At 40.5% G+C, this 274,920-nt stretch overlaps 11 protein-coding genes and 1 long non-coding RNA gene across 15 annotated transcripts; 7 read left to right on the top strand and 5 right to left on the bottom strand.

Annotated features, from left to right (window-relative positions):
- Positions 1 to 47,413: 47,413 nt before the first annotated feature.
- On the bottom strand, positions 47,414 to 62,914 carry LOC117533777 (transforming growth factor beta-3 proprotein-like). The gene is made up of 7 exons (XM_034197708.1): positions 62,119 to 62,914; positions 57,326 to 57,489; positions 51,112 to 51,241; positions 50,875 to 50,982; positions 50,176 to 50,341; positions 49,795 to 49,948; positions 47,414 to 49,405 (listed from the first exon to the last, which is right to left on the bottom strand). The coding sequence occupies exons 1-7, from the start codon at positions 62,462 to 62,464 to the stop codon at positions 49,247 to 49,249; spliced, it is 1,227 nt and encodes a 408-aa protein (XP_034053599.1). The 5' UTR covers positions 62,465 to 62,914; the 3' UTR covers positions 47,414 to 49,246.
- Positions 61,391 to 142,032, top strand: esrrgb (estrogen-related receptor gamma b). Of its 2 annotated transcripts, XM_034197707.1 has the most exons (8): positions 61,391 to 61,408; positions 67,288 to 67,397; positions 112,608 to 113,014; positions 116,663 to 116,779; positions 128,241 to 128,351; positions 128,723 to 128,884; positions 134,394 to 134,663; positions 137,744 to 142,032. In XM_034197707.1, coding segments are annotated over exons 2-8 (1,311 nt in total). In that variant the 5' UTR covers positions 61,391 to 61,408; positions 67,288 to 67,395; the 3' UTR covers positions 137,986 to 142,032. The 2 variants fall into 2 exon arrangements, with proteins under 2 accessions (XP_034053598.1, XP_034053597.1); XM_034197706.1 differs by lacking the exons at positions 61,391 to 61,408; positions 67,288 to 67,397 and adding an exon at positions 102,977 to 103,453.
- Positions 142,033 to 156,582: 14,550 nt separating this feature from the next.
- Positions 156,583 to 186,429, top strand: ylpm1 (YLP motif containing 1). The gene is given in 22 exon segments (XM_034197685.1): positions 156,583 to 157,062; positions 157,064 to 157,186; positions 158,894 to 159,118; positions 166,314 to 166,502; positions 166,730 to 167,241; positions 167,462 to 170,281; positions 170,563 to 170,686; positions 170,879 to 171,020; positions 173,314 to 173,403; positions 173,488 to 173,668; positions 174,866 to 175,056; positions 175,149 to 175,303; positions 176,707 to 176,769; positions 176,895 to 177,014; positions 177,123 to 177,299; positions 177,386 to 177,469; positions 177,576 to 177,659; positions 177,749 to 177,832; positions 184,109 to 184,160; positions 184,754 to 184,875; positions 185,067 to 185,243; positions 186,142 to 186,429. Coding segments are annotated over 21 exon segments (6,165 nt in total). The 3' UTR covers positions 185,214 to 185,243; positions 186,142 to 186,429.
- A 1,017-nt stretch (positions 186,430 to 187,446) lies between these two features.
- Positions 187,447 to 194,679, bottom strand: LOC117533768 (prospero homeobox protein 1-like). 2 transcript variants are annotated; one of them, XM_034197688.1, is made up of 6 exons: positions 194,661 to 194,679; positions 193,057 to 194,346; positions 192,569 to 192,670; positions 191,802 to 191,996; positions 188,766 to 188,873; positions 187,447 to 188,191 (listed from the first exon to the last, which is right to left on the bottom strand). In XM_034197688.1, exons 2-6 carry the CDS (start codon positions 194,317 to 194,319, stop codon positions 188,180 to 188,182), a joined length of 1,680 nt encoding a protein of 559 aa, XP_034053579.1. In that variant the 5' UTR covers positions 194,320 to 194,346; positions 194,661 to 194,679; the 3' UTR covers positions 187,447 to 188,179. The 2 variants fall into 2 exon arrangements, with proteins under 2 accessions (XP_034053579.1, XP_034053577.1); XM_034197686.1 differs by lacking the exon at positions 187,447 to 188,191 and having other exon boundaries at positions 188,305 to 188,873.
- A 656-nt stretch (positions 194,680 to 195,335) lies between these two features.
- LOC117533813 (dihydrolipoyllysine-residue succinyltransferase component of 2-oxoglutarate dehydrogenase complex, mitochondrial-like) lies at positions 195,336 to 203,396 on the top strand. The gene is made up of 15 exons (XM_034197765.1): positions 195,336 to 195,512; positions 198,225 to 198,258; positions 198,488 to 198,530; positions 198,803 to 198,867; positions 198,952 to 199,026; positions 199,122 to 199,177; positions 199,290 to 199,398; positions 199,954 to 200,079; positions 200,203 to 200,276; positions 200,476 to 200,573; positions 200,703 to 200,833; positions 201,023 to 201,096; positions 201,184 to 201,267; positions 201,385 to 201,552; positions 202,216 to 203,396. The coding sequence occupies exons 1-15, from the start codon at positions 195,450 to 195,452 to the stop codon at positions 202,348 to 202,350; spliced, it is 1,335 nt and encodes a 444-aa protein (XP_034053656.1). The 5' UTR covers positions 195,336 to 195,449; the 3' UTR covers positions 202,351 to 203,396.
- A 3,356-nt stretch (positions 203,397 to 206,752) lies between these two features.
- Positions 206,753 to 210,459, bottom strand: LOC117533749 (leucine-rich repeat-containing protein 74A-like). The gene is made up of 12 exons (XM_034197657.1): positions 210,303 to 210,459; positions 210,030 to 210,205; positions 209,490 to 209,597; positions 209,245 to 209,338; positions 209,071 to 209,120; positions 208,870 to 208,951; positions 208,035 to 208,120; positions 207,754 to 207,948; positions 207,567 to 207,662; positions 207,339 to 207,467; positions 207,073 to 207,177; positions 206,753 to 206,957 (listed from the first exon to the last, which is right to left on the bottom strand). Exons 1-12 carry the CDS (start codon positions 210,457 to 210,459, stop codon positions 206,811 to 206,813), a joined length of 1,425 nt encoding a protein of 474 aa, XP_034053548.1. The 3' UTR covers positions 206,753 to 206,810.
- A 1,285-nt stretch (positions 210,460 to 211,744) lies between these two features.
- LOC117533755 (jun dimerization protein 2-like) lies at positions 211,745 to 222,570 on the bottom strand. Of its 2 annotated transcripts, XM_034197667.1 has the most exons (5): positions 222,325 to 222,570; positions 221,226 to 221,278; positions 214,517 to 214,734; positions 213,387 to 213,491; positions 211,745 to 212,825 (listed from the first exon to the last, which is right to left on the bottom strand). In XM_034197667.1, the coding sequence occupies exons 3-5, from the start codon at positions 214,709 to 214,711 to the stop codon at positions 212,634 to 212,636; spliced, it is 492 nt and encodes a 163-aa protein (XP_034053558.1). In that variant the 5' UTR covers positions 214,712 to 214,734; positions 221,226 to 221,278; positions 222,325 to 222,570; the 3' UTR covers positions 211,745 to 212,633. The 2 variants fall into 2 exon arrangements, with proteins under 2 accessions (XP_034053558.1, XP_034053559.1); XM_034197668.1 differs by lacking the exon at positions 221,226 to 221,278 and having other exon boundaries at positions 222,325 to 222,491.
- Positions 222,571 to 234,457: 11,887 nt separating this feature from the next.
- LOC117533803 (proto-oncogene c-Fos-like) lies at positions 234,458 to 237,766 on the bottom strand. Its single transcript, XM_034197753.1, has 4 exons — positions 237,511 to 237,766; positions 236,750 to 236,968; positions 236,063 to 236,170; positions 234,458 to 235,901 (listed from the first exon to the last, which is right to left on the bottom strand). Exons 1-4 carry the CDS (start codon positions 237,637 to 237,639, stop codon positions 235,197 to 235,199), a joined length of 1,161 nt encoding a protein of 386 aa, XP_034053644.1. The 5' UTR covers positions 237,640 to 237,766; the 3' UTR covers positions 234,458 to 235,196.
- A 4,582-nt stretch (positions 237,767 to 242,348) lies between these two features.
- On the top strand, positions 242,349 to 244,733 carry fosab (v-fos FBJ murine osteosarcoma viral oncogene homolog Ab). Its single transcript, XM_034197741.1, has 4 exons — positions 242,349 to 242,607; positions 242,977 to 243,198; positions 243,309 to 243,416; positions 243,536 to 244,733. The coding sequence occupies exons 1-4, from the start codon at positions 242,473 to 242,475 to the stop codon at positions 244,208 to 244,210; spliced, it is 1,140 nt and encodes a 379-aa protein (XP_034053632.1). The 5' UTR covers positions 242,349 to 242,472; the 3' UTR covers positions 244,211 to 244,733.
- Positions 244,734 to 249,501: 4,768 nt separating this feature from the next.
- On the top strand, positions 249,502 to 255,403 carry tmed10 (transmembrane p24 trafficking protein 10). Its single transcript, XM_034197742.1, has 5 exons — positions 249,502 to 249,779; positions 250,794 to 250,914; positions 251,209 to 251,282; positions 253,377 to 253,503; positions 253,984 to 255,403. Exons 1-5 carry the CDS (start codon positions 249,603 to 249,605, stop codon positions 254,103 to 254,105), a joined length of 621 nt encoding a protein of 206 aa, XP_034053633.1. The 5' UTR covers positions 249,502 to 249,602; the 3' UTR covers positions 254,106 to 255,403.
- A 1,146-nt stretch (positions 255,404 to 256,549) lies between these two features.
- Positions 256,550 to 259,722, top strand: eif2b2 (eukaryotic translation initiation factor 2B, subunit 2 beta). The gene is made up of 8 exons (XM_034197750.1): positions 256,550 to 256,840; positions 257,880 to 258,000; positions 258,372 to 258,523; positions 258,656 to 258,819; positions 258,920 to 259,015; positions 259,093 to 259,230; positions 259,310 to 259,376; positions 259,523 to 259,722. The coding sequence occupies exons 1-8, from the start codon at positions 256,669 to 256,671 to the stop codon at positions 259,678 to 259,680; spliced, it is 1,068 nt and encodes a 355-aa protein (XP_034053641.1). The 5' UTR covers positions 256,550 to 256,668; the 3' UTR covers positions 259,681 to 259,722.
- A 2,233-nt stretch (positions 259,723 to 261,955) lies between these two features.
- LOC117533808 lies at positions 261,956 to 268,051 on the top strand. The gene is made up of 3 exons (XR_004567114.1): positions 261,956 to 262,719; positions 264,531 to 264,629; positions 267,069 to 268,051. It is a non-coding gene; the product is annotated as an uncharacterized LOC117533808 (long non-coding RNA).
- Positions 268,052 to 274,920: the final 6,869 nt, after the last annotated feature.

Here is a 274,920-nt window from a genome sequence, read left to right as displayed (position 1 = left end):
CACATCATTAATCAGAATCTGCAAAGTAACTCAAATAAGCAATGTAATGCACTGTTGAGGAACCTGTGACCCAAGTTTTTCATTAATTGCATAACTACACCATAGTTGTGTATATGATATGTCAATAACCCTTTGAAAATCTTGAAATCTTGAAAGGGATGTGCAAAATAGCCATAATATACAGTCTTTAATTAACTATTAGTAGAGAATAACGAGTAATTAATATACTTTATTACTCGTTTCCATTCATGTCAATTGCAGATACATGTTTAGTCTTCTCAAGCACCAACTATCAAATATCTCTCCTGATTGTTGGCACTTGACAATCACCTTACCTGAATTTTACTCAGGTGTAACTAAAGTCTGATTTAAGGGTTGTTTATATTTCACATCATTAATCAGAATCTGCAAAGTAACTCAAATAAGTGTAGTGGAGTAAAAATACCAGGTTAACCTCTGAATTGTAGTGGAGTAGAATTACAAAGTATCAATGAGCTGTCATGTGGGTATATATTAATGCTGCGCATTATGGACAGCGATTTTCACCCATTTATTAATTATATGTTTTACATTTGATAACACCAATGTGTTTAATACTGGCAACTTCTAATTGTGGGAAAAACGAAAACGTTCAGTAGAGACGTCCCATAGAACATTTTGCGAAACACAATAGTGTAGCATGTAGTTCTGGGGGGGCGTTCGATTCCAGTTTTGGATAGTCTGGCGTGGTTTCGTTCCATTTCAAACAGCTGTTTGACGCTCGGCGTAACCTTGGCCCACTGCCACTCCAACATCCAATCCCAGACCTTGAAGATTAATCACGGGGACTGTAGTCCTAAACGATAGCTGGGGATTATGGGCAGTGTAGTGTCTTCGGCCATCCTAAACTCAAAAATGTTGACAATCGCAATGATGCTCGAAATGTCCCTTATAGGCCTACGTCTGTTTCCGGTTATTTTTATTTTGAAATTCAGTTCCTGACGAACGCCAAAAAAGCCCGAGATTATGGAATTAAACCAATAAATAAAAGCAAGGATACTTGTGTGTTATTGGTGAGTAAATAACAGTGTGCTATTTTGAAAAGAATAATAAATTAGAAGGAAAAAAATATTTAAAAAATACGAGGCTCTGAGCCCCATTTATTTTCCTCACAGACGGCAACACTAAAGGTCTAAAAATAAAGACCGAAATGAATATTCGGGATGTTCTTGCCTTTAGATTCTCCCAATAAATCCAAGTACAGAGGGTGACTTTGCTGTGAAAAAACACATTTCCACCAAAAAAACGTTAGCAACCATGAATGTGTACACATTAATGACGTAATCTTCGTCATAACTAGCAAACTAAACATCATGTACATGTACTGCACAAATAATCAGAAATAAAAACTCATTACTCGCATAACATGACATCAAAACGCATTTTAATGGCCAAATGAACCTTAAAATAGGCATTTTCCACCGAGAATAACACGAAGGTCGGCCATTGTTGTTGATCACGTGGTCTATGAAGGTCTATGGGACGCCCTGCCAGTAGAAGCCTGACGGTCAAGGGGTACCCTGTACGTAATATAGCGACGGGGAGGGGCCCTGACCGTCCGTCAATATGTGACGGGATGGGAGTGAGAACGTGTTGCACACACATGCACGCACACACACACACACACACACACACACACACACACACACACACACACACACACACACAAAAGTAAAAGCCTTGAAAATGACCATGATCTCCTTTCCTGTTACAGTGTAACATACTGAGATATATCAACCCAATTAGGAAGTATTGAATCCCACTTCCCTTCTAAGAAGAGTTAGATGTACATTGTACAATGTTGTATTAACTATTTATAAATTAAAAAAATGCTGAATTATATTGGACATTTAATGCTCAATTTCAGCATATAAAATCCACTGTTATTGTTACTTGAATTCTCTCACTACATCTGCAAGACAAATCTGTGACTTGTTTGTTTCTGCCTTGACAATTTTACCTGTCAGTATTTTAAAAGGTATACACTTGATTGTGTATAGGTTGTATAGGTAAATGTTCTATAAAGAAGTGACTAATTTCATTATTGCATAAACAATTAATCATGTAAATACAGTGTCCAGGTATTCATTAGTGATTTTGATAGAATGTATTTGTGATTAAATAATTCACACAGTCCAAAGTAAGGGATACAATTCATGACAGTTGGGTGATATTATTTGTAAAACCATGCATGTTTACATATTTCATGTAAAATAAAACTATTATATTATAAAAAATTATTTTTTGTCATTTGGTGTCATGCTTTGTGTCACATTGTATACATGTCAAGGTGAGACAACCTGACTGAAAAACACAGAAACACACACAGCAGCATTCTTCTCTAATAGATTCGGTGATTACAAAATGAGTTGTTTAGGAGGAACATTTTACTCTTTAACAGTGTTGATATTACAAAATAAAAGGCTATTATGATAAAGGATAGGTACTGTATCTGTAAAATAACGGTGAATGCTGGTACCAAAGTACATTCACATAAATATTTATTTAAGTACATTGAGGTAATTGACTTGTAGTTATGTTTTAGCAAATACTTCTAATCAACTTCATCTCCAAGGAAAATAATGTTGTCATTAACTTTCTTTGACAGCTGCATTTACCATTCACCATTGAAAATAGGATGTTAAAGTGTAAAAGAACACAGGATTCAATACAACATCCCTTACAATTTAGATGTGTATACGTTCTTGGGAGTTACATTAAAGGCTGAAATGTCCCTCTAAGTGTTTCTTCTTTCTTCCCCCACTTATTATGTTGTGACCCCTCTGAAATGATCTTTTCAACTTGGGAGGGAGGGTCCCAACCCTTATACAGTCTATGGGCCTGACCCAGTTTGGCAACCTCTGACCTACATTTGATACAGTAAAGTATTTATGAGGGTTGAATTAGCACATTTCCTTGACTTAAGTATACAAATATGTTTTTCTAGGAAGGTCGGCTTGTGTTTATTTATGTTTAACTAGGCTATGGTAAGGCAAGCATTGTAGGAGACCTTGTAGAGACTATAGGCAATTGTTTAGCTCATGCAATATATAGCTATTAAAGTGGACCTATTATGCTATATCGGACAAATATATTGTAGGGCCATACCTATGAAGTTTTTTGCTTAAAATACCAAACAGATCACCCAATGTAGCCATGCCTCACACTGCTCATACAGTACCCCTCTTTTGCAGCCCTATTAGAGAAACACGGATTTTGGGTCCTATAGGCGGGTCCTCACCTCCTCTAGGGGGGTCCGGGGGCATGCTCCCCCGAGAAGATTTTTTTTTAAATATTGAAGTTAAAATCAATCTGGTGCACTTTGAGAGCAAAATGAAGAGATATGGATACATCTTTCAACACCCATATGAAACAGAACTGTAAACAGATTTTCTTTTTCTTTATGGATATTTTACAAATTACACCATATTTTTAGAAATCATCACCATCATCATCAACGCTAAAAAACACAATATTTATATTGTATGACAAAGTGTTAATTTAATATCTCTGGCTAGCTATTTGCTAACGGGTTAGCTTACCCGCACGATTCAAAGTAACATCAACAACGTAGCTGTAATTTATGCTTTGCTTACATGTTCGCATAACTTGCAAGTTTACTGACATTTACATACCTTGTTTACCTGGCTCAAGTGGTGGCTCTGGGGTTGTTGTGTGAGCCACCACTTGAGAATTGACGTCTTTTTTAAGAAAATGTTTTCTTATGGACAGTTTAAACAATGTCACAGGATGGTTGGTCTGGTGTCTTGCCTAGGGTGGCCATACGTCCGGTTTTAGGTCGGACAGTCCGGTTTTCAATGTCTGTGTCCGTCTGCCGGCGCAGCCTTGAGCCGGACGCTCATTTGTCCTCCTTTTGAGGTCATCCCTATTTTATACTTTTAAGGTATTAAAAAAAATAGACAATTATACAAAGAAATACAAATAATAAGTTATGTGTAAGTATATACCCCCGTAAGACTTGTGGTCTTACAAATTATTGGCTGAATGCGATGTCAAATACATATCTTGTATTTCATTGGTTCATAAACGTAAACAATTAGCATGTGCTTCTTGACGTCACGTTCACGGCAGGGCACTGTGGCACAGAGTGACGTTAGCGCTAGCCGACTAGCTCATGAGCCAACTCCACCTAGTTAGCGGTAGGGTTACACCGCAGAAATGCCGAAACGAAAGACTTCATTTAATCCTGAATGGTCGAAAGAACATGGATTCCTCACAAAAAGCCGAAAGGACGACTTCCATGCACGTTGTGTCGTTGCGATGTGGACGTAAGCAGCAAAGGAAAAGGTGCTGTCGACAGACATGCTAACACAGATAAGCACAAAAGCAACGATCAAAGCGCTGTGCCTCTTCACTTTGATCGTTTTTCCGTGAAGCTTCATCGCCTCAAGATGACAACATCTCTGCTGCAGAACTTTGTAAAGTGTATCATGCCGTCAAGCATCACCAGTCAGTCATACAGGAGTGTAGACTGTGGAATCAAAGTTGATCGCACAATCTACAACGACTCATCAATAGCAAAAGGGATGACCTGTGGAAAAACAAAGGCCAAAGCTTTGTGCGAAAATGTCCTAGCACCCTACTCTGTCCAGACGCATGTGGATTATATAAAAGAAAATGAACTGCATTATTCAGTGGCAAGTGATGCATCAAACAAAGGTACGATCAAGTGTTTCCCCATTGTACTGAGATATTTTCACTTTGAGGAGGGCGTGCAACATGCACTGTTGGATTTTTACAGTGATAGCAACGAAAAGTCAGAAGCTATAACAAATCAGCTGCTATCTAAACTGGAGATGTCTGGACTAGATGTGAAAAAAATGTCAGCATATGCAGCAGGCAACGCCAGCGTTAACTATGGAAAACACAACAGTGTTTATCAGAAACTGAAACTGGCTCAAAAAGACGTGCTCGCTGCAAACTGTTTAGCCCATATTCTGCACAATGCAACAAGATATGCAGCAAGCAACTTGGATATTGACATTGAAAATGTTGTGCTTAAGGTGTATAGCCATTTTAGCATCTCAGCTAGCAGAACGGCGCAGTTGAAGGAATTCTGCGAGTTTGTGGAAGTGGAGGAATGCAATCTGCTGCGGCACGTTGTCACGAGATGGTTGTCTCTGCTGCCATCTATTGACATAATTCTGAAGTGTTGGAGACCCCTGACCAGCTACTTTCAGAGTCTAGGTGAGGAGGAATGCTCCAAGATGTTGTGGAAATGCTTTGGAGAGGATGGTAACGAAGTATCTGAGATGTATTTTCTCTTCCTCAGTCACATTCTGAAAGTGTTTTCAGACTGCATTGAAGCACTTGAGGCCAAATCATTCAGCATAACCTCTGTGTTTAAGGTAATGACTGAACTGAAAGGGAAACTTGAGAGAAGGTTAAAGGACACATTTTTTGGCTTTGCTGTGAACAACAAACTCAAGCAGCTAACCCCTGATCTCGCAAAGAAATGTGAGGCTGATTTTCTTGTTTTCTATGAAAGAGCCAAGAAATACGTGAGTGAAAGGTATGACTTCTCTGAGAACAGCTTTCATAGTAAAGTGTCAAAGATTGGCCTCACAACCGCTGTGTCCTATGGAGAATACAGTGATGCAGTCCAAGCCTGCAGCCTGAAAGACATTGACATGGATGGACTCTATGAGGAATATGGCATGGTGGAAGCTATTCTCAGCTCTTCAGCAATGGAAGGATGCCACAGTGAGGAGCGGTATCTCAAACTGTTTTCCAAAGCAGAAGTCCCACTTGTGAATCTGAGGAAGGTCAGCGCATATATCTTCTCCATCCCATGTAGCAATGCCCATACAGAACGTGTGTTCTCAATGATGACCTCAGCATGGAGAAATGAGAGAAATCGTCTGGATGTGGACAGCGTCAAGGCAGAGCTGCAAATGTGTGTCAACTAAACATTTGAGTGCACAGACATGTACCAGAGACTCCTTACAAACAAAAAACTCTTGGAAGCAGCCAGGAAAGGGCAAAAGTATCGAAAATAGACATTCAACTTGTGGTTAGTACACTAGTCTCATTGTGTTTTGAGTGTGAAGGATTCTGTGAAGCCAGGATAAAAACTAAAAGATAATCCCAAAGTGTCCTCCTTTTTGGTGTTATGGAAATGGCCACCCTAGTCTTGCCTCTGTTGCATTCACTGAACACGGGAAATTACATTCCTCCCGTCCTCTCTATAGTAGAGTCATGATGAGGTTCAGGTAAAGCACAGTTAATGTATTATATTATTGAGGGAGAATTGTCCGGGGCTAAAGAAATAATATCCGGGGCTTGGCTCCACTAGCACCCTAGTCCCCGTTGACGCTCGCGAAACAGAGGGCCTCATCATATGACTTTGCTTGGGGCCTCATGTTGGCCAGGGACGGCCCTCACAGTACAGGTTAGTTCTGAGTGTTAGCATGCAAGGCTTGCCAATGTAAACGAAGACGAGATTACGTTCAAAACACGTCAGGCATTGTTTCTGATAGCAACTTTCTGTGGGTCCGCCGCCGATGTTACGTCATATCTGCAGCAAATCTGTATCCGCTCGTTGTACCTCCGTTTTTAAAATATTTGGGTACGGAGGAAAAGAGAAAAGGTTTTATTTTCTGACGCTGCGTGAGTTCCCTGACACACCGGTGACACATATTTATGTATAAAAGACATACACAAGTGCATTTTGCATGATAGGTCCCCTTTAAAAGAAATAATTACGGATTAAGGTTAATCATTTTTGTTCCTCCATAGTTTAAAAAGTAAAACAAGTGGCATTTACCTATATTTATCACTTAATGCCCCGCCCGACGAGCACGCTAAGTGACGCAAATCAAACGCACTACGACGTTGTGACAAACAGCATTCTGGGTGTGGTTATATGCTAAAATGCTAATTATCAACGTGATGGGGTCCACAGTTAATCAGGAACTTTTACCTTCAGTGTGTGTCTGCTGTTGCTAAGCCTCATAAACTCAACATATTTTTAAAACTACAGGTGGAACAGAGAGGCCATGTGGACGGATTACATTATTTAAAGATGAATCATCAGAGAAACTCAAATCTGGAGCGGATTGGGGGGGGAGGACGTATTGGTGCATGAAGATCAAGATGCTTTATTACTAGGTGAGGACAATTTTTTAATTTGTTCCTGCTTTAGCTATTGAGGCTATAGTGAGGAAAGCTCTATCCAATAGAGTCTATTGGATAAATAATTACAGGAATTTAAATACCTCTTTTGGCCACAAGGTGGTAGCATTGTTCTACATAACATAATTTACTTCTATTATAATCAATAAGGCACAGCATGAATCAGGAGAGGGGCAAAGGAGGCACAAATCATAATCAAATTCCATTGTTAATATCATTTGTGGTCTCAACCAACCTTAGAATTCAGTACCTGCTAATAAGTGCCGGTTAGAATACATGACTACATTAAGCTTCCTATTGGCACAGAGATACAGTGGCCTCTGAGCAGCCCTGATATGAGATCATCCTGACTTTTGGCCAGTATTCTGAGAGCAGCTCCCATTTGTCTGATTCTCTGATGATCTCATTGTTCTCCACTGATGACCGATCCTTGGCATAGATTGGTTGTTGTAAAGTTCCTGTCATGACTTTTTCTGGTACTACAGCTTCATTTGTACGTGGATCAGTGAAAATACCATCCATTAAAACAAAATCCAGCTGTGATGATGGCATAACTGTAGCACTCTCTGCAATCATATACTGTATAACTCACTTCATTCTAACAAATGAGTTTGCAGTTGTGAATTGAATGCTACTTTTATTATTTTACACTTAAGTTCTGACAAGAAGAAAGATGCAACAGAATAGTTTTTGATTGCATCAGGAAGGCATGAGCTGACATCATACCCATGCACAGGCTTTTACTGTTTCAACACTGTTTAAACAGCATGCCACACTGCAGAGGTTCTTTCTTTTTATGACATTAATTAATGTGGATTATATGAACTGTAAACAGTAAGGTCACAGAAGGACGAGCAGGGGGAGGGGAGCTTGGCCTCACTGGGGAATCTCCTGCCCACCCACATGTAGAGGTGGATATTTGAATAAGACTCCTTGAATGCATTTGGCATTTTAGCACCTGGAATAAGTTATTGTAAAGTGCGACAGTGAGATGACTTGGTTCTTATGTACAATAATAAAGTCTAGCGTGTGTTCGTTGACAGTTCTTTGTCAAGTTCTTTGCTTCATTTGTTTGCTTTGAAACCAGAAGGAAGGTCCCAAAATAGATTTAACTTATTATAGGTCACTTTGAGAAACACTTGTATTTCAAAACCACACATTTTCATCTCTACACTTCTGTTTGTGTACAGATTAAACAGTCTCTATTATAAGTGAGGTTGAGAGCTGTTAGATAGTCTTTATCTGCTATCAGAACCAGGCTAGATGGTTCTCCCTCCAGTTTTTATGCTACGCTAAGCTAATCGCCTCCTGGCTCACGTTACTGACTTAGCGCACAAGCATGAGAGTGGTATCAATCTTCTCATTTTACTCTTGGCAAGAGCTAGACTAGGGGCATATTCAAAAATGATTATTTTTAAAGGATATCTTACGTTTGGCCTTGAAGAAATGGTAATGTAACAGATTACCAGCATCACCACAGGATGGGTGATGGTGTACCTCACTGTCATGGCACGCAATAGTGAATACTGTGAGAACCTGAGGCACGACGCTTCATTCTGCAGTGGTGTTGCATGATGGTAAAATACGTCATTGCCCTGAGGGTGGCTGATCCTATCTGCCTGCTTCTGGCGCTTCACAGATATGATCAATTCTCACCATGATCCATTCTGCACCCGCAAACCCGAGACCTAAAATACACAGAAAATTACAAACACTATTTTAAGTTTGTTTAGAGAAGTAAGAGGAAAACAGCATTGTGCTTCAGTTGGATGTTGTTTATGTCAAGTGAGGTTTGCAGACTAGATTGAAGGCCTTCTCACAACTAGTTAGAAACTAGAATTAAACCATGGCTGCCAACAATGCAGCTAGTTGGTGTGGGAGTGCAGATATAGCCCTCAGACACATAAACCATGAGCTGGAGGGAGGCATGTGGAGGAGGGAGGCTGATGGAGCATGATGCAGTTGCCTGTTTTAAACGGCTACGGAGATGGATGGTGCTGGCTTTGTACAGTACAAGTAGAGGAAGCCTCTTAGTAAGAACAATTAATAATGGGTAAAGCCTTTATTAGCATTATATAGAAATTATAAGATCAGAAACAGTAGGTACTTGTCAAGGATGACATCAAAACAATTGCAAAGATACTTCCAAAATAGGGAGATCAAATTATTCGTAGCTGTGAAGTGAGTGCAGTGAAGACTGTGTCACACACAGATGGCTAAACGAGCACCTCATCCATGCACATTCTGGAGAAATATAACTCACAGATGGACTGCGGAGAAGGGAGGTGCTCAAACTGTAAACTGATTCTTGATATTCGGCGGTGGCGAGGCGCCGGAGCTGTGCTTGGTACCAGTTTTATTTTTTCTTCCTCACTCCACAGAGGATATGAAGGCGTCCCCGCTTCTAAGTGTATAGTCACTCTTTCATTTATGTTTGTGTTTGTGTGTGGCCTCCTTTAGTCACTAGATAATGAATGTTTGAAATGCTAAACAAATCCATTACATTTATGTTTTTTCTAGGGATGCTCCGATCGATATCGGCCGATACTCACTCTCTACCGATCGATCGGTGCTCTCTAAACATGCCGATCGCGAGAGCCGATCGCATGACGTAAAATACACAACACTTTTCTCTGTGAGCGGCATAACAAGCTCGCCAAAATGGCTTCACCGGTCTGGCATTATTTTAAGGTGTCCGAAAAAGACAGTAAAATAGCGGTATGCAACGTGTGTGAAGCAGAAATCCTGCAGCTCCGCCCGCCGGACAGGTAAGCGCAGCGAAACACACACACAGGGAGAACCAGACCGCAGTTCATTTCCTCATATTCCAAACGAGAAATTACGGTAGCAAATCACCCGGTTCTTTACGACCAGAACTATTAACGGGATACAAACCGGAGGAACCAGGCATGGAGGGAGGTGGCAGAGACAGTGGGTGAAACTGGTAAGTTTTCGCCTGTTTGGGGAGTTTATATATATATTGCTCGCATAAAATCACCCGCTTTGCTTTGTATGTCGGGGGCGGGAGATTCATGTGATTGGTTGTTGGTCGCGTTGCTCGCAAAAAATCCCCAAGCTTTCAGACACGCCCAGCTCCAAGATTTTGAAGATTTTTGAAAAGCTGCTGTGTGGACGTACCGTAAGAGTTAGACCTAACACACTTAGCTATTTTATCTACCTCTGGAACAAGCTAAACTAGTTATTATAAATATATGTATTCTTCATTGTCGGGTCACTCAGTCATTACTGGATCAGTGAGCTGCATGAGATACTGACAGGCTGTCAGGAGAGCGAGAGAGGGGGGAGAGAGGAAAAGAGAGCGCTTCCGCTAATTTCTCCCGTGTTATCCAAAGTGAATGTAAACTTGAATAATGTACATCATTTGAATGTAATAATTAAGTTGATTGTTGTTTGTGGAAGCTCCAGTGAATGAGCCCCATTAACTGAGTTTTAAACATCACTTTAAATGGAAGATTTAAAGTGATGTTTAAATCTTCCATTTAGGCCCCGCCCACTCGATCGGATCGGCGATCGGTATCGGCCGATACTGATTCCGGCGATCGGCGATCGGCCCCGAAATTGGCGATCGGAGCATCCCTAGTTTTTTCTTTACATTCTGATAATACAAAAACACAGAATGTATCTGTTGGGTCTTCTTGGTGTTTGTTAATAATGCAGATTCTAGGTAGGGCAGGAAATTAAGACAAACAAAACCCAGTGAACATGAAGAGGCCATATATCTTATGCTTGTTGTAATATTACATCACAGTCTCATACAGATGATCTTATTCAGACTTCCCTTGTCAAAACTACTTTGAAATTCATTAAATCAGTACTTTTTCGGTAGTATTCAAACAATGTCATTAAACATCCCTCCTCTTTAATGATCTAAAAGTAAAAATAACTTGATGTCATGTAGAGTGTGGTTTACCATGATTACATCACAAAAACTTTGGGTGCCACACACTCAACACGGTCACACAGAAAGGCGTCGTGGTGTGTGTTGTGGCTGTGTTAATTAGCTACTGAAGTTGGGGACTAATTTCTTCCAGTGTTCCCCAAGTCTTATGTGTTGTTGTCATTTTATTGTTCATGGGAAAAATGTGTCAGCTGGTAAAAATGGAACAATCCCTTAGTTTTCCCTCCACTGCCCAGCTACTGTTTTGGCTTTATAGCAAACTACTCCGCCTACGCAGCTGTTCAGAGACTGGGTCTCCATTAAATGGTTTATATGGGCATGTAGAGGTAAAGGTGCCACCAAATCCTGTCCGGGACACTTTACGATTACCAACAGTACTCTAGGAAAATGTTTATACTGTAAAAACACTTAATGTCAAGCAAGGTAGTCATGCAATAATTCTGCAGGAAAAATTTACCTTGATTTACCTTTTTTAAATGTTTCTTCTAAAGGCATGAAAGTCCACTCCAGGGCTGTAGATTTTGGAGGAGGTTTCTCTGGCCGCTTCAGGTTACAAAGCTGGCACGCTGATCAGAGCGCAGAGGGTTTGTGAGCCTTGGCACCCGTACAGCACCAGGCTTTGAGGGCCAGATTAACCTGCACAGTAGTAAAATAAACACACATCCATGCGTGGCCGCATGAATGGACGTTTCATCACCGCTTGCTACATTTCCGTGATCGTACTGGTGTCACACCCTACTGCACTCCATGATGCAATTAAAAATAACAGTCGAAACACTAAAACATATGTGGAGTTTGACTGGCAGAGAAGTGTTAGTATAGTGGGCACTCCAGTGAAAACTCCCTAAATGAACCCCTTGACTTTTGCAGCATTTCTCCATGATTTTTATCGCAGGATTTTGTTTAGGTGTTTGTCAGTTGTAAGCTGATTCCTGTGTTCGCTGATCAAGCCTTGCATTGTGCACATTGGTCCTAGTAAAATTACCTCAAGACCAAATTGAGTCTGTGGCAGAGTGGGGGCTGACTTGCAGACAACTGAAGGACGGGAGCTTAGTGGGGTGTGAGGTAACCCCCATGGCGACGGCTCGTGTTAAAACAGCAGAGGCCGGAGGGGAGGCAGGGCTTGTGTTTGTACACAGGGAACCCCGGGCTGCTTAGTAAAAAGAGCTTTATTATTTAGGCGTCTGCCAAGCAGAGATCAGGGTGGAAAATACACAGGATCCCCGGCGCCAAGTCCCCTGCTCTCGGAAAATCCGCCCCAGAAGCGTCCAAGCTAAGGGCCTGGATTTAATCACCCACTGCGGCATTTACCCTCAGTCTGTAGAAAGAAAAGCTACAATCAATCTACATTAATGTGGCTCTCAATCCTTCTACCAGCAATCATATCAAAAAGACACGTTTCGATTAAGTGAGTATTCCTCCATTTAGATTCTGGACATAGCTTCATAAATCACTCTCTCTCAGTAGAAACGGGAAAATGATTACTTGTTTTTACAAAAATGTTGTATTTCATACTATTGATACACATTCACATTGCGTCATAATGATTTTTAGAATACCTAATATGACGAATTGTATCTTGCAAAAATATGTCATGCCGCGTGAAGTTCATTCATTATCTTAAGTGTCTTCTGCCCAACAATATTGATTTTGATTACTTTGATCTCCTTTTTTTCTTTGGAAATATAATAGCAGCATTTTGACATTGTTGTGAACTTTTATGAACAAGAAGGACACGTAATGTTGAAATGTCTCTCAGGCTCACTGGATCTGTCCCTTTTCCCATTTGCTTTTAGAAAAATCCAATAAGAGAACATTCACTTAGTGCCAAATTACTCATATGTACACAGAAACCTTTAGGCATTTAAAAAAAAAAAAGAATTCAATACACTATAGTGACGTACAGTACATATACAAATGATCAATCGATTGATCTGTGGCAACAAGCCATATCAGAAGTGTTTGTTTGGGGTTATGGGTTTGTTTTTGTTTGGCCATGGACATTTCCACACCATCCGACTGACACTGCTATCAGTTTTCATCTGACAACTCTTATCCATAGACCTCCAAAGTCCAACAATAAAATGAAAAAGTGCGGGAAATAAAATCCAAGAAGTGTCAAATGTAGAGTTGATGGTTTGGTCATTTTTACCAACCATTGAGCTCTACCTGGGTTGACAACTACTTAATCAGACTCTGACTTTCCTTCTTAATAGCATCATCACTTAAGTATTAAGATTTCTAAAGAGAAAAACATGGGGACAAATTTGAGGCCTTACAGAGGAAATCCATAAAGTCCACTCTGCTGTTGTAGTTGTTTTCCTGCTTCCTCTCACACCCTGCCCACAGGCAAAGTCCTATCTGTTTCAAATCATCCAACTTCAGTCTTCTGCCCAGAAAAGTCAAGGTTGCCTGCGTCCCTGACTGAAAGCCAGAGATGATGACCTCAGACCTAATGAAGACCAGCAAGTTCCTGGGTTTATCCATGGCCAAATCTATCACACACCCAACACAACTTGATTTCTTTCACTTTGCCTGCACGTAGAGTCATAATGTGTCCTGGAACATCTGTACACCTTGGTTAAAAAGACTATGGTTATTGCTCTTTTTTCACAGTTGACTTTGACAGATGCTCTTTAATGCAAAGCTGTTAATATGCCAAGGCAAAAGAATAATAACGTTGGAAACATAGGAAAGATCACAGTTTGGTTTTTAGGATTTCCTAAAGGATTTCCTGTCTTAAAGGACAGTTCCTTGCACCTCCTTACCAAAGACATCACATGCGTCATGATGGAGGGCAAGATTGAATGGTCAGATACCATCTTGTCGTTTGTCATGACTCTCAGCAAAGGGATGGCAAGTAACTCTGTAATAGCCTTATCTGACACAGTGACCATTTTAACAGACAAAACATTTGGTGGTCTGAACCCGTCTGAACCAGGCATTAGTGTCGATAGTCAGTAACTCAACAAGAGACACAGTACAGCAAACAGAGTTTCAGCCAAACCGGTTGAAAATTATAGTGCTTTTAGACTGGAAGACTTTTTTTCAAGTATCTGTGCTTTTTGCTTTGTGGCTGAAATTGTGAAAATTGTCATCTTGGCAGGTCAAGAAAGAGGAGGATAAAAGCTGTATAGTTCACAGTAAAGTGGCTCGTGTCGTAGGTGGTGGACATACTGAGTACCTAACCTGTGTGAAAAACCAACATGATTGATAATACAAAAATTAGATTATGGTTGTTGTAAGGGAAACTTCTGTGTAGCAGCAATGCAGTGGGAGTCACCGACTCAGGAAAGAGACACGGGAAGAGCAGGAGCTTTGATGTCAAACACTGATGGTTTATTTGGAGCTTCGGCCGGAGAATTCACATCACAAGTCACAGCAGCCACGATCTGACTGCACGGTAGAGTTGCCACGTCAATTCTGAAGAACTCTACCCCGGACCCATGTATTTAGCTAGTTCCGAGAGCATCATCAACATGCTGCATAACAAGATAAAATCATAACACCTCTATCAGCTGACGTCAACAGGCAGGAACATAGAATCATAACACCTCTATCAGCTGACGCCAACAGGCAGGAACAGGGAGACAGAACACTGAGAGCACAGCAGCCAAGGTTACGAGGTGCGTGTGCTCAGTCAGGACAGTTTGAACTGATAAACTGGGTCAATGTTATGGGCCTTGGAAAATATTCCCCAACAGTTGTAATAAACTAGAAATCTCCTAAAGCTGACATACCTGTTTAAGAGATGTTGGATCATGGGCAGTCAACTCTCTGTGTATTATTGTATTAGTCCTTAAGCAGCATATCTCCAACCTCTTCGCCAAATTAGCTTCTAAACACATCTCTACAAGCTATAATAACCCAATCCCATATTTATTTAATAATCAGTACAACTACATCATACTTTACCGTTCCAAAGCACTGGTGGACACGAATGTCCACCAACATGTGTTTAAAGAGTTACTCTTCTAAGTCAAATGCTGAGATCAATCATCTGCCATAAAAAGGGAAAATCTTGCTACATCATTTCCACATCCACTTTGATCCATCAAACATGTTCTGAGATCACAAGGAAAGTGAATTCTTGAACTGACAATCATCTGGATAAAGATGTTAGGAAGTGAAGGCAGAGAGTTAAGCACACCCTGTTTGTGATTCACCAAACAAACACAGCTGCTGTTGGCCGCTAGTGTCCAGGCGTCCGTCCAGCTTAACACTGTAGCAAGTACAGTATGTTCCCCATTGACAATGCACAATATATTTTCTTATCTCAACTTTTCCTATGTAATTTCAAAGCCAATAAACCATGATATTAATAACGGATCACAATTAAGTATATTGCCGTGTGGGGTTTTCAATGATATCATACTTGAAATAAGTTGTTTAACTGGCTTACATTTAGTGCTTTAGAGACTCTCATAGTATCAAAAACAATGCAGAAACACTTCTCCAGATTTCTGCTTTGTGTTTGCTGTGAAAATAGTTTGCTAATATGTGCTCTTTAAAAACGTTATACAGTCATAATATATCAGTGTTAGGTTTTAAAGTTCGTAACGCTGCCCTGAAGCGGCTGAATGCATATTCTGACGTGTCACTGTAGGTAAGGTGTACATTAAATCATGAAATTAATGATGGCTGCTTCATTTTTAGGGTCCTGCTGTAGTTCAAGATGGGACACGATCACACAGTGGCTTATCGTGACTCTTGAATAAAACAGATCTGTTGTTAATCTTATTAGTAACATCTGTGCTTTTCCTACTCCATTCAAAATGTTAAAATAACAGGTTATGGTGAAACCGAAAAAGATGACATCATCCCAACATATGAATCAAAATAGGGCAGCAGCTTGAAGTGGAGATCAATCACTGCGTTAACTGTTACCTATTTATCGGACTGTCTGCTTACTTATTGTATTTGTCGGTAACAAGTATGTAAATCAAGAAGAACAAGGAAGATTCACTGAAATACATTTTAGGGCACCTGCTTTTATAGACCACGGTGCATAATCGTTGTCCTCTTTGATTTACTCAGCGTCAAAAACCTGCTGTTGAGTCATTGTTTGGCCCCCTTAGAATAAACTTGCTCCAGGCAAGCCCGCCTTAACCTGCCATCAGGCCCTGGGGCCTTTTGTAGGCCCCCTATTTAAACAACAAATCAAAGTCATTTATAGCCTCGGCAGGCTCTGTGATCGCACTTCTCCACTCTGCTCTACGCGCGCCTGGTCCTCTCCTCCAGATGAGTGACGTATCGGGCCTCCCTCATGTATTTGTCCGGTTGCCGTTGGCTCCCCTCCACGTAGCAAGTCCTCGTCGTCCTCTCCATCTCCTCCAACAGATAATGTCCCTCCTGTCTGTTTTTCCTCTCCCGCTACTCCAGCTATACTCCATCGCTATCAGAACCAGGCGGCCTACTTGGCTCCGAGGCCCCGTGGCCGGCACCGCTACCGCTCGGTACAGAACTCATCTGTCCTTCCTCCTCATCCTGGCCTACAGGTTTAAAATAACCTGTAAGCTTCGGCATTTTTTGTAATAGCTGCTTGTCTCGAAACTACTTTTCCCTCAACAATTTCCTTTTCCGCCACTCTCAAACTTTTTCTTCTCAAACTTTTTCTCCTAAACAACCTTCATCTGTCAGTCAATCACTCGCAATTTGAATACGTCACATGTGAAACATATTCTCATTCTGATTGGCTGTTAAGTGGTGCCCACTGACTATTTCGTAGTCATCATGTTTGAGAAAAATCTCTGGAAACCATCGATCTGATTGATTAGCGGAGCAAATGATCAAAATACTACGGAGGGAAGATATTTTCGTTTGGATTACTGGTCTGGGGGAAGCTCACGAGTGTGTGTGTGTTTGTGTATTTTTGCGTTTGTGTGTATTGTGTTTTTTTCCCGGGGAAAACACTCACGAGAAACACTGGCTGTTGTTATGCCTGCTGTGACGTCAAGTTACTCCATTCTCTGCTTGTAATTATGCCGTCACAAGCTTCAAAGTTGTATTTATCATCTGAATTTGCCGAAAACAAGTTTAATATTCTGAAAGCCAAGACTTTGTTTATTTAAAACCAGATGAAAACAAACTGTAACGGACCCTGCCGTGTTATCTATGATTACTATACGCCTTACATTTATAATTTCAGCGGAGGGAGGGGAACAGCAGAACAGCAGAGTGGCGAAGGAGAGCTGTCTTCTTCCCTTTACAAGCTTCAAAAATGTATTTATCGTGTGATTTTGGAAATAAAAGTTTCATATTCTGAAAGCCAAGACTTTGTTTATTTAAAACATTTTTTAAAACATCCGAAATACATTTTTTGAATTTTTTTGAATTTTTTTTATTGGCAAAATAATAAATAGGCCCCCGATCTCCGTAGGCCCCTGGGCTTCAGCCCAGGTCAGCCCGTGCATTAAGGCGGCCCTGGCTCCAGGGTCCTTTGGCCGACTCTCATTTGTTCATCTCACTGTTGGACAAAGCAGGTGTGTGAATCACCAAACACATCTCTGATTTGCTGCATCAGCTGTCTGTCTGTTTGCCTTTTTACCCTTCTGGCTTAAAATCTTTGGTTTTTAGCGAGGTAAAAAACCGCCATTCCTCTGGAGTTGGTCCCTTGGCAAGAAAAAGGTCAACTGTGAATGTGATCACAGAGTGAAAGGGAAAGTTAGCCCTCCACTAAGCCAGGTCAGTGAATTATGATCAGTCACAGTCAAAGACTTCCGCAAAGCCCAATGAATGTGTGGCAACAGCGAAAGCTGGTTTTGGCTTGTGTAGGTCAACTACTGAACCCACTGCATCAACAGCCTTGAATTTACTCAAAGAATTGATCAAGAAAGACATATTTCAAACACATCCAGTGCACAGAGGGATCTATGTTTCACTTCACTACACTTTGGTTGAGTGAATATCTTCTTATTGTGGGTTGGTACATCTGTCTGCATCATTCTTGTGTTTGTTAAATCTACCAATAAATACAGAATAGGAGCTTACAGGGTCAAACAGACTCCTGGCAGCTAAAATACTCTTGAATTTCCCCTTTATCCCAATTCACTGCCTCACCATAAGGGAAGTTACTGAAGTTATTTTTCTTAATCCCACGCAGCAATTAGCCCTTTCTCTTGTGTTGGCCTTCTGTATTCCCTTCAAAACATCAGTCATCACACACAAATGAAAAGTGATGCAACAGATATCCTTTTTAAAGAAATACAGGCTGATGACAAATCCGCTGGAAGCTTAAGTGAAGTTAATCACAAGCCAAGATGAAGCTTTAATGATCCATGAGGGGAACTTTGGTTGCTCTATCAGCAAGTAGCAAAAGGATATGAAAGACAAATAAGTTAATGTGAATGGTCTGCACTTATTTCTAGCAGGACAAAGAAACTAATATCTAAGAGGTTGGATGTATCGTATCAAATATTAACTATAGTGAAACCATGTGATTCTATGAAAATGTACCCCCCAAACAAAAGAGGGATAGGGAAGCAAGCAATACATGTTAAAGGTCCCCTATTATGCTGTTTTTCATCAATATAGGTCTCAGATATATACAAAACATGTCTCTGAAGTGTTTGGCTCTAAATACCAAACAGATCATTGTAGCATCCCATAATCCCCTCTGTTTCAGCCCTGTTTCAAAAGTGCTGATTCTCTGTCTTTACTTTAGATGAAAATAAGAAGCCACTACCCACTGCAAGATATTTAGTTAAAAAGAACACAATGGTGCTCGAGGAGGACATTCAGGTGATATGGTGGAGGGGGGGTGTCAGGATTCTCATGTTATGTCACGGTTGTAGTTTTGTATGTCTGGTTATGGGTGTTTTCCTCTTGGTATATTGTCTGGTCCTTTTCCCTGTGTTTTTCCTCCCTGACGTTAGTTTCCCTGGTGTGTCTAATTGTCTGATTGTGTTCACCTGTGGCCCTTGTGTTTCTCCTCCCCTGCCCGGCTGTTTCTCGTCTTGTGATTACCCCTCCCTGTATTTAGTCTTGTCTCTTCCTGTGTTTAGTGTTGGTTCGTCTTTTGTTAGTGACTGAGTTCACCGGTGAGTGTTCTGTTTTGTCCAAGTTATTATTTTATCCTTGAAATAAAGGCAATATCAGTGTAATCTGCATTTGGGTCCTGCTTGTAGTGATGGCAAAATGAAGCTTTGAATGAAGCGTCGAACCACTTGGACAATTGTGTCTGAAATAGGTTCATTTCTCGAAGCTTCAGTTACAGCGACCTCTCCTGGCGAAGTGCAAGGTTGCAGTGGGTTTAACGTATCTTTGCCTTGAAAAATATTCGATCCACACACACACTAAGACTGAATATCATGTTCTATTTGCAATTAAAGATTGATAATTGTGTGTATTGGGTTATTGAGAAGAGACTAGAGAGTGCTAGACATGTTTTTGGGCGGAGAGGGCCTTTTATCAGTCATTAAAGTATTAAACTTGAAAAGCAATGTTTAAAAGTTGAACTATTCTGGGCTTTGAACCAGCTGCGCGGAGGACATCGCCGCATCCTGGCCGCCGGCTCTATCCACTGGGCTATCTATTCCTTAGATCATTGAAGTGTTTTTATATTACTAATTTTCTTTTTGTTCACAACTTCTCCACATTTAGAAGTGTTTCCCAAGCCAGAACGACCTATTTTTCTTCCTGGCTTGCTCTATAATGATCCAATTCAAATGCAATGCCAACAACAACTCAACAGCAACAACGCAAACTACGACAACAACCCACGACAACAACCCACACATTGCGCATTGTTTAGAGCGGTTATAAAGTGAAGCGCTCAAATTTGAAACTGTTTCAACCTATCACCTGTCAGAATTGAGACGAGGCAGTGCATTGAATCGCGTGATTGGACGGCGAACCAGTGAGTTGATTCATTCAGGAAATGAAGCAGTTGCTGGTTCGGACGTCACATGTCACGTGATTTGAAGCAGTTGCTGCTTCGGACGTCACATGTCACGTGATTTGAAGCAAGCTTCGAAGCACTGCTTCTATGGAATAGGAAGTCCAGGGTTGAAGCTCCGTTCGAAGCTTCAATGTCAAACTGCCATCACTACCTGCTTGCTTCACTCACCGTAACAGTACGAACCAACCAACAATGGACCCAGCAGACAGTTTGTACGAGGTGAGGTACAATTTAACATGCTTGAGGAATGACTTTAGATATGCCTCCAGTAGTGAAGAGAGGCAGTCAGTTATTTCTGCAGCACGCCAGGAGGTAACCTCAAGGCCCTGGTTGAGGGAGTTGCTACCCGAGTGGGTGGAGGACTTTTTGTGCAGCTTTGAGGTCAAACCTGTTTCCCTGCCTGCTAGCCCCAGGCATGCTAGCTCCCTGCCTCCCAATTCCCAACCTGGCACCATACGCCTCGGTGGGTTCCGTCTGGAGTCAACCCGTGCTTCTGCCCCAGTTCCTGCTCCTATCTAGGAGTTGTTTTCTGGAACTCGTCTGGCTTTTGGAGGTCCACGGAGCCTTCAGGCGACTTCTAAGAGAAGGAGTCCCAAGTCCAGGCTAGCAGCCCGAGCCCCAAGAGCCATGATTCCGGTCCCAGTTCTGGCCCCAGCGGCCATGGTTCCGGCCCACACAGCCATGGTTCCATGCTCCAGTGCCGGCCCACATAGCCATGGTTCCGTGCTCCAGTACCATCCCACACAGCCATGGTTCCGTGTTCCGTGCCCAGCAGCCATGGTTCCGGCTACAGAACCGGCTCACACAGCCATGGTCCCAGCCCCAGTCCTGGCCCCAGCAACCATGGTCGTTGGGGGTCCCGCCGACTACTCTTCTGCCGGGGGTCCGGCCAACCCTATGTCCTGTCCCGTTGGAGGTCCCGCTGACTGCTCTTCTGCCGGGGGTCCTGCCAACCCTGTGTCCTGTGCCGTTGGAGGCCCCGCCGTCTACTCTTCTGCCGGGGGTCCTGCCAACCCTATGTCCTGTGCCGTTGGAGGTTCCGCTGGGGGTCCTGCCAACTCTATGTCCTGTCCCGTTGGGGGTCCCGCCGACTAATCTTCTGCCGGGGGACCTGCCAACCCTATGTCCTGTGCCGTTGGAGGTCCCGCCGACTACTCTCCTGCCGGGGGTCCTACCAACCCTGTGTCCTGTCCCGTTGGGGGTCCCGCCGACTACTCTTCTGCCGGGGGTCCTGCCAACCCTGTGTCCTGTCCCGTTGGGGGTCCCGCCGACTACTCTCCTGCCGGGGGTCCTGCCAACCCTGTGTCCTGTCCTGTTGGGGGTCCCGCCGCCGACTCTTCTGCCGGGGGTCCTGCCAACCCTATGTCCTGTGCCGTTGGAGGTTCCGCTGGGGTTCCTACCAGCTCCATGTCCTGTCCCGTTGGGGGTCCCGCCGACTACTCTTCTGCCGGGGGTCCTGCCAACCCTATGTCCTGTTCCGTTGGAGGACCCGCTGAGAGTCCTGCCAATCCCATGTCTTGTTCCGTTGGAGGTCCCGCCGTCACCTGTCTCACCGGGGGTCCTGCCAACTCCTGGTCCTCTTCTGTGGGGGATCCTGTCGAAGCCCGTCCCACCGGCTCCGGTTCCTGTCCGGCCGACACCGGGGCCTGCCCGGCCTCCAGAGCTGTCCAGTCAGCGCATTCCTGCCCGGCCTCCGGAGCTGTCTGGTCTTCGCCCCCGAGCCCGGCCCCCTGACTTTCCCGGCCGCGGTCCTCGCCCTCGGGCCCGGCCCCCTGACTCTTCCTGCCGCTGCCTTCGCCCTCATGCTCGGCCCCCTGAGTTTGCCCGCTGTGGCCTTCGCCCCTCCATGGTCACTGCCTTGCCCCCGGGCCGTCCGCCCGAGACCCCCACCATGGACTCTGCCTTGCCCCCGGGCCATCCGCCCGAGTTCCCCACCATGGACTCTGCCTTGCCCCCGGGCCGTTCGCCCGAGTTCCCCACCTTGGACTCTGCCTTGCCCCCGGGCCGTCCGCCCGAGTCCCCCTTCTCGGCTTCTGCCTTGCCCCCGGGCCGTCCGCCCGAGTTCCCCACCTTGGACTCTGCCTTGCCCCCGGGCCGTCCGCCCGAGTCCCCCTTCTCGGCTTCTGCCTTGCCCCCGGGCCGTCCTCCAGACCCCCTCCACCCACCCTGGTGGCCCTAGTTTTGTGTCTCTCCTCCGGACCCTCTCCTGGAGGTTTTGGACTTTTGTGTTTTTTTTTTTTTTAGGGACGTCTGGAATCCGTCCCTTGAGGGGGGGGGTTCTGTCAGGATTCTCATGTTATGTCACGGTTGTAGTTTTGTATGTCTGGTTATGGGTGTTTTCCTCTTGGTATATTGTCTGGTCCTTTTCCCTGTGTTTTTCCTCCCGTCGTTAGTTTCCCTGGTGTGTCTAGTTGTCTGATTGTTTTCACCTGTGGCCCTTGTGTTTCTCCTCCCCTGCCCGGCTGTTTCTCGTCTTGTGATTACCCCTCCCTGTATTTAGTCTTGTCTCTTCCTGTGTTCAGTGTTGTTGGTTCGTCTTTTGTTTGTGACTGAGTTCACTGAGACTGAGTGTTCTGTTTTGTCCAAGTTATTATTTTATCCTTGAAAAATCTTGAATCTTTTTTCCTGAAACTTCCAGAATCTCTTTACACAGAGGGGACACATGTTTATGTATAAAATACGTGAAAAAGTGGATTTTGCACAATAGGTGACCTTTAATTTTCAAGTCCACTTTCAGTCACTTTGATTCAACTTGAACTAGAGACCATATTGCAAAGTGATCCCACTCTTCACAACGCCAAATCAGGCCAGGGCCGTAAATTGCATTTACTTCATGCCACCGTTCTTCCCTCCCCTGTGCTTAGACCACACCATCTTGGTACTCTGGGTGTTTCTTAATGTTGAGTACGCTTGCTTGGTAGCACATGTCTTCCGAGCGTCTTGCTTTAGAAGCGAGGCAAGAATACTTCCTGGCATTCGGAAAACGAAGAGTGGAACATACGAGCAAGTGTGCAGGTGTGCGTCATGAGAGGCCCCGCCTTATATTTTCTGCCACAGATTTGGGGAAATTGGTCCGTGCGCAAAGCATTGTGGGGATTTTAAGACCGCGGAGTCTACACATGTGCAGCCTCGAAATTTCTCCAAACGAAGTACGCCGGGCTCGGTAGAATTCCAAGTATGCTGGACATTGGAACAGTACTTCGGTGGCACTCGATGACGTAGTATGCTTGAAATAGTGGCTCTGGAGCAGCTTTACTCGACATTGAGAAACACCCTGTGTGTTCATTTTGATTGCAACAACACACAAGTTTTGTGGCTGCTCAAAAGAATCGCAATGATAAAATCTGTCCCCCACAGACAGAAAGATAAACACCTGGTGTAGTACTCAAAACAGCTTCTGTGGTTGTTCCCGCTACAGTAGGTGTCTCCAGGAATACATTTAGCTATGATGACACACACAGACTAGCAGGGTGAAAACCATTCCGCTGTCCCTGTACACAAAGCGCCTATGTGAAATCACAATGTTATAAACTACAGCTATTTATATTGGGTTGGTGTTATACTGAGTTTATGTTCATTTAATTGCTTTTCCAACTATAAAAAAGACAGTGTTGAAGAAATACGATTTTCTACGGAGTATAATCAATAACATAGTATAGTTATTAAGCATAACACAATTTAAAGCTCCCTCGGACAGTTTTTCCTGAGCCTCTAATATAATAAATTCACATTTATATGGTTATTTTGGCACACGTATTAAATCCTTCCTGTGACTCCATTTCCTACAGTCGGCCACCATTGCTCTCTTGAGATGACGTCGTTTGAAATGCTTTGCTGGTTAAAAACTAATATTGTTGTATGGGATTTGCAAGGAAATTAGGGTTTTGCTTGAAGCCTAAAGGGCCCTTTGGCAAGCTGTACCCAGTGAATAGTGCTCCAATCAGCTTTACGATGAACTCTAGTTTGCTTTCCATAAAAAAGAGATTGTTAGTTTTTAGTGATACATTTAAGGTAAGTAAGTAAATGTCCAGATAATCAGATTATGATTGATGCTAAAACTACATTTATTTGCTGAGTATATCGACAAATGAGATGTGAGTCACAGTGCAGATTGCTGGGATTTTCTGCTGATATACGGAGTCAGCGTGGAGTCACTCGTGGTTATATTGCTCATTTGCTTCCAAAACCAGGCATTATGGAGTGGCTGCTACTTGCACCGATTCCTAGTGTCTGTTTTTGCAACAGCACAGAAAAAAAACCCAGTCCTGCCACGATCTCTCACTCTACTCTCCACATCAATCCCTAGTGTGGACTGCAGATGCCTTTTACTCCCCATATGACTCGTATTAGCTTGATATGAAACCCGGCTTCTTCTTTATTCTCAAGGTTCGAGAGCCTTTCTCACACTCTGATTTTCATCTTCCCATCTGCTGCCTCAAATCAGTCCCTGACCAGCAGGCCACTAAAAGACTTATTTGTTTTGGATTTACAGTAGAGCGCTTTTTTGCACAACCCTGAAGATTAAATGACGCCTGTTTCAGAATTACACTGTGACTCCTGGATTTGATTTATGCTACCATTGCAATAGGAAATGGACATGTTAGAAGTTATTTACATTCAAGCCGGTGTCCTTTTTGTTCTGGGTCAATATTAACATTTTATTACAGCTATGTATCAATGAAAGAATTGCATCATATGGTTTATACTCGAACTCTTTTGAAGAATTTGTTGAATTAGGAGCTGCTCAAGGAGCCATTGGTGAGGAGGTTTTTGTATAAGGTGTCTTTGCACCGTCAACACTTACGAGAAATAAAAGCCTCCTCATCCTTTCCTGTGTGAAAGGAAATGTTTTTCAATTTCCCAGCAACTGGTGGACTTTTGACTCTTTTTCACAATACTTTTCACACTTAAAAAAAAAAAGCCCCTAATGTAGGAGTCTCGGGCGGTGTGTAAAAGCCTGCAGAACTGCTGACATGTGCCTCAGCTTAACGTCATCCCGCTATGGCTAGTACTTTCTCTAGCAGCAGGGGTGAAACACCACTGTGGGAGCATCTCTGCAGTGTGTTATCTGCCGGTAATTAGAGGCTGGTGGTGTTTTTTTAAGTATCAAATGGTTGAGGACGGCTAAACTTTTTTTTCCTGTATACATAGTTATTGTCGAGTAACCAAACAGAGTGGTTTTGATTTAAATGGTGGATCTGAATGTGGAGTTCTCTTTGTAAAGAATGTTTTCCACTTTTCATAAATGATAATATAATGTTGCCAAATGGACTGGAATGGACCAAAATGTCACTTTGGGGTGTTTTTAAAAAGAAAAGCCCACACTATAATTTACTTGCATTCATTTGTGTGCAAATTCCTCCCGAAGTACCCAGTAATATTAGCTAGTCCTAAACCAGTGATTTACATTGCACCATGAAGATCAGTTGCAAAGAAACTTCTGTTGTGCCGTCCAATCAGGACCAACTAGCTCAAACGAAACCTGACTTGGCAGAAAGTCTACCTTAACCATTCTTTTGTAAATGTAGTTATGCCTTTGTTTAATTTATGGATGAGTAATCCGGTAGAAAATGCCTGAATATAAACACATACAGACTGCATCGGTCCAGCTGCAGATGACTTAAGTCAACAGGGGGCGTAGTTTCATCCTCTCTCTGAGCTATGTGCTTGCAAAGAGGTCAAGGGGCGCCTCGAAAATGACAGAAAGTTAAACATAATGTGCTGTTTTGCTAAGGATTGCTGCTGGCTGTTGGCACGGGTAGGAATATTGATTGATAATCGTCTGTCGTTTGGGAAATATTTACGACAAGATGTTGGTTAAATGTTAAATATATTTTTTTGCTGAGTTTTTCTGTGGTGCAATTTATTTGAGTGGGGCATACATTTCCATGATCAATAAACTAGGCTAAGTTAGAACATATGAACAGCTGGAGCGACTCCTGATGCAAATTGCATTGCATTGTGGTCTATTAATGCTACCGTCAGAGAATAAATCAGTATTTTCTTCTGATAATTAAGGATTGGCGCCAACTGGTGAATCTCTTGCCCATTCTTTCAAAAGAAAAGTGGTTAATGATGTTTTGTAAAGGAATATTCAAAATTCTACCTCCATTCAATTTACTTTGGAAATGTTTGAGCATGCCATCCTGCCATCCGGATTTGTCCAACAATCAGCAGGAATACGAACACAATATGTTTTACACTTTATCAGGGAAGAATAATAAATTCCGTGCTTGTGGCATGCTTTATTTTGTGTCTCTTGTGCAAACACATGCAAACGCACACACCAAGAGCCAACGAAACGTCTTCATCTTGTGGTTTTGCCTCATGCAGACTCGACTTATTAGCTGCACGTTGCTCCCTCCTTAGCATGAATGGTGTCATCCACCCACTTCTACTCCACACTTCAATATGTAATCTGTACAGCTTCTCAGCTTCACAAGGACCACATGGCGGCTGCTGTGTGATATGTGTGTTGCAACTGACCATATGAAGATTCCTCTATATCTGAACCAGATGGGACTGAGCCAGGCGATGCCGACTTCATGGCTGTCAACTTCACTTGCATGTGATTTGCTAGTGAGACATTTCAAAATGAAAAATGATGGATGTCTTTTCCCTGCTGATGCTTCATGTGACACTAAAACAGTCAGGCAGAATCTCTGGTGGTTACTTCACTACATGGAGTTACAGAAGATACTGTAGAGAGAAGAATGTAGTCTTTAGGCTGATGCTGTCACCTCCCACGTGGTTGATATCTAATTTAAGAAAACTTAGTCAAAGAGGGCAGAGGAGGACGTAGGGAGCATGCAAATTAGGAAAAAGGTGATGCTGAAAGGTGACTGTGTGTGTGTGGTCTTCCCGTATCAGATGCCCTACAGAGAGACATGCACGCACCATGTTGATATTCAAAAGCCTTGGATGTTTGTTTTAAGTGAGTAATTGATACTTGCCACTGGAAGAATTCCCCCCAATTTGGCACAGAGTGTGAGAACAAGGGGAGTCCAGTGTGCCATGTCTGCCTGCTGTCGGCCTGTGTTATGCTACGGGAAATACTCTGGCCCTGGTCCTCCTGCTTCTTTGGAGTTCACAGCAATGGCAGCACCAGACCACACATGCTGCCACTTTTATGGTTTTTTCGGCGGAGGATTCCTACTTTCGCTGCCAAATTGCCTATCATTGAAACTTTCAATAAACAAGCAAAGAAATGTAATGCCATTGTTTGGTTTGGAGCTACAGTTGAAACACTGTAGGAGCTGTTTAAAGAACACTAAAGAATGAACTATTTGAGAAGGAAGACCTCTCAAATTGAACATATGAGCTCTTTCTGGAAGGCCCTGGAAGATTATAGCATTCCCATGAAAAGCTCCCTAACTGAATTACATTCTGCTGCCGCTGCTCTGCAGACGCCAAGTGTCTTTCCTGGCCATTGAGAATTTGTTGATCATTGCTCCATTTAAAGAAAAGTTAAAGTGGCCACAGCTTCTTTCATCGGAGCCTCTTTGACACCTTAAAACATGGCATGAAAAAGTGCACAAAGAGGCTTAGCGGCGGCAGGATTCCACCTCAGCTGTTATCTTTGCAGGCATGGCATAGTCTCTGAAATAGGAGGATCTTTGCATTTTGTTTTGATTGCCGCTACTTACACCGCCCGCATCTCCTCTCATGCGCAAAATGGTGCTTGAATTTCATTTTGATCATTTCATTCTTCTCCTTTCAGCTGCCCTCATTCTTGTGTCAGTACAAAGTGTGGGCCCTAATCCTTTAATGAATGTCTTCTTCTGGAGCCGAGCTTCACATGGAAGCACATTCCAACCTCAGCACGGTGAACATCTGGATGAGCGCTGCACACCGTGTTTTATTTAGCCCCGCATTGTCAGGTGTTCATGTCTTGCAAAGCACAGCTTATGTGCGTACATAACAGAGATGAGTCGAAACCGGGATGAATGGAGAGGCAAACTAAAGCCTCACATACAAAATCAAATTAAAGACGGACAGTTTAGCAACTCACTCGTTTCTGATCATTAAACCTACGCTGGAAACTGCCTTTTAGAGTTTTTTTGCAGTTCGGGTGTGACTTAAAAGATATTTGACAGTTTAATGTGAGTGAATGGGCCTTTAAGTGAATATTTGGTTCTATTAATGCAGGCATTGATGGAAAAAAAAGCACCATCATATTTTACTCAACTTGAATAATTGCTTCCCCTGTTATATGGACACAAGTCAGGGTAAAAGTAATTGCCTAGAACAGTGCTGCAATAAATGTAAATCTTTTCTGTAAAATGTTTATTTTCTTCTAATGGAAGCCTCACTAGCTGACACTTCAGCAGCCACAAATCGTATTGGGGTCAACATGACCGTTTTTTGACATTTGAGCATAACATTTCTATTTTCAAATGACCATGATGACCCATAAAAGGGCTTTACTTAATATGTCAAATCTCACTGTAATAACTGTTGGAAAATGCAAGAATATAATTTAATGTTCTGAGAAAAACAAAAGTACATAGTTTAATTTATATTCATAACACCCTTTAAACTGAGCTACAGGTATGTCTGTGTATACATGGAGGAATTTCCTCTCAAATCATGAAGCAGTGATTTACTGAGAGCTTTCCCGAATCCTGATGCGATCGTATCTCAGAGTCTCCGACGTGGCATCCAACCAACATTTTATGTCCGTTCTCGGCACACAGGTGCAAAAACAAACAATGGTTGCTGGAGGATGTTTTTTCCACATTTTTCTCATTCTTATGCACACTGCAACCCTATAATTAGTGGTCCTCAAGGTCATTTCATCTGTGAAAACCAGCTATTACCTTTTCATGACCTTCCCAACCGTCTTCTGTATTTATTGCCCATTCATACAATATGTGTCCATGACCTAAATATGCTTCAGCTTGCCTCTGCAGAGGCAGGCTGATACAGGGATAAAACGGCAATTAATGACATCATCCTCACAGGCTAAAGAGGCCAGATAATTGTCCCCTCACTGCTGAATTTCAGCGCAATAATAACTCCCAAGGTAGTGTTAGTGATGCCAAATAACACAAACACAGACTCTCACAGTCCTGAAGGCCACGCGATTCTTGTTTGTTCAGTTTCGGCTGTAGATAAGACGGTGGGAAAGTAATTGTTCATGGACGTTGTTCGAATTAGAGCAGATTGATTATGGCAGACCCTAGTGTTTAATAAAGACTCATCTGAAAGACAATAGCCTGACACACACTGAAGACTTTCTGCTGGTCATTTCTGCAACACACAACATGTCAAACATATAGAGCACATTTCTAATAAAGGCTTCAGTATCCTTGAAATGTCACCATGGTGTCAGCCGACGTCTAAAAAGGTGATGGCAACACTTCTTCTTCTTCACGTCTTTGTAGTCTCAATACAATTAATCGTACAATTTGGGACAATGGCCGATACTTTTGGGCAATATCTTTATGAGGGTTCTGATTGTGCGCAGTAAAAGTGGGAGTCATTTCCTGTGTTGGAAAATTGCAAAAGCTGAAGTCTAATGTCAGGAAAGTGAGGGGGGAGGACCGGGAGGTGCGGTTCAGACGGTGTCAGACATCTTTAATTAAGCGTACTCAGGACCTTAAATGATTATGATATTATTATAATTACATATTTTACACCACTTCACTTGCTGTTTTATCTACCTCGGAAAGTTCCCTGAAACTGCCATATAACAACCAGCTGGCTTTAATGTTTTCTACAGTTACAACTTTAAAGGTTTTTTTGAGGGACTGGAAATCTCACTCCCCTCATTGTAAGCGGATCAAGTGTCTTTCATTTGTTTTAGGAACTCCTCATCTGACTCGTATTGTACATTTGTTAGATTGTAGGTCTCTTGACTGTAGTGTAGGTTTTATGGGCCCCTCGAGTGTGGCTTAATGTACTACCTTTTTAATAATACTCGTTGGTATTTATTCAGCCTTTAATGATGTACAATTAAAGCCAGTCTCCTTGGACATCTCCGTACACTATATTGACAAAAATGGACAATGTGCCACTTTTTTGTATTTTATGTCGATGAGTGCATAAGGTTTAGGTAAATACTTGTTCTAAAAGATCTAAATCAATTAATCTGCACCTAAAATCACTATCCCTTTGCTACCTAATGCACTATATTGACATTACAACATTTTCTTTGAGTGCCTACATTCTAAATGTATGCACACTTTTAAAGACATGTATAGCATTTACTCTACATTTAGATACAATTAGGATAATAGGTTTCTTTCTCAATCCCACAAAGTAATTGGAGGCGCGAATGATCATTTTTCTTAGGTGTCCAGAAGCTCAATTTACCTCTAACTAAAGAAGAAAACTGTTTTATGTTTATTATGTAGGAAGTCAGTTTTAGGTCATTTTCAACCCATTCACAAAGAGGCATTTTATTTAAATGTCAAAGCATTTGGCAGGGATTATCTGGATTATCTGGATTGTTGTTGGATATTATGGGGCTAATCCACGTTAACTTGGAAAAAGAAAATAAACGGCAACAGCTGAGTTGTTGCCAATAAAAATCTTAAGTCTTAAGTACATTTTAATATAGTTAATGTGGTGAAAACTGCAGCAATATTCACTGTCATACTGGCTTTGTTTAAATGCTTGATATATACTGTAAAAACAACTGTTCACCATTTTCACAGGTATATCTGCACAAACTATGACGTTGTATGTGTTCAACCTGCACTATTGGCTCTATAAAAATGTAAATGTTGGACAAGGGAGTAGTGAATAGGCTTTAATTTAAACCTTTGATCCTCAGAAGCACAATGAATCCATACCGGCTAGACACTAAACTCCTACAGCTTCTGTTAAAGTCTGTGGTTCAAATGTGCTCTATCAAAATATATATGGCTTCAGAAATACAAAGCATTTATTTGCAGTAAAACGATAATGGAGAAAACAGAAGTACATGCTCCATCTCTTCCGTTATCAATCTGTCATCCACCTTTCATTGTCCTCCAGCAACCGTGTCTTTACCAGTTATCCACGGAGTCATTTTTCCCCCTGTGAATTATTGCTTCACATTTACTGTGTGGTATCTTGGAGGCTCTTGAGAGCGAGGAAGGCATTGCGATCTCATGGAAACTTTCTTCTGAAGCCAACAGGGAAGAAAGGGTTAGAGAGAGGGAGACAATTTTACGGCTGGTCAGAGAAGATTGCCTTTACTAAGACATTTTAAGAAGCATGTCTCCTAATCTTATATGCACAAGTCTACTATGGCAAGCCATTCCCAGAGTGCTGTATCCTCTTTGGATTAGCTAAAAGATATTTCCTAAATCCAAAAGCCAGCGATGAGAAATGCAGACTCGTAGCAGCAGAATTGCAATGCCGAAGTATTATAATCCATTTGTCTGATTATGCTGATAGTAAGGGCAGTAGTGGTAAAGGCAAACTCTCCTCTGCTCTGATGTGAAATGAAAAAGTACGTTGGGCTGACATCCATGATAAGATATGATTCATCAACACACGGGCACAAAGCTCTTATTGATGTCATGTTACTGAAAATATATCTTCTCTGCGCTTTAAGCCAAGCACGGATCATCACTTGGGCCAATGTTTTCTTTGCTTTTCAGGCTGGCAGCCAACATCATGTAGTCTGATGCCAGTGAGTTGCTAGGCAGGCATCTTAATGACCTTGTATAATGGGATTCATTCTTGAGGAAAGACAGACTGAGCATCAAAGCAAAAAAGGCCCTCTCTCTTGTATCCTCTCCATGTGGAATAAAGTTGAAAGCGGTGTGTTTTTCGGTGTGTTTGTGGTTATGGCCACAACCCTGCAGCTTCCTGACTGAAATTGTATCTTTACAGAGTTAGCCACAATAATGACCTCTCCCTGTGAGCCTGTTCAGAGATCTCTATACCCCAGTAGGGACGCCAACATTTAACTGGCAAATTAACAATGGGAAGATCAACTTTCCTTGTAATTAATTTCTGTGGCATTTTTATGGGCACTTACCTTGGGGTATTGGGTCACATTAGTAAAACTTAAAAGTAAGTGTAATTGTCTCAGAGGGGTCTTTAGTGAGGGGAAAAACTGATATAATCATTGGAAATGGAAAGTATTTTAAATGTTGCATAGCTTCTTGGTTCTGTTTGTTTCTTTCATGAGCTTTTCCTCAACAGAGCTTTCCAAAACGTGGACTCTGAACCCCTATTTACACTTGCATTTCAGGTATTTATCTGGTGATTCGATCTACCACAACTTGCAACCAGCAGAATAAGCTTCAAATTGCAGATTGTAAAGTATTACAGGCAGTAAATGGCATGCAGTGCAGAGAGCCCATAATAGATGTAAAACATATTACGTGGTTCTAGGAATGAATATTAGATTGTAAGGAATAACAATCAGAGCAAAAGAACAGAAAAAACTGAAAATGTGGGATGTGACTTTGGCATGTATTTGTGGGTAATATTATGACGGTACAAACATTGTAATAGATAAAAAAGTGCAGTAAATCCAGTATAAGATGTCGGATTGAAGTTCGCCCAGTGTAATGAAACCCATAAATAAATGCAATATCAGTTTTTTCTCCAACCCAACCTGTGTATTTAAAAACGTTGTCGTTAACATTTTTAAACCACTTTTCTCTCAGTGCCTTTATTGAATTTATAACCTTCACTTTTACCGAGTAGTAGGAAAAGGTATGACTCAAACTGAGTTCAGGTGGAACTTACAAAATTGTTACACCCATAACAAATCTGCCGTTTTGGCAACATTCCTGCTATTCATTTACTGTACAGCGATGAGTGCTTTTGCAGACCAAGCTCTCCAATGAACCTGTAGATACTTAAGACCAGTCCCTTCAAGTAAAAGGCTTATACCACAGAAAACAAATAAGTTAGGCAGCAGGTAAGTCTTTAAATAATAGTATGACTGTTTCTTGATATGCACTTAGTTATTAGCTTTCTTGCTGAGGGTTTGGTGAACAAAATGGCTCTTGTGTTTGTACTCTATGAAGATAGCCAAGCTAGCTTCGAAGACAAGAGAAACGGCTAGCCTGGCTACGTCCAAAGTTCAAACTCCTGCCAGCAAGTCTTATACTATTGTTTTTACATTTTTGTTTCACACATTCGTTTTCTTTTAACTATTGAGAGACAATTGAGGGTCAGGCTAGGTGTATCCCCTGCTTCCAGTCTTTATGCTAAGCTAACTGACTCTTCTAGCAATGCTTCAGTTACTGCACAAACATGGTTCGCCCCAATATGGTAAAGTCTGTATGTATTATTGCATCTCTTTCTTCCAGTGTTAAGATTAACATCTAATCTGATTTGAGCCAAAGAATCCCAACACAAGTCTGTTCTCCATATCTGTAGATACTTGATCATAATATGAGGCTTCAATGGATTTGCCATATGAAGCTATAACCAACAACATACCTGCTCAAACTCCACATTTCCCTGCTGTCTATTTTTAACTCGCACCGCTTGCTGGATGTGCTTCTGCAAAAAAGTAATTTTTGCAACATATGGTACATTTTAGAAGGGGAATCATAATCAGTTCAGAAATCAGAGCGCAATCACAAAATCTTGTCTGTAGCATAACATACTTTTAATGCTGTTTTTTGTATCAATCAAAGGTTCATATGTGTAAAGAACATTAAAAATGAAGATACTGAGTGAGGGGCCCGGCTCAGATATTAATAAAATAAGAACATTGGATAATATCTCATAAGGTTATTTTGAGTACTTTAAAGCAATATATTCATCATGTCATCATCTTGTACAGTTGACTCTAATATACAGTAATAGATCTTTCAGAAGGTGAAAGCCGGACTTGTAATTTAATTCCTTTTCCTTTTCCTTTGTTGTAAATGATTGGCTTTAAGTGGTGATTCAATTGGCAATCGCATGGTTGAGTTCATGCAACCTCCGTTTATGTAAAAGCGTCCAAAACGCTGACAATCCAAGAAAGCAAATTTAGAACAAAAATGAGAAGCTTTCTTCCCCCCCCCCCCCCCCCCCCCCCCCCCCTTTTAAAAAAGGGGTCAAGAAAAAACTCTTTAACCTTCATACGTGTAAATCAGAGCCATATGAGGGGCCATGCAAACCTGATCCCCTGAGGTAAGACTGCTCTGCTCGGGGTTAGCAGCTACATGCTAATGAGCGTCCAGTGACACTGCTAGTTGGCCTCCAGGGGCCATTATTCCAGGCGGACATAAACCTGCACATTCACTGTCTTTCGGGCTTGAAAACAACTTTTGCCAGAATATATTCCTTACTACATTTTCTTCCCAGCAGCTCTGGCGCTGTGCTCCGTAATTGTCAATGTTTCAGTCTGAATTTTCAATCTTTGTGTGGGATTCACTCCCAGTCACATTTTGAATAGCTGTGATTGATCAATGCTGAGGGGCTGTGATTATGTAAGACCGTGGTTTTCTTGTCTTTGATACTTTAGATCGTATTAGCGTGATGACACATTTTTGACTCGAACATATCAGTAAAACCACAACATGTTTGCTTTTGATTGCCTCCAAGCATAGCACTCTCTGTGGGAGGCCGAGCTTTTGGAAGGGGTGTCGCGCTTTGGGATCAATTTATCAAATACATCTGATAAAAGTTGTTTAGTAGCAACAGTAAGCAAACTATCAGTTACCCAGCAGACGCCTGAATGTCACTGCCACCCAGAACGTACGGGACACCAACCACTGCTGGGAACTTCATCACGGATATTGTTTACTTTCTGACTCATGCTTTTTAATGTGGGGTGGGGTGCACTCTGAATTTGTTTGACTTTGGGGCTATAGATTATAGAGTTAAAATAAACTGGTTTTCTTTAAGACGGGGCCTGGGTCTATCTTTCATGAAATAACAGATTGATTTAAGGTTGCCAGTCAGCTTGAAAAATCTATTTTATTTTATTTTCTTGGACTGTACATTAAGACGATCATTTTCTTGCTGTTTGATGGTTGACCTGCTGGCTCAATTGTTCATTTAAAAAGGCTCAGCACAGTGTGTGTTGGGAGCTATTTGTGGAGCCCTGAAACCCACATTAAAACATTATGTCATTAAAAGTAAAAAATGATAACAGATGTTCTTGAAAACCCCCAAAGACAACGGCACCGAACACTGTACATCTTACAATAATACAGGCTGGTGAAATAGTTCAAACGGAGAAATCAATTTAGCTATAAAGTCCCAACACTTATTCTAAGGAATAGCAGACTTCAGTGGCAAGATGTGATAATCTTATCTTAAAGCATTTCTTGGCAAAGAACAGAGAATTGTAGGATAAGCTAAAGGGGAAGGCGGATTCTTGTCTGGAAATTCCCTAATACGTTTCACAGTCAACCCAAGGGTCTCTGGACAGTTTTACTTCCTGAAAAGAGGGAGGATTGCTCTTAGATCTCAATCTTTTGTTTAGTAGCCCTGATTTCTTATCAGATTGTAATGGATCGAGGGAAATCTAAGCCAGAAGTAGAGATGATGGCCGTCTTGGGAATTGCAAATAGACCGACCCTGTAGTTTCTGCCTTCCTTTAAAGCATGATGAAAGAGCTGAGCCCATTATGACCAATTGCACGTAATCAAGGGAGACGAGGTGTAATTGTCGAGGCTGAAAAGAAAACCAAATCCTCGTCAAGCATATATTTGTTACTGAAATGTTGCTAGAGAATGAAAAGTAGAGTTGTCCTTAAAATGTATTCATGGATATAATTACCCGAACTGAAAGAAAAGCCAAGAAATGGAAGCTTTGGGCAACGTTAATTGAAAGTGTACAGTAAACCATGTATAATGCTGGATTAACAAAAACAGAGGCCATGTAAAACCGTGCTGTGTAATGGCAGGTTTTAAGATGTTTGGAGATTACAGAGGTTAAAGTGTCACCCTGAACTACCGTGAACTCCCATCATTACTGACTGAATGCAGCATATTTGGAAATGTTTTGCAGAGGGTGCTGAGGAAGTTTGAAGAAAATATTTTCAGAATTCCCATTCATATTTTAATCAGTAATTACCAAAATAATTCAACTCAGATTTGTGCCGTCTGTGTTTCTATGCCCTCCAAAGTGATTTATTTTATAGTGTGATTTATACCGAGTTGGCAAATATACAGTTTTTAAAAAGATACCTAATGCTTCTTTACATAAGCATGCTGACAACAAACTACCAGTGGTTACAATGGAGTTTTTCCAACCTAAATTCATTGAAGTTCACTCTACTGTTTGACTTTCTGTGACAAAGTGTTGCTTATCTTCAGCTGTGTATGTGATGGCATATATTTTCTCTTTGACGCCTCTCGTACAAACAAAAATTAGCACTGCTGATACCATAAATATACTGTAGAGGAGGAGAGGGAGAAAGCAGAGTGACTACTGTAGTTCAACTGAATGTACTCTGGAGCCTTGTGAGCCAGTTCGGTGAATCATTCTGGAAATGTGGATAAACCAAACTAATATACATACAAATTCTAAATGCTAAAGTGACGGCAGCCCACTAACGGGCCGTCTACAGTACACTACAGGCATCAAAACATCTTGAAGCTGGGCGTGTCTGAGGCTTGGCGATTTCTCGCGACCAACAACCAATCACATGAATCTCCCGCCCCCGACATACAAAGCAATAGCAATGTTAAAACGAAGTAAACTGGATATAAAATCCCCAAACAAGCAAAAACCTACCAGTTTCACCCACTGTCTCTGCCACCTCCCTCCATGCCTGGTTCCTCCGGTTTTTATCCCGGTAAATAGTTCTGGTCGTAAAGTACCGGGTGATTTGCTACCGTAATTTCTCGTTTGGAATATGAGGAAATGAACTGCGGTCTGGCTCTCCCAGCTTGCACGCGGTTTGATTGGCTAGTGCTTGTACTGGCGGGATTTGCATAAACGGGATTTGATTGGCTGATGCCAAGCATCGAGCCTCAAAAGTTGAACATTGCTCAACTTTTGATGCTCACGATGCTTGCAAAGCCACGCTCCGCTCCCCACAATACAGTTCGGCGAAGATTCAAAATCTTCTACGTCACCCCATTCAAGTGAATGGGCGAAGCGGTGAAAGCATTTTTCGATGCCTGTAGTGTAGACGGGGCGTAATACTGTGCCTGCCTGGCTTGGCAAGATATACTGCTTTGGATATTAGTTAGGAGTTTTAAATATTGTTTCTGATTCACAATTATTTTATAAATTAGCAATCTGTCATTGGGGTACTAAAGGGACATGGAAAAAAGTCGGGATAACGGGTTAGTATCTCGTGCTCACGAGAAACTTTCTCGTTTTAGAAAGTTACCGGTGCGCCAAGGAGGAAGTGCAGCACACAGGAGACAACAATTTCATTGCAGACTGTTATGTTTATGTGGGGAAATGACAGTGCATACATTATTTGAGATATATTTCGTACTCGGAGTGTGGTTAAAACGTAGCAGCCTGCGGTCACTCCAGGAGGCAGCGGGACGTGTAACTCAGACTCTGAGAAGAGCAGCACCAGCGCGCAAAGAGCTTTTACGCACACTACACTGTGTTTACCTTCATTCGAACAGCTAAAGAGTGACCGCAGGCTGCTACGTTTTAACTACACACACACACACACACACACACACACACACACACACACACACACACACACACACACACACACACACACACACACACACACACACACACACACACACACACACACACACACACACACACACACACACACACACACACACACCTCTACACACATCGAACTGCTCGATTACTCCCCCTTTCATTAGTTTTATGAGGGAGATGTCCGGTCACAAAGGCGCATGATGTGTGTGTGTGTGCTCTGCTCAGCTCCGCTCTGTGTGTATGTGTTCTGAGTGTTTGTTTCCCTATAAAATAGCTGCGGGCAGCAGGTACTCTGAGAGTCATGGACATTAATTCATAGATCAGAGCAGACTGGTTTACAGGCTCTCCTGTTTTGCCAATCCGGTGCTTAAACAAATAGCTCTACACCCCTGGCCGAAATGTCCTTAAAATTGAGTCTGAGTTAGAAACATATCTCAAATAATGTATGCACTGTCATTTCCCCACGTAAACATAACAGTCTACAATGAAATGGTTGTCTCCTGTGGGCTCCACTTCCTCCTTGGCGCACCAGTAACTTTCTACAAAAAAGAAAAAAAAGTCGGGATAACGGGTTAGTTTCTCATGCGCACTAGATACTAACCCGTTATCCCGACTTTTTTTTCTCTCTCTCTTTTTTTTTTCTTTCCATGTCCCTTAGGGGCTCCGTCATACGGTGGATTCGTGACATTTGAATAAAAAAGACAGTGATAGGAAAAATGAACTAGAACCTTGAAAACCTTCCACTATTAAATGACCTCCTTACATTTTACAAGTTTGAATAAGATAAATCATGTTCAACCAAATATATATTTACTTCTCAAAGTGCTGACATTAGCGTTCCCTGCTGTCTTCATGCATATTTAAGTACAGATTCATTACCGTGGTCACACTGATGAGGCAGTTTAAAAGTCAAAACAAGAACAACCTGGAAAATATGTATCGATTTGGAGGGACCCACTCAGTTGGTGCCTATCAAAAATGGATTAAAATTAGAGTTGAATCCTTTGCAACACTGGGTCTTTGTTGCAGCAATAATTATCTCAGTGATTTCCTGATGTGCAGGCCCCCCAAGTGTCTTTACGTGAAGGGACAGAGAGGAGGAGAAAGGAGTTTTGGGTAATCATAGAGTAGGTTAGCTCACAGATTTGCACCAACATTTTCTTGTATAATACACTCTAAAAACAAATGCCTCAACAAAGAAAATCAACGCAACAGTTTGCATATTGAATTAAGACAACTTCTAATGAAATTGTCTGAAAGCAACAAAGTTATTTGAGTTAGGGGAGAAGGATTTTTCTCAACAATCAGAGGTGTTTTTAATTACCTCTTACTGGTAGCATAAACACAGGTTTTGAAGTTGATTACTCAAAAGATCAAGTTGTTCCAACTTGTTTTACCGCATGATTTAAAAGGAATTTTAAGTTCTATGTACTTAATTACCATCATTGTGAACACACGTTTTTAAGTTGACAACCATTTATAAATGAAGTTGCTCCAAATATATTGTATTCAATCGTTTTTTTTGTTGCTTTTTCATGTTTTGCCTTTAAAGAAATAAATTAATTGATTCCACAACAAAAAATTAAAATTAAAACATTTTGAACTGCAGTTGTTTATTTCAACACATGATGTTTCAATCAGGAGAGACTTCATTTAGTTTGAACATTTATTGACACATGCCATATGATAAGGTGCATGAACACCTGAAATCACAGCTGACTGCAGGAGAGAGGAGAACCATTTTAAAGTTTGGCTGCAGCACGTTGATTGGCTGCTGGAGAATGAGGTGAAATGTAATAGGTTAAAGAGAACGCCTGTGATGAGCTGATTATATGCAGCTGCGGAGTGAATGTATATACACCCAGTCTTCCTGAAAGAACTTGCACTGAGCTTCATTTAAATCTTGAAAAAAAAGATAAATAACACAAATTTAAATTGCCCCACAAATAATAAATAAACACATTAGCCATATTACCATGGGACATGGGGACACAGCAAATACATGCTGCCATCACATCGAAGTTAGAGGCCTTTGCATATTTAAAACCAGTGCCAAATATGTAAAATATGTAAAGTCTTTGTAAAACTACAGAAACAAACTCTCAATGGCCACCAATCTGCAGATCACACACATCCATTTTACAAAAGATATAACAAAGATGTTTACACTGCCGACAGTCATTATTTCAAACAGTATGAACACATTTAACGCAGAATGCTCATTCATTTGTTTCCCTCGACCACGATGGTTGCCATCGTATGGTCAGATCCTGGGGTGGACCGGTCACTGATGAAGGCGATATTCATGTCCTTTTGAAGCACATTAAATAATAGGTTGGCGCATAAGAGATAATGAATTAGGTAATTGCATACTTTTTAAACTCTTAGCGAATTCAGAGCCATTATTACCAGCTGCTAAAGCAACGCTGGTATTGTTTTCACCTATTGAGTCTGCATGTGTGTGTCGTCATGGCAATGTGGTCCTGAAGACACACAGAGGTGCTTTTGAGTACTTTGCCTAGTGTTTAAATGCATGTGGACAGATTTTGTCAATCACAACTGTGCAAGTTTTAGTGTATCTTCTCATCTTTTTTGCAGGTTCCATATAATACTTGAACTGGTTAAGTGAAGAGCAGAAGCCACTTTTCAAATGTTACACTTACTTATATATAAAAAATACTTATTTATCAATTTGCGAAGCAGGTTTGCAGTGTTTCTGTGGCTGACTCTCGAGGTTAATGGATACTATTTAAATATGCCAAAGAGTAAGTGAAAACATTATGCTGCAAAAATAGAATTACTGAATTGTGAAATCAATTAAAATAGCTGAATAATTCAATATGTTTCTCAAATGAAAACATTATTTGTTATTCCATATTTAGAAATGTTAATAGTTAAATGATTTTTTATAATGCAGGGTGGGTTTCTGTTTTCCATTATACTGATTATGTTTGCGGTGCTGAATAGATAAAAATAAATTCAAAAGTAATCCGTGTAATATGTTCGTCACTGTGCTGCAGAAGCGGACCGTTGGACGGACCGCAGCTTGACTACGTGGATGTTTGTTGTTTGCCATTTTGCAAACATAACAGAACACAGCTGATCAGCTCCGTTTACAGCCACAAGGAAACCGCTATTTTATTTGGAAGGAAGAACAAAGAGGAATGGCATTGGGGTCTGGGGTGAAGAGAAGTGACAGAGGAAGAAGACATCTTATTTTGTATGTTTACAGATTCCATTTGGCCATCTGGACAAATCAGATTATCTGTGCATTAGAGAACAGAGGAAGTTTGTTTAGAGGCATTACATTTCACAGGGCACACCTTCATAGGACATAGAATCACTCCTTGTGAGGCCATCAGGACATCAGTGACTGCATTTAAGAGGGCAACCTGCCAAGTCCACATCTTATTGTGGTGTGTTGGAGCATGTAGTGGGAATGTGAGAGGGGGCTGCCCATATTAGTTTATGTTTACAGTGACGACAGGATGTGGCTTGAAAACTATGCAATGTTTGTTTAAATATCATTGTAAGTTACAGATTATAAATCCTACAGGAGTAAGTCAGAAGGTCCCTCACACTCTGGCGATTTTATCTGATTTTGCTCCCACATGATGTACAAACACCTCCAGTGGGCCTACTGTTCTGGTGGCAAGGTGTAAATGATAGTCTAAAGCAGGTTATAGGCAGAAGTAGACAAGCGGATACTGCCATGCCTCCGTAAACCTGGTTATAACACTTTTATATATGTTAAGTATTTCATTTTTTGAGGACCTTTGCTAGAAATACTATCCAGCTAAAAATATATAGAGCAAATGCCATTAGAAGAAATGCCGTTAACTAAAAAACCTAAATGCTTTATTCCATTTACAGACAACCAGAGGTACTTTCTGACAGCAGGTTGTTACAATAAACATTTTGGAAAACACACCTAATAAAAAAGCCAAGTGTTGGTAGCCATGGTGACCTGCCATGGTAGTTTGGTAATATGTTTCTCTTCTGAAATTCAACATTTACAGAATCATATGTTTACAATTTCTTTATTAAATGAGGCTTTTCTTCTGATTATAATGCAAGGAATCATGGATTTCGATGATTAGCGTAAATCACAGGCTAGCAAGTAATTCCTGCTACTTTAGGTTTAATTAGCTTCTCCACATCAGACTGTTGAGGTCGGACGGAAGCGGTATGTTAATGTTTTCCCAAAGCATGTGCCATAATTCATTTCAGACCAGCGTTTTGAAACATGTATGTTACCAATACAAGTAGCTTTTGACATGAAGAATAGAGTTATTGTAGCAAAGAGGTCTGCCTTAGTTTGGGATGTGGGTCCTATAAATGAAACCGAAGCTTTTTATTTATGAAGGCCTAAACCCTAATATAGCCTACAAACCTCCATGGAGAGTTTTAGGCCTGCTGTACATTACAACACACAAACACGCACACACATTGTGTGAGACAGCCTGTCGCCTATGGAGCATTGCCAGCCAAAGGAGTCATGAGGTCTTGTGCAGATTAATGGGGAGGCACAAACCAAACATGTTTCTCATTGACTTTGTGGACGAACAGCATGTCTTTGCTTCTGCTGGTTACTCGGCAACACCAAGGCTGAAATATCTTGTTACTAATAGGAGAGTAATTACAGCGCTATTAGAGATGTAAAAATGTGGCTTTTTCCACATTTATTGAGTAATGTTGGCATTAAGTTGAGCATTTTAATGGACACAACCCCAACAGTGTAGTGTTCTGTATCCACAATCTGTTTGAACAGTTAAGTTATTGTTCAAACTGAAAAACTTTTAATGCTTTATTTTGTCAAAGTGTAAAAAAATAGAAACACTTTCTGATGGCTCGCATCACTGGCAGGCTGATGCCTAAACAACCTGTTATTGTTCACTGGTTTGTTAAAGGCCATGTCCTTAGTCGATGTAAAACTCTAACTGTGACATAGTCCTACTGCAGCCCGTGTTGTTAAATGCACAAGGTCCACATTTAAATACAGTTCGCCTGGAAAAAGCATTTTATACCAATTTAAACTGCAGCTGGATAATATAATGCATGTTATATTATTTATTTCATTACTAAGGCGTATAACATAAAGTGGTAAAAAAAAAGTCTGCTATGGACACCTGTTTAAAGATGATTGTTTTTTTAGAAAATGCCTAGTTTTCATTTGTTCGCTTATATCCAAACTCTACAGTTTATGAAACACCTGCATGGAACCAAGTCCATTTTAATGACCTACACAAAGTGCACTGTGTTTGGCTTGTTGATATTTTCATTATTTTGGAGGGAAGTTAGCATGAAGAAAGTATATCTGCTGAGGCCTCATATAGCTCATTGACTTGATGACCTTTGCTCTTTATATTCGTTAACGTTTAACCAAGTGGTTTGAATCTGGGGTTGACCTTGAATTCAGACATTTAGTCCACTATCAGTCATATGATTTAGTGAACTTGTTGGTTTCATCAACAAATCTGTAAAACTGAAACATGAGCAAAAGCACAGCTCTAAATATTGTGTTTACCAGATATGTGCTCATTAGTTTCTTGGAAACAGTCATTTTGAATGAGAAAAAGCAAGAAATATCACCAGTTTGATTCCTATTATCTGTAAGAACAAACTGTACAGTATGCCCAGACAGGCAGCAGAGAGATAATAAACGTATTGAACCCTCTCATACAGGTTTTGGAGCAGTAGAAAGCGCCCTGCTGGCTCGGTCTCCATTACCTGTCTGAGTGGGGGCAGCTGTATAAGAGGCTGTTAAGGATATGACTTCCCTCATCAATCTGATTTGCACTTCTGGGATGAAGATGGAGCAGAAAGCCGGTGTTATCATTACCTGGAGGGTAATCTGACGACAACCAACGCCCAGGTGTCCATGTGATTTAAGGTTCTGTCCTTCTCACAACCTATAGGCCATATGTGTGTGTATGAGCACAGAGACACAGCCGCCCAGTTGAACACACACACACTGGATGCTTTATCGTCGCTCCTCATGTTTCTCTGAGGGTTTATAAAGCAGTAGGTAAAGCATCAGGGCCTATAACTTGATGTAAATGGAGAAGGTGTTTACAGCTACAGAGAGACAAAATAAAGGAGTGAGAGGAAACTTAAGCTCTACTGCTGGCAGAGTTACACAGATTCTTTGAACAAAGGAATCCTTTTTATTGTTTTATTGTGCAGTTTGACTGTTTGTATATGTTACTGTCTTCCTGTGTGTCACATGAGTGAATACCGACATTCTTTTAAGATCTTTCTTTTGATATTAAAGCTGTTTATGTTTTATGTAATGTCATAGATCAAACTTGAAGAAAGATCACTTTATGTTCCTTATGTTGAGAGGTCACACAACCCTGCCTCCCAGAAACTACATTTATATAATACTAAACTTACAAAATACAGGCTATGTATCACATATGTGGTTAGGTTGGGGCCACAAAAAGTATTTGCAACGGTTAGAAAATGATGGTGTTTTTATTAAAATATTGAAAAAGTGAACATTGTTTCATTCAGTCAGTCTTGACCTATTTCTATTATTTAATCAAAATCACAACGTGTCTCTCACCTTAACGAAGCGCTGACTGTCTCAACATCACCCTAACCATCACCATCACCATAAGCAGCTGTTTAAACCAGAGTAAGGATAAACAAAATATGAGAAAAAAACACTTAGTGACAGATTAATATATTTAATTAAATGTTTCAATTAAAGGCATATCGGACGGCAAAAAAGGAAAACAGAACAAGCTTGTAGGTAAATCTGGGTTTGCGTGTGTTTGATTGAACAATGTTCAACTTTTGGGTGGACAGTCCTGCGTTTCTCTGGGCGGAGCCCCCTGTGTTGGCAGCCCCACTCTGTCACTGGACTTTCTCAATTCAAATTAAAGTTTTTTCAAACGGGGCTTAAGTCAGACCTAACATGACCAAAGCACCGTCACTTGAATTGAGCAAAACTACTGTTGCCAAAACATTTTGAGATGACTTTTCATTTCTTGGATTGTATTTATATTTTTTTCAAAAGCTTCTGGCATTTATGAAGGGTGCAAATAAAACGTTCTGTCCACAGGCCAAATGGATAGTGAATGGCAGCCTCTCAATAGATAACTATTGTTACATAATTCTGGTAAATGGTGCCAGTGTTGTGCCCTGATTGTATGTCATTAAAACTTGCAAGCTTGACTTGTTTCCTTCCAATTTAATACATTTTACACAATGGCCTATTCCGATTTAAAGGGTGCACCAATCTCACACTGTCTCTATCTCTTTCCCTTTCTCACTGAGGGTCTCTTCTCTCCCCCTCTCTCATCGCGCGCACACCATCCTCTGTCACGGAAACACACACTCTGCTGTAATATAATGCTGTAGTTTGATCCAGACCTCCCATTCATTTGTTTAGCGAAAGGTCTATGAAGTTGATATATGTTTACATATTTGTTCACCCCTCCACTCTTTTCCAGTAACTATGGCTGCCGGCTTGACTTGTATATGTACAGTGTGTGTGTGTGAGTGTGTTTGTACGTGCTCTCCCTATTGCTAAATTACACAAATCTTTCCACCCTGGGGCCTGAGAACTGGTCTTATGTGACCTGATGATTTTATTGCAGCAACAGTCCCTCTCTCTCGTGTACACACACACACACACACACACACACACACACACACACACACACACACACACACACACACACACACACACACACACACACACACACACACACACACACACACACACACACACACACACACACACACACACACACACACACACACACACACACACACACACACACACACACACACACACACACACACACACACTTTCCCAGTCTGTGTCTGTCTCTCACTTCCCCCTCTAAATTTTTGTTCCCCCCTCCACATCTGTTAATCTGCTCAGGGAATAGCAGCAGACGCAGTTTTCCAAACCTCTGTGCATTTACGTGTCATGCAATTCATCATTGGTAAGTCTTGGAAGAGCACAAGTTCTGAGAAAGTCAGACTCCAACCCAGAAACGGACCCTGAACTCAGATCAGATTATGGCTCTTCCAGTAGCCCGGAGCTAGAAATAGCTTTGTAGCAGGTTAGAGGTTGAGGTGGTCAACTTGCCCCCAGAAGGAGCAAACAGTGTCTGCATCTTCAAACAATCCTTGAGTGTCTTTTTGCTCTCAATCAAAGCCAAGACAAGTGTGCAATTAAAGAAGAGCGGCAGGAGGAGATCAAATTACTTGGATTAAGGTTTCGCAAGAGATTCAAGAACCACCTTCTTGTCATATTGCGAAGTGTCCCTCCTTGATGAAAGCAAATCATAAATATTAAGACAACACCTCCGTCTCACATTTAATGAGCACATCCCATCAGCTTGACTGTGTGTCCCTCACTGTGAGCGTTGCACTGACTGTGTTGTGTTTTACTGAACAATGTGGCTAGCCACTACGTGAGCGAAAATGACTCCTTGCAAGAAAGACCAAAGCCAAGCTGCTGCCTGTGTTGGGAAAGGCCTTTCCATGGCTAACCCCTCAGCCTGCTATCATTTCAGACATCAGAAAAAGATATTCTGGAAGTATTTGATTTATTATTTTACTCTTACTGCGATTCCACCCACTGAAACCGAGTTGTGGTTGCCGTTACTGACATAATGAAGTATTAGGTCAGTAAAAGCTACCAGTGAAATTTAACTCAGAGCAGTTATGTAATCTTGAGAGATCGTTCCTTGGTTTATTACTGGATATTTGAGGACTTAGGTAAGTGGCATGACTTTTTCTGAAGGTTAAAAGTAAATCACGCATGAGCTACGGCTGCTCTTTACCAGTAATGTGTTTGTTTGTACAGGGCAGTCTGCAAAGCCATTAAAGCCCGACCCCTGTTTTTAGACCTCGTCATGCCCTCTGGTCTTTGTATCTTCATCATGGTTCATCTCTGATTGATTGTGACAGGGAACAATAACGGGCACACAGAGAAAGGGAATTCTCTCTGGCTATGTGTCAGTCCATATTAGCTCAAACCAGCGCCACCCAAAAATCTGTGCACTGATTGCCAGTCCACTAGAGAAGATGATATTAAAATGTGTTCTGTCAGCCACCCTTAGTAATCCTTTATTAATGCTAAATAGACCCATAATTAACTATTATTAAGAGCAATATTTGGGTTACGGTTTGGCAGGGCCAGACAATTTTTCACCATCATAAAAAAAACTAATGCCTCTAACATTCAACATCAATTCTGCAGTCACAAGTATGAATTCAATCACAAAGGGTCATGAGTTTCTAACTTTCAAAATAGGAGTAAGTTTTGAGTTTAGATGCATTGAGTTTAACTAATACTTTTAATTGGTCCAGATGCTCAGCAGCTCTTTTGCAAAGGTCAAAGGGTTAATTGGAATGGTCTTCCTGATGAATTATAGTGTGTCAGTGAAGTGGTGCCAAATTAAAAATATATTTGTCAGGTTTATTTAAGATTTATAGTAATAACCATTTAATGAACAATAAGGAACGAAAGAGACTTCTGCGCATTAATATGCACTGTAAATAAGAGTAATTGCTTTTTGCCTGGGAAAGCAGTTAAGTAACAATCCCATAGAAAGATAAATTGTAATTTATTGCTCTGGAATGCGCCTGCAGGAAACAGGTGGGACTAGTGAGATTCAAGTGAGAAGAATTATGTTCGTTGGAACCAAAACATTATGAGAAAATAGCATTTTAAATGGCATTTAAACATGGCAGACAGGACCAGTGGGTAAATTCATCAGTTCCCAAGTTGTTAAATGTTTGAACAGATCCATTACATTTGATTATATCATTAATGGGATGCAAAGCTGGAGAGATTCCTACGATTTAAAAATGGCTCATACAGATTATGCATGGTGTGTTTTTAATAACAATCACGATCAACAAGTCAATCAAACAACATTACTGTCAAAAACGTCACTTAAATGTCATCTAAAGGTAAGATGGCTCTGAGTGGGCAAACAGAACAGGGATTTAGGATCGTTCTCCTGCCTCTGAGAAAAATCAACTGTACATCAAGCCATGTAAAGACTTGTTTTCCCCTCCCTCTTCATGTTTTGTTCCATTAGGGCTTTACACTGTTAAAGAGCACCAAAACAAACAGAGACGGAGCAGAGGGAATGAAAGACTGCAGTGTTTCTGGTCCTGACTTCACATGTGATTCCTTGACGCTGGCTGGAGTGACAGGTGAGTTGATAGTTGAGTATCATTTTTTTTTAAATGGCTGCATGCCATTTCCTATTATTGCCAGAGAAAAAGGGCTCCTATTAAACTTTCTGGCAATAGTCATAGAGACTTTGGGCAGATATATACTGGATCACAGACAAACATAGACAAAAAGCGTCTAAATCACAAGGAAATTAAACGATACCCTATTATATAAGTATTTCCACCAATGGAGATACACGTGAATTGTTGCCCCAGTTAGTGAAACAATCAGTATATGACAAGTGAAATAACAGACCAAATCTGCTATTAATGTAAAATAAATCCCATAAAAACCTGTTGCATAACACATGTTCTTTTCCAGTATATTCTTTGATGTCCCATAAATAATTTGAACCTGTTAGAGATGAGAACTTCCAGTGAATGGCAGAGTGCTCATGGCTTGTTTCCATCACAGTTCTTCTCTTCCTCACAGGTCTCCTCCTCCTTCTCTTCTGCTTCCATCCATTCTAATACTGTAGATGCACCGCAAAAAAAAAAAATAGGCCATTGCTGCTGGCTGGCCAAAATAAGAAAAGCTTGGCTCAACTTCTTTGTTCATTCACTTTCCATTGCAAATCCAGCAGGCATTCTCTCAGCTCTCCTTTTCCCTGACCACAGCTATGGCTTTGGATACAGCAGCAAGTCTGTCCTTTCTCCTTTTGTGTTTGAAGATAATGTTCACTGTTTGAAGGGAAGGGAACTCAAGGCAAAGTCAAGGTAAAATCCAGCCTGAAGGGACTTTTCAACCGTTCAGTAGAGCACAATCTTTATTTGTGACTATAAACTGTATAATCCGAAGACTAAAGGCATGAAAACTGCTTTAATGTAGAGACTAAAGCTGTTTGCAATACTTGCTCGAACTCTGAAGCAGAGAATATATCACAAAATGAGTCTTGTTCATCCATTATCCAGGAAGCAGCTCCCTTTAGGATTATGTTGTCCACCCTCAAAAATCTAGAAGAAAATATTTGACGTTTTAATTTGAAAGATTTAGACAACTATCAATGCCAAATGAGGTAACCAATGGTGATCGAGCCCTTGCATTCGCAGTATTAGAATCTGGGTTTTATGGCTACATTTCTGGGGAAAATAATTACTGGCAATTTCTGTAAGTGATCAAAAAAAATACCACTACATTTCATAGGTGCGGCCAGAAGAAACAAAAAGATGTTTGTTATTCTGACTTAAAAAAAATGAAAGTCTTAATTGCAAGATGGCATTTGTTTTGGAGTTCTTAAGATAAAAATATCTACTTATTATCACCTCCCAAAAAAAAGGAAAGAAGTGATTACCTCAAGTTTTTAGGAATATCTGCATCCTGTGTGACCTCCAGTGGTGTTCAGATCTAAGCCATGATGCCACAGGGTCAGTTTAAGTATTTGTCACAGCTAAGAGTCCAAAAGTCAACGAGCATGGGTTTCTTTCGTCAGTTCCTGGTAAAATCCTGCCACACTACCTCGCCTTTGCACGTCTTCTCAGCTACACTTGCAAGACTTGACAATCATGTTGGAAAGCTGCTCCACTTTGGGGGTCCGTCCAGAGTAGTAGAGTATTGTGAGGGGCTCCAGGTCCTGAGGGACACAGCATGGGGAGGCCGATGCCTCGGGGTTTAGAGTGTTGTACAGGCTCAGCATCTATTGTAAAGACCACAGGAGAGATTGCATTATATGAACTATCTCATGAGTAATGGAGTCTTCAAAATATGTTGGCTAGTTAAACTCAACTCTCAACATCTGTAAATACTGAGATACATTCACTGCGAATTCATCAAGAAGACTTAATAAGGACCAAATAAATAATTTAGCAGATTTTAATATCAATTATTTTTTACATTTTCTGGGAGATTGCGTCTTCAAACTGCAATCTACTTGTCTAAAAGTGCTTGTTTGAAATATAGGAACTATTTATTTAGTCCCCATAAGACCTATAGATGGAGGCAGATAAATTAGAACTATCTGCATGGATATTCATAGCTATAATGAAGTGTTTCCTATTTACTTCATCCCATATCGATGTTTCATACCGAGCTGTGTGTTGTATCTGAGCTCCTCAGGTATGGGCAGGGCCCGGAGCAGTAGTTGGCATCGTAACCACTCGGCTCATGGATCCACTTCCAGTCCAAGTCACGCCGGAAATCAATGTAGAGCTTACGTACACAACAGTTCTCCTCCGTGTTTCTGTGAAAAGGTTGCACAATAATAGCGTAGTTAGTCACCAAATGTATTGTCGTAATGCTGCTCATCATATCTTATCCAGTTACAGTATGTCTCAGCATATATAGCAGCATATATTTGGGATATAAAGTGTTTAAGTTCAAAAATCATTATCACAAGCTATTCCTATAAACTATTTCACAGGAAGTTACATAAACTGGCTTCAGACTAAATGATGTACGTATCCTTACGAGAAACAGTAGTTTGTGTCCAGCGCTCTCTTGCGTCGGCGTGTGGTCTGAGTTTCCAGGCGGTGGGGGGGGATCATCATGAGGATCAGGTGAGGCAGGTACCGGTCCTTTTTCTTCTTCAGGTGATCCAGATCTAAGCGACTCTGCTCGTCATCTCCATCCACGCCTTAATAATAGATATCATGTACTTAAAATAACACATGTACTGTAGTGGCTTTTTTTCTTTCGTAATTTCCCTGAATCCAAGCATACAATTTTGCGAAATTATTGACTATAAAGCTGTCATTCTTTTACACAATCTAGAAATGAAAACATTGAGATAAAAACTGCCTTTTTTGCAATATATTTTCATTGCAAGTTTATTCTAAAGCCACTGAGGGGAAAGTTGACCAAGGCAACAACATAAAGACAATCATCAACCTTACCTCTAATTATACCATACTGTACCAAGCTCCCCAAAGTGAGAAAAATACAAATGATCTGGGATTATGTACCAGAATAAGTGCATATTAAAAATAAAAAAAAACAACTAAAGAAAAAAAAAACTTGTAAATCGTAAGGCTAAGGACCACATAAATATCCATTGCTTCTTTAGGATGGTATGATAGCAAGAACACATTAACATTTACAGACATTGGATCAAAAGACAGACAAACACAACGCATACAAATAATGACATGAACAGTTGTTCAAGCTCACCTTTGAACTTCACCTCCAGCACCTCGTTCTCGTTGTCAATGATGTCACCATTTGGGTTGAAGGTGTGGCAGGGACAGTGCACACTGATTTCCAAACCAAGATTGCTTCCTGATGGCAAACAAAGGAAAGTCAAGTCTCCCTTTTTAAAACTCAAAACCCACAATTCAAAACATGGGTTAGTAATTAGGATTACTGATAGCTTTAAGAAACAACACATGACAGTGACCTCAGTCTCACCTCTGTTTGTCAACCACTCCCGCACGGATTCAGTCACATCAAAGGAGACCCACTCTGGAGTTCCTTTGGTCAGCACGTTCTTGGCTGCAATGTACCGTTGTTTCCTAATGTGTTCGTTTGGCCTCACGATCTGTAAAGCAATTATAATAATATATTAACTTTGCTTTTCGGTAGATGCAAACATCAGCCTGCTAATATGCTGATAATTATTATGCTATCATACTGTGTGCATGTTGGAACCTGACCGACAGAAAATACATCCCTTAAGGTAAGAACTTGGATAATGAGACAATTTTTTTAATCAAGAATATAGCCTATAGAGCTTTTTAGCGATGCATAATAAGGGTTTGTAGATACATTCTTTGGTTGTCTCAGACAGAGCTTGATTGATATATCCCTTACTCAACCAGAGTTGGGTGTAACGCATTACAAAGTAACGCGTTACTGTAATAATATTACTTTTGTCGGTAACGGAGTAGTGTAACGCGCTACTTTTATAATTCAGTAATCACACGACAGTTACTAACATTGCCCCGACACGCGTTACTTTTTATTTGTTGTTTGTTTATATCAGGTAGTCTGTTCTTCTTCTCTATCTTTCGGTTGTTGCCTGTTTTGAATGACAAATACACACTACCGCCGACTGCTGGTAAGGAGAGTTATTGCCACTCACGCATGCACAGTTCGTACGTGCTCAGCGAGTAAAGTAACGAGTAAAGTAACGAGTTACTTTATGTAGATAGTAACGAAGTAGTGTAATATATTACTTTTTTTAAAGTAATATGTAATATGTAATATATTACATTTGTTTAGTAACGACCCCATCTCTGTACTCAACTGCTAGCTTTGTTGCACCTGTTTGGGTGGGACAGGTTACAGTTTTTCTCGATTGCTAACACACTAAAATTATACATGAAGCACAATTATTTTAACTGACACTCAAAGAGCAAAACATCGGCTCAAATCTCCAAAACTCTAAACATGTTTTCAGCTTTTCACACAATTTGCAAATCAACATGGCACTTTTTGCAAACCGCTGCACACGTTTCTCCACGTAAGACACAGGAATCTGACATAAAGTCACGTGTTAGCAGGTTTAAAACACTGATATTCAAAATGCCTCACACATGGACCAATGATCAAGAAACACGTTCCACCTGACCAAACACCTGATAGCATAATTGTTGGCACATCAATCAGGATGTTAGCACTATAAAAAGACCACAGGTGATACTTTCTTACAGCAACAATGGAAGCCAACATGGAAGCAAGAGCAAGAGGAAGGGCTGGTCTGAGAGTGAGAGGAGGAGGAAGAGGTGGGGTGAGAGTGAGAGGAGGAAGAATGAGAGGTAGAGGTAGAGGTAGAGCTGGAGGGAGAGGACGTGGACAAAGAAGAATACTCTCATGATATATCAGTGCTTATATCTGTTGTGTGAAACGTATTTACTTCATTACTGTAATTGAATTGTTGGCATGTTGCATACTATAACTGTACAAAAATCCTGCACAATGTACTGTGGTAAACTTACTTGTATGCAACACAGACACTGACCGACCACTATGTCTTTGTTGTTTATCTGAAGGACTGAGAAACAAAGAGGTGCAGGTGGAAGGATAAGGATTATCAATGAGGCACAGGAAGCAGCACAAACTGGGTTTTGGCAAACAATGCATCACACTTAGAGAGATCCCAAGCATAGTAACTATGTGCTGAGATGCATGTTGCACAATGTTATCTTTGAATAAAATATGATTTTTTTCAACAACTCATTTGTATTTCTTCATTTACTGTGTTTCTGTATACTCAAGCATCTTTCTCTGCAGAAACCTCTATGTACAGAGCATAGCCCATAAAAGATGAAAGTGCTTTAGATGATGCTCAGCAGTGTGTAGCTGGGTGGTCAAACCATCTAGTGTTATGAATGAAGTGTGTTATATTTGGTGCAAAAGTTTGCATTTGGTAAGTGTTTATGTAGTTTTGAGTGCAGTTCTTCATTTAGCAGGAGAAATTAGGTGTTTTGCACTTTGGGTGTGTGGTTTTGTGAATTGTGTTTAGTGTTCTGAGAAACTGAGCAATTAAAAATAAATGTGTGTTAGCAATCGAGAAAAACTGTAAACCCTTATCCTTCTGATTGGTTAATGGAATCAGGTGATCATACTCCACCCACCTTCAACCTAGCAGAGGACTGATTAGCAAAAGTAATTCAAAACACCCAAGAGATAGGCTGAGCTTTTAAATCTGGCAGGTTTTTTCCTGCTTGCGCACAGACTGCCTGACTTACATGTTAGCATGCAGGGGCGGACTGGCCATCGGGACGAATCCCGATGGGCCGGTACCAGTGGCGGCGCTAGGGGGTGGCTACTTGGGCTCAAGCCCCGGATGTTTTCTGAAAAGCCCCGGATGTTTCACTTAAACATTTTTTTTAAAAAACGTCTCGGGAGTAATGTGCAGTACCGGAGTCCACCAGAGAGGCAGCCACTGTGGGACATTAGCCTGCGTACTGCGTAGCCTGCTCTGAAGAAGAAGTGATCCTTCCTAGTGCCTGACGAGTTTTAAGCTAATAGCCTATACAGTTATGGATATTAGAAAGTTATTGTCATCGAAGCAGGCCACAAGCTGCAGCAGCAGCAGTATCAGCAGCTGACAACAATGTCATCACCAGCAGTGAAGAAATGGATGATGTTTCAGGTTTGTTAATCTAATGGTGATATCTGCACTCTGGCTGACTGAGTAAGAAGTGAAAAAGAGTGATGTGACGTTAATGTTATAGCTAGTAAACATGGAGTAACCACACTAAGTATACCCTTATATGTTAGTATGTATACAGAACATGACTAAAAGTTATCCTAAGATGTAACGTTAACCATTCATACCTCAGTCTACTTTTAAGACACTAAAATAACGTATTCCAATTTTTATTTTGTTTTCACGCGTGGAATTATACCGGCTCTCGTTTCAGTACACATAACAACAGAACTGACAGGCAACCCTCTGAATCAGACTCCGATTGGCTGTGACTGCATCCACTCAGTGTCCGATTCAGAAACGTGACTCTTACGGCCCGTCCACACAGCGGCGTGCGTCGAAGCTTCCAACTCTTCTGCCCATTCACTTTGAATGGGGTGACGTCACTTTTAGCCGAACTGCATCGTGGGAAGTGGCGCGGAGCGTTGCTGGCGTGGCTCGCTGCAAAAGTTGAGCAATGCTCAACTTTTGACGCCTCGGCAAAAGCGTCAGCCAATTGAATCATATGCCAGTACAAGCTCTAGCCAATCAAACCGCTGCTTGTGTGTCAGGGGCGGGAGATTCATGTGATTGGTTGTTGGTCGAGTGTCAGACACGCCCGCCAGCAAGCGTCAACGCACGCCGCTGTGTGGACGGGCCGTTACACTCTTTAGGTCACAAACAAAGATGGTGGATGAGAATAGATCTATAAAACGATAAGCAATGCGCCAGAATCAAGGTGAGACTATCCGCATCCTTTAAAACTCTACGCACATTCGTTTCACCTTAATAAGTAAACGACTATTTGAGTGAGTTAAGGCATTAGTTTGCTTCATTAAAGGGTGTTAATGAGTGTTCTCCAGTGCCTTTTGTCCGCTTTAAGGTGTTATTAAGGTAGGGTTAATGTTGCTCTCAAAGTGCACCAGATTGATGCTATCAACTTCAATATTTAAAAAAAAATCCCCCAACCCAACGACTCCTGGGCTAAGCCCCGGATCTCCTACAATCCTAAATCCGCCTCTGGCCGGTACTGAAGTGGGCCGGTCGGACGATGTGGGCCGGCCGGTAACCGGCAGGGCTCGACATTAAATGGCCCGCTGGCCCGTACTTTCCACTTGCCCGCTCGGGCCACTAAAAATATTGCTTTAAAAAAATTGTCCTGTGGTATTGGTATTTTGACTAGCAATTTAGTTAAATTGTTTCGTTTATCAACGCTACAACATAGCGTTCCGTGAGTCGGTTGTCGTTGTTGGGTGAAAAGCAAACAGCTGTTTGCTGCGGAGCGCAGCGGGAGCAGGCTCCCGTGAGCGGGAGCGCGCTCCTTCACTACAGACTATCGCGCCACCTAACCATTCGCCAAATGTTTTTAATACCAGCGGTAACCGGCCAAGCGCCGGGCAAAAAACAATCTTCAAATAAATGAGAGTCACCGGAGGAGTTAAATGAGAGTGACAGGGAGTATGAGAAGAAGAGGGAGAGCAAGTTTCAGCCAGCTTGATCGATGGAGTTGGCTGCAGTGACGCGTCCTAAAACCCTTTTATAATCTATCGATTAGATTTATGATTAGAAAATTATAAAAGTAGGGTAGACATGTGGAGATTAACCGGCTGAACAAAACGTGCATTTATCAAACAGGTTTGTTTTCCACAGACCTTATTTCCAGCTATTTTCTAAAACCCTTGTCGAGGGAACCAGCAGCTTACTTCCTGGTTTTATGACGCGTCACTGGCTGCACCTCTCAATATGATGCCAATATAAACAAGGCCTTCTGTCGGCTCTGTACATCAATGCCGACCTATGCTGACAAGTAAGTGAAGAGTAGACAATATAAAGGTATTGGCAAAATGTCCCAGCAGTTTAGGATAATGAAGGTTCTAATCAAATCAATTACATAGCCATTACATGTCTAACTCCTAATGACAGGAAGGCAGAAAGTGCATTATACAAATAATAATAGGCTACTCATAATAATAGCAGACATTTTTTAACAATGACCACAATATCATTATTTTAATAAACCAAATATGAACAATTGAGGAAAATGAGGAAGAACTGATGATTAAAATGTTGTAGTACAAGTAGTAATGTAGTTAGTACATAAATTACTATTGCAACAAATGTGTTAATTTTCTTCATTATTAGTCGATTTTTTTTGGACGAATGCTCCGGGCCAGTGTTTACAATGGTGGGGCCAGTGATAATACAAGTCCACCGGCCCGGAGGTAGACATTATTTACCCTTAATGTCTACCGCTAATAAATTGTCTACCCCCCGTCGACAATTCACTAGCGGTATTTACTTGCGGTACCGCGGTGGGCCGGCGGTACCGCGGTGGGCCGACGGTACCGAAGTGGGCCGGTCGAGAGTCCCGGGCTGATTTGTAGTCGCAGTCCGCCCCTGTTGGCATGTTTGGAAGCCACTGCCTACGTACACATTCTGCAGAAAAAAGCTTCACTAGCATTGAACTGGAGTCATGTTTGTATCCACCTGATGAATGTAAGTCCAATGTTCAGTCTTCTTTTTGCTCTGTTTGTCTTTCCTTGGGGGAGAATACTGTATCTGACTCTAGCTTACTAGCAACTTTCTTCTCTAGCTAGCAAACTAAATGCTAGCCTTGTCTCTATTTAATGTTGTTTATTTGCCAGGTAGGGCATTGTTAGTTTTTCAAAGCTTGTTTGCTAAACAAATAGCTGCCTTCTGTTGGTTAAACCAGGTTTGTCAAAAAACAGCTATATTTAATCATACAGTCAATTTCACATAAGAACAGACGATTAGTTAAAAGCATTACAAAATCACATTACAAAAAAAGATCATAGATATCATAATGGTGGTTGTTCTGTGTGTTTTCTGAAATGTGATTTAGTATTTAGCTTGGTCCAAATATTGCTGTTAATGTTGGCAGTTGCCTTTGGCATAATTCTGTGTTTGGCATTATCTTGACATCACTCCTGACCAGAGTGTCTGTAAGTGGTGCCTGGTTGTATTTTATCTCAGTATTTTTCTTTGAATTGGCTACTTAATGCCGGGGATATTACTACTAAAGAACAGGGATGTGACGACATTGACTACAACTTGTAGAGAGTGTATCATTTTATCACTCGGCAGACCAGGGCCTTTTTTTAATAGCTTAATGAACGTTTCGAACGGTTTTGTGGTTTGATGGTAAAGACCTCTACATAACCAAAATGAGAACTGGATTAGATCTGGGCAGCCAGCGCTGAGTTAAGAGTACCCCTGTCTCGGTTCTACTAACATTGTGCAGGCCTGTTGAGCATTTTGGCTTTTGGTCTGTTGGCTCTGTTTGTTTATAAGGGCCTGAAATCGTGGTTAACAACTAACCTTGCGTAATATATGTAACAGACAACATATGAACTAGTTAGTAACAAAGATCACATTTCAGGAAAAATAGATTTTGAAGCTCCTTGTTGCCTGTACTGAGCTTGGCCTTTTATCTTGGTAGAAGGACAAGGAAACGGTACCTTTACGCACCTGGTAGAGCTCGATCCGCTGTTCGTTCCTCTTGGAGCTTGAGTTTGGCACCCTCAGAGCTCGAAACTCCGCTCTGAAGAGGTTGGTAGAGTTCCTTTCCATGGCAGAGACGTTGAAGCGGAAAACCTTGGAGGTGATGCCTTTTGGGCAGTAAAGAAGATCGTCTGGAACAAAGAGAACTAATTATAAGGTGTGTGTGAGAGATTAGGCTTGTAAATTCTCGTCAAGGCCTGTGCAATAAAAAGCAGTTGATGTCCTAAACACAGACCCCAAATGCTACATGACCTCTGGACAGCATAATCACATATTTGCGTTATGAGTAACAGCTTGAATGAAAAGTTTTCATGTAGGAGAAAAGCATAGCAGACATTTTGAGAGGCAGATTTGACAAAAACATTCACAATGGATTAGAGTGTTCCAGTAAACTGTAACAGTGAGCCAGCATGCACTAAACTAGAACCCTGAAACCTAAGCAATTCAGCCATCCTTCATTTTTTGGTTTAAATCATAGACTGTATAAAGGTTTAAATATGTAATTTCTTCTCCATACAATAATTACTTATCCTTAGGGAGAATGTGCCAGCATAAAACAAAAAGTTGTATTATTAATCTGCCAGCTATTTTCTCTATTAAATTACTTTTTCATTTTGTCTATTATATATTAGTATATGTCAGAAAGTAGAGACAATATGCCTTTCCAAATGTACTAAAGCCTGGGATGAAATACATTATTTTCATCAACACTCCAAAGCCGAAACATATCAATAGCAAACATACATAGCAACATAGAGCATTCCTCAAAATTAAGGAGCTCAAACTTGAACAATTATTTGGTTATTTGTTGATCAGCTTATTTATTAATTCACCACTAGTTATAGCTTAATTGAATAACTCTCACTGTAAAGCCTTTCTCCATCCAGAACGCACAATTGAAGAACACTTAAGTGGCTGAGTAATGTTTTTTTATTCCCTTCTTGACTAGATCAAATTGCTTCAGAAATAAGCCAGTCTTTAGTATGAAAATAATGACATGGATTCTCAATTAAAAATGTAATGTATCAAGGATATACTTCTTCACACCTAAAATATGATATTGGGACTCTTTAATGGCTGGCACAAAGTTTATCAGCCCACAATGAATGCCTGCCTTATCAAAATTCCTCAGCGTTTCTCTAAAACATTTTGTCTATTTTTGGTGGAAATATAAATGTTGTAATTGAAAAAGCTATATTTTTGAGCTGAGTATAACTTCACGTCTTTGCGTATCAAAAACCCTGCTATCCTCTGGGCCACTGACAACTTGTTGGCCCCAAACCCCTTTCTGACCATGATGACTTCTCCACAACCCAACCTCCGTCATTGACATATGCCAGATTCTGTATGCGTGCCATGCTATAAAAGGAAATCTTTCCGATGATTGCAGTCCAGCTTCTCAATGTAGTAATTTGCCAGTCTTCCAACAGCTTTCTGCTTCATTTGCACCTGTCACGGATTTATGTTGGTCCACAGACCGGCCTCAGATCCACTACAGGTCAACAGTTTACGATTTAAAAACCATCAAAAGTGAGTGTGTGTTAGCCCACAATAACAAAGGGAAAGAGACTGATGTCACTGGCTCAAAGTCAAACTTTATCCCACAGAGCTAGACTTCAGGTCCTGTCATACCACAAGGGACAACAGACTAAATTGTCTGTGTCTTTATAACACTTCCAGACTACTGTTTCTACCGGATCTTAAAGGAAAAGTTCAAAACGTTCTTGTGGAGTTAGAGGAGAACATTGATAGCACTAATGTCTGTACAATACATATAAAGCTAGAGCCACCAGCCTGTTAGCATAAGCTCAGTGCAAAGAATAACCCTTGACCTAACGCTAAAGTGGCCAGTGCTTCTCAAAGTGTGGTCCGCGGACCACTGGTGGTCCGTGAGCGCCCCCTAGTGGTTTGTGAATATATTGGTAACATTTGAAATAAATAAATACATTTAAGTTTTCCGCACTCTCGCGGGAATATCTCCGCAATGGAGCGAGCTTAAGTTTCAGCTTTCGATTGCATGATATAGCCCAGCGCAACACCTTCACACATTTTGCCACTTGTTTCTACCATTTTCAGGCGATTTGTAATCTGTTCTAGAAAAACGATGTGATTTTGGATATCTGTGGAGTTAGGTGGTCCGCGAGTGTTTTTTTATTGGTTTTATTGGTTGGTATGAAAACGTTTGAGAAACACTAAACCCATCAGCCATGTTAATTATGATGGGGGCAAAATGGGAGGAGAAATGGTTTGTGTGGAAGGATGTGTCAATAAATCATCTATTTCTAACACGGGAGACAATTAAAGAGTGCCATGATTGTAAAGACAATGTTTCTTCTAAGGCATGACATTGATCAATCTCTTGACCAATGTGTTTATTATTGTCACTGTGACAAACAAGCTTTACTAACGTAAATGAAGTAGGTATTATTGATCAAGTCAAAATTCACACATAATCAAAAAAGTCAATATTTAAATCCAAACCATGATATTTCTCTACTTCCACCAAACTGATTTTTTAATTTTTAATTTGAATACAGTAAATGATATCTGAACATTATTTGACATGGGGCTGTTGATGCGAACAAAAGTTCTGAAAGGAGCATTTAAAAAGAATGTTGTGTAAGGAAGAAAAAACACCAGGGTAAAATAGGAGTTTAACACAACAACGAAAAACTCTTGAACTCTAAACTGTTCCTCTTTCCTGCTCCTACACATGAAAATCACATTAACCAGCATCAGTGAGTAGTTTATGCATGTAGATACAGTACAGGGTATTGACAACATGCATATTTCCAAGTATGAGATCATATAAGACACGTACAAAATACACACTGCCATGCCAATTTAGGATTAAGTAAAAATTGGAGAATATTAATAGCTGGTCTACATTTTAAGTATCTGAGAAGTATATAGTGAGTAATGCACACACATTCAGACACGTATGTCAGCTCAGCACTTACGCAGATATATTGACGATTTTGCCTTTTTTTCTATTTGTTTTTCTGCAAGCATGAAGGACTTAATATTAATGTAAAAGAAAACTACAATCTTTACCCAACTGCTAGAACAAAGTAGTTGAATGCAGATATTTCTTGCGTTATAAACCCATCTGAATCCAGAAATGAAACCACCACATCAACTCTGGGCACCTACTGCCAGCCATTTTTGTCAGCACTATTTTGTGAGATTCAAAACAGAACATTGCTGAGGGAAAAGAGGTCTTTTGAGAAGCACCTGTTGATTTCAAAGGGACTGTGATGCAATGGTCTTGGCTTTGCTCTGAACCAAGAGGCCCTCTTTGGCTTTTACTCACGCACAGAATTTATCCTATTCTACTTTCTCCGTAATCCAAACTCAGTCGGACCACATGCTGTATGAATCTGCTTCAAGTGCTGACACATGTCCCCCTCGGCAAAGGTTTTCCAGTTCCAGTTCCTGGCTTTTATTTCTATAGGAGGAAATAGTTGTGCCAAATAAAGTTTAGCACAAATCACAAGAATGTGAATCTCACAGGCCTTTACTGAATAGTTCATAAACAAAAATATCACATTATTAACCAAGCAGTGAAATTCAGCACAGTGGAATTATTCAGGTTCAAGTGGATGGATGCCAGTCAGTTTCACACTCAATTTAGCGTTAGACCTGAGCAGGGTAAGTGATCTCATGCTCATGGGCCACCCATGTGGGTTATTCACTGGCCAAGACAGGAAGTGGGGTCACTTTAATCTCCATCTCGATTGGGAGGTAGGTGGTAGTGACGTGTCAGAGTAGGGGACCCCTTTCCTCCCGTACAGAGACTCCAGACTAATGGGGAGGTCCTTCCATCATCTCAATTTTCTTTCCTGTCCACCTCTGTTCACTTTTCCTACTCATTCTCCTACAGGCATCCCCATCAGCCTGGGCAGATGTCCCTCTCATTTGGGACTGACTGGAAAGGAAGTGGGAACATATGGGGAGAAGGACAGAGTCCACGGAGGGAAAAAAATAGAGGAGGAAGAGGGGAGTGAGGAGGAGGAGAGCCACTTTCCTGGAACAGTAGAGTTAAAACAGGTTGGTGAGCACTGCAGTAACAATGCACATCCTCCAACAAGTTCAACTTTCAGTATCAAAAACCGTCTTCTGTTTTGTTAAAGAGAATGTAGGTTCATTATTCATATTTATATCAGGTCCCTATTGTTTCCTCACCTGGATGCCTGAGCTGCAGGATGATTTATGTACAGAGTTTGACGATAACATTCAACTTCACATTCATCAAGTCTGAGTTGAACACGTGTAACTACAAGATGTGTGACATCACAACTAGTCTGGAAAGGTCTACTCTGCAACTCCCACGCCTGTGATGTGGAACTTTGAAGGCTTGATTATATTGAAAATAAACGGAACATTTAGTAGAAAACATCTCCTCTCGAAGAGTTAAACTTTTGAAATGAACACTGTTTGCACCTTTTGTAAATCTGGATAGTTTATATACTTTTATGATTTTAAATGGATAATTTAACTTTATGTGGGAAAAGATAAACACACAAATAATTAAATTATTTGTGTTATTATTTATTATTTTGTTTTTTTTGGACCTTATTTAATAGGGGGTCTTTAGGGTGCAGCATTAAACTCAGCCATTCATATTTATGCTTGGCAGCAACTTTTTGAGATGGCTTTAATTTGGCGCGTAATTACGCACTACATTCACGTTGATTACTGTCATTAAAAAAGAAAGTGATACAATCATAACTTCCTCATACTTATATCGTCGTACTTACTGCTTTCTGGCGGTCCGTAGACCATGTTGAATTTGTATATCTCCTTGGCATAGTACTCTGTCTCTGTGTTGTCCTGACCGCAGCTCTGCTGCCTGTCCCTCCGCAGCTCCTCCAGAAGCTCCTTGGTGCTGTTATACAACGCTTGGATCTGATAAGGGACTTCACTCGGTCCGAGGGAGTGTGGAGGACTTGTCAGTCGGAGTTTGCTCAAAATCTGACCTCGTATCGCCTCGACCCTCTTCCTTTTTACGTGGTCGATATCCACAGTGGCACAAGTTGAAAGAGATGAGCTCAAAGTCGCGCAGTTGAGGAGGAGGACAAACAGCAAAGCCTTTCCCAAATGCATCTTTCTCTCTGCATTTGGTTCGCCCGGTAATGAAAATATGCAGATACACAAACTGCCAATGTCAGTGTAAATAAGTCGTAAAGTTAAACTCAAATGTCCGTTTGATGTTAGTTTCAACTTTCTTTGGAACTAATGATGTGAAAAATCCTCACTTAATTCGTTTTCTTGCGGCAGTTCCCTTTGTTATAAGCAGAAATCCAAGTGTGTGTTTGCCCATTAGGCATTACTCAATTCAAAGTCCCGAACAACAGAAACTATCCCGCATATATGAATGTATCCGGCACAAATGTATGTGTAGAAACACACACCGTTTTATTTGCATTCTATTGCTCAATCGACTAGATTTAAGTCGTCCCACGGCTTGGCATATTTCTCCTCGTTTCTGTCTCATTAAAATGTAGTGCCGCGTTATTGTGTGTGCGTGCGGAGGCAGACCGCAGGCTGTCAGGTTCACGGGGTAAAGCGACTCTGAGCGCTTGCTGTGGCCTCACGTGTTTTATACCGCTACTTTCTGACGTTTGATGGAGGAGGGACCGCAGGGGGAGCCCAGATCACAACTGCGCTCAGTGGGATGCACCACACATCAGCTGTGAAACTATAAACATGTATAGGCTACTAGTGTTTCCTGATCGCGTCAATCATATGAGCACTTCTCATATGATGTTGGAAAGACTTGCCTTTAATATTATCGCCAGTTGTTCCTTCATTAAGGCATCTAAAGTGGAGACATAGCTGGTATGGTGTCTTCGTTGGTGTTTGTTGTTGAAAAACGTGTTTTATATATCAGATGGGATTATTAGTGATTTTAGAGATCTCAAATCAGTTGGTCTTTCTGGTTACTTCAGCCTGGGTCGTGCACCCTCTAGTGGGGAAGTGTAGTAATAGCAGGTGTCTACATTCACTGACCTTATCTAAGAAATTCACCTTATTAAATAGTTGTCTAATAGTATCATATTTTGTAAACGTTTGAATCCCCTTAGCATCTGAAAAACAGAAAGGTTTTATATACAGTATACTTTTGATTGTCCTCCCACAGGCTGACTGATTCAAAGACAATTGTCTTATAAAGTCATATACTGTAAAGACCAACACAATAGTCAAATGTAGGACATGAAGTGTATACATAATTGCTTTGTTTATCAATCCGGAAATTGTGCCTTGCCTGGGGAAAAAATAAAAGTATCTGTGTGTAAGCAACCATAACACTTGAAAAATAACGTTGTTTTGTAGACAATACAAATATACATACCATACAAAATAAAATAAAAACGTTTTGGCTGCTGTTGCTGCTTACCTGGACTCATCTTGAAAAGACCCGCACATTACCGGACATTTTGTCAAATTACAGAACCCCTTTCAGATTCATTCTGCTAACAAGATTGCATTACCATTCAGAATAACTGTAAACCTGTCAGTGCATATTTTCCCATGCCCTCTGCAAACCGCACACCATTCATTTTCATGCTCTGAAGGTTTATTTGCAGACCCTTAAGTTATTTTATCTTCTTGATTTGTCCCCCCCTCCGTAGTCTGTTTTATCTCTATTCATGGAGCATATCCACATTCTCAGACCTATTTTAGGTCAAAGCTCACTCAACCGCTGGAGGCCCCGTACCCAAACATGGGGTCTGGTATTTCACTATGTTTCTTTTGCCCACCAGTTTGCATAGCAAGAATAATGTTGTACAATGTCCAAACTTGGTAAATATTTGGCTTTAAGTCAGACGCCCAGGTGACTGTGTTTACTTATGCAAACTTTCTCGATTCATTATGCTGGAGATGAATATGAAGTTTTTTACACATTGAGTTAGAATAACGTCGTCCCTGCCTAAACTCAATTCATTTTAACGTCACTTTATCTGTGAAAGAGGGAATTATTTAGGTTTTACATAAAAGTGGGCTTGATTCAGCAATATTTAAGCCCTTGTTGTAAATATTAGTTTCAATAAAGCTCCATAGTGCTGTTCAAGCAGATGTACCGTAAAAGGCCCATGTATGTTAATGATAAAGCTCCTCAGTATCTGTTGTCCAAGCAGAACCAAGCTCGGACTGCAATGTCTTCATTCATACTTTGATTTGTCACAGTGATGTTTGAGCGATCCAAACCCTAAATGGCTGGTTGGGCTTCTCCATGATCCAATAAGGCAATGAGATGTCTTTATAGCTATTGTGAAACTATTTTAGGACAAGGGCTAGTCGCTGAGCCGTCACACACTTTCCCACAGTCCTTCATGGTGACTCTGTTGCATTGCATTCTAGCTTATCTCAAAAGTCAAGGAAAACTGAGATAAAACAGTCATTTGTAATAGTTTTTTTTACCAAGTGTCTCGTCACCTCTTTAAAGAAATGTCCAGTGTGTGTGTGACACAACTTAGTGATTACAACTTTAACTTAATTTGGTATATTTAAGTTTACTTTCTACCTTTCAAGTGAAGATTTGGTTGTTCTCATGTCATTAAGGATCTGTTCTGTTTTTATATTGCTACCGCTTTACTCTTATCTTTTGGTAATTACTGTAATATTGGCAGTTCTCCATTAAGCCAGCAGGTGATGCTGCATAACAAACAATGTCTGCTCCCCATTGACTGAATATCAACACAAGCAGCAACACTCAACATCTTATACATTTCCAGAGGATCATGGTAAATAAAAATGTACTCTCAGTGGCCACATTATAAGAGACTCATGTGCAATCCAATAAGAAAGTGTGTTTAGTTTGGATTCAAATGGTTAAATAGATGTATAATTAACTATGTAGCTGTGGTGTTGAACTGGATTTATGGTCGTACAAATAAAGCGACCAGGCCGTGTATATTTAATGCTCAAGCAAAGTCCAGGAAGTCTTGAGTTTAGATTTCTAATTGTCAATTCATCATTCCTCAGATTTCTTTTTTTTTTGGATTACTATTTTTTCAAAATGAATGAATGACTTTTTGGGGGTTGAGCATCTATTTCCATTTATCCTATCAAGGTTGTGTGGAGAGACTCTGTAATGGGTTGTGGGTCTTTATGAGGAGGCCGAACACAAACCACCACATGGACTGGACTGGTGAACAGGAATTATGTCATCCCACGCATACTTATCGCACTATTCCACACTGTCTGAGGATTCCTAGACATGATCCCAACCATCACCATCAAAGTTCACTTTTACTCCAAGCGTCCTTCAGTGGTTAGCTCACTGCTGGGTCAGGTTTTAGTGAGTCATTCTCCGGCAATCTCTCCGTCTCGCACATCACACGGGAAAGGAATGCAGCTACAGACCAAAGGATGAAAACAAAAACACATGCTGGTAGCAATCCGGAGGAATATGTCCTCTTTGTCCGGTAATGTGAGTTACATTCCTGCCTGCTGTTTCTGTCACAGTCGAATGTGCAATTGTAGTGGTAAACCTCTTCTAGACGAGCAGGGATCGGGAGACTGTTGTTTTTACCAAACATAATTTCTGTTGATTTAAGATGTTATCATGGTTCCTCTGAGTTGACAGAGTTGACCATTTGACCACATACTCATACACTCAGAATCCCACTGCTTAGGACTAGCTAGACGAGTCGGACAAACCCCAGATACCAAGCAGCATCGCACCAGATTTCCCTGCTACAGCATAAAGACAAGCCAGCGCACTAAAGTCTGTGTTTTTTGGGGGTAACAAGCCTGTGAGTCATACTTGGGGAGTCAGTGGGATGGTAATGCCAACAGGAGACCCCTTAAACACACACCAGCGGAGACAATGATGTGTATATGTCATAGCTTTACAACTCGAATGACTCATTTGATTGGTCCACCATCTGTTAGTCATCGGTTTTCTCAATACATGTACATAGGAAAGGAATACCACACCGGCTAGACGATGACTTACGGTGAGGTCAGCCAAAGCTTGTCCGTCGATGTTGTGGCTGAGTTTTATAACTTTATCTTGTGGCAGTCTTCCATCCAATAAGTACAACGCTTAAATTGATGACACTGAAATTGTCTTTTGAGTAAAAAGCTTATCTCTGTGTTGTGCTTATGGTTGAGGCAGTGGGCAACATTTGGACGTTAGTCTGCTCAAAGGTGTGCTCAGGTTTTTTATTGCACCACTCCTGCTCCTGGTAGAGAGACTCTGGTGCTCCCTTCATGCTCTGTTCAAACCCTGAGCCCCAGCATGACCTTTGTGCTCTCTGGCCAAATGGTCTTTCCTTTAGTTTGTTTACTACCAATACCGTAATAACTTGGTAAACCACAGTACAGCAAGGCTATGTAACTGTTGAAAAGAAAAAGCACAGTAAAATGTTTAATGTATTATCAATACATTAAAATCACATACACCACATCTCAATTATTGAACAGGTATGCTTGGTCTTGTATGACCTGTATCAAATGTTGGCATTTTTAGCTTGATATCGCTCTATAAGGGATAAGGTGGTTTAGTGACTTTATGATACTGCAAGTTGTAGCATGAACCATTATCCTGTACTTATCACTTTATGGCAACTGTATTTACTGTAAAAAAAAAGTGACATAGTCCTATTTTAAATCATTGTACTGAATCATCGAAGCATTTCAAACTTTAACTTCTTATGTTTACAAAAGCTTTTTTTTGTATTCTACGTTGTGCAGCTGTCCCAAACCTAATATCCCCTTGGGGAAATCAAAAGTATTCTGCTATTAAAGATTCTGAAAACCTTTTTGTTTAAGCTCTTGTTTTATGGTAGAAGTTTATTGCACTTATTGAAAGTCACTCTTGACAAAAGCATCTGCTATATTAACCATAGTAATTGCTTTTATTTGACATATCCATATCCTTCCAGTGTTGACAAATCAATTTTAACGTATTTTACCAGGGGGCTGAAGACCTTCAAAACCAGCCGAGAGGAACATCAACATGGCGGCTTGCGTGTTCGAGACATGAAGGAACGCCAACATCCAATTTGAGTCGTGGTTCCCGATGAATGTAAGTCCAATATTATATCAGGATCTAAGCAGTTTTTTTTAACTCTCTTCACCAGCTGCTAACTTTGTCTGTATGCTTTTTGATGCTGCTCATAATCAGAGTTGTTTGCTTATTAAAGCAAATAGGAGGTTGAGCAAAGAATATAGACCAAATGAGTTGGCTGTATGACAATCATAATAAAGCTATGTAGAGCTACAAGATAATTCCCAATTCTACATGAGACCCTTTCACATTTCATATCATTAGATTATATAAAACAAACTTTTAACAGAGTTTTTAAGAAAAGTGCTGCAAAAATACTTTATGCCCCAAATACTTGCATTTAGTTATTGCCATTTCTTCCTTAAAAACCTCACCTTTTGTAATTTGTGTGTTTTTTTTTTTGTGGCGTTTTGGCTGCAATAGTCGTAGTCGGGGACTTTGGCAGGCCTCAGCGACGGCTTGCTCCCATAAGACGGCGTATTGTGACGGTCTGATGTCACAGAGGTGAAGACTGTTCACTTTGCATCTGGGTCTACGAGGGAGGTGATCTGCTGAGTTAAGGCCTTTTGGAAAGCAGAGGACAAGGTGTCATTGGGCCTCTGCATGAATATGAAATAGCGACGGTCATGATGTTGATTCACACTCCAGACAAATACTGTCAAAGCTAAGGCTAAACACACTTAGCATTTTTTGATTAGCACTCAGTGTGAGTCAGACGGCAGAAAGTTGCTGTGCTCAGTGTCGGTTGTTGTGATTACTAATGGCAGGGTTTGTGGAAATGATTGATGGCAAGAATCTGTCAGCAATTCCAGTTGTAATTCAGCTCAGTTCAATCGTGTTACCAAACTGAGGGATTATTTTTCAGTGACCACACTTTTTTCATCGTCAGTGTTGTGTTTATGCTGTTTTGGCTAAAGCATACAGCAACCATATGTGCTGTTATTACGCCGATCAGCTGTTTTAGGAAGGACCGAGAAAAAGGAAAAGAAACGAGAACCTTTCAGTTGTTCTCTTGCTCATCTTTGCTCTCTGCATGGAATTTCAGAGAGAAAAACATCAGGCCTTTTTCCTTTTCTCTCCAACTTTAACCCTCCACTCCCCCACCTCTCTATTCCCGTAAGTTGTATAATGAGAAAAATGACTTTTGGAATCCCAGTAGCATTGGCACATGTGGCAAATAAATTGTCAAAAGAAAAGAAAAGAGAGCTCTACTGGAAGCACTCCATTTAAAAAAACAAGTATTGGACAGTAGATATAGGAGGGCAAAGCTTAATGTCTGTTGTATATTTCGGACATGCACAGTGATGGTGTGCAAACTCTCTTTCTCTGTAAGACAAAGGCATAATGTAGGTTCACGCTCGCACATTATTTGGTAGCATGCACACAATGGTAATGCTCATGTGTTCACTCTCATACACACACTCACTGCACCGGCCAGTGTAGCGCTGGCCTCCTCATGCAGAGTCTAGACAGGAAGCTGGTCCATGCCAGATTAGGGATTTTCTCCCTCACACCAATACACACACACATGCACACACACACACTGTTACAGTGCTTCTTTCAATATGTCCGTGTTTATTGTGTGTTTGAGTGAAAAAGAAAGAAAGAGAGGGAGGGAAAAACAGCGACTTGGTGACAGAGCCATGTGTGTATGTAGTTGTGTGTGTGTTTGTCAATCTTTGAACAATTCTCAATTTAAAAAAACACTTAGCTAAAGAGAAACAGATTCTGTGTCAATGGCTTTATTATTGTCTACTCTCATTTTTCCTCAACTTTCCACCCATTGAATGAGTGTGAGGCACAGTGTGAAAAGTTGAACTTGTCCTTCCCAGGTACAGCGGCGCTCTGCATCCTGTAGTGCTTAGCTAAATTAAACCGAGCCCCTACTGTTCTCATCTGCTCACCTGTAGCCCCTGCCAGGCCCGGCCATGACCTCTGAACCCACACAGATGGGTCTGCATAATAAGACACGGGCACACACGGCTAAGTGCCATCTCGGACATGTTTGATGGGTAGCTATATACAACCAGGACAGTCTGAATACTGTCCGTACTGGAATGCTAATGTGATGACCTTACCGGGCAGGTGAGGGCGTGTGTGTGTTTGTTTCTATATTTCTCTGTGTGAGTTCCACTGAGCTTTTAAGTGTAAATACAGATACTTGAAAAGTGTGTGCCTAGTGCCTACTATTCACTATCTGTGTCCCTCTGTGCGTTGTTGGCCTGAGGCCAATGGCCCCTGTGCCCTGTGTATGGCAGACTGAGCTGTACTTTTCACTCTCACTGTATGAATATGCATGGCCTCCTGGCTTGTGAGACGTGGCAGTATATACATAGATTATTAAGAGCTATCTTAAAATGCTACATAAAGCGGAAAAAGTTTTGAGAAAAATACACCTATCCTCAACATTTTTGGGAAAATACACTTTTCAAATGAAAAATACTTGTATTTCTCTCTAAGGAGCAGTTCAGTTTGAGGTGATTTTGATTTGTTTCTACCTGATACCTTTTCATGACCTAGTGCTCAGTTTATATGAACTAAGTTTGATCCCATAGATGTCTATGAATTCAAATGAGCAAATTTACACAGACATTGTAAAATTATATTAGAACGAAACAAAACAGAAAAAAAAAAGTAACTCTAACCCTTCAGTCTCTCAATTCGGAAGATCTTTGCTGTAAAGAAAAAATAAATAAGTATAGTTTATTATATTTTCTTATTCACTTTCATTCCACCTAGCACATGACCTATTTGATGTTGACGAAAAGCCATCCAAATACTTCATTTTTATCTAAGGTTCAAAGTGCTATTTTTAGAAAGTAGTCCTCTCCACCTAAGTCCTTCTGTTGGACACCTCCTTAATATATGAGCATATTTACACCTTGTCTTGGGGAATATATGACATATGTGCACTGGCCACTGCTGCACTACGTTATATTTCATCCACTGCTTGGTTCCGTCTGTGAAATGGTCCTCTTCATTTCCCACATGAGTGGTTTTCTTATCATCCAGGCCCCCTCTCGCCTGCCCCAGGGGCTGAGTTAAAGTCGATAAAACACCCAAATATTCTGTTAAACATGGACGGCCTCTGCCTTGTGGCCGCTCCCTGTAATGCCTCCTGGGTAATTATGGTAATAACTCAACCGTCGGAGGCGAGGCTAGAGGCCCCCGGGATGACGAGGTCAGACCGGAGAGCCTGGGACGAGGAGCGGTGGCGGCTGAAGGGGGGCGGCGGGGTCAAGGTGAAGCGGGCCGGGCTCTCGCGTTGCTATCCCATAAACCCTTGCTGTCACATCAGAGGCGGCTGGATGTATGTGGACATTCCCACTAATCTGTCCTCCTCAACAATCAAGATGCTGATGAGCGATGATGACAAGTGTTTTAGTAGCTCCGTTATTTGTGCGGCCTTGACTGACAGACGCCTGGTTGCCGGTCGGTAGGAAGGTCACATGTTCCTGTTCTGTTTGGGCTTTTGAAATTAGAGATAGCTAATTGTTGTGAGGCATTCTACTGCAAGGAAAAATGGTGATGTTTTGAAAAGCAGATTGGGAGCTCCACTATATAACTGTATTTCTTTTTCTTTATTGAGACGGTCAGAAAATCGAGAAAGGCAAAGGACAAAATGTTCTGACGGAATCTGATCCATTATGGGTACATGTGCTCCCAGACGGAGGTGTACCATCACTTTCCCAAATTACAATCGACTTCTTTGTATTCTCTGTATCGTCTGACTGCGTGCCGGCTGACGACAGTCTCTCGTATGATGAATAACTGAGAAAGAAACAGAACTACTCAACTTCTGGACATTCTTGCAGAAGATTGATTTGTTTCAATAGAATAATCTGGTCATGTTTTTTTACACACGTATCTTCATTGAGTCATTTATATTTAATTGACCTTTTAGTTTTATATTCAGACATTGAACTGTTATCATTATTGAAGGTAAATACAAGTTACAGTAAAGCAGTGCACGTGTTACGGTAATTCTCAGTTTCTTTAATGTATTTATTACATTTAAATATTACATAACAGAACATACAAACACAATAGTTATGTCACTGCAATAATTTAGCATTTTAAGATATTTTCAAATCTATCTATCTATCTATATGTAATATCAGAAGACATTTTTTTAAATGTAGAAAAGGCAGGCAATGTGTTTCGGTGCGTGTACACCCGAGCCTCTCTTGCATGACCTATATTTAGACTGAAAGTTATGCTCGACGAACAACGACAGAAACAACATATTCCCCCATATTCTGTCCAGATTCTGGTCAGGGGAGACACCATAGGAAAGTTTTACCATTCAAATCACCATTTTGGCTTCCTCAGCATTTCTTCGTTTCCTTGAACCTTAAAGTTTCCCTTCTGGTGCTACTCCTTCCTGGTCCGAGCCAAGCTTCGTGTAGGTCATTCCAGTCTCTTAGCATAGAAATATCCTTTCTTAAGTATAAATTTGAAAGGAAGTGAAGTGAATTGACAAGTGTAATCATTTCCAGTGACACACATCTCCATTCAGACTGAAGTTTAATGTAGAAGTGATCAGCGCCAGAGCTATTATCACAGGCATCCAGATGTCAGGGGAAATGAGAAAGCTGCATTTAGGGAAAGTGTGAGTAAAAACCTAACACCACATGCAATGAATAACCCCATAATGCATCAGGGAGCTCTCCACTTAAGTTATTGTGAAGCTTAACCATTATTAGCATTGATAGATATGGGCTTGGCCTTAATTTTGCTTCATAGATTAAAATTCTCCTTTTTTCAAGTATGAGCAAGTGCCAAGCCATAAATATCTCCCTGCAGTTTATTTCTGCCCTGCTGTGTTGAACCTTTATTCCTGCTTACATAGTTACATATTGTAGTTTATTCACTGCCATCCACCCTGCGGTTCATTGAGACCCCTGACCTGCACACAACTATAAATATTTATTTGCGTCGGCTTGTCTAAAAATAACTGTATTACAATAGAGTGTCCTGGAAGAGGTCCAGGAGCGTTGTGCAGCGAGCGGTAGTCAGCATTCAGAGTCCGGCCTCCGTGTCCAGAGAGGGATAGGGCGGTGTCAAGAGGCAGACATATTGATAGCTTTGTGGTCAACAGGAAAAAAAGTCACTTAGCGAGGGATCCTTTGGGTCCAAGGATGTATTTCTGGAACACGCAGACGGAAACAAGGAGCAGTTTGGAGTGATGCACAGTGCTTCTCCTGTGACATCTATAAACACTATCCCCATCCTTTAACAGCATCACAGTGCTGAACCCTAAAGACAGCAGTGATTCCAAGGTAGGACATATCAACTGAAACAGCCAGAATGTGGACAAAAAATACTTTTATTAATAATAATATAATAATTATAAACTTTATTTGTGTTTCATGCACAAAGCAGCCCAAAGTGCTTTACAGAAAACACAACAACAATATTAAAATAATATTAAAATTAATACAGAACAAGATAAAACATCTACAGTGATAATATGTTAAAATAAAACAATTTAAAAAATAAAATAAAAAATGTCAAATAAAAGTAAAACAGAAAAGAATTACAGTAAAACATGGACAATGATACTAGTGACAATTAAAAGTTAACCCAAATTAAAAATATAGGTTTTTAATTTGCTTTTAAACATTTCAAGGGAGTTTGCTGTTCTAAGATCCACGAAGTAAGTAGATCTGTAACCAAAAATCGATCAATGAAAAACCCCAGAGAACCAACAAGTCGTCCAGTCATTCTTCATGCTGAAATGTTGAAGCAGGATACAAGCTGATGGAAATGTGGGGAAATAATACTTTTTGGCTACTACACTGATTCATCAAGCTTCACTATAAAGAAACCCGGATCCAAGATCCATTTTGGACCAATCAGGAGAGCTAATCACTGATTGTTCCTACTTCAAATATAAACATGATTATGTAGGATCCAAAACTTGGACACCTTAAATTGACTTTGGGTTTAAATCACATGGAGGAATTAAGTAATCCACTGTCCCTCATCACAAAAGTAAACTTGATTTAAAAATGGAAAAAGAAAAAAGTGATTGTTAATGCATCATTTCTAAGTGCAACAAACAAATATAAATTTTTGAGGATAAATATGATATCTGAAGAATAGAAACTAATAGGGTGAAAACATAAACTATAATCCACTGTAAAACTTTTCTTTGGCTTCTTTAGAGTCCAGAGAGTTGGCGTGTGCGGCTCAGGTCAGCTTGGACGTGTCCCAGCACAGACAGCTAACATATGTGCAATGCTGGAAACATTGACATGTGAAGAGTTGGATGATGTCAGAGCGGCAGATTAGACTGAAGCGCGGTCGGCTTGGAGACAAACAGATTCAAACTCAGCTTTGTGGTGGATAATTGCACAGACTTTGTGTGTGTTCGTTCTTCGTGCCAGCGCTGTATGCCAGTCAATATCAAAGTGTCTGCCAGTCTGCCTCACTACGAGACACAAGTTTCACTCCGCAACTTGTGCCTCCCCAATCCCTCCTTCACCCCCAGAATGCAATAAATGTCCGGCCATCATTTATTTTAATTCACTCCCCTCTCGCACAGATGAAATGGATTCGTAACCTTGTAGGACAAGGACGTGCATGCCGTCTGCCGTCAGTTGCTGAGTTATTCTCTATTCTTCTAGCATAGAGAGGGGAGAGAGAGAGGGAGCGAGAAAGAGGCCCAATGATGAAGAGAAATAGTCTGGCATGCAAATTGCCGGCTGCCATGTCCAATGAGGAGGCCTGCCGGAGATTGTCGCCGTAGAAACTCAGGACAGGGTTAACGAGGCTGAGGGAGAGACGGAGCTTAAGAAAATAGTCTGAAAAAACTCGGTGTGATTTATTTGCCAAATCAAGGCACGATGAGTGGATTATGGCTAGCCTAATGACAAAGAGTGTTTAGGAGACAGCTAATTGGACGTGACCAAGGAGGAGAATGCTAAGAGCAGGCCATGGGGATTGGGTAGCGTATGTCATTCAGCTGATGGTAGTTTAACTCAGTGTGGAAGTAAAACAGTGAGGTGAGCAGTGGGAGTGAAGGACAGATCAGGTGTGTATTAGCTGCAACTAATAATACTTTACATTATTGAAATTATAATCTATGGGGTGTTTTTCTTGATAAATTGAAGAAGTATATGAGAAGTAAATAGTTTAAAAATGACTATAGGCCATGGTAATGTCGTTAATTAGCTTGTTTTGACTGAATAACTTGAGGATGACTACAATTCTGTCGTATACAAAATAGACAATTCATCACAACTAGGAAGCTGGAGCCTGGAAATGTGTGGCATTTTTTCCCTAAAATAAAAGAAACAAGCAAACAATTATCTGGTTATCAAAATAGTTCACAAGTTAAATAATTGTGTCGTTTTTAGGTCTACAGGTGTTTGTTTGCCGGAACTCAGACCTGGCACCCTCCTGTTCAGTATAATGTCCTTTTTGTGGCGTATGTATTTATAGAAAAAAAACAGCTGATCAGCATAATTTGCTTGTCTGCTCTCCTGGAGATGGAGAACATTCTGATTAAAAACTGACTCAGAAACTTCAACAATGATCAGATATCAGTTTGTTTTGCATAATCTTTGGGAATTAAGATCAGGAAGAAGTCGAGCAAAGACCCGTCCTCCATCGGGTCATGAAGCTGCCTCTGCTTCCAGGAGCTCCGTCAGGATGAGACATGCAGCAGTGCTGTAACACCCACTAGAGGGTAGTATTTAACTACAGGCAGCATTTAGTATGTATTCATGCATCTGCTAAGCAAGCTGTATCCATTGCTCGCAATTCTTAAGGGTTTTGTTTTGTATCCATAAATCACCTAAAGCATTCACACCTGGATTTAAACTCATAACCAGTTGATTGGAAGTACAGTATATGATTAACAGAAGAACTTGTACTTTTTTCTCATGTCTAATGTTTAGATCATAGTGACTTTTAGCATTCAAAGCTCAAAATCATGTCCCGTACACAACGATGGAGCTTAAAGTATTTATTTTATTCCTCAAAAGCCAAAGGATGTGGATGTTTTCTTCTCCTGATAGTGACGATTGTTGTTTATCTCCAAACCATATTATTTAACTAAATTACACAAAAAAACTCCTACATAAACTTACCAATTAAAACAATTTGTGATACTGAATTTCAGTCGATTGCTGTCATTTCAAATTATCTGCATGGATTTGGAAAGATCCTTTTAATCAGGATGAGAAATGTATTTTGAGTGTTTGGAGAAGCATTAAACAACGATTAGTGTCACCACCTGCTACTGTTTAATTGTAAGATTCATTTGTCATGATCTGGTTACACTTATCTTATTCTGATTTTATGTTTCTTATTTCTTAATATTCTTAGTATTTTCCACAAAACATGACCTACTTTGATTCATTTTAAATACATTATTTCTGTCTTCTTACACAAGCCTTTTTTGAATTTCATCCAACATTTTATCTCTGCATGTATAGTTTATTAAATCAACCGCTCATTGCTCAACATTTAGAAGCACTGGCGTCCTTCCTGTTGTTGAATGCAGATCCTCTTAGTGATGACATTTCCTTTGTGTGTCCACTGAAGTCCTTGGAAATGTTTAGTGTTGCATCCATTTGATCGCCGTAGCATCTCTCTCATTTCATGAGTGCAGCGGCATGCACATTTGAAATGGGTTAGGACACAAATGGGATTAATGCTTTGCAAGACATCTCCTAAAGCGTTTCCACCTGTAATGTTGTTTGCAGATGCACTAAATGAGATGTCTCAGCGGGAGTGAGCGTCTCTGTATGTAGAGCTAACGGGTGGAGGCCGGCACCGGGCGGCACTGTGACCCGCTCCTCCTCTCTGGCTCCTATTTCCACAGGCGTAGCATATAGGGTAAGACAACATGGGAAATGTGATTACACGGTTGCCTAATGTAAGGAAATCTCATTTGTTTTGTTGGCCATTTGATTGTTCCTTTCTGCGCTGGTAAAATTCAGGAAAATACAATGCCGATGTGGACAAGGGCGACCAGTCGCTGTTACCACCCAATCTGAGGAAGAGTGTCGTGACTTTGAAAACCTCAAACTTAAAGTGGACCTATCATGCTATTTTTGAAACATATATTGTAGGGCCATACCTATACAAAACATGTCTGTGAAGTTTTTTTTTCAAAATACCAAACAGTTCACTCATTGTAGCCATCCCTCATACTGCTCAAACCCCTCTTTTGAAGCCCTGTTATGCCCCTTTCACACCAGCGCTTTTTCAGCTCCGGCTCGGAGCTGGAGCCTGAAAAGCGCCGGTTTTTCCTGTTCACACCGCAGCGGCGCCGGCTCTTAGCTCCGGAATCCGGTTCACTTCCAGCTCCAAAAAATTGTCGGTCTAGAGGCAAGAGCTTCGGAGCTAAGAGGTGGCGTCGCTTACGTCTCTCTTACGTCGAGGCGTGCAGGAAACTAAACCCACCTCCCCTGAACATGGGTCGACTGTCATGCCTGCCTACAAGCAGTAGTGCTTATAAACACACTTTATAAAGTCAGGCAACACTAACCAGGCTTCGTGTGATTCTGTTTATTTGTACCTTACTTTGACCATCCGTTCACTGTTATGATCATTGTGGAGAGAGGCAGACGTTTTGTTTTGTATTATAGCAGCTATCGGATGGAATCAATACATGGGCTGCACAGGTTGTCGTGTCCGACTATCACAAGTAGAATCATAATACAAATACGCCGGTCAAATGTGCCTGTAGAAAACGGTTTATGCCACAATAGGATAGCAATAGCAAGTAGTCAGTTTAGCTTCGGTTGCTATGCTAACATCACTCATTTTATACCAGAGAAACTTTCATAACAGCGTTGTGATACCAAACAGCGTCAATTCAGACTGACACACATTCACTTAGGCTAAGGGGAACTGGAGATATGTATCAGCTGCTTGTGTGAGTCGGACAGTGAATACTTTAGAGCGGCCGCTGCAGTGTGAGCTAACCGGGAGCTAACGGAGGAGAATAAACTCCCGTGGAAGAGCAGCCAACACTGCAGCGGTCGGTAAATGCTGCAGAAACACATTAATAAACAATGAACCACGGCACTCTGGAACAAAGTATAAGGTTGGAGAAGTCGTTATTCAATTTATTATGGCTTCGTGTGATTAAAAGCAACACGATCATCGACCCGACGCAGTTCCCCGTTGTTGTGAGCGCCGTAATGCCGTTGGGGAGCAAATCAGCGATGTAAACGGTGACGTCATGACGCAGCAGCGGCAGCACCAGTCGGGTGCTGGGCGGTGTGAACAGAGCGGGAGCAGAAAAGGGAAACCGGAGCTGAACCAGAAAAGCTCTAGCTCGGAGCTAGAAAGGGAAAAGCGCTGGTGTGAAAGCCGCATTAGAGAAACGCGGATTTTGGGTCCTTAGCTTGAAAAAAAAGAAAGAAGAGGAGGCGGAGCTAATGCCTGATCAGAATTCTACCGGAGATAAAGTTAAATTATGCTGTGATAATACGCCATCCTGTTTAAACCACGTCAAGGATTATTTCTGAAATAGTTTGGAGCTCAAATGCTTTTTCTCTTGCAGGTTTATCGCAAGGTGAGTTCCTTTTTTTATTTCCTGCTTTTTAAACACATGTGCTCTACACAGTACAGGTTAGCTGAGTGTTAGTGAGGCTTGCTAATGTAAACAAAGACGAGATTACGTCCAAAACACGTCAAGCATTGTTTCTGATGACAACTTTCTGTGGATCCGCTGCCGATTTGACGTCAGTTCGGATGGAATCTGTATCCGCTCGTTGTACACCCGTTTTTAAAAGATTTGGGTACGGAGGAAACGAGAGAGGGTTTTATTTTCTGACGCTGCGTGAGTTCCCCGACGCACCGGGGACACATATTTATGTATAAAAGACATCACAAAGTGCATTTAGCATGATAGGGCCCCTTTAAGTTCATGTCAGACACGGAGGAAGAAAAGCGATTTTTAATAAAGCTTCTGTACAGGACACAAAAACATATTTAAACACCTTTTACTGTGGTCAGGGAGTTTTTTAAAGATACTCTATAAGGCTCTGAATAACTGTCAAAAATAATATCTAAAAATAATTGGTCTTAAATAGCACCGACCATCCCACCAATGCAGGGTTATGACGTAAGATGTCTATTTAAGGGAAAGACTTTCCTAACCAAGATGAATGAGTGATATCGTGCTCTGGCATGACAAATGAGGGCTGAAGTGTCGCAAGTGTTTTATGACAGTCCCTGGGGTCCTTATCTCCCATAACCCCTGACCCCTCGACCTTTTAAACCACAAGGGTGATTACAAGTGGCCGGCCAATGAAATGACTATTGGCTACTGTTTCACACAACCTCTCCCAGTGATGGAGCCAGTAACTACTTCATGCAGAATGATGGTATTTGTTTTATAGGAACATAAACCAGAAAGAAAATGAAAATATCCAAAAATCAAACTAGTGCATCATGTTGCAATGCATCAAATAAATCCATGAAAATATTGATGAAAAGAGACACTTTGTCATTTTCTGCTGACCTCCTCCTCAAATGTTCACACATAACAAGACATGATTTCTAATATCTGTGTGCCTGAGGTGTTTAAGCGTAGCATACATCGTCTTCACCGGTCAGCAGAGCGATGGGCAAAGATCTCTCACTGCTCATCTGTCCTACCTGTCATGTAACAGACTATGATATCTGTCCCCCATGGGATGCATAACTGTGTGACACTGGCATTTTTTTTTTTTCACCTCAGGCTCTGACACTGACTGCTAAAGCCTGGGGCAGGTAGCAGTTTATCGAACGCCATTTAGGTGAAAGAGCAGCTGGGTAAAAGAGGAGAAGAGGTTTTTCCAGGCTCTGCTTAATTGGATAGTTCTACACAGGTGGTAAAAGTGCAACCATGTGGGGCCTCATTGTAAAGGAGATGAATAGCTTTAGTTGACTTTTGCCCTGCTGCAGCATTTGATTAGTTGTTTGTTTACTGCCGGGATGAATTTTGGGCGAGGACAGCCAATTGATGTACACATGTGCTCCCGGCTGCTGGAGATGTACATCATTTTCCGTAACATTGCAGTCTGAGATTAGTGCGGGGTCCCAGGGGTCCCGCTCGTCACTCCATTTCCTAAATTGACAGCTGGAGAAACTCTATTCCACCGGATGTGATAAACGACACGGGGTGTCGGAGGAGTGCGTGGCAGAAGAGAGAAAGGAGTGATAAATGGGGGAGGTTGGGAGGAATCAGGGCAGATGAAAGTTGTTGGGCACTGAGAAATGACTGACAGCTCATTATGAAAAACCGAGGAGGGAGTCTGACTTGTTCAGCCGCACCGTCTGTGTTTTCTTTTCTTTTTATCTACCCCAAATACATTGAATAGACACAACTGTCCACTCGTATTGAGGCCTTTAATTGACTGTGGGTGGTTCCTTTCAGTTGTTGAGACTGAGAGAATAAAGTGCTAATGAGGAAAAATCTACAAGCAGATTCAAGAGGATAATAGCAAAAAGAAATGCAAAAAATTGCTGATACAAGTCTTTTAAAGCTGTCATCCCTATGTATGCATTCTCTGCATTGTCTTCAGTATCATCTGCTATTTAGAAACATTGATTCTATATATCACTGGAGACACCGGCTGTTTTTCAGCTTGTTCTCTACCACAAATAATAAGGTGATATATACTGTATTACATTTGTTAATAATATCAAACATTCCTGTTATGGACAGCCCACATAATGTACTCCGAATATCAGTAGAGCTGAGTAGATACATTTGAAAATGATGTTATGCAGCAGAGTTTTGTAATTGTACCCAGAACAGCTGTAGTTTGTTTAGTTGTTTTGATGCCAGGAGAAATTGTACCTACCCCAGCTGTGCCACAGACCTTCACTATAGTTTTGACCACAGGCACCTTTACACTGGACATGGTTGCTCTTTTGGTATGGAAACAACTATTTCTGTTCATGTTTTTGTTATTCTCTCCAGTATAACCTTCTTATTTACATTTATAGAGTATTCAAAGCCATAAGTCACCCATCATGATATTAGAAAGCTCCCGTTGGCATTGCTTTATTGGGTATTTTCCCTCAGTAGTCTTACTAGCTTTTTGCAACCTCACTCAATTTAGTTGTTTTAGCCCCCTATGGCCGTGTTGCTGATTTTGAATAAGTGCTCAGGGCACGAGGGGTCAGCTGCAATTTCAGCCGTAGCTAAACTGGTCTATTCTAATGTGAGATCTGAGGTGACTTTGACTTTTGATTAATGACAGTTCTCCAAAGGACATATCACCAGGAAAACTTTCCACAGCATAAAAATCACTTCCAGTTAAAGCAAAAAAACATCTATATCTTTATGCATACAGAATTCAGCACCGGCTGACGGCACTCAATGTGAAATAATACCCAGGTGCCAGTACAGGAGGCAAACACTGAAAGTGTTTGTTATTAAAATATTTGTACTTCTTGGGCCCCAAAGGCCCACTATGCCTTTTTTTCACTTATGCATATTTCCATTATAGTGACATCAAGCAAACAGAGAAATGCTGCTGCCGCCTTTCTGCTGTTCTCTCTCCTTCTCTCTCCTTCTCTCTCTCTCTCTCTCCTCTCTCTCTCTCTCTCTCTCTCTCTCTACTCTCTCTGCTCTCTCTCCTCTCTCTCCTCTCTCTGCTCTCTCTGCTCTCTCTCTCTCTCTACTCTCTCTCTCATCTCTCATCTCCTCGTATCTCTCTCTCTCTCTCTCTCTCTCTCTCGAGCTTCTCTCTCAGGCTGTGAAAACAGCAACCCCAGAGAGTACTCGTATCCCATGAGCCCTTGGGGCAGAAGGCCCGAGGACATGCTATGGGGATGTATTGAGGGGTGTTGTGGGGAAGAGAAGTGTTGCACATCTCAATATGAATACTATAGATAAATGTAAAGCAGATAGCAGTTGAATTGAATCGCCCCAATTGGGATTTTAGCAAAGAGATTTAGAGATGAGTAAAGGCATCCAGTATAAATACACAAACAGATGAGCTGCTGTAAGAGTTTCACTAATGCAGACACAAAATTATGTTTTTCCACACTGAATAGCATTTCAAGACAAAATAGTTTTGTCCTTTCAATTAATTTTTTTGGATGGCATATAATTGAAAGCTTGAACGTAAAGCTTTATACATTTCATTTGTGCTATGTGTCATATTCACCACCATGTGGTAAAAACATTTAAACATTTCGAAACCTGATATAAATGAAGTTGTATTAGTCAAAAGGATTACATTTTGTGCTGCACTAACATTGTACACTATACCAGGGAGGACACTCACATCAATCAATGGCTTTTAGTTCAGTTGCTGCTTTTTTCTGTGTGTGTGTGTGTGTGTGTGTGTGTGTGTGTGTGTGTGTGTGTGTGTGTGTGTGTGTGTGTGTGTGTGTGTGTGTGTGTGTGTGGTGTGTGTGTGTGTGTGGTGTGTGTGGTGTGTGTGTGTGTGTGTGTGTGTGTGTGTGTGTGTGTGTGTGTGTGTGTGTGTGTGTGTGTGTGTGGCCTAGAATTACTATACTTGTGGGGACCTAAATCTGTTTACACAGTCACGTGTGGGGACTCGCCTCCCTTATGGGGACAAATTGAAGGTCCCCATGAGGGGAATCATTCATTTTAGGGTGAAGACTTGGTTAGGTTTAGGGTAAGGTTAAGGGTTAGGGTTAGGCGTGTGTTGGTAATGGTTAAGGTTAGGATAAGTCTCCAGGAAATGCATGTAAGTCAATGTAATGTCCCCTGAAGTGATGTATACATGGTGTGTGTGTGTGTGGTGGAGACCCTTCTTTGTTGTTTACTGTAGTTGAAGCAAAATACAACTCAACAAACCAGTCTTGATTGGTCTGATTTATATAATGTGTCTGAAATAAACCCTTTATTCTCCTAGATCCCTCCCTAAATGATGTTGTTCTCTCTCTCTGTGTATCTGCTCTCAAAGCAGCATGGAAAGGGGAGGTGTATTTCCAAGAATGATACAAAAGTTCCGAGTGATTATCAAATAGTGTTTTTGCTTGAAAAGCCTATTCCTAATTAAATAGATATCTGATATGATACATGGACGATTATTAATATAACAATTGATTACTTTTTAAATAAATTGTAATAGTCTGGTTATTTATTTTTAGCTGAGGGAGTTATTTTGTTAGTTTAAAAGAAAAACAGTTATTTTCTATTGTTGAGCGCATTGTTGTGGGACAAAGGTCTCTGTGTCTGTACTCTCCTGTATGATCTTATTATCTGTCAGCCAATTTAACAGAGAGGCCTTTGGGGAGTGACAATGAGGATGTAGGGGGAGGAGGAGGGGATGCCCTCATACACACACACACACACACAAACATACACACACCTGCTCTAATTCACACTGACCTCTGCGGCCTCTCCACAATGCCTGTTTTCGTATTTGATAGAAAAATCGATAGCCTTGCTGGCAGAGAACAACCTCCATGAAGAATTAAAACAGGAAAGTGTTGGTAGCGGTCAATCATTTTTCTGTTCCACCAACACTACACTTACCGATGATGCCATGAATAAATGCTGTTCACCTCTCAGACACTCGCTGTCATCGTGAAGCATAACGAGAGATGAAACATAATGTTCAGATGATGCTGGTCAATTTCAGAAACTCTCTGCAAAATATGAGGGTTTCAAATCTTTAAAGAACACCGTTTGTGGCAGGTTTTAGTATTTGTTGTATTTGTATCCCTTTTGTAATTTTGGCATAAACTAAATAAATACTTTTTATTATAGCCTTTTAATAACTTCCATTCTCAAGCTGTGAATTATCATTATCAAACCTTGAAAAATGTTCTAAGATTATAAAAACAAACACTTCCCTGATTTCAGTTGTGTGGTTTATATTTTCTCACTTTACAGTTACAGTTGCTAATGATACTGACCTGCACTCTGACATTAACTCTGGATGTTACAGATCTTTTCATTTGTACTACTTTCTGAGTCTCCTCCTCAGAGAGTACTCTTTCTTCCTTAATGGGAAACCACACCCATCCGATTTTGAAATCTTTTTATTTAGGCTTTAGTGCACGACACAATTGTTGATTTTGTTCCACATCTGGAAAATGATATGCTTTTATTCATGAATGTATTGATCTATCAGTTGTACATTTAGCTTATTTTGCCTTGCCCAGTTTAATTTAACTCGCATTTTTACCACTTTGCTCTTTAAATGATCGCCCATGCTACTGTATTCGAGGCTTATACTGATATTGTTATTGAATTTCTTTTAATTCAGAAATATCTCATTTCATTATGTAGGAAGTGCTTTTTGGTGGACAAAATAAGTATGGCAGTCCTTTTTCAAAATCACCTCAAACCTTTTGTCCATATCTGAAGTTGTTACTTATCAGCCAGTAAACAGTAAACACTGATACAGACAGTCCATGTATCAGCCGGTCAGATTTATCAAACATGAAGAAGGCTTTTTTGCCATGTATGAACGTAGGCAGCAGTCAATGCTGTAACGTTTATTTTTCCAAATGTGTCTGTTGATCCAAGGTCAAGCAGCGTCGGCCGGCCTCTCTCATGCCAGTCTTGAGGCCATTCTGAACAGATGTTGGCACAGCCAGCTGGACATGGCGACCTTGAGTAAATCTCAGAGGGGTCTTCTTTGGCAGCATGGGCACCCAACTCTCCCCCCTGGCAATGGAGACCCAGTGCAGTAGCGTATAAGCAAGCGATATGCATGTGTGTGTGTGTGCGTGTGTTTGAGAGCATCTACTACAAACCAGCATTGTGTGTCATTCAAGCTTCAGTGAAAAGGTACCAGTGAATCAATCACATGCCCTGTGTAACACCGCACTAAATGAAATTCAATGGACTGATTGAGTGAGTGATGGATGATTCACATACATACAGCCAGAATTAAGTGATGGAGAAACACTCAGAAGGCGGGTGGAGGAGGTGAGGGTTGGTTAGACCTCTGAGAACTGCGTGTGCTGTTGTGTGTGTGTGCACGTGTTGCGCTGTGAGTGTGTGGGTGGAAAAAAGATGTAGTGTATAGGCTCTGAAGGCTGGGCGCCCTGAGGAGTGGCTGTGTTCGTACCCCACATCTGCCATCCCAGGATGCAGCAGCATGTGTGTATGTATTTACTTGTGTGTGTTCAAGAGTGTGTGTGGTTACCATCTGGGCAGAACATCAGGGACACGCCTGGACTGCACGGTGAGCCAGTCCACTTTTAATCTGCCCAGCGCCCTCTCCCCACCGAGGAAGGTCACCGCCTCGGCAAGGACAGCACTGTCACCCCGGTAACACCAACAGTGGGGGTCGGCACCGGCTATCCATAATAGATGGCAGCTGGCTTTAGTGTACGTCTTCACTTTGCCTGGGGCAGCGGTGTTAGCCCATCTTTCATTCCCACTACTCTGCAGAGCTAATGTGCTGTGTTAATGCTTCTGTGAGTCAGGAGGAGTGCTCAGTCGTGTGTCGCCCCTGTAGCTACCGAGCGCTCGTGTCATTGCCAAAATAGGACAGAAGGTGCTTCAACAAAGGAAACATTCATCTGGAGGTATCACAGCACAACAACAAAATCAACCTTCATACATTAAGAGTTCACAGCACAAGTTAGCAAGAGAAATGGGATGGGATGAACTTTGGAGACAACATGCGTATTGGTAAACACATTCATACAGGTTGTGTTAACAGAACTTCATATTAGTCTTTGTGTTGTTTTGATGCTGAAATCAGCCAGACGGTTTTGGCTTTTTTATGTCAAAACCACAAGTTTGTGGCTCAGGGAAGTGGGGAATGTGCTTCATATGTGCGGCTTTCACACCAGCGCTTTTCCCTTTCTAGCTCCGAGCGGGAGCTTTTCTGGTTCAGCTCCGGTTTCCCTTCTCTGCTCCCGCTCTGTTCACACCGCCCAGAGCTGCCGCTGCTGCGTCATGACGTCACCGTTTACGTGCCTGCTTCATAAAATCCAAACCAGGCTGAGTCGGGCTGAGTATGCTAAACTAGAGAGTGAATCGCTGGTAAGGGGGCTACAACTACAACAAGATGAACATATTTGACCGTGATTTAATTGCAATACACGTTTCAAAATGATGCCGAAGTAACAACATACTGATACCGGTTAGTAAAAACCATGAATTAATGCTTTGACAAGTCTGCAGACAGACGGCAGGCGAATAACCCTTTTAAAATGCGTGCTTTCTAAATGGAGCTTGGCTAAGCTAACGTTATATATGCTCCGACCGTCCAAACTCACAACAACGGCCTATACAGACATGAATAAACCAGCGACTGTATTCGCCATGACACAGGCAGTCTGTGGTTTGTACTTGTTTAACTTTTGTCTAGTTTCTGAACAGATATGAGGAGCTGAGTGCTAAGAGCTAACGGCTGTGTTGTTTTTTGGGGCGCTCATTGAAGATGACGTCACGGCTCCGCCTACACTGCGTTACTATAGTAACTACCCCAGTTCCTAAACTGTAATGGAAGCGCAGCATTAAAGTGAGCCGGGCCTAATAAGGCCTAACCAAACCGAGCGAGGCCTGCAGTGGAAACGCGCCATAAGAGGCAGCGCCTCTGCGGTGTGAACAGGAAAAAACGGTACTTTTCAGGCTCCAGCTCCGAGCCGGAGCCTGAAAACGCGTTGGTGTGAAAGGGGCAATGGAGAGACTTTGCTGGAAGTTTCCTAACAGAGATTAGAGTGGCAGTTAATGCACTTCAAAGTATAATAATATACATTATTTATGATTTAATCCAATGGATATTGCTATTGAATACTGCTTATTGTTTTGTCAAATGAATGGAAGGAAGAACTGTATGTTTTGCATACATTTAAATAAGATATATATAAGAGAGAAATTCAATTAAATCATATACTGTACGTAGAACATTGTTCAGAAAGTACAGTTTCGGACTACGACATCTCACACAGATTGCATCAACCCCAATTTCACAGGCTCTCATGTTAAGTGGCTGTTCAGTCCGGCTCGCAAATCAAGCATGATCTCCAAGAGCCTTTTTCTTTTTTTTTATACAACTTGCCAGAGAGACCAAAACCATTTTAAATGCAAATGACCTAAATAAGATTAGCGAGGTAGGCAGTCCGCTCCCTGTTAATTATCACACGCAGTAGTCAATTAACAACGCTAACGATGGGACACTTAGTGAGCGTTAACCCAATTTGCCACAGCTAAGAGCTGGGTGGACACAGTTGCAAGGGGTAACTTAAGGGGGATCTGGAGGAAGGGGGGGGGGTCACGTCTTTATTGATCTCCAACACCGTTACAGAAGCATAGAGTTTAGATACGTTGACTATAGCTCAAGAGGAGAGTTAAACATCGTCATTTTGAATTAATAAGAATTCAAATCTGTTCAGTGATAGTGTGGGGTCCTGTCTTATTATCCCCACGTTTTCCTGGTGTTGGGCACCATGTGGGCAGAAGGAGGAGCGAGACTCATTCGGGGTAATTAGAGGAACCCAGGATGTGTTAGCCGAGATGCTACTCTACGGTTAACAGCATTAGCTATGGCAGGGATGAAGGCATGCACTGATTTAACACTTGTCACTAAACCTTGGCTTTGAGAGGCATGGGTGACTGACAGGTCGAAACGAGGACCGTGTGTGTGTGTGTGTGTGTGTGTGTGTGTGTGTGTGTGTGTGTGTGTGTGTGTGTGTGTGTGTGTGTGTGTGTGTGTGTGTGTGTGGTGTGTGTGTGTGTGTGTGTGTGTGTGTGGTGTGTGTGTGTGTGTGTGTGTGTGTGTGTGTGTGTGTGTGTGTGTGTGTGTGTGTGTGTGTGTGTGGGTGTGTGTGTGTTGTGTGTGTGTGTGTGTGTGGTGTGTGTGTGTGTACCCATGTAATACATGTTCACCTTCTATGCGTTGGTTACGACTGCTAAAAAATAAGTGTTGTTGGGAAATGTTGTCCTTCTTGCTTCTTCCTTTCTGCTTCCTAAAGCTAGTAAACTAGGAAACAAAGTGTTTTATTGGGAAGTTAAATAACCATTTGGTTTGAAAGGATATGTTCGTTGATGGCTCATTATGACAAAACATTTTTAAATTTAAGGCCACCTTATCTGACTGTACTTCTTTCTGTCAACATTTAATTTGTAAATATAATTTGATATGGGGGTTCGGACTGTACTGAGATAAGTGCCTTAAGCTGAGGTTAGAATGGGCCCTTTGTTATAGTTTGACATGTGTAAAATGACTTCATAAGATAAGATCCATCTTAAATCTTGTCCAATACAGCCACATGTTCACTTCTTCCAAGACAAAAGCCTCTTCTGTGTGGAAATTCGATAACAAACTGTGCAGACAGTATTTTTGTAATCTATAATGATAAAATATCACCCATATTACTTCAGGGAATTTTTTTTGTTGCTTTTTCTTGGTTGCCCAACCAGTTCGATATTGATTTTTATATTTTTGCCATTTCCCCATTTCAGTTACTGCGTACTGGTTTCCTTTAGAGGAGACATTTTACTCTGCAACTAGCTTAAATATGAAAAATGATGTGCCATTACGTTAAATATACCAAACTAAGCCTTTAAATATTTCTTCTTCTTCCTTTTGTCAGACTTTCAACCTCTCTATTGCCCACTTCCACACTTAGGGTAAGTGATGAATTGTTGGACTCCGGATGGCAAGTTTCCTATATTTCATTTCGGCATCGAGTTTAAAGTAAACAATACTTATGCAGCTGCACTGAAGTCTCTCGTGTTTTTTTCCCTCTTGTTCCTAGTTGTTCACTATTCTAAAAGAGTTTGATTCATTTCCTGGAAGTCAGGATTTTTACAAGTGGGTTTTTATCATCTTCTGCCGACCAGCACCAGTCCATTGGTATAAACATTAAAATACTCACTCACTGTCCAGGCGGTGACATTCAGGCATCTCTATCAGACAGTCTCTCTCCAAAATGAAACATCTGCCCCGCTCACATAAATCATCATCACACTCTGGCCCTGCCCACCCATTTTCATCTGTGTAACCAGAGCTGAGCGTCAGCAGGAAGTGTATTGGTGAGAGCGGCCTATTGATCATTGATCTGGCGCCATCGATCCAAACCTTCCCTCTTTCCCTCCCACACTAACTCCCTCCCTCACTCCTGGTCATCTTTTCACTTGTATCTCCCTATGGAATATACGCATGACCATAGATAATGAGAATAAATTGCAGTTCTGAGTGGTATATCTCCATTTTGTGTTTGATTTATCACCTTTTTAATCAATATTTTGGGTATTAGGAGCATATTTCACCTTGTGATGCTGGAACGAAATCCCTTTTTTGAGTACGGTTTCAAATTGGTAATATTAAGAGAAAACCAATTATCAAACATTGGTACGAAAAGGCTTAAATTCACATTATCACAAGAAACAATCTTGTGCTTTTAAATGTTTTTCTTGTAAATAATAGTTTACTAGTAATAGTTTTCTGCAATCTGTTAGCCCCAGTTAGGCTTCTCACAAAAACAATCTAAGGTGCTGTTAGAAATATTCAACGCAATATCAATCAATCAATCAATGTTTATTTATATAGCCCAATATCACAAATGTTACATTTGTCTCAGTGGACTTTACAGTTTGTACAAAATATCAGTATGACAATACGACACCCTCTGTCCTTAGACCCTCACATCGTACAAGGAAAAACTTCCGGAGAAAACCCACAGTTTAAAGGGAAAAATGGGAGAAACCTCAGGGAGAGCAACAGAGGAGGGATCCCTCTCCCAGGACGGACAGACGTGCAATAGATGCCGTGTGTAAATTGAAAAGATAATACATTTGCAACATAGGTAGTCCAAATGTTTGGAAATGCATGTGTGTATAATAGGAAGATGAATCCACGAGGATATCCATCCAGGACCTATGATCCAGGACCACAGCCACGACTCAAGATCCAGGACAGAGGAGCGCAGGATCATCCATGACTCCGGATCCCGGCGTATACAGACACCAAAAAGAAAGACATTTGGGGAAGCTGGGTTAATCGGAACATGAGAGTACACAGGTATAGACAGAGAGAGAAGGAAGAAGTAAGATGTCCCCCCGACAAACTAAGCCTATATCAGCAAAACTAGGGGCTGAATCTAATCAGCCCTAACTATAAGCTTTATCAAAAAGGAAGGTCTTAAGCGCACTCTTAAAAACGGATAGGGTGTCTGCCGCCCGAACACAAACTGGCAATACACTCCAATATAACTTTATATACTGTACAGTGTACACATTTCTTATTCAACCTGATATTACCTGATATTGGAAGAAAATGGCTCAAGATTTATATTACAGAGTTCAATCCTGATCTCTTTATCAGTGGCACAAATGGCCGACAGTAAAAGCCACAACTGTATGATGAGCGGATCCATATACACGTAATTTACAAACTACAGGGCAGGTAATCAATGAGCATAAAAGTGTATGAAATATACATTACAGGAATCCCGCTATAGCGCTGACCACAGACTTTGATAAATAGTCAAGCCATTTATTTTTGTCAGTATTGATTATTCAATCGGGAGAGTTCACCGGAATCGTCCGTCTTCTCTTCTCCTTTTCACTCGATCTTCTCCTGAAAGCTGATTTATGATCCATCGGGTCAGATGAGCAGCTGTTGGTTAAAACACCTCAGAGATGAATAAAAGGTGATTTGAAGTAGAGAGCCTTTAATGTGATTTTAAAAAGGGGCTAGCATTGATTGAAATATGGCTTTATCTAGATTATATTTTAAATGTTAGCACTCAAAGAGATTGCTTTTGTGTATTACTTGTGTAGATTAGAGTAGAATTGTTTTCCAGCACGGTACATGGGCTCTTATTTGTCATCCTTTCCCTTTTTAGTTCACTTTGGAAATACTTTTAAGTAAAGAAAACTCCTATACTCTAAACAACATTCAGTATAGGCTAAAATATTAAGTATCAGTCTCCCAAGTAATATATAATAAATATACTTGCTGCTAATGTTAATTTGTATTTGTATTACATTTGTATCTTTTAAATATTTTAAACTTGTGTAATGCTTGACAACACTGCTGCTGTGAATGTCTTTTTTCCCGATTTGGGATGAATTAAGTATCTATCAATCTATCTATCCATCTGATTCCTCCTAAAGACCTAGCCTTGGTTTTACTTTTATTTTCAATTTTATTAGAGCTCTCTCACAGTTAAGAATTTCCCGATTCCACACAGTCCGAACGTGAATATTGCTTGTCATTAGAATAACAAATGCATTGGAGCTCCTGATTTAGTGTGGTGCTCTGGCCCATGATGTATATTAATACCACAACACTGCACCTCTTACCCAGGGTTCATCATTCATCCGGGTAAAAGAGGTGGAATTGAAAAGCAGTCCTTGTTTTTGCTGGAACCCGGATCACAGTCATTTATTGTGTCATGAGACAGGGCGGCCCCTCTGCACGTCCTTCACCTCCACGTACACTGCCAGCTCCTATTAGAAAGTGTGTTGTGTGTTATTTTGAGAAACAACCGGGTGTGACTGCGGGATGAAAAACGTAGAAAATACAGCTATGTGTGGAAAAAGGTAGAGTAAGAGTCATGTGTAGTTTAACCTCTTGAATATTCCTTGTTCTAATTTTGCTCTCCAGGGATTCCTTTTTGGTCCAATTGTTTCCCACATTCATATTTTTGAGTTCAATACTAAAGTAAAAAGGTGAAGGATTTGCATTTCATTTCATTTTCATGCATATTTTTAATCATGTCTCTTTTCTGGCTCTGCCCAGCGCTCCCATTTAAGTCTGGTGAGGTTCTCATTGAGTGAGTGGTGCAGCTCTGGGCGCAGTTAAGTGATGACTGCTGGTGACAGATTGTCCTCCACCACACTGCTAGCACTTCTCCCAGACAGACCGTCCGTCCCTCTTTCATCTCTTCCTGAGTGGACTTGAGGGCTCGCCCAGCAATACAAGACAAATAACACTTCTGCCAGGCCATCAGTCTTTCCAGCAACGAGGCAGCAGCTTACCTTTCAGTTGACTGTGGTCCGTGTAGAACCAGACTCAGCATCGCCTCCCCCTTCACTCCCTGACTGTCCCCACCGGACTGCCATGAGGCTGGATACCTGATGTGTAACAAACATATTTTAGAAAGTGATGCAAGGCTTAACATTCTGCCTGTTTCCGGTCATTTCTACCTGCTATATTTACAAAGGCACTCATATCGAAAATGTGTCATATTCACTATTTACAATAATGCAATGCAGTGTTCATTTAATCTACAGAAACTACTATTAAAATATTAGCTTTTTTAAATGACAAAAAGGAGATTAAAACGATATAAAGTAACCTGAAAAAATTAACTAAATGTAATATATTTTTGGCAAGGAATAAGAATGAATCAATAATCTTCATTAATGTTTTTCTCCAACGTCTGCGGATTCGTACTGCGGTTTCCTCCTTGGTCCAAAATGTCTCTTGTTCAGAAGTCGATTTAGCTGCTTGACCTGTTGCACTTCCGTTAATAAGAAACGTCTTGTATTCTCTGAGGATTAAGAGAAAACTGGTTAACAGAGTTTTGATGGATTAAATTGATTTCTTGGCTTGGCTTTGATGAAAAGGGAAGAACATTGCGTACATTGTCGCTGTTTCTGGAATAATTACTAATGAAGTACAACAAAAAACATATGAGTCTGTATCTGGGGCTGTTAGATCGCTGCTACAACCCGTTGCTGCAGATACACGCTTTACAACATCAGGAAGATACGTCCCCAGCTGACACAGAAAGCGACTCAGGTTCTGGTCCAGGCTCTCGTCATCTCACGCCTAGACTACTGCAACTCCCTCCTGGCTGGTCTACCTGCATGTGCCATCTGTCCTCTGCAGCTCATCCAGAATGCAGCGGCTCGTCTGGTCTTCAACCTTCCTAAATTTTCCCACACCACTCCGCTCCTCCGCTTCCGGTAACTGCTAGAATCCACTTCAAGACACTGGTACTTGCTTACCATGCTGCGAATGGATCTGGCCCTTCCTACATCCAGGACATGGTTAAACCGTACACCCCAGCACGTGCACTACGCTCTGCATCAGCCAAACGACTCGCTGCACCCTCGCTGCGAGGGGGACCCAAGTTCCCATCGGCAAAAACACGTGGGTTTGCTATCCTGGCTCCAAGATGGTGGAATGAGCTCCCCATTGACATCAGGACGGCAAATAGCTTGCACATCTTCCGGCGCAAACTGAAAACTCATCTCTTTCGACTCCACTTCGAGCGTTAGAACTATTAACGAAGCACTTTTATACTAATAAAGGACTGGATTACCTAAAGCTAGTTGAGTAGCACTTGAAATGTTTGGCTCTATGAAACCTGATGTACTTATATGATTCTGTTTTCTTCAAGGTTGTGTCTTCCTGGTCGAATGTACTTATTGTAAGTCGCTTTGGACAAAAGCGTCAGCTAAATGCAATGTCATGTAATGTAATGTAATGTTAGACGGAAAATTCTGAATTCATACAAACTTGTCATCATTATTGGGCCAAAGCCTTCCTTAAAACATTCTTCTTTTTTTTCTAATTGTGATGACAGATGGATTTCAAGATCTGATCATTAACCAATTGCATGTAACCGTGTGCTTCAGCGTATGTCAACGCCTCAACCTAATGTATTAGCTTTTTGTTATAGTGTTGGTCAGCTTTAAAGTAAAGTGACTAATGCGTGAGCATATTAAACAATTTAAAACTATCCTTGAACAAGCTAAACCTAAACTGAAGGAGTAAACGGGTTGTATGTGTGACGGTGTGTGACTACTCTACCTGCCTATTACTCAGGAGGATGTTGGTGTGAATATGCTTGTATGAAAGAGGAGCTGTGGTTGAGTCTAGACTCGTGATTCGTTAACTTCACAGGCGCTCTTGGGGAATCCTGGGGCCACACTCCCCCTGCCACCGCCCTGGGCAATTATGCTCTTTTGAAATGCAAATAGATGGCATGTACATGTGTCAGAGAGTGTGTGTGTGTGTGTGTGTGTGTGTGGTGTGTGTGTGTGTGTGTGTGTGTGTGTGTGTGTGTGTGTGTGTGTGTGTGTGTGTGTGTGTGTGTGTGTGTGTTGCCGTGCGGTGGGTGTGTATACATGCAGGTTTGAGTGTGTTTCTACGCACGTCTGTGGGTGTGTGTGCATGTCCCCATAACTTATCTTAAAAGCACCTAAATCCACAGGCACCCCGGTGCAGCAGCAGTCAAATACAATAACATCTGAGCGCTCTGCTACCTTAGGTCCATAGAAGAGACCCTCCAAAACGCAGAGCCGACAAAGAACATACCTTCAATTAGCCAAACGATTAACATTTTAGAGGAAGTCTGTGTTTGGGTCCCTTGGGCTCCCAGCACTCCCCACCAGCCTCCTTTTCATATTCAAATCCACAACATAAAAGTGAGCTATATCTAATCCCAAAAATGGGTCTTTTACTATTTTTTAAGGAGAGAATGCCTGAAGTTTTTGCAGGCGGTATAATTGCCAGGTTATGGAAGAAGGTGTACTATTATGTTTAACAATCATCATGGGCAATAGGTGCTCCCGTGAGTCAGAGCAGACAGAGCTGTTAGAAGAAGCACAAAGCCGTATGATATTGTCTTTTCTAATTTAGTAAGCGATTAGTCAATCACACTAACCTACATTGGTTTAAAGAAGCGCCTCTCTGGGGGTAGCCTCAACGCTTCAGTGGACTTGTGGTCATTATCATGTTGTGCTGTGGTTGAGTCTTCTCCATAAGAGACGCTGCTATTGATTTGTTTCATTTTTTGCGTCTGGCTGCTGTCACTTACCCATGGCATCGTGGTGTGGGGTACACAGGGGTTGCCCATCTGCCCGCCTCCATGATTGGGAGGTACTGTGTGGAAGCCTTCAACTTTGTGTGAACTTACACCACACTCCTGTGCCATTCGGACGAGAGGGAATTCCCCTCAGACACTTAACCCCGGGGATAATGGCACTCACAGGATGCACAGAGGTGTCTGCATAACCTTTTTTTGTGAATTTAGAATCAACTTTTTCAGCCTCAGAATTCATGGCAGTCAATTCTTATTAATGCTATGCCTCACATTCAGTACATTCAAAATCCAACTGCATTTGCATTCATCCACTCCTAAATAACCCAGTATAGGTAAGGATAAGTAAAGTATTATCCATTAACATTTTGGCACAATATGAAATATAAAAAGGAGATTAACTCAAAAGGCAACTCACACCAGTAAATTGAGACATTGACTCAGTTGAAGGGAACACCGTCTGAAAAGCTGAAATTATGTATTGATTTTCCTCCTGTCTTTCGCCCCGATGCCTCTGGGTAATTGCCTCTCTGCTGCTGCTGAACTGAACCATCGGGGTGTCTCTGTCCGGTTATTTAGACTCTTACACCAGGAAGACAACACTGACTTCTGTTGAGTCACGTGTCTCCACCATGAGCTGGAACTCTGCAGGGACACACTGTACGCTAACTTCTTTAGGATCCAGCAATGGACACTGTAAAGGCTCTTTTCTGTGTCACTGGAATAAAAAGGATAATTAATAAACATATGAATTCCCTTTACTCTATATTCTCATTTATATTCATTAAACCATTGATACAGATAGGTTGAGCTAAAGCGGCAAAATAATCACAAATCAGGGTCCACTCTCAAAGCTGCCTCATTCAGTATGTTTTTTTTCTGATTCTGTTTTAAAGTGCAAAAATGTAAGCCAACCAATAGAAAAAATAACTTGCTGACAGGTGTGAATACAAAGCACTAGCGATAAACATGTACTGGCATTTGCCCTGTTATTGGTTGGAGATTGTGCGGTGTAAAATGTAAACCCTGAAATCATAAAGCAATAGAAAACACTTTGTGAGCAAAATTTGCAGCAGATACCGAATGTCCTTCAAAAAAGTCCTGTGTTTCAAATACATTATACTGCATATTAAACATTTGACATTTTACTGATAAGTTTAATGTCAACATACAATATCCTGCCTGTTACGTTTACTAACAAAAGTCCTTAATATGTGTACAGAAATGTTTCCTGCAAAACTTATTTCATTTGGCAAACTTGTAATTAATGGATGAAGTGTTAAGAATCTGAATCAAAATCAGAAACATCAATAAAGCGACTTGACGGTGAGTAAGAGCTGCTGTAACAGGCTGCTCCTCGAGCCACGACTAAAGAAAACAAGTGTTACTTATACAGGGTTTACAATCTCAACCAAAAGTCTTGTAATTGTTTACCGAATCTAATTCAAACTACCTCTCTGCTCCTGTTTGAGAGGTGTCATCTTATAGGTGCCACAGAGGGCTTTAATAGGCAGGACCTTTGGCTGGGAGTTGATATCTCTACCTTTTGTGTGACAGATTCTGATGAGAGCTTCTGACAGTTAGAACATCAGTTTTAAACTTGGCAGAATAAATGATGATGTCCATACTGGAGGTCTCCCTGCCCTTTAATTCCAGTCAGGATGCTTCACTGCCTTCTGAAAATGGAGGACAACGAACACTGCATGGAATGTCTTTTTTAGGACAATGAGCCTTGTGGGCTTAAGAGAGAGTCATGAAGACAAACTGTTGATGACAGTCCCCAATTCCCAAGATCAAGAATAAATGTTTTCCTCTTACTTGGTTCAAAATAACTCGATCCATCACGTTTTAGGAGCACTCTTGGCATCCAGGTGTAGATGAAAGGCACCTAGATTAGTTGTTTTAAGGTTAAACTGTATTTAATGTCACAGCAGCATCCTTAAGGTTCATAACGCTTTTCTAAAGTGACTGAATCATTGAGCGAAGCAAACTTCAGACACGAAAAAGGGGTAAAAATTGATTGAAATTCTTTTGATGTGGCATTGTCTCACTCACTTGAAAAATGCGATGCAGAAAGAGCTGTGGTAAATTGCTCTGTGAATGCGGCTGCTGAAACCAATACTGTTTTCTTTGCTTTGCTAATTATTAATTACCCATCTCCATGCATATGTGTTTATTCCTAATTGTATTTGATGGATGAGTGGCAGCTTTGACACCTCATTAGACCAGATTAATTGAACGACACAATATTTATGTCTCGGCAATGACCAGTTATCCTACCATCTATCATCGAGATGATCTCACTGATTGAAAACCACTGGTCCGTGTAATCCTAATTATTTGGAATTAGAAAAGAATTTATAGCTTCTTGTGGCGTTTTTCTGTGATGACGGCAAATTGGAAACATTAAATGCATAACGAGGGAGAAAATGAGAGGAAGACACAATCATGGAATTAATGGGGGTGAATGTCGGAGAAGGGGGGAAGGGCGCATAAAACAAACGAGGTGCATGCCTTATAGACTCACAGTTGTTCACTGCACAGCACAGTCGTAGACACAGTCATGTTTTCTCTGGATTCTACCATAACATTAGTCTCTTTCTGGTAACCCTGAAAGGATGCCTATTTAGAAGATTGGATACTTTTTTCCCATTTAACTAAACCTATATATTCTCCAACTCCCCATCCACTCACTTCCAAACATGCTTCTGCAGAACATCCCGATCCATATTCTTGCCTTTTATTAAAAAGTTGGCTGAGTAGTGTAAAAAAAACATTTCCACTGAACTTCATATAACCCTCCTCCAACTTCTGCAAAAGCTTTTTTCCCCTCATGGGAGGAGCACAAACTAAAATCCAGCATTTGAGCTCACAGAGAAGCAACAAGGCCCAGAAGAGTGGAGCTTTTACTATCATACAGTATAGGAAAGCCTCAAGGAACAGACTTCTTTCCCAGGTAGTGAGAACTTCCTCAAGCTTATTTTTTCCCCTACTTTTCAAGTTTCTAACACCATTAGCTGGCTCCCTTGTGGTCTTGAAAGCAGCAGCGCTGATTGAATTAAGCTGTTTCCTTCTTTGAGACATTTTGACAAGCTTTTTTTATACACAAGTCAGTCACTGCTATAACTACGCACAGCCACACCAATACAGCGTTAACACACATACACAATTCTTGTATATATGCACACATACAGTACATATCAAGGCTTGCAAACACAAACTGCATCTGACAAACTATCTGTAGAAATCTGCTGACCATAATCGCTCAATGGGATATAGACCAAAGACATTCTTAGAAGCTGCCCTATAATGCCATTTACACCATACTGTAGTATTTTAATCAATTTAACTGGCCATTCTAGATTTACTTGGCTCGTAACACTCTTTCTAGTTTTAAAAATAGGACAAATGGTCTTTTGGAATCAACTGGGGAGGAGTTTAATCTCATTGAATGGAGCCAAAGCCAGACGTTTAGCTCCACACAGTATAGAATACAAGATTATACCGGCCTGATATAGCCCTTCCACCACCCGTTTATTTTTATCCTCTATTAAGGCAGCGATATCCTTAAAGGCTGCCAAAATTATCCTGTAAAAATGCTGACAGGGAAATATGAAAGGTTCCAGGCGGTTCTAGTAAGCAATCTGCGCGCATGGTGGAGCAATGTGACTGCTGTGCTTGCTATACCAACAGGGGTGACCCCGGGTGGATGGAGAGGTGAGACTAAATGAAAGTCATCCCTGGATCTTAGGGGAGCCAAGTCTGAAATACCAAGCCTCTCTTCAAAATGAGATTTAATGCCAACCGAGGCTGCTTTACATAAATGTTTGTTTTTAGTATTATATTCATCAGCACTGTGTAAACAGGCTGCAACTCCAGCAGTTTAAAATCCACTGGACGCTTTTCGTATAACACTATGCATGATGCTTTCAAGTGTTAGCGTGTCGAAATAATTTGATTTCTCAGCAGCTGAAATCATGCTCAGATGATTATTGCTTCACAGGAAACTCTTAAGTATTTGGACAATCCTCCCGATGGTGGTAATTTATACAGAAAACAGCCTCTTTTGTCGTGGGATTGGAACAAGCAAAGAGGATAATTTCCTTATCAAACACACTATAAGTCATTTGAAACAGAAAGTTTTGTACTTAAGTTAACCGTTCCTCAGAGTAAAGCTGGGAACTGAAGAGTTACTAGTGCCCTGTGGGTGTTCGTTGAAGTCGGTAGGAGCCCAACCGGCAGCTCCGTGACACGAATTCAATCAACACACCATTTTGTTTCCTTCTTTCAGACAGTTTTGGTTAGACTGCTCACAACTGTTATTCTACAGAACAGTGTTCGTACACATACATCTACGACAATCTAAACACTTTACAGGCATTTTCAAACACAAGCTAACTGTCAAATATATGCTCCTTTTAATTAATATAAGGTGTTTTATATGTATTTGTCAGTTAAAAAAGTCTTATATGTAGTTTAATCTGTATTTTTGTTAAACAGAACTCAAATCAAGAAGTTCCCCACTTCTAGCTGCTTTATCTGCATGGTCTAAACACAGCAAGCTTGCTTCGTACGCACAAGCGTCATAAAGCTGTAAAAAGCTGACGCCACGAGGGCCGTTTTTTGCCAGCTGCCTTATTGAAATGAACTTGAGAGGAAAGTATTGATCCCGTTTCTGCATGGCAATGACACAACCGGGCTTCTTTAGAGGTGACTCCATCCAGACCCTCTTGTGTTATGCAGGTGACGTAGACAAGTCGCAGAGGATTCGACTGGTGTCAAGGAGCTATTTAAAATTAGAGCATGGCGGCACAATTGATTTTGTTTATATTTAATGTGATTAAACACAGTGGAGAACATTTGCTGTTGCTGGAATCCCAATCACGGCTTTCACTGACGCACAGATGCATCGCAGGTTAGAGAAATGTCCTCAAGATAATATATGCCATTTGGCGATTGCATTTAACCAAAGGGTCTTACCAAGATTGAAGACATTTTAATAATGGGTTTTGCCGTGAGACCAACTGGGATAGTGTTAGTGCCTTGAGACAAAACAGCTTTAAAGTTATAAAAACTGATTTTTCTTAAAAATCATAGTATTGTCAAATATTTCAGGCACCCTTAAGTAATATAAGGACTCCTCATATTTAATATAACTATAGTACATGAACCCACAATCCAAGCGGCTGCAATGCGAGGGCAAACAGTGTTCAGGAGGAAGGGACATTTAAATATCGTCACAAAAATAAGCAAACAAGCAGAATTTTACTCAACACCTGTGGACAAACTCTTCCTGCTGCTTACTCTGTGTTATCAGATTATAACATGCCTATAATTAATGATGGACTTTGAATTGCCTGCATGGATATTTAATGAAGCATTGTCACAGAAAAAACTATACCAGAGATTCCACAATTATTTCCTCCTCGTGTGAGTCCAGCTCTCTGAATCAAGATATCTGAGTGCTGCTACGAGTCCCTGATTAACACCACTGCTCGTGTAGTTTTGTTTTAACTGTCCCCAGTTAAATGAGAAATTAAGAGGCAAGAGATAGAGGCTAATAGCATTTATTAACCCAGCGTGAAGCGGGCAGCGGGGCGACGCTGCTCCTCCCCAGCTCTGTGTAGTCCTGGTGGCTCGGGGAGCGTTGCCCAGAGAGGGGAGTGGAACATAATAAAAAGCAACCATTGCACCCAGCTGATTAATGCAGCCCTGTGGCTATAGTAATTATCCCTCTCCACACTCCTCCAGCACACGAGCCAAACAAGTGTGTGGCAGCGACAGGGACATGTGCAAATGATGGATCTGTGGGATTCAGATTCTGTGTTCGTTGGATAAAGACACATATTTGTTTGTTCGGTCGAATCTGGAGGATTTAAGAGAGAGTTTAAGCTTTTACACCTTTTTTAGAAGTTTAATCTCTACAGTATTTTGGCCCGGACTTCAATATCTGTGAAGAGTATGTTTGCTTTTTTAGTGAGGGCTCAAACATGTATTAGTAAATGAAAATATCATTTGTTTCTGTTTAAGTTAGAACACTTGTTCCCAATATGTTCATAAACAAACATAAAACATGAACAGCATATTAAAAACCGTATGAATGAACCAAAGAAAATAAGGTACATAAATATAGCAAAACAGATTCATAGGTACAATTTCCTAAATAATAAAACCTCTTGTTTTTGGTCAGATGTATGCTATATTGTTCTATAAGTACAATTCTTCCAAAAAACATGCATCACAGAAACATTAACAGACTCTTAATACATATTAATATATATATTTTACCATGTTTCTACAATATATATTATTTCCAATGAAACTGTGCACCTCATTTACTCAAATAGTGAATACAGAAATACATATAACTGTCCAGAGCTAGTTTCTGGGCTTTCAGATTTAGACATAATTAATATTTCGAAACATATCTGTTAATCTTTTTATTTTTCTCATTCTTTTGAGCAGAAAACGTATAGTTTTAAAACCAACAATTAATTATAGTACAATTATTCTAAATAAAACAACACTGACTAAGTACAGTTTAAAGAATATGACATCTGGGGGTAGATATTTCCCATTTTATTGATTTGTTTATTAGAATTTCTTATTTTTTTGACTATCAGTAATTTTATTAAAGCATTGTGAGGTCATGTGATCACTTACTTAAAACTAATTTTCTTTATTTGTTCTGTTGTAGTGTAGATGACACACACCTTTTGTCATGAGATTATCCACAGTTAGGACGGGGTACACGGCGCTTCCTACTGAGCGCTCGGCTGCACATACAGTGTCTGTTCGGAGAGGTCAGGAGGTCAAACATAAAAGACTAGTTTGCTCATGAATCAGGAATTTAATTACATGCTGCCAGTGTGACAGAGATATTGTCCCTCAACTCACCACAATATGTAATTACTATTTATTGACAGGTAATGATTGGTTCTTCTTCACTTTTTAAAAACAAGCTGCAGATCGCACCCAGACGGTTACATCTCAGCGTCTCTGATCTGCTTCTAGGATTGTTTTGTTGAGATTGAATGTGTTTTGTTCAGAAATGCACACATTTTCAATTGTTCCAGCCTAATATGAATTTAATAATTTAGCCATATTTCAGCATTACGAGGCACTGGAGGTGAGGAATAAATCACTGTTAATGAAAACCGGCAAATAAGCGCTACACTTAGATAGATAAACCTCTTCCTCAAAATGCACATTATTTTCGATCCCAGACTGGCTCTGATCTGCTTAAAGAGACACACTCTTGGTCTCTGGAAGAAGCGGAAAATCTGTTTTGCTTAAATACAGACCTAATGATTGGATTACTGTTTCTTCGTTTGGCGATGGCGTGATAGTGGGATTACAGACTGAGCGCTCAATAGATTACCTGTCAGATGCCATGAAGCCCGGTGTCCCCTCGCTGTGTAAGCTGGCTGAGAGGGAGGGAGGCAGATGAGCCTTGGACTGACAATATGGCCCACCTCAGAGAACTGGCAACACAAGAGTGGAGCTGCAAAAAGACATGCAGGGAATGTTTTAATTAATAGATTAAAAAAGCACAATATTCCTTCGATAGAATGTGCATGAATAACCAAATACGCAGTTTAGCGTTATATAAAAATGTCATATCGCTGATATATTTCCACATGAACTCTTATTTAAATCTGTGTATCGACATTTCCTCATTTATTGTTTTTATTAAATCAACTTCCTCAGTATTCAAACCTTAATGTGAATTCATACATGTCAACTAAACATTAGTGTCTTTCCCTTTCCATCCTCCCTCTCGGCCTCATTAAAAACATAAACATATCTCCTCTATTGATTATGTCTGGATGTCTTAATCGGATCAGTGGGGAAATCCAGGTTTTCCTCCGTAGGAAAGTACATTAAATGCCAAAATATTGATACATAATGTAATTGAGAATGCACAACTCCTTTTATCAAAGCAATCAGCCTTTGCTCCTGTGACTTTGATATGGACTGACATGAAAAGAAAAACGTTCAAAATTATAATTCCTTTTTATTTAAAAGACTGTTGGGAAACAGAGTCTGTCCCGGGGCTTCTGGCGACACAGCAACGCTGTGATCAATAAGAGCGTGTGATGGGTTTTGTATCGATCAGGAAAATGTGGGTTGATGAAGTGGGTTGGAGGGGAAGAAGGGGGAGGGGGCTTTGGGTTTCCTCTGATGGTTGCCACATTACACAGACGTGGTAAAGATCCACTCAAAGTTGTCTGTCGTCGTCATCGTTATTATCATTCCTGCCGAGGTCATTATCACTCTCGGTTTCTTACATCCTGCCTCTTTCAGGAGTGGCAGACCCCCTCTCACCACAGTGTGTGATTGGTGAAATGATGTGGGAAGCAGCTGCCATTACTTCAAAGGGGGGGCCAGGCTGTGGAGAGCCAGATCCACGGTGGAGAGGATGAAAGGGTAAAGGGAACAGTTTAGCTCCGTAAGCTGGCACTGAGCCTTTCTAAAGCACAGTAAACAGACCTGTTCAAACCTTCTTCAGTGAACGTGCTGCTACTTCTGCTGCTTGTCAATTACTGCTGTCCACTTCACTTTACTTCAGAAGCACCAACATCAAAGCACAGCTCATACAAACCTCTCTGTATCTATATATATTCACATCCACTGTTTATCTATATCTATCAGGGGGGGCTCTGCTCGTGTTTTGCAGCGCTCCCTTGTGAATGACTGGACACCTACTGGCCGCTCTTTAGCCCCTCCCGTCTTTAGCCCCTCCCGTCTCAGTAATCTCTCCTCCTCATTGGATGCTCTCAGGACAGCCCTCCCAAAACAGACCAATGGCAGCTGCTCCATATGCTGTGACCACTCCCCCCTGCTCTTAAAGAGCCCCCATGACTTCAATGGAGACTCAATCCCCTCACTGACTTGCTCAGCCTGAGTCGCTCTCTCCACTGCTGCTCTCCATCCATCTGTGTCTGCCTTTTACTCTCTCTTTCTCTCTCCATCACTCCCCTGATCTTCCTTCTTTCTTCTCTTCTCTACACTTATTTCCTCTCTTCCTCTCTTCATCTCTTCCTCAGTGTTTTCCTCCTCTCTATAACCCCACTACTCTTCCTCTCTACTCACGTCCTCCTGAGTGCAGCACCTGTGCAGACTGGAGTTTGTCGGGCCGAAGCAGAAGGCTTTTTTTTTATTTGTGTGAGTCGAAGAGGGGAGGGAGGGGAGACAACACCCAGGAACACCTGACCAACATTTCATCAAGATATGTGGAGACTTAGGAACTGATCTCCTCCTCCAGCTTTTCTTTAGGTGTGTGTTTATCTGTTTTTTAATTGCAACACCTGGAATGCTTAACCTGGACTGATGGATGTTTCCGAACTGTGCATCCCTGACGCTCTCTGCTACCACAACCAGTAGGTGCATCTTTTTATCCCACTTCCTATCCCCTGTTCCATCTCTATTGTTGTTTCCATTTCACAGGACATAATTGAATTCACTTCTTTCTCTCTATTTGTATCAAAAAGGAGAGAAAGATATAATGGGTTGAAATCATTAGTGAAACTGATAAAGTAAACTATTTAAAAACCAGAGTTCTGTATTATCTCAGCGCCTCATGTACGGGACAGCAGAGCTCAGAGTCAGTGAGGCTGCGGTAGTGAAGCCCGCGGGGTGTCCGGCTCGGACCCCTGCCCTACAGCTGTCCAGCTCTGCATCAGGATCCAGGGTTTAACCTCAGCTGCAGGGGAGAGCCAGAGGCTGATTAATGCGGGCGATATCCTCTGGAAGCAGCCGGTGTGCCAGGGAAAGAAAACTGTGACTGTACTGTCGCCCAGTCTGAGAGAGAGTGTGTGTTCCTGAGAGACAGATAAGAGTGTATCTATTGAGGCAAAAAGACAGTGTGGATCACTTTTCTGTTTGTGATTTACTTAATTTTACCATTTATTATTAATTCATAAGAGGAATTTCCTTTTATGTAAATACATTGTATCTAAATATCAGTTCTCAGTTGAACTCAAAGCTCAAATGGAGCCCCAGCTCTCTGTCGTTGCTGAACTCTTCATGCCTGGAAAGACGCTCTTCTATCGAGCAAATCTGACCTGATGGTGTGACCCTTTACTCGGATCCTCTTAATGTTAAGCTGTAGATGGGATTGGAGAGGTTTAACCTGCTTAGCACTTTGTACAGGACTGTGATTAGGATTATTTCAAACTGCTCACAAGACTTTCTACGAATGAAAAAATAGAAGAGAATTCTGTAGTGTTAAACAAACACCTTTAAAAGTGAAATAATATCAGCCTGTAATTGTTGAACAGTATAAATTATTTTTAAAAGTTTTGCATTCAAATGTAAGTCATTTTGCACACGAAATGGAAAGTAATAAAGTGTAGGATTGACAATTCAAACTCTTCAACAGTGAAGATGTTTTGCAGTATACAAAATGTAAAGTGCATTATAGGAAGAACATAAGTTTAATTTATGAATACAATCAAATTAATTGCACTATTTCTCTGTGGACATACAGAGTGTAATGTTTAACCCCAAATAAGTTTGTCAGGTGTTTTGTTATCTCAACTAGTAACAGACGTAGGTTTAATTTATTTTAATGTGTTTAAATATATATTAGTTTTGTTTTTAAAGCCTTTGACATTCACTTTTGTAATTCCTTTGCATATTGCAGTAGCGTTGGGAAAAGAAACACTCCACCTGAGCTTTTCTTTTTTTCTAAATCATCACTTTTCAGAATCTGTAAATTGCATTTAGTTCACAGCCATTCAAAAAACACATGAAAACATTTTAGACTGAAATTTAAATTGTAAAAAAGACAAATGAAATATAACGCTTAAAGTGACCCTGGGACAGGTGTGTGTGTGTGTGTGTGTGTGTGTGTGTGTGTGTGTGTGTGTGTGTGTGTGTGTGTGTGTGTGTGTGTGTGTGTGTGTGTGTGTGTGTGTGTGTGTGTGTGTGTGTGTGTGTGTGTGTGTGTGTGTGTGTGTGTGTGTGAGTGCTGCTGTGTTTGTAGGAATGTACGTCTCTGTGCATCTACACGTATGCATTTTGTCTGAACATGTGAATATTTTAAAGCTTTCAGATTTCCTCCTCTGAAAACTGCAGGATCGTTTGTTCACAATTTATTAATCAGTCACGAATACTGACATTCTACAAACTCTGCTCTCTATGAAAACTGAATTTCTCCTGCAACTAATGCATTTTCTAGATATTCTAAAAGTTAGATTACTTCTATGTTGCCATGTTGGTTAGATTATTTTGAAGAGTAAAACATATTAAAGCATTTAAATAAAAGAGCATTTCTATAAACTGAAGGAATCATCCCTATTCAAGTAGCAGACTCAATAAAGTTCAATATGTGATATAAAGTACAGATTCTAAACATGTCTCTACCTAAGTATTGATAACCTTACTGTCCAACTTTCAAACTTATTGTCGCTCAATTATTTGCAGTAAATCTGCGTTTGGTGTGACATAAAGCTGTGCTTAGTAAGGTCTGTCTTCGGGCAATGCTATTAATAATTTGGCCTGACGACCGAGCTCCTGGCCAGAGGTGACAGGTCCAACGTCTGTTGAGTCTAACTCTCACGACACGTCTCTGCAAACAGGCTCTAACTAACTAACCAACTAACTGATCAGGCATCTCACATTAATATTTAATAAGCGTAAATATAAGCGGCCATACATCTGTATTAATAGTTGTCACCTTTTTCAAGGATTACATTATAATAAAAAATGCAAAAAAATATTTCACAAACTAAATATATTGTTAAGAAGACCATATTGTTATTTCTTGAAAAATAATTGCAAATGTGTATGTAACTAAAATCTAAATAACATTTAGCTTCACAGTCAATTACTAAGGTCCACACAACTGAATAAAATACTCTTAAAATCCCACTCATTATTCCCATCTACACTTTTTCAGGCAGATGACATGATTTGGTGAGAGAAAACATTATTCATTTGATATAATAAATAGCTGTTTTAATGGCACATATGCCTATTCATAAACACATGATATAATATTTAATATGAAACGCATTATTTTACTATTATTTAACACATTTCTGATTGTAAAAGGTAAACCTCTGTGATTAGCTGTGGTTTGAGTAGGATTAACCGTGGCATTGTTCACACTTAAAGTGTTTCTGTTCAGTTTGCTCTAATAAATCAAATCCATTTCTCCCTCTCGTTCCACCTGCTGTCCGCATAGTTGCCCTTCAGAAGCAAACCAACAGGAATGCATAAGCACAAGCGGTCATATGTATGCACACACACACACACACACACACACACACACACACACACACACACACACACACACACACACACACACACACACACACCCACACAATCATAGCGACACACACACATACGAATGAGACCAAAGAATCACACACTGACCTGGGATCTAATTTTAGCGGTGCCATATTGAAAACACCTGACTGTGTCTGTTAAGAGGAACACATCTTATCCTGCGTTGCATCTGGATTTATTACACTAGTTATGCACATGGTCATGTTGCGTTTATAATTTAACGGTTGCATCAATCAGTGTCATTAATATCAACAACAAAAAAAGATTAAAAGTCCATAGACCAATGATTTGTCTTTTCAAAACATGACAACACAATTTCTTCTTCATAAAGAAGAGATAACATGTTCAATATTATGATATGTAATATTTAACAGACTTCTTTATGTATCTATGCGTCATATTAAACATTAAAAAAAGAACATAAATAAAAGAGAAATGTTTGTCCTTATTAAATTAAGGCAGAATATTAGATCCTTAGCAGTTTAAGTACATTTTCTGAATATGATTTCGGACATGTAGTGTACTATGTCTTATTGTGTTACGCCAAGGTTGAGAGTTTTAACTGGGAAATTGTATTAAAAGCATTTAAGTATACATCAGAAATAGTCAACAACAACAAAATATGAATTGATACTTATGTAACTTGTGAGGGCCAGTGTATTACTTGATGCTTCATTGAGTGGACTCTTTTGGCTGTTCCCTGCACTTTTTCTGCAACACATGGAAACAGCCGTCACTGGACTTTGAGTAAGACGTCCAAGGTTGTTTTTCAGTACCAACATTAAAACCTCTCTTTGGCTTTTACTGGCGAATGGAGGGAGCAGGTGGGGCTGTGTTGTGTGTGAGTAAAAATGCTCCAAATATTCTTTACCACGATCTTTGAGTTTCCATGAAGAAGTCCAGGAGAAATGACCAGAGATAAAAACAATACAAAAGTGTTTTAGCCGGGCGTGTGTATTAATGGCTGCTGCATACAAGCCCAGCTCTGTGTGACTGCATGACAGGAGAAATAACTTCATTACATGTCATGACCCCCCTCTTGATATAGATATATCCTTTAGGCAGCCTGTCAAGGACTCTGAATACATCAGGATGTAGATGGCCCTTTTTTTTGCAGCCGCTATTCAATCAAAACATGAAAGTGGCTCTTGTGTCCTCAGGCTAAAGGCAAGCAGCAGCAGAGAGGACTTCTTAGAGTGAGTTTGTTTTATTGATGAAATGAAATTAACACACACACACACCCAGAAGAAGAAGCAGTGCGTCTAATCATGGAGTGTGGGTCAGCCGGCATGTTTAATTTAATGGGCCTCATTGTAGCTTCACGAGGTCTCACATTGTGAACTTAATTCCTCTTCACCACGTTAATTTGCATTGTGTCAATTGACCGGAGCGCTTACTGTATCAGCTTGAGTCTCACTTGAAATTCAGCCCGTGCTCTAATACCATTAGGCAAATGCAAAGTTGTGTCATTTACACATTTGGAAAAAAAAAGAGGGGGAGAGAGAGAGAGAGAGAGAGAGAAAAGCCAATTTGCGCCGGACAAGACTCGCTTGTGATTATCAGTGGATGTTATTACTGTGGAGAAGCAGACGTTTGAAGGTTATGTTTCTGGGCAGTAATTGAAATGCAAAATAACATTAGGATCGATGGCCATCTCTGTTTATTTATGAAATCAATATCGTAACTGTCCCTCATGAGTCCCCCTCTGATTCTCAATGACGGCTTAAGTCTCTGCTCGTTTATTCTTTCTCCCCCACAACCTCCTTCTTCTGTCTCTTTTTAAAAGGCAGTTAGGGGTGTGTTTGACTTTGCAGGGAGAGCAATTTCCTGGAGGTGGTGGACGTGTATGTAGATGGGGGTTGATACTCCAGGTAAGGAGACATCATCCATGTGGGAAATCTATGCAATCTCTCTTCGTGGCAGTGACATTGAAGAGGCCATATGCTGAAAGTTCTGTGTGTGTGTGTGTGTGTGTGTGTGTGTGTGTGTGTGTGTGTGTGTGTGTGTGTGTGTGTGTGTGTGTGTGTGTGTGTGTGTGTGTGTGTGTGTGTGTGTGTGTGTGTGTGTGTGTGTCACAGAGAGAGAGAAACAAAGCATATCTGCCATGCAGTACAAACATCGTAACTAAAGATTTTTTAGATTGAAGTAAAAATGGTCTAATACAATTTTCAAACATTTTATTAAGAGCGATGAGATTTTATTTCCAAACTCGCAACACAAATCTGTTGTAAATAAATCCACTTTCTTTTTCTCTTTCTGACAGTGGTCTTTGTCAGCCATGGTGCTTGATCAGATAGCTAAGTAAGTGCGTAAACAATTGTTACCACAAAAGATTTCGCAACAAACTCATTTTAGCATTAAATTAGAGCTTACGCTATTAGAATGTTCGTCAACAATATATTTAAGCAATGATGTCTGGCATTCACTGGTTCTCTCAATTTGTGTTATATCTTCCTAATTTTCTATAATAATAAATGTGTTATATTTGAGTTTCAGACAAAACAAGCCTTATTAAAACAAACCCATTGTCTCAGAACTTGTGACATTTTATTATTTCTGTCAAAAATAATTGTACTGTATTCAGTGATGAGTGGTATTTGAGTTACCCGCCTTGAACGCATATTAAAACATAATATACATTCAGCCTTACAAAATAATTAAGCATAAATAAACTACAATATATGCTAAAGACACAGCCGTTCACAAAGGGGCGAGATATTAAGACAAATAAAAAAAGGAGAACTTGATATGTATGGACGCAACAAATCAAACGTGCACAGCTTGCAGATTTTAATAAACATGGCTGTTGGGGGTGTAACAACTAACCCTAAATTAATGCTTTAAAAATATATCTTGACAAATGTCTTTGCTCTATAAACTGACATTATTTGCAGCGGCGCATAAATGTATTTACATTTTAGAGCGCACACATTTTTTGATGACCTTCATTTGTGCCAGCGCTATCACGCACATGTTGTTGTTACTACTTAACACTTGGGCGACACGCTACCCCATTTTCCCGCTCCCATGACCATTCATTTCCCAGACACCCCGGCTGCGGACTAACAGTGTAATCTATGTGTCAGGCAGGAAGGGGCACTCAGTTTAAAGCTGATAGAGTTTGCCCCAAACAAGGACAGCCTATCATAGAAAGATTAATGAACTAATTTCATGCATGGCTCCTTGCCTCTGTCCTTCTGCGCTTCCATGTTCGACTGTGTGTTCAGCACCGTGATTTACGCTGTATTCGCTGCTACAAGCTTAACCCCAAGCTTAACAATAATATTTCCCCTCTGTGGGAAAATACATAGTAAAATATGGAGAGTCACAGTTTTAACCCTTCACTAGTCCAGCCAAGGATAGCATGAGGTCATTGTGGAGAATTGCTCTGAATATCATTTTTCTTTGACTGCCTGTAAAATTTAATAGTGCAGAAATTCAGTAGGCTGGAAAAAATATTTCATGGTTTAAAGAAGAGGTGGATGGATTTATGTAGGGAAGAAGGGGATCTGTAATACTGCCAGCACAAAGAGGCATGCCAAAATACACACACACATTCTGATAACATTGAGATTTTAAACTGCTCTGATGGGACATTTTCACACCCACACTTTGATTCTTAAGTAAAATTATTAAAAACAACTGGGCACTGATTCGTGTTCAGACAGAGTCTCAGTCATATCAAACACTATGGACAGCTTTCTAGTTTTTACAGTCGTGTCCAGACGTTTTTACTTTCAGTGTGGTGGACAGACAGAACCTGTGTCTGGCGGCCATTGTGGGTCCGTCTGGGCCTCTAACAGCAGAGCAGAGGAGGCAGGTGACCTTCACGTCTGTCTGATGAGTCCTGCTTGTCTGCTCAGTTTGTACAAATTTTTCTGCGCGGCGGAGCAAACACTACCCCATCAGATATTAGGTGCAATGCGTGTTTGGGTGAGAGTGTGTGTGTGTGAGTTGCCAAGAGAGCGGGGCGGGTTGAGGAGAGCCAGGCTGCGCTTAGGAAACTCTGTCTTGCTTTATAATAAGAGGGAAAAAAACAAATTATGAAACTATGAAGCTATTTCTGTCTGCACGGATTGGTGGTTTGTGCCATTATTTCATTTCGACAGATTTGAAAGGACCCATTAGAAATTTCCATTAAACCTAACAAAAAAACATCTCCCCAGCGTTACTGTGTGCTAAGTGGGGAATGAACTACTTTTTACATATGCCACAATGTACTATTCCATAGGGAATCCCCCTATCGGGCTGCGATGATGTATTAACTGTTACCATGCCGCGCTCTCCAATTCCCTCAGATGGGAGAACATATACCTTCCAATTGACTATAGGTGCATGCTGATTGCTTACAAGATTTAACGGTAGCCCTGTGAATCTTTTATAAACCGCAATAGCCTCAGAATGAAGACTAACATAATATTGCATCGCTCCATCTCGCACTATGTTAACAGTCCTGACTGATTAAAAATGCATAAGGAATGTCTGGGACCCGTAAGAGGAGGGTTTATTTTTTCATGCCTCATCTGGAACAGGAAGGAAGCAGAGGATCGATAGATCTGATCTGGGCCCAGGGGTGGAGGCTATCTCCTCCTCCTCCCTCCAGCCGCTACCCGCTCGCAGTTAAAAGAGAGGTTTCATGTTGTCTGGGCCTGATGACTTCATGGCTTTTTATAAACACTTGTGCAAAGAGGCAACAATTGGGAAAATGCACTCCATACAAAGACACATTTGCCGCCCTGGCAGCACAAAGGCAACAACTTCAGAGGAATCTGGTGAGCATTAGCTTCCTGTTAGTTTCAGACATTCTTAACATGGCTTTTCAATGTTTACAACTCTCAAGCATGTAGGGCTCAAGTTGTGTGAAGTCAGCACCGACTCTGACGGACAGAGCCGGCCGTTCTTAAACACATCCAGGCCTCATGTCACGCTTTGTTTAAGAGGTCGAGGCTACTGTAGTAGCAATGGTGCTTAAAGTACAAAAACATACAGAGGCTATACCGCCTTGAAGAAAAATTATAGTCTGACAAAAACAACAGTAGCCATTTCTGTTATTCATTGTGTCCTGAGCCCAGCGCGCATGTTTATAAGACAACATTTGTCAGATAGTACCTTATTTCTTACACAAGTTTACATGGAAACTAGGAGCGCAGACCTCTGCCAACGCCATGTCCTATCCTTCAATGTTATCAAAGTAAAGAATCATTTGTGTATCCGACCCGTGATTTTAGATTCTCCTCAAAAGCTTTTATTTTAAGACTCATATTAAACAAAAATCTGGCGAGTAGTTTTTCCGTAATCTTGCTGACAATCAAACCAAACTGAAAACCAAAACCCTTGTTCTGAGGTTACTAAACTATTGTCCTCTTTCAGTTCTACAAATAAAATCGGCAATGAAAAAATACACCTCAAGTTTCAGAGCAATACATGCAGCGTTGCAAAAAGCCTGCAGGATCCTTTTGTTTTTGATAATATTTGGTAATTATCAGGCAACAGTTGCTCTTTGTCTGTGATCTGTACAGAAGTATATACGTAAAATGTTCTATTAACTGTGTTTTCCCAAATGTTATAATGAAATGTGGGATCGGGGAACTCAATCCCAGGTCAGAGCCTCTCCAACCTCTCACTTAAATCCACCGTAACCCGGCACCGTCCTTTGGCAAACTAACCGGGACTATTGATTGGGTCATATATTACCCATGATCCTCCATATGCTGAGTGTAACACCTCTCTCTGTCCATTAACAGCCTTCTGAAGTTTCATTCATTCATTTACTTCTGGCAGCCGACCAATTGTGGGCATTGTTTTCAAGATGTATGGGGCATCTGTTGACATGGTCATTAGTTACCATTTTGCCTGAGAGAAATAAGCTGCTGTAGTATATCACTTGGCATTCCAACACATAAATGGTTGTGTCTGTAACACAATCTATCAAACTCAGACAGACCGGCGTGCTCCATCACAGCTGACGAATCGCTCAGTGAATGATCTGGTGATGATGGAAGAAGGCGACTTGTTAGTGGTGATAATGTACATTTACTTTAACATCTCCATATCGCTGATGTTGGTTAACTTAATTAAAACATAATGAGATCATACAGAATTTGATATTTCAAATAATGTTTGATATCATCCAATAACTGTTTGGCCAATTCCTGAATTTGCATCCCAGTTTTGACAAAATTCTCTGTTTATTTAGTTACCAAAACTGACCACAGCTATCGTCTTGTGTGTTTCATCCAGGTTGTTAAACAGAATGCCCTCTGAGGACAGACACCTATCATCCAGCTGTGGGTCTTACGTCAAAACCGAGCCATCCAGTCCTTCCTCTTCGCTCGTAGACACCGGCAGTCACCACAGTCCCAGCGGAAATTCCGACGCCAGTGGCGGCTACATAAACGGCAGACACACGCACGCCCTCGACTCTCCGCCAATGTTCAACCCAGGCATGCTGGGAGGTGGCGCCGCCTGCCTACGCCGCTACGAGGAGTGCGCCGGCGTGGTGGACGACTCGCCGATCAAGTGCGAGTACATGCTCAATACCATCCCCAAGAGGCTGTGCCTGGTGTGTGGTGACATTGGCTCGGGGTACCACTACGGGGTGGCCTCCTGTGAGGCCTGCAAAGCCTTCTTCAAAAGGACGATACAAGGTATTTCCCACTTCTTCTTCTTCTTCTACTGGCTGACCTGGGCTCTTTAATGTCTGTACGCTCCCAGTTTAACCTTAGAATAAGCAGTTTTCTGTAATTTCCCAGGTGGTTGAATAATCTGCAAGAAAGTGTTTGCCTTTCAACCCAGGTGTACTATAACACCTGTGTGCTATTTTTCACAATAGTTCTACATATTAGCTTTATCACAACAGTTGGGATTCAGCAGAGAACATATTGACCCGATGAATCTATTGTTATGTGTTCCACATGTTCCTCTCAGTGCTGCTATCCAACCGTCTGCTCTTATGGGACTAATATGAGGTAGTGATTATGAGAGCCTGCAGCAGGCATTAGACCCAGACTGTAAATCTGCTCGGGGTTGTGATGTTTTGATGCGTTTGCATGTGAAACGTACGTCTGGCATCGACTCTGCCATGTGTGGGAGCTGATCCAGAATAATCACTTGGACAGAGATAATATTCTGCAAACTGAGAGGCAGATTTAGATTTGAGTTTTATCTGCAGGATTTGTTGTCTATTGACATCAAGCTGGACAGGAGGTTAGTGAGGCCACATCAAGAGGTCAAGTTATTCTTTTCAAACCTTTCTAAATTACTTAAGCAAAGGGAAAAAATGGTTTGCGTCCCTTTTCAATTTTATTTGTGATTTTCAACAATCTTTATAGTGAATTTCTGCCGACCCAAGGAAAGCAATGTACAGTAGCATAGCTTGTTACTTTACTCTCTGTGATAACTTTTCGTGTCACACTTGTCCTTCAGATATCTTCCTGTTTCTGCTATTACGCTAAACGACTGACTGTTAAAAAGGTCAAATCTGAAACTAAATGGTTTGTATTTTTGCGGAAAAATATAAAAATGTTGGTGATAAGACAAGATGTGTGACCAGTCGAACTGATTAGTAATCACTTAGAAAAGTGGAGGCGACAAAAACGCTTTTTATTATTTTATTATAAAGGGTTGACAAACAGACTTTTATAAAACATATTGGTAGGACAAACTCATATAAATATTTAAAAAGACAGATAAAAAACATTGTTCTGACCCTAACTCTGGCAGTTTAGCCTTAACTGGTTGAATGTGTCTGATCAGCAACACAGTGGAGGGCTGTAGATAGTGTGTGTGTGTGCCTTTGTGTCTTCTTGCAACGATCCCCCCCTCTTCTTCTTCGCGCTCTCCTTCGTGGAGGACAGGCCCATAATGAACCTAATCTGTCCGTCCTTCGTCCTGAGCCGCGGGAGTTTCAGTCAATAACAATCAGTGTTGGGTGACTGTAATTAAGAGCCAGGCATTTCATTGGGAGAAAGTCGAGGAAAGTGGGTGGGGGGTTTGGATCTGTTATTTGCCCCTAGGCCCCTCCAGCCCACACCCAAAGGGGAGGAGATGGGGGGGGGCAATTAGAAGCGCAGGCACGTGTTATCGGGGGCAATAACAGAGGAAGGGGAGAGGGGAGTGAGACGCTGCCGAGAAGTCCTCCAAATAAAAGGCAGAGGGACAAGGGACAGGGGACGTGGTCATTCACTGAAAGCAGGAGCCTCTTTAATGGAATGGTAATCAGGACGGGGGGTCCCGGCCCCGGTAAAGGAGGAGGACAAGGAGAGGTCCAGCCTGAGTGGAGATGAGTGCGTGGATAATAGCATGGCATAATAATATATCAAAATTTAGAGGGAAAATAAGAGAGGTTAAGGAAGGATATTAGAGTGGCTGAAATGTCCTTTGAGAAATAAAGGTGGACACAAGACCTGATTAACTAAGAGGGTATGCCGACAGTGAGCTTTTAGAGGTAGGCAATTTGAGACTATTTTGGATCCCTAATGCAAAGCCCCCCCCCCTCCTCTCACACACACATAATCATGAACACACACAGGTTATTTTTTGATCCATTTAGGTATAAAATGTTTCCTTTACTAATGGACACTACCTTTTTCTGTCCCATTGTGTTAAACTCTATATAGTAGATGCATGTAACACTCAGTGGACATTAAGTAAACTTCTGTATATATATATTTTTATTTGTTTGCTAAAACCAAAACAAATGCATTAGTTACACCCTAATTATCTTTAAACTAACCCTATACAGTACTTACTCTACATGGATTATCATAGTACTGTTTTGCAGTACATGACATTCACTTATTTAGTATACGAGAAATACTAATTGTCTTTTACTGAAATGTTTAGGCATACTTTTGATTGTAACTCATTTAAATGCTGTCACTCAAACCTGTTAAGAATTAGTCGTAGTACAACATTTAAAACATATCATTTAAACCACAACTTTTAGTACTAAATTGTGAAGTATTCAAATTGTTGTATTCTCACCACACAAACAGTTTACTACGGCAATAAGCATACATGCTGTATAAATGTTTATAGTGTATAATTACACACAGCACTGCACTGTCCACTCTCTATATCTATACTGTATTTTCTCTGTGTCTACGCCTCTCAGTCTAAAAGGCTTTACCCTGAACCAGCCTCTGCCAACGGGCTGGCACGCTGCCCCGGGCCCCTCACTGTGCATGTGACCCTGCTGGCACTCTTGATGCCAGGGATCCTGACAAATGTTGGCACCTTCTCCTTGACCAACCGGGGAGTGTGTGTGAGTCAGTGTGTGTGTGTGAGGGGCAGCTCTGGCAGACCTGCAGCAGATAACACCTGGTTTGCTGTTTTTAGGTACCATTAATACATCTCTGGGTTTAGGGGACATTGTTTAAACACTCAATCAAGGGATTTGGATACTTGGGAAAGAGGATTTGTCATTGGATTCTTGAGGTCACGTTCACTTTTTAGTTGGGTGCGTAATGATCCTGAAAAAAATTGTTAACCGGAACCTGGTGAGAAAAGCAGGCAGCGGTTACATGGCAGCAGGTTCAATATGTCTGCGTTTCTGCCTTTTTTTTGGGCCTGAGTGATTAAATTGCATAGGAAATATTTCCATAGTGAGACAACAAACGTCGAGACAGACTTGAATAATACATCGAGCTTTGCTACATGATATGTAGCAAAGCTAGATTGGCGAGTCTAGCATCTCTTTGCTGGAGAGCATTATGCAGAAGCTGCGTCCATCTCTTAGCCCTTGTGTTGTGGAGGGAGGGCAGCTTTCCCATCATCCTTTGGGTGAAGAGGGATGGGCTGCAAGGGGTCGTGGTGAGCGTTGCGGAGAGGACGCTCTGAATTAATGAAGCTAATTTATCTGAGAATCAAAATGGGGGTGGGACTCCGGGGCGGGGAGGTGCTTTTTACATGTCCCATCAAAATGCCACTAAACCCTCCTCTCCCTCAGGAGTGTCACATGAGGTCACCTTGGGACAGGTGTGTGTGTGTGTGTGTGTGTGTGTGTGTGTGGTGTGTGTGTGTGTGTGTGTGTGTGTGTGTGTGTGTGTGTGTGTGTGTGTGTGTGTGTGTGTGTGTGTGTGTGTGTGTGTGTGTGTGTGTGTGTGTGTGTGTGTGTGTGTGTGTGTGTGTGTGTGTGTGTGTGTGTGTGTGTGTGTGTGTGTTGTTGTGTGTGTGGTGGTGTGGTGTGTTGGTTCTTGATTTTTTTCTATGTAATCATTCTAAAAATGTATCCTTACTGCTGCTGTGTTCTGCTCACATTAAATAACTAAATGTTTTTTTGCATTTTCTTACAGGGAATATTGAGTACAGCTGTCCGGCCACCAACGAATGTGAGATCACCAAAAGGAGACGCAAGTCGTGCCAGGCCTGCCGCTTCATGAAATGTCTTAAAGTTGGCATGTTGAAAGAGGGTGAGTAAAGATATTATTACCTGGTCATTTTGTTTGTTTGTTTGTTTTCTTCACAAGAGATATGGTGCCAAAATATTTAGTTTAATAATGTGTATACAGTAATGCACTCTGCAACCTAAAATGTCAAAACATTGAAAAAATCATCAAGTTCCAGCTTTAAAAAAAGAAAGTGAATCATCTTCGCTTTTCTCTTTGTAATATCATATAATTTAAACAACATTTTTTTACAATTCACTGTGGGTATTAGGTATTTTTTACCATTTTGAGAATTGTTGAAATGAATGAATGAATAACTCAAATAATTGTAGGCCGCAGCCCTGTTGAGACTTAAGCCTTAAACACTTAATACAAAAATAATAATGACTGAAAGTAGCACCTAAAAGGCAAAGAATATTGTTTTCAAGAAGACATTTTAATAACCAATCTTTAGATTTCTATGTTTTAATAATAATTCAGCTCCTTTTATGGAACAAAAAATAACATTTGTGAAAGTGTGCTATGTATTAATTTATTGAGCTGTACTTAAATCAGGTTTTAAAATTGTTTGACTGATAGAGATCATGCAATGTTATTATTTGTTTATTGATTGTTATGAACCTGTCTGAGGACCACAGATGGAAATTAGCTATTAGCTATAATCTGGCATATTGCATCTCTTCTCTTTGCTGAGATGAATGTTTTTGTATGCATGGTCCTTCTATAAATAAATACAAAAAAAAATACAGTTAGATGCTGTGAAGGTTTCATGACCAAGCTTTATAGAAGTGTGTTTTGTGGCTTATAAAGAGTTTATAAATAAATATTTGAACCTAAAAGCTAACAATCAAAGGCATATTGGTGGGTTGATTCTGTGGATTGGAATGACAGCTTTAGGACTAAATATCAACATTTTGGTCAGACCGTTGTCCCGTCCCAGTGAATCTGAAACCCCCCACAGTCTCTCAGGGGTCTAAAATAAGAGTCAGTGATCAGATAAGAAAGATGGCCGCGGCCTCGGGGAGACACCAGTGACATCACCCACAACTCACCTCTCCTCACACCGCAGAGCCTGGCTGTGTTTAATTTCGACGGGCTGAGAAAGCTGCTGAGTTGGATGTTCTTACCGGGACTGAGAAGTGTAACAGTACTCTTGAAAAGCACAGGCTGTTCCCCAAAGACTTCCCTCTCCCCTGGGCTCTGGGTATCTCTCCGCCTCACCCTCTCTCTCCCTCTCTGTCTGTCTCCCTTCCCCTCTCTTGCCTGGCGTATTGATCCACTAAATGCTTTCCGAACATCCCAGCTCACTTCCTGCATGTGTTGTTTCTCCTCCAGAGAGAGACCTTTGGGAGTACAGAGGGAAAATCTAGCCGATAGATTTTTATTTTTTTCTCCAAGAAGAGAGGTTTTTTAGTCTGTTTGTTTTTTGCATATGTGTGTTTAGCTAGAAGGGCTATTCTACACTGATGCATAGAGTCTAGGTGTAGTTTATTTTGAGAGTAGTATAATACCTGGTGCTGAATTGAGACTTCCCGGTACACCTTTTTAGACAGAGTTTTATGGAGGTAATTCTTAAAAATGCAGACGAAAATGCGACCCCTTTTTTATTTCGGATTTGTCTTCCAACAAATATATTAAAAATAAGCTTTCACAGACGGTCAACAATTTTGTTCAAATGTATTGTTTTGCTTTGTTAGAAACACCAGAGACAGAATAGTTGGTTGTACCCACAGAATTACAAAACAAAAAAACATTGTTGATCTTCTGATAGATTATTATTAAATGATCATATGTAATCAGTTTAAATATATATGTCCATTCGCTGTGATGGATTGGTTCTGTGTTACAAGTGAATATAATGTTTTATAACCCATTTATTGCAGAAAAGGTTGTTTGTTTTTTTAAATAAAAGATTGTATGCACACTTTGTGATTATGGCAGTTTTACTATAAAGCACTAATGCCGGTGTTTAGTACAAGCAAGGGAGAATTATAATGTATTTGTTCACTTCCCACAGACTCAGACTTTGTAAATCACTGCTGTGATCCACCTAACCAGCACACAGTTAATAGTGTAATGGACTAATGATGGCATAGTGTGTGTGTTTTTATTACCTAGCATTACATCCCTCAACAACCATCATGGGACCACTTACTTAAAAGTTGTATCCCAGTTTAAACACAGATTAAAGTAGGTTAAGTTCCGGACTTTAGCCCACTGCCATCTGCAATTATAGTATAAGATAAATCCTAATATGAAATGGAGTGTTTAAAGAATGTGTTTATAGACTCATCTTAGAGACATAAGTCGTAAACGTCCTAAAATAAACCTGGGTAACACAGTCTTGTTGTGTTCTGCCACGCACCAAACACAGCTCCTGATAGAAGCCAGCAGCAGTTAACATGGTAACACCAGATTGTATGTCAGGCTTTTGGTTCACTTCCACTAATACAGCTCTGATGTAGCTGTGGTTTCTTCATCTCACAATGAAGGGTCAGCCATTGTATTGCCATAACAACGCTATTTTTACATGCGCCCACTCTTGATGTCTTCATCCCGGTACAAATATCTCACACCGAGGCTTTGACTCTCAGCCAGAATAAACAGCGTTGCTTCAGAAATAAAGCTGAAGCTATTAGCGCATGCTTAGAGGAAAAACGGTGGGGTATTGTCTGTGGCGATCCGAGCTAAGCCTATGATGTGGACTGTGTGGGTGTGTGTGTGTTGTGTGGTGTGTGTGTGTTGTGTGTGTGTGTGTGTGTGTGTGTGTGTGTGTGTGTGTGTGTGTGTGTGTGTGTGTGTGTGTGTGTGTGTGTGTGTGTGTGTGTGTGTGTGTGTGTGTGTGTGTGTGTGTGTGTGTGTGTGTGTGTGTGTGTGTGTGTGTGTGTGTGTGTGTGTGTGTGTGTGTGTGTGTGTGTGTGTGTGTGTGTGCGTGTATCTGTAGCCTCCACCGCCTGCTGGTCCTGAGACACAGCATCACAGCCCCCTCGACATGTGGCACAGTAGGTGATTCTCTGAAAGTGATGGCATTCAATTAAAGGGAAAAAGGAGATTTAATGGTGGCATAGTGCCGTAGCGTGGCCTCTTACAAACGTGGGGGGGCTTTGATCGTGGAATCAGTGGGGGACAGCGGCTTGCCCTACTTCATGTAATGAGATCACCATGTAACAAGTGGCTAAGGGCTGCTCATGGAAAAGGAATAATCACATAGTCTAATATGAATGCAGGTGTCATGTAAGAAGATATGCATTTCATTAGCACCACATATTGCCTTGTAAACGTCGTTCTATTCTAAAATACTTTTACAGCTATAGGCATACAAAAACTGATCAAAATATTTGTATTTTAGTGTAATTCCCTTGTTAATTATTATATATACTGCGCACGTTACCATCGTCCATCGACATTATATAAATGCAATAGTAGTTGCTTGTTACTGTGCGGCGGTTTCATAAGACATGCTTCGTTCTTCAGAAGATGTTGAGAGAACTTATGAGATCAGTCGTTCTAAAAGTGTCTTAATATTTCCACCAGGAGCCTCTAAGCTCCGCTCTAAGCATGCCATCCTGAATTATAAAGTGCCAGCTGCCACAGTTATAGGCCCCCCCATAAGTGGGCAGGGGTAGCCCCTCCTGCCTGCAACACCTGCCGCTCATCAGCTGACTCTCAGAGCTCCGGCCAGCCGGGTGGCGTCATGCGTGTTCGAGTAGATCCAAACCACTCGAGTTTTCGGAAGAAGTAACTCAACATATTTTAGCAAAGATTCGGGGGAAGTAAAATGAGTTTATACTTTCAAGAGATTCAAAATCCTACATATGCCAAGTAGGTTTTGAAATGCAGGGTATGTTCTTGTATTGGTGCATAATATAAACACAGAGGAAATTAAATACAAAGAAAATAAATCAAGATAACATAATGTAAAATAGAGAAACCCAATAGGAAGAGAAAGCTATAACATGTGTACAATACATATACATCAAAATAAATGCTTTATAGAAGAACATTTTAATAAAAAATTGAAGTTTTACTATAGAAATAGTGCATTATATCAGAATATATACATATATATATATATCAGAAGATAGATATTTTTTTAAATATGCAAAATCTTTCAAGTAATAAAGAGATTCTGCAAAAGTAATATATGTGTTTATTAAACTAAAATATACAGATGTGAATGTGAGGAGGGTCTAACTGTTGTATATTACATCTGTATCCTTTCTCACTCTTACATGAGTTTGGAGTAGCCAGAGATATAGGCATTCATTGTATACAGTATGTCCTCTCTGAAAGGGATATCAAAACGATTCTTGGGAAACATATTGTTAGTGACAGGCTTGTTTCCAGAGCGGGCTTTACTGCCGTGCCTCAGCAGGATGATCAGCGGCAGGCGTCTGTTCGAGGGAACCGGCCTCGCTCAGTGACCCCTTAAATGTCCAGCTGAGACTGATAAAAGGTCACAGGTCCAATGGAAAAATTCTCACGTAATTACAACTCGTGGAAGGTATGGTGTCAGTCACTACTGCCAGGATTCAGTGCCTGCAGCTAATAGCAGCGCTAATAACTACATAGCATTACTATACGGTGATAAATGAAGCAAAACTCTCTGGACTGAATGAGAACTTTTTGACGTTGTGATTTGAGTCACTTCTATTTTTGTGCTGAAGATGGAGGGTTTATTTTAGCTTACTGTAGTTTTAGTGCTGTGACAAATTCTGCATAGTATCAGGTAATCACAGCATCATGTTAGCAAATTGGTATGTCTGAAAATATGTCTTATTAAAACACAAGTGTACAAACCCTTTAGGACTACTGACTTTGTGCACATTTTTAACTATAAAAAGACACGTTAGAAGTCGACACTTGCCAGATTTGGTGTTAGCTCAGTGTTTCTGGTGGCTTCTTTGCTTGATTTTCTGACACTGCTGTAATGTGGCGGATAAATACAAGCTGCCAGACTATTTTGGCAACCTACACCGCTGTCTCGTCCTCTCTCCCGACCACAGATAGGGATCAGCAGTCTTTCCTGAGCGAACGTGGCTACCGGGGTAACGTTACAGCCTTATTTTCCTCTGACCACATACACAAAAGATTAGTAAAGCCATATCCAATATCACAGACTGTCAGGTCCCTTTACAATCAATAGCCTTAGATCAGAAACCAATCCATACACTAAGATTACATCATCAAAATAAAGATATAGCAAAAGTCCATACTGTACGGATGCCTTTAAAGTCCCATACATTTGATATGTCTACAAAGCCAGATTCTGAATTGCCCTTTGACCCCTTGTTACTTGATTTTTCTTGTTCCGCAAACTTGTCTATCTAATAGCACATGTACGGGGCAGTGTTTGCTTTTTAGGGTGTCGGGCTTCAGCGGAGCGCCCACCCACAGGCTTTGCACTGGCCTGTCCTCACTGTCTGGCAGGTGATAGATCAGACACGGAGGCTAACACGTGTTCCCCTGAAGAAGGGGATTTAGCGAAGTGCTGACCTCTTTACAACCCTCCCACACACACACACATTCTACTCACAGCACACATTCATGTACACACATGCCAAATGTATATCACCCCTGACAAGTGACGTGGGATCAGACCTTGAGGTCCCTGTTTCCCGCTGGCACTCGTCTCCTTCTATGTATTTTTTTCTCTTTCACCCACCCCGACACGCAACGATTTGTGCAAACACCACAGACCGGGGATCCTGAATCGACCCGGGTCATCTCCAGCCTTGCAGATGTTTTCGATTACAGGCACATTTGTGGTCAGTGCGGCTCTGTAACACACACACAGTAATACCCTTGTGAACACGCCGACTCAGATTTATGAAAAGTGTAAAACATGATAAAGAGAGCGATGCCAATGTTCGCAGCTATGGGAGAACAACTCCTGCTTTGTCTGGGGGATAGAGCAGGTGGGATGCCATCCTGATACACCCCCCCCCCTCCTCCTCCTCACCCCTTACCCTTTTTCCTCTACCCTCCCTCTTTCTCAACCATCAAACAAAAGCTGTCCGATGTCTTCAGCTCTCCAGAAGCGGCTCTATAGGGGCAAGGTCCCTGTGCCGTTTAAAGGGTGAGGGACAGTAGGAGGGGGCGCTCGCTGCATCCCTCTGATTTTTCCCAGCTAAAATAGGGAGCTCCTAATCTCCTTTTGGCAGCGTTAGCCAGCCAGCCAATTCTGACACATTCTCTAGAAAGAAGCGCCGCTGACAGGTGAGCGGCTGAAAATAGTTGCACGGGATACACACACACATGTTCATATAGTAACAGCTCCATACACACTGTATGAGCCACGTGCACGCCGGTGAGATGCTCTCTATAAAGCTTCTACTGCATATTATGAATAGATCTTACATAGATATTCTTTTTATACTTTTTATTTTTCATTATTTTAATACATTTTATTTTGTACTGGACAGCAATTGGTTAGTTTCCAGGCCATTTAGTTTTGTTTTCTATTCTAGTTTCATTTATTTACTGTGCAGGCCCGTAGACATTGTAAAAACTGAAGACATATTGTTTGTGTGGGAATTTGACCACAGTGGGGAATAACATGCTGTAATTTAAAGGGGATCTATTATGCAAAATGCACTTTTGTACGTCTTTTATACATGAATATGTGTCCCCGGTGTGTCAGGGAACTCACCAAGTGTCAGAAAACACAACCCTCTCTCTTTTCCTCCATACCCAAATTTCTAAAAACGGGGCTGCAACAGATCTGATACAGATTTCAAATATCTCTGACGTCAGAAACGAGGTGATCCGCCTATATGGGCAACTAGTGTTGTCACGATACCAACATTTTGGTTTCGATACCGATACCAAGTCAAGAATTGCGATTCCGATTCCTTTTCGATACTTTTCTTTTCTTATTTTCATGATCAATACAATTGTAGTTTATCTGTTAAAGGTGGGGTAGGTACGTTTCAGAAACCGGCTCGAGTGCACTAAAATTTGAAAGTACACAGCCGAAAAGAATCCGCCCCTTTCTTCAGACTTCCTTACAGAGCACCTCCTCCAACACACATGAACGCGCACATGACGTCAGCAGACTGGTGAAAGTGTCATTGAAGTACTGCTGCAATGCACGCCCAATGACGGCACGCCCAATGACGGCACGAGATACATTTGTGCGTGCACGAGATGGAAGGCTGACAGACAGGGCGGCAATCCAATCCGTTTAGCCGAGCCGGCTAAACGGATTGGTCGTGCTTTTTACAGTACTACAGCTTCCACAGATGACATTTTTTTATGGATTTTTTGTCAAAGCACTTAAGATATTCATTGCTATCGGATGTTAAGAGCATTCCATGGAATATAACAAAAAGTGTATCTCGAGCCGGTTTCTCAAACTTAACTACCCCACCTTTAAGTGTTTTCTTACAACATGGTCTCTTCTTTATACTTGAGTTTATGTGATTTCTTTGATAGTTAACTTTATATTTTATTAACATGTAATAGTACAGTAATATAAATAATTATTGACAAAATGTACATTGCAGATGTTAGCCACATTGGTAAGTTAGCTAAAAAGATAGCCATATTAGACAGTTATCATTGCCATTAATTGCCTCGTCAAACTACGAAATAAATTACATTTGTTTGACTTAGATTTGAGGGCATGGGCTTGAGCATTATGTAATTATGTTATCTATCACATTCGCTAACCTGTCTGTCTTTAAATTCTTTAAACAGCTCTGGATGCCGGTCGGCGGGTGCTTAACCAAGTTTGATGTGTTGGCTCCCTTGGTTTGCAGGGATCTAAAACATTTCTTACAGACAGGCCTCGTGGTGTCCGTAGGCTTGCCCTCACTGTCAGAGATATAGCTCAAATACTTCCAAATTTCGCTTCTGTCAACAAGCCGAGGCGCAGCGGCAGTTGCCCTCCCACTTGCAGCCATGCTTCTCATTTTCTCACATGCTCTGGCAGCTAGCGCATGCCGTGCATGAGAGAGGGGAGGCACTTGAGCGTGCTTGAGAGGGGAGGGATTAAAACAACGCTTTCTCACCGGAGTACTTTTCCCCGTCATTCTTAAAGTACCGATACCAATGAAACGGAGAAATCGTAACGTTTTTAACGGCAGGGTATCGCGGTACCTTTCAAGTATCGGTACACCGTGCAACACTATGGGCAACACTCCACCTATCAGGAGGAGGCAGCCACGGCCATTGCCGTTCAAAAGCGCTGGAGACGCTGTAGTACATATGCCAGGCCTGTAGGTGTCGCTGTAGTCTGCCACAAAAGCAGCGAAGTAGACTTCTCACAGATTCAGCCAAAAACAGGGCTAAAAAAGAGCAAATAGAGCGAAATGAGGCATGGCTAAAATGCATGATCTGTTTGGTATTTTGAAAAAAAAACTTCACAGACATGTTTTATATAGGTATGGCCCTACAATATATTATTCAAATATAGCATGATAGGTCCACTTTAAACAAACCCTTACACAAATCAGTTTTTATTGTTTTATAACTTAGTGTTTATATTACTTTCTGTTTCAATATACAAACATATACACATTTTAGTCAACTTTTTGTTACTTTCCCATTTACAGTATACAAGGTGGATAATGTTATTGGGTTATCCCAGTATACAGTATTTAGACTTACTATAACAACCCAAAGATAAAGGATTCATTTTTCCACAGTTAACATAATAAATAAAACATAACAAGTCCAAGTAGTTACAACTATTTAGTGACATTTTCCTCCTGACATTATTTTTGGTGTTTGGCTCGGTGGGAATTAATTTAATACCAAAAACCTGGCTGTATGATTTTATAAATATTTCTTTATGTGGACATTAAAGAAAGGACTAGCAACTGCTGTGTTGAAATTAATAGGAATCCAATAAAAATAAACACAATGAAAGAAATAAATTCACCTGACACGTACATACACACAGCGACCGCCACATAAAGGAAAACAGCCGCTTGAATCGGGAATGTGCTTTAAGGTTGGTCAATAAAGATATTGAATGTGAAAGAGAAGCCGGGGTCAGGTGGCCGTAAAGATTGCTGCTATGCAAACATGCCTCATCGTCTTTCCATACACATATATGCACACACACACACACACACACACACACACACACACACACACACACACACACACACACACACACACACACACACACACACCACACACACACACACACACACACACACACACACACACACACACACACACACACACTCACTCACACAGAGCAAGGATGGACTGTCAGCCAGTATCTTTGTGTCTCAGGCCAGCTAAGTTATGAGCATACTGCACTGTATGATCTTACCGAGCTCATAACATTCAGCACACACACTTCTGGCAGCCTCGCCCCTGCTTCCATACTTCAGCAACCGTAAAAAAATGGATCTGGATGCTTTTAAGATGATCTGTGGCCCCCATGTCACAGGCTCTCTCAGCGCTGAGACACAAGCTCTGGACCCGATTGTCCTGAAGCGTGAAGGCTGCTGCGGTTTTGGGCCCGAGGTGTTGAATGTGCGGCTGACGATGACACGAACCCCCCCATCCCTCCCCTAGCCCTCGACAAGGGGGCCTCATCCAGCTGTCCTGTTGTGGTCAGATTCTCAGTACTCTTCTGTATCACATGGGGAGGAGATAATCCCGCAATGGTCGGATCAAGCTCTGGCTGGGACAGGCAGGGCTGTCAGGGCCCGGAGACGTGAACTCGATGCTGAAAGGGAGAGTGAAAAAAGAGACAGACAGAAGGGAAAGAAAAACAGAGATCTTGCAGAAAACTGATACATTCGGCCAAAAACAGCAGCTTGTTCTGTCTTATTCCTCCCCCCTCCTCCCATTCTTCACATTATCTAACTCTTTTTTTACCCTCTCTGCCCTCCTGCCTTGCTTCTCTGCCGTTTGCAGCGCCGCTAAGCTGTAAACTGAAACTGGTTAGCACTGAGCTCTTAATTCTTGTCAGCGTCTATTAATTATGGGCCAGTTGGATGTTCCAGTTCAAACGGCCCCCGCGGATCTTGGAATTCTAACTCCGGCTGTTTGGTCACTTGTCGCTTGTTGCAGCCACATGACCCTGCAGCAGGAAAACTGTGTGTGTGTGTGCTATTGTGTGAGTGTGTATGTGAGGTCGGTGGTAGATGTCAGGGACAAAGGCAGCAATAATTTGTGTCACTTAGTCTGACAAGTCTACATATATTTAGTGTAGACACCTGCTTATTAAGTTTCTGCATGACACATTCTTATTGTTTTGAAAGCCTTTACTTACTCAATATCTCTTTATTAGGCCTATGTGTGTCATTAAATAGACAGAAGCTTTCGAATTGTAATATCTAGAGTACATGCGCACGGTCTCCCGAAGCACAATTTGTCATTTTAAATTCACCTTAACCCAGAGTAATGGCAGAAACTACTACAAAAGCTCCATCTATCTCAAACCCAGTTCCTAGCTGCCTAACTGACTAATTAAAACACATCCACATGTGTTCAAAGAACAAGAAGTCTATTTGCAAGCCTTATTGATTACTTTAAGGCGTACAAATGGAAAGCTGTGTTAGGAGAGGGGCTCTCGATTTAGCTTCAATCTGCCAGGCATAAAATGATCTCACTGTGTTTGCTGGGAAGAATGAGCTCCCTCTGGGCACGGTGGGTAATTAGGTTAGTGGATAGTCGGTGTCAGGAAATTGAAAGACCATCCTAATCGGATTCTTTTGTTTTCAAGGGAATCAAAGGAATTTATACGAGTCACTGGGAAATCTCACACGGCTCAATTCCACTTGACCATGTAAAATCTGTTTGCTCTCCCTCAATGCTCAAACAACTTGTAATACAAGCGTGTAAATCCAGCACATAAGGTGCATCTGATGTCCTCTGAGATGGCTTTCAAGATAATCCCTGATATGTCAGCTTGTATACTAACTAGATTCTTACACTCTCCATCTGCAACACAGAGGTATTTAACTCTTTCAGTGAAAGGTCAAAAATAAAAGAAAGAAACTCAACATCTATGGAATATGCATAAATAACTACTTATACAGGAATAACTTTCCAAAAAAAAGTCTTAAAGTTATATGACATTGAAGAAATTCTAAGTCTCTCTCCAATTCTCTACGGCTGTAATGTCAAATAACAGGTTGTGTGAATTATGAAAATTCATGACATTTTTTGTGTTTCTTTTGAATTTCTGTTCAAAGTCTAGAAAGTTTTTGGTGTACTAACTATGACCAAAAGGATGACTTATTTAAGTTTACTATATCTGTCTAAATAAATATGCCCTGTAAGCTTGTTTGTGCTGGGCATATTGTGTATGCATGACATAATAATGATCGATCAATCAAGCATGAATGTAAAAATAATAAAAACAAGGGAATCTGAGATTGAGATCTATGGCTCAGCAAAGTATTTGCGTATATTCTTTTATCACGCAAAGTAGTTATAGATGTAGCTGTTATTGAATTCATATAAACTGTTTTTGGAAGCCATTTCTACATGTGTGATCTTTTTTATTTTACAGGTGTACGTCTGGACCGGGTGAGAGGGGGGAGACAGAAGTACAAGCGGAGGTTGGACGCAGAGAACAGCGCCTACCTCGGCCTCAGCATGGCCCCTCCTGCCAAAAAGCCACGTGAGTCACACAGTTGTTGATGTTTCTATCTGACTCAGCTCAATTGTTTGGCACCTCAGCGTTACAGAGAGGCTTCATTTGGCTCTTAAATCAGATAAGCAATATCACAACTTGGGGTATTTATAGAATGTGTTTATAGAATTATTATAATTGTTTTCAATTGAGACTGCCACTTCTTTTTAAACTTTATTTATTTGTTATCATTCCTATGCTCCACTATAATCCAGCATACATGTATTTTTTCTTAATTTTCTTAATTTTGTTTTACTTTTTTTCTCTCAAACAAATACTGTTTTGTCACCTAAAATTGTCTCACCACGCCTCTCTCTTCTCTCTCTTCATCTCTGCGTCTGTCCTCCTCTCTCTCTCAGTGACGAAGATCGTTTCCCATCTGTTGGTGGTGGAGCCGGAGAAGATCTATGCCATGCCCGACCCCACCATGCCCGATGGAGACATCAAGGCCCTGACCACGCTGTGCGACCTGGCCGACCGCGAACTGGTGGTCATCATCGGCTGGGCCAAACATATCCCAGGTAGAGAGACATGGCTTCTAATGGATGACTGTGTCGTCTGGCATACTTCTAAAAAAACATATTAATTTCCGTATTTAACACTTTCAAGTTAGATACTTATTTCTTTCTTTGGCAAACATTCTATGAACAAAACCAAATTTAAGAAGGTCCAATTGAAAGACAAATTACATACATTATACAACTAGGATTATGTCAGCAGTTGTTTTGGTTCATCGAATAAAAAAAATCAATATCTAATTTGTAGGGTTTGATTACAGGATTCATGACGACACTCGTATGATATACTTTAAAATAAAGCAAGCAAGAAAACCCACATTTGTTCTTTTAATTTGTTGGAACGATACAGTATGCGATTACTGAAGTAGTTCACTGACGATTACTGAAGTAGTTCACTGACTGTTGCACACACACACACACACACAACACACACTGAGAGACACAGGATAATTAACATCTGCTACTCATCTGCACCTAAGGGAGAAGCTAGTCCCATATTCTAAAATCTAATCAATAAAGAGCAGCTGAAACCTTTGATTTGACTGGGTGGAGTGGGAGAGTCTGTGTGTGTGTGGGGGGGGGGGGGGGGGAGATACGCCCCTATGTCAATGTATTCCATTTCAATCCCAGACTTAAAGAAAGCAATCCTCTTACTTACTGAAGGAGACTACACAGTAACATTGATTTATTTAGGGAAATACTGATTTCCCCGGCCCTTGTTGACAAATTCTTAAATAAGACTTGTTATGCAAATAACCTGAGATCCTTTTTATCTCTATCAGTTGAAACAGACACTTTGTGTTTGGAGGGAGCACAGATTGGACTCAAAGTAGATCTTATTGATCCCATCGAGTATGTACAAAATTGCACATGTAGCAAATTGAATATTTTAATGCAGCACACAAGTTTCATTATTAATTAACTGGCTAAAATGTTCTTTATTTATCAATAAAATAACCATCACAATTTCTCAGAGCAAAATACATCATCTTTAAAAAAATATATATATCCCGCCAGCAATACAAAACACGAAGATATTTAATTTATATAAAACAAAGAAGCTCCTTACATTTGAGAATCTGGATCTAAAGAATGCTCCAAAGAAAGAAAATAACACATTTAGTTTTAAAATGACATCATGTATATTTATGAGAGAGTAGTCACAAATTCTTAAAAGTATTCATATAGCTCCAGGGGTTCAGAAATAATATAATATTTTGGAACGTCAATCCCTGTTACATTTTCTATGTATAACTATTGATCTTGCATGCTATGTAGATCTAAATGCAGACCTGACAGAGTTATTAATGGGGCACGCGACACTCTGGGGACACTTTACCCGGGGCCAGCGGGTCAGAGTGTCACCAAGTAACGATTAAGACAAAAGGGGTCCCTACAGTTTAACAGTCCACTCCCACCATTACACTCATAGCCCACTGCGCAAATGGCCTTAACGATGAGGTAATAAGAGTCATTACTGCGGATCGCTCCATTAATGCAAAAGTCCTTCAACATCCAGATGTAGAGACCTGGGAGAAAACATGCACGGGAAGGTTTTATGTTACATTTTGTTTAAATATGTGTGGTAAATGGCCGCCAAGCCTACTGCAACTTCCTTTACTTTAGTTTAGTTAATACAACACCAACTATTCCTAAGCTTCAAAACAAACATATTTTTGCCTTCGAGAACAAAACTGTTAGGAGAAATGGTTTTCATAGCGTTTTAAATAAAATTACTAAACGTGTGTGAAAGGAATGCTATAACTCATCATGAGGCATTCACTGATTGGATGTTACACACACTGTCATGAAAATGGAAGCAAAATCGCAGCTCGGTAGTCAGGGGGTCAGGGGTGGCCACTAATTTGTGCAGCTGTTAACACACAGACACCATCTCTGACATGTCAGTGTGCACAACATGTGAAGATTTATATTCAGGCAACTGCATCCAGCGCCCTCTGGTATTTCTGTCGGTTCAGCATGGCTTTCTTCTTTCCCGTCTTTCTCTCCTTAACTCTCTCACACACCATCGTATCATTCACACACTCTCTGGCTTCCTTGTTCTCTCGTTCCCATGACTCTCCCCCTCCTACTCCTGCGGCTCATATAGGGCCCTCTAGTCTCATTATTACCTCTGTCTTTTTATTAGGCCCATTAGGGCTCTTAGGAGGCCTGTAATGATACTAAATGAATAGAGAGTGAACTGCTGTCTGTTTTAGACCCAGCTCTCAATGACAGCTTCAAGCTTCACTGCCAACCACTCACTCTCTTCAGTGTACTGAATAGGGATTCAATTACTTATCTGATTTGTTCCTGTACTGTACTGTTGCATAGCCAGAGCACTCTGCTTTTCAGCAAACAATTATCCTACACAATGCTGTTCAAACCTGAGGGTACAGTGGTTCAGTGTGACCTGTAGCACCCTTGGGTGTGGAAGATATTCAGTCTACTAAACAGATTTTGAATTGAGATTTGTTCCACCATTATTTATTCCAGTGTTACAAAGACTAAATGGACTTTGAAACCGGCAGAATTAGCATCTTGAATTCCTCAAGTGATTGGGTTTAGGCAACATAAACACTTTGGTTCAGGGGCGATGGTGATCAAATGTTGAAGAAGTGTTGCACCTCATGCTTCAATATTAATTTGAAAAATATTGACTTTATCAATATTTAAACAAGACCATGATCTTTCCCTTACTCCCCATAGAGCCTAATCATTGTAATAGTTATAAGATATAAGATTATATGACTTATTTGAACACTGGGAGATAATGTACATTAACAATATGTATTCATTCAGATTTAATTAATGCTTTTATTCCAAATTGTAATATGTCTCTTGCTTCATAATCTACGGGCGTTCATCTAGACAGCTAAAGCAACATACCGTTAGCCATAGCTAGACTAAATGCTAGTTTGTCACAGAGTTACAGCTATTAATCAAATGTACTTGCCACGTCTTTTCTTTAACTTTACATAATTGTATTTCAGTTTGTTATCCAAAATAAATAAACAAGGCGGTAGCTACATCTAACCCACTAGCATAATCTTAAAGTAATTGAATTGAATTGAAATCACATAATAAATATATTATACTGTATATTTAGTTTTAATAGGTTGAAATATCTGAATTTTGGGTACTCTCTATTTAAAACGGGTTTAATTGGGTATAATAATTAGCTTTAAAAGATATAAAATGAACACATTACAACCCTTTATATGCAGTTTGCCTGCTAGGCTGTAATCCTTTAACACTTCCTTAATTCCTCCCTAACTGCACTCTTCCTTTGTAGTGGAGATTCATATATAATAATATATTTTTCTCTTAAAACTATGGAAACCTGTGGTGTCTCTTGTCTCAGTTCATGTTTTTTGTCATCACAAGAGGATAAAACTGCAGAGAGGGAGGCATTCCCCAGCTGGCTCGATACTGTGTCATGTTTGGTCAAACGGCAGTAAATCCGTAGGGCAAAATATTGATATTTCATGGCGGGGAATCACCCTCCACAGCGACACTTAACTCAGCCACCTCCAGGCGGCACACCTGAAGCTCGAGGGCGACCTCCAGGGAGCCATGAAGTCACTCCATCGCTTAAGTAAATTGAGTGGAAAGGGAATAAAAACATAGACTGGGGCGGAAAAAGATGGAGACAGCTGAAGATGGTGACTGTACTTTCTAGAAAAGGTTGAAAAAAATGTAGAGACAAAGCTTGAATATAACCAGTTTGGAGGTTTGATGTATTAAACACTCATAATAAGCATTTCAACATCAGTTTGAGTTTTTATGGACTCGCTTTGTGCACACGTTAGTCATTGATCCTCCATTATTATTCCAAATACACCTGATGGGATTGAAGCCATTAATTTGCTTGTGTTTTGGAAATGGAAAGTAAATTCATGAATTCCTGATGCAGCCTACAGTATCTCCATTCAGGGATCCCGTAGTCCCCCCCCCACTAAACGTGTACCGGATGTCCTCCATCAACTGTCTGTTTGTCAGATCTGAGGCTTGGATCGATCCCCCTTTCGCATTTGGTGGACTGATTACAATCTACTAATCAATGACACCCCCAGCACTCTTTTCTCTCTCCCTCATTCTCTCTCCCCCTCGTCGTTTCTCTATTTGCTTGATAAGAACCATCGGGAGGAATTCCTTTTAAGTCAACCTGCCCCATTCCCATCCATACAACCGCAGATTTAAGTAAGCAGAGTGCTGGGTTCAAGGCCCTGGTCAATACCCCCCAATCACCTTCCTATTCACTATAGAGAAGTGAAAGGTATTGTGGCGCTTGAGGTCCTTTCAGATGTCTGTCTGTTTGATGTGGTGTGATTGTCGCAAAGAGAGTTGATGGGTCGACCTCGAGATCTTGGAGGGATTGTTACCTCGAGTGCAGAAGGTTGAACACGAGAGACAAAAGGATCAAGATGGTGTCTATCAGGGAATACGTTTTGGTTTTGTTTCAGCACTTCATTTGAAAACCGTTCCCATCTAAATACCATTATGTCACCAAGTGTTAATAACAATTCAAGTATATGAGAATTTCATTAGGTATGTTTTTGACTGATATTACTATCAGAGCTGACTTGATGCAGATCAGTGTGGATTTAAGACCAAAAACTCTTCTGAAATAATCTTCTGTACTTCCGCCATCTTGCCTTCATCAGAGTGGTAACTGAGGTTTATTTGTCTCACATCAATTGTCGATGTTGTTGTAACTCTCCCTAGCTATTTGATTTTTTAGAACAGATATTATCGACTAAACTCTACAGAAAACAAACGTCCCTTTTGGTTCCTTGTTTAGTCCTTTTGGGCTTAAGGAGCTTTCACATTAATCCAAAACTCTTTGACAATGATATGACTAATTGATTCACATCATATAATTAAACAAATCTGATAAAGGCATAGTAGACACAAAATATCTGAGAAATTAAACCCGCTATATTGGTAGATATTTCTGCAACTTGTTTGATGGATTGAGTTCATGTTATGACAGATGGTGACACCGACCAGAAACAATGATCAAGTGACTGAGAACACATTTATATTAGACCATTAATTCAGTTGATTTTGAAATAAAATGTTTTGGCTATGAAGAATTCATTTAGTTTTCTCTCTTCTGTACCATGACCAGAGTGAGAGGTGACTAGGTTTAACGGTGTGTCACATCACTAAGCGGTGTGTCATGTGTGTATGAGGTAGAGAGGGCTGACTGTGGACGGTTGATGGTGGAAGCAGCGCTAGCTCATGTTTCAAAGGCCTCCATACTTGACTGATTTATATTCTTCCTTTAAGCCACCACATACAGCCATCGGCCTCTGTTTCATGTTGGACTTCTCTGGGGATTATACAGGGTTGTATACACAGCCCATAAAACACATTGAGGACTTGAGTCGGCCGTTTACAGTGCAGTGAAGTTAATGGGTTGATCTCACGGTCATGTGAGTGAGTGCAGCAATACATGGAAAGGAAATCTCCCAAAAATAACATTAGTTTATTTTTGTTTCTGCAGGTTTTTCCACTCTCTCGCTGGCAGACCAGATGAGTCTACTGCAGAGCGCCTGGATGGAGATCCTGGTGCTGAGCATCGTGTTTCGCTCGCTGCCCTGCGAGGACGAGATAGTATACGCAGAGGACTACGTGGTGGACGAGGAGCAGGCGAGGGTCTCAGGCCTGCTGGACCTGCACGTCGCCATCCTGCCGCTGGTGCGACGCTACAAGAAGCTGCGCATGGAGAAGGAAGAGTTCGTCACGCTCAAAGCCATCGCACTCGCCAACTCAGGTACAGTTTACCTCCTCAATACCACTGTCTGTGACTATTTAGATTCAAGGCTTTTATTGTCATGTGTACATAGCTACAGTAGTTATGTCAGTGAAAATCTTAGGTCACAGGCTCCTCCAACAGTGCAACACAATAAAACAGATAAAATATTGCAAGTAAATACAAATAAAATAGAATTAACTGATGCAGTGCAGCAAAACTTTTATTCAGACCCACATCATTTTATTTGACATTCTAGTGGAGACACCAATATTTCCAAATATACCAATTAATGCTTTTGAGGAGTATTTTTGGGAGAATGCGGGAAGACACCAAGAATACCTTGTTGTTGTTTTCTTCAACACGAAACGTTAAAGGGTGGCAACACACACAAAATATATATTTCAGGGCTTTTACTTTTTTTACTTTTGGTTTAAGCACTTTACTTACCAAATGGTTTTTCTTTGGTAGCATCAAGAACTAGCAAATATAAAGTTATTGTATCCTTATTTCCTTCCTATTTTACTTTACAAACAAGAATACGTCACGAGCTTGACAGGAAGGTACATCTCTATGTGAAATCTTAAATAAATCTAGATAGTCGGCATTCAATTAAAGCAAACAATGAAATAAAACAAAAACAATGTCAGGTGATTGGTTATATCTGGTGAGCCGATCACTTCCCCGCTGAAGGGTACCTGATAAGAGGGGACAAAAAGGTCAGCAGCGTGCTTGCTTAATGCAACGCTCAATGTGCGTGAATGTGTGTGTGCATCTCCTTTTTAATTTGTGTGCACATATGCGGGTGTGTGTGTGAGAGACTGTCACATTGCGCTTTCATTCTCTCCATCTCCATAACAGTGGCTGCCAGCGCGCCACAGCCCAGGGAGATATATTTAGCATTTCATTAGGAAAACAGGGGCTGTCAATAAAATGTGTTAAGTGGAGTGGAATGAGCGGTGGGGAGCGACGGGCCTCGTTTGTTCCAATGTGAAGATGCTGCGCCCGTATCGACAGTTTGCTTTTCATGAGGCCGGGCCTGTCCCCCACTAATCAATGCCTGTTAGGAGTCTTTTCTCCTGCCTGACTGAAAAATGAAAAATGCTGAGCCCAGAGCTTTAGTCTTCTGATGACAAACTCTCCATGGGAGGGGAGGATAAATGGGTGGGGGGTTATGGAAAGACAGGGATGTAAAGGTAAGGGAGAAGTGTGAGAGAGGAAGGCAGGGGTTGAGAGGGAGGCTCAGGGAGGGCGAGAGGGCAGCTTCGGCTCGTTTGAACACAGTTCTCGCAGAGCTTCGGCGGCAGGGGTCCTGTGGGTGTGACAGCTGTCGAAATTCATGGCCATTGATTTTGTAATTAGCGGAGTATCGACGGGATTGACGCCAGGCTGCTGACGGATTACATGGAAATTGTTTCTTCAAAGTTAGTTTTGCATTCCGCCCGTAAACTCCTTCAACATATGTGAAACGCTGTGCATTTACACACACACGCTGACACACATTTGAAAAGCATATTCCCTCTTCCCCTCCTCTCTCTCACTGAGTCACACACACACATATGCTCGCACAGCCAAACGAGGATCAGATCAGTATTAACATGAAGGTTTCGAATGAAGAGAGCTGGAACACATGTGCGGTCCACATAGCCTAGTTAATTTCCCAAGATAGAAACGCAATTTACACGGAAGGCGACTGGTAAAAGAGACTTAATCAGTCAGTTAGGAACATAATTAGCCTTGTACTTTCCTTTTGTATGCCTCATTTACATGTTTATACGCAGTCTTACTTCATTCCACAACTTTCATGACACATAGCTGAGGGGATCTAATTCACTCACACACTTCAATCAGGAGCCACGTTCGCTTTAAATTCAGGGACACAGTGTGTTTAGGAGGAGACGAGACACTCTTAGTCTGTTAGATCAGTGATTCTCAAATGGGGGTACGCGGACCCCTGGGGGTACGTTGGGGTACTGCAGGGGGTACGTGAGATCTAAAAAAAAAAAAGTTAATTAAAAAACTAATCTTAGTAAAATAAGTTAAATAGAACACACAATTTTATATAAAACATGCCTAGAACCACCAAGTGGGTCCTCATATAAACATGTCAAATGTGTGTATTGTATTTTATAGTTTTTCACAATAACATATTACTTTAATTGAAAAACTCCTTGGAAAAATCTGTTTTGTTGTAATGCATACCACGAAGGAGTTAATACATCACACACTGAGGGAACATCACTATATTGTAATTATTTATACAGGCTTTTTCGATCAAAAATGTTCGGGATCGGTCAGGGGGTACTTGGCTGAGAAAATGTTTCAAAGGGGGTACATTACTGAAAAAAGTTTGAGAAGCACTGTGTTAGATATACCAAGATGAGATGTTTTTCGAATGTTATAATACTGAATTAAATTCCCATTTTGTTGTGCACAATTGTGTCAGTTAATAAAATGTGGATATGATACATACACAGATTAGACCCGATATAAGTCTGTGCATTGGAATTGGCTGAAAGCAATCCGCTGCTTGTCCATTAAAACGCTCTCTGTCCGTTTGTCCTTTGGAGGACAAGCCTGTTTTTTTCCTTCCCCTGACTTGTAGACTTATACATGGAGAGCAGTTTTTAATAAGTCTCAACTGGTTTTATTTTAGAGCCTATACATAAGGGGGCCAACTGCTCTTTCTTATGGAAATGAAGGCCATCTGCCGCCATCATTCAGCTGAACGATATCCCAGTAATGCAGCCATCTGAATTCATTAGCAGGGGGGGATGTATGTGGTCCATGATACCAAAAGAAATGAATCTTTTTCCTGTCCCCGCAGTATATTTATACGGACCTACAGTACCTCTCTCCCTAGAGTCCCGGCCACGCGTAGGCATTTATTTAAGGAGCGTCATTAACTACTACCAAGAGAAAACCTCTCTCCAAAATTACATGTTTGCAAAGACAAGCAGCTGAATGTAAAGCTGGGGGATGCTGCTGCAAAAGTTGTTTTCGTCATACTGCAGGTCAATAGAAAATGTTCATTTGTTTGTCATTTAATACAAAGCTTTGGAATAGGTTGATTAAATGTTCTCTCTTGTGTCCTTCTCCAGACTCCATGCACATAGAGAACATCGAGGCCGTCCAGAGGCTCCAGGACTCCCTCCACGAGGCTCTGCAGGACTTTGAGGGCCAGCATCCGGAGGACCCCAGGCGGGCGGGCAAGTTGCTGATGACCCTTCCTCTGCTCCGGCAGACCGCCACCAAGGCCGTGCAGCACTTCTACAGCATCAAAATGCAGGGCAAAGTCCCCATGCACAAACTATTCCTCGAGATGTTGGAGGCCAAGGCTTGACACCCGGGCTAGATGTTTGACAGACAGCTGCATCACCCAACGGGAGGCGAGGGACAGCCCATAAAAAATAATAAGGTGGTGTGCCAATTGACAAAGAGAGGATGAAGCGTGGACTACTGAGTCATTTTAACACTTTTAATGGTAATAAACATAACAGGAAAAGGGACTAGAAATGGTTTAAAAAGGATGAATATCAACTTGATTGACATGGGATCATGAGGATGTATATAAAGACGTTCTGTACAGAAATCAGGCAACTGAGGTCTTGTTATAACCAGAGGCCCTTTGCTCTATATCACCTGAAGCTTCTGTGAATTTGTTTCTTATCTTATTTTCATCTCAAAACAAAGCGTGTTAATATAAATGTCCTAAAGAACTGTACGGCCACGTAGCCACATTAAGTGTTTTTGTTTCTCTCATATTTTCGAATCTCAGCTGTTAAAGCAATAGTCTCTAACTGGTCTACATATAATATGTGTACTGTATATTGTGTGAAATTGCACTGGGCAGGGGCGAGAATTGTTAGACATATTCTTATATTCGTCTGCAAAGAAAGTGGTACTGTGGGATTCTCGATTTCCTCGTAATATATTTACCTCGTAGTAGCTTCATCGACTCAGTTTTAGTCAACTTGGTGCTTTCAGAGGGACAATGGTTGGCCGGTGATCACAGTTCACAAAGAGTTTGCACTAAGCATCGGTGGATAAATGGCAATAATGGGTATTGTTCTAGCCAGCTCCGAGCCTCAGTCAGTGTTTTTTTCTTATTAACACTAAACCCCCTCCTCAATTCTCTGTTCAGTGTTATACATTAATATTGGAAACTAAGCATACTGTGAAAAAAACACAAGATAAGCTATATTTGTGCGGAGAGCTTTTAAACCGTATGGCTTGTTAAAGAAAAGTTTATTTAATTGAAATCAATTACAGAAACATCTATGCAATTGAATGCAATCTAAAACGCTCTGTAATGAAACCTGATAGCCCTGCAATAAATACTACCATTGTGAAGTTTATTTAATGTTCACTCTGTGTCACATAGGTGCTGATTCAACTCTAAATGTAGAGGCCGTAGTTTGTGACGGTGCGGTATTAGATTGCATTATGTTGTGTAGGTTTTGCTTAGGTTCTATGCTCAAACAACAAATGTCACTTTGTTGATGGTATTATTTTCAGTTTATCTTTTGTTCATTTTAAGTCCTGTGTGATACCAAAGTCTACGTGTTAGCTTCATCTAAACTTAAAAACATATTTTGATCCTGTATTTTGTTCTCGGTGTGAACGACAGGGGAAATATCGTGGCCCCTGAGGGTGAAAACTTTTAAATATGACTCAAATATTTTTCATTGTCATTTATAAATAACAAAACCGTAACTTCTTTATGAAGGCTGGGTAAATATTTGGCATAATCCTTCTGAAACGCACCCATACATAAGCTTCCATTAGAGATGTTTTGGTTTGCAACTACACACAATATTCATAGCTTAAGCTTTACAGATAATTTATATTATCTCATAATTGTGAGCTATCGTGAGCTATCTTTAGGGTGGCAAGATCAAAAGAAATAATGCAATTTTCTTTTTTTCACTTGAGAGTTTTGAGTCTCTTTGTCTTCGTGTTTGTTCAAAAGTAATCTGGCAGCCTGTTAAACAATATAATGACACTTTCTGAGAATAACTTGAATTACTGTTACATTTGTATTTGATCAGCTCTCAGATTACAGCTTTCTGTCAGTCTGTATCTTCAAAAATGATTTTGCTCATCATTCAAAAGGGCACTCTGTCCATTTCTACAAACACTGACACAGGTTCAACTATATACATTCTAAACCAGTTGCCAAATTATTAAAATAAATCTATCAGAATTAAGTGATTGCAATAAACGTATTATCATAAGTTCAAAATATAACAATAATCAGCTGCTGTAGGACTTTAGTGAGACAGATATTGTCCCTTACGAACACTTTGAAGCAGCCGTTAATCTAAAGTGTTTTAAAGTGCAATTAGCTTCTGCCCAAACAAGAAGAAAACATAAAGCCAAGTAAATAAGACGTTCGCCACTTGAAATGATCCCCACAGGAACAGACGCTATTGATTCACTGTAATGTGATGCATAGATAAATATAACCCAATACAGTAGAGGATACAATTCCCATGATGCACTTCCCTAATGAGTAACCAGCTAATTCATCCCCAAATAAATTGAGGGATGAGTCTCCGCTGTACAGAAGCAAACCAAAGCGTAAATATCTTAAAGTTTATAAAACTGCATTTTGAGCCAGCCAGACCATTGTGGTTGTTAACAGTATACTAATGTGTTATACATTAAACCTTTTAAAACTTTTAAACCTTTTATTCTCCTTATCATCCAGTCTGTTATTTTTTTGTACCGTCCTTTAATCCTACGATGGTGGGGATGACCGCTAAACAAGCTGAAGACCTTTTTTCTTTTTTGTTTAGTCTATATGTCGATTAGACATCTGTCACTTTGTCGATATAAGACACCGTGTGAAGTAAGAGATGAAACTACCGATGTTTTTCATGTTACCATGGTTAAAGGAGACTGTTTCTGGCCAAAAGCTTGACCACAACATGCAAACTGACCTTCTCTCCTCTTCTTCACGTACCTCCTCTGTGCACTTTGAAGAAGGATAATTGTTTCCTAACTTTCCCTTCTTCTCAAATGAACATGAGAAAATAAAAGAAAAATGCCTAATTTATTTTCAGAGTTCTAAAACGGTTCTACTACATCCAATTAATTCTAATTGTCTCCTAAGCTGAAATTCTCAATAGAAATGGAGCAATTAAATGTCTGCTTTGGCTCTACCTTGGGGACGAGAGACATTTTATTTCGGTTGACGGCGGGGAGGGTTTGTCTAAACCTTTACAAAGGCGATTTCATGGGTGTCTGTAATAGTTTCATAACAGAGCGATCACTGGGCTATGCAAGGCAAATATGGCCACCTAAGTTCCCTTGTGTTGTGGAGCATCAGACGGACATTTAGCTGTGCTTTGTTTACAACGTGGGCATACTGTACAGAGCTGTACGCCGCAAATGTATTGTGCATATTTCACCATACTATACTGTAGCTGCTGTGCATTGATATTACGATGATTGTTTGTTTCATTTGCCCGTTAATGAATTTTTCATAATGTATCAGCAACTTCAACACACATTTAGGGCCCACCTGAATAGCTGTGTAATATAAATCACTGTATTGAGTCTGTTATATTTGGTCTAAGGTGGGATGTTTTTTTTCTTTACTGTGTCTTTGTGTCTCTCAAAGCTGAAACAAACACTCTGTGTTGCCGTCCGTTTTGTTTATGAGCACAGCAGGACGTATAGCGAGTGAAGTAGTAGTCTAGACCCTATACCTCAATTCATATTTTGAAACTTACACTGGGCTTGGAAGCGGGCCATGGGTTTCTCCTGGGAATCAGTGGCACAGAAATAAAGTGACATCACTGACTGGGTATTAAAAAAATGTTGATGAACCTGCTGCAATTGGGGAACACATTCCTCAGAGGAGAAAGCTGCTTATTCGCTGTTCCATTTGCGGACTTATCTTATCTCCATGCACTCTGAGATGACGAGATTTACATAAAACATGGAGGATCCTCCCTGGCCGTTCTGCTCCGCGGTGTATAAAAGGACCCTGCTTAGGTGTGTGTACCGTAGACATATGATTACCCAAGAGGTTTACTCCCCTCAAAAGCAATATGTTAGAAATTCTGATATATGAATCAAGTTAAAAGGGAGCTTTGGTTCATTGTAATTATAAACGTACCCTATGTTTGGAAAAAGACAGGGTAACTATGCACACACAGTCCTGGAGAGACACAAATAATGTGAAAATGTTGGGATGAAGAAGCAAAAAGCCAACCACAGCTGGGTTTCACTGGACAGTATTGTGTGGCATTCTCTTGTGTTTTGTTTGTTGTGTTCATGCCTAATGTACCCATGTGTAAATATATGCTTTTTTTGGAGTGAGTCAGATCTAACAATGCACTGAATGTACAGTGACAATAAAATCACATGGTTTATGTAATCACTGCAATTTATTTCTTACTAATGAACATGGGAAGAAAATAATCTTCTAAAAAAACGTCTTTGTAACATATTTAATGACAAGTTTCACTTAAAGAATACCTATTTTATGGAACAATAATTCTGGTTTAAGTTTTCAACAAATATATTAAATTGCAAGATACAATATTTTCCTCCTACAATAATGATTTTACCCACATTACACAATTACAAAAATGTTTGAGGGGGTATTTTACACAAAATATTCAAAATATCATTTGCAGTAATACACACATTTACACCTCAAGAAAAAAGAAAACAGGTTCATTCTAAAATAATTAAATATCTTCATACTGTCAAGGTTTTATAAACATACATGCCTTCGGAAATATGCAAATTACTTCAAAGCAATACAGGCTGTAATATAAAGTCACTTTTACATGTTTGCTGTAATGTGTTGTTGCTTTTAGCTACTCCGGATCATCCAATTTTCCTGGTAAACATTTTTTATTAAATAGATATCAACAAAATAATAGTGAATACTGATACAATGCTTTTATCAGACATATTTGTATTGAGTGCTAGAGTGCAGCATTGCCCTGATATCGGCGTATGTAATGTACAGTCAAACGGTGCCCAGCCTGACCCATCATGTATATGCGCCTCTGTCTGTGTACTTGTACATTTAGCGAGACGGTGCCTTGGGGTGTAACGGCATCCTCCTGCCCCGACTGTCAGTTGGTTAGCTGTCTACACAATGTCCCGTTTGACCTTGCGTTGGCTACAACAATGCACATCTGACACAGTCCCTTCCTTTGTGGTGCAATCCTGTGGAAGTCATTTCATTTACTGGGCTTTCAACTTCAGCCAATATGGGGGTTGGGGGAGTAAGTCTGTGTTTAATCAGCCTGCCACAAACCATTCCCTTAAACAAAATCAGCTACGATGTCCAGCGAAAAGATCTCTCAACAGAAGATTGAATTAAACAAATAAATGGGCTTGTCACTTTTTCATTTTTTATTTATTCTCTTGGCCCGGCTACGCCCGCCACTCCATGTTATTGCTGAAAATAACAACTGTGTATTAACTTGTGCTTTGTTCTGCAGCGACACCAGTATGCTAGTGTAGTGAGGTGTCACCCATTGACACTTAGGGACTGCTGAACAATAACTGAAACATAGAAAACACTTAAAGAAAACACTGGTCACTGAACTTCTCATATTCTCAGCTCCACCCTCTCTTTTGTGAGTATTTTTTCTCTGTTTTCAGTCTTGCTGGAGGGAATTAGGGCATGGCCCACTGTCCTCAGAGTGACTTTCCATCTTGCAAACCATGTTTTATTCTCCTTAAATCGTCACCAGTCGTAAGACCTGCCTGTGCTTAAGAAAGGGCATTGACACTGTCACCCTGCGGTCTGTTAATCAGCCAACCTTGTTGCCTTCCTCTTTCAGAAAATCTATGATCACACTGTTAGTGCAACCTTGTACTGTCCCCGCCACCGTACACTCACACTCCTTCCTTTTGCCTCATGTGAGGATTATTCAGCGGCGGAGGTGAGAGTCCACTGAGAATAGGCTGTAAAGTGTCAGTCATGGTTACCCGGAGTGGTGTTGTCTTGGACAATGTAACTAGGTGAAAGTGAGTGAAGGAGATAGGAAACCATCAATATGCTCCCTGTGTAAATTGAAGAAGGTCATGATTTATGGCTGCCGGCTACAGCGTCCATACATGCTGAATCTACTCTTTTTTTTCTCTCCCTCTGTCGCCTGGCTCAAGGACAGGTAAGGGTGCCTTTCTCCGCAGCTCATCCCCACCGGCGTGCAGTCTGTGGCACTTTGTGATGGACATCCCTGAAAAAAGGCTGTTGTTTTCAAAATGAGTTGAGCGCCATCTATAGGCAGCCCCAGTGACTGAGGGACAGTACCTCTGCTGTTCAGAGGGTGCAGGAGATAAATATGCTTTCAAATGGTGCACTTTACTACCTGTGATACTCAAAATCCACCTGCCTCTTTGGGTTTTTCATCACCTCATCAGTCACGTATGTATTTTAGTCTCCTTTCACTTTGGGGACTCAGACAGAGAGGGGACAGCTGTGGGTTTTTCTAAGGCCTCGCAACAGCTGCAAACCCCGCATGGCATTGCATCTGTTCAAGTCTTGCAGCATTATGGCCTGTATCTCAACTAAAGCAAGTTACATTACAGTTCAGAGTGGGGTTCTCTCTGGTCTTACCCTATTAACCAGTGAGCAGATGGAAATGATATGGTAGGGTGTTGGGCCTGAAAATGGACTTGCAAGCATCTTGCTGTCTTGCATGTGGCCTAAAATGGGACCATTTAAATATGGCCACACAAGAAAAATCAGCACTTGGTTGTAAATTAATTCGAGGTGGCACTATGAATACCATGAAGTCTTCTATGAATCTTAAGGTTTATTATTTATTGGGATGATTTATTATGTCTGGGCGCCTCTGACGTTGTTACTTTGCCTTTGCAGGGAGCCAGACGTAACAAATGGAGCGCTCATTAGCATTTGACCTCCACATTATGCTTTGTTTACCTGCCTCTTCTCACCTCTATATCTCCTCAGACAAAATCAGGGCTTTCACAGAACACTGAGAGTGTGACACAGTTTTGTTACTGGGCGGTAAAGGTAAGTACCACATTTGCATTGCAAGATTTCTCAAACAACTTGAGCATGCAGAAACAAGGGAGGGGGAAAAAAGATGCTCTGCTCCTCGGGGACGTAGCCACTCCCAGACGCTGTCATCTAGGCTCTGGAGTCCTGACAGCTGCTGAAATCCCCAGAGATGATCGAAAGAAGTATGAACAAAAGTTACAGTGAAGAGTCACCGGCAAATCCTGTTGTGTTTGGATAGGGCATTTTTTTCCATCTAATTGCTTATGGCAAGAAATCTTTAAATCACTATACAACATGGATTTTAAGTGTGAGATAGTACATTGCTTTTCTTTACGTATGGCAGTTATCGCACATTTTGGTTAAAAAAACAAACACTTTCAGCAGTTACAGGTTTAGAAATGTGGTTAAAAAATAAGAGATACAAATTGTGTTCAGGGCATATAGTCCATGTAAATGTTTGTCATGTCTTACTCTCCTTCATACATTTGTACAACCAGACCAGAAAAAGAGAAAACACTTGATATAAAATACATGTAATATGAAATCAAATCAAGATAAAGAAAAACATCATTACAATTGCAATTATATGCTCTGAGCAATATTAACATTTCAACGTTTCATGGGCAAGCAGGTCATGCGTACAGTGTGTGTAAAGAGAATCATAAGCAACAAGTAATGGCAAAACATCCTGAAAAATACACACACACACAAACACATTATATTAGCAGACCGTGGGGTGTGGCAGATAGCTGTGTGTGTGCTGTAGTTAATTGCGCACCGAGAAACTGTTCTCTAATTTATTTCTTGCCTGTCCATACAAGAGTGAACATGAAAACCCATTCATTTCACAGAACACAATTTTCATATTTAATGAGCATGACTCCAATACAATTACAGTAATTAGTCAAATCTCACTCATGGCCAATGGAGCTCGCCACCATTATTAGTGAATCTTATTAATGATGTTGCACATGTGGTGCTCATAGGGTAATTGGGGGCATGTGTGGGTATGGGAACAGGGGTACTGGGGATTGGAAAGGAGTGCTGGTGTCAGTCTGTTTTCTGTCTATACCGGGCCTTGTGTTGAATGGAGGTCTGCTTGATATTAACTCTGAGATGTTAAAACATGGTAGCAGGCAGTGTAATGTGAACATGGAAGAGAATGTAGCTTTAGTCTTAAGTAGGACAACTTGAATTCTACATAAATTAAATGTATCACTGACACATCACTGTGTTGCTTCATCAGTCGACCTCAAACTTTGTATTTTACATGCTGCTTTAAATAATTGCATATCAGTTCGCAGCTTCCCCGCCGTGCTCCGGACCCAGGAGGATCACGAAGAAAAAGACAAAAGGGAGATGCTGGAAAAAGAAGCCCATTTACTCTGTGAGTGATGATACTGCAGTGTCTGACATTTTGGAGTTTTGTAGAGCTTCTCTTTCCAGACTGACCCTTATTAAACCTATAGAGCTGCGTTGTATCTGCAACCAGAGGATGCAGCAGCAAGTGACACATCTCCCCCTGATTTAGAAGAAGTCCTTGTGTGCACATTTCTTTGTGTTGTTATGTGCAGATGTGAAGAGATACATTTCTTATGTAGGCTTAAAACTGTGATGTTACATTTCGAAATTTGATACATTTGCATTTTGTTTTAAGAAAGGAAGAAGCAACACAAAAGGTAACATATATCATTTTTATACAGGCCGTGGTGAAAGCTATGTCTCGTGTTGTTACGTGTGCTTTGAAGCAGTTACTGTCAGGGTTGATGTTTATAAGGAAGCTATAATTCGTATCAAAGCAAATTGACTTAATGGCCTCTTATCCAATTAAGGGCAGCGAACGGCTAAGTTAATGAGTGTGACGCAGAAACAAAAAAACCTCTATTAACACAACATAATTAGCGGAACATGGTGGAATTAGACAGCAGCAATGACAGTGCTTTGGTCTTTTCATAATTAAACACAGGGAAAAAACAACAATTAACCAGATCTTAAAGCCCTAGCCTCATTTAAGCCGGAGAGGACATGCATTGTTTTTGCTTAAGCTCTTGAGACGCTGTTGTGTGAAGTTTGAAATACAGTTCAAAGACAAGAGCTGAAAGTGAGGGAGGTCATGACAACAATGTGGCAGATTCAACGAGGCCGCAAGACTCAGACACAGCTGCTGAGTGTCATGTTTGCTATAGAGAACAACTGAATGACATATATTCTACATTTAACAGCAATGTTAGCATGCTAACAAATAAAGCTGATTTTGAAAATTAGTAAACAGAGTACACCCCACGGTTCCTGCTCTCCTCAAAACTACAGACAAACAAAGAGCAGTTAGCTTTATAGATCCCTGGGTGAAGATATAGGAGCACTTAGCAGGTAAAGAGACATATCCCTCAGCGGTTGTTAGCGAACAAAAACAGTGATTAAAGAGAGTTGAATGTTGGGCTTACGTCATGTGATCAGACCCACAAGTGCAAATCATAGAATGTATAAACGAAATCTATAACGATCTAGCCTATATGTTACCCAGTAATTTGTGGACAACTGTTTTGAAGCTCCTGGTTTGGCATTTTGGCCTTCAACATCTTTGGAGCCAAAGGTGAACATTTTTTGACAAGAGGGTGGAGCTTGAGATCAGAAGGCCCAGCTGGGGCAGATACTGTTAACATAACAAACCCTATCCTAGAGCTAGCTTGTTCATTGTAATTCTTGTTAATTGTGATATTCATTAGGAAGCACATTTTGGCTGGCAAACATCAGGCTTTAAACATGTAATTAGTTTGGTATGGTAATTTTTTCATAGACTTCTATACAATCAAACTACTTTTTTCAACCGTTGGATCCGCCCCAGCTTTATGAAGTGAATATATGAAAGTGCTTTTTGCACAGCCCCAAAGAGGCCAAAAAAAGACTTCTTACATCTTACATCTATTGTTGACATTGTTTCAATTGCGGGATCAGTTTACCTTAAAGTGTTTAATTTGTCCCTGGAATTACTTCTTCTATCATGGCCTTGCTCATGACTCTATACCAGTGCTAACAATGACAGGTTTTTGGGATGCATCTCGTTCTGAACCAACCAATTATTCTCTCCACAGCATACTGTAGGGCAGGCCTTATTAGTGATGTGCTAATGTGACATTAATTGCTTTTACTTTTTCACTCCATTAAGAGACTGCTATCTGTTTCAGGAGCCTGGCCAGATGGTTTATCGGCTCTCTCTGGCAGCGGTGTTGCTAATGGAGTGGAGCGCGGCAGAGCAGTAAAATAACGACAGCAACAGGCGACCACGACAAATGCCCATAACTGAACGGTAAGTGTACAGAGCACCTGCCACATTGTAAAAAGCAGGATATCTTGTATCTGTCTCAAATATTTACCTGAAAACAATCCAGAATAGGAATTTGGAGGGAAATGAAAGGAAACCTTTGACCTCAGATACATCAAGTCTATTTGTATAGAGTATTTTTAAGCTTTTGTAGAAGAGCACTGACAAGTCTTCATTCTAAATATTGGCAGCCATTGACTATATGCTGAAAATAAGGCCGCCGCATCGAGCAGTAAAGCCAAGAGCAGGGTCAAATGCTAAATAAGAAAAAACTGGCACAGGAGACACCCAGGGGAAACCTCTTTCTCTGTGTCCTTATTTTCCTCCTGCTCCGTCCTTACTCTCCCATCCACCACCCCTCCACCTCTCCACTACCTTGATGCCAGACCTCCATGACCTAGGCCAAGATCAATAGCACAGTTTAAAGAGGATGGACTGTGTAAACAGAGACGATAGATCCTGCCGATGAGGATGCCTTGACCATTGATGGCCTCTGACTGGTGCGGTAGCATTTGATCAAGTCTAACATTGATGGCTGTCAATACATCTGGCAACAGAGAGGTTTGGACCCTGTCAGCAGGACGTCAGGATTGTGAAATGTATAGGGGTTGGGTCCAAAGATGAGTGGTCACTCGAGGGTGAATTGGGGCCATTAGGGAACTGGAGTTGCAGGCATGTATTGGCAAATGGGCATCCAATAACAGCATCCTGATCCCGTGGGTGTCCAGAGTGCAGATTCACCTTGCCCTGTTCAAAGAGGCTAAAGCACACATGCATCCGGTTAATATATATTCATATAAGGGTACTGTTAATCACAGCTGTTACAACAATTTATTTGATTAATGGATATTTGAATGAATGGATAACTTATTTTTCATTTATCTGAAGCCCGATTACATTTTGTAAACAGATTGAATTTGTGAAATCAATTCAGTTCCCCTTTCTTTCCCTGGTAAGAAAAAAAGACACTGAATGTAGTATAAGTAAGTTGTGAGAAATAAAAATACGGACCCCATACATTCATTGAAAGGGAGAAGTATGGTGTAATTCATTCCTGCAGCATATGAACAAGATTAATATGTTTTTGAATGTGGGAACCAACCTATTTTACACTTTTGTATACACCACATGAGCAGATAGCATCTCCCCATCTGATCTGAGTGAATATTTCTTCAGCGAAAACAAAAACATTACTCATCTGCATTTACACAGCATGCATATCCAACCTTATACTTTGTAAATGCACAATGATGCTAGTCATATTTCTGCTTATCTCACATGTGTGACAGCTCACATTTTAGTATATAAACCAGCACATTACTGCCTCTGTAAGTTATATGCAAAAACACTGTTGAACCTGGAGTCAGCCAGCTGCTCGTATTAATCAAACAGCCCACTTCCATTTATGACACAAAGCAAATAGTCATAAATGCTTTTATCTGCCTTTCTAATAGTTTGGACGTTACAATCAGATTCATGGTGGCACAAACTATTACATTTCAGCTTTATCATATCCAACAATCACTTCTCTCTCATGAACGTCGTTTATAACCACCGGACAGCTTGTTGCGTAATGAAATTCAAAGCAGTCTATCGGCTCTAGGGATCTCACGCTCTGTTTACTTATATTTACATATATTTATGTGGATTTTGTTGTTCCACAATAGGCAAACAGGCATGATGGATGTATGGCTGCGGTCCCACTGGGACACGTGGCTCCCTGCAGAACTGATCTGTGGTCAGCCAACATGCAGCTTCACTGTGTAGTCTGAAGAGCCTGTCTGTTTTTATTACAGTGAAGCCTCTTCTTTATGTCAGCATATTGTACTGACAAATAAAGACACAATATTTCCTCCACAGTAATGTAAATTAGACAGTATTGCAAAAATGGTTTTGTAGAAATATAGTATTATGTTGGAAAATGTATATCACAATAAACTGAAATATATTAATTTGATTTTAATGTTCACATTGAAAAATGTTCACAAATATTTCAGTCCACAAGAAAAAAGTAGGATTTATGGGAAGATGTGAGTTAACAGTTCATTGTTTATTAATCAGGTGCATCCTGGGAAAACGCTGCAGCATTCTTCACAATCAAATGTGAGAGAAATGTTCAGACCTCTGCTTTGTATACTCCCCCTTTAATTTGAAGCACTTTGATTAATCAATTAATATTCCTTTCTCAAGGTCTTTTTATGAACCTCGTCATTAATAAAAGCAGACATTCAATTAGCAGGCAAATCTTGATTGCCAATTTTGTCATAACAGTCTCCCTTTCTATGCTTTTTTGTGGTTCTTTATAGTTGGGAGTATGGTGTGGGTAGGAAGAATTAACTAATTTCATTAATCTAATTGTCATCGCTTTCAACCATCCCACTAATAAGTACAAATTAATATGATTAATCAATTTGACGACATAAACTCATTCAATTACAGTTTTTCAAAGGCAAGTGGGTGTGTTGGGTGATAGGGAGGTGGGCAGCCGAGCAGCTTGCTCTGTGAGGAGCCCAGCCCACAACATTGAAGACAAGTCAGGCAATTAGTCATTGTGAATGATAAATAAATGGTGATGAATTGTGGCGGGCAGATAACTTGGTTCCTATTTGATTCAGTTAAATAGGGTCCTTTTTATTCAGGAAAAATTCAAACTATAGTATAGGCTTCTTAGTTTTTTATACCAAACTATGCCAATTTTCTTTCATGCATTTAATATTAAGACCATGGTGGTACAGTATGTTTTTTTATAGATTTAATGCAGAAGCGTCTAACTCTATTTAAAATGACAGATAACAACTGAGAAACTAATACTAGATTATGGTTTTCATTTTCTTTCCTTCTTTGCAGAATTTACACCATTTAAGTTAGGTGTCAACTTCTCACATAGACCCAATGGGTGGCACAATATACAATAAAATGCAAGAATAAATATATTCTAAACAATATTTTTTTGGTGCAATTGACACACTATTTTTCTTTCCTCTTACATAGGACTGGAGAATGCTGCTATTATGTGCTGCATGGAGTGTATTATAATGCATTGTTATTATAATACACTGCAGTAATAATAGTCCATCCAAGTGTTTTGATATGTTATTGATGAAACACAATGTGTATTACTTTGAATTAGAAGTGGGTGATATGGATAATATATTCTATCACAAAATGTAATTGTATAGGTGGGAAATTGATTTAAAAACGTAAAACAACTAGACTATTATGTCTGTTTCTTTCTAATCCACTATTGAATAATTAAGAAATACATATATTATATATTTATAGTCTACAGATAATGGAAAATGTGAAAAAATCTCAGTTGTATAATTTTGTATTCTCTCACAAGTTAAATATATTGTCGTTAAGCACAATCCTACTAATGTTTGTCGAAAAAATGATGTTTAAAACAATAACAATGGCTCTGTTCTATTAAAGTGTCCCAGTAAGCCATGACAGTCTGACAGTTAGCCAGCATGTACTAGGACCCCGATCCTGAAGCAGCTAAATTAAATTCAGCTATTGTAAATGTTATTATTTACACCTTTGCATTTTTGTCTTTTTATGTCATCGTTTTTTATGTGAAGAGGCTCCAGTATTTAGAGGACTTTGATTATATTCTTGGCAACAATGTTACATAGAAAAATCTAACAACACATTTTAATACCAAGCCCAATAACTACATGTTAGACATAACATACATAACCAGCATTACAAGGTCATTGATTTGATTTTTTCTCTTTGTGTTCCTCACTGTAATTGTCCTTATTTATATTAGACTCATAACTAAGATTCAAATAGAAGGAACCCCTGGATATTAACTAGTTTAGATTTACTTGGAGCAGCTGCTTGAATTAGATTTGTATATTTCAGATCTACTGTACAGAGAGCAAGATGTGCTGGTGCAGCGTTTTGGGGTGATGCCCTTTAATGCGCTCTATCTTATCATCCCAGCATCACCCTCTATTCAAACCAGTGTCTGATTGAGCCATGTGATTTTGTTTGGGTCTTACATTGGTAATAGTTTATAGAGGCACCGTCTCTAATTTGTGAAGTGAGGTATTATAGAGGAGACAATTAGACCGAGATTCGATTGGCGTATGGAGGCTTGGATGCTGACAGTCAAGAGAAGGCTTTCAAATGTCATACCAATTAATCTATCCAGCCATCAAACAATATTCTGGAAACAAAGTCAGGGGGGGCGATCAATCCGCATCACTTTTCTCCTCACCGGGTTATGGGAAAATTGATTTGTCAAACAAAGCATTTTGGAAGCAGTGCATGGACTTGTTCGGGATCCATTAGCCTCCATTGAGCATTTTGTTTAACATAGGATTTTCATCACAGAGAAAATGCAGTGTCCTCAATACTGTGAGCTACAACTTTACGATTTCTGATTTCTTTGTTCTTGCTTAGAAAGCTTCAGAAAGTGCTGATGAGGATTTAAAAGGGCTGACTTCTAAAGCATTCGAGAAACACTTCAAATTGTATTGTTATTAATACATTACACAAATGAACAGTATAACATCAGCCCTCTTCTCTTCAAAAAGCACCACACATTAGTCCCCAGTATCAGTGTTATTGTACATTGTGGGGCTATCCTGCCATCCTATACAGCGTGGCTGCCATAAGCTGTATCATGAATTCCCTGTGCAGTGTATTGTTCTAAGACAGAACTGTATCACATTGTGCCCGTCATGCTGTTTTAGAGGGGAGAGAGCTTCCTCTATGGGATTTCTCCCAGCCTCATCCCCTGATAATGTATCTCTCCCTAAAGGCTAGGCCTCCGTGACCTTGTCTTATTCATCGAGGGCATCTTAAGCGAAAGAACTGAATCCTGAATGGGCCATTTCCCCTCTTTTAACACCCCTTTAATGTCATCAGTGAAATATGAAGTCATTAGGCGATATTAAAACACTGCTGACAAACTAATTAACGGGAGACATTAAACAGGACGGGCTTGATTAATCCGCTTTAACGATTCTTTTTAAGTGGTTCTGGTCAAAATTAATACAGATTTACTGGTGATCTTAAGAAAAAAATACTCTTATGTGTATCAGACCTCAAGGGCAACCTAAAGTCACTTTTACCTCCCACTGCTCGCCCTCCCACCCTACTGTACCCTCCCTGTTGCTAAACACAGTCTGAACTCACACAGTTGGTCTCTGACAACAAACTACTGGAGATTGTAATATCGTATGCATATGCATGCGGTAGGCCTAAAATAATTGTAATGCTGTTTTCATTATTTTCTCATAATGAATGTATTCTCTTCAGAGTAGTTATATATTTTGTTGTTGTCAATTAAAATCACGTTATTTACTTTTATTATGAGCCTGACAATTATTTTCAACTGTAGTTAATCCCAATGAAAAATGTAAGTTATAATTATTCATAATATTATTTATTTTTAATTAGTTTAACATGAAGCATAGACCCTTACTGTTTTTGGTTTGTTTAACAGCCGAATGTTCCTCGCTGAGAAGAAATGTCTTTGAAAATGTCTCCCTCGTGTGGTATAAGGACAAAAGGCTTGGGCAGCCGTGAACACCATAGAGTATATACTCTATATTTAAAAAAATCAGTGATTAGAAAACACCTCGTATTCTGAACCCGTACACGAAAAAATATATATAACAACAATAATTAAATGTAATGCATTCCATTCTGTTTTAAGTCCTTAGTTTTGTGTGTGTGTGTGTGTGTGTGTGTGTGTGTGTGTGTGTGTGTGTGTGTGTGTGTGTGTGTGTGTGTGTGTGTGTGTGTGTGTGTGTGTGTGTGTGTGTGTGTGTGTGTGTGTGTGTGTGTGTGTGTGTGTGTGTGTGTGTGTGTGGTGTGTGTGTGTGTGTGTGTGTGTGTGTGTGTGTGTGTGTGTGTGCATGGCCGTATCTACCATTGAGGTCACCGAGGTCCGGACCTCGGTAATATTTTCCGAGCTGTGTATAACAAAACTTGTGAAATAATTACACTAAACGAGGTTGTTTGTAGTACTTCCATTTACTGACCATGGGGGCGCTGCATAACTACGTAGCCTCGATTAAAGCAAACAGAAGAAGACGACATGTATCAACAAATCACCGCAGCCCGGACTTGTACCGGAGCAGCGGAAGAGTGATGAGGTATCTAGAGATCTGAGTCCAGCGGGCTGCTTGTGTTTCTGTTCATCAGGACATCATATGAGCAGCAGATCCTGTGTGAACGCTCTACGTTAGTCAGTGGACGTCCGATAACATGCACACTAACTTATATTGCAGCTATAGGCTATACTTTGGTTTAAATTGCGTGAATAAACTAGCTAGAGAGCTAAAGTTAATTACATTCATCCAATGTCAGAAGGATTACCTTTTAACAAACGTTGTAATGCTTTTCTTTTATTTCAATTTGAGTAAAACATCGAAGATATAACATTGTATTGTTTTCACACTGACTCAGATATAATGAGAAGACTACGTCAGTCGAAGCTCAGCTTTGGTGAGAGAGAGAGAGAGAGAGAGAGAGAGAGAGAGAGAGAGAGGAGAGAGAGAGAGAGAGAGAAGAGAGAGAGAGAGAGAGAGAGAGAGAGAGAGAGAGAGAGAGAGAGAGAGAGAGAGAGAGAGAGAGAGAGAGAGAGAGAGAGAGAGAGAGAGAGAGAGAGAGAGAAATGTGTCTATAACAATAGTCTTGTGATGATGTCATAATAACATACAATTGTATAAAACACAATTTGCTTACATCTTTGTTCTCTTTTGAGAATCAAACAAAACAGATTTAAATAAAAAAAGAATGCAAACAAACAAGTGAAATGAACTAAATTGCTGAATTGCTTTTGATTCACTGGCAGGAGCGACAAGTGAGGAGGAGCAAAAAGTGAACAACGAGGGAGAGATTGAACAAAGAGAAAGCGTAGAGGACAGAGAGAGTAATGAACAGGAAGAAGACAGAGAGACTCAAGAAGATGGAAGAGAGGCTGTAGGTTAGCCGTCAGGGCCCTCTGTGAGGGCCTAAGATATTCTACAAAATAATATTAAAAAACATTAAAACAAATTATATATATTTTTAGTTATATTTTTCATTAGTTTTACCAAAATAACTTGATTTAATTGTATTTAAAATAACATTTCCAAAGAAATAAATCCTTCGAATCTGCCTATTCAGTTTATGTTGGAATGTGAAGAGTTAAATGAAAGAAGCTCGTCTCTGCAAGTTACTGTGAAGAGAGGAGCTGTTGGACGTCCAGGCGGTCCAGCTATGAATTCACAGAGGGCCCCGCTATAGTAACTGAACGAGAGAGTAATGTCAAATGACAGTACAATTGACCAATCATATCTTCCCGCTAAATGGGTGGGTGTTATTATCGCGGACTTTATGACAAGTTCTGCCCGCTGTGAAACGTTTCTTGTTTCCATAGCAACAACAACTTCCTGTCGACAGCGTTAACTCGCCTTCAAAATAAAAGCATGCCAAATTACACTTAAGACATACAACTGCAACGAAAGTAACAAACACAATGCAATATCCTTTTCAATTTCAAAGAACACAAATAGGGTTATTTACAGGTGTTGTTTTGTGTGGTAGAGGGTCGCTTTAATAACTCGAGGGAAGGGGTGGGGGTCAGAGGGCGTATAAAAGTCACGGCTCGCCACTGATGTTGACAATGTTTTGTGATCATTTTAGCCTCTTCTGCATGTCCAGATCATTAATAGTAACAATCAACTGATTCTTATTATGTATTACACTTTCAAAATAATTGATGCTGACATTGTCAGCCCACTGACATGGTTTGAAATCGATATATTATCCAATTTGTGACCCCCCATAGGACTTAAAAAGCACCATAACTAGATCATGAAAATCCCAAAAATCTCGGGGGATATCCCCGAACTCCCCTAGCATGTTTGGACCTCGGTATTTAGGAAATCCTGGATACGGCCCTGTGTGTGTGTGTGTGTGTGTGTGTGTGTGTGTGTGTGTGTGTGTGTGTGTGTGTGTGTGCTTAGAAGAATACGTTTGACAGTATAATGATAATAACTTCAGATTATATTTTTATGCTGCTGCAAAGCAAACATTTCCCAAATTGGGATCAATAAAGTACTTCTTATATTATCTTATTATGAAAAAAGTTGTAAGAAAATTATATTTAAAGTAAACATAATTCATAATTTGTTTCTATTTGTTGATATAAAACAAATTAAGTCCCATTATGTTATTTTACTCAATAAACATGGTGATTAACGATATCAAAACGATATTTGTTCATTTTACATATTGGGATCCATTGAACATAACATTCGACAACATATCCTACCGGAAGTGGTTGTCTGATGTGACGTGACGTGTTTCCGTCATCAGTGAGTGCGCTCTAGCATCATGTTTAGCATCGTCCGCGGCTCAACGGTTTTGTAATTTAAAACACAAATATATACGTGCGTATTACGATATAATATGATAGTGTTCCCTGCTACAGAGCTGGCGTGTGTACATTGTGTTTAATGCAGCCAAGGGCCGTCGGGACAATAAAGTGAAACGTTAGCTATAGTTATTTTTACCAGGTAGGTTAACATTAGCTGTTAGCTTTTCAGGCACTCCGGACCGGCTGTATGTGAGGACAAAGGCCGAGTCCATCGCCACGCCTCATAACCATGTATCCCTCCTGGGGAAATTATGGGGCACCCCCGTCGCAAAACTTTGGAGGGCAAGGGCCCCGTAAGCAGCCCGGTGGCGGAAATATCGGCCCTGTGGCACCGGGGTTCGGTGGCTTCGAGGCCCCATCAGCCGGATCCATGTTCTCCAGCCTCCAGGAGCAACACTTGCAGCAGATGCAGCAGCTGCAGATGCTACACCAGAAACAGCTCCAGTCAGTGCTTCACCACGGCAGTAATGCTAATGCCAATGCCAATGCGTACGGTGGAGGTGGAGGTGGTGGTGGTGGAGGTGGACACAACGTTGGTTATTCCGGGTCATCGTGGCATCCAGAAGGTGCAGGACATTCAGACAGCAATGCTGGAGCTCAATCGTACTATCAACAGGACGAGGCGACCAGAGGTCCCCCTGCACCTCAGACGGGTCAGCCACAGCCTCCTCCACTGCCACCGCAACCGCATCCCAACGACAGCAAACCGGTACCCCCCCCCTCCAGAGCCCCAGTCGACTAAGCCACCGGAGAACATCGCTGCTCCCAAAGAAAAAGAGTCCAATAACAAAGACCCACCCACACCAGAGGACGACAACTCCCTACAATTGCAGGTAATGTCTTGTATTGTTTTTTTTGTTTTTGTTGCTTAATCTCACCACTTATACAATATACAGTATAACAACCAATATACAGATATTGCATCCAAGCATCATCCTATATATGTCAAAGGTGGTAGATAAGTGAATAAACACATACATGGAAAATCAGACCACTTAGCATTCATTGTATTGTATTCAATAGCAGACCGGACCAGTACAACTAGTATATTACTTTGTATTCAAAACTACCATAACTCACAAACACAAAAACACTGGCTGTGGGAACGAGGGATGCCTGGCACATTTGATGCTAGCTATTAAACATATTTAATATGTGATACATGTTTAGACTTTAACATGTTATGTTCTTTCTAATCAAAAACTACCAGCAGATAATTTCAATGTCAAATCTCAAAGTATAATAACTGAAAGTACTGTTGTAGTGGCTGGATGAAAAGAATATGGATATTATTCGACTCAAAAACATTTTGTTTTCTGATATTTAAAATAACATAATAAATAAAAGACGAGCTTCTGTAAGGATTCAAAATCTTATCTATTTAATGTGGTCAATATGAAGAGATTTACGATGTGCAGTATTTGAGCATACATATTGCCCCAACTGGTTTACTATAATTTTTGTTTTAATATAAGGGAACTATGGGCAATTAAAGAGCATTTAATTATTTGAATATTTTATAGTAAATCCCAATGACTCAAAGCTTAACTAAAAATGAATCTGAAGGCACTGTTTGTTTCAGGGTTTGATCATAAAATATGAAAATGTAATCCTATGTCACATTGAGGGACGAATAGACACCTACAATGAAAGTATGATTCCACAAATATTTGCTGTGTTAAGGTGAGACACCCCAGGTGAATAAGGTACTTTTTTAAACTTAAAGATATCAGCTAGACATTTCTCCAGTTAATTACTTACAATAAGGCAATTGTTTTTTGCATTACAAGTTTCTGAAATAGCATGTTTAAATATGCAAATGAGCTATTATCTCATTAAATATGCGCATATTTTAGCACATTTCAGGAACTGAACTTTGGATATAGCCAGGTTCAAAATTCTTGTTTCATTTTGTAGTCATATTAGTATCTAAGGCTTTTACAGAAGGGATATTGGATATCTCTTTTTATCACTCCATAAATCAGAAAATACTGTCAACAGCCCTAAAATATCAATTTTCGCCATGTTTTTAGGTATACAATGTTATATAATTCAGGCTATGGATGATACATGAACAAACCCTTCTGTAAAAGCCTTCATAATATTGATAGGAATATAACTGGAAGGTTTGGTGTATGTACGTGCTACTGAAGTTGAAATTTCGAACTCAGAGTAGGAGAAAAACTCATTTTGAGAAACCGACCTTTAAAGATTGCAGTCAGGCGCTAGCTAAACCCTCCTGTTCTTTGGATGACAGCTTGGGCATCATGTTCAGGGTCATTTGTTTTTTGTATAACCTTGCTTCGTGCAAGTGACAATTGTTGTCGTCTTTTCTGTGACCGTTTTTTTTGCCATTTTGAGATTTAAATTTCCAGCGGAAAGCTAACCAGGAAGTGTTTTAGCACACCACGTGACGCATCTGAACAAATCCCGTTGTCAGAAATTGACCATTTCATGAAAAACAATGTTTTTGCCTGCCGTGTCTCACCTTAAATTGACAACAATGATATTTGTGTGACGAATGAGTTTGTTTCTTATAGGAGCAACAGCAACGTTGGTACAAACAGCATCTTCAGAATTTACAAAAGTTAAAGCAAGAGAAGGCAAAACAGAATCAGAAAGAGGGTGGTGGTCATGGGCCACCACCCCCCTCTGGCCATGCAGTTCCTCCTCCTCCTCCATCAGAACCACCAAAAGGCGCACCTCCTCCACCCCCTCCAAAAGAGGAGCCTCCAGCACCCCCTCCACCACCTGATGAGGGAAAGGTAAGCATCTTTTTAATTTTACATAGGTGTGATTTAGGGCTGCAACAAACGACTAATTTGATAATCGATTAATCTATCGATTAATGAAACGATTAATCGACTATTCTGACTATTACTGTATGCTTTTCACAATTTCTCAAACGCTCTTATTTAGCCATCAACTTTTCGATGTAGCTTGAGGTTGTTTTAGGCATGTGGAAACTAACAATGAAGACAATAAAGATGAATACTTCATTCAAAAATACATATATTATTAAATTAACTAAACACATTTTGAACAAAATTAACATTGCTTTTTATTTAAAGTAAATAAATAATATTTCACATCAAAAGAAACAATGTTTTAACAAATCGTATTAAATAATGTGATGACAGAACTGTAAACAGAATAGCTGAAACTTTAACAAAATAAATAACTCGGTTACCTCTAATCATTAACCCATGTTTGTATCATGTAGTTAACTCCGTGTGTTGCTGCTAGCACATAACACCTGACGTGGAAACGTTACTCGTTTAGAGCTCGTCTAGAGCTCTACTAGAAAGACAGTGGAACCCGGTGCATTTCTCCGTCTGAATGTGGTGCACTTTTGCTAAATGTTTAGACAAATTGCTCGTGTTACCGCCCTTACATGCTAAACTCTTATTGCACTTTTGGTAACGAGCATTTTCCACACCTCGGAGCGCGTTCTGTCCGCCATCTCCGCAGTGTGTTGCTGCATGTAGCAGCCGTGTGTGTGTAAACTGCCCCGCCCCCTCGCACACAGACGGGGGAGAGAAAGATCTCTCTTCTGGATTGGAAAGATCGAAAATATATCATGGACGCATTTTTTTGTCTTTTCGCATATTAGAAACGAGTTGGCGACACTAAGACTGCGATATAATGCTTATGTACAGGGGTGTACATAACTTTTTTGCCCTGGTTCTCAAAGGAGCACCTGGAGATGTTGCTTGGTGCTCATCCTTAAAATGAAATAAACCGTAACTTTTGAGGGGGTCTTGACTTTATTTGCCAGACACACGGCACTGAACACACATGCAGAGGTGAACACAGAACACACATGCAGAGGTGAACACAAGACAACATTAGCACGACCAGTAATCCTACAAGCTGTCATCACTACCCTCCTGACTGTTCTCCTCACTGTCTTCCTCTCTGTCAGACATGGTAGCTGATGATGTAGGCCTACTTCTTTCTCTCTGGTTGAGTCTGCGATTAGCTGCTTGCATCCACAAGTCAACAGCTGGTTTTGGTTATGTTCACATACTTATTTGATTACATCCACTTGTCTAAGATGACAGCTCTGTTGTCATCTTAGACAAGTGGATGTAATCAAATAAGTATGTGAACATAACCAATAACCTACCATAGCCAATAACAAATTAAACTTATTTTATTTATGTTGTTCATTCATATCTTATTTTACCTTAACATTTATTTATTTATGCATTTTTTTTATCTTTCCAGTTTTAAAGGATATTTTTGGTTTACTGTCCTATAGTATACATTGGAATGATTTCAAACCTGTTTATCCCAATAATTATAAAGGAGTGCCTTGGAAATGTGTTTACATAAATTGTGATCAAAACGTTTGAGACCCACTGAGATAACTTAGACTAAAGTGAACTATCTAAACACTCCACAGTCCTTTACCTCACTGAGCTGTAGTTATCAGCCTCAGTCTGACTGGAGAGGACTCTCCCTCCACATCATTGTAGAAACATCTTCTTCTTATATCCGTTAGAGCAGCTAGCACCAGATTCTAATAACAACTGCGCCAGAACCGGTGCACCCTCCCTCGCTCACTCGCATTTTGGCTGTGAGCTGCGGGCGCCAGATAAGCCAACATCCCCCATTTTCATCACTTACAGCGCCCATCGTCCAGGGCAAATGAAACGTGTAACCGGGATGAAAAGGGTGTTACATTTACTTAATTATGAATATTGTTACATCAAGGCCGAAAATTAGGATGAGCCCCAACGGTCAAAAATGTTTTTTTCCCTCCCAGAGCTGCCAGCGCAGCACCTCCCCAGATCTGGCGCCCTAGGCGAACATCTATAACGCCAGTGCGACGGGCCGGCCCTGAGTTCATATGCAACTCGCAAATATCTTTCTCTCTTTTCTCGTCTCTCTCCTCTCTTTTCTCCTCTCTCTCTCCTCTCTTTTCTCCTCTCTCTCTCCTCTCTTTTCTCTTCTCCCTTCTCTCTCTTCTCTCTCTCTCTCTCCCTCTCTCTCTCTTAATGTTGGTACGCAAATGCGCCTTTTTTCAAATGACCCGGTGCTCTTTTTTTGGCGGAGGTGCGCATGCGCACCAGTTATGTGCAGCCCTGCTTATGTAGCAATAATACATGACATATATTTTTTAAATGTCTCCAGTACCGATAAAAAGACGAATAACGTTGGAGCTTAACGGCGAGTAAAACACACGTGATGACGTCACCAACGAATTAGTTGGCAACTAATTTGGTAATCGATTAAGTCGATTAGTTGTTGCACCCCTAGTGTGATTGTAACAATTCAAACCTTTCTTGAGTAAAGGAACACTCTACCTATTCTACTCAGGTTTGGACTACAACTGCAAATGCAAAATAAGTTGCTCTTTCCTAACGAATGCAGAAAAAAGTAAATCTTTCAAATTGCAGTAGTATTGCACTCAAATAACTAAATGTATGGAAGCAAAGAAGATATAAACATGGGGAAAATATAATTTTAAGATAACGCTGAAAGGTTCTTCTGATGTGTGTGGTTAGCATGTCATACCCGGATTTCCTACCAAACTGTTGGTGGATGAGTTGCCATAGCCGCTTTCACACCAAGTGGCACGTTCACACCGGAGTACTTTTCCCACAATAGTTCATCAGAACTCAGATATATTTGCGTTCACACCAAAAAGCCCCCTGAACTAAATTAGTTAATCAGAACCATTTTTACCCCCTTTTCAGTCCCTGCTAGAGAGCAGGGACTTTCGTTGGAGAAAAAGGTTTTTCGGATTGGCTGGGTGTTTTGCAAACCACGCCCCGTAAATCTTTGAAAAAGTTTTGGAAGCCACAATTGTATTTGCTTGCATTAAAATCTCAGCGCAGCGCACCAACGAAGAGATTACTTTTGTGAAAGTAGTTATGGCAACACCAAATAAATCAGCGGAGTGATGATGATGTGTCGGCACTTCTGGAGATTTACTCGGACGACGCGATCCAGAGACTTCTACTGACGGCAGTTTCCAACGTGAAAGTGTACGACTGTATTTCGGTAAAGTTAGTGGCCATGGGAATCGTCCACAGCGCTAAATCATGCCGGGACAAAATAATCCCTACATCTGGGACAGTCAATTTTGTATTATTATTATATATATATGCCACTGTTATTAATACTGACACATGACTTTGCACTAAGGTGTGTCTGCTGCTGAGTCTACCTATTATTGTTATTATATATATTAGGGATGTAACGATATACCAAATATCGCGGCATCGCGGTAAATAAACGTCCCAATACCGTCGTGAGACTGACAAAATCTACCGCGATTTTTTTTTATTATTATTATTTTTTTAAAACACTTTTTTTTGTTTTAAACCTTTATTTAACCAGGTGGTCCCATTGAGATCATCGATCTCTTTTTCAAGAGAGACCTGTCCAACATGGCAGCAAGTAGGTTACAACATGAACATAAAACAACAGAACACAAAAGGACATCGTATTTACAGTGCTACATTTACACACCTAGAGACATTGACAAGTATCAACAGTATATTTATATCTCGCCCTGTCAATAAGCCTCACCTTCTTGGCAAAAACTGTATTGTTTTTGAAGTGGTGGAGAGACAATGCAGAGTTTGACCCACTGCTGTCACCGATGGACAAAGCATATCTCTCCGTCCCACAGAGGTGGCGTTAGACTTTTTGACAGACAGGATCGTAAAATGTCCGTCATAATCCCTTATTACCCGTCGGATCTGAACAGTTCACAAGAGAGCACGCTCGTGAACTGTCAACGGGGGGGGGGGGCGGTGTTATGCCATGCATGCACCTCGCGGGAGCGCACACAGCGTAAAGCAAAACCTCCCAGACATGTGTTGATCTGTACGGCAAAGTACGGTTTGGAAGCGATATCATTTCCTTTTGGAGGGCATGCATAACACGGCATAACACCAGAGCCTCGCTGTGGGGAAACGTTGGCGCTGTTCCGAGTTTGTTCTAATCTGTCAAAATGACAGACTGCTTTCAGATTTTCCCGTCATTGATAAATAAAATATTCGGTTAACGCGACCACTGCTGTCCCAGCAACATCAGTACCAAGCGAGAGAGTTTTTTCCAGAGCAGCGGATATTGTAAATGCCCAAACATCCCAGCTTATAAATACCTGGAAATGTGGACATTCTCATATTCCTAAAAACCTGTCTGATGATGCTGAGTGAGTGACTAGTGAGTTTGAGTTGAGTTACTTGAAAAACTAAAGTGAAACTTGATTTATTTTATTGCAGGGTCTGATTATTAAATGTCCTTGTTTATTTGTGAGATGCAGTGGCACAAACAAAATGCCTACTTTGTTTGGTAGTACTATAGGTACAAAAACACTGGTTTTCTTGTTCCAGTCTGTTACTGTCACTTTGTTTTTGACACTTTAAAATACTGCTATCCTACTAAAATGCTGTACAAATCAGATTTATTATGTAATAAAGAAACATTTTCCGAGTAAAAACATTTTTTATTAAAAAAATTAATTGAATTTTTTTTTTCTTTATTATTCAATATCGCGATAAATACCGTACCGTGGACTTGTTATCGCGATATTATCGTACCGTGAGTTTTTGGTATTGTTACATCCCTAATATATATATATATATATATATATTGCCACTGTTATTATATTGTTTTGATACTACTGACACTTATTGATCTGCTGCTGATAAATAAAAGAGAACCTACATGGCGATTAAACAGATCCTGTATCTTGCTTATTTCTCCTCTGACACTTTATCTTTACAGTGACCTGTGTAGCATCCTATACATCACATGTAAGTGATTATTCTGATACCATCATGTTTCATCGGTTATAAACCTATGGTTATAAACTGGCGAAGCTTTATTTATTGTGTCCCACCCCAAATATGTGGCTTTGAAAAAGATAATTTCATTGTATTTCAAAATGGCGTCCATCAACATAAGCACTATTTATAGAAAGAGTAATGGTTAAGTTTGTAATTACCAGTGTTGTTAGTTCAATATTTTTAATTGATTATAGTAAGGGAACATCTTAGGAGTTAGTGCAGTGAGTTTCAGAGCAGTGTAATAATTATTTGACCTAAAACTAAATGTTTTTATGAATGTCCTCTGAAGAGGACATGGGGATTTTCTAACTTTTTATTTCCTCCATTTTACACAACACAAAATGGAGTCCACTATGGGCCACACGTAGGTTTCTGTAGGGTTCATGGCAGACGGGTGCAGTTGCTCTCGGGAGGATATATGTTATATATAAGTTTTTCTTCTTCTTCTCTCGGTTTTTTGACGGATTGCAACTTTAAGGTGCATACCGCCACCTACTGTACTCGCCGTGAAGTTGTTTGCGGGCTGCCAGTAAACTCAAAGCAGAAGAAAAATAAGTTACGTCAGCGGCTTCATTTTCCTAATCCACCCCCAGGAACTCATTGCGGTGTGAACGCGATCTGCTTTAGTTCATCAGAACTAAAAGAGTTCTCATGAACTATTGTGGGAAAATAACTTGGTGTGAACGCCCCTAAGTACTTTGCCGTACTTAGTTCCCAGCACTTAGTTCCCCCATGGAACTAAAGAGCAGATCGCCTTCACACCGGAATAAGTTCCCTGAGGGAAGATTACGCAAATGCAGCCGCTGACGTCACTTCTTCTTTTTCTGCTTTGGGTTTACTGGCAGGCTGCAAACAACTTCATGGCGTATACTGCCACCCGAAGTCCCCGGCCGGAAGTCCCAGGAGTTGGGGACTGGCTTCAGTAGAAGCTGCTGGGAGTCTCAGCAGCTTCTACTGAAGCCTTCCGAGTAAATCGCCAGAACGCCGACACCTCCTCATCTCCGCCGCTCCCATGTTTTATTTTGTGTTGCCATAAGTTATTCTCTCTCCGTTGGTGCCTCGGGGCTAATGCTAATAATGCTAATGCCAGCAATAGGGATGCACGATATTGGTTTTTTGAAACCGATAACTTCCTGCTTCTCAAGACCGATAGCGATAACCGATAATAATATAATATATATATATATATTAAATGTACCTGTAGTTTTTGCACACCTGGTGGTAAAAAAAAAAGACTAGTAGTGAGCAAATGACATGAGCATTACTACTATGAACAAAACTAACCCTGGGGTCGTCTCTGGCAAACTTCTTGCCTTTTTCAAAAGCCTCGTCGATAGGTAAAAGCCCCGGTGCCTTTGCAGCTGGCTTTGGATTCGCCGCTAGTTTAGCAGCGCAGGCGTCTTCGTACGCTTTTAACACACCATCGTAGCGATGGCGATGTTTCAGGTGACTAATCAGGTTGGAAGTATTATAGCTCGTTGCCTTTTTCCCTCCTCGTGGAACTTCTGCATTGCATTTGTTAATACAAATAGCAAGCGAACTATCTAACTCTGAAACTTTGAAATAGTCCCATACTACCGACGACATGTTTGTTTACTGTCCTGGCTTCACGGCCGCACACCATTTACGTCACAGCCAGGCATGAGTTAGGGAGCGCTGGATTTGTGAATGAGCGCCCCTCATCCCAATCCACCCATACCGCAGTATTTTTTTCATGTATTATCGGGGCTATTAATACTTTTATCGGGTTTATCGGGATGACGTCATAATTATCGTGCACCACTAGCCAGCAAATACAATGGCGGCTTCACAAAACTTTTCAGAGTTTTACGGGGCGTGGTTTGCAATTCGCCCAGCCAATCAGAAATTTGAACTTTTTTCTCCCCAGGAAAGTACCACCTCTCTAGCAGGGACTGAAAAGGGGTGAACATTTCTCATGAACTAAGTTCTCTTTTTGGTCGCAAAATCCCAGTAACTATCGGAACTAAAAGGGGAAAGTACGGGGAAAAGTACTCCGGTGTGAAAGCGCCTCATGTTGATGATCTATAAATCTATCATTTCCATTATTAGCTACCCTTAGATATATTTAAAAAAAAGTCTTTGTGAGTTGCATAAATATGCTCCAATCTTGTCTTGTTTGTGTTTAAAGAGTGATACTCTGGAAGACCCAGAGGAGGCTGCCCGCCTCCAGGAGTTACAGGCTGCAGCAGCGCAGTGGCAAAAGGTGCAGCAAGAAAGAGTCGGCTTACAATACCAGGCTCTCATGCAACAACACGAAAAGCTTCAGCAGATCCTGGAAAAATATCAACAGCTGATTCAGCAACCAGCAAATCTAGCGGTAAGTGGTTGTTTATTTGAAAGCTACTATTCATCTGAATATTTTCCATGGAAAACAAATGGTGACGGTAATATTATTTAGGAACTGCAACAACCCTGTACTGTACAAACTCAAGCATCATCGTGGAGCCACATTAGTTTACATCTTACATCTCATGCCCCAGTTATTCTGCATGTACCAATAAGATCATTACCGAAAAACTCAAACCCAAATGTTCTTTGTTGCAGTCAATGTCTGCTGAAATGCAGCTCAGGCACTATGAAATGCAACGGCAGCAGTTCACCCCCTTATTCCAAGAGTGGGATCGCTCCTTTGTCCTGTGGTATGAACAGTTTAAGACCTATCCCCACAAAGATCAACTGCAGGACTATGAACGCCAATGGAAGCAGTGGCAGGAGCAGATGAACGCCACCAATACGCACCTTCAAGAAAGGGTGGCCACACTCACTGCCATGGTGCCATTCGCTTCAAACCAGTATAGTAGTGGGATGATGGCACCGTTTGGCCATTACCCTGGACAAGACATTCACATGCAGCAGCACACAACAATACCAGGTTTGCAGCATTCCCCAGCTGGTGTTGGTCCAAACTCTCAAGGTCCACCTCCCACTGGCTTTGGACCACATTCAGAGTCACCTGCTGGACCCCCTGTGAGAGGCTCCGGCCCTGCTGGCTTAGGAGTCAGACCCCCAGGTCCCCCTGTTATTCAGCCAACAAGCAACAGTGTCAGTGGTCCACGGTTAGTATGGTTGTTTTGTAGTACTGTAATTGGCTTTTTTTGGTTAAAAATCCAGCCAAAATGTTTATTAAAATAATTTGATGGTAATTTAATTTAGTCGGACTATTTAAGTATTCCCATGTTTACCAAAATTATGTTTTCACTTATTTTGTGAGGGTATCAGTGAATGTCTCTAAGATAAATAATGATTAGTAATAATGTTTTCTTGCTATTTCTATAGTCCTGCTGTTCCCACTGGAAACAACCCTAGATATGACCAGCCACAGCAAGGGTTTGATGGTCCTCCAAGATTTGACCAGCCAAATCGCTTTGATGGTCCTCCAAGGTTCGAACAAACGCAACACCGCTTTGATGGACCCCCAAGGTTCAACCAACCACAGCAGCGCTTTGATGGCCCCCCAAGGTTCAACCCACAACAGCAGCGGTTTGATGGCCCCCCAAGGTTCAACCAACAACAGCAGCGATTTGATGGCCCCCCTCGATTTGACCAACAAAGGCACCGCTTTGATGGTCCACCAAGATTTGACCAACCACGGCAACGCTTTGATGGCCCCCCCAGATTTGGGCCGCCGTCTAGGTTTGACCAGCCACAAAGGCCTCCTGGCCCTGCGCCTTTTGAACGCCCACCTGGGCCCCAGCAGCAACAGCAAGTAGTCCAACCTAAGGCACAACCTGCCACTACAGACTTGAAGACTCCTGGAAAGACAGCCGGGCAGCTACAGTCTGAAAAAGAAAAAGGTAAATCAAAACCCGGTGATAAGGCCAATTCTGATGACTTGACAGATGACAACTTACTTGGAACTGAGGGCTTTTTTGTCCAGAAGGACCCCATTCCTCAGACATTAAATACCAGCACAAAGCCTGAGGAATCAGAGGACAATCTTGCTTCTAACAAAAGTGAGAAACCCAAACCTGGTAACAACAAACCTTCTGTAACTGCTCCCTCTTCTGTAACTACTCCCTCTTCTGTCGCATCAAAAAATCCTGCTGCACAAAGTTCGCTCAAACCTGATGGGCAATTGACAAAAAACAAAACCCCACAGGTTCCAAAGCCCTCAGGAATCCAACAGGAGACTGGCCAGATGCAGTCAAGACCAGATCAACCAAGGCCTCCTCCTGGAAGGGGACGAGGCCAGCCACCGGGACCTGTGCAAGGTCGAGGGCGTGGGCAAATGGGGCATGGAGATTTCAGGGGACCTAACTCTATACCACTTGGAGGGGAGATTGAGGAAATGCCGTATGACTACATGCCACCTGAAGAAAACTTGGGGATGCCAGAAGAACAGGAGGAGTATCATTGGCAAGATCCTTCATATGAGGAGTGTGGTGATGAGGAATCAGAGGAGCCCCCTGAAGAAATGTGGATGCAAGATGGATATCACTACGCAGCAGAGGAAGAGTATTATGAAGAGCCAATTTGTGGACCCTCCATGGGGAGAGGAGGCCCCCCGATGATGAGAGGAGGGCCCCATATGGGAAGAGGAGGACCACCTTTTGGGAGAGGTGGTCCTCCTATGGGTAGAGGGGGGCCGCCTATGGGGAGAGGAGGGCCACCAATGGGGAGAGGAGGGCTACCTTTGGGTAGAGGGGGACCGCCTTTTGGTAGAGGGGGACCGCCTTTTGGTAGAGGAGGTCCAAATATGGGTAGAGGGGGTCCACAAATGGGTAGAGGAGGACCCCCAATGGGTAGAGGAGGACCCCCAATGGGTAGAGGAGGACCCCCAATGGGTAGAGGAGGACCCCCAATGGGTAGAGGAGGACCACCAATGGGTAGAGGAGGACCCCCAATGGGTAGAGGTGGACCCCATATGGGAAGAGGAGGACCACCCATGGGAAGAGGAGGACCACCCATGGGAAGAGGAGGACCAATGGACATGTACTGGGAAGACCCTGAGTCGGCAGAGTACCCGGAGGAAGGCGATCCTTACTGGGGCGAAAGGAGAACTCCTATGAGAGGCATGAGACCCCCATTTCCACCTGGCCGGGGCCGTCCCCCACCTGGTCATCCTGGTTTCATGCACCAAGGACGAGGGCGCCCCCCTCATCCAGCGCATGGCCCAATGGATCATGAGGCGTTAGGCCAAGGAATAAACATGGATGATACCGAAATGGATTCCACAATGCACCCCGAACATGAGCTTCATAGCCACCCGATGCATCCTGATGCAGGAAGAGAAAGGCATGGCGTGCCACCCCCACCTCACAAAGTGATTGATTCTATAGAGGACCCAATGTACAGTGAAGACATGGAGAGAGATTTAGACTGGCAACCGCCTCATGGCAGAGAACCGTCTCATGGCAGAGAACCGTCTCATGGCAGAGAACCGCCTCATGGCAGAGAACCGCCTCATGGCAGAGAACCTCCTCTGCCTCCACATGAGATCATTGATCCTGAAGGAATGAGGCGTAGATCTATGGGTAGAGGGATGGCTAGAGACATGTCTCGGCCAGGTCCAACACATGAGGAATATGAAGAGAGACATAAAGAGGGTTTCGTGGAGGATTATGGTCATGGAGAACACGGTCGCTGGAGGCCACCACAGGACCATCCTCCTGGTGACTATCGGCATGAGGCCAAGTATGGCTATGAGTCTGAATGGGACAGAGAGCGTGCTCCTCCTGAGAGGGATTATCCCCCCCGCATGCTACGCCCAGAGCCCTACAGAGAAGAAAGAGAAAGAGGTCACCCACATTCTTATGATGAGCATGACAGGGGAAGAGGAGAACTCAGAATTCGGGAGTATAGAGATGAACCAGCATATCGCCAGGATGACCAACCATACCCGCCATCAGCTCCACCTTCAGAATGGGACAGGCCTTCAAGACTTTCTCCATCACCAGTGAGAGGGTATCCTGCTGAGTATGAGAATCGCAGACCTCGCTATGAAGATCCCAGAGAAGAAACTCTCTTACCTGCTGCTGCACCCATCACAAACTTGCCAGAACATGACCCAGATTCACAAGGATCAAATGTACTTGCACTCTCCCAACGTCAACATGAGATCATCTTGAAAGCTGCTCAAGAGCTTAAACTTATAAGGTAGGCCTTATTTCTAGACCTTCATCATTAATTAATTAATTATGCTTGTTTTTATTTCCCTAATATTCTAAATATCCAGTTTTCTGCCACCACGCATAAACAGTGAATGTGAACGGTATATGTTTTTATAAAATCATAAAAAAAACATGTTATCAAGTTGGGCCAGCCTGCCTTTACACACTGCAGTCCTCTGCAATTCAGTGTATTACCTCTTGTACTTTATGTTCAAATGGATTTAAGGGAGAGCTTTTTGGTGAACTTAACTTATTTTGGGTCTACAGGGAATTGCATGAAGGGAAAACACCTGCTACTGCACCCCAGCCTGCATCGGCCGACATCCCAGCCGAGCTTCCTGCTGGTCTTCTTGGTTTGGAGATCCCAGCAGACATCAGGAATGTTCTGAAGGTAATTTAATTCAAATAACACTTGGCTATTTTAGCTTAACAATTTAATCCCTGATACTAGAAGTGCATTGTTGAAAGAATGTATCATCACTGATTATGCAAGTTTATTTAAAACACTGTGGTCACACACATCTTTTAAATACATTTTTATGTAACTGTTGGGTCTTTATCATATTTATTCTGTCATCCTTAGGGCATGAGTGCAGCAGCACAGACGGCTTCAACCGAACCTGGGTCTTGGGATAATAAACCTGCTGCCACGCGTTACCAGACATCTCTCTCTGCGGCCACACCTTCAGTGATTCCAAAGACTGTGGATTACGGGCATGGCCACGGTATGAGCAGCAAAGATGTACATATTCGACCATTAACCTGTTAAGCCCCAAGGTCCCCGCCGGCGGGTACTTTAGTTGGTTTTTTTTCGACACTGTGTCTCAGGGGATCTTAATATTTAAGAACCTATTAATGTGTTATACCAGATTAACGGGAATAATCTCAGCTAACTGACGATACAAACCATTTTTACCAAAACAAAACACAAGTCTCATAAGAAGCATCTAAATGACCCCTGAGTGAAAAATACTAACCTATTACTGCACCGATAATCACTCCTAGCTCCCTTATTACTTATCCTAGGTGCACACATCGTTTATGATCGCAAGGAGACACAGAATCTAACGGTGCCCACCTCAACACTGAAAAACACAAACTTGTGACGTTATCAACAAAAACGTACATCAAAACAAGTGGTGCTAGGTAGCCCACAACGCTAACATGGCTTACCTTCGTCTTTGTCTGGTCTAAACTGGTCTTCAATGGCATTAAAACGATAAAAACGATGGTGTAGTTAATCCATAGGTTAATCCAATGTGACTGCGTCCCCTTTTAAATGTTCTGATAATCCATAAGCAATAAAACAGCTTTTCCGTTGCTTGATATCAGAGCAGCGATATTTCTCCCCTCTGCTGCAAGCTAGCATGCGCAGAGAGGCCACCTTTTTTTTTTTACATGAGTGTGTGCGGGACAATTTCCCTTGGATTCCATTGGCTCTAACGATCAGAAAGAGATGTCACATGTCAAAATCAAACAAGGGGGGCCAGAGATATGGAAAATCCACCCAAATGGCCCCAGAAGAGGTTTTCTTTGCTAAATCTGTCTAAAAAGGTCAAATATCACTTGTTTTGCATCAATCTTGATACAGGGTACTTATTATATGTTGTACTTTGGATTCCTAAAGCTTTTAGTCTATTAACCCATCATCCAAGGTAGGGGTGCAACAACTAATCGACTTAATCGATTAAAATCGATTACCAAATTAGTTGCCAACTAATTCAGTCGTCGATTCGTTGGTGACGTCATCACGTGTGTTTTACGCGCCGTTAAGCTCCAACGTTATTGGTCTTTTTATCGGTACTGGAGACATTTAAAAAATATATGTCATGTATTATTGCTACAAAAACATTATATCGCAGTCTTAGTGTCGCCAACTCGTTTCTAATATGCAAAAAGCCAAACAAATGCGTCCATGATGTATTTTCGATCAGACGAGATCTCTCTCCCCCGTCTGTGTGCGAGGGGGCAGTTTACACACATGCAGCTGCTACATGCAGCAACACACTGCGGAGATGGCGGAGAGAACACGCTCCGAGGTGTGGTTAAACTTTACCCGTCTCGATGTGGACAATGCTTGTTGCCAAAAGTGCAATAAGAGTTTAGCATGTAAGGGCGGTAACACAAGCAATTTGTCTAAACATTTAGCAAAAGTGCACCACATTCAGACGGAGGAATGTACCGGGTTCGACCGTCTTTCTAGCAGCTCTGTAGCCCCATCCACGAGTAACGTTTCCACGTCAGGTGTTATGTATGCTAGCAGCAACACACGGAGTTAACTACATGATACAAACATGGGTTAATGATTAGAGGTAACTGAGTTATTTATTTTGTTAAAGTTTCAGCTATTCTGTTTACAGTTCTGTCATCAGATTATTTAATACGATTTGTTAAAACACTGTTGTTTCTTTTGATGTGAAATATTATTTATTTTATTTAAATAAAAAGCAATGTTAATTTTGTTCAAAATGTGTTTAGTTAATTTTATAATACAAGTATTCATCTTTATTGTCTTCATTGTTAGTTTCCACGTGCCTATAACAACCTCAAGCTAAATCTAAAAGTTGATGGCTAAATAAGAGCGTTTGAGAAATTGTGCAAGGCATAATAGTCCGAATAGTCGATTAATCGTTTCATTAATCGATAGATTAATCGATTATCAAATAGTCGTTTGTTGCAGCCCTAATCCAAGGTTAGTTTTCACTATAAGTACAAAATATTTTTTGGACGGACACTATAATTTACAGTTTTTTACCATGTTCAATCTGAATTTTCTTTAAAATGAAAAACATCTATATTGATTCTGACTTTTCTACATCCAACTCACAGGTTTATAATTACTTTGAGAAAAAAGATTATTAATTTAACCCTTTTAGAAGGGAAGATATGGTCATTTGTTCTGGGAATGTAATTTTCGAGCCTGAAACCTGAAAAACAGGCTTGGGGCTTAACAGGTTAACAGATGAAACGGGTTAAGTTTCAGAACTTTGTTGTTGACAAAAACACTAAATTTTTCAGAGCCTGGAGCCACTGTTGAGCGGATCTCTTATGGTGAGAGGATTGTGTTGAGGCCTGACCCAGTTCTATCAGACCGGGGCTATGAAAAAGGTATGTCTCTTCAGGTTATCTTTCTCAACTTCAACAGAGCTAGCTCTTACCCCTGTTCATTGATAAACTCTTCCATTCTCTTAGAACCCCTTGGTCCCAGGGATCCTTACGGCAGAGATCCATATTTTGAAAGAAGATCAGACCCTTACATGGAGCGCCGGGAGTACAGCAGAGAGAGGGAGTTATACAGAGAGAAGCCCCCACCTGAATATGAAAGAGAACGATATGAGAGGGAGCGCTATCCACCACGAGAGAGAGATGACAGGTAACATATTTCCTCGTGGCTATAACATTTATTTTTCCAAACTGTAGGGTAGTGAGCTACTTCCGTACATATGTAATTTTGTTTTTCTATGTGTCTGCTTTGATTCAAGCACATAGTCGATGGTTGAAGAAAGGTACTTTATCACATTGTTTCAATACATTGTGATTAGTGTGCCTGTTTAAAGGTCCCATGTCATGGCCATTTCTACTGATCATAATTCCATTGTTGAGGTCTACTAAAATAGATTTATATTGTGCAATTTTCCAAAATCGCATTGGTTTCTCATACAGCATCTCTGTATACATGTAGTATGTGTATTCACTCTGTCCTAAACGGCCTGTTGGAGCTCCTGCCCCCCCTCCCTATGAGCCCAGTGGGACACAGCGAAACCCAGCCCGAACACACACACACACACACCCGCAGCCTGGCTGGGAGTTTGTGTGTGTGCTCACACACCGACTCACGTCCCGCCGTCTCAGGGAGGAGAAATCGGCGCAGCTGAGAAAAGTGTGTGTGTGTGTGTGTGTGTGTGTGTGTGTGTGTGTGTGTGTGTGTGTGTGTGTGTGTGTGTGTGTGTGTGTGTGGTGTGTGTGTGTGTGTGTGTGTGTGTGTGTGTGTGTGTGTGTGTGTGTGTGTGTGTGTGGTGTGTGTGTGTGTGTGTGTGTGGTGTGTTGTGTGTGGTGTGTGTGTGTGTGTGTGTGTGTGTGTGTGTGTGTGTGTGTGTGTGTTGTGTGTTGTGTGGTGTGTGTGTGTGTGTGTGTGTGTGTGTGTGTGTGTGTGTGTGTGTGTGTGTGTGTGTGTGTGTGGTGTGTGTGTGTGTGTGTGTGTGTGTGTGTGTGTGTGTGTGTGTGTGTGTGTGTGTGTGTGTGTGTGTGTGTGTCCTAACGGCTCCGCGGATGTAACGTAACAGCTCCACGTATTAGTCCATTTGGGTATGGGCACGTCACTGTACCCAGGAAGAAAGCAATGGAAAAAGACAAATCCCCAACGAGGCGTTCTGGGGCAGCATAGACAGGTCTTTTCTGTGTTAGAGTTTTACTCACTACAGGGTGTACTTTGATGGTTTGTGACTTTGCAGACCGTTTACATGCAGAAAAACCTTCATAACACACAAGGGGACGGATAATAACCGGAAAAGCATGACATGGGACCTTTAAAGAAATTCTGTTGACAAAACGATGCTCCTCCTCTGTGTAGATCTCCACTGGCACCTGCGCCCCGCTCAGGATACAGGGAGAGAGAGCGGGAACTTCGAGAGAGAGACCGAAGTGACAGTCGTGACCGAGAGGAGCATTATGGAAGGCCGGGCTATGACAGACCTCCATATGAGCGCAGCGGACCCGACCGTGGCGTGCCTGAGCGGTACGGCCATAGCTCCTCACCGTACGGTATGGTCAACCCTGCATCTGGTAACAGTAGTCAATAAAGGTTAAACAAAATGCCATTCAGAAATAACTTCAATTGCAATTATTTCTTACAGGAGAAAGAAGAAGTTATCCAGAGGAAAGGGGGCCTCCCACTGCATCACCCCTCGCACCTCCCCCACAGCCAGCCCCGCGCGTTGAGAAAAAGCCAGAAATCAAGAATATTGACGATATCCTCAAACCACCTGGAAGATCATCTCGGCCTGAAAGGGTACTTATCAATTAGGGCTGTGGCGATACACTAATCTCACGATACGATACACGATATTCAGCTCACAATACGATATATATCACGATATTCAGCCAGCGATATAATTCGATACACTTATATCATTTTCTGAAAGATTTTAAAGGGACAGTGTGATTTTGGTGACATCTTGTGAGTGTTCCATTGACTTGGATTGAATTAATTCAACTGAAAACTGAAAGCATCAATTATACAATATATGGCTCTGACAGAGAGTCTACAGCTTGCAAATGCTGGACAAAATGAATCAAAAGATATGGTGAGAAAATTTGTTTCATTTATTGAAACAGTGCAAACTGTAGCTTACAAGCCTTTGAAACGTAAGTACATAAAGTGCAGTATCACAATGGACAATGGAGAATTAAAAGGTGCAGCAGGTGGCGGAACACGGGGGATTTGAATGGGACTTGTTAGAAATTAAAATCAATGTTTTGATGGCATAAAGTACCTTAAACATACAGTCAGTTTAAATGCTGTTTTATACTGAAAAACCAGAAGTTCTTGTGCACAACCAGTTGTTAAGCTTTTATTCTGAAAATCCTTCATCTCCAGTTAGCATTTAGCATGTGGCTAATATGCCATTTACTATAGAGGTGAATTTAGTAGCGATATGACAAGGAGTGTTGCACACCGAAACCTACTGATTTCAACACTACAACTATAGACGTCGAGATATTATTATTGCTGAATATTAAATGAAGGTAGTTTATTTGAATACGTTTGTTTACAGACGTGGGTAGCATGAGACAACATCCGGAACTACCGGAAATGATACCAGCCGTGAGGTATTTTTGGAGTATTGATTACAGCGTTTAAAATGTATTAAATGAAAGAGTTAAGGAGGAGAAAAGGCGTGTTTAGTTATATATTTAATGTACAATGTCTGAATCCTCTGTAATGCGCAACAACGAACATTGGAGACGTGGAGGGCCCCCAGCAGCGCCAACCGGCCCACAGGGAGGAGCCAGCAGAGGATATTTAACAGCTGGAAAGGTGGAGCTCGCTCTCTTCCCTTCGCTCACGAGAGCCAGAACACAGCTGTTTTTCTGACCGAACCATCTTCTGCATTACCGCGCTTTTTATTAATTAAAGTATACATTTGAACCTTCTCAGAGACTCAATTAGTCTCCTTTTTAAAGCTTCTCTCCTGGACGCGAGAATAACGAACACAGTTATCAGACTTAATGTATCGATACCCGCGGCTGAAATATCGATACTTTCTCGGAAAACTAAATATCGATATATATCGCAGGATCGATTAAATTGCACAGCCCTATTATCAATATCGCAAAGCTTCCCAATGTACCATCAGAGACTATTAGTTGTGTGATATCTAGTACTCATTTTTGTGAAATACATTTTCACAGATTGTCATCATAATGAGAGGGCTTCCAGGAGGCGGAAAAAGCCACGTGGCAAAGCTGATACGGGTGAGTAGTCATAACAGAAAATCATGTAATATAATGTTATCATGTAAAGTAATGTTGATAAACAATATTAATACCAAATGGAAACATACAAATATTGCTTTTTTTCTCTTGTTGATGATATTAAGGATAAGGAAGTGGATTGTGGCGGTGCACCCCCAAGAGTTCTCGTTTTGGACGATTATTTTATGACGGAGGTTGAGAAAGTAGAGAAAGACCCAGACACAGGGAGACGAGTGAAACGCAAGGTGAGTCTGACCTGCAGTAAAACATCAGAGAACAGTATCAACCTGCAGATGTATTACAATTATTATTGTTATAATATAAACTCTAATTAAACGAAATCTGTCGTGCAGGTTCTTGAGTATGAATATGAGCCAGAGATGGAGGATACGTACCGGAACAGCATGCTGAAAACATTTAAGAAAACTCTGGATGACGGCTTTTTCCCCTTCATCATTTTAGACACTATTAATGACAAGGTTAAACATTTTGATCAGTTCTGGAGCGCAGCCAAAACAAAAGGCTTTGAGGTGAGTTCTGTTCATGAATGACTCATTTTATTATTCCTGTTTCAGTCTGCCCTTTGCTAAAGAGGTTTGGTTTTTCTTATTTGAAGGTATATCTTGCTGAGATAACTGCAGACACTCAGACTTGTGCAAAGAGAAACAACCATGGGCGCACGCTAAAGGATATTTTGAAGGTTTGTCACATAAAATTACTTTTTCAGATAGATTTTTTACGGGAGTAATGTCCACAGAGCGTCATGTAAATAGAGTGCTGCTCTAAATAGACAATTTTGTTTACAGATGTCAAACAACTGGGAGGCTTCACCTCGGCATATGGTGCGATTGGATGTCCGGTCCCTGCTTCAGGATGCAGCTATAGAGGAGGTGAGGTCTTCAAGAATTTGCGGTTCTCATGGTATAATCGTCCTTTTTTTTAGTCACTGAGCTAAATTAACATGTGCTTCTGTTGTTAGGTCGAAATGGAAGACTTCAACCCCGATGACGAGCCCAAGGAGCCGAAGAGAGAGAAGAGAGAGGAGGAAGAAGAGGGTGATAAGGTAGGACATGACATCTTGAAACTTTTAGACACATAGTTTTTAGAATGATTTTCACCTAATTGTATTCCCATCCACCACATAAGGCTAATCCAGTTATTTAATATATCATTTAGAAAATATCAGAGAAAAATATAATTCAGTGAGATAAAGATAAGTAGCTCAAATGAAATGATAGGGGCAACAGTCCAATCACTAAAGGAGCGGTTTCAGGGCTTCCTGTTCATTGATCAATATTTTGAATAGATTTCATTATGAGATTCATCCTTATAATTAGTTTGAAATAGTTTCCATCTTCGTATCAAGGGTTCTTCAAAAAAGTTGGAAAAAATATTATTGTTGCTAAAGTACCAAATTCATTTCTTTAGTCTCTGTCAAAGTGGAGAGGCCACTCTGCTAAACTCAGATTTTCATCATTCACAGAAAAGAGACAAAATTGTATTTAAATTCAAAAATCAGTATTGAAAAAACATCTGCTTCAAACTTTTGAAAAGGTTCTTATATGTAATATATAATAAATACAATTCTAAGTTGTTATAATATAACAACACAAATCAAATAATTGTTTTTTACATATAGGTGATTTTAAAATGCATTTACAGAGATGAGGTAAATATTGCCTTAAATGTAGATTCTTTTAAAAGCAGACAAAAAGTCGCTCTACAACCATTCTGGTGACGTTTGAACAAACTAAATCCTGTTAAGGGTCCAGCCGTGCCCTGAGGGAGAGTCCTGCTCGGGGTCAGGTACGCACGTGTGTGAAAAATACATCTTTACGAATGCACAGGGAAAAATGGGGTCTGCGTTTGACCTGAAAATAATTGCGGTAATGGGTCGTCCGGTTGGAAAAATTGTGCCCGTGCAGGACTCTTCCATGAGGCATGATTTGTTAGCATGGTACATCACTAGCATGATATCCACTGGCATATGAAAATGCGGTAGTAACATACAAATGTCTTCATAGACTATTAACTATCAATATCACAAACTGAAGATCTGCACTGAATGTGCATCTTCATGTTTATGGTATTTTTTATTTTTGTAAACCATTAACCACTTACTTTAAACATGGCCAGATTCCATAAGTTGAGTTGGATTTGACTGTAATGTATGTAAACAACTTTGTAAAGTGTGAGATATAAAAGGGCTTGAGGTTTTTCAGATGACAACATGCAAAAATGTAGTTGTGCATAATAGAAAATGAAGGCTTAATACAAAAATAAATAGTATCAACAGCTGGGATTTCATCAAGTAGATCGTATGAATAAGCTCTTCTTAAAACCACTAAGACTCCATCGACAGAAACAGTAATTATACTTTTCTGGTCCTCGTAAAACAAACTTGAGCTTGTGAATCTCACGACGTGAGACGTTGAGGTCTTCTAGGTTTGATTGATGAATCCATTATAGTTTATTATATTCAGATAAATAGATTTGAGTAATAATGGTAATAACAATAATGTCCACAAAGCCCTGATGGAGGCATGATGTGCAGTGTTCCTAATTATACCATGGCACTAAGTGGAAGCAACTCAAAATGTAAAGGTCTTGTAGTCTTTTATCAAAGTCAAGAAAAAGTCAAAAATATAAAGTTTATTATATTCAAACACTTTCTTATAATAGCTTGTTTTATATTGCTTAACCAGTTTTGGCTTCTTCTTTTGTTGTAAATCTTTCCTGCTGTCACAGATAAACTACTGTGACTGAAATCAAGAAAATGTACAACAAAGGGACTCTCAGGAAAGACGGTAAAATAGGGATCTAACGTGCCTCTGTATCTGTACTGAAGCTTTTATCAGGTTTTCCCAAACCCTGGGTTTTTGATTCCCAAAAGGATTTCTCCACAATTATTTTACAATACAAAATCAATGTTGATTGTTTTTCCGACAAGCAACATTTATATTGATGCTTTTGGTGAGCATCACATAATCATATTATGCTCACTTCAGCCAAAACAAGAAAGAATAGACAACAATTTAAAGCTTTTCTTAAATCTCCAGAACAGCTTGATCCAGGGACATGAAACGCTTTCTCTAAAGGTCCTTACACACCAAGCTGATTTTCGGCGTAGATAGATGTCGGGCCACCAATGAGCGTTGTGTCGCCCTACTCAGATTGGTGTGTCTTGGTGTGTACTGCACCGTCCTGTCTTTTTTTATGTTGAATGGGACAACATTTTTAGTTGACTAGATCGAATTGTTCTAGTTCAGATGTAGTGTATTATTTGAATGGTAAAGGGACATGCATGTATTTATACTTTTCACTCATTATATATTCCAGGATAAAAATATATATTGACATGTTGTTGAATGGTATTGATTAATACTAGGGATGTAACGATGCATCGTGAATCGGTTAAAAATCGCTACAGATGCGTTAAGATTAAAATCGGTTGAGCTAAAGAATTATTCGCGATGTACTTTTCTAAACGGCACAGGGAGGGGGCAACAGAGGCCAGTGCCCCCGTAACACTGACCAGGGACCCCCCTGTGTCCCCCCCTTCAAAAAAAAGGTTAGAATATTACGATTTATTGGAACTAAATCAAATCAGAGACCTGGATGTACAGTGGAGATTAAACTGTTAATTAGCTTGTAAAAGTAAATACTGTTTATGTATTTTTAGTAAATTGTCACTTCAGAGTGTAGAGAGCTGTATCCATAGATCTAGTCTCTTGATCGAGCAGAGCATACATTTCAAGCTGCACTTTATTTTTATTTATTTGAAGGGATTTTTACAGAAATATTTCAGTCATTTGTCCGCAGCTTATTCTGTTAAAAAAAAGAAATCTTGAGAAAATCGTATCGTGAACTTAAAATCGTATCGAATCGTGAGTTGAGTGTATCGTTACATCCCTAATTAATACAATGATTTAATGCCATTCATTTATCAGAGTATCTTTTCTCTAATTCTTCCTTAGCTTTTTTGTCTTGTTTTTATTCATTGAAGAAAATGTCAACATGTATTATTTTTTATTCAGTAACCTTCTCTTTTTGTGAATGAAACATTTTGTTGATAAAAACGACAAGGAACGTTTTTTGTCCTTTTTATTTTTTGTAAAATGAACACTGTCTCCTTTAATCTTTCCTATAGTAAAGGCTACTACCTTGTTCAAGCCACTTAATGCTGACATTAGGCACACTTAAAGGGGACCTATCATGCAAAATGCACTTTTTGATGTCTTTTATACATAAATATGTGTCCCCGCCCGGTGTGTCAGGGAACTCACACAGCGTCAGAAAATATAAGGGGATATGAGGCATGGCTAGAATGGGTGATCACTTCATAGACATGTTTTTTATATATTTGAGACCTATGCTATTGCCTAAAAATACCATGATAGGTGCACTTTAAGCTAAATACTTACACATTTTTTCTCATATGGAAATGTTTAAATAATTATTAATAAGATTACTATTGTGTAGTAAAGTAAACACAATTCAAAACATTTCTTTCTGTGATGCTGCACTATTTTACTGTTCTTAAGTAGTGCTAGGCAACGATAAAACCATTTTTTTGTGATTAATCACATGATTTTCTGCAATTAATTCAATAATGAATTCAAAAGTAGTGTATAGCGCACTTTTGATTTTAAAAGTACTGCTATGAACAAATGTGCAATAAGATTTGGTTTGAAGAAACACTTTAAACAAATAAGGTGCTTTTTAATAGCAGTATTCCCTTCACACAGTAGCAGGTAAAATATGTATTGAAAATCTCAACTTCAAGAATCTTACGGCCCGTCCACACACAGGCATGAAAAAAATCTTGAAAAATCTTGATGCTGGGCGTGTCTGAAGCTTGGCGATTTTTTGCAAGCAACGCGACCAACAACCAATCACATGAATCTCCCGCCCCCGACATACAAAGCAATAGCAATGTTAAAACGAAGTAAACAGGATATAAACTCCCCAAACAGGCGAAAACTTACCAGTTTCACCCACTGTCTCTGCCACCTCCCTCCATGCCTGGTTCCTCCGGTTTGTATCCCGGTAAATAGTTCTGGTCGGAAAGAACCGGGTGATTTGCTACCGTAATTTCTCGTTTGGAATATGAGGAAATGAACTGCGGTCTGGCTCTCCCAGCTTGGATGCGGTTTGATTGGCTAGCGCTTGTACTGGCGGGGTTTGCATAAATGGGATTTGATTGGCTGATGCCAGCTTCGAAAGCATCGGGAGCATCAAAAGTTGAACATTGCTCAACTTTTGATGCTCACGATGCTTGCAAAGCCATGCTCCGCTCCCCACAATGCAGTTCGGCGAAGATTCAAAATCTTCTACGTCACCCCATTCAAGTGAATGGGCGAAGCTTTGAAAGATTTTTTTCATGCCATGCTCTCATTGGTTGAAACGCCTGATGACGCCCATCCTAAGCCAATACTGATACCAATACTGTATGTGTATTCAGAGCCAGTGAGCAACAGACTTTCAAAATAATAATAATATTAATTAAAAAAGCAGTTTATTATTTTATGGGTTAGCGCAGTAATAATGTGTTTACTTGCCCAGCCCTATTCTTAATACAATATATTTTTACAATTTTGATTTATCACACCAGCATCACAGTTGAATGTGGTCAGATATGGCTTGTTTTATCTGCGACCACATCCATGCAGAAGCTGCTTCTTGGCAGTACAAGCTGGATATCCAGCTTGTATATAGTTTATTTAATTGTTTTGTTATGCAGTGTGCCTTAAATGTATATCATAAATAATTCAAACAGACTTATCCATCTGTTCTCTTAAAAGGTTGCCACCTTTCTCTATTCAATGATCAAACTTCGAGTTGTATGTTAAACTCTGAAATCCAAAGCACCTGAGCAGATGCTACTGGAAGACGAGTTTCCAGCTGCATATCTTTATCATTCGTGTTTTGTTGTGCCACATGTGCATACAAGCCGAGCAAAAACGGGTTTATTTATCATAATTTACACACATTAAATATTGTGAGAAAAAAACATACAAAATGCGCATTTTAATATAGCAAATAACATGGACCTCTTTAAAGCTCCGCCCACACAGGTGTTCTCACGTGTCTGATGAGACTTCTGTCAGGGTTCCTGTACAGCCTGCACTTGATTGACATCTCTGACTCTCGTATGTCCACACAAAGCTCCGCCCACCTTAAACCTGAGCAGAGGTCTAATCAGAACAAATCGTTGAAAACACCTGTGTTTCATTTAACACTAAAAATAAAGGGGGTACACAAATGTATACTTTGACTGATGTGAATGCATCTTAAGAAATACAAAACTAAACCAAATAATAAAATAAACACAGACCAAAAACGAATAAATGTCAGAAAAAAGTTGATATTTTGTTGAATACATATCAGATACAAGCCTTTAACACAAAGCCTTACAAAAATATTAAAGAGTAAAAACAACATATGTATGAACCAAAACTGTTAGGAAAAAATATATATATTTTGAACAAAAGAGATTATTGAACTAAATGCATTGTTTTTCAACCAGAAAAAGTTTGGTTAGGCATGCACTTTGACAGAACGTGCCACAGATGCAACTCTTATCGGCCTGACTCATTTTAATTCATTACTTGTTGCAGACAATCTTTAATCTGTCCTAGGATTTGGTGAAAAGGCCATGGTTTAGATTGTTAAAATAAAATAGTTTGTGATTTACTGAACCAGAAACTTACATGATATCAAAATTGGAGCATGCAATACTCCGAGATACCGTCCTCAAAGAGCCATAAACCATAAACCTGGGACTGACTAGTGCTAGCCGACCAAATGGCCTCACTGTGACTCTGCAGCTGACGATTGGTTAGGGAAATGTGAACCTCAGTTTGCTTTTGACCAGGAAACTTTATATGTTCAGTTTTCTTTTTAAGTAAAAGCTTGAGTAGGAGCATTTCAGACTCAGACACAAGGGCATTGTATGTGTAATGTAAAATATGTCGATCACATTATCATTAACTCACACAGGGTTATCTTGATGACCTTTAGTTTTCAAAGCAAAAGCACAGAACCAATGCTCTTCAAAGCAGCACAGCTGTTGTCCATTCCTACTTTTCTTTTGTATGTGACCGAGATAAATGCTAAGTCTAAAAACATGAGTCTCTTCTAACTTGCAAGATCAAAACTATTTGCATGCCCCTGTTACATTATGTGTCCTCCCGCAGTCTCATCCTTCAGTTATGTTTGTCTCTAAACTTCTGATAAACCAGTCTGCTCTCTTTTCAGCCGCCTCCCTGCTTTCTCTCTCCTTCTCCCCGTGTCACCCAGATGTTTAACCATTGAAGTGTTTCTTTATATAATATAGGGCTACATTCCAAAAAGCAAATGGGAGATGGACACGTCCGAGGCGAAACTTGGTAGGTATTCTTCTTTTGTTAGTCTGTTAGTCTTGTCGGTCTTTGTTTTATGACTGAATTCCCAGTATTTCACCTTTTTCGAGAGGCTTAAGAAATTAATGGTTTGATTTGTGATGTTTATGATGTTGTATAGCTGTGTGTCTGTGCACACAGAAGGACAACGACCTAAGCTATTCATGTTGTGTTGACAAAGGCTTCACATTAAACACAATTACTTAATTAATTAATGTCTGCATCTTAAGAAAACATGTCTAAATATTTGGTTGAATGTCCCGAGAGAATGCAAAGATAAGGTTCTTCTACCAAAGGCCAAAAAGTGCAAAGTGGGCCTTCTTAGCTTTTTAACTATTTTTCAACTACATACTCATGCAAACTATACTCTCTAAATAATTTCTACAAATCCAAAGCCAGGCACATTAGGGGGAAAGTAAATAAGAACCCCTCAGAGTAGTTTTAATTGTGTGAATGTGAAGCAGGATAACAGATAATGCTGATCTACTAGCTGTCTTTGCATAGACAAATAAATGTCAGGATAATACATTTCAAGTTCTTATGTGGAGGGGGAACTGACCAGTTCAGTGATCTTTATACAGACAGGTTGGATGGTCTGGGGAGCGGTGGGAAAAGGAAACGTGAAGACATGTCCGGCCTGGAGGACTACCTTCAGCTGCCAGACGATTATGCTACGCGCATGTCACAACCAGGAAAGAAAAGGGTAAATTGCCACAGAGCAGCTGCTTTGTAGATTCGCCAATGACGTTAACTATTAAAGGAAAACAATTACAGGTCGTCCAGGGTGGCTTTCAGTGTGGAAAAACACAATTTTTTATAAAATGTATGTAAAATAATATAAATTATCTCAAATGATCCACTTCCTGGTCATAACACCGTGGTTGTCTTGTCAAGGTTCGCTGGGCTGATCTCGAAGAGAAGAAGGAAGCAGATCGAAAGCGCGCTATCGGCTTTGTGGTGGGTCAAACGGACTGGGAAAGAATAACGGACGAGAGCGGCCAGATGGCACAAAGAGCTCTTAACCGTACCAAGTATTTCTAAGAAGATAATCTTTTCCCCCTTCATTGAAAGGTATGTGTCACTCTTTTTTATATTGTTGTAAGTGTTGGGGAATAATTTGCCCTGCATGTCCTCCTTCGCCCTCTGACGCAGCTGACCAACCTTGAGCAGCCGTTATCTCCCATAAGGAGGGGCTGCCCTAGCATTTTGTTGATGTTGCGAGTTTATGACCGGGCAACTCTCAGTCAGAGATTGTTATTGTTGTGGGACACCTGGAACACATCCTTCTCAGGGTGTAGATGACCCCGAGCCATAAGCGGCGACAACGACTGTGATTCAGTGTCCTCAGCTGTTTAGTCTATCTATTGACGAATGTTGATTATTACACTCTGAACTAGTTAAAACCTCGAGCTACAGGAGGGTTCTTCAGAATGGATTGTGGCATCTCAACCATATGGTCAACTCGTGGCCCGTGACATGTCTTGTGAATTAACATGTATTCTCCAAATAAATGTTTGTATTGGATTTATGTAATTTGAATCGCGACATGTTTTGCCTTTTCTTATTACATACCTTCAATTTTAAATGGACTTTACAAATCAAATGTTTTTTAAATGCGATTTCATTTTTGATCAGGAAGCCAATTCTTCAAAAAGGCTTGTCTTACATCTCCGACCTTAAGCGCAGATAATAGGGAATCAAATGCTATGAATAACTGAAAAAACCCTCAATAGGTTTGATTGCGGGCATATATTTTCACTTGTAAAGAACCTGTACTGCCTTCTGTAATGATACAAATACAGTTGTTACTTAATTCTGCATAAAGGGATTGTTCATCAGTATTTCCGAATTTATAAAAGTTACATTTTATGGCAGGGAATTATCAAAGTTTTCACATGTAAAAGTTTAACTTGATCAATAATAAGTTTGTCTTTAACCAAGTAATCAATCATTTCTTTTTTTTCTGAAGGTTTCAAGAATGTGAAACCACTGAAGCTCGCTTGTAGTGGAACAAAAGACTCATCCAGGTGGCAAGATCACCGATTGTTATCAAATTATTAGTTATTTGATCCATTCTTTTTAAAGAGACACTGCTTATTTGCTGTTCAATATGTAGTTTGTAACCGTGCATCTTCTGGTCATGGTCTGTATTCAGTTATGTTACTGTTTTATACTCTTCATGCTTTCTGTACTGTAGCCGTGTTTTTTGGTCCATTAATTCTTGAAAAAACACAATAAACGTTCACAAAATTACCAACCTGGAGTGTCTTTCTTGTGTAAGGGTTCGATGAACAACTGGCCGAATGTCCTGGAGATTCATCATTGGGGCGGAAGAAGTATTATTTGCATCACTCTGACTTCACCTCTTTCCCCCCTGTGACATTTTAAAGTGGCAATGTGTAAGATATGGCCAGATTTTTATTTATTTAAAACTTAACCAAACACATAACACTTTTGATATTATGTCAAAATCTTCGTGTGTTGTGTTGCAGAGATATATACTGAAGTGAGCATGCTAACCAGCTCGTCTCCGACAGTCTTTTACCGTAACACCTCTTGTACTTCAGCAGGCGATAGTGAGTCGATGTAGCGTCTGTCTGCCCTCAGTCCAACTTTAGATGATGAAGAACCAAGAGTCCAGAATGACTCGTTAATAACATTAAAGGTAAAGGATCCATGTGACTTTTTAATAGTTCGCTAATTGGATTATATTGAAAGTAGCCAAAAATGGCACATTTCGTACCATCGAGTCAATATTGCGTATCTTTGACCTGCTGTTAGTTTGCTTTTTCATTCAGTTTTAATAACTGATGACTACATTTAGATTATATGAACCAAGTATTAGAGATGAATTGCTGCCCCTATTTTTTAGTTTTTTGTATGTGGCCAGATATTACACATTGACCCTGTTTTTTTTTTTTTAAAGAAGTACTGTTATTATGTTTCTCAGTGTGCATGGTTAAGTGAGGAGAACAAAGGAAAGAGTAATGGGCTACATTCATAACGCAAAGCTCAACAGTTTTATACCTTTGTGGGTTGCCTCTCTGTCCCTTAATGGTACTGTGTATTTTGTAAATCAATACAGTTCTATGTACTTGTATTGTCTAGGCTAGAATTAGCCTAACTTGAACTTCCCTTCAGCTTGAACGGCGAGTATCACAAAATAAAGTGTAATGAAAATGCACAATTGCGGGATTGAAAAGGGTGTTTTCTAACCTGTGACCATAACAGTAAATGATATTGGAGAACCTCAATGTTGTCAACAACTCTCAATTTCCATAGAACCACAATTTATCCTGATGAACTACGGGAAGTTGGGAATACTGGGAATATTGTGAATCAAGTGTTTAAACCCTGGTTACTTCAATGACAAGTCGAGCCTACAGTGACTTTTCATGACTAGAATAGTATTTTATTTGTTTGTCTTAATTCTATTTTTTTTAGACTTTAAACCACATTTTTACATCGAGAGTAAAGATACAAAAATGTTACCTGTACCACATTCAGCTGATTATTAATGATAGCTAATGGTTGCACAACCTATTCAAACATTGTGACATCACTAAGTGGCCAAAATCTGATCAGCACATTTTCAGACAGGTTTTTATATAAATGGATCAGGACAAAAAGAGAGAGAATATTTATTCCTGAAACTTTCCGAATCTCTTTCCTAGAGGGGACACTTAATTTGTGCATAATAGGTGACCTGGGAAATAATTCAAAGACGTTATTTCGAATGCCTAAGTTCAAACTGCTTGTTCGTATTTAGTTCCCAATTTCAGTCTCACTGAGTGTGATTATCATGGTTAATATGTAAGCAATTGAATTCCGTTTTGAATATACTTTTTATATTTACAAACGTTACACTTGTGAAGCAAATGGCCTACAATTTTACCTGCTGAGAATTTTGTATTTGCACTGAAGACAAAAAATGGATCATCGAAAATTACCGAACACACAGCACCGCTGATGAAGACCATGTTTGATTTTCCTGCGGACATCCAGCCTCAGTGCATCATCTGCAAAGTGGATGGGTATTCATAGTGAGTATGGAAGAAAAACCAAAACACTGTTATTTTGAAAATTACCAATTTTAAAATGTTTGAAATATAATCTTAATATATTCCGTACATACAAATATGACAATAAAGCTCTGCTGTATAATAAATGTGTTTTTTCACTTGTGTTGTGTGGACCTTTTTTTGTCCTTATTAAAGAACAATGACTCTAAAAATGTGTTCTTCTGTTGCACACATTTCACAGATAAAATTGTTATTATGCGTTAGTGCTATACAATAAGGTTGATATAGCAAAATACTAATAATATCAAATGACCTCATGAAAAAAAACAGCCATAGAAGCCTAAATCAGTCTGCTGTATGTGTGGAGACTGGATATGTGCAAGCATGTACATAACTCAATTGTAAAATACAGCAGGTTCTTTATTAAAAACTAAGTACTTTGCTAATCAAGGCGAGTAAGTACACATGGTGACAGTAGCCACTGCGGCACATGATGTCTTCTGATTGGTTGTCATGCAGAGTGATGACTTTTGAATTGAGCTGGTACGTCACTGTCCAGTTTACTGATCACCTTGTAGATCGCTTTCTTCCACGAGGGATCACGGTCTTTGCCCATTGAAATGGAAATGTAAAATTCTCTTAATGTAATCTCTGCAACCTCCAGGAAACGGTCAGGGACCTGTGGTGTCACAGTAGAAGATTGAAAATGTCAAAAACGTTTGCACACATACTGTTTATATTTTACAGAATCGTTATGATGCCTGGAAAACCATAAGGTAAGTAACCAGTCTGAACACAGCAAAGCAAGTACGGTTATTTATAACAATATTCAACCAGTTCAAATTATCAATAAACTACCACAGTAACCAAAAAATGGATTCAGTTGATCATATTGTTTTATGACGAATGCTAATTCTGAAAATATGAAATTGCCAATCAAGTCAAAAGCATGACGTTTTTCAATTAAATAATTGTCTGTTGTCAAATGTTTAGCAAAATGAGGTAACACACTGGATCTTGAGGCTATGGCCCAAAGATGAGCCTTTGCAGTACTACGGGCTTGGTGTATGTGGCGAAATTGACAGGAAAAACACCAGTGGACTTTTTTATATACTTTGATCCAAAACACATGCAATTATCATTCATTGGTGCCGCCAAGGAGAGCAACGTGGAAATATTCAAGATTGTAACGTAAAAAAACAAACAAATACTTTGGTGTACAGGTTATTGTCCAGCTTTTTCCTCACCACCATTTGATCAAAAGGCCTACTTACATACATCAGAGCTTAGAGTAAATCTACCATGACATCTTGTGAGTACATTTGTGCTCCCCAGAGGATGGACCCTATTATGTTTTGAAAATCCATTGTGCACACAGACTGTTTGGCCATGCCCTTAACAGTTAACCTTCAACTCAAAATGAGGCCTGAGAAAGGGTTTCCTCTATGGTCATGAGATGTCAGTATGTACTGTTTATGTGTGCATGTTGATGCTTTTGCAGTACAGTGCCAGTGTGTGATTCATTAAAAAAACAGTTGAGGTCCAACTCTAAAAAGAGCATTTACTCTTTAAATTGTGCAAAGTCAAGCTGATAAATAAAAAAAGACAGTCTCTGCTTTCATTCCGTCTAACATGCACATTTGATTTCAGCGCCCACACCCAACATCACTGCTGGGTGTCCATGTGTGTAATCTGTCTGACCTGAGACCAAACGGTCAGACAAAACGGATATCAAATAATTTTGATTATAATGCTGAACAAAAATTGGGAGATAAACTGAAGAACATCTTAATTGTGTTTCATGAGAAGACTCAAGGAGGGAAGGTTGAGAGTCTGTCACTCATCAGAAAACAAACCTAGAAACTATAAGGTGGTCATGTTATGTTCAGGCATGTTGTTTTTCAATTGTTTTGTTGTCCTTTGTAGTATTTTCTCTAACCTTTGACACTTCAAGATGAATGTTTTCAGATTATTTCCATTACACTGGTCCTTTTTCACTCATTTTAAGTTGTGTAAAAAATACTTGGAAATGTCAACGTCAATTTTATCCAACAAAAATCGTACCTATAATTAACACATCTTAAATATTTACATTTAACTTAAAAGATTATCTGAGCGTTATGCAGCTATAACAGAGTACAGAGCAGGAGGCTGTTCGTCCTTCTTTTGTGGAGCTTGGTGATTTAAGTCACTTTAAAGAAAATGTAAAACATTAGAATAATAATAAATAATGTTAATTTATTAATGTATTTTCTTTCTTTTTAAAAAAAGACTTATCTGGCTCCAAAAACCTTATTTGAATTCGTAACTCATAGCCGTTTTAAAGTATATATTCCTAAATGTGCAGTAAGGTTTTTCCTTATAACACATTAATGCATGAGAAATTTCATATTTAATTCAACATCACAAATATTTTTATTTTATATAATAATGTGCATGGATTTATAATTCCTATACACCAACAAAGTAATATAATGACAAGTCAACATTTTGATAGCACATCAACCACAGTGTGAAATAACTCTTTCAGTGGTAAATGTTATACTGAACACAAATGGAACAAACTAAATGACTTAAAATCTCCAAAACAACAATGTGTTTATATTTAAACTTAAAGTAAAAAGTTACACAAACTATTTTGACATGTACTTCACAGCATGCTACTCCAGGCAGCCATTATTATGTGTATTAATCAGCTGTGTTCATTATCATAGTATTCACTCTTGTGAAATAAATACAAGTAAATTACTTCTAAAACTAATTTCCTATCACTCTATTTTATCTTTCTCACTGCTGCTGAAATATATTTGTGTACTATTTGTACTAGTTAGTAGAAATAATATTAAAGCTATGTTGCTTTATGTTAAATATGTGACAGTCTGTGAACATTATTAACTGTGCTATAATAGAAATTAGGACAATATACTAAATACGACAAAATATACTTGGAGTCCCACAATTCTTTGCAGCATGTGTTCTTGAATATTAAATAACTATTTCTGCCTAGTGTTTACTTTATCATAAGTATAACTATCTATGTATTTGGTGCGTCTGTTAGTAGTTTTGCTGTTGTAATGTGATTACATTTGAATGTTGAGAGAGTGGCTTCGCTACCCAAAATATATATTTCTGTGGTTTATTCCTCATGTTGAAAATAATAATGCAGTAGCTCTGGCTAAAATAAAGTCACCTTCTTTCTATACTTTCAGTAAAAAGCAAGCATGAATGAAAATAATCAAATGTATTATGTGTGTATTTTACATCATTACTATTTACTAAGTGTGTATACTATAATGTAAACAAATAAAAGAACACTTCTATTTAGTTAATCTTGAAGAGGAACTATAATGTATGCAAGTTATAAATAAGGAGATGCATCGAGCAGACATAAGAAAATGATGCTTTGAAACAATTCAACACACACACACACACACACATCTAATAAAAGTAAATCATGTGTTGGACTGTACAAAAATAAGACAATGACATGATCCCCCTGGAAGCTCCCAATGCAACACAAATAACTGAGTGACAAATCAATGAAGCAAATATGACCACTATGTAATGCTCTCAGGGCAGTAAGACATTCAGTGTAGCAGCAGTTTACCTGGAAGTCGTTGGCTTTGTTGTAGTGCATGTTGAGAGCTCTGAAAAGTTCTGATTGTCTCTCCACAGTCAGACCCCGCACGTCGGAGACTCCTTCGATGAGAGCGTGACGGGCGAACTTCTCCATCTGGATGTAGAAAAACTCCCTGAAGTTACTGAACCACTTGATGAGCTGAGAGGTGATGCAGCGCGAGAACTGAGGAAAAAACACAGGGACGGGTGAGTGAAATGAAGTGGGTAATTTAATATATTATAAATGATTTGTTTCTATGTGAGAGAGAAGGTGATAATCATTATTTACTGTATTAAAAATATAAAGCAAATAAAACATGAATAAACGTTAAAAGTATTTTACCACATGGATACCATTTTTACAGTTTTTCAGATTTACGGAATTGCAATAGTGATGTGTTTATAATCCTGATCTGATTGCTTGATGTTATTGCTATTGACAAATAAAAAAACAATTGTATTTTCTTGTCTGGGACTGATTATTTATTTATAGAGATGCACTATTGAGGAATCAAACTGGTTTGGGATCATCAAAACAAGCCGCAGGTTCAAAAACCGACATTTTCAGACTGCTTAAATGTAATATATTTTCTCAGAATCAGCAAAAAATATGTCCAGTTAAAAGCAAAACATGGTGACTTTCGCAAAATGTTTAAGAATCTGTATTCCTTACAGTAAAATGAAGTCATGTTTTGTAAAATTATCTATTAAAATCACACATGTGTAAGAATTGCACTTTTGATTAATATTTCTTACCTGCACATCATGGAAACACATCTTTAGCACCAGGGAACTCGGGTAGCGCGTGTAGAAGAACATGAGCTTTGCTTTCTTCAGATGATTTGTGGTCAGACCCTCCTGTATGCACCAGTGTTAAGGGTAAACACACACACCCTAAACATGACTGGACTGGATACATTGTCCCTCCATTAAATCGTTACAACTTGGGGAAAATAGAAAGTCAACTGGAAATGTTGTTTAAAATTTGAAAGATCAAAGAGATAACTTGTTGGATTCTAAAAGGTGAAAAGTAATTTAAGCAAGAAGAAAGAATACCATCACAGAAAAGGTTGTGATTTGGAACTCTAATAAGCCAATGAAGAGATATTGCTGGTATGTAAAGACAGCTGATTAAGAAGCTTATACAAGGAGAGAGTAAAACGTTCTCTCACTGCTGATTGAGTCTTAAACTCTCAAGAAAACAGAATAAAATATCAAAAGTATGACTCCATTGTAAAGGATACATTCAGCATGTACAGGTTGGTCTTCACTAGGCAGTCGGACTCTATATTGACATGAGGGAGACCAGGGCTTTCCATCAGCGTGGGGTCCACAGACACAGTGTGAGTCTGTGGGCTTCTCACAGACCTGGAGTTGACCTTCGACCTCACTTTGATTGAATTCCGAAGGGTGTCAAACTTTGCCGGACCAACTCTGGAGCATGCATCCTGAGAGCACCTGAGGGCATGTTGACAGACGGCTTCGTGATTCCTCTCTGACGGCTGATCTTTAGAGTCATGATTCCAGAACAGGATTGGAGGTTGTGGACGATGGTGAAGGACAAACTTGTTTTCCAGTCGAGACTTTTGTACGACCAGAGACAGAGCTTCGGTTTGAACATCTGGGACTTGCACCTCTGCATTTCCACAACAGGTTAGTCCTGATTCATCTTCACCAACTGATGACTGAAGACGTATATCTGTCTCTGCATTCCCCTCAATGTTTGTTTGTATAAGTGGCATGCTTTTGAAAATAGAGTCAACGCTCCTACTGACAGCTCTGGACAGCTCATACTTTAAAACCTCTGCCATCAGCTTTATTCTCTCGGGTTGGGATTGGAAGTAGCTCATCACCGACTTCCGTCCTTGATATTCTCTACTTGAGCTGGTCTGAAACTCACTGTATGAATCTGTGAATGCGTCCCTTGGAGATGTTTCAGGAGATTCGTCCTCGTCTTTAGTGTCGATTACTTCGTCCACATGGTCCAACCTTGCTCTGAGATGCTGATTCTCCAGCTGCTTTCCTGTTCTCTGGCTGCCAAATCCACTCGTTCCCACGTAGTCCTGCTCATGTATCGTTTCCTTTTCCTGCATGCCGTCTGTCTTCACGCATTGGTTTCTGGTCACATTGGTGCAGTGCATACCTGGAGAGCTGGTCATGCCTTTGATGATATTTTCTACTCTGGCACGCTTTGCCTGATGGCCACTGTTTAAGTTCCACTCATCATGACCACAGGAACTGGATGCAGGAAACGGGTGCCTTCTTATGGGTGAATGTCCAGTCGTGCTGTCTTTGGATGGATTCATCAAACTTGAACCAGCATCCCCACTTCTGTAATAGGCACTCTCCGATAGCATTTTTCGGTCCTCACTGTTTTTGTGTGCTGACACATCTACATTTGATAGCACAGGGTCCAGTTGAAAAGAGGAGAGATGCTCTGCGTGAAAGCCGTCAAGGCAAATGCTGCTAGAAGAATACATACCTTCGCTCCAAACACTTGGATTCATGCCTTATAGGGTTTAAAAAAGACAGCACTGTGATGGAAAAACATAATTAATTACTGATGCAGGTGTGGTGATAAATCCCTAATAAAATGTCATTCAAGTGAACTGAAATACTTTTCAACTTTAAGACGTAACACAACAATAATGGATCTTGTAAAAAATAAAATCTGCTATATTGGCTACTTTTTGGCACATTTTAATTTAGCTTAAGTTATTTCAGACTTGATTCAAAAATGTAAAAAGTATATCACATTCTAGTTGTATATGACAGTAAAGAAATATTAAAAACTAAAATGTGAACATTACAAAAATAAAGAGCACATACACAGTATTATGAAACCCACCTGTTGCCTGTAGAAAAAGACCCCAGAAGGCTGCAGATCTGGAGTTTTCTGTTGCAGGAGTGACTATTTGTAGCGGTCCAGCTGCAAGACCCTCCAAAAAACAGGAGGTGTGGCCAAATATGCCACCCTATCCCATCCCTACCTGCACATAATTAGATTGATGTGAACTGAAGACAACCCACTGTATATATTTCCTTGTCCTGTTTCTGTTGTTGTGCAGGTATTGGTACATTTACCATCAAAAAAATACTTTTATTTTGTCCTTTTTATGATGTTTGTCAGATTGTAGTTGTTATTCAGTATGGTGTTTTGCAGGATCTTCAGCTACACTGCTTCTGCAACATGTTTTACCATACTACTTTTTTTTATAGCATCTTCAGATAAGTAGTTTTCAGATAACATCAAACATTGACAACACTTTATTTATTTGATTTGTGTATTGAGTGTGCAATTCCACAAACCCTTTTCGGTTACAGCTATCAATATTTTTGGACTGTCTACATTCTACAGAGCACCAGTTTTGGTAATAGCAATCATATTAAGGTATGTAACAATGCATGATAAAAACGGATAAAACATAAAACAACTGTAATTCCTGTTTTAGTCGCGGAATTTGACGGGACACAGGCTTTGGTTTAACCATAGGCTGTACATATAAAGGGTTTAACACATCCCGGTCCCTCACACACCCCTCCCCTTCTAACCGCAATGGTTCATCCCACTCGGAGCTTCCGCACCGCTTCTTCAACTGCTGTCAGATAACAAGGAACACAGCTGCAAGCTAGCGCTATGTTATCACGATCCAGATGTGCTTACAGGACGCTTGGTCGCTCCCTGTCAGTGGTCAGCCAGGTATGTTGGAAATAAACACTGAACTGATTCTGTGGAATAACTCTGGAACGATAAAAACTTGAATAAAACAAGACACACCTAGCTGTTAGCTACCGTTAGCATTCAACAGACGTTAGCTTGTGAAGAGGCCTCACCTACCAAGGGCAGACACACACTGACAGCTTTAGAGGAGGTTAGGGAAGTTACGTTTGAAGAGAACAGTATCTATATCTGACTATTAAAACAATATATGTATTTCATGTCGCTGTCAACTGTATTATTTTTGTTTCAATGCCTGGCTTACTACTTTAGCACTCTTGACAGGCTAATGTTAGCATGTGTTGGTGTCCTGTGTTTGTAAGACTGAGGTGTATGTCTCAGCTGACCTGACAGAAATAGCCAATGTCAAGTTAGACATATATGTGCTGCTTGGCTCTGCCCTCACAAGCTTCAGCTGTCTTTTCATTGCTTTGAGCAGGTATTGAACTGAGTGTTGACTAGGAGAACAGCTTGTGTGTCTTGTCAGGGTTAAGAAGTGTAGTTCTCCATACTTCAAGGAGACTTGTGCTAGTGTTTACAGTGGACTAAGGCAGAGTGTTTGTTTTAAAATGACAAGATAGTGGTGTGTGTAGGGTTGCAAAGGAGCGGGACATGTCCGGAAAGTTTCCATGGGAAGTTAAGCTGAGGAATTTGGGAAATATTCGATGCAAAATTAAACAAAAAACATGACATTTCAACAATTTCTTCTTTTTTTTTAAAGTAGGGAGAACAGAACAAGTTTTAATTATTTTATTGAACAATTATTTGTTTCATTGAAGAACGAAAGTTTACAGGAATGTTGAGTTAAATATTACTCATCCCCCCCAACCCCACTCGTTAAAAAGTGAACAAAAATGCACCCCCCATCCAAAAATCCCCACAAAGTCCCATTCAACATTTTAAATGAAAAGAGCCCTTCTCCCTCCAAAAAGTCCCATTTAAACAAATCTTCCTTCAAGCAATCCTCTGCATTTTTGCTAAAGCCTTTCAGTCAACGGGCTCTTCCTGGGCCTCATCAACATCACTCTGAGTCTTCCTCTTCGGTGTCACTGTCCAGCCTTGTTGAGGATCTCTGTGTCCGACTCAGAGAGCCTTAGGTTTGCCCGAATGCCAACTAGTGTTTCCACTCTCACATTTGTGAGCCTGTTGCGAACCTTTGTGTGGTCTCAATAGCCATGCAGTAAGCAGTGTGCTATGGCATGGATATTCAAGTGTACTTGAATGGCATCTGTTTGTTTTAGTCAAGATTATGCTAAAATATACTTTCTCCAACTAAATGTAAGTTCCCTATGAAGAGCCAACCTTCAATTTAGAAAATTCCCAGTTTATTCCCATACATTCCTATGGAAAGTTTCCATCTTTGAAAATTCCCGGAATTTTGCAACCCTAGGTGTTTGTGAGTTGTATTGCCTCATACTGAGGTGTTGCTACACATTTGTCCACTCAATTGATGTCAGCTAACTTTCACACACACTTACAGTAAAGAATCTGAACATAATAACCTTCATGGAGGCAGGATTTATTGCAGGGTATTCATTTAATGAGGTGTACCAAATAAAACATTTATAAAAATGTATTGACTTTATTAGTCAAGGTTGCAACTAATTATTTGTTCATTATCGTTCCGTTTTGGTTTAGAATATGAAATCAATGAATGTCCTGCAGGACCTCAGGACCGTGTCTTTCAATTGATAGATCAGATCTTGACATCTTGAATCGAAAATAGTTTTTGCTCTTGATATACTGGGTAATATGTATTTAAAGTTCTATTTATTGCAGGGTGGTTCTGTTATACTGCCTTCATTAACTTTGCAAATGTGCGTCTGTAATAACGCACACTTTTTGTTTGTTTGAAATCTATCATTTTTTAAATAATCCTAGAGTTTTGGAGGAGAAACACTCAAATAGAAGGGATTGACAATATGAATGATTTAACCTATATGTCTGTTGTGTATCGGCCAGTGTAATGTTGTACACGAGGCGTTTTGATGGTTACATTTTCAGCGCCAGTTGTTCTAGTGAGTCAGAGCAGTGAAAACTCTAAAAACGATGTGCATGCCGGCACAAGCTTTGACCTAGTGTAAATATGACATTTCTGACAACTCCACCCAGCTCCGGCATCCTACATCTGTAGAGTTAGCATTAAGTAACAAACAACTCCACCCAGCTCCGGTATCCTACATCTGTAGAGTTAGCATTAAGTAACAAACAACTCCACCCAGCTCCGGCATCCTACATCTGTAGAGTTAGCATTAAGTAACAAACAACTCCACCCAGCTCCGGCATCCTACATCTGTAGAGTTAGCATTAAGTAACAACTCCACCAGATAGACATCAGTGAAGAAGCCAGAACTAGGCAACCCACAAACATGAGTCATACAGTAAGCAATGTGGCGCAGTCAACATCTCAGCCACCATTGAAAAGATCAAAGATCAAGCACTTTGGAGTTTACCGGGAAATGTATTTAGGAAACTTCCAGTTTACATAAGCTTGTTGCTGCAGCAGTTTAAGTAGGCTCAATAACTCTTTAACCTCTGTGTAAGATGTATGGGGAAAGTCTTCTATTGTTTTTAAAGCTTACTTTAAACTAAATACAGGTTCAGAATGGGGAGCGCCACTAATGAGATTTAAAAAGCTGCAGGTATAATAGAATGAAACAGATTTTGACTGTTTTCCTTTTCTTTCTTTTTTAGGCCAATAATGTGCTGGTCCGACAAAGTGTATCAGGTAAGTGTTCCTCTGAGAGTATACTAGACCTTTAAGAACCTTATCAGTAACCGCACTCCAAATGGTATCGTTCATGAATAAACAAACTGAGTGGATTACCCAAAGCAGAGTAAGTGATGCTTGTTGAGTGAGTAAGATGCCTTCGAGCGCTCGGAGAACTCACATCTGTGTTGGAGCCTCAGGAGAAGCACTGGTTGATTGACTTTCTCTTTTCTTTTTCCCTCTGAAGGCCTACCTGTCTGCAGCCAGGTAGTTTACAGGAATTCACAGCCGTAAGTACTCTCTCCCATTCTGTTGTCTGTCTTTGAATGCCTCTCCGTAACCACTACTGCATGTTTCAAAACTCTTCAGCATGGTCAGTGTTAGATCTGTTTATGTATTAATGCATAACACTATGTTAAAAGGGATTTTAAATGTGATGTAGAGTAAATGTAGATGAATTAGGAAGGCTGTGTGTTGATCAGTATTCTGTGTGTGTCTGTTTTAACACAATCATTTAGTTTGTCCAGAATTCAAAAGTAACCGTGATTTTCTCAACATTTAGATGTGAATTTCCATCATCAGGGAATGTCTTCCACATCAGATACTTCAGGACATCTGCTGTCCACAGTACGTGTTGCAACAACATCATGTCATGAAGACAACCGTGCCGAGTGTTGAATTTATAGCAACTGCTGTTTTGTTTCTGTACAGGGGATGAGGTGGTCACAGTCAACACTCCTGCGTTTGCAGAATCTGTTACAGAGGGGGACGTGAGGTGGGAGAAAGGTTAGTACTCCTCAACATATCAGAATTTCACAGGTCTAAGTGTCCCAAGTAGCCATGAACATGAAATACATCATCTTTTATTGTTTGTGTTTTAGCTGTGGGCGACTCGGTGTCCGAAGATGAAGTGGTGTGCGAAATTGAGACGGACAAGGTATGAACAGGAAAGACAATCAACTGTTAATTCATTGCTATGACCTTTGATGAATGTTTCCTTCGAACAGAGTATGACAAATATTTACTAAAAATGTCTGTCACACTTCCAGACCTCAGTACAAGTCCCCGCTCCAGCATCTGGTGTCATCGAGGAGCTGCTGGTGCCTGATGGAGAGAAAGTAGAATCAGGGATGCCGCTCTTCAAACTCCGGATAGGAGGTACGCGTAGTTATCATCACTAAACAAACCTGTACAACACACTTTTAATATGCTCGAGTTTCAGGAATGAAACACTACGTTTTTAATACTTTACTGTGCAATTTAAACTTCACACTAAAGCTTTACTCTCTCTTAATAATACACAGTTTACAATTACCGCAATCAGTTAACGTTTTTGAAACATCTAGCCATTTGTCTATTCTTGGTACTATGTATTACTTCCAGCCGAGCAGACCTCTATATTTCCCACTGTGCTGTACATGTATGTATTGACTGCTGTAGCATTACAGGTGTTGCTGTGAATCTGCTGGTTGTATCGAATTATGACGCATGTTGAGCCAAAGTGTGTACTAAGATAAGATGGACCTTTTATTAATCCCCGTGAGGGATTCAGTAGTTCAAACAGCAACAGGGTAAGGATGAACAACGGCAGATTCACACAGATTAATAAAATCAAAATGATGAAAAACGATGAAATGAATACAAACTGAGCATGATACTACGTCATCATGAGGCCCATACTACATTTGTCCTTATTCACTTCTGTCTCCCCAGTCGTTGCTGCGAAAGCTGCCCCCGCCCCGGCTGCAGAGGCCCCAGCTGCAGCCCCTCCCCCCCCACCACCTCCAGCCCTCACTGCCATGCCTCCAGTGCCACTGCAGGCTGCCCAAGCCAGACCTAGTGAGTTTCCTTCTGTAGCATCTAAATCCACATACTGCAGAAAGCATTGTATTTATATACACTGGCTGATCACGCCACTAGCAAACTGTTAACATATCATTCTGTCTTTCCTTCTTTATCAAGTTTCTGCCATCAAGCCCACAGTTGCAGCTCCCGCCCCCCCTCTCCCAACATTAGGGGGCAGAGGAGAAAACAGGGTAACACACATGAAACTCTCCTCAAATCAAATCAAGTTTTATTTATATAGCACATTTATAAACGATTTTTGGTCGAGCCAAAGTGCTGTACATATAATACAAATAGCCTACAGTAAGCCTCCTGATGTTAGTTCATTTGTTTTGATTGTTCTTTGACATTATTATAGGAATGAATTATGTATTTTCTCTTTCTCTACAGGTGAAGATGAACCGCATGAGGTTGAGGATCGCCCAGAGGTTAAAGGAGGCCCAGGAAACCTGCGCCATGTTGACCACCTTCAACGAGGTGGACATGAGGTGAGCTGCAGCTGGAAACATTTATTCCATCTGTCTTTATAGTATATACAGTTCAATCGACAAATGCCAATGGTTCAGGAGGTTTTCCTACTGAACACACTCCTTAATACTTCCTTCATTTTGCTTCAGCAACATCCAGGACATGAGGAAACTCCATAAGGATGCTTTCTTGAAGAAGCACAACATCAAGCTGGGTTTCATGTCGGCCTTTGTGAAGGCTGCTGCTCACGCTCTGACCGACCAGCCTGCCGTCAATGCCGGTGAGACAATGTTCTTCTTTCGCTTTAAATGTTTACTTTCCCCAATGGAGTTTACTCCCTGCTAGCACAGCCTAGAATCATACTTTAAATGTTTACTTTCCCCAATGGAGTTTACTCCCTGCTAGCTTTATACTTTAAATGTGTCTATTTCTTTTTTCTTACTTGCATCCTTATATGCTTTTACCACAGTTATCGATGATTCAACCAAAGAGATCGTCTACAGGGAGTACGTAGACATCAGTGTCGCTGTGTCAACTCCAAAGGTACTTTTGGATAAAAAAAATATATATAATCTTTTTAAATTGCAGCTGTTAAGCCTCTTAATGCTTCATACACCTGTGTTTGTTTAGGGGCTCGTTGTGCCGGTGATCCGTAATGTTGAGACCATGAACTTCGCTGACATTGAGAAAACCATTAATGCATTGGGAGAAAAGGTACACATCTTTATGCAACAGAAATGTGTCATTTTAAAATGCTATTTTGATTTAAACCAATATCTTTTTAAATGTATTAGAACAAATGTGAAATGGATTTGTTGTTGTGTGCTTTAGGCCCGTGGCAATCAGCTAGCTGTTGAAGATATGGACGGAGGCACCTTCACCATCAGCAACGGCGGCGTGTTTGGCTCCATGTTTGGCACGCCCATCATCAACCCCCCCCAGTCTGCCATCCTCGGCATGCATGGCATCTTCGACCGTCCTGTGGCCATCAACGGCAAGGTGGGAGCTGTGTGTCTGTAGACGCAGATTATTATTATTATTATGTAGAGCCGTACCAAATAGTTCAAAGCCTCTCGTACATAATGTTAACATTCTTATTTTGAATCAATATTTGATTTCTGAGCTGTTTTTGTTATTATCATCATTAGGATTAAACCCTGTATTATTGCAGAGTTCTAGAGAAAATGTAGTCTACACTAACATAACTAGTATTTTTCTGTTTGTAGAATTAGATTCCAGATTAGTCGGATTAATTCTGACTTGTGTGATTCAAATATTTCCAGAGCGTCAACATTTGCAAATTATTAAGAAAAAGATATATGTAATTATTCTTACATTTCACAATGTGTTTTTATCTGATAACCTATTAAGCTTCAATCAAACAGCACCATGCATCTTAATATAACCACAATAAAGACAAATCATTAGTTTTAGGGTAATGACATCATAAAATATGGAGACCGGCATTTTAAGCTTTGTTTGAAAACCTCAATAGAAGCTTAAAATGTAAAAAAATGACATTCTGCAAAGCCCTACAGTAACGTCTTGCTGTAAAAGTATCACTAAAAAAAGAGTGACTTCAGTTGACCTACTTGGTTAGCAATAGTGTCCCTGTCACGGTAAACTCAACCATAAGTAATAAACCTCCTTCTGCTCTGGCAGGTGGAGATCCGCCCCATGATGTACGTGGCTCTGACATACGACCACCGACTGGTCGACGGCAGAGAAGCGGTGACTTTCCTCCGCAAGATCAAAGCAGTGGTGGAAGACCCACGAGTGCTGCTTCTGGACATGTGATGTTTCTACAGCCACATTACTCTTATTTAAAGCTGCATAAAATGAACTCCACCTCACAAAACACGCACAAATCGTACAAAATTGCCTAAACGACTTTGGTTGCCCCTTTTATTTGTTCAGAATGCAGGAGGATATTAAAGTAGTGTTTAAACACCAAATGGAGCTAAGATATATGGTTTTATCTTTAGAGAATACACTTAAAATGGGCTTTGGCTAGATCAACAGAGCATCTTGAATTGGTTAGTTTTGCTAGATTTGAGAGACATGTCACTCTACTGTTAAACGTCTCAGAACTAAGATTGGCACACGCATGCTTAAGATAAGTCATACGGGTGTGTTATTATACCCATGTGCTCTTCAGATGGACATATGAAGCAGTAGATGAACACATTTGTGAAATCATGAAACAAAATGGCTTCTCCTGGCAACAATAACCTTCATGGCTTTCTTCTCGTTAGTTGGAGCTCCTGAGCCACTTTTTCCACAGCCGGGCAAAGCGGAGCTCATTCAAATTAGTTCAAGATGTCTTTTAATGTTAACAAAGGATTGAGAGAATTCCTTGGTTTCCGGCTTGTAACTGTAACTACCGACAGCCTTGATTAACGAATCCGCAACCAGGAAACCAAGTTTTTGGATAAATGGCGTGTATATGTCTGGAGGCGACTCCTGTTATATTCCTGCTTCACATATTCATCCATGTCTTGCATCCCTTTTATTTACACCTGCATTGCAGATCCTTTGTCCATGTAAGTATAAACATGTTGATCAAACTGTTACAAGCTTTTAGTAAAACAGACACACATGAACTCACTATTCAACCATACAAACAAAAACCAAACACTATATGTTTTTTTACAGTATATTGTTTCTTTTTGGGCAATATGTTGGGAGAAATGTTCAAAACGCACAATTTGACAGCAGGTTTTTATGTTGAGCTTCAATGTTGGACGAGATTTTCATTATGCTATCCTATATATAAAATACTTGTATCTATTTAAAGAAACGGTTTTAAACATTAAACATCTCAAGAGTTTTATGTACTGAAATGTGTCTTTCTACATTTACTTTTACTACTAATAACATTGTACATAATGATTTTCAAGACACTAAACGATCCCTCCATTCAATTTTCCATTAATTAATTACTCATTAGTTTACAACAACTTTGACAATTGGTTTAATGTTTTAGAGTCACAGGCTGTAGAATCGGAATGTTTCCTACAGTAGTTTGTCTTATACAATATGATTGTAAGTCTTTGGGCTTTAAAATAGTTTTTCGCACAAAACAATGGACAAAAATGTCATTGAGCTGAGCTCTGGGTACGTGTGTTCGGCTTTTCTGAATTTGTATAGCAGCAGAGAATTTGTTGACGGCACATTTTACCTTCAGTTTCATCTTCTAAGAATGGACTTTGTGTATTTAAAAAGGACTCGCGATGGCAAAATATAAGCCAGGGGCAGGAAACGTCTTCATGGCCGATCTTGGCTCGAAGCATTTTATCTCGTGCCAAATCCATTTTGCTCCTGCGCATGAATGCTGTGGCGAAGAGCGATCTTCAAAGCCTCATTAGCCCGCCAACCGCTCGGCTCTTGAGAAGCTCCAAATAATGGGATCATCTCTGACAAAGTCTTAAGGGTTGCTTGGCCCTTTCTCCCACTTCACAAACACAGGCTCGAGTGTGTGCAGCTGTGTATGATACCCCTTCAGTATTTCTGTTTACTTTAATAATCACAAGGGGACAATGGGTCCTAATGTATGTCTTTGTTTCTCTGCCAGCACCTACATAAATGTCTGAACAACACAGTTTGGAGAAAAAACACTGAATTCATTATGAGGACACAAAAAAGCCCAAACATTATATTACCATGAGAATATCCGAGGTCCTAATGGGCCTGAATACAGCAAACAATGACACAAGGGTTCCTCTAATTTAATTATTTACTTTTATTACCACTCAAGATTCCATTAGCGCTTTCGAGATCATGCTAATTGGCAGCGTGTGCCAGTGGGTGCATAGATATCTGAAGGGTTTGTTGGCAGGTTTTTGTTCCGTCTTCAAAATGTGGCCAAATCTGTGAATTTCCAATCGGACCGCTCAATAAGACGTGGGTTTTAAGTCTTTGTGTCCATTCACATGAAAGATGGCCCATTAGAAATTGGCAGCTAGCTGTTTGTTTTCATTAAGCCACATCAGAGAGATTATTTACCTAAATTATTCAGTTATTTTTTCTATCTTTTAAATAGCTAATTATATCAATGTCATTGTACAAATAATAGTATTTTAGTCCGAGTGTAAAAGTGTGTTTTGAGATTAAGGTGAGACTTTTATTACCAAGAAAGATTGCCCATAAATTTGCATGTTGATTCTCAAACACAAACTTTACAGGGGGTACTCGATAATTTAAGAGTCTGAAAAAGGCTTTGAAGTGCTCTTCGTTTATTGGAACATCCTCACACATTTTGTCAAATGAATAATCTTTGTATTCAAGGACAAAGTAATTCTGACTAACAACCTGTTGTTGTTTCACATGTAAGAGATAATTCTGTATGCGTTCCCTGTGAATGTAGTCACTGACAAATAATATAAATAATTGTAGCCTGTTCAAAACCTTAATTAGGAAACTGAGATAAAAAGCTCCTTTTAAACACTGAGCGATAAAAACCCATCTTCTTTGTAGCTTCTGTTATTTCTACATTACGACATCAATTTACTGAACACATCAAAGTTGGAAGAACCATTTTCAACCTCTGGAAGTACGACCATCGTGATGCACTTGAATGCACCATGGCATTGGTGAAGGATCATTCTAGTTACACTGGGACAAGAGGCTCATCCAAATAAGGTAGGTTTATAGGCCTTAATAATTGTATATTTTACAAAGATCTACAGTTTTATAAGAACTTGAAAAACAATGTCACGGTTGAATTTTGTATACATGAGCCACATTGCAAATATTATCTTATGTAATGAACAATGCAAATATTTCTCAACAATTTCTCTTTTTTTCAGTGTGTGATTGAACGGATGAGGAGACAGAAAAGACACGGCAGAGGAAGTGGAGACAGAAACATGGAGGGAGTTGAGGTGCATTTGGTTTAGGATTGAAAGAAAACCATGTCTATCGAATGTCAAAATGTTCCTATAGTCTTGTCAGGTCCAAAACTCAATGGCTATAGTTTACCATCATCAAGAGTGGGAAAAAAACAGAATTTTCAGATTTAAAAAGCTAGAATCAGAAATCTTTGACTCCTTAAATAATTTATCAAACCAATTAATCGGGTATCAAAATAGTTGGCGACTGATTTAATAGTTGAAATGTCATTAATTAATCTTAGGAGCTCTATCTGAAATAGGATATACATTTAAAAGGGTGGTCCCGTATTCTCATGACTCATAATATTAGGTGTCATGCCGTTTCCATATGAGTTAATAAAGAGGTGCTTCCTGTCAGCGTCTCCTCTGTGGTTACCTCTGAAGCCACCTGACAGATCTGATTGTCGGATATCACACCTTGAGACAATTCACCTTCAATAATCCTACCCTGCCGGCCCTGAATAAGTAATGCTGCACATCCATATTCATCGACGTGCTGTTTCCTTTACAGGCTGTTTCATTCAAAGCTTACCACTGTGGGCGAGACAACTAGCTTCCATCTGGCTCTATTCTTTCTCTCCTCTCGGTCCTTTGATATGGATGCCAGCTCTTTTTCTTCCTCCTATGTTCTGTTGTCATACCTGAAGATTATTTTTGGATGGAGAGAATGAGGTGGAGGACCCTGTGTCCCAACCGCAGACACAGCTGGCAGCGCTCAGGTGGGTGCAGCTGGTTGGTGTCAGCGGTTCAAGTATTCACACTGGGCAGAACTGGGTTGAGCTACGGACTACAGCGGGTGGACAGAGGGGGGGGGGGGTTGTTATTAGGATACACCTGTCCTTGGTTGTGTGTCAGTTCCGCTTCCTTATCTCTATATTTTCGCAAAAATGTAGCATTGTGAGACTTGTATGGCAAAATGGAAGACCTACTAAATAACTGACTCCGTAACATTTTATTTTCAGATGTCTTCCTCATCCTCTGTTTCTACGACAGCTCCGCAAACTCACTGCAACAAAAAGAGACCACTGACTTCACAAAGAGTTAAAAGTGAAGGAATACTTGCCAAAAATACACTCAAAGGGATATTTCAACCCAATTAAAATCTCCTTCATGACAAACCTAGACAAAGCTTGAGCTAAGATTATTCTGTTTGATTATTCAAACTGTTTTACACTAATAAGTGAAACCTGTTTTCCCACTAAAAAAGAGGGATGTCTAAAATGTATATACGTTTAAATCACAGGCAAATAAATGTTCTAAACTTCAGCTGGTTTGGACCTAATGACAATGATGAAAATTGTGTAAAATGGGACTATTTTTCTTAAAATGGTTACTTATTTCTTCTTGACTATAAAAGAATACCTTTTATGTTTGCATGGTAAATATTAGATACAAAATATTCCTACTGACACCATCACAGACTGACCTGTACATAATGGTGGAGGTGCAGTTCTTGTCAAACTTCCTGAGCAACCACTCGAGCTGCTGCTGATCCAGAGGTATGTTCGCTGCCTGCATGCATGACAACATTATTTTCACTATACTCATCCATACAATAGTTAATATCTGAATACTAGTTAAATACTTTTCTTTGATAGATTGTTTGCTGTGAGAAAGTAAGCCTGACCTTCACAGCCTTTCTGAAGTCAGAGGTGGAGACGTTGGTTGTTCCTTCTTTATCCAAAGCTTCAAAGAAATCCATAATGCTCTCATTTCGCTCTGATAGGAATTTCTATTTAAGAATCCAAATTTAAGTTTCAAGATTATACATTTAAAGAAAATATCTCTGGGACCTCTTTTAGGATGCTATTAACATTATGAGCATAAACACTGGAATCCTAGTTATAACTATTAACCTATTTCCCCCCAGATTTCTCTTTCCTGACCACTGACCCGTAAGATCTGGAGGGCAGATAGGTTCCTGGTGACGTAGCTCATGGCGCTGTGCCGAACATCCAGAGCAGGACGCTTCTGACGGGCTTCTTCCAGCAGCTCCACAAACTCCTCGTTCACAAACACCGTCTGCACAAACACGGTCAGAGCTTAGAAGAAGCTCTAAAGGCATTCAATACAAGATAAATATTATTATTCATGTTCTGAGAGGAAATGTACAGCACTTACAGAAATATCAATCTCCTCCAAGGCTGATTTCATGTTCTTTTTGACCGTTTTTAGCAGCGTGAGAGCTCCAATATTCGTCAGGGGGTTTTGTGAGAGCTTAACAAAATACAGACACACCAAACCTAACAGTTAGAGTGCCATGATGCTGCATAATAAATACCAGTGATCCACCTGTTTGCATGCTCACCTTGAGGACCCCGAGGGTGCCGTTGGTGATCAGACCCTGGCAGAGAAGTGTCACAGCCTGATCGTCCACATGGTTACCGCTGAGGTCCAGCAGCACAAGCGTCCTGTTGTTTTTCAGGGCCTGACCCAGTGACTCCGCCTCCATTTGGCCGAAAGCGTTCCACGACAGATCGAGCTGCTTCAGAGTGGAGTTTACCTGAGGAAAATGTGAGTGAAATGTCTGTGATAGGAAACAGAGCATTATATATACACTATGCATTATGAGTGTGTTGTTCTGGTCACCTTCAGCCCTGCACTAACAGCCATAGCACCACCCAGACGAAGGGGGTTCCAGCTCAGGTTTAGGACTTCAATGCCTACATTTGCAGCTTTATGAAAGGGGAAACAAATGTCAAAGTACAAAATACGTATCACAAATAAAAAATATAAATATTTCATTTTTGCAATGACATCAATAAGCTGTAAAGTATAATATCCTCAGTTTGTTTTGACTGCTAAATATATGTTAACATTTTTGAGGGTTTTTGGAATTGACTGTCACTGTACTGTAATGTAATTCTTGCAATATAAGAATGGGCCGACAAATTGTTTGCTATATTAGTTTAATTTCTGCCAGGCAAATCACAAACTGAAGGGGGAATACGGTATTGAAATATAATTGGTACGAAAATTAGTGTTCACATTATGTACAAGACATGGTTTTATCCATGTTTGAATAGAGAAAACATGCAACAACGAAAAAGGTTTGATTGATCTATATTTATTGAAGGAAAAAGTTAAAATTATAAAAATGTGATTTGGAATTAATTTGTGATATCTGTATGAGTTTTGTAATTGAATGACGTGTTTATTTATATGACGGATTTGGCTTCAGCGGTGAAATTCTCCTAATACAGTCAGCCCTTGAGCAAGGCACCGGAATACCCCCCCCCACTCCCATTGCTCCCCGGGTGCTATACAATAGCTGCCCACTGCTCCTAGTACTAGACCTCTGGTACTAGGATGGGTTAAAAGCAGAGAACAAATGTCACTGTGTGTGCTGTGTGCTCTGCATGTGTGACCATTAAAGAGGGTGTCATCCCTCCAATTCTATCTATCTAGAAATAAGCTAGTGTACCTAACATATGGCCCAGGTGTTGTCCTCCTGTAAAACTGAACATGTTGTGGCTGACGTCCAGCTCTTTGATCACATAGTCTCCCTAAAACGAAAGAGAATGTTGAGGATTAATGCAAATGTAGACCAGATACACTCTTGATTCATTCTATATATTCATAAAATAATTGCAAAAATGTTTCAGATTCAATATATTGTACTAACCTTTAAAGCATCGGCAAAATATTTTGCTGCAGCATCATCAAAATCATTTCCTAGGGAAGAAGGGGACATTTATTTATTGATTAGTATAAAACGTATTTCCATTGTGTTACAGCGAGAGGTATACAAAGGACTCAATAACAACATCCTAAATGGTTCAAATACTTAGTTGGTTACCTGAAAGTTTGAGGGATTTGACGTAGTAATTTTCTGACAGCATTTTGGAGATGGTGTACGCTCCTTCTCGGCCCAGCTGGTTGTTGGAAAGATTCTGATACAAAAAGATTTAAGAGATTAAACAAGCTTTTGTGTATTATTAATATTTATTTTAAGAATGTGTCATTCCTCTTGCAGTTAAGAGCAGATGATTACCAGTACAGTTTTTCAGAACTAATTGTATTCAATAGTTATAGAATATTTACCAGACTTTGGATGGTGATGTTTGTTTGAAGCATCTCCGTCAGATAGCGTGTCCCCTCGGGCCCAAGTGAGTTTTCCTCCAGCTCAAGGTTGGTGATAGTAGTGTCAGTCTGGAAAAACAATAAAATTAGTGAAATAATGATATTAGAATAGATAAAATAGAATCGGAGGGATGAAACCCTCTTTAACGGTCACACATGCAGAGCACACAGCACACCCAGTGACATTTGGCCTCTGCATTTAACCCATCCTAGTACCAGGAGTCTAGTACTAGGAGCAGTGGGCAGCTATTGTACAGCGCCCGGGGAGCAATGGGGGTGGGGGGGGGGGTCCGGTGCCTTGCTCAAGGGCACCACGGCAGGGCCCAGAAGGTGAACTGGGACCTCTCCAACTAGCAGTCTCTCTGTCTAAATGTAAAGACTGCGTTGAAAAGGAAATAAGTCATTAACCCAACCTTACACAGACCCACCATCACCTTACTCATGATAATTAAAAATATTTCATAACAGTAAATATAGTTAAAGGTAACAAAGCCACCCTACTTGCAGAACTAAAGCCAGAGCTTTGGTGCCCAGAGGTCCTACACCATAGTGGTTTAGGTTGAGATTGGTGTCACCCAAGTTACGGAGAAAGGATGATACAGGAACTGAGCCCGTCCTCTGACAGGCCTGCAGGTACAGCTCTGCACGGGACTGACTCTGCTTCTGATCGGTGGCACCTGGAAGGAACAACACAGGAGAACACAGGAAGAGAGAAGAGGTGAGGGCGTTGAAGATTATCCATGTTTATAAGACTGTATTGTCACTTTAACCTACTGTCTGTTTCCAGATCAGTGTCCCACTCATCGCCACTGTTGCCCTCTTGACCCTGGCTTGGCTTCTCCTCATCTTCCACCTGATCCTCGTTTCCTGTGAGCAGGTCTGACTGATCAGATAGCTGCTGCTCTTCCTCTTCCTCAAACTGTTCCATCATCACACCACAAGTCCACCTAACCTGTACCTGCACAACCTCTGAGGAGAAGATGTGAGCTTTTGTTAAAATATTTTCTGTAGCAGTATAAACTGAACAAGTGAGGAAATATGGTATACAACAGATTAAACTCAATGTATACAGGAGTGCAAAGTTCATTTTTAGTTAACCTGTATTTGTTGAAGACCAAAAAAAGGTCGTATCTAGCTAGCGTTAGCATTGATTAGCTTTTAGCTCTCGTGTTTATTAGCTGTTTTCATTCATAAAAAGCGACGGTTAAAGCAAAAAAAAACCTAATTAAACCTAATTTTGCAAAGTATTTAAAACAAACATTTGCTCTCTGTTTGAAAGCCACGTAAGATTGTATTAGTAAAGAACACTACTGCCTACCTGAACCAGTTTTGACACTTTTGAAAGTGAAGCCTCACCAAAATAAAGATGGTTTAACCGCAGGAAACCAACGGTTGTTGCCATGGAATTCATACTCTCAATGGAAATTCGATTGAAAATAAAGGTTTAAAGAAATATGATTTTAATATTGTATTTACGTTTAGCCTCTCTGACAATATATCAGCCAATATTGTTAGGTGATTTGTCGTGTCTACTGCAAATATGTAGTTCATACCACTAGATGGAGCCGTTGACCGCATCTGATCCGAGCCATGAACAGGCTATAGTTAATGCTGCAGCAGAAAAACCACACACATTTCACAATTCACTCTATGTTTTAGGGTGTACTTTCTCCCAGCAAAAATGGTCCCAATTGCACACAAAAAATGCTGCTGTTTTAAAATGTAGTGACAGAGATTATGCTGTCCTCCATCAGCAACAAATGTACTAGTCTTGAAATAACATTACAATATTAGTATACAATTCTACAAACAAAGCAATGCTACCAAGTCTTCTATCAAAAATTAAGAACAGAGGTCAAAGCATGTGAAGGTATTGAAGAAAGTGTCACAAATAATAATTCCAAAAATATTTACAATTAAAGGTGTCTTTTTATGCTTTAAAGAAAGTAATGTAAAGATGCATTCTAAAATATTGCATTAATGTGGTAATAATCATGCCTGGTAGCAATACATTCATGATTAACCTTTACTGAGTTGCAAATGAAAGTAAACCTGTGTTTGGCAATGTGCCTCAACCGAAGAAAACATGATTGCACAACCTTTGTCACTTGCTAGTTTAAGTGTCATGCTTGGGAGGAAGTAATAACCTACAAGGATTTTAACTGAAATCTTGCATGTCTGATGGGGTAATTGCAAACAACAAGACATGCTCTTTCTTGTAGTTTAGAAAATAAAATTTAATCTATTCAGGGTAACAGTCATACATAGCAGATACAGGTCCATAACAGACATTGAAATACTGCTCAGCTGAAAAGAGTGCTGCTTGTTTTCACAGCTGTTAGATAGCGCAACATGACAGACAAAGACTGGAAAAGATTGAAAAGACAAATCACATCAAGTGATTAACAAGCATTTCATATATGTTTATGTATACAAAGCAGTATAAAACAAGTACATAATGGACAGACAATAAGTCCTAAAAACAAGGGTGTAAACATTTTGTGTTTATGTGCTTTTTATGACGCCAGCGTCACCACAAATCGGATCAACCGGTAACTGCCATCGTCGAGGCAGGGTAAAGAAATCAACATTACAAAAAAAAACTCTACTCTGTTTGGTGTACTTGTATTGAGTATTATGTCCTAAAAACTCTACACCTGTATATTTCCGCTAGCATACAAAGGGAAGCTGCAAAAGCCTTTTTGGGTATCTGCATTCAAAAATGCCACACAATCTACTCAGGGCTTTTGTAACAGAGCACCATTTTGATATTAGTGTGTTTCCTCGGCGTTGTTTCCAGTCGTACTCTTCTTTTTCCATTGGTCCCTTTTATGTAGAGATGGTTGAAGTAACATTAGGCACAGCGGGTGTCAACAACAACAACAGTTAATATGGAGATGAAACTGGATATTGCCAGTCTTCCAATGGACAGAGCCAGCTCATGTAGCAGTACTAAGGAAGCCCTACAACCTCAGGTCTTTGGGCAGAGTCTCCAAAAGTCTTGGAGCTCAAGTGCTTGTTTAGATATTGCCAGTTATGTTTTTCATTTGAAATGGCTACCACGTGGTGCTAGTTTGGGCGTCAGGGACCCCTGCGTCCCTGGTTTCACTTGGCGTCGGTGGACAGCTGCTCCAGAAAGGGGTTGGCCTCACTCTCAGGAGTTTTGACACTGTCGGTCCTCACGATGCAGGTGGGCCGGTGGAGATTGAGCATCACCATTAGCTGCTGCCTCTCCATACGGAGCTCCTCGATCTGGGCCTTCAGGTCGGAGTTCACCACCTCCAAACGCTCCGACTCCTGGACAAAGATGTTGAATTATGAGATACTACCAGACAAATACAATGTTCAGAGTACTTTCATCAGCTGTTCAGGTTAACTTAAAGGTCCCCTATTATACTGTTTTTCATCAATATATTATAGGTCTCAGACATATACAAAACATGTCTCTGAAGTGTTTGGCTCGAAATACCAAACTGATCGTGCATTGTAGCATCCCATAATCCCCTCTGTTTCAGCCCTGTTTCCAAAGTGCTGATTCTCTGTCTGTTACTTTAGATGAAAATAAGGAGCCACTCCCCACGCCCCTCTGAGAGATATTTGGTTAAAAAAAGCACAATGGTGCTCTAGGAGGAGATTCAGGTGATAAGGTGGGGGGGGGTTACCTTGGTTGGTTATTGGCTAATGGTTTCACAAGCCAAAAAATCGTTATGACATCATAAAGTGGCCAAAATCTGCCCAAAATCAGCTCATTTTCAGACAGGTTTTTATATAAATGGATCAGGACAAAAAGTGAGCCAATCTTTTGTCACGTTCTTGGCTTCCATTCTTAACCTCTGCAATGCTGTGTCATGAACTCACCCTTTGAAGGAAGTCAGTCCGTTCCTTCTTTTTGTTTCGGCATCGCGCGGCTGCTACTTTGTTTTTGTCTCGTCTCCGCTTCCTCCTATCATCATCTTCATCCATCTGCAAACGAACATTTTATCAATAAACCTACAACCAATAGTGGTAATTGCCTCACCAAAACAACATGCATGTTGTGCAACCTCTATAGTAAATATTGTTGAGCACTGGAGGGGGGAAAATTCAACATACAAAATGAACAAGCCAAAGTAGGCTATACTGTATTTTCAGTTTACCATACTATGTTTACTGATCATCAACATTAATATAGTAATCTGCATAGAAATATTTGTATTGTCTTCACACTCTATCCTCAAACAAGCTCAGATCAATGCACCTACAACTACTGACAATAACATTTTATGGATAGAATATATATTTTATACCAACATACTGTATATATTAAGCCTACTGTCAGGACATTAACTGGTACCAGAATATTAAAGGTGGGGTAGGTAAGTTTGAGAAACCGGCTCGAGATACAATTTTTGTTATATTCCATGGAATGCTCTTAACATCCCGATAGCAATGAATATCTTAAGTGCTTTGACAACAAATCCATAAAAAATGTCATCTGTGGAAGCCGTAGCGCTGTAAAAAGCACGACCAATCATTTTAGCCGGCCCGGCTAAAATGATTGGATGGCCTACCTGCGTGTCAGCCTTCCATCTGTGCACAAACTTATCTCGTGCACGTTCCTGTGTGTTGGAGGAGGGGCTCTGAAAGGAAGTGGCAGATTTCTTCCGGCTGTGTATTTTCAAATTCTAGCGCACTCGAGCTGGTTTCTCCGAAATTACTTACCCCACCTTTAAGTATTTCCGTAATTATAAACCTCTCTTTTTATATTCTTTCCATTATTTTATTTTAATGAAAATAAATCTTGAATTGCTTGCGTTTGATTAATTTAAGAATGATTACAATTACAACTGTAAACTTAAGTATATAATACAGATTATGATAACAACTGCCTTAATGGATGACTTTAAAACATCCTGAGTCTAAAACCCTCCTTCTTCTTCTCTACTGTCTGACTCGATGTACATCTTTCACCTCCTGCTGCACTAGCTCTTCTTTCTCCCCCTCCTCACCTCTGTCTTGATGGCCAGCGGCCTCTTCCCCAGCCGCCCCAGGAAGTGCAGCGGGGACAGCATGGTGCCCAGCTGGCGGAAGTCAGCTAGCTTGAGTTGATCAGTGAGTGTGGTGGCCGAGATGCCCGCCAGCGGGCCCAGGCAGGGCAGGGAGCCCGCCGCCATCGAAGGGTCAGGTATCTGTCCTGGCATCATGTCCGACCCGGCCACCACCGCCGCTACGGGAGAGAGAAGAGAGGGAGAGAACGATTAGGACGAGAGAAGTAAGCCTTAAAAGGCAGTTGTTGACAATACAAATAACCCATTTTTGTATACGCAGTGGAAAGCATGTAAAGACATGTTTTAAATGTTCTACTTCTTATTGCCTTAAGTTCATAGTACAGATCATTTTTTGGATTTTGAAGAGGAATATTGTATTACCCATTTGTGTTTCTGCTATGGTCGTGAGCCATACGTTTATACCCAGTTCCCTTTATCCAATTGCCCTCTGTTATCTTTATTGTGATCTTGTAGTATTAGCATTCCATCAAAAACAAGTTTCATTTACTGTTGTCTCTCCTTGTCATCGGACATTTTATACAGTAGATACGGGTTGCCGTTTCCAGGAATGCACTCAAACGATGACAGCTTTGACAGCTGTGTTATCTTCTTAGTCAGCAGTCGATGAAAAAACAAACTCCAGACCATCGGCAGCTTCACACTCATCTCTGTAGTTTCACACGCAGAGGCCGTCTGTATGAACGCATAAATACAGGACCATCTACACTTGTGCAACTAATAATTAACCGAGTGGCTTTCGTCTTGAATGTTTCGTTTCGCAAGAGGGGATTCAAAAGATATCAAAAGCACTGGGGTAATGCTCATGCATTCCTAAACACTTTCAACAATTTTGGGTCGTTTTAAGGGGGTTGACCACAGCCCTTTTTAATGTAATCAGGGAGGAATGAGGGAAAGAGGGGAGAAAGAGGAGAACTTGTGCAGGCTTAAAGGAAGTGGCTGGAGAATTAAGACGTCTCTCTAATTACTGTAAGACCAAGAGTTGGAAAACTTCTGATGGCCAAATAAAAAACAAATGTTACAGATGGGAGCAGTGAAACATGAGCCGACTATACCCAGCCCATCCCTGCAATCTCTGAGGAGACCAGAGGATTTTAGAAAGGTCTGACAAGAAACACTCTTATTGTTCAGTAGTTATAAAGGAATAAAGTACAACATATCCAGTATGTGAAGATGAGGAATGGTGGCAAACATTAAGCTGCTATTTATCATATTCTGATGATGAAATTATGCTTTTGTGGAACAATTTTGCAAATAATAACCACTCCTACTTCAATTACTTTGGCATGCTGACAAAATGGCAACTGGGATTATCCGCCGAACCTAAAGCAACGAGGTGTTTTTTTTAAAGATGAATGTTATCAGTGTGACTTCTACGAACAGCTTGATTCCCATTTGCCTGCAGAGTATGAATCTGAACCTCTACATGTTGGGCACAAACCGAACAAAGCTCCTCTCATATGGAACCAACAAAGACGAGTATTGTGGGGCGCTGCGGAAACAGCTGACTCTGCTGGTGGGTGACTAGCTGACAGGCCCACTGTATTGTAAGTCAAACCAAGTTTTTCTTTCTTTGCTACTTTTTTTTTTGCAGGGCTGAAAGACTCGCTCTAATACAAAAGTCATAGAGGAGGGTAGTGAACAAAAAAACCAGGTTATGTAACTCTATTCTAATGTACTCCACCCTGGTTATGGGCTGGTCTCAAAGTGTTTTTTACAGTTGGAGTTAACTGTCGTCGAGCATGGCTGAAACCACATCAGCCCACTTTTAGAGAGAGGGAATCAATCCTGATGCACAAAAGGGTTCTGTCACACAATACTTTAAATGTATTTTTCTTTCTTTCTCGTCAAAGTGATGGGTATTGTTGGTGGGAGATTCCTGTAGCATCTAAAGCCTTCATTAGTACCTCAAACATTAAGTATTGCAGTACATGGAAGGTCAAAAGTCACATGTCAACACTATTTTGACCCGTTCTCCACCACCTCCAGTCTGCATGATTTATTCGCTCCAAGGACAAGTTTGTGTGTGGAGCCAGTGTCCAATGAGCCATTTTATTATTTAAATCCTGACTGCCCCCTCCCTCCCTCCCTCTCTCCCTCCCTCTCTCCCTCTGTATGTATACTCCCATTTACACTGCACTTCTTGGCAGCAGCCTGTTGTTTTTGCTGAAGAGGAAAAGAACAAGACAGCCCTGGTAAAAATCTCTCTCAGACAGAATTCCCTCTCTTTTAAACTCCCGGGAGAGGTGGAGGACTGGAAAGTGCCAAGGCCTTTCTGCAGAGAGGCTGTCTAAGAACAAGACAAACCATATGAGAGCTAATGCACGGGTGAATGAAAGAGAAATAACTCTTCATGGGCTGAATTGACTTCATTTACTATGAATTGTTTGGTCCATCAGATTTGATGACTTGTGACAAAAGAGTAAGCCCGGCTTTTTCTTACATTGCTGACCAATAACTGTGGTGGAATTCAAAAGATGCAATGCAAAGTAACCCCTGGGCCGGGAGAACAGCCACAGGAACTGAAGCGCCCATTAGGAATGACAGCAAATCGCTTTCAGAGCCAAAATAGAGTCCAATATCCAAGTTGGCCAGACACTCAGGACTGGTTAACAAACTCAGTTTGGGTTCTGTCCCAGACAAAAAAAAGATGTCAATGGAATTCACACTAAAGAAATAAGGAATAATCATGTATTATGTCTATCAGACCAGCTCATATACAGTACATTGTAATGCAAGCCTTCTCAGTCAGACATATTGCAAGGAAAGCCCCTAGTCAATGCTGTGGCTTGTTGAAGCATGCAGCGGAGACTAGACCTCCACACACACAAACACTCATACTTCAGTATTAAATACATAAACCTCATATTTGTCTGCATGACATCAGATCACACAGAAACCCTAAGGGGTGGTTTTTCCAGCGGCCTCCGAAACAAAGGTGATTTGATGTCTGATGCAAGACACCTTTTAATTATGAGACATAAAAGTGACTAATACACCAATCCTGGCAATTCATGAAACTGTTGTAAACTCACACAGACTCTGTTATAACAGTTTGTTCATATGTTAAAGCTGTTCCGTCTCTTTCAACCTGCCTTCAAGTGTCTCAAAATCCCCCTTGCAAATTCAACATCCCGCCAAGCCTCGAGACATGAAACCCTTAAGAAGTCTCATCGCTACACGGGGAACATTCGCTGATGCATGTCTCGCACTGCGTAATTATGACAAAAAGCACGAGTCAAAGTGAATTTTACATTTTTCAAAAGATGGGTGTTTTTCTCTTTTCTTTTTTTTTGCTGTCCGCTGCATGCAGCTGAGGATTAGTGGTCAGCGTTTGATGATGCAACGCCGTTACTATGCTTTTGCAGTCGAGCAGAAAAGCCTGTGCTGCAGCTTTTAGGCCCACACTGGCCTCAAACAAAGACACCTACACAGCCCGGCACCGAGAGGAGACGAGCTGAAGCCAAGGGCGGGGAGCGGAAATGTCATGTATTAGTTATGAAATATAGGAACGTACACAACGAGAGCTCTGGCTTCGATCCAAAACTAATCTAACTGCATGTGAGCCGCAGATAGTTGGAGGTGTGTGTGAGGGTCCCTATATGTAAGCATGTCCTATACTGTGTCTACAATCTGCTGCGTTCTCTGCTCACACACTCGATCTGTCTTCAACTCCAGCAAATGTGTCCATTTCCGGAGTCTTTCCTGAGAGCAATTAGCAGTGCTGAGGAATTTAGTCCTTTACCAATAGCTAGCAGCACGACTGGAGGCCCCATTATCCTCGTCCCCTATAGAGACGGGTGGGGGGGTTACAAAGGTTACTCATTACCTTTATATACTGCTGCTTTTTAAATAAGAAGCCCACTAACAGCTAACCTCTACCAGCACAGTCATTTTGGTGACTGAAAGCAGGGGTTGAAGGTATTTGCTCGCTAATTTATCTTTTCCTGAGACACAAAATGAAATCCTTCTGCTGCCAAACTACTTAACTTTAACTTGTTTTACGGGAAATACATGCAACCTTCCAAGATTCTATTTGAACAGTTTTTCTGTCAGCTCACTTTATTAAAGTCTAATAACCCACATACCACCAACATCTTGCAAAACTCTTGCAAACAACTTCCCCAGCGCTCGACACGAGTGCTGAAAGTGAACAATGAGCGCAAAGGCTCGGGCCAAGGCATGCTCTCTAAATCTGTGGCCAAGGTCTGAGCGATCATCATTATCGTCTGCACTCAGTCAGGCTGTGTGTTGAGTTACAGCCTTTTGCAATCCTCAGAGGAAACCAGGGAATTTGGCACCGACTTTCCTCGAGGACGGGACAGTCCAAATATACAGTATCTACATTCCTCCATCCCCTCATTATATTTTCATTGGAGGGACAAGACACAGCGCTCCGTAATAACGCCTGTTGTTCTCATTGTGCCGAGGTCATCTCTGGTCAGTAAACTCCGAGGTGACGGTGTGTGGGAGTGGAAGTGATTATCACAACAGAAAATAGGATCCCTTTTTTATTTGAGCTTTTATTTATTTTCAGTCTTCCAGGCTAAAGATTGAACCTTCCTATAGCAATTAAACACAATGATGAACATTTAACCTTGTGCAAAATTGTGAATGATGATGTGAAGATCAATGGTAATGAGGGAGCTTTATTTCCCCCCTCACATTTACAGTTTGCGAGCTGGAGTACAGTGCATGCAGAGGTTATAAATGAAAAAGCACAAGGCCAGGTAGTTTAGCTTTTGCATTTAATTGTAGACTGCAGCCTTATAATGAAAACAATATTCCAGTCAAATGGAAACACAAAGCACCTGCAGATATGCACAAGGTATGAGGACTGTGGCTGCCTTCATTCGAACATTACTATGTGATCTTTGGCTGGATTCCTGCTCGGCCTGCTTCATGCCATGCAAACAGTCACACATCTATATTCTGCATCTGGGTGGTCCTGGTTGAATTATTATATTGTTGCTATTTTTCTCCATGCTGTAAATCAGGATTAGACTTTGCATGGCACTGAGCTTTGGCTTGGCTCAGACATGGATTAAATGAATCAAAATACAAAAGCCAGTTCAAACGTATGGATTTTGCGTCAATGACAAATCCAAGGCAAGTTATGTGTAATCCCTGACAATAAGATATTGGCCAACAAAGTCAAGAAAATCAGACTTAATACAGCCTGTTGAAGCAATCACCGTCATTATGTAATATGTGGTTTTCACTTTAATGCCGCTTCATGTTTTTTTCTCCGATATTTCCTCATCTGCCGCACGTCAAGCACACGCCTGCTCTGTGTCTTCAATGAGATTTGTAAAGCTTTTGTTCATCCCTGAGGCTGCAAGCCAAAACGTCAATGTGTAGGTCGACATCTTGAGTCTGGACTGCAAAAGGAGATAGCTGACTTCAAGTCCAAAAATAATTTCAAGAAAATGGAAACCCTAACTATTTAAATGAGCCTTTCACTGTGCTCTTTTCTTTAAAACAACACTGGCTTTAATGTCTCTCGGCTACACCTTTGGACATTTGGGTGTTTGCTTCCATAGTGGACATCTAGCCTGACACTGTTTCTACAGACCATGTGGAAAGGCTTATGGAGACTACAATGTGATACTGATAATGTGATACAGTGAATAGCTGCACCCCCCCAGCATTAGTATTAGTATCATTGAGCCTGGCTGTTGCATAGTTGGCTCTCTCGCCTGCAATGCGTCTGCTGTCTGTTCAGTGTACTGGGGTGCAGCTCGGCAATTCCAGCTCTCCAGAGACGCACTGGAAGGCATTTCTACTTAAAATAAACCCTGTGCGCCCACGTCCAGTCTCTCAGCCCTGTCGGCCCCGCGCTGCTTGTCGGCTCGCCAGCCCTTCCCCATTAATCCACTGACTGCAGCGTTCCATTTATGCAGAGACCATCGTATGGATGTGCCCGGAGGTGCTGGGACATTTAAACCCTCTGCAACACACTCTCCTTCACTTCATAGATAAAGACACAAATGAACCATATAAATAAAGAACATACAAATAGTTTCCCCTGCATGGCATGTTGTGCTGGAGAGCATGCACTTGCTGCATAGGAAAACATTGAACCTATGAACTTGCAAGTCACAAACCCACACGCACGCACATGATCCGCCCTCACCATCATATTTCCCATTCCATGATTGGCCTTTAACCCTCAGGCCAACAAGGGCAGATATCTAACGCTACCTCTGGTCTGGATAGAGTTACTGATACACAGCCAAGTGTAAATCTTTTAAAAGACCATCATGTAGACAAGAGGACAATATTTACCGGCTCATCACAACAACAACAGTGAGAAAAGGATTGATGGTGATATAGGAGAAGAGTAATACTGGAGTCTGTTTCTAGTATGCATATTCACACGAGAGATCACTCACACAGTTTCCTTTATCCAGTGGAGTAAAACATAAAAAGCATGTGCACTACTATCGGCCAAAGCAAAGATTACAAATCAGAGCTCAGATTCTTCGCTTTACTCACATGCTGCCAAATAAACCTCACACTTAATTTACATTACTTATGTTCCAAGGAGAAACAGATTTGCCTAGAACATTTTTTTCTGTTCAGAAGTAAAAACTCAAGAGAGCTCCCTGAATAATTGTATCTTAAACTATTCTGAAGGCTTGGTACTTACTCAGAGAAAAGTTGTCAGTCGTCTTCTGTCAATGATGCAACTGTGTTTGGACGCTGTAGAGAGGTAATAAGATATGAATAAGTGTGAGTACTGAGCAGAACAAAAACTATTTTCACAACTGATTAATAGTATTAGGGAATTATCGAGCAACAGTGCTAAACATCCTCTTTTTCCTGTTTCTTAAATGTGAGGATTTTCTACCTTTTCCTATGTTATGTCATGGTAAATGTACTCTCTGTGGTTGATCTGATCTGACCTTAGGCTCTGGAAAACTGAATAATCATTAGTTAAAGAAAATGATGCATAATACAATTGATAATTTACTTGAAGCCCTTTGTATTATGAGACTCACTGGTATACAGTTTGTTTTGCAAATCTGGTATTATTAGCTTATGCATCTTGCAGCTGCACGCAAAGTGTTGACTCTCCAGTGTAGTTAGAAAAAAGGTAGATGAACAGTACGTGCTAGCCGATTATAGTGTTACAACATAATATGCATATGGCATGAAAAATACAGCATTAAAACAATTGAATATGCATATTTCTTCAATGTAAAGGTATAAACGCGTGCAGTTTGGTGCAGCAGACTAGCTTAGCTTGCAGTTACGTAGAAACCCCACAGTGTGTGTAGCGTTACATAATCGTCTTCACAAGGCTAACCGACACTTCTCCTGTTTAGCAACACTGACATTAAAACTGCCCTGATGAAAATACCTCCAGTTCGTCCCAAGCTGGTGTTTAATTTAGCAAACATGTCTGCAAATAACGAGCTGCAAAGCGACTGTTGCTACAACAGTGATAACTACAACCTATTAGCACACAAAAAAGACTTCTGCGGTAAACACCACGGAAAACTTTAAAACTATTTAAACTGTTTTTTTTATTGCAGAAATAAGTCAATATACATCCTCTTAAAAAATATGAATATTTAATATTAAAAAGCATACATGTCACAAACCATATACAGCGTGTCTCTAACAACGTGGTGGGAAAAGTGTAGAAAATATGCAATAATGTCAAGCCTGGACCAACATTTAGCTAACTATTAGCACTAAAACAAGAAGGGGATAAAAACAATAGCGATGGCACTCAGTCTTACCTGGTGTGCGTCCAAAAATCCGCAGTAATATTGGGACGGTGTTGGGAGTCGGATGCAGGTTTTGGGACTAAAGGGGGCCGTTGCATCAGCCCGTTTAAGTACTGTGTGATCTTGTCTGAGGGCTCAGGAATGCGGAACTGCTGTCCCAGACGTAAGCATGGATGAAAATAATGTAAGAGGAGGTTTGTTTGCTCCACCCCTAGCAACCAAATAACAAACACAGACTGCAGGAGAGGAAACTTTCAGATAGAGAGGCAGACAGGGAGAGTGAATGCACGCCTCCAGCCATAAAACCAGTCACTAATAATGCTGTAAACATAAATACACTGATGTTAGCTGCAGGTGTTTTATTATTTGGGTTAAACTCTAGAGCTAACATCACCATGCTTCATAAGTAAGGAAACTTATTTACAGTGCTGGAAAGTAAATGTACTGAAGTATTAAACCACAGGTGTCCAAACTATGGCACAGGGGCCAAATGCGGCCTGTTGTCCATAAAAGTATAATGGGATTGGACTACGGCCCACACCTGAAACTTGTGCTTTTCTTATATTGTACGACGTCTTAAATATATATGTAGACATACATTACATAGTAGTATTCATGTGTTAGTAAGCCCTTTCCAAGCCATCTAAAATATATTCTGTCAATTAAAGTTGAAATTTTTTTCTAACAAATCTTGGTTGATAAAAATGACAAGCTTGAAATATACCTTCATATTTCCCCTTTATTATAATCAATCTGATGCTTCTGTTTCAAGGAATGAGCTGACAATACTTTTGTTACAAAATAAATGAAACCCTATAGAGAACTGGGATGTATGCTGTATGTAAGTATATTCAAGTTTGAAGCATAATTTGCCCACATTTGCTAATTTATAACTTAAAGGTCGGGTAGGTAATTTTGGAGAAACCAGCTCGAGTGCACTACAATTTGAAAAAATCTGCCACTTCCTTACAGAGCCCCTCCTCCAACACACTCGAACGCGCACATAACCAATGAGGGCACGAGATAAGTTTGTGCACGAGATAAGAAGGCTGACAGGCAGGTAGGCCATCCAGTTATCTGACCCGGGCCGGCTAAAATGATTGGTCGTGCTTTTTACAGCGCTACGGCTTCCACAGATGAACATTTTTGTATGTATTTATTGTCAAAGCACTTCCTATATTCATTGCTATCTGGATGTTAAGAGCATTCCATGGAATATAACAAAAAGTGTTTCTGAAATCAATTACATACCCCACCTTTAACTTAACACATGAAGCAATATACCTCTACTCCAGTGAGTGGCCCAGCACTTCGTATATTTTTCTGTATGTGGCCCTCAGTGAAAAAAAGTGTGGACTGCCCTGTATTAAACTATCTACTCCGCTACATTTCAGAGGTACATATTCTACTTTTTAAGTTTCTTTGTAGATCCAGATAAATTATAAAAATAGAATCAACAAAAGCAAATATGGCATATTACACAGTGGCACAGTTGCCCAATAACCCAAAACAGGTCTCAGTGGACTTTACAGAAACAAACAGCATTGTAAACAAAACAGGAAAATAATGAAAAGACAAGATAGAGTATAACATGTAAATAAAATGAATTAAGATACAAGAAAAGACAATAGACATACAATAAAATGTAGGAACCAGGAAGATGTACATAGGGAATAATCTAAAACCAGCTCTAACTAAAGGCTTTGTTAAAAAGGAAGTCTGCCTCTCTGATAAAAACAGGACGTTTGCCTTTGTGGATCCATGGAGTTAATTTGCAAACTAGGAGTGTATGCTATAAATAAAAAACAGCTGCAACATTTAAGTGAGGAATGGACTAATGCATCATTATAATTATATACTATATGGCATTCTTAAATGAGCCATTCTGCATAATGAGTACTTGTGTCACAGTATATTTTTACAGTGAGATCAACAGGATTTGAGCAACAAAAGTATTTATTTTTCTTTCTAATACAGTATGTCTTTGAGATTATTTAAACATGTATAAGGATGTGGCTTTGTTCCCGATAACTTTCAGAAGTTGTTGTTAAATGACTGCGTTACCCCAAAATAGGGAAATTAGCCATTAAGCTCTTACAGGGAAATTAGTTATCAACAACCCGAAAGTACTCAAAAAATGTTTCAGTCTACAAATGACAAACACAAACCAATTTAAGTCAATATGCATTTGTATGTGATGAATCTTTTGGAAGAGCATAGACATCCCTTCCTGTTATATCCCTGTTAACTATTAACATTCAATCTGGTAAACAGAACTTAACTGTGATTGTTCATGCAAAGGCAAAAATGAAAGTATTTCACCTTGTTTGTCATCCTCTACCCGGAAGTTATTATGCTTTCAACGTTGCATTTGGACGTTTGAGTAGATGTATTGTGCGTTATAAGACTGAAAGGGAAACACACTATTACTTTTCTCAGACAAATTCACAGAGAGCAGAACTCTTATTATTTCAGGTGCAGGAAGTTTAATGCCCAAGTAATGCAGTAAATCTTGAAGAGTTTTTGCACATGTAGCTTTAGCTAATGAAATCCATTTTTATTTTCTCAACTTAATAAAGCGGTTACTTGATTCATAACACACACTAAACACACATGCACAAAATAATGGCTTCTAAAGGAGAAACTTCAGAAAGTTCCAGAAATCTGAAACTGAACATCTCCCTCTGCTGCTTCCCTCTAGTGTGGCCTGTTGTCACTACATCCTGCTGCTCTGCCTTTATTGAACTAAAATGTGTCTGTTTGTAGCACATTATGGGGACATGAAGTTATACTCTTCAAGCACTAAAAGAAAAAACCTCTGAAAAACAATTCCTAATTGATTTTGGCTATTTCTCTTGCTAATTTTCTATTTGAATGTTGACAGTTCTGCACACCTAGATGTATTTTTCAATATAGCCATCTTTATAGCCATATAGCTGTATAAATGGTGCCAAATTACATTACATTACATTGCATTTAGCTGACGCTTTTATCCAAAGCGACTTACAATAAGTGCATTCGACCAAGAAGATACAAACTTGAAGAAAACAGAATCATATAATACATCAGGTTTCATTGAGCTAAACATTTCAAGTGCTACTCAACTGGCTTTAGATAAGCCAGTCCTGTATTAGTATATAAGTGCTTTGTTAGCAATTCTTTGTTAGTAATTTTATTGCTCGAAGTGGAGTCGAAAGAGATGAGTTTTCAGTCTGCGCCGGAAGATGTGCAAGCGATCTGCTGTCCTGATTTCAATGGGGAGCTCATTCCACCATTTTGGAGCCAGGATAGCAAACCCACGTGTTTTTTCTGATGGGAACTTGGGTCCCCCTCGCAGCGAGGGTGCAGCGAGCCGTTTGGCTGATGCAGAGCGGAGTGCACGTGCTGGGATCCATTCGCAGCATGGTACGTAAGTACCAGTGCCTTGAAGTGGATTCTATCAGTTACTGGAAGCCAGTGAAGGGAGCGGAGGAGCGGTGTGGTGTGGGAAAATGTTGGAAGGTTGAAGACCAGACGAGCCGCTGCATTCTGGATGAGCTGCAGAGGTCGGATGGCACATGCAGGTAGACCAGCCAGGAGGGAGTTGCAGTAGTCTAGGCGTGAGATGACGAGAGCCTGGGCCAGAACCTACGTCGCTTTCTGGGTCAGGAGGGGACGTATCCTCCTGATGTTGTAAAGCGTGTATCTGCAGCAGCGGGTTGTTGCAGCGATGTTTGCAGTGAAGGACAGGTTGTTATCTAGGATCACAACCAGATTCCTTGCAGTCTGAGTCGGGGAAACAATAGAGGTGCCGATATTGATTGTTCGGTCAAGAGTGGGACAATCTTTACCCGTAAGGAAAAGCAGTTCAGTCTTGTCAAGGTTGAGCTTGAGGTGATGATCAGACATCCACTGAGAGATGTCAGCTAGACAAGCAGAGATGCGTGCGACGACCTGGGTCTCTGAGCGAGGAAAAGACAGAATTAATTGGGTGTCGTCAGCGTAGCAGTGGTATGAAAAACCATGCGGGCTAATGACTGATCCGAGCGAGTTTGTGTACAAGGAGAAGAGGAGGGGACCAAGAACAGAGCCCTGAGGGACCCCTGTAGTTAATTGACAAGGGTCGGACTCGGACCCTCTCCAAGTCACCCTGTAGGTACGGTCTTTGAGGTATGAGGTGAGGGGGAAAGTGCAGAGCCTGAAACTCCAAATTCTTGGAGAGTGCGAAGGAGGATCTGATGGTTCACCGTGTCGAATGCAGCAGACAGGTCCAGAAGGATGATGACAGAGGAGAGGGAGGCTGCTTTAGCAGTGTGCAGTTCCTCAGTAGACAGCAATGAGAGCAGTTTCTGTGGAGTGACCTGCCTTGAAACCAGACTGGTGCGGATCCAGAAGGTTGTTCTGATGGAGATAACAGGAGAGTTGTTTAAAGACAGCGCGTTCAAGTGATTTAGACAGGAATGGGAGTAGAGAGACAGGCCTGTAGTTTATAACATCGGACGGGTTGAGAGTGGGTTTCTTTAGGAGAGGGTTTACTCTTGCCTCCTTGAGACTGTTTGGAAAGTGACCAGAAGTTAGAGAAGTGTTGATGAGATGGGTGAGAAACAATAGAATATCAGGAGCGATAGTCTGAAGGAGGTTTGAGGGGATAGGGTCCAGGGGACAGGTGTTAGGGCGGGCAGAGGTAATGAGGGTAAGAACCTCACTTGGAGAGAGAGGGGAAAAGGAGGTTAGTGTGTGGGTGAAAGGAGGGTCTGGTGACCCAGCGGTGAGTAAAGGTGAGTCAGAAAAAGAAGAGCGAATATCATTAACCTTTTTTTCAAAGTAGTTAACAAAGTCGCTTGACAGAAGGGAGGAGGGGGAAGGGGCTCTGGGGGGGGTCTAAGAGGGTGGAAAAGATGGAAAATAGTTTTTTGGGATTGGAATAGGAAGATTGGATCTTATCTTGAAAGAAAGTGCTTTTTGCCTGAGAGATCAAATCTACCGGTGCATTACTTTACAAATATCAAAGTCACATCTGAACTGCATTTACATTTCAGAGAAAAATTAAAGTTGTATCCTCCAGCTGCCTGAGGAAAATTGTGTTTTAGTATTATTTAAATAAAAAACAACCCATTCATCCTGTGCACCGTTTATTAAGTCTCAGGTTTGGATTCATTACTATTATCAAAGGAGAGATTTGTTTTTTGCATGCTGCCATCTCAACTGTTCCACCAAGAACAAGCCTCTGAGTTATTAGAGGCTCGCCGAAATACCCCACTCTGTTCCTTTTTTTAGATTCTAATTTAGTTCTGCTGTGATTTATGTCTCGCATCTGAGGGGAGGTCGGGGGGGGGGTGCGTCACCGTCACTTTACATGGATGACAAACTCTAAAGGGGGGGCATTTGGGGTTAATAAAGCAGAACTGAGCCGAAAAGCAGACATATTTCATAAAACAGGAGGGTCCCTTAAAATGTGCATCTGTAGACAGTTTCGAGGTTTCCTGTCGCAGGTGTAGACTTTCAGCTGAATTCCTCGGGCCTGCAGGAGGGCAGCCAGAGATGTCACTCAGTACATGCACACACATGGTGCTGCCCTGTTTGGCACTTTAAGCCTTTAATAGGGGAATGGTCCCTGCCAAGAACAATAAGCTTTGATAATCACACACTGAAAAAATATACCAGTCAGGATATGCAGACCAAGTATGCAGAGCACGTTCATTTGTCCCACAAACGTTTTTAAAGAGCGTCTATAGGAAAGTTGTAGAAGGCTTACTTGCTGCATGTCCATATAACTTTATCTGTGCTTAAGTCAATGCAACCCAAATCTACTAATGGCAAGACACGTGAATAAAAGTGTACTTAATGGACAAAAATACAGCAAAAGTTCATATAAAGTCTGACATATTTTTTAAACTGATGGACCCTCTAAATACTTATCATAAATGTAACAAAATGATGAAGTGCTAAACTGCTTTTATTCTAATAATGTCCAAAATGAACCCTATTTTTAGCTATTTTACTTACTGATTGACTTCATTGTATTTCTTGCTTCTTTTTGAGATTTTCTTTATATTGCATTTATTTTTTAAGAGACCCTTTTTGAATACACATGATGCCATGATTAATTGTAATGTTTGTTTGGCAATATGTGATGAGTTATTTTTCATTTTTATGTGTAAAAACTTTGAATAAACATTTAGTTTTTGTCTGTTCTGATCATCCAGAAAGCCTTTGCATTAAAACATTATCTTCTTTGCACTTTCCTTCAGCTGCCTGAATGATGAAAGGCGACGGAGAGCAGTTTGTGGTTTTGCAGCTCTGCCAAACTGTTGCAGAGTTCTTACTGCGTGGGCGTCTGAAGGCAATGACAATGAAACAATGAAACAGCTTTTTAACTTATTTCTTATAACTAAGAAATATGTGTTTCTGTCTCTCTAACGTTTTATGACAGGTATTTACACACCCACACACGTGTTGTCATTTGTTATGCATAAACACCAGCATATCCTTAACATGTTATAGTCCTCTTTACTTGAAGATGTGAACGAGTCAGTCATATTTTTCATAGTTTTTCTACTTGATATACATCTGCAGGGTAAGTTTAAATTGTTTTTGTCACAATATTATCCTGAACCACATCTTTGGGAAATACCCACAAAACCAGACACCTCCAGACACAGTTTTGACTCATCGTTCACCACAATGCAGATGGTACTATAGAGAAACGTTATTTTTACCACCACTCCATGAATCCACTTCCCTCCTTCCCTTTTTTTCTTTCAAAAATAATCCCAGACACTCGTCAAAATATGTCTAACGATGTGTAATTATGCAGGTTATAAAAAAACTGTACGACATCTTGGAAACGGTGCATTATGATATTTTCCTTTTTCTAACAACAATGGTAAAGAGGGGCAAATAGGATTTTGTCATACTTAAGTCGGTGAATGTCAACATATTGCAAATAGTGTTATTTGCCTAAAATGACAATACATTATATATACAATCAGTGCCTTAATGAAAAGGTAGTTTCAATATAAAAGCTCCTCTTTTAAAAAAATAAACAAATACTCTACATGACACTCCTGTGCATTTATAGAAAAACATGACCTCCTTAATGGATTGAATTGTGATGCTGAAGCAGACTCACATCCACTCCCTTCAAATATACTAAATCAATCACTAAGTGCACCAATTGTGTGCAAGCGTAGCCTTTAAACCCTCTTCATCTTCATCCCTCTCACATAAACAGGCTACATTTTTGGTAAAAGATCCCAGTGTTTTTATTGCTCCGGCCTAGATTCTCTGGTATCATGTAGAAGAAAACAATGAATACAACCTTTGGAGTTTTTTACTGTCAGTAACTAAATGAGATTACATGGAATAATTAAAAAATAAAGTACCAAATCATCACAAGATCCTGTTTTTCCTATTGTTCCCTTGACGTATTGAGTGTACCGCTTGAAAACATTTGTATTGTTTGAGTTCATGTTCACATCAGCAACTCTATCTATGACTCTGTTACAAGTGCTCTCTCATAGCCTTCCTCATGTCAGGTGACCCAGTCTCACCAAACCCGTATGACATTGATTTATTCCTGTAAATATAGCACTTCCTTGGGAATATCACAGCAAGCAGGAACCCGAGTGGTCAGGAGGTGTATGAGGATGAGATAACAGAGGTGGAAACAGTGAGCACACAACAAATAATAGAGGGATAGAGATCTGTAACCAGGCACTGTGAGACATATTACAGAGTGCTGATGCTGCTGCGAGCCATCCCATCCTTAACATCACTGCAGTAAGACCACTTCTTCATCTTTGCTTCCTTATTTAATTGTCAGGGCAAGTCCATGCTTAACAATGTACAATTCAAATTGTACATGGTGCAATATATAATCATACAAACATACCAATAAACACCAATATAGACTCTGTGTACACAGACTGCCAGTCAAAAAAACAAAAAGTACATGATATACCCATGAACTGCAATAGAGTACCAGATACTTGTACATTTGTTTGCATGCAATATATTTTCATCTTATTCCACTTTGTACTTATATTACATTTATTCTTAGAGGAATGTACCTTGTTTCTCTCCATTACATTTATTTGAAAGCTATGCTGTTTACTTTGCAGATTCAGATTTTGCCAACAAAACATAATGCGTTTACTAAAGATGTTGCAGAGTTATACTTTTCAAGTTTTTTGTAATCTCCCTCTTGGCCCTCTAAAACATTTAAATTCTGCTTAAAAAATACATTGTGCATGTACATAGTACATTAAAATAATTGCAATGATCTAAACAGTTGTGGAAGAAGTGCTCAGATCTTTAACTTCAGTAAACGTAAAATAAACACTAAGTACATTTATTTCTCTATTCTTGTTTTGCTCGATCTCAGTGCGGCATTTGATACTATCGACCATGATATCCTATTGCAAAGACTAGAGCACTTAGTTGGCATACAGGGAACTGCTTTAGGCTGGTTTAGGTCCTATCTATCTGAACGCTCTCAGTTTGTACGTGTTAACGATGAATCTTCCACGCAAACCAAAGTTAGCCATGGAGTGCCACAGGGCTCAGTGCTCGGACCTATTTTGTTCACATTATATATGCTTCCATTAGGCAATATTATAAGGAATCATTCTGTAAACTTTCATTGTTATGCGGATGATACTCAACTATATTTATCAATCAAGCCTGATGAAATTAATCATCTAAATAAAATTCAAGACTGCCTTAAGGACTTAAAAACGTGGATGACCTTACATTTTTTTATGTTAAACACGACCAAAACTGAAGTTATTGTACTTGGCCCGAAGAATCTACGAAACAAACTATCTAAGGATATACTAACTATGGATGGCATTAATTTGGCCTCCAGTGAGACTGTAAGGAATCTTGGTGTTATATTTGATCAGGATTTATCCTTTAACGCCCACATAAAATCAATTTCAAGGACCGCCTACTTCCATCTACGTAACATTGCAAAAATCAGGGATATCTTGCCTCAAAACGATGCAGAGAAACTAGTCCATGCATTTGTTACTTCAAGGCTGGATTATTGTAACTCCTTATTATCAGGGTGTACCAAGAAATCAGTCAAGTCGCTTCAGCTGATTCAAAATACTGCAGCTCGTGTACTAACCAGAGTTAGGAAAAGGGACCACATTACTCCTGTTCTAGCTGCCTTACACTGGCTCCTAGAACACAGGATAGAATTTTAAATTCTTCTTCTCGCCTACAAAGCCCTTAATGGGCAGGCGCCATCTTACCTTAAAGAACTCATTATACCCTACTGTCCTATTAGGGCATTGCGTTCCAAGAATGCAGGGTTGTTGGTTGTTCCTAGAGTCTCTAAAAGTACAATGGGAGCCAGAGCCTTTTCTTATCAAGCTCCACATTTGTGGAATCAGCTTCCAGTTTGTGTTCGGGCGGCAGACACCCTATCCGTTTTTAAGAGTGCGCTTAAGACCTTCCTTTTTGATAAAGCTTATAGTTAGGGCTGATTAGATTCAGCCCCTAGTTTTGCTGATATAGGCTTAGTTTGTCGGGGGACATCTTACTTCTTCCTTCTCTCTGTCTATACCTGTGTACTCTCATGTTCCGATTAACCCAGCTTCCCCAAATGTCTTTCTTTTTGGTGTCTATATAGGCCGGGATGCGGAGACATGGATGATCCTGCGGTCCTGTGTCCTGGATCGCGAGCCCTGGATCTTGAGTCGTGGCTGTGGTCCTGGATCATAGGTCCTGGATGGATATCCTCGTGGATTCATCTTCCTATTATACACACATGCATTTCCAAACATTTGGACTACCTATGTTGCAAATGTATTATCTTTTCAATTTACACACGGCATCTATTGCACGTCTGTCCGTCCTGGGAGAGGGATCCCTCCTCTGTTGCTCTCCCTGAGCTTTCTCCCATTTTTCCCTTTAAACTGTGGGTTTTCTCCGGAAGTTTTTCCTTGTACGATGTGAGGGTCTAAGGACAGAGGGTGTCGTATTGTCATACTGATATTCTGTACACACTGTGAAGACCACTGAGACAAATGTAACATTTGTGATATTGGGCTATATAAATAAACATTGATTGATTGATTGATTGATTTCATTGAGTGAATGTCCAAAATAAGCATCAAGATATACTTAAAGCATTCAACTTGAATATACTTTAGGTATTAAGGAACATTTCATAAAACGCTTTGAAACAGGCATTGGAGGACACTGCACTCCTTTACACACAGTTTGCTGGAACATGTGAACAAAGAGTGAGTCAGTATCACAGATGTTAACAGGCTCATCCATCATCGCTCTAAAATAATTGGGCACAACTATTGCGTACACAATTAAAACATGTTCCATTTAATAGGCTCTATTAGCCAGACATATGGCACCTTCTCCCAAAGCACAATTAGTTTGTATTGGTACAAATTCCATGTGACCTAACTGTGTATGTTATTATAATAACAAAGAGATCAAGTATGGATAAAATGATATCCAATAATATGCACATTACATTACACTTGTTAGACGCTTTTATCCAAAGCGACTTACATACTCAATACTGTGGACAATCCCCACAGGAGCAATTTGGGGTGAAGTGTCTTGCCCAGGGACACAACAACATGCTGACTGCAGTGGGGTTTGAACCTGTGCTCCCCTGATCCGAACACCAAGGCTCTAACCACTGCACCACACGCCTCCCTATACCCATAACAAATCAATTGAACAGACTACGAACACCTGTGACTAATAGATAAGCAATAAAAGTAATTTTGTAAAGTTACAACAGCATAAACGCAATAACAAAACATATACAGTATACTGTAAAATAAGTGTAACCCAAAAAAATGTAAGTAGGATATTACAATAAGTAGACTATAGATAGCAAAGTAATATGCCCACAATGGTTATTTAAAGTCATTTTAAACAAGAATGCACGTGATATTGAAATGTGTATGTATATCATGATATTAAATGACCTGTGCTTTACTGTCAATGTCTATTTTTGCTGTGGTTTGGAAGTCTGTTCAGGGCCAATATGTTTCTAGTTTGTTGCATACAGTTGCAAAAATCAAGAGAAGCCCACAGTTGTAGCTCCCCCTACTGATGAAAAAGAAAGACTGCATTTGCCACAAACAACGACATGGAAACATGGCAGATGTTGCCATGCCTTCTGATATGCATTCATAAAATGAAGGCTTACTGGTTTGGTCTGACTGTGGTTACATTAAGCATCCACTGCGGTGTTATTGTTTTGCTACCGTGAGGACGAATCAACACAGGCTGTGGTCTTTAAATGCCCTGTTTGCTATTCCCAGAAAGCTTTGGCAACGTTACATTACTAACTAGACCACTTATCACCATGCACGTGATGCCCGCTCTGTAATTGATGAGAAAGTCTCCTCTTCTGCTCGCTCCTGCTTCGAGCTTTTCCGGTAACCCTCTCCGAGCGGCCCCGAAATATGACACCCCTTCACCATGGAAACAAAACAACTGCAATTACCCAAACATGGTCAACGGAAGTGAAACCTGAATGACAAGTGCGTGCTGACGTCAGGCGTGGCACGCACTGCGCCGCTGTAGATGATTCGGATTCCCTTGACCGCGACAATAGTGGAGCTGAGAACGAGCTATGAATAAATAATGAACCTGCTGCTTCGGCTGCTCCCACTCATTTTAAACACGATTCAATCCCCGGTGGTTGTACTTTATGTAACACTGAATCCAAAAATAGATTCACTGACATCTTTATGGACACAGCTGAATTTATTAATGTTCCTCAGTTCTATTCTGACCGTCTTTTTGACGCAATGAAGTAGCCTAAGTTCTATCATTGAATTGAAATCTGTTTTATGAGTAGATGGAAATTGAACAGTGATGATATAAATGTATGCTCAGTCAGGATCAATTGTTTTGCTCTTGGCTTATAAACTGAGCTCATTCTCGACCTTGGAAATGTCACAAAGCAGCCACAAGGTCCATTAAGTAGCTTGTTCTGGAGCTATTGAGAATATTTCTCAATGTAGTTTGCTTAATAAATTCAATGTATGTTCCTATTTCCCTATTTTTCTCTAGTACTTCTTTTTAGATTTTCTTGTAAGCTTAAAAAGTCGAGGTTCAAAATAATAAATTGAGTCAAGAAAGCATTTCACTAAGGTCCATTAAGAACCAGTTTCTTTGAACGTTTAATCATAGACCATGCATTATCATCAGATTATGAGACAAGTTGATCACAATTTTAGACATTTTAAAGACAAGAAACCCTTTAAATGCTCTGGAAAAACACTTTAAACATCTACAATTGAATGACTGCTACCTTAAACTGCATGAATGATAACAAAAGCAGGATATTGGTCTTGGTATATTTTAATTCCAGCGTTATACAATTTTTGCATCTGATCATATTTGATAAGTAAAAAAATAAACTATGTCATAAAATACATCTCGATAAAATACATGAAGTGATCTTTTTTTAATGGAAAAACTTGAAAGGAAATATCATGTTAGGGGACACCTTACAGCTAGATGTGACACCTTCACACTACACATTAGTAAGCCTGCTATTTCACTTGTTACAACACAACTTTTTCAACAGCATTACACATACATTAGTCTATTAAACATGATCTAACTCCACATCACATTTAGAAACACAAGATACCACCTCTTCTTGGATTACAGATGACTTGTATTTGCATGCATTTTTGTCGCCAGCGCAAAGTCTCACTACAGAGAATTGCACCAGCAGTATGGAGGAAGTCAACCCTGTTACAGTCACATTAAACATGTCATGTACACAACCTCTGATGTTCAGTTTTACACAACATCAAAACTCACATATACCAAACATTGTTTTTCGAGGGAGATATCATAGCTTGCTGGCTGGTTAGAACTTTGCATAATTAGTTTTGCATTCACAAGGCCAGAAGTGTCGGAGAGTTAAGACTATCTTTCATCGACTCAGACGCACTGCCTTTGAGGCTCTCGAAGCCCTCTGCGAAGGAATCAATCTCAGAGTAATTAAACGAGAACACTGAGCGGTAATTGCTACAAGTGGGACTGGAAGACATGACTGGAGAGCTCAAAGTTTCAAGGTCATTGGCCACAGACTTGTACAGCGTTTCCCAGTCTGAGAGGCCGAAGGGCCCGCTCAGGTCAATGTCAGGGACGGATGCAGCCATCTCTATAGTCTCTGCCATCTCCAGACTGGGCACCAAGTCATCCAAGTCATCTCCTCTTAAATCCTCCAGATCCTCCTCCTCTGCACTCGAACACAGCAGGATGTTGGAGTTCCCCAAAATGGCTGCAGCAGGGATGCAAGGGACACTGTCCATGTCTTGGCCAATAGATGCTTCTTCTACGGCTGCAGTGCTCTCTGGGCTTTTTTCATCCTCTAAGATGGACAGGAGCTGTGGGGAAGCCGGAGGATCCTGCAGCATTGTGTCAACATCATCTTCATTATCTTTCTCCTCATCATCTTCATCGTCATTTTCATTTGCAGGGAGCTTGCAGGATGGTTGGTGGGAGATCAAGACTTGCTCCAGTCTCCCCTTCTCCTTCATCAGCTCTGCTATCTCCGTCTGGAGGGCAGACTTCTCGTCTTCGAGATTGTCCGTTTCCTGAGGTGAGGAGCAACAAATCAGAAGAATTAGTTGTCATGGCTTCTGCCTTTGGTTGCTCTGCTTTCATCCCTGCCTAATGACTACTGACATGCAGTGCTGTATGTCCTCAGCTTGTGTGCAGATGTGCTCTATATGATGGCATAAAACAGCATACTTACAGCTTGCAGAGTGTCTATCAGCTCCCTCCGTCTGTTACGACACTTTGCTGCAGCAATTTTGTTCCTCTCCCTCCTGATCCTCCTCCTTTCCTCCTCCTCTTTGGACGCCTGAAATCAATGAGAAATAGCCTATTAATCGACATCCTGCTGCTGAGGTTTGCCATATCAGCAGTTGGCTCTCCAGCACCATTTCACTTGCCAAAAAGACGAAGAAAAAAGATGTTCGCTGCAGTGTATGCTGGGAATACTGATCTGCTCGGTGCAGACGCTGCTCCAGTACAGGCGTTAAAATGCTGCACCACTGGCACGGTCGAACACGTGAACGCGCAGTTTTATGCAATTTCCCATCCCATTCATAAACAGCGCTGTGTGCTCGTTACTCCAAAAGTGATCACTCGCTGCACCAATTAGACTTTATCCAATCACCTCATGTGCTATTCCCGCAGTAATGCATTTGCACTCTCACATACGTTTTAACAGTGAAACAAATTAAAACATGTTTTTCCTATTTTACGTTATTTAAAAAATATCGCGATATACATGTTTCATATTAAATTCTGTCAGGGGAGAGGAGGGATATGACACGGATTATTTTACTGACTGTTTGGTTGATTTATTGGCTAACCTGTAACCTGTAATCTCTGAAACTCACATTTCAGTAGCCCCTCCCCCTGCTTTCTTGCATACCTTGTCTTTCAGCCCTTTCCTGTTGGAGAGCTTTGTCTTTTTTGCACCTGCCGGGGAAGACGACTTGGACGAGCCGTGAGTTTTGGTCTTTTCTCGGCCGGCCACCGATGGGGAGACAGATGTGATGACTGTCGGCTGCACCATCCACATGAGACCCGGCGAGGTTGAGATTGCAGTCACAGTCGGAACAAAGGAGTCTGCTCCGCTAGTCTCCGTATCCTGGAAAAACCCACATCAGAAAGGCATATGCATGCAGTCAAACACTAATTTAGCTTATCTGATGAGTGAGGAACCACGCTCGTGGCTGACCTTTAGATGTGTCTAAATGGTACATCAATCATTTGGCAAAGAGATGCCAAAACATAAAATCAATCTATCTATCAAAATCAGATGCATGACTTGTCGTCACGTCCTAATCACTCGCTTTCTTCATCACCATCATCACTCAAATGAAAGGTCACGAACAAAACGTGTCTTTTCAAAGTAAACATATTACAAACAATTCCCTTCAAATAAGAATACACATTCGTGTGGTGTCTTTGCAGATATCCTATAGGCCTATAGAGAATATAGATTGACATGTCTACAGAATCGTTTTCAGCACGGGACAGAAAAAGGCTGTGAAATGTTCTTGAATATGTGTGAACATCCTGTACCTTAACGACTTTTGCAACCTAAATTAGCCGTATCCCTATGCATGAATGATCCTGCAAGATGAGTGAGGATACAAACAATGTGAATGATCAGATCCGCGTCTATACCTTTGCGCTGTCCACTGATGATGAAAGCGAGTCAGGAGGATGCTGGCTGCACCCAGGGGTGTCCCCGCCAGGCGATGCTGTGCTACAGCTGGACGATGAGTCGAACTCAGTGTTGGAGTCTGGATGCATGTTCTCGTCTAATAATCACTGCATACAAAGATAGATTAGTCTATCTGATCTAAGTAGAAAACAGTCGTCTTAAGCCCTAACTCCCATTTGCCACGTTCATAAATGGTGTGCAGATAGTGGAGAGGCCCTGCCTTTTATAGTGAGCTGGAATTTTATGAATGAAATCTGTGGTGAGACCGAACCATCGCACAGAGAGAGAGGTAGGAGAATATGAAAAAAAGTGAGCAGATGTTTTTACAATTGAACAATTAAATCCGTGGAATGTCTGAACAACAAGCAGCCCTTTTATTTTTACTTATTTTATTAAATCGTGTATCAAAAAATATCGAGCCTATATTTAGTGACACCCCCGCCTGCATGAGGTGCCTATCGCCATGAATGAACTAGGCCTACGTCATTTTATGTATGCAGCATCTGCATCATATACATTATGTTCCCATACGTCCACATACACCGTATAATAATCCGATGATGTATGGAAATAACTGTTCTTGCAGGATAAGGGATTGCAATAAAACACAGTTTAAAATATTTGCCTTTATGAGATAAGAACACTTGATACAAAATACAGTGCATTATCAAAGGTGTCCTAACACATTATTTGGAACAATATTACAAAACCCAGCATGATTACATTAACACACACATCTTTCAGCACACCAGCTCATTATTTATGAACTGCTAAATGAAGTGGATCCATATATCACACTGCCTGTTTTTTTCTCCACCTGTCTCTGCATATGAATAGAGCTCCAGCAACAGAATTGTCGCTTTAGTGAAGCAGCCAATCGCCGATTGGACCGACCGAGCCATATATGGTGTTTCCGGTATGCAAGGGGCGCGCTGTGGCGCACGGAGAACGCGCAGACGGACGTGTGGCTGTGTGTGGCCCACTCACTCACACTCACAAAGAAAGTGAAACAGCGCTAAAAGTCTTGTCATGCATTGTACCTGATACAAGCGTCATTGTGCTACATTTAGGACATGGAGGCGAGGGAAGCCCACTGCACTTGACCCACCGGTTTAATATCAAAAATAAATATAGCACACTGCATATTTACGCAGTATATATATATATATGTAGCCTAATGCATTTATAAATACACACCATTAGGTTGTTATTGCAGAGAATGACAACAATATTAAACCTCTGTTTTTGTAAATAACTAATTGAGTGGTGGCTGATTTCCTCGCAATGTGCACTGTTTCTTTTCCTAATGCAATTTATCGAAACCAATTGTGTAAGCCGTATTCCCGCACATAACAACAGGGATTGTATAGTATGCTATATTTAGATTTCACATGACCTCACAGATCCTCTGAAAGGGATAGTTGGTGAATAGAGGGGGCCTCTCAAAGTTCAGAGACGGGCTGCGCTCCCGGCTGCTTCCCGGCAGTCACAGCCCCCTTTGGGTTCGTTTACCGGCACATCATTAGGTGGTCGGTTTGAGCCCATTCATTCGCCGGCGGCTGAAGACTGGAAAGGGTTCAAAGGTCGGACATGCACGCCAGACACCTCTCGCAGCTCAAAGTCTTGTTTTCATCATTGCAACTTGAGCGTGAATGCGTGAGGGTATTTATAGACTCCGTGACATCAGCGTTCAAAGGTCATGTAAATTAGGCAAATAGATCATTAACTGTGCTACTGGATGATGCCTTTGCTGCCATGTGAGGGAATTTGTCCTCAAATGAAAAGGCACGGGGTATAGCCTAATAATAAATAAAAATACAGTTGGAAAATGTATTGGAGTAACTGAACTGAAGTTAGATGCTGCGTATCACAGTGCACCGAGATTTTTGACAAATTGTAAAGCACTTACGCATCACTACTGTATACCAAGGCGGTTTTGCCATCACTTACTGTACGGAGGCTCAGTCACTGGTACTTTTTCATTTACAAAGCCATGTTGGATAAACTACCATCTTATCTGCTCCCTGATCTCTCGGTGAATTGAAAGTACTTATTGCCTGAGATCGCATGCTGTGGTTTTATTAAATGTGCCAATTGACTGTCTTAGGGAAGAAAGCTTTTAGATGTGCAGCTCCACTAACATGGAACAGTGTGCAAAAAGAATGGAAAATTACCAAGCTAGTACCACTACATGTTTTTAAAGCTCGGTTGGATGCTACAAAATCAGATGCTGTACCTGTACATGTGTAGATATGTAAATTGTAATCCCTGTACATTTTGCTGTATGATGTCCTTTTATTGTTCTGTTGTTTATGTTTGTATGTCTTCTTGTGGAACCTACTGCTGCAGGTCTCCCTTGAAAAAGAGATCATTGATCTCAATGGGATTTTACCTGGATAAATAAAGGTTTTGAATTTGAATTTTGAATTTGAACTCTTTCCCCAATCTTTTTTAATAGCCTACAACTTCATCCATTATTTCCAGATGTGCTTCTGCAATCTTATTCTTTTAATTTGAACACGTTTGGGGATTATTTGTAGCTATAGGCTATATGATAACCAATCTTTTATTTCTAAAGGCAATAGATTTCTGAATAACTTAAACATTGTTCTTAAGGTAACACAAAGTCTAGGTCAGCATTGCTAATTGGAAGCTGCTGCTCTTGCCAACCAGTAAAACAAACTACTCCAGCAGTCCTGGAGGTAAACGGGTTGGTCGGAGTCCTCTGTCATTCCGCCGCTGTCTGTCTGAGAGCCTCAACAGTGACAGAGCTCTCACTCTGACGCTGATCTCAGACACCAGGAGCGCTACTACGTGTGTTATGAGACACTGCTTAATAGACGGTTTCTGTTTTACTCTGTTGAGTGAGCCGTCATGACAACACAAACGATCGTTGTTGCTATGCAAAATTAGCACGTCACTGACGCGAATGGGTGGAGCGTTGCTAAGACAACCAGGAATGTTCAACATAACATGAGCGCGGGAAACAAAACTGCTTTAGCCTACATTGATGCACTTTGACTTTGACACAATTAAACCAAAACACATTATCAACACTTTGTACCTTTTATTATGTTAACACTAATTCAAACTTTCTCTTACAACTCAGCCAGCCTATACTGAGGGACATAGTAAGTCTCTTTTATTTATAATGCATCTTTCACTGACACAAAGTGCTTCACATTCAATACCATTAAATGCAATGAATCAAACAAAGATACAACCCCAATAGGACAAATAAGAATACAAAGAAAGAGGAAAAAATAATGCAAATGTTGTGTATATATTAATATTGTGGCCAGAGCTTATGTCTGCTCATTCTTTACTTTCTATAAATGCTTAGTCAACAGTATATTAACTGCAGAATATTGCTCACTAAGAAAACTGAACTCAATGCCCTACCTATTTATTAAGAGCTACAGGAAAATCAGTTGTCATGAGTAATTAAGTTAAACACTTAATTTGAAGAGCAATAAAGTCAAAATGTGGGCTCCATGCCTATAGCGGCATTTAGTGATTCATGTAGGCATAGCTCATTATGTAAATCATGAGGATTCCCTTCACCACATGTTGTAGGGAAGACCTTTATGATCACGCCTGCACGAAATCGTTGAGAAAGGTAAACTGCTGTTGTGGAAAAGTACACACACCAAACCAGTTATCAGCTTGCTCTGCTGCCAAACACACCCTTGAGAGGATTGCACGCACAATGTACAAGCGGGCAGAGCACACGCAATCACCTCTGCTCTGACATGTTCGTATGATGTTCCTGCCATTTCGTTTAGATAGCATAGTTGTTTTGAATTTGATTCAAATTACGCATTTGCCTTCAAATAAACACATTTACTTAAACTCGGATAAGCATCATGAGTCTTACCCTAAAAAATTACAGGAAGGAGAGTTATAGACATAGCCTACTTAATTAGTGTTGTGTTTTTGGCAAAGTGGTCTAAGCATTCCATCGGAATTGACATCCTTTCATATCTTAGTTTTAATTTTTTGTTTTGTGACGGTGATGTAGAGTATACATTCTTGAACTACAGCTTTTAGTTTTGGTATCTCTTTGCAGAGATCCAAATCTACTGTTTTCACCATTGCATTCTGGGATTTCTGCGTAATTTGGTTTGCATGGAGTCATGCCTTTGAGTTATACAAATGCATTTAAGGCTATTTTAAGAGACGTTAAAAAAAGAACTGCTGCTCTGAGGCTATTTTAATAATTATAATAACAAAATGTTCATATTGAATGTTAAAAAACACCAGCCGTTTTTTTAATGCGTTTGTTTGACAAATATAAATGTTCAAATGAATATTTGATGAACTTTGCTGTGTAGGATGTCTGCATTTGTTCTTTGGTTTTCACAACAGCCGCTGTGTTTGTTGTCTTACATAACGTCATGTCGCTGTCCGCCAATCTCACATGGTGTAGCCCACTTCCCATCAGGACCCGCCCCTTTTTTACAGGATGCACCATATATGGGAAATGACGTAGCGGGGATCCCTGGAATATTCCATTTCTCGAGACTGAGTTTAACAAATATTTCTAAATGTTACGTTTCAACTTCAAACAAATCACTGATATACGTTGTATAATCACGTGTTAGTGTTTTAAAAACAATGTTTAAGAAATATATGGCTTTATTTGAGCGTTGTTATGTGTGTGTTCGTGCGTTTTTTTCCCTCCCGGTGTCAAGTAAATAGCGCGCCCCTTTGCCTACGTCATCGGCCCTTCCTTCTGCCTTCTCAGGCTATAAAAAGCTCCTAGTTCTCACAGTTGGCATTCAAACTTTCAGTAGCAGAACAACGAGAAGAGCAATACATATCAGGAACAGCAAGTGAAGAGATTTTCTCAAACCAAAGGGATTTCCTCAACTCAAGTTCACGTTTATTTGGATCTTCCTACCTGGTTTTTTGTGGGAAAGATGATGTTTACCACTTTCAACACGGAGTGCGATTCGTCCTCCCGCTGCAGCACCGCTTCCCCATCCGGGGACACCGTGGGATATTATCCCTCCCCGGCAGGATCTTACTCCAGCATGGGATCTCCCCAGTCTCAGGTATGTCCAGTTCATGTTTATTCAACTTTTATTACAATGTAGCCTATTTGTTTGCATGCAAGTTAGACAAATACAACTCATCATAGCTCACTACATTATTCTCATAAAACTGTAAGTTTAACCTAATGAACACAAGCCTATTTAAAAATTAAGATAGCCAATGACGTTGTGCTTGAAATAGCCCATTGACCTGCACTGCACACAGTGCAAGATGGGTTTCATTCATCCACCTGGAGTGTAACGTCATGGTTGACATCATATGGATATTTTTAAACCACACAGCTTTTTATAGACAATCCTGCAACGCTGTATCCCTCCTCCTGAAATTATATCAGATGTACTCATGATCTTCTTTCTCATTGCCTACAGGATTTCACTGACTTGACAGCATCAAGTGCCTCCTTCATCCCCACCGTCACAGCTATTTCGACAAGCCAGGATCTGCAGTGGATGGTCCAGCCTTTGATCTCCTCAGTGGCGCCTTCTCACAGACCCCCCCTCTACAGCAGCAGACCCAGCCCTGCATACACCAGACCAGGCATCAGGTCTGCTTCCAGGACTCATACCTCTAACAAGAGAAGAATGGAACAGGTAATTACCATCTGACCATCACGTGTTACATAACATGTGGCAACTTCTATGTGACACTGTATTGATTATCACAAGCTGGAGACTTAACTTTTTTCTTGTGTTCTGTGCAGGTGAACCCTGAGGAGGATGAGAAGAAGAGAGTTCGCAGAGAGAGAAATAAGCAGGCAGCAGCTAAATGCCGCAACAGGAGGAGAGAGCTTACAGACACACTGCAAACTGTAAGTTTGCCATAGATTTACCATCGGTTTACCATCATTCTTCAAAATGTATTTCTTGTCTATGCTTGCAGTGTAAACCAGCAGTGAAGCTAATTCCTCTATTTCTCTCTCCTTTGCAGGAAACTGATGAGCTTGAGGATGAGAAATCCCTCCTGCAGAATGATATTGCTAATCTTATGAAGGAGAAGGAAAGGCTTGAGTTCATTCTGGCTGCCCATCAACCCATCTGCAAAATCCCCTCAGACCTGGACTTAGACTTCAACATGGTCTCCATTACTCCTGCTCATCCCTTCCTGTCCACCACAGTGTCCTCCCAGCCAATCGCCATCCCAAAGGCAAACACTATCACTTCCAGCCAGCCCACCTTCACCTCCACCTCCACCTGTAACTCCATCTTCTCCACCAGCTCCATCCTCTCCACTTCCACCATCTCCAGCAGTGCGGTCAAGATGACAGACCTGGACTCCTCTGTCCTGGAGGAGTCTCTGGATCTGCTGGCGAAGACAGAGATGGAGACGGCGCGGTCAGTGCCAGAGGTCGACCTGTCCAACTCCCTCTACACAACTCAGGACTGGGAGCCCCTTCACGCCTCAGCCAACAGCAGTGACTTTGAGTCTCTTTGCACACCTGTGGTGACCTGCACTCCGGCCTGCACCACCTACACGTCTTCTTTTGTCTTCACCTTCCCAGAGGCGGAGACCTTCCCCACTTGTGGCGTTGCCCACAGGAGAGGAAGCAACAGCAACGACCAGTCCTCCGATTCCCTCAGCTCCCCAACACTGCTGGCCCTTTAAAGACTCTTCCACAAAAGACAATCGTACTTCCTATCGAGCACATCTTCTTGAATTATGAAATGTACAGATCCTAGGGCTATGGAATGGACTTAACCAGGAAGCAAATTATTTATGAATTTATTTGCCTTTATCTATACTTGCCTATAACAACAATGTAGCAAGTTAAAAAGCATGTTTCAACTTATATCACCTAGTCGTTTTATGAGTTCATATATGATTTTATGGTGCTAGAGATAACAAAACTTGTTGTAGTGTTGATGTGTTTTCAGAGCAATAGTTATTATTGATCCAGTTTCTTTCTGGTTGATGGAATGTGAGAGTAATGTGAACTGTCTGTGAAAAACTTAAAAACTGACGTGCTTGTTGTCCATCCATGATAGTCTGAGTGGTCTATCTTGAAGTTTTCTGTGAAAACATTAGTGGTTATAATTTATGAAATTTCAATTTATTTTTTTACAGAGAGAGTAAAGATGAATGTTGTTTTTAAAGTATGTAAATAAAAAATAGTGATATTTAAATTGAACTATCTGTTTGTCACACTTCTTATTATATGCACACACATACATTAACATTTCCCTTGGATTGAGATACATTAACATTGGTATTCAGCACATAATTAAAATCATTTCTAATTTTAGCCTCCATAAGGGATGGCAGTATTTTTCCTGGAGCTCCACTGGCTCTATTTATTGTTCCGTCTGTTGCCAAGGTTAACTATACGTCAGGGCTCCTACGTCACTGCGTTTTTTTTCCAATTTTTTTTATTTGCAAGCGCGATGACGTTTTACTTCCGTGCCCAAATATAGCACAACACGAAGACTCGCTGTTGCTGTCTGCGAGGAGACTGCAGACGGGCTTTTTCCACTAAAACACTTAAATACCCGTCTCTGGGTTTCTCTCTAAAGATAAATTACATTTGATTTTCGGAATAGGGGAACGAGCAAAAACCGATGAGGCGATGCTTCCCTAATCTAAATGTATTCAGTCGTGCTCGATGACAACCGCTGCACACGTATGGTTAAACAACACACTTCGCAAGAGATCGAAAGCAACGTCTCAACCACGATCTGCGTCGGTAGATCCCTGTATTCTGTGATCTCTGATGATTGCAAAAATATCAAATCCCACAGTGAAAGACGCACATTGTGATAGCACAATACAAGAAAAGAGTCCCCAGGAATAATTGTGTGAATTTATTTCAGTTGTGTTTTGCAAATGGACTGGGGCATGCAGACAACTGGACATTAGGTTAAAGTGTCTGTCTGCTCAAATTGGTGCTTTATTGAGCCTGTCTTAACTCTTCATTCCCACCAAATGGAGCCATGGAAGCACATCTTGGCCAAAATAAATACTGAGGTGCCATGAATGATGATATTTTCTGCCCATGTGTTGTTAATGCACTGATGTTCTGCATACTGATAATGAAGCATTGTATTCCCAGAAACTCAAGATGGACTCAAGAAATGCAATAGGTATGCATAACAACTTTTTACAGAAGTAGTTCAACTTAAAACATTTGGTTCATGGTCCAGGTGCATACATTTGAAAGTTAAATTAATCAGTTTGGCATCTTTTCTCAATCATTTCTAAATAGAAAATGGTGGTTAAAAGAACAATTTAGAAAATGGAAGACAGTAAATCACCCCAAACAAAACAGTCTGTAAGGAATTTAATTTCCAATGAAACCAGAGGTTAGTTGTAGTGACGCAATCGGTAACTTCGGGTGATCTTTTAATTCCATGATAATTGTTATTGGTCATCAAACCATTCCCTCCGATCCTTTGTAATTGTCATTCTGCCACCCAACTTGTTCATTTCAACTTGAATCAATATTTCACCATGTGTAAACTCATCAGAACGCAGATTGCCTAATGTCTTTTCACAGGAAGTGCGTGCGTGAACGTGAGGCACATGCCGGGATTATCAGCACAATAACTTACGCACTCTGACGTTTGTGGCCTTCAAGTACAGACACACCTTTTTTATGCAATACATGCCTGCCCCACAAAAGTACAACACCACCAAATGAAAATACATATCATTTAATGTTGAAAAAGGACAATGATACTTCCTTAATTCTTGCTTGCACAACACATTTGGATTGAAACTGTGCTTTCTACAAAGCTTCTTGTTTTGTTAGCATTGTGCTGTTGTGTAACAGCTCATTCTGAGAACCTATCTGTTTTCCTTAGCACAAAAGCAGAGCCCCTTTTCCTCAATAAAGCCTCTATGTGCGACGATGCAGCCCCTAATAACTCTGTCTATTAATACCTCTTTGCCAACCCCAGGGAGAAGGGTAGCAGCAGAAATAGCAGGTGCCTATTGCTTCTTTTAACATCAGCATCAACAGCAGTAAAATTAGACCACTATGACGCCAACCTGCGTCGGTGCTGCAACCCAGGGGAGGAACCAGGCAGCGTAAGCATGATAGAAAGAGAGGAGGGGAAGTAAGAGTGAGGAGAGGGGATGAGGAGGTAGATGAATATGATGAGTACATGAGGATAGCAGGGAGGGAGACAGACACAGATCCCTGCCTGGGTGTGAATGTGAGCAAAGCAGCGTAGATGATGAAACAGCCGAGCTCGCCTACATGCAACAACGACAAGAGCTGGCTCAGCTCCATATTCACAGAAACCCATCCTCTGATGCATTTCTTTTATCCAGAGAGGATATGAAAGCTTACAAAACCACAAATACATAAGCGTTTTCCCCCTGTGGCTAAAAGTCTGTAGATGACATTCAAATGACACCAAACTACACATACACTTAGGAAAATGACCTCTGCCCCTGACCTAACTGTATTTGTTTTACTTTCAACAGAGTGAGACTAACCCATCTGACACACTGCTAATAGTCCTTAATATAACATGTAAACAGCACAGTCTGTGTGTTCATGCATGACCAGTCAGATTTAGGATTGAACTCCTTTTGGATTCTTTGTTCTTATCAGTGTATGGTCTGATTTGTGTTTGCATAGTGAGCAATTGATTAAAGGGTGTGACACTTGCGTCAGCATGCATGCAGATTTAAGGAAGTGTTTCTCTGTGAAGAAGGACTTTCATTATGACATGCAATTCTGAACCAGTGCCCAGAGGTGATAAGCGATGAGTCAATAGATAGTAAAAGCATTGACGTATCCTTCCATAAAACTAAACCTCACCCCTAGAAATATTTAGTCCATGATAAATGTTTCTCAGAACATACTTTAGGATTGAAAATCACTGAAAGTGCTAGGAGATGTTAAAGTGTAAAAGTAGTCACATATGAAACTTTAATTTGTAGCCTAAAAGCACCGTTGCATGGAGGAGTGTGTGACGTGCTATTCTTAGCAGTTATTTGGCGCACTAAGCTACAATACTGGAGGGATTTCTCTATCCAATAATTGCTGTTCACTTGGTGCCAGACTCCACACACACAGCAGCGTGTCCGCGTCTCGTCTCGTGGGATCAGTAACAAGGATGTTTCCCTGGAAACTGGACAGCTCTATCATATGTAATTGGGTCATCCCTGAGCTTCTGACAGAAAAACAATAGCTTTTGGTATTTTTTTTAAATACCCCAGCCAACAACGAGCATGATATGTCTGTTTCTTTCTAACTTAAGATTCACCATAATACATGCAGTATGTATTATTCTGCAATTGCTGTAATGTTAAAGACATTTATGAGCAGTGAAAGTCTGTAAATAACAATAGGCATAAGGTGAATATTTAGAGGACAAAGCCAACAAAATGAATATACGAATCTTAATACTGCAGTATGTATACCTCTCTATGGGAGCAGGTTTAAAATGTGTACAATGACAGAAGTATATCACTTATTGCTCATTCAGCATCAGCATGGTCATTTAGACATTATTGAAAAACAGGTTTACACTTAATTTTGACTAAATCTCATGTTGATTGGAGTAAAACAAGAACAGACTTTTTTAAGATTCTTATTTTCTTTAAATAAGTAAAAGCCCCTAAGTGGTTTTCACTACTTTCACTATCAACTTAACATGTCCGCACATGTCTTCCCACATTTAATTATTCTAAGGAATATGGCCTTTTGTGACCCACTAGGGGGCTCAATGTTCTAAAATCCTGTGGTTGTCTCAAAGTGTTTTTTAGTAAATATGTTATATTGTAAAAGCACCTGCTATTTTTTTTTTATCTCACCATGATGTGTTGTTTTATTGCATTGCTTGGCCTTTTCTATAATGGTGGAACATATTCGTACCTTCTGTGTACACCTTTTTTTGTCAATAACTTCCTCCTTGACAAGATGTTGTCCTCTGTTCAGGTGGGCCCCCCACACTAACATAAAAGAGTAGCCAAAGATCATCCCTCCCTCCAAACTCTGCCACATAAGACCACTTGTTTAATGTGGCATCATGAGATAACACTGGAGCCAGCTTTACTGATGAAAACATTGAGATGGGATTGAAAGGTCAAAAAGAGCTTCAGATATTTAACTTAAGTGGAAGTTTTATTGTTACAAGTTACAGCCCTGTATTCAAATCATAGTACAAAGTATAACAAATATAAAGTGTAAGGATTCAATTAAAGTACAATGTACTAATTTTGAAGAATGCCCCTTGTCAAAGTCATATACTGTATATTCGGCTATATTACACAATTGTAATGAGTGATTAATAAATGTGTTCATCACTAGTTTTGTAGCTCGACGGGGACAGGCTACTTTTCATTACTTCATTTATAATATATCTAAATGAGGTGAATTTAAAAATAGCCTTTACTATTAATGAAGTAGCATACAATGTAAGTACTCAAAAGAAGTGCAAGTATCGTACTGCCTAATTAAGTAGGCCACAATAGCATATGACTACTTGAGAAAATGTGCTGGATCTTTCTTTTCAAACGTTGCCAATTTCATACATTTTTTTGAAAAACTGACCTGAGTAACTCAAGTAAAGTACAAGTAAAGTATGAGTCCCTCAAAATTGTACATAAGTAGGACAGTGCTTGAGTAAATTATGTAATTAGGCCTAGTTACTTTACATCACTGAATATATAAATAGCATACAATGGAAGTAGGCTATCCAAAAGAGATGCAAGTAGCCTACAGCAAAGGTGTAGGCCACAATAGCAATGAGTTAATGTACTGGATATTTTTTCAAACCTTACCAATTTAATTATGTTTCGATATTTGTAATAATGTTTAAAATCACTAACATGTGAGGCTGCTGGACTACAACTGTCCATACAATGCATTGGTCTTACTCTGTGATCTCACTGTAACCTAGGAGAGTCGTTAGTTAGAGACGGTAGTTCTTCCTCCGGGTCAGTGGCGGCGCTGCAGAGCTCCATCCGGCCGGCTGTGTGAGCTGGAACTCGGTGTTAAACTGTTTGGCTGGCACGGGCTGGTTGGTCGGTTGGTTGAGGGGTAGCCATGGCTCGACTTGCTGCGCTACTGTTGTTACCGGTTCTTATTGAATCGGTATTCTCAATTTCTTTCTTTTTACCGGTCAACTCGAGAAAGTGTTTACGAGAGGAGATCCACAAAGACGTCCTCGTCACGGGGGAGTATGAAATAAGCGAACAGGCGAACACCAAAACTAATCTGAAGGTAAGCACAGACCTGCGGCTAGCTCCAGTCAACGTAACCAGCCTATGCTGAGGCCGAAATGACGCCAGTGTGTTAAAGTCTATGTTTTATCACGCTAGCAGTTACAAGTACTATCCATATATGTTGTTAATATAGTCTTAACTGTCGATAGGGGTCGGATGAAGTGTGTGCAACTGTTGTTAGCATTGTAGCTAACCAAGGCCCCGAAAACACGTCTTCCTGGTTTTAGCTGCTAGTAAGCTAGCTAACGTCAGGGCTTGCCAACCTTATCCTTTAAGAATTCATCCTGACATAAACTCAAATTACTCTGGCGCCAATTAACGTCCTCTTTATCACACATTGTAGGTGTAAATGTGACAGTTATTTTGTGTTTTATCATGTGAAGTATTCCCGTCACTGTCTCTGCTGCTGTTACACGTCAGTCTTACTGGCCATTCAGCTAATGCAGTCACAAGCTAGCATTAGCACATTAGCCACCTCAGCTACAATGACAGCTTGAATAGACTCTTATTTATCCATTTAAATGCTTAGGTCTCAAGATTTCTTCCATTTATTATACAAGTGCATCTGTCCTCACTTTATTATGAACCCGTTAAATCATCGTACACACATTTCTGATGTAGTTCTATAAAATAGTCTCCATGTTCTAACAGCTGTGAAATGTAAACCAACATTTCTGGGTTTTCCGGTATTCACTTTGACAATAGTTTCATGCAGCTTATTTTGGCTGCAAGTCAGTTATATTTGTTTACAATTTTTGTAAATAGTTTAATCTAAATGTAAGTGTTTTTTAACAAAATGCCCAATATAATTACAAAGAATTGAAGAGGAAATCCTTAAGTTGCTTTTTTTATGCAAACACCTCATCTTATATCAAATGTATATCAGTAAATCCCCAGTTTCCAGATGCTGTAAGTATAATTGACTCGCGTGTTTTGATGGAGGATTTATTTTTATATGAATTGATTTCAGCAATGAAGTTTATTAATGTACATATTTTGCCTTTCTTTCTAGATCACAGATTCCTCCAGCCACACTCTTTACTCCAAGGAAGATGCAATCAAAGGAAAGTTTGCATTCACCACAGAGGACTATGACATGTTTGAAGTGTGCTTTGAGAGCAAGTCACCCATGGGTAAGTGTTAACCGTGAAAACCAGGACGCTTTTTTTGCACAACATTTATGAACAAATGCAATGACATTATCCTTTCAATAATAGATATACATACTACAACACATACAGTGACATGTAACCCTTAGGTGATATTTCTGTTGTGGTCATATGGATAGATTTAATAGAAATTCAAAAATGGTGGCATGTTTTATGTATGATTTACATCTGCATAGGAAAGGTAGAACGTCTTTGCAATTTAAATGTTCTATACAAATGAATTACATGATATGCTAAAATGTCTGCTTTTTTAATCAGGGACTGGAAGAGTGCCTGACCAGCTGGTCAATCTGGACATGAAGCATGGTGTGGAAGCCAAAAACTATGAAGAGGTAAGCGTTGGATTCAAAACGATTTGCTTGCTTTTGTCGTTCTGTCTGCAGCTACTGGACTGTGGTAGAATAGTCAAATATAATTACATCCTATTTCTTTTCCGAACCGCTTTTCCTTGAGCTTGAAGTTAAAAACACTAGGATTGGGGACTGACAATTCATAAAGAATAAGAAGAAGCCAAGCATTACCATTGCACTTAAATTATGCAACTGTTTTTCATTTTTAGAGCAACTTGATTATAATGCATACAAAACAGATACCTTGACACACTCAATGGCGTACAATTCTAGTAAGGATTCCTAACCAATATACAATCACATCCCTAAAGTGTGCGGTCGCTAGGAACTGTGGGACAGCATTATCGTTTTTCTATTAGTTAAGGCTGGTCTAGAAGGCATTGAAGCACATTTCCTTAGCATTTAGAGACTTTGACTTGCTCTTTTCCTGGCCTTGACTTAATATTTCTGGGTCATATCACTCGGTTAGAACCTTCCTAAGCATAAAAGTCATTTTGGTCGCATCCTAGGTTTCACTACACATTCAGGTTTGAAAAACGAATAAGCTAGAGGTTCATTTAAACCAATGGCCATATGTTATGAGCCTGTGTGAGAATGCACCCAAATGTTCTAAATACAACAATTGCTGACTCAACCACTTGGTTACATTTGCTGCCTCCATCCCTCGTCAGGATAGAGGCACTCACTCATCAAACTATTGTTACAAACTAAATAAATTCCCATTGAAGAGATGCAAGAGACATACAATCCCTTCACTGTTTCCTTGTTGTTGCACAACATCAAACTATGCAATGACTTAATGAGATTAATAAATCAAGTTGAGGATTGGAAACCAGAACATTCTTCTCCGGTACCTTTTGGCCACATTACATACTTGTGGCTGACGGCAGCAATGTGGGTGCCTAGGGCTGCGTTAGTGGCATTGGCATGCTTCTATTCTCAAAACATGATAATGACATCAAGAAATCCCTGTGTATAAAAAGGAACATCAGTGAAGGAGGTTCTTTGCCTCAACAATTATTTCATATTTTCCTAAATAGGCACAACTGTTGTGCATCATCATTTCTTCAGAGAATAGATTTCACTTTCCACTGTGGCCGTCTAGGCAATACTTAATAAGCAGAGAAGTGATGAAAAGCACTGTTTGCTGAGAATCGCCCCCCTTCCCACACATGGTGCACTAATGATGTTCTTTCACACTCGGTGAGCAAGTGTGTAGGAGGAGGATGTTCAGGGAAAGCTCAAGTGGGCTTTCCTGTCTGTGGGCAAGAGGGTGGAGCTGAGATTGTATTCTCCTACGTAGGAGGGTGTGTTACTTTTGAGCACATTTGCAAACTGGCCGGGACACGATGTCTTGGTATTTAGTACATTTCCTGAAAGAGTTCCTGCCTGTCACACAATGTGTTTTTGCATGTGTTCATTGGCAGATGCATGCTCCACATCAGGCACATTTCCCTTTGCAAATTCAATAATTGGAAAATGTCTGTTGCTATTGCACAATTCAAGGCTGGAGTAAGGACAATTTAGTCCAATGTGGTGTTTCTGTTTTTAGTTTTACGCTTCGCACACAAATGTCACAAGTTGACATAAGTCACATGGACTGACAGGTCAACTAGTCACTGAACAGGTTTTGTAACCTGTCCTGCATTATCAACACTTCACAGAAGAAAAGTTCATTCTAGGGGGAAAATATTTGCCACAAAGTCTTAAAAGTTCACATTCACAGTTTAATTTGTACACGTTCATCAGTATCTCATAATGCTGTGGTTGGTCTGTTCCCTGCTCCACCTTCTCAGTGGGTGCAACTGTTCAGTTCACACCAGAGTTCAAAGGCAGCCTTCTCTCCAGTGTAAATAAATAGCAAAACAAAGTTTGTTTTAACACCCCGAGGTGTGTACATTCCCTAGAGGCACATTTTTGATGTGCAATATGTGTGTGTACAATTGATTTGAATACAAAGCCCAAGACCAACCCCTGCTGGACAAAGTATATAATGGCACTGCTTAAGCGTTTTAACCATTGACATCTCTGCCATCACTTTGCTGAATTTGTGAACTTCTGTTTTTGTCGATCCAGATTGCCAAGGTGGAGAAGCTGAAGCCTCTCGAGGTGGAGCTGAGGCGGCTGGAGGACCTGTCGGAGTCCATCGTCAATGACTTTGCTTACATGAAGAAGAGAGAGGAGGAGATGCGGGACACCAATGGTAACAAAACAATGCAATTCATGAAGTTGGAGCTGAGCAAGTACTTACAAATATTCCTTGCATGTGTTTTTAGGTTCCTTAAATCGGACCGACACTTAAGATTAGGCCAGATTTTCATCCTGTTTTGCTTGCCCACAGCTACCTGTACATTCCTGCCCTATTGATGGTTGTTGTTTGATGTACAATTCAAGAGGCGCCTACATTTTTTCCCTGTATTTTTTTCCTTTGATGATGATTTCTAGCATGTCAGAGTTTATGGTTGACAGTCTTGCAGTTTGAAAATGCTTTCCCCATATTACTAGTATTTAACATGCAGCTTAACTCGTGAATTAGTAGCAGCGAAATATAAGATTAATAAAAACAAAGTGTCTGTCCAGTGTTGACAAGTATCAGGTTTTAGGGAATGAAACTTAAATGAAATGTTTTTGTCCCCGATCAATAATACTGTTACCTATTATTTCCCCCCCCCCCCATCTCTAGAGTCCACCAACACGCGTGTGCTGTACTTCAGCATATTCTCCATGTGCTGTCTCATTGGCCTGGCCACATGGCAGGTCTTCTACTTGCGGCGCTTCTTCAAGGCAAAGAAGCTGATCGAGTAAAGCGGCTCGTGGCTCCTTACACCGCAGGAAGCTGCCTGCCAGTCAGTCAACACATCCCAACATCCACCCTCCTTGGACTAGCTTCAGCAAACAACAGCGAGTGGGGTTGAGGGGCTCAAATTCTAGTTTCAAGGTCTGTAAAAGAAACCAAGGTTGTCCTCTGAAAAAATAAATCACCTGCTTATTTAGTGTTTTGAAACATGAAAAGCGCTGTAGGAGAAATGCACTGTGAGACCAGGCAGGCGTATGTCACTACACTAGTGTGATGCATCCATCTCATGGTACTTCACTTTTCTGTCTGCACTGTTTTGAATGTTGCAGTCTACTGAATAAGAACTTGTTCCTTCAACCAGTTGAACAGTTGTGTTTGATTTTGAGCTCAGTTGAATGGATGTGCCATGAGTGAATGTCTTTTGCCCTTCTGTTAATATTCACATTCTTTGCCATGCCAAGCAAACGACATCCTTGCTGCCCTTTTATCAAGTGAAGGCTATTTGAAAACGTGGTTTGTTGTTACTTTGTTGAGAAAATTAGCAACCACTGAACTTCTGTGTTATGTCACCTAATTTGCATACTTGTTTGGTAGCTAAATTTAACCGTGTCTTTAGTTTGTTTTCATATTGTAAATGCTACTTAGTTGCTTCTACAGGTATATTTTGGGAGGGGGTGGGATTTTGAGTTGTCAGCAATATTCTCATTTATAAATTAGGTCACTTCTATGATCTCTTGCACGTTGTAGTTTTGTTTTTGAAACACCTGATCATTAATTTGTCACCGATCAAAAGTATAACACCTTGTCCTTAGGATGAGGTTGCAGCATTATACTGTTTGCATGGCTATAAGTAATTTAATCACCTGACTTTTATGATTCAATTCATATATAGTTGTGCAAGTTTCTTTTGTCGGATCAGAAATAAAGCTTTTGACAGGAAATGTGAAGAAGGCAATCCAAACACTTTATGAAATTCCCTTTCAGTCGTGCGCCCCTTTTTATTTACACACTCGTATATTTAATTATCTAGCATTTTTTGAAATATCACATCCTAATTACAGTGGGGATCCATCCAGCGTGCTTCTTTTCTTTAGAATACTTTTGAGGTTTGGGTTACATGAGAAGGTGGGTGGTTGCAAATATTCAGATTGTTTTAGAATGGGATTTATTGAGGCATCTGTCATGGGAACATTTTTAACAATGAATATGCGCATTGTGCGCAATCAATGATTTTTATGTTGACTGATACATTTTGTAAATTTGTGTTGGGCTTTTACTCAATAAAATATTGGATGGATTTACATTAGTAGTGGTGTGGTCTAACTTGTTTATCCCACAACAAACATAGGCTGTAATATAACACTATTGTGAATTCAAGTTTAAAATATTCATAGTATTACTAAATACATTAAGACACAGTGTCTAATACAATTATTTGATGGTGTTGCTCATGTTTTATCACAGCTCCACAATACATGGTGAGTAAGCTTATTTTCTTACTCTGATGCATCTAAGTGGTCCATTGATATATACTTAAGAATTAAATAAGAGCTATCCATGTTGATGTCGGTCAGAAAAGTAACTGGGACCAAATACACATTTGGGAATAAACCGTTGTGTTTTATTTCCCATCAATTTAGATCAAAGGAATGTTTTGGACATCCTATCTCAAGATGAACCCTCAGAGGAACATTGCAACATTGGGTTAGGTTTAGGGATGGGTAAGCCTGAAATCCAAAAATGACTCATTACTTTCTCAATTTGCCAGCAAATATTTGGTTTGGAAAACCATGAAGTTGTTTGAGGGAAATTATAGACTTCAATTACCTAACCTGTTACAACGACTCTGCCTTAATCCTACAATGAGTTATCTGGTTATAACACCCACCACAGCCCTTCGTGTCAATAGTTTCCCACACTTACCCTTTTTGACACAAGTAGATACATCTGAAAGTTACGAGACATATTAATACACATGACACAAAACAACTGGATTATAGGTGGAAAGGGCCCCTAAAGACAACTCAACCTGACTTAATTTATGAACATAACCAATACGTCATAGCACTAAACTAAACTCATGAAACTGAAATAAACATCTAAAAATACTCTTGGACAATTTGAAAATGTGTGTTTCGATTAGTTAAATTAAATGCGTCAATGTGTTTCCTTTCCTTCGCATCTATTTCAAAAGAGAAAAATAAAGGAGTTACAGAATTGGATGTTACAACGGTGTTTGGCTCTCATTATATTCTCTGCTTGTTTTGTTTCGCCTGGCCTCGTCAGACATCGAAAAACACGAACAATTAAACTCACACCAACAATATAATTTTATTGACATTTAACTGTAGCGAAGGTAGTCCCAAATATCTCATTAAACACTTCAGGATGTCTTGTTTGCTAACACACCACAGAATTGATGCGTGCAGCAGTCCACCAATCAGATGAAAGCGTAGTTGTAGTCACCCGGATGTACTCCGAAAGTACTTCCTCATGGACAAAATATTGCATGGTAGAAATACTTCAGTTGTCGAGCCTTTAAACTGACAGCAAGTCCTTTATATATCTACTATGCCGGGCCCAGACAAAGAAATAGACCTGACGGAGAGAATTGAAGCGTTTCTGTCCAACCTGAAGCGTGGAGGCTGCGGGACAGGACCGCTGCGGGGCTCGGCCGAGACAGCCCGAGAAACGACGTCCCTGCTCCGCAGAATCACAGCCCAGCCTCGGTGGAACAGCGCAGGTGATTCATGCTACTCCCTTTGTTGATTCACTGTCTAACTCAACATTACAGCTAGCTAACGTAGTTGCTGCTGTCGTAGCTGAACAGTGAGGACTTCTGGCAAACCTGTTGTGACGACGACAACAGCTGTCAACAATGTGGTTACTTATTTTATAGTAACTTATCGTGAGTTCAATAGTATGTAGTACAATATGTAGTTGTTGTTCAAGGGAAGGAGTTTGTCAGTTAACTGCTGAGCGAGCAAATATACGTAGTTACCTATATTTTCAGATAGATAGATAGATCTAGATAATGTGATAACCAAACGATGTTAACAAGTATGTAGCCAGTATTTCTAATTCTTAAAGGTCACCTATTAGACAAAATCCACTTTTTCATGTCTTTTATACATAAAAATGTGTGTCCTCTGTGTAAATAGATTCTGAAAGTTTCAAGAAAAAAGCTTTGCTCACTTTTAGTCCTGATCCATTTATATAAAAACCTGTCTGAAAATGAGCTGATCAGATTTTGGCCACTCTATGATGTCATTATGTATTTTTGGCTTGTGTAACCATTAGCCAATAACCAACCAAGGTAACCCCCCCCCCCACCACCTTATCACCTGAATCTCCTCCTAGAGCACCATTGTGTTCTTTTTAACCAAATCTCTCTCAGAGGGGCGTGGGGAGGGGCTCCTTGTTTTCATCTAAAGTAACAGACAGAGAATCAGCACTTTAGAAACAGAGGGGATTGCTCAAATACATAATCTGTTTGGTATTTGGAGCCAAACACTTCAGAGACATGTTTGTATATATCTTAGACCTATAATATATTGATGAAAAACAGTATAATAGGGGACCTTTTTAAAGGCAATGATACATATAATAGTAGGTAATTAGGTGTAACTTTGTAAATTAAAAAAGCAAGATGGGGTTGCCCACACTTCCTTCTCATAGAGTAAACAATGATGGATACTAATACTGTCATCTATAATAGTGGAATCCTCAGAAGTTTTAACATTTCAAAATACATTTTTCCAAACTAATGAACTTGGTTTCAGGTGATCTGATGGAAATAATCCGTAAAGAGGGGAGGAGAATGATTGCCGCCCAGCCTTCAGAGACCACTGTTGGAAACATGATCAGACGGGTGTTAAAGATCATCAGAGAGGAATATGCCAGGTGAGGATTAAACAGTATGACGGCTGTTAAAGTCACTGGGCTGGAGAGGTTAAAGATTAAAGCCATTGGTTATACACACTCCCTATATTATAATATATATCTGAGTTGATTGCACATAGGAGGCACCTACACTCAAGAATCATGTGAGTAGATGCTGATAAGTTATAGTCAAAGTGATGCCCGTTATATTTGATTGGACATTTTGGCTTTTATTATGGTTTCTTGTTTCTGGTATGAAGTTGTTTGGTCTCCATGACATTATAATTTTCATAAGAAGATATTTATCAAATAAAAGGAAATGAATGTTGAAAGAGTACATATTGTGTTTAGAGATATAAGATTTTTGTATTTGATTTGATCGTTTCTTGCAGATCTCGAGGCAGCAGTGAAGAAACGGACCAGCAGGAATCTCTCCACAAGCTGCTGACGTCTGGAGAACTCAGCGAGGAGAACTTCGGGCAGCATTTCTCCGCTCTGAAAGCAAACGTCATCGAGGCCATCAATGAGCTGCTGACCGAGCTGGGTATGTTATTATTATTTTTTAAATCGGTTCATTATCCGTCAGCTGGTTTTCATACAATTGATGTGATGTCTGTGTTACTTCTGTGAGGATAAAACGTTTTGCTGCTTCTCCCTTCACCATTTTGCTTTTCAGAGGGAACCACTGACAACATTTCGATGCAGGCCCTGGAGCACATCCACTCTAACGAGGTCATCATGACCATCGGCCGCTCTCGCACCGTGGAGGCCTTCCTGAAGGACGCTGCACGCAAACGCAAGTTCCACGTCATTGTGGCAGAGTGCGCCCCGTTCTGCCAGGTTTGAAAATCAAGAGATTTCGTTTAGCTAGTAAAAACAATAACAAATGGTGTTTTTGAGATGAATGATTACATGATCTGATTTGTTCACCTCTTACCAGGGACATGAGATGGCAACCAGTCTCTCAAAAGCAGAAATTGAAACCACCGTCATCGCAGACGCTGCCATATTTGCAGTGATGTCTCGAGTTAATAAGGTATTTGACACCAAAGAAGGCTTTAAAACAGTCATGTCAGAGCATGCGGTTTAACCTGCGTGGAAATCTGCTTACAGGTGATCATCGGGACGCAGACAGTTCTGGCCAACGGGGGTCTGAGGGCCGTCAACGGGACGCACACCCTGGCCCTCGCCGCCAAGCACCACTCCACACCGCTGATTGTTTGTGCTCCCATGTTCAAGCTCTCGCCTCAAGTAAGAACACAATAGTTTGACAGATTATTGTAATTTCTGCTGACAGCAAAATGACGATAAAACTATTTGGTGTCCTCAGTTCCCGAATGAAGAAGATACCTTCCATAAGTTTGTCTCTCCACATGAAGTGCTTCCTTTCACTGAAGGTAACTGACATTCCTTACAAAGTGCTTATTAACAGTCAATCAACTAACTATTCATTTCTAGAAAATAAACTTTGAAACTTTGAAAATGTATGTACCTCTTTTAGTACATTTTCTGGGGAACTCACATTTTACAATTTGTATTTCAGGTGAGATTCTCTCAAAGGTGAACGTGCACTGTCCGGTCTTTGACTATGTCCCCCCTGAACTCATCACACTGTTCATCTCTAACATCGGAGGACATGCACCGTCGTACATCTACCGTCTGATGAGCGAACTTTACCACCCAGAAGACCACGAACTTTAACCATTGTAATTTAACAAATAAATAAAATAATGATTGATCCAGTGTTTGGTGTCTCTTTTGATGAGGAAAACTATGCTGTATCACATGAGTTCTACTGGGAGAGTTTCTGAAACGTGCTAATATTTTGTAATACTTTCAGGTATTTTGGGGCAACATGTTTTTTCTTCTATTCCTTCTTCAGCTTCATACTGCTGTATAGAAATTACTATCTTTAAAAGTAATGCAATTATAATCCATTACTATATTAAAGATAGATAGGTACTTTATTGATCCCAAATTGGGAAATGATTTTGTTTCAGTAGCAGCAGTGTGTTCATACATTAAAACTACAGTCAAATATGTATGTGTATTTTCCCCCTTTCTAAATAGCACATTTCTTTTTAATAGTTTATATATCTGAAAAAGTAAGCCAAGTTTATCAACCCATAAAAGAACATCTAACATTCAGTTTATCAGAAAAATGACCAAATGTGGAGATATGTTTTTTTTTTTACTGTGTATACAAATACAAACCAATATGAATATATCATATGAACTACAAATGTTTCCTTTTGAAATGTAGTTAAGTTATGAAGTTGCACATCATTTTAAAGAAAAGTACAAGTGCCTAGAGTTTACTTTGAACCCTTCTCTTGCGTTTCGGGTCAAAAGTGACCGAATGACTTTTATTTTAATCATAAATATTGTGTTTTTCATCCGATTGCCTCAATACCTTATGTTATCCTCCACACTAGGCCTCTGAACATATACACTTGATGATCACCACTTGCATTGAATTTTGAGTGATTTATTCAACAGTGAAACACCCTTGACGTTTTCGGTCAGATTTGACCGCCATAGAAATGAATGGGTATGAGTGTATTATGTTCATTCTGCAGATGGAAAACATCTATATACACACACACACGTTACAGGAACTTCTCCCTTTCTTGCGCTGTATGATACAATGTATCATACCTTCTCACAGGTGCGAGCTCTGTGCCCCTCGAGAAACACAAACCTCTCACTTTCTTGCGCTAAATGCGCCTCCATTACTGGCTCTCAAGCAGTTATATTTGTGCCTTGCTCACATTTGACTCATTGACACAATGAGCAGGCGAACGATTAGGCTATTTTCTGCGCGAGGGGCTCTGGACACATTTTTGAACCAGATGAAGAGGAGATTGAACCAGATGAAGAGGAGATAGAGGAAGATGTCTCAGAAATGGAAGTCAACAGTGATCCAGACTATGAGCCTACAACAGACCAGGAAGAGGCACCTGAGGGAGAGGAGGGAGAGGCCCCTGAGATAGAGGCCCCTGAAATAGAAGCCCCTGAGATAGAAGCCCCTGAGATAGAAGCCCCTGAGGGAGAGGAGCCTGAGGTGACATTCCACAATTTTGCATTGCCAATCATGTGCGTGAACACACGTGAGCACACACACACGTTCTGTTATGGTATATTTCTCTTTCAATAAATGTTTATTGAGGAAAATATTATCAGTGCCTTATTTTATATTCATCACAGTGAATGCTGAACTTGATGGGCCCACCGGTGGGTCCGGACCATGACATGAAACACTGGCTTGCTTGTATCAAATCAATACATCCCATACATCATTGGAACAGGAAGAATCTAAGCTACAACACTAACTAAAGCATTTCCATCTCCAGTAAACACAGCCTACATGGCAAGCATTTTCATAATATACAGTAATGTAAAATAAGCACTATCTTTGAACTTACTGCCTAAAATCATATGAAATTCACTCCTGGTGTCATTCTGTCTGTCCTACCTTGATTCTACTTGCTTTGACTGTTCAAATGAGATGTCAACCATCAAAATTGGATAAGGGGTTCCAGAGATATCACTGTACAAAACACACCGGTCAATTTTGACCGAAAATAGCATGGGAAGGGGGGTATGACCTAACGCAAGAGAAGGGTTAAGCTTAGTTATTGAGTAAATCTAATTATCTACATGCCACCACTTCATACACGGATAGGAACACGTTTTTCATATTCTATGTAAACGCCATATCCAAATTATGATCAAAAACAGGATAACTGAAACAAACTAATCATATCCGATAGGAAGCTTGGTTACTGAGAAATGCGTCATGTCCAAAAAAGTATTGTGTTGTTGATGTAGTTTCAGGTTTCCTCCAGGTGGAGGCAGTGTAGGACACGCAGATCAGCTGCTTCGCGAGGGTTTTTCATGAGAATAAGAGGATAAAAAGGCAGTGATGAAGCTGCTGTGTGGTGGACAAATATAATTTTTGAGTGTGGTGTTGTTGTAGTATTTTATTTTTTTGTTAAAAAGACTGGGTCCCGCTGTATTGCACAGGCTGCTCTACAACGTCTATTCACAGGCGCGATCCCACTACTGAGCGGCACGGGGGCTTTGGCCTGCTCCGTCTCCGGCCTTGGCCGATGCACCCCTCCTTAGACGACCTGGTGGTCCCGAGCTCCCTCAGGAGCACCATATCGATACCGAACTTAGTGCGGACACCCGATCGGCATAGTCCGCTGCAGCTCAGATCTCCTGAGCTCAAACGCTTCGCCAGCCTCAGCCTCCCAGTAACTTGGATTACAGGCGCGCGCCACCGCACCCGGCGAGAAATAGTCTCGCTCATAGGGTATTTGTCTTGGACAAACGTGACGTCATCAAGCAGCAAACTGGAGTGGCATCTAGTGGCGGGAAATAACACTGCAGCCAAAAAACATGTTTATATTTGTCTGTAATTTGTCACTCTTTTACATAAACAATCTGAACACAGCTCCATAAAACCGATAAAGAAGAAGACAAAAAAAAAAAACGTTGCCAACAGATGCATTGTGGGTGTAGTGTAGCTACAATGCTAACGTGAATGGTGGCTCCTCAGGTGGATCCTGTGTCCACTGCAGAACCTTCCCTTCAGAGAGGTGTGTGAGAGGACTCTGTATTTGTGACTGCAGAGATGTATTCAGCTCAAAATGTTTGAAAAACTCAAAGGCCGAGATGACTGAGCCTGGAGCAGGACTTCCTCATACATTTAAAAACATGCGATTCATCAAACAGGTGAGTAGTACAACAAACACATTGGGATGTATGTACGCTAACCTGCAGCTGCAATAAGCCAGCTGTGGAGTTTTTATTGTTATACATGTTCATTTGTCTGACATGGTGATTCTTTCTTCTGCTGCTAAAATGTGAGAGGTTTAATGCCGCTGTTTATGTATTGTTTAATGTCCGAGCAGTGTCCTCTCTTCTGGTTAACTCCGGTAAAGCTATTGGAAAGACATCTTTATTTATCTATCGGTTTTATGCTCAGGCTGCCACGTTAGGTCTGTAGAAAATTAAGTGTGTTTGTTTGGGATCTGTTTGTATACAGTACATTGGGATAATTTTGAATGCACTTGTGTAGTAGCCTTAATGTGTTGTTTAACTTAACATTAACAGGACTATAATTTCACCTTTTTATATATTCTCTTTACTCTTTACCCTCTTTCCCTTTTAAAAATGGCCACCAGGGCACATTTTAAATGACCCATCTGTTTTACAAAGTAACAATGCATTTACTTGAATAATTGTAGCACTGTAGATCATGCTGTAAAATGTATTAGTCTGACAATGTCAGTCAACTAAACAACTCATTTGTAATTGTTCATTTTATAGACCAAAATGTAGGCTAATTGAATACTGTTTAGTCTCCTCTTGAAGTGGGTAAATATTTAAATATGCCTGCTTATAAATACCTGAACCAGCCTATATATTATTAATGATGTGTTATTTTTTTTATTGTGGAAGGTAACTCTCTTTTTGAGATTCCCCCAAACACAAGACTTGACTTCATCATCCACAGATAGAAAGATAGATAGTGTAGTTGTGATATCTAACCACAAGGTGCCTCCCCACCCTGCTTTATTCAAAGGTCTGAAGCATCTCTCCCAACTAAAATCCACAGGGTGTTTTCATGTGTCTGCCAAGTTACGTTGTGTTGAGTGGTTGGATGTGAAGGCTTGGGGGTCAGAGGGGAGCATGAGAGGGTCTCTGGCACCCCGCTACGGTCTAACAGAGAGAGTGCATTGTTCTCTGACCTAAATTTCTTGACCTGGAACTGCATGAAAAAGGTCAGAATGAATGGGTCGCAGCAACATGTCTTCACTCTCCACTGCCCCACACTCGCTGGACAGACCATGACATCATCCAACTGTCAAACAACATTTTCTCACAATTAGCCCCTCTGAAAAGATGAATAGCTAGACCTGCAACCAGCATTGAAACATATCTGGTGTCTTATAGATAATCATAATGATTCATCCGACTGGTGTTGATAGGTTGTTGTTGTTGTTGCTGCTGCATACTTATTGGTGGAATATACAAAGAGAGATTCAATCTGACTCTTAATGCAGCAATACATAAGGTTATTTATTAGCATTCTGCTTCTAGCAGCAAAAAAAAAGTGATCTCTTGGTTAAAGTGCCGATCATGATTCATATTTTTGAATTTTTGCATATGAAATGAAATAATGTATAAAGAAATATTTACAAAATTGCCTTTATACAACTGACGAAGGACCAGCAACAGGGGCGCGCTGTTCATATTTGAAAATAAAAATATAATTGATCAATTAAAACAAAAAATGTGATCTGGTGCAGATATATGAAACAAGATTCAGGTATCTGATAAATGGTCCCGAAAAAAAATCATCAATCGTCATTAAGGTGTATATTTAAAAGAGGGTTTTAAAAAAATTAAATAAAAGAAGAGAATATCGATTTTTTTGTGGGGAAAATAGCAAAGAAAGCTGGCTCAGTATCTAACTTAAAACAGACGGTACTTCATACTATTGTTTATATTGTTCTCTGGTTTCATCTTTGATTTGATAGAACAGTTGGAGAGAGAGGCGAAGACATGCAGCTGAGGGTCACAAGGAGGATTTGATACAGTGCCCCTGCAGTAAGGACACACTCTTAGGAGGAAACCAGGTGATCTTCTGTGACGCCCCACCGTGAAGAAATTCCTTAGGATAACATTTGTGTGAACCCGTATATTTATTAGACAAGGTGCCCCTAATACAGTACATTCAAACTTTGAAGGGAGGAGTAATAATAGAAGTCAAATGTCAAGTTGTCCCCTAAAAACAACATTGTTTAAGAGGCTATTAAAGGAGTTTTTGCACACAATTTCAGCCAGCTGTCCAAGTGCTGTTCAGGAATTAGCATGTCTTTAAGATAGTGGGTCTTTGCTTGATTTTTGGGTAAAGTGATGCCGGAGGGATATTTAGATAAACTTACTGTGTCTATATATATATTTGTATATAAATGCCTGCATGTATTTGTGCTGCAACCACATGATTTGTACCTTTTGGCGGCTGCCTGTCTCTTGCTTCCTCCTGGTCTAAACAGACAAAGTAAACCTCACTTGTGTCTTGCTTCCTCCTTTGAGTCTCTTGACTCCTCACTTTACTCACTTTGGACATAGCAGAAAGACTCACTGACGTTCCTGTTTTTGGCCAGCAGCAGGCTCATCAGCATCTCAAACGCATCCAGTGGCATCATCACATCTACGGGTGTGTCTCGGCGAGATCCCACTTGTCATTTTTCTGCGCTCACAAGCTTGTCTTAGGAGGAGGAGGAGGAGGAGGAGGAGGAGGAGGAGGAGGAGGAGGAGGAGGAGGAGGAGGAGGAGGAGGAGGAGGAGGAGGAGGAGGAGGAGGAGGAGGAGGAGGAGGAGGGAGGCAGATAAATCTCATTCTCTTTTTCATCACACTGACTTCATTCTTCACAGCCCTTTGATGAGACAAGGGAGCAAACCTGGGTGGAGTCTTGGAGATTTACGGCCGACAGAAGCGTGCAGACCATTAAAGCCCAGCGTCCTGCTAATGAACAGTCAGTGCAATCACACTGCGAGGAGTACAGTATGTACAGAGCTCATCGATCCCCTGACATCCTTAGGGACATGTAGGCTGTAAGCTGACCCTGTCACATGAAAGGACAACAAGATTCATCTTTATGTTCCAATCAAAACTCATGTTAGATTACATGATGTGGCATAGCTGACCTCAGGCTGCATGTTATTGAGTTCTGGAGTCAAAGCAGAAATACATCTCAACAGATTGAGAAGAAATTAGAGCTGCCCTCTCCTTAAAACAAATCTAAATCGACTAACATTTATACCATTTTGTCAACCAATGGTTGTCTGTCCAATTTGACTCTCACAAAGATTTGCTATTGAGTTTCTTGTAAGTCATTCAGCGTTAAAACATAAAAACATACTTGTCTAAGAGCAAAGCGACCAATTACTTGCCTAATCATCTGAGAAGGGGCAGCCCTAGTAGCAAGAGTTATCTGCAAAAAGCAACAGAATCATCCCTGCTTGGTGTGAATGAATGCATCATGGTTCCCCCAACATACACACACATTGTCATTACTCCCCTCTCGACCCCCCCCCCCCTGAGTATTGACGTGCAGCCGGCAGCCCCAGCTGTTGCCTGCTGATGCAGAGCTGCAAACAGTGCGGCGTCTTGTCATCAGAGTGGTTGTGTCTCATGGGAGAGCGGAGATGAGTGCTGTAATTAGCGGGGGGAACGAGGCCAGCGGCAAGCCGAGGCTCCTCTGGGGACTTTCAGACGCGTGGCTAACCTGCAGGGCTACCTGTGGCTTTCAGTGCTGAGCCAAGCCCTGATGAGCTAAAGCTACAGCAATAAAACCAACAGTTTTCCCTTAAAACGTTTGGAGACTTATGGAGGTTTTTATAGATTATCAATTTTACACTCATTATCAGAGAAGGGGGGGATTACCAAGGAGTCGATTTTGTTGCAAGGAATGAATTCATAATGTATGTCAAGGCTGCCTTCATGTGCCAGGGTGGTGCGCCCAGGTCAAACGTTTGTAGTGTTTTCTTTAGATATCATATAATGTATGTAATGTTTGGACTCAATATTTATTTTATAAAGTAGATTTAGTCAAGGAAATGTTACTTGCATTGCCCAAAATCACAGATGTCCCTTTCATGATGGACAAAAGTACAAGAAATATCATATAATCTTTAAAGAACAAAAATAGATAAGACTAATAAAATAACAATGTGGAGAAATAATGGTGGAACATTACACTAACATTGTAACATTTAAAGTCTGACACTCAGAATATATGTACAGTATAGTGTATATACCCTTTTTTAAATAAAACATATTCCTGCTGTAGGTTAGGTCAATTGTTCTGGGGATATATTCTTTTATATTAATACATTTCTTTTTATATTTTATTTATTTCATTTCATATTTTCAAAGGCCATTTTCTTGACCATTAGATAGCTCACTTAATGTCTTGTGACTCTAAGACTGTCAGCATGTACAATAATAAATGACTTGTTTGTGTGTTGTGTCTGTGTGTGTGTCTGCGTGCGTGCGCTGGTGTGTGCAGGTGTATGACGGCTGCTTCTGCTCCATCTGCGTCGGCCGCTGATGAGTAAAGCCATGAAATAGATCCAGCTGGAGATGTGTGGAGCAGACTGAGGCCTCCTGGGAAATCATCCACACCTCCACCAGCACCGTGTCCACTTCTTTAGCACCCCTGAGAGCTATCAATAAGTGGGTAATTGAATTTTAAGCACAAACACTGCCGTCAAAAGCGCTGCCTGGAGTGTGTGTGGGGGGGATGTTTAGCGGTGTGAACACGGTGGGGCTGTCGTCGGGCCCTCTGGGGGTTTGCACAGGAAGGATGAATGTTTAATCCATTAAATAACAATTACTGCCTGTAATGGTCCAGAGTGGCTGCTGGAGGAAGGGAGGCAGCATGGCTGAACTGCCCACGTGCCTGAAAATGAGTTTGCTTCTTCATGACACAAAGCATCTCCTCATCGCTGTGGTTCAGGGAACCAGCTTGAGACTCAATGAAGCTTTGTGATGATGGTGGAAAATGGGACGGGTTTTAGTATGGAGGGAATCTTGAGAAGTTCTGCAGTATTGGAAACATTTACCGAGGAGGATTTTAGGGCTTGTTCAAATGTTGAATTTGACTATTTTAGGGCCAATGTATGTGTTCCTGGCTGTGTGGAGAAGGGTTTTTAAATGTTTTTGTTGAATTGCTTGGATTGCACAACTTTAATACTTCCCTAAGGGGAAACTAGCTTGAATACTCTTGCAAAAGGACATATAACAAACCAGTCAGACTGGTAACTGTTACAACTCCAAGAGGATGTTAGCTCAGGAGCCTTCCTGAACATTTTTTAAAACAATGACAGTTACAAAGTAATCATAATCTAAAAATGAAATTCTTAAATGAAAAAGGGGAAATACATGTAGACACCAAAAATTGATTTCAGGAATCCAACAAGTATACACTTTTTACTAAAAATACTACACACAGTTGACACCTAACCTAACTCTCTTACCAAACATTTATTAAAGCTTTTAATGAACTTGGAGTCAAACCAACTAACCTGCTTTTCAACCGGTTTCTATGCAGGTCAACAAAACCTTTTGTTTTAATTTCCTGCAAAGAATCATGACCTTACTAATCACAGGCAGTTATTTGACGCTATAGCAGTTTGCTGTTGATTTTGAGGAAATCAAGGTGAGAAAAGTCCTGCCCAATTTCAATAAAGCTTACAAAAGTAGAATTAACAACAAAATCTAATAACTGATTCATAATATTCTGAAAAATTTATTTTCCATGTCTGGGGTGGCCTCCCCTCATGACGTCAGCATTTATTAAATCCTGAATTTACGGCTCTGCATCCTTTCCAAAACAAACATTTGGTATATTTTTACTAATATGTTTCACTAATTGATGTATCACTGCGCTAACTGTTCAGGTCACACATGCAGCTCATGCTCTCGACACTAAGAAAAAAGCACAGTGAGGTGCAGATCGTTTAATTAGTAGCCTACTTGACCTTTTTCAACACCTTAACAGATTCATTAATCAATAATTATCGTGTGTATGAATGCAAAGAAGCATGTTCCTTTTTTTAAGTGAGAATTATCATTTATGTTGTGGTTATAAATCCATCCTCGTTAAAAAAGCAACCATCATATATAACTGTATACATAAAAAATGTAAGAGCTTAATTCAATGCCTCTGATGGACAAACTGACGGAAATCAAAGTCAAGTCAGAATTGTATTCACGCAACAGAAAGAAGAAGATCCGTCTCTTAAGAACACAAGATGATCAGGCTCTTGTCTTGAGAGTCAGAAGTGAACAGATGTGTGTAGATATTACATTTGAACTCTGTAAATGAAGTATGTGGACTGCATGGCAACTTCATTTTCTGCAGTCTCAGTGGGAGCAAAACAAAGAGTATTCATCCCAGGAAAGTCATAGTCAGAGTATGAATCACAACTCTGATCAGTGTCAAAAATGTCACACTCAAATGAGAAAGTTATCCAACACTGAGGAAGGGTCAGACACCAGGAGAACAAATATTATAGACAAAGATGGAAAATCATACCGAAAATGCTCATGAGCTTATATTTTAAATGCATCACCAAATACAGTGAGAGTTTGAATAATCCGGCATGGGTGACATGTTTGGTGAAAGTAAATCTTTCCAGAGGGTCACACATGAAACATTTGGGAGATTAGAAAACATTAAAGGCCTAAAGGGAGAGTTAAGTTCTTGTGTGGGAGTCTGTTTTTAGTTCTGTTTAGAATATCCTTATTAAACGTGAAAGTGGGTTAAAAATAATACTTTTATTTTGTAAAGCGCTTAGAAGGTACTCGAAGGCCATTTTAAACGATAAAAACAGCAACCGTTTGAGTGCAATTTAGAAAAAAAATTGTACTTAGAAAGGATTTGGCTTTAAGTGAAGCTTATGCAGTAGCACTTAATCTGGTTGGGTTTATACTTAGATAGGAAATGTACCTGCAGGATTCTTGCTTTTGAGTTGGTTTCAATCATAGGTTTCAATGCACTTATTGTGAGTCGCTTTGGATAAAAGCATCAGCCAAATGAAATGTATTGTAATGTAAAAAAAGGGGGAGTGAAGGAAATGTGTTTGAGGTGTCGGGGGAGGAGTCAGTAAAGGAGGAGACCCTCTCCCCCTCATCCGGAGATGGGAAGGGGTGAGAGGTGTGTGGTGGTTGGCGTCGGATGATCTAAAGTTGTCGTATGTCTGAGCAAGAGGTCAGAAAGGTTTGAGAGGTCGAGGTTATTCGAGGCTTCAGATCTCTTCTTTTTTTTAAGAAGTACTATAGTTTAGTCTGGTAAAGGTCCTGAACCTAAAAATGTACTTGAACTTGCTAAAGTAAAAATACAAATATATGTACAACAAGCACTCATGTACTCATTATATAAAAAAATAAACAGATGATACTTAATACTAAATTATATTATATAAGGGTTATTAAAATGTTGATTAATGGATTAATGTTATTATCACTTTTGCTCGTTTCAGCAAAAATATTGATACCACCCAATTTCCTAATAAAACATATAGTATTTGTTAATTATCTACTCTAATAAATACCATTATTTTGAATATGCCAATGAACAGAAGCTGGCAGTAGTGGAAGTAAAAGAACAATATTTCCCTAGATCCATAACGGTGTGGACTAAAGCCACCATGGTGCTCAAGATGCACAAAATAACTCGACATGATTTAGGAAAATAATTAAGCTCTGCAAGATCATTGTAGCATAAAGTGTGTAGTACACACACTCTGCTCTCTGCACACAGTGTAAGTGTGATCGTTAAGTTGCACTCCTGATCCAAAGTGAGTTTGCTAGCTGGGGTTTTCTCATGCTGCCACACAATGGCCTGTATCTGGGAGCTGCCTGGTGGCATTGCTTAATTAGGCGAACAGTTGATTCATTTGCACTAATTGACAGCTAATTAAAGGAGTGAGGGCACATTGGATTGACGTCCTCTGAGCGGAGAGTCCTTGACTGCAGGGGATGTTAGAACAGGCTGTTTTTAACATTATTCAGGCTCAGCTCTCTGAGCTTAAGCTTCTTTTAAATGTGGATAAAACCAAGGTAATGCTCTTTTCTAAAGCTAAAGCTAAAAATACACCTGAGACTTGCTTTGGATATTGTAACTACGCAAGAAATACAACTTGAAGTGGTTACCTGTTACAAATACTTGGGTATCTGGCTTGATGACTGTCTCACTTTTAAACTTCATGTCAATAACCTGCTTAAAAAGCTGAGGGTTAGGCTAGGTTTCTTTTACAGAAACAAGTCCTGTTTCTCGCTTGAGGCCAGGAAAAGGCTAGTCACTGTGACCTTTTTACCTGTGCTGGATTATGGTGATTTGTTATATATGAATGCACCTGCCAATTACCTGAGCAAGTTAGATGCTGCGTATCACAGTGCACTGAGATTTTTGACAAATTGTAAAGCACTTACGCATCACTGTACCCTGTATACCAAGGCGGTTATGCCATCACTTACTGTACGGAGGCTCAGTCACTGGTACTTTTTCATTTACAAAGCCATGTTGGATAAACTACCATCTTATATCTGCTCCCTGATCTCTCTGCGAATTGAAAGTACTTATTGCCTGAGATCGCATGCTGTGGTTTTATTAAATGTGCCAAGTGCTAGGACTGTCTTAGGGAAGAAAGCTTTTAGATGTGCAGCTCCACTAACATGGAACAGTCTGCAAAAAGAATGGAAAATTACCAAGCTAGTACCACTACATGTTTTTAAAGCTCGGTTGGATGCTACAAAATCAGATGCTGTTGGTACCTGTACTTGTGGTTAAATATGTAAATTGTAATCCCTGTACATTTTGCTGTATGATGTCCTTTTGTTGTTCTGTTGTTTATGTCTTCTTGTGGAACCTACTGCTGCAGGTCTCCCTTGAAAAAGAGATCATTGATCTCAATGGGATTTTACCTGGATAAATAAAGGTTTTGAATTGAATTGAATTGAAGAAAGAGGGAATGATGAAATATTGAGTCTTCTGGACACCACCTGCCATTTGAAGAGGCCTCAAACATATGGTGTGTGTGTGTGTTTGGTTAAACACTGTGATGAAATGCAGCCTGTAGAGTCTAGCTGCTTGTGGTTAAGTGTTTTATTAAGCTGCAAGGGGAAAAGAAAGTGATTCTAGTCGTAGAAATAGTTCAGATCTGGATAAGAAAATTAAATATTTCAATTTAGTTAATATCGTTAATATACAACAAACATCACCATGGCTTTAACAGCATTGTGTGGGAAAAAAACATGGATTTCAAATTGAAATAGGCAGAATCTGGAAAAAGATTGTCATCCCACAATCAAAGTGTGACTTTTTAGTATTTCTATACAAACATACTTGATAGCAAAGGGGTTGCGATATAGTGACAAACCCACAGATGATTATCAACCATCCCTGCAGTTTACCTCAGCTCTATGGGGTCTTTTTTGGTAAAACAAAAATGGATAAACCTTATGAGCCCTAATTGCCCAGCACCAAACTAGTAAATAGCTGGGGAACACAGTGAAGCATTTAGAAGCTAAAGAGACAGATATTTCCTTAGGAGTTGGTGGAAACCAAAACAAAACTTAAAGAACAGTTGAATATTATTAAGAGTTTAAAATAGAAGTTGTTCATGCTCATTGTATACTGGATGTGTAAGATGTAAGTCTTGTTTGTAATTCCAAGACTAACTATATTCAAATGATTATAAAGTGTTCACACACAGTTATCAAGGCTATCCAAAGATTGGAAGATTTTTTTCTTAGCATCAAACCAGAAAAATAATCTGACATTTTTCTATGGACACCCCATGGCTGCCTGGGAAGAAACCTAGCTGCCCCTGCGTCTCTGTCTTCAACATGCTTGCAGCTCTCCAGGTTTGGGAAGCTGTCGCAGGACGTTAACACAAGTTGTCCTGAGTTTGAGGGCCAAACAGTGAAGGTCCTGGGAGAGTCAACTCAAATCTCTCCGGTCCTGGTGGACGAGGGAAACACTCTCTGCAGGACACCAAGAGTGGGTTGTCTTCATGTCTGCCAGTGCTGCCCCTGTGAATCACAAAAAGACAATTAGGGGCTTATTAGGGTCTCTGGGAGACGTTGCTCACGGGGCGTCCGCTCGCCTGCTCGGCCCCAGCTCTGAGCCCAGCCATAGCTCAAAACAGTCAGGGGCATTGTCTCACCTAATTACGCTGAAACCAGAGGCCCCTTTTTGTGTTGCTACCGCTATGCCTGTCGGATTCCCTTCTCCTGTCTCGCTGCTAGGCCCTGTCCGCTGTGGAAGTGTGCTAATTAGACAAGAAATGGGCCCGAGTAATTATGTCAATTCTCGTTAGGTAGTAACCGCAATGAGGAATATTATTTTGTCAGGAAAGTTTTGGGTTATGGGGGCCTCTCTCCCACGTTTTCCCAAAGTATTTTCCTCATTACGCCAATAACACATCTGCACATGGGACAAGGGAATGTGGCACACTCGGCAAGTCAGAGTCCCCGGCAAACTTCAGAGCCCAAATAGATGCACTCATACAGAAATGGAGACTATAGAACGGCAATGGCATGAAGTTATTGCCCTAATTAATGCTTTGTGGCCACGGAGCAAACTGTTGAATCACCAGTGGCACATTGTTAGGACTGTGAGAGCCTTTTGTTTCTTCACTTTAATAGGATGTTTTGATCAACGGCTGTTTGGTGACCCAGCTCTTCTTCTTAAATGCCGAGCTCTGGGAAACGGCAATTAGCTAGATTAGAAGAGCCATTTCTGGAGCCTCAAACAAAGACAAAGATGGATCAGACAGAAAGAGCTGAACCGCGGCAGAACCCCATCCCTGACCCAGACTGATACTACCTCAAATGTGTTTTTCAATAGTTGTCGGGAATTAATAATATATCTTTAATAGTAGATAACTCATACATGACTCATACTCATACATGTAATCACAGGTGGACGAATTACTCACTTTACTTAAGTAAAAGTAGCAATTCTGCATGAAATACAAGTAAAAGTCCTGCATACCTAAGTAGAAGTTAAAACGTATTGGCAAAAAAGAAAGTACTTTAAGCACTCAAGGTAAAAGTATGTGTTACGCAAAATGTCACTTTTAAGCACAAGATATTTTTTTTATATTTTATTAAAATTACTAAATCTACCCTGTATTCATCACTTCAATGTTGAACTGTAACAGTGGGGTTCATTTTAATTACTTTATACACCACTGGGTTAGCCTATATTATGTGTCCATTTATATTTTTGTTTTAACAACTTAAATCTAAAAGTAACTAAACATGTAAAATAAATGTAGTGGACTAAAAAGCAGAACCTTTGCCTACAAAATGTATAGTGGAGTATAGGTTAAAGTAGCATAATGTGAAAATACACAAGTGAAGTACAAGTATCTCAATGTTTTTACTTCAATGCATACTTTATTGTACATTAAGATAATAAATGAATGTGGACTCTGTTGGGGTGTTGGATCTCCAGGTGTCTGGCTCATCAGATGTTACCTGTGCTTTCTTTCTTTATTGTGTTTCTTATCAGCCTGTGAAGAGTCAGTGAACAGTCAGTGAACAGTCAGTGAACAGTCAGTGAACAGCCTGTGAACAGTCAGTGAACAGTCTGTGAACAGTCTGTGAACAGCCTGTGAACAGCCTGTGAACAGCCTGTGAACAGTCAGTGAACAGTCAGTGAACAGTCTGTGAACAGTCAGTGAACAGCCTGTGAACAGTCAGTGAACAGTCTGTGAACAGTCAGTGAACAGCCTGTGAACAGCCTGTGAACAGTCAGTGAACAGTCAGTGAACAGTCTGTGAACAGTCAGTGAACAGCCTGTGAACAGTCAGTGAACAGTCAGTGAACAATCTGTGAACAGTCTGTGAACAGCCTGTGAACAGTCAGTGAACAGGCTGTGAACAGTCAGTGAACAGTCAGTGAACAGCCTGTGAACAGCCTGTGAACAGTCAGTGAACAGTCAGTGAACAGCCTGTGAACAGTCAGTGAACAGTCAGTGAACAGCCTGTGAACAGCCTGTGAACAGTCAGTGAACAGTCAGTGAACAGTCAGTGAACAGCCTGTGAACAGCCTGTGAAAAGTCAGTGAACAGTCAGTGAACAGCCTGTGAACAGTCAGTGAACAGTCAGTGAACAGTCAGTGAACAGTCAGTGAACAGTCAGTGAACAGTCAGTGAACAGTCAGTGAACAGCCTGTGAACAGTCAGTGAACAGTCAGTGAACAGCCTGTGAACATCCTGTGAACAGTCAGTGAACAGCCTGTGAACAGCCTGTGAACAGCCTGTGAACAGTCAGTGAACAGCCTGTGAACAGTCAGTGAACAGTCAGTGAACAGTCAGTGAACAGTCAGTGAACAGCCTGTGAACA

The sequence above is a fragment of the Gymnodraco acuticeps genome, unplaced genomic scaffold (assembly GCF_902827175.1).
Source record: "Gymnodraco acuticeps unplaced genomic scaffold, fGymAcu1.1, whole genome shotgun sequence".
Lineage (NCBI taxonomy): Eukaryota > Metazoa > Chordata > Actinopteri > Perciformes > Bathydraconidae > Gymnodraco > Gymnodraco acuticeps.
Note: the sequence above shows the minus strand (reverse complement) of the source record. Positions and strands in the feature narration are given on the sequence as shown.

Excerpts from the sequence above, each read along its gene's own strand:
- LOC117533777 (XM_034197708.1), bottom strand. The coding sequence starts at position 62,464 with ATGCATTTGGGAAAGGCTTTGCTGTTTGTCCTCCTCCTCAACTGCGCG. Across the intron at positions 50,983-51,111 it reads GGAGTGGTTGACAAACAGAG|GAAGCAATCTTGGTTTGGAA; the intron begins GTGAGACTGAGG and ends GTTTGCCATCAG. Across the intron at positions 50,342-50,874 it reads GCTGGAGGTGAAGTTCAAAG|GCGTGGATGGAGATGACGAG; the intron begins GTGAGCTTGAAC and ends TCTATTATTAAG.
- esrrgb (XM_034197706.1), top strand. The coding sequence starts at position 103,404 with ATGGATGTTTCCGAACTGTGCATCCCTGACGCTCTCTGCTACCACAAC. Across the intron at positions 103,454-112,607 it reads GCTCTCTGCTACCACAACCA|GTTGTTAAACAGAATGCCCT; the intron begins GTAGGTGCATCT and ends TGTTTCATCCAG. Across the intron at positions 113,015-116,662 it reads CTTCAAAAGGACGATACAAG|GGAATATTGAGTACAGCTGT; the intron begins GTATTTCCCACT and ends ATTTTCTTACAG.
- LOC117533768 (XM_034197686.1), bottom strand. The coding sequence starts at position 194,319 with ATGAATCCAAGTGTTTGGAGCGAAGGTATGTATTCTTCTAGCAGCATT. Across the intron at positions 192,671-193,056 it reads CCAACCTGTACATGCTGAAT|GAGGGTCTGACCACAAATCA; the intron begins GTATCCTTTACA and ends TGGTGCATACAG. Across the intron at positions 191,997-192,568 it reads TGTGTTTCCATGATGTGCAG|TTCTCGCGCTGCATCACCTC; the intron begins GTAAGAAATATT and ends TTTTTTCCTCAG.
- LOC117533813 (XM_034197765.1), top strand. The coding sequence starts at position 195,450 with ATGTTATCACGATCCAGATGTGCTTACAGGACGCTTGGTCGCTCCCTG. Across the intron at positions 198,259-198,487 it reads GGTCCGACAAAGTGTATCAG|GCCTACCTGTCTGCAGCCAG; the intron begins GTAAGTGTTCCT and ends TTCCCTCTGAAG. Across the intron at positions 201,268-201,384 it reads TTAATGCATTGGGAGAAAAG|GCCCGTGGCAATCAGCTAGC; the intron begins GTACACATCTTT and ends TGTGTGCTTTAG.
- LOC117533749 (XM_034197657.1), bottom strand. The coding sequence starts at position 210,459 with ATGATGGAACAGTTTGAGGAAGAGGAAGAGCAGCAGCTATCTGATCAG. Across the intron at positions 210,206-210,302 it reads CACTGATCTGGAAACAGACA|GTGCCACCGATCAGAAGCAG; the intron begins GTAGGTTAAAGT and ends TGTTCCTTCCAG. Across the intron at positions 207,468-207,566 it reads TGGAGGAGATTGATATTTCT|ACGGTGTTTGTGAACGAGGA; the intron begins GTAAGTGCTGTA and ends GTGTTTGTGCAG.
- LOC117533755 (XM_034197667.1), bottom strand. The coding sequence starts at position 214,711 with ATGATGCCAGGACAGATACCTGACCCTTCGATGGCGGCGGGCTCCCTG. Across the intron at positions 213,492-214,516 it reads CGCTGGCCATCAAGACAGAG|ATGGATGAAGATGATGATAG; the intron begins GTGAGGAGGGGG and ends GTTCGTTTGCAG. Across the intron at positions 212,826-213,386 it reads GGACTGACTTCCTTCAAAGG|GAGTCGGAGCGTTTGGAGGT; the intron begins GTGAGTTCATGA and ends ATCTTTGTCCAG.
- LOC117533803 (XM_034197753.1), bottom strand. The coding sequence starts at position 237,639 with ATGCATCCAGACTCCAACACTGAGTTCGACTCATCGTCCAGCTGTAGC. Across the intron at positions 236,171-236,749 it reads GGAAAGGGCTGAAAGACAAG|GCGTCCAAAGAGGAGGAGGA; the intron begins GTATGCAAGAAA and ends CATTGATTTCAG. Across the intron at positions 235,902-236,062 it reads TGATAGACACTCTGCAAGCT|GAAACGGACAATCTCGAAGA; the intron begins GTAAGTATGCTG and ends TCCTCACCTCAG.
- fosab (XM_034197741.1), top strand. The coding sequence starts at position 242,473 with ATGATGTTTACCACTTTCAACACGGAGTGCGATTCGTCCTCCCGCTGC. Across the intron at positions 242,608-242,976 it reads TGGGATCTCCCCAGTCTCAG|GATTTCACTGACTTGACAGC; the intron begins GTATGTCCAGTT and ends CATTGCCTACAG. Across the intron at positions 243,199-243,308 it reads ACAAGAGAAGAATGGAACAG|GTGAACCCTGAGGAGGATGA; the intron begins GTAATTACCATC and ends TGTTCTGTGCAG.
- tmed10 (XM_034197742.1), top strand. The coding sequence starts at position 249,603 with ATGGCTCGACTTGCTGCGCTACTGTTGTTACCGGTTCTTATTGAATCG. Across the intron at positions 251,283-253,376 it reads AAGCCAAAAACTATGAAGAG|ATTGCCAAGGTGGAGAAGCT; the intron begins GTAAGCGTTGGA and ends TTGTCGATCCAG. Across the intron at positions 253,504-253,983 it reads GGAGATGCGGGACACCAATG|AGTCCACCAACACGCGTGTG; the intron begins GTAACAAAACAA and ends CCCCATCTCTAG.
- eif2b2 (XM_034197750.1), top strand. The coding sequence starts at position 256,669 with ATGCCGGGCCCAGACAAAGAAATAGACCTGACGGAGAGAATTGAAGCG. Across the intron at positions 258,524-258,655 it reads TGAGCTGCTGACCGAGCTGG|AGGGAACCACTGACAACATT; the intron begins GTATGTTATTAT and ends TTTGCTTTTCAG. Across the intron at positions 259,016-259,092 it reads TGATGTCTCGAGTTAATAAG|GTGATCATCGGGACGCAGAC; the intron begins GTATTTGACACC and ends ATCTGCTTACAG.